The 288,358-nt window shown below is 30.4% G+C and overlaps 6 protein-coding genes across 13 annotated transcripts; 2 read left to right on the plus strand and 4 right to left on the minus strand.

Annotated features, from left to right (window-relative positions):
* Nucleotides 1-7,619: 7,619 nt before the first annotated feature.
* LOC129956482 (elongation of very long chain fatty acids protein AAEL008004-like) lies at nucleotides 7,620-151,269 on the plus strand. Of its 4 annotated transcripts, none has more exons than XM_056068389.1 (9): nucleotides 7,620-7,714; nucleotides 125,147-125,196; nucleotides 128,924-128,993; nucleotides 130,414-130,604; nucleotides 140,189-140,272; nucleotides 140,739-140,795; nucleotides 145,934-146,039; nucleotides 147,676-147,812; nucleotides 150,966-151,269. In XM_056068389.1, exons 3-9 carry the CDS (start codon nucleotides 128,951-128,953, stop codon nucleotides 151,161-151,163), a joined length of 816 nt encoding a protein of 271 aa, XP_055924364.1. In that variant the 5' UTR covers nucleotides 7,620-7,714; nucleotides 125,147-125,196; nucleotides 128,924-128,950; the 3' UTR covers nucleotides 151,164-151,269. The 4 variants fall into 4 exon arrangements, with proteins under 4 accessions (XP_055924364.1, XP_055924362.1, XP_055924363.1 ...); XM_056068387.1 differs by lacking the exon at nucleotides 7,620-7,714 and adding an exon at nucleotides 111,625-111,832; XM_056068388.1 differs by lacking the exon at nucleotides 7,620-7,714 and adding an exon at nucleotides 117,156-117,310.
* LOC129956481 (elongation of very long chain fatty acids protein 1-like) lies at nucleotides 11,791-44,530 on the minus strand. Its single transcript, XM_056068386.1, has 8 exons — nucleotides 44,401-44,530; nucleotides 38,897-38,978; nucleotides 29,885-30,075; nucleotides 26,177-26,257; nucleotides 21,209-21,265; nucleotides 18,441-18,546; nucleotides 15,221-15,357; nucleotides 11,791-12,022 (listed from the first exon to the last, which is right to left on the minus strand). The coding sequence occupies exons 2-8, from the start codon at nucleotides 38,931-38,933 to the stop codon at nucleotides 11,810-11,812; spliced, it is 822 nt and encodes a 273-aa protein (XP_055924361.1). The 5' UTR covers nucleotides 38,934-38,978; nucleotides 44,401-44,530; the 3' UTR covers nucleotides 11,791-11,809.
* Nucleotides 67,877-124,918, minus strand: LOC129956484 (elongation of very long chain fatty acids protein AAEL008004-like). 5 transcript variants are annotated; one of them, XM_056068395.1, is made up of 9 exons: nucleotides 124,825-124,918; nucleotides 98,824-98,907; nucleotides 94,919-94,990; nucleotides 93,173-93,363; nucleotides 90,085-90,162; nucleotides 89,323-89,379; nucleotides 75,911-76,016; nucleotides 72,684-72,820; nucleotides 67,877-68,094 (listed from the first exon to the last, which is right to left on the minus strand). In XM_056068395.1, exons 3-9 carry the CDS (start codon nucleotides 94,965-94,967, stop codon nucleotides 67,924-67,926), a joined length of 789 nt encoding a protein of 262 aa, XP_055924370.1. In that variant the 5' UTR covers nucleotides 94,968-94,990; nucleotides 98,824-98,907; nucleotides 124,825-124,918; the 3' UTR covers nucleotides 67,877-67,923. The 5 variants fall into 5 exon arrangements, with proteins under 5 accessions (XP_055924370.1, XP_055924372.1, XP_055924369.1 ...); XM_056068397.1 differs by lacking the exon at nucleotides 124,825-124,918 and adding an exon at nucleotides 106,230-106,275; XM_056068394.1 differs by lacking the exon at nucleotides 124,825-124,918 and adding an exon at nucleotides 101,774-101,846.
* LOC129956485 (uncharacterized) lies at nucleotides 135,269-136,620 on the minus strand. Its single transcript, XM_056068398.1, has 2 exons — nucleotides 136,233-136,620; nucleotides 135,269-135,511 (listed from the first exon to the last, which is right to left on the minus strand). The coding sequence occupies exons 1-2, from the start codon at nucleotides 136,557-136,559 to the stop codon at nucleotides 135,443-135,445; spliced, it is 396 nt and encodes a 131-aa protein (XP_055924373.1). The 5' UTR covers nucleotides 136,560-136,620; the 3' UTR covers nucleotides 135,269-135,442.
* Nucleotides 151,270-153,786: 2,517 nt separating the features above from the next.
* LOC129956483 (elongation of very long chain fatty acids protein 7-like) lies at nucleotides 153,787-169,532 on the minus strand. The gene is made up of 8 exons (XM_056068391.1): nucleotides 169,448-169,532; nucleotides 167,857-167,924; nucleotides 166,579-166,769; nucleotides 160,234-160,314; nucleotides 160,080-160,136; nucleotides 157,799-157,904; nucleotides 155,389-155,525; nucleotides 153,787-154,119 (listed from the first exon to the last, which is right to left on the minus strand). The coding sequence occupies exons 2-8, from the start codon at nucleotides 167,897-167,899 to the stop codon at nucleotides 153,931-153,933; spliced, it is 804 nt and encodes a 267-aa protein (XP_055924366.1). The 5' UTR covers nucleotides 167,900-167,924; nucleotides 169,448-169,532; the 3' UTR covers nucleotides 153,787-153,930.
* Nucleotides 169,533-180,678: 11,146 nt separating this feature from the next.
* Nucleotides 180,679-191,915, plus strand: LOC129957266 (uncharacterized). The gene is made up of 5 exons (XM_056069520.1): nucleotides 180,679-181,045; nucleotides 188,167-188,268; nucleotides 188,624-188,756; nucleotides 190,212-190,298; nucleotides 190,990-191,915. The coding sequence occupies exons 1-5, from the start codon at nucleotides 180,962-180,964 to the stop codon at nucleotides 191,796-191,798; spliced, it is 1,215 nt and encodes a 404-aa protein (XP_055925495.1). The 5' UTR covers nucleotides 180,679-180,961; the 3' UTR covers nucleotides 191,799-191,915.
* The last annotated feature ends 96,443 nt before the right edge of the window (nucleotides 191,916-288,358 follow it).

Here is a 288,358-nt window from a genome sequence, read left to right on the forward strand (position 1 = left end):
GAGTCACATTTAAAATACCACTGTTACTTTTTAAAACGTACATAATCTTTTGTGATATATAGTTACAAAATATGAAAACTGAACATGGTCTTATTCTAACAGTACAAAATGCATTCATGTATTTTTTCCCCCGAAATCTCACAATTTACCTCATTGAAAAAGTACAAAGATTGAACTGCAATGGATTCTTGCTGATTGGAATGTGCGTGGTGTGACCAATCCAGTCTTTTGAGTCATTAAAAACTCAACAAACTTCTTGTTAATGTTTGAAAATGTCTTAAAGATTAATTCTCACTGTCAAAAAGTACAAATGGTACACCGATTTGCAAAAACTAAGTTCAAATTCTTCCACGTTTCACCTTTTTAGTGATTCTCTTTATTTAATTGTTGTAGTTTAGATTGGTAGAATTTTAACATTAAAACCGTCTTTGCAGGTGTTGGCATAGTGTTCAGATAAAATAACATAAAATTTAAAATGTTGATATATTTACAAATGCATATTCATTTTAGTATTTTCATAGTAGTTCAAACCATCTGCTTTTAAAATCGAAATTATATTATTTAAAAATTACAATTTCAAGAATAGGATATTAGAGTTTAAAGTAAAAACTTGTTTCACAAATTCAAATATAAAAATGTATATTCTAATAAGTATTAGCATAAAATTTAATATTCATCTTTTATTCACAATTTTTTCCCGATAAATTTCAAGACCAGAGATGATTAGGCTTAAAAATAAGCAATCTCTCTTTATAAATTAATTAAAACTTCAGTTATTTAAGATTAACGAGGTTTTTGGACTTACCGTTATATCTTAAAAATTTATTTCTACATTTCTTTAAATTCAAAAAATTACATTTTTAATATCTTCAATGTTGTTTAGCACATTTTTTTTCTTTGATTTCAGTAAATTTTTAAAATTCATTTTTTTGCATAATTTCCAACAATTTTTAATTATTAGGATGAAATTCATTTTAATTTCATTTTATCATTAACCATTCAATTGCGCTTGTTGCCACTGTTAAATTTGTAATTAAAAATATTTATTCTGGTTTTCTTTTAAGAAATCTTTGCGTCAAAGGCTGCTAAATACTAATAATACTCTTTTAACTTTTTTTTCCATTACTTACTATTAGAAATATCTTTATAAGCTGTAACTTGTATGAAATACAATTTTCAAAAGGCCAGTTGATTGTGATATGTACAATATAATGTTGTGTGCAATGTAAAAATGTAAATGATATTATCCTAAAACAATGTATTCCTGTACAGTTTTGCTTCTATATGTAAAACAAGTATTTGTAACCTTTTATTAAAATTATTTCCTTAGATTGGAATTTTGGACGTTTTGTTTATTTTTAAATATTATATTTTTGCATTTTCAGCAAATGCTGCTTTTAAAAGTTTTAGGTTATAGTATTGGTATTAAATTAAAATTTATTTAAACGTTTAAAATTAAATAATAATTAACTGTTATTAACAATGAACTGTTAATTATTAATAACAGTTCATTATTAATAATTAACGCGTTGATATTATTAATAATTAACTGTTAGTTAAGTTGATTCTGCATGTTTTCATCAAACACGTTAAACAATATCATCACATTAAATAGCGAAATGCTTATTTTGGTTTTTTAAAATTAAATATTTAAGAGGTAATGATTTAAAAGGGTGCCTTTTTTATATTTTGTTCGCATTTTTCAATATGTAAATTTTGAACAATTTTGTTAATTTTTTTAAAAAATATTTATGGATATTTTTATGCTAAAGCTTGTAAATAATTATCAAATATAAAATTTTTAGTTTAATTGAATAAAAAGCATAAAGTGCCTTATTTTCAACGCGTTCATTTGCTATGCAAAAAATATTTATTTTTCCAAGCTATATTTGAAAACTGTTGATATATTTGTGTGTGATATGAATGAAAGATGTTGACACGAATTAACTAAATGCATTGAATTTTTGATGTATACTATTTTTGCGATGTATTTTACTATGTTATCTGCTAGTTAAATGCTTATTATTGTAAATGTAATTTATATAATAATAAACTTTATCTGAAAGAATGCATCGTTCACTTTTTTATTTTCTGTTTATATTAAGGTATGAAACTACTTTAGGAATTTTTTTTAATTATTAGTATTTCAAACAATTATTTCTATTTTCAGAAGTCGTTTATACAAGAAAATGTATCGTAGAAAAAATTCTAGTTTAAATATTTGTGAAAATTTAGACGTTTTTGCACTAAATTAACATTTTTCAAGTACTGTTGATCAAACACAACTTACTGGATTAGTTATCTTGGAATATATATATATATATTGATATAGATAGACAGACAGACAAATATGTGTTTAACTTTTTGCCCCTGTTATCTTGTGAACAGGATAAATAGAATAATTTTGTTTGGGTTTTAACCAGCTTGGAATACGGTGTTAGAAATGTAAAAACTCTCAGGCGAGTTCGTAAATGGTTTATCTAGATTAACCCTTTCAAGGGCGGTGGGAAGTATGCTTCCCACCAAATTTATCAATCTTTGTATGAAATTATGTAAGTTGGCATCAGTTCTGACACATTTTTTTAGTAAGTCAGAAAGTCAAATGCTTCAGTTCTGTATCTCAGACAAAATGATGTGTCTTGATTTGTTACTTCATTATTAATGAACCAAATTAATTCATGAATCAAATTAAATTTATCTAATAAGCTAAATGAATCCCTTTTCCTATTCTAATTTCAAGCCTAAAATATTTTAACATAATATGACTAGAAAAAAATGGCCCTTTAAAGGGTAAAGGAAGTGGGAATGGTGTGTGTGGGGGGAGGGGTCGAAATTTTCATTTCGCTATAATTTTCTTATTATTGAAGATAGAAAAATAAACCCAGTTAGCCAAATGAGCGCTTCGTTAAGACGAACAACTTTTGTATTTAAAAATGTTCGACGATTGCAATATCCTAGGAGTTAGCGGCTGGAAAGTGATAATCTCGCCCTGATTTTGACTGTTTCTAACAATTTATATTGAAAGATAGTAATTTGATGTAAATATATATATATATATATCTTTGCCTTCCAGCTTGCCGAGAGTTTTTTTTTTTTTAATTTTAAGTGTTTTCTTAAAAACTGCATAACTATACAATGCTCAATCATTGTATTTACATTTTGGTTAATCCCCAGGATTAAGTTATATATACCACATAAGCTAAATATCAGGCAGATATTTTAAATAGTATTTTAGTAATCATGTTTGAAAATTGAAAATTTATGAAAAAAATTACATGTGAAAAACGAATTTAAAGTTTATGCCTTTAGTTTTCAATCAAATAAGGAAAAGTTTTACTTTTTTTTCATTTCTTTTTTTTTTTTTTTAGTTTGTTGGCTATTTCTTTTTCATCTCGAAGGGAAGTCAGTTTTTAAAATTCCAATTTTAGTAATTATTTTCATAATGGGTCATTTTCTCTTACCCTAATGAATATTTATTGAGGACAGATGCAGTACTATAAATATATCTACAAAATTTCATATTTGTGTCACTGAATTTTTGTTAATAATTTTGCAAGAAAGAATTTTAAATATAGTCTCAAAATTTAACGACATTACGAACAGTAAGTTAAAAGCGATGGGCAATACTATCTGAAAGTCAATTTTTGATGCCCATATGGTAGTGATCTTTAAACTTTTTTTATTATTGGCAGCATTGGCAAATTCAGATTTTTGTTAGTTCATCGGCTATTTTTCACAAAGTTACTGGTAGTTTTAGAATGGCTTATGTAAAAATAAAAATATTTGAATCTCTAAATACAACCAGCAGAAGTGGTCTCTCCGGAATACATCGCATATTCACTAATAAAGGGGTTATTCTAGAGAACGCCTCCCATGGCATTGACGTACACTTGTAGCGAAATATGAACTTTTGGAGAGAATTTAGAATCTTTACTGAATCTATCTTGTCATCCTTGGCGAGTTTTTTGGCAATTAATCCCTGGTCAAATAGTACCGTTAAGACGAATTTAAGTTTTAGGTGTGTTTTTCCCAACCGATTCCAACAAAATGTTGACACAGAACTGCAGTTGTAGTTATAAAATCCCGTATCAAATTTTATATATTTATGTCAATGCGTTTTTGAATTATCGTGTTTACAAGTTTCTGAAAGTACAGACCGACAGACAGTCAACCCGTTGTTGTATTTGGCTCAAAATTTGAAAAGTATCTACATTATGCTGTTAATTCTGTATATCAAATCTAATCCATCCAGTTCCTTTCGACAAAAAATTGGAGATTGGGCAAGGCAGTAAACTGCACGAGTACGCAGATTTTTATTTTCATTCATGAAACTTGTGTGCTCCTCAGTAAAGAAACAGTCAATTGGTTCTTAATTACATGCTGTTGTTGAGCTATAATCAAGAAAGATCGATCTTTGGCAGTGAATCTATTTTTTTCATTGAATCTAACCTGCTATCTTTGTCGCTTATTGGCTGACACAGATGGTAGAAAATCGGATTCTGCATTTTTCCTTATTATTGATTGAAAACCAAAATTTTTAATAAAATTACCACAGTAGTCATGAGATGATACATCAATTGTCATTCATTTATTTCATTGCATTTTTGAGTCATCGCGTTCACATACTTGAGGGAAAAACAGGTCAATAGATGGTCAACCCTTTAATGGATATTCTTCGAAATTGGATACAGTTTTATACTTTAGATGACAAATCTGTGAATCGAATTTTATGCATCCAGCTCTTATTGTTTTGAAATTATAAAGTTATAGTGGGTTTAAACTCAACCAGTTATAAGACGGCTAGTAAGACAACGCATGCGCAGAAAGGGACTGATTTAAGTTTGCCACAATTTCATAAGATAGATCCAGGCATTCCATGTTTGGCTATGAATTGCCGTTTTGGCGTTCCCTAATTTATTTTTTTCACTGCGTATCGTATTAAAATGATGGATATTTACACAAAAAAACATGGGAAAATTTAAAAAAAAGTCACCATACGCAAATTTTGAAAACTATAGAAAAAAAAATGGCATATAAAAGGAAAATACACACACGCACACAGCCTCACAACATAAAAAACAAAGCGCAAAAACTGTCGGAAAATCTATGATAAAAAAATCCATTTTTTTAAACAAAAAAAAAAAAAAAAAACGCCGAATTTTACAAACGCCTGCACAGTAAGAAAAAAATACAATACAGCGACATGTTGCTGTCCCGTTGGGACAAGTACTTGCTATCGAACGAACAGCTTTTATCTGCCTTTCTACGCATGCGTACCTATTAGCCAAGTGTAAACCCACCTTTAACTTATATTGGACTATTAACTCGGACAAGCAGATTTTATTTTAATATATTTCGCTCATAATTTGTTACAAATCTACCAATTAGGTTTGAAGGCTATGTACCAAATTTCACTAACCTAGTTTAAACCTTTTCAGTTATCGTGTTTTCAGGCAGACAGGCGTAATTTCGAAAATGGATTTTCGGTCACAGGGAGATGTGAAATGTGAAGATTCGTTAAAATGTCATGATAGAATTCTTTGACGATTACAGTGGTCTATATGTACTTCGCATATGAAAATTACTTCATACTCGAATTATAAAAATAAGGCACATTACACAAGTCACACACACAAAAAAAAAAAATGTTTCTATCATTCCTAATAAATTCCTAACAGTTTTTCTTGAACATTCAAAATTAATTTTTTTAAAAAAGATAATTCTGGTTTTGTCCTAATATAAGGACAAAACCAGGTGTATGTGACCGTTAAAATGCAGAAATTAGTTAACCTGCACTTTAGATAGCTAATCTGCACATTAACTAGAGTGATTGGTTAAAGTGCTGATATCAAAATAATCTGCACAGTGTCTTCTAAAACTCGCTAATCTACACCTTATCTACTAGAACTCGTTAATATGAACATTATCTACTAAACACTGGTTAATCTACACATTATCTACTAGATACTCGTTAATATGAACATTATCTACTAAACACTGGTTAATCTACACATTATCTACTAGATACTCGTTAATATGAACATTATCTACTAAACACTGGTTAATCTACACATTATCTACTAGATACTCGTTAATATGAACATTATCTACTAAACACTGGTTAATCTACACATTATCTACTAGATACTCGTTAATATGAACATTATCTACTAAACACTGGTTAATCTACACATTATCTACTAGATACTCGTTAATATGAACATTATCTACTAAACACTGGTTAATCTACACATTATCTACTAGAACTCGTTAATATGAACATTATCTACTAAACACTGGTTAATCTACACATTATCTACTAGATACTCGTTAATATGAACATTATCTACTAAACACTGGTTAATCTACACATTATCTACTAGATACTCATTAATATGAACATTATCTACTGAACACTGGTTAATCTAGACATTATCTACTAGATACTCGTTAATATGAACATTATCTACTGAACACTGGTTAATCTACACATTATCTACTAGATACTCGTTAATATGAACATTATCTACTGAACACTGGTTAATCTACACATTACCTACAAGGCACTTAAAATGAAAACAAGATCTTTGCTAGAGAAACAACAACATTTCTTATGCCTAATTTAAATGTTGTTTATTTATTTTTGATACCTAAAAATCAACTTAATATAATAGAGCAATCAACACATTAGTTAATAGAATAAATAATCAATCAATTGAAAAACTTTAGTACAAAGAATCATACAGTTTAAAATATTATTACAATTAAAGAATGAATTTGCGAAACATATGATAAAATTATGTTTACTTATTAGTGCAATCTAAAGATTGGCGAAACCAAACTTAAAGTGCAGGGAGAGGGGGAAAGGCAGTGAGAGGAACAAACTTTTGAACTTAACGATAAGAAAGTCGCTAATGTCTTCATTACCTAGTTAAAATGCGGAAAACGTTTGATTCCTCACTCGAACTGAGCAAATCAGGTAATCTGTACAATAACGGCTTTCTATCTTTAACGGTAATATATATTTTTGAATAAAAAATATAAATACTTTATTTTTAACATTTTTTTGCTCGTCTTTACATGTTCCTCTTTAGCAGTTCGCACAAACCCGGGGAAAAGATATCACCAGAATTTTTTTATGTACTTCTTTATAAAAGTGTTATCTTTTCGCCCAGTGCATAAAAATTGGAAAAATTTGGCAACACGAATTAAGTTTTTATTTATAGAGCCTAGCAAATAAACATTTTCGGCTTCATAACATAATAAGAAAACCGGATAGTGAATTTTGGACACTACCTTTCAACCAATTGGCTACAAATTTAACGTAAGACGAAAAATTTAATTACATAATCCAACACCAAATTTCTTTAATCAAGCAACAAAAATAACACTATCAATCAACGTTATAGATGAATAACGATTCGGGCAAAAATAAATGTCTTTAAAGCTAACATCTATTATCCGATAATGTTTCGGACCTATTGATAGTAATTAGAATCGGTTATGTTATCGGTAATACATTTTAGACAATGTTAATTAAGTTATCTAATAGATAAATGTAATCGGTTTTCCAGCATCATTCAACTTGTCTTGATACAGTAAAACCGGTATTAACCAACCCTAGTCAACATTTGTAAATAAGGCGTTAAAAGAACTGATTTTCAAGGCATGTTTCAAATTGTAAAAAGATTTACTGGGCTGTTTTAATTTTAAGGTATGTTACAATAGATTTACTGGACTATTTTTATATAATTTTAATGCCATGAATATTGTTTTTTTTTAACTTTTATGATATCTGTTTTAAGCCAAACGATACCTAAAAAACTTTTTAAAATTAATTTCACTTTTGGTATATATATATATATATATATATATATATATATATATATATATATATATATATATATATATATATATATATATATATATATATATATATATATATATATATATATATATATATATATATATATATATAATTGTTAAAAATAATAGTTTGCATACTAACATTTTATGGAAATTCATATCAAATAATTCAGGTCAATGATCTGACAAATTTTCTGAAGAAGATATTTTTAATATATTATTTTTAAAAAATGCCTTCGACTTTTAATTGAATTTTCGATATATTTTTTTTTACCTATTATTATCAACTTTTAAATTCTTGAAGTTTTTTTATGTTTTTGAGACTTCAATATTTATCTTCTTATTCGAAATCTTTAATGTTTTTGTTATTCAGATTTTACAGCTTTTTAATTATTCAATCCGTTTTTACTGTTTTAAAATGTTAGTGTAAATTAAGTACAGGAAATGTTTTGTAAAGTTCTTGTTCTTCTTATGAGTAGTAGCTTTTTTTGAATGTATCATTGTAATTCATTTCCTAATACACTCTATAATTACAATTCTATGTGTTAATGTGCGTTTTTTTAAATAAATAAATAACTAAAAACATTTTTGTGAAAGATTATTAAATATAAAATTAGATTAGATATTAAAGCAGAAACAAATTTTAATCCATATTTCTTTTCTTCATTTTATTCGTCATTTTGGAAAATAAACAAAGATAAAATTCTTAATTCCTTTAAAAAAAAAATAATTTTCATTCGACAATACGAAATTAAATACTTAACGTTGTCAGATGTTTATATAAGTTGCAAAAATAATCTTTAAAAGTTTTCCCTTCATATTTAAGAAAAGTTTGGTAGAAAATTTGGTAAAAAAGCAGTAAAAAGTTATTGATGAAAGTAAATTCTTTTCTATAATCTTGAAAAATAATATTAAAAAATATTAATAATTTTATTTAAAATATGCTCTTATTAGTATGACAATGTTTTAAAAAATTATTTTTATTATTTTCAGTTTAATAAATTTTATTTTACTCTTTTTGAAACTAAATACTAGATGGCACCACGAGCATTCAAAGAAAATTATAATTAATGATTAAGTAATTTTGAGAGCTGATCAGCTTTTATGGCGCCATCTAGTATTGAGTTAAAGTGTTGCAAACGAAATATTAAATAGCACCACAGGTACGAATTCAAGATTTAATTTAATTGTTTTCATTAATGATTAAGAATTAGAAAATAATAAACTATATATTGCCATCAAGAACATATAAATCTAAGCAAAACTCAGTCCAGCAGTTAGTAGGTCAGAGCATGGTTGAAATATCTTCTTTATAAATGAATCAGCTGACTTTTTTAGATTCAAGAGCATTAAAAAAAAAAAAATCAGCTCCGCAAAGAGAGTGTGAATTAGCCTGGACATTTTGCTTTTTCATAACAATTTTTTAAAATTTTAATGACAATTTTTATCAGACGGTTTTCTTTTTTTTTATGATTGTTATTTATAAAAGTAAATTTCGAGGGCAAAAAGCAAAGAAAATTTATTTTTGTACATTATAGTCTTATTGATAGCAAATATCGTCTGCAATTTTTTTCGTTCATTTTTTTTTTTTTTTTGGTGAGATATTTCAGTGCAGGAATTTAGTTTTTTGTTATCTTCCATTAGAAGCGTTAATTAGAATTTTAATCCTTAGAGAATCTAAAGTTATTTAAAAAAATCAACAAAAGTAGTTTTAAAGCTATCTTTTATAAGTATATTTAAATAGTTTTATTTTTTATTTTTATTACTTTTTATTTTTTGAATTTGAAATTTATCATTTCGAGTAATAATAAAGATGAAAATGAGTGATTATATATGAGGTTTTGGTTATCTACAGACCAATTTCTTTGTAATTTTTGTAATTTGCAGTTATATTTTTCATGAACATTGGCAAAAAGGAATCAGTGCGTGAAATTAATGCTTCTAATGGTAGGCCAAATAAGCAGTATAGATTCTAATTATTTTCATTTCATCCTGTCTATTTAATAAATAATCTATTTAATTTTTCTGCTTATTAAGAAAGAGCATTAAACAGTTTGAATATATCATAAAACATTATGGTTTAAAAATTTGATCCTATAAGCGTCCATCTTTTCTAAAATATGAATTTGCGCCAGGATTCACTGTGATAAATTTGTATTACAGAGAAAACTTTATAAAATAACTTTACTAATCCAGTCATTTTTTATTGAAATATGTTTGAGACTAAACTATCTAGGGGAAAATACAGCTAACTTTTAACTAAATGATGATTTAACCTTTTAAATAAAAGTAATTTGATTTTTAACAGCTTTTTGAAATAAAATTAAATTAAGATTTCCAAGCAGCTGTTTTCTTGTTTTCATTTTTTTTGTCGTAAAATTAATTTCGAAACATTTCATAGTTGCAGGATGAATTTATTTATGATTGGAAATTTCAAAAAACTGAATTACGCCATAAATGAATAATTTTTTATTAATAAAATAAATTATTCTTTTTCAGCTTCGATTGGTTCTGAAAATGCGATTTTGATCTAATTCGAATTTTAAGTAATATTTCATAAATTCTTGATTCTAGAATTTTCAAAGTGATATACATATCGACTACTATGAATAAAACGTATTAAAAGTATACTACTATGAATAAACGTATCATTTAAATATATGCACAGTAGATATCGTCTGAAAACTTTTATCAAATCAATCTTTTTTTACGATTTCAATAAACACCTGGAAATATTTATGAATTTATTCTATCCTATTTTTAATGAAATAGGAATTTTTACTCTGTCAATGATTTTTTGAAGTGACGAGTTTTATTTAGCAAAAACCTTAAAATTTCTACAGCAAAGATATTTAAAATGTCGCAAAAAGCTTTTTCAGGCGATTTTTAATAAAAGCAACAACAATAGTATTTGATTGATAAGTTTAAAGGTGGTGTAGAATCCATCTTGGATGATCTATGACCTGGTAGGTCATCCAATTCGATTAATGATCAATATATCGATAAAGTCAGGGAGACATGTTGATTCTTTATAGTCATTTGACAGTAAGAAATATATTTGAACTCTAATTCAAGTATCATTTGGTTCTTGTCAAACACTTTTAAAGGTTCATTAAGGATTTTGATGCATCGAGTTTTTTCAAGAACATTGAATTAATTCCAAAAGCTAGAACGAGCCCAAGTCGTCCTACAGATGCCTTCTCAAGGCGATACCTTCCTAAAATGCATTATTACCCGTGATTCCATTCTCATATAAGCTTTTGATACATAAAGACTTCGGAAATAACGTTAATCGCGCTTAAAAATTGAATCAAGACTGAAAAGATAACGTCAAAATCATTCAAAAATCAACACATAATCAGAAAAATCAACACAATGAATTCTTAACAACTAGTCGGCCAATCAAGAAATTATTATTTGAGAATTTTGTACCATCTGCATGAAGCCATCAGTTGAAAATGGTTTGAAAAGTGGCATAAATTTGCGTAAAACCACTCATTGGATTTTGCACCATGATACTACGCTTTCTCAGCAGTGCAGTTATTATTGGTGAATTATTAACAAAGTATTCAACAAATTTGGCCCCGCAAGTTCACATTCACCTGATTTAGCACCTTGTGATTTTTAATTACTTCCAAATTATTATTCGAAATAGCAGTTTTGAGTTTATTAATTCGGTTCATTGCTATTGGAGGAGATCATTTCGAAGAAGATGCATTTGACCAATAAATTGAAACATTATTTTTAACAACGAACATTATCAATACATTTTAATCACAGTATTGGGATATACTGGCATTTATATCTAAATTCATCTTACTTATCGATATCTGATTTCAATATCGATATAGCAAGATGAAAATTCTAACCATCGATATCGAACAATATAAACGTGTTTACAATATACAATGAGAATGATATTAATAAATAAAATAAATGATTTTTATTGTTCTTTCTTTTGCAAGGGTTTTGCACTTTTATATTTCGATATTCTCGAAGGTTGCTTGTAGGATTTCAAATAAAAGTGAGAGAAAAGTCCAAAATAGACGATGGCTTGCCCCAGAGTCAACCAAATCAAAAATGGCGAAACGTTACAACTTTTGGGGGCGAAAAGAAACAAGTAGACGAAATACAGGATCGCAAGAGTGAATTGAACCTGAAAGGAAAGAATAAAATCTGTTAATCTGGAGAATTAATTTTACCCCAAAATAAATAAAGTTTCAAGAGAGAATTCATACGTTAACTAAAAAGCAGGAGACGTATCCCTGAAACTTTCGGGCATACTTTCTAATAAATGTAATTGTAATTGTGTATTATTAACTGCACGTCATATTGTTATGCAGGAAAATAGTAGTGTGCTATTTTATTGGTGATTGATTAATCACCGGTATGTGTTAACATAAAGGAAAACCCCCAGGGGGCACCTCGAAATGAGGATGAGAGGCTTCCGGTATGATGGTTGGATCTCGCCATCCTGGAGGGTACACAAAAAGTTAGGGGATATAGCTCCTCCCATCGATCACGAGACATACTTCCTTCGGGAAGGGTTGTACCGTTGCTGGTGATGGCCCCTAGGACTCAACCACAATTCCCGCCAGTGTTGCTGTTGCGGCGGTCCGGTCATTCAGTATTATTTATCCGTGTGTCTTCGGGCGGGTCGGAGAGCCAGTGATACGACTTAACATAAAGGAATCAGAAAGCAAAATCTGAATTTTGGATGTATTTTCTCCAATAGATTAAAACTCAAATTTGGCATAGAACCTCAATTATAATAATCAAAAACACTCTCAGATTTCGTTATTTAAACCAATGCGAGATATCAAGTTTACTTGCTTGTTAAAGTATAGACAGACAGATGATTAAAACCTGAATAGATTTCGTTATGCATTTTATACGTATCTAAGCTTTAGATGTTAAACTTATGCACTTAATTTTATCGATACAGTTGATGATGACGATGTCCTATCCGCGTTACCACGGAAAGGGTGTTCAGTAGCTTCTGAGGGTAAAGACCCCTGAGCAACCGAGGGCAGAAGTCTGACTTCTAGCTCATAGGAATATGAACCTTACTCATTCGCTTGCACAACCCTTTTTTCCGGGGGGGGGGGGTGCACTCACACACCTTACATACAGAACACAGATGAAGAACAACCATGCCGGAACCGTGATTCGAACCCAGGACGCCCAGGTCACGGGGAAGACGCGCTACCTCGATGCCAGGAGGCCGCCATCGATATAGTTATTTTCATTTTTTACTTGATAGCATACGTAAGTATAGAGAAATTATTGAAATCATCGAAAAATTCGAACGCAAAATGTTGACGAATCTCCACATTTTGACCTCTCTGAATTCGAAAAACACATTTTCGGAACATGCCCTCTTGTTTGTCTGTCTCTGGCAAAGATAACTCAAAAATGCGTTGAACTAGAATGGTGAAATTTGGTGCATGGTCTTTAAACCAAATTCGCACATTTCTACCAAATTTTTAATAAATTTTGTTCAGAGGAAGTCAGTCTGTCTGGATGTTCAAACATAATTTTACACGTTAACTACCAAACTAGGAGAGCTAGATGGATAAAATTCCATGCATAGAATTAATGTCTATCGGTTTCTACTTTCAGAAACATGTAAATGCGGCAACTCAAAAACTCAGTGACTTGTATGTGGTGCTGCCCATATCATTGAAATTCACCAATAAATTTTGGTTTCAATTCTTCGAAAAACTGCGTTTAAAACCGCTATTTGGCTTTCCTTTACTATACTACGAATCACAAATCTGTCATATGCAGGATTCTGAAAATAAAAATTTGAGCTTTCATAGAAGTGAATGAATAGCTATATTTTTATATGAAATTTAAATTTTATATAAAACAATGGGGATATAATTTTATATGAAATTTAATATGATTAATATGAATTAATAATTTTATATTGTTATGAATTCGGGGTCCTTTCGATATGTCAGTTGATGAAAAAACAGAATCTCGCAGTCTCAGTAACAAAGGACGATGTTTATTAAACACGGATGCACAGACAACAAATACACAGCGAGACGTACACAAGCAACCCATAGCGGCACACTACAACATACAGCATCCCACGAGTAGTAATCGGTAGTAATAACAACCACAGTACACAAAGCGGTCAGACCGAATTCATCAGGAGGAAGGACAATTCGTAGCCACACTATATGGTCTCTCCAAGCGTCTTCCATTCTTCACTGTCTCCTCGCTTTAGCTGTATCCAACTGCCGATTCATTACTACACGACTAGCTACTACTTACATTATTCGATGCTTCTTCTATAATAAATTCCAGGACTTGGCACCTAGCTCAGTTCAGCAATCGCTTGAGCTTCACCGTTGACTCGCTATTTGACAGTACCTTCCGGTGACTCTTTCCAAGATTCAATGCACGACTTGAGACGGCTGGCCTTTTATAGTTCCCGGAACTGGGCAGAGAAGGTTTCGGAACAATCAGGCATATTTCGGTTCCTATGGGCTCTATCGCCACAATTCTGGCAGTTTCCAATACTACCTGTTTTGTCGCCAAATGGTCGCCACGCCATAAGATCACTGATTGGGCATCCTATCTTTCCAGTGATTAAACTATCCGTGCTGGGAAGCAACATTACAGTTTATAACAATATGAAAATAAATTATATGAAACTGAGAGGATAACATCTTTATTAGGGAATACGCCAGAAAGTCTATGGGATTTCACTCTAGCGGAATTTATACGCTAAATCATGATTTTACTGCATAACAGAAAAAATGAAAGAAGGCATTTCATATGACGAGCTAAAGGGATGAATAACACTACTAATATTTAATTCCCTTAACTATTTAACGCCATTAACCATTATAGCATTACCATAAACCATTAATCTTATGCACACACACACGTCATTAACTTTAACCTTGCCATTAATCATTATTGTCGGGGCCGCGGTGGCCTGGTGGCAAGATCTCGGTTTCAAAACCGCGGGGTTTCAGGTTCATGCCCCGATTCCACCGAAGAACCGTCGTGTAAGGGGGTCTGTTGCACGTTAAATTCGTCATGACCAAACGTCCTCCCGCTGGTGTGGCATGGTGTGGAGAGAGGGTGCTAGCTCAGGTGTCGTCCTCGTCATCTGACCGAGTTTCAAAATTACTAGGTCCGTCCCAAAATAGCACTAGTGTTGCTTTAAACGGGACATTAATATAACTAAACTAAACTAATCATTATTGTCACTACGCATTTTACATCATGTCCCTTTTTTCGTTGTAAATGTCTCCTTGGATTCCGAAATTAAGTAAAAGCTACACATTTGAAAAATGCCTTTTAAAAGTGAATTTCATCCCACCCTACTTACCAACTGCAGCGACGTTAAATACTTTTTCCACCACAAGTACTTCTGTACTTCCGGTCCGACAGCAGATAAGCCGTAATACAAATACATCCACACATGGACAAATGAATTCAGCATTGGTAGAAAAGTGTTATAGCCACCTGCAAACAGAAAGTTTTATTAGACAGAAAAAAAAAAACTTTCAAACATTTTCACGTTAGCATAGTAAGCGTTATAAGTAAGAAAGTTCATATATAAATAGAGTGGCTGGTAAAGTTCTTTCAACGCTTTTAAATTCAAGCCGACATGTCGTAAAGCCAGAGAAATTAACGCATAACTATTGTAAAGTGACTATGCTGAATGCTGGATTTATTGTTACAATTTCCCAGGTGGCATAATAAGGAAATTTAAAAAAAATAACTCAAAAAATAAAGATCGATCAAAAATGCCAACAGAAAAATATACGCTGTGCGACAATAAAAACAAAGGGGGAAATGTCACTGAATTATTTGAAAAACTGACGGTTATTTGAAATTAAAATTATGAATCTATTATGAATTGAAAAAAAAAGCATCTCCTCAAAATGAAAAATGTATTCTACAGTATCGCACTCCCGTCTCCATACACATACCGAGTGCGTTTTTCATTCGGTTAGCTAACTTTTCATACGATTTTTAAAAAAATTATTTTTATTTATTTTTTTCGTTGCTTACTTCGGTAAAATTGTATGATAAAACAGGAGAATATATTTTTCAATTTTAGACGAAACCCTTTCTTAACCCTATAACAGGCTATTTTTTTTCTAGTCGTGGTATATTAATATATTTTTAGGATTATTAATTGATTTAACAAAAGCAGTTCGTTTAACATATTAGATAAATTTAATTTGATTTGTTAATTAATTCAGTTGATTAGTGACAAAGTAATAAATCAAAACGCAGCATTTTGTGTGTGATAAGAAACTAAAGCATCTGGGATTCTGTGTTATTGAAAAATGTGTCCGAAATTATGCCAACCTACATAACCATATAACAACATACATAAGACAGAAAGACCTCTTGTGAATGGATTTCGCTCAAAATCTATAAATATGCTGTAAAAATCTCCTACCTAATTTCATTCTTCTTATTCAAACTGTGTTTATGGTATCGTGCTTACAGACAGGGAAACATATATCTCAAGTTGACTTCTCCAATCCGCCCTGAGGCACCCGGATAATTCCCGGAATTGGCAGGAACTGAGTTTGAGCCCTAACGTCCATCAGCGGCCACGATACAGCCTCTCCAGTAGGAAGTATTTCCTAGGGTTTGACGGTTTTCAAACCCGGTTTTAAAAAACCGGTTTTTTAAAGTAAATTTATCACATTCGAAAACCGGTTTTTAAATTAAGAAAACCGGTTTTAAGAATTCATATTATTATGTAAAAATTAATTTTGAACTTATTTGATTTGCTATTCATTCTATGCAACGGGCAGCAAACACATTTTTTCAACGTTGCAAGTTGTGTTGGCCAGTGCTTGTGCACTGGCCAACACAACTTGCACTGCACAGTTGCGCCTCGAATTCGTCAATTTATGTTTTTCATGAACATACCTTTTCACTTTTTATTTTCTAAGTGAAACAAAAGTTTGATAAAGTTCATCTCTTGCTTCTCGTCGGATGTTTTGTCTATCGGTATGAAGTCGGTGCTAATAGAAACGTCAGCAATTTGACTGGCTCGTTTCGAAGAACGTGTGAAAGGAATAAATAATTCCCCGTTTTCTGCTTCCTGATAACAGTATTTAATGATATCATATAAAATTTTCTTCGTACCACTCCTGAAAGCTTTCTACACCACTTGAACTAGCCATATCAATACGAAATATTCAATTAAAATAAAATTGGAATTTTAAATAAAACACAGGGTGTTAAAATATTCCATATTTTCTTTCGCAACGTTTTAACATAAATTATGTCTTTAGCAAGTATCGGAATTAGATTAAGAAGTGTTTATTTTTTTTTTTTTTCAAAATTCCTAGAAAATGTATAGATTAGATTATTTTAAATTGCATTAATATTAATAGTTAAAATAATAAAATTGTAAAATAAACGTCGAAAATATTTATTCAATAACTTTAATTTCATTTTTAGATAAAGTTTGGGAAGTTAGTCGGAAGTTTGGGATAATTTCAAAAAGTTCGGGATAGACAAGGTAATCTGAAATCATTGTAATAAAATGTTGAACTGCAAAGGATCATCTACGAGCAATCTACATAATCATTTGAAAGCAGTTCATAAAATAATTGTAGGATATAATATAATTGTTTAATTTCTTGAAGACCCTGAAGAAAGACTTACAAATCCAAAGACACTGAAAGCTGAATTTTCTTTATTTGAACAAACGAATAAAAATTCAAAAAACTTAGATTTGTAATTTGATGCCAAACTCAGTAACTAGTGAACGAGTATTTTCAATTTCAGGCAATATTGTGTCCAAAATAAGAATGAGACTTAGCCACCTTTCAGTGGATATTTTATGTTTTTTAAAATCCTATTTTCTTAGGAGAAATTAAAATTAGTGAAAATAATATAAATATTATTTGAAATTTTTGTTTGAGTTTTCGTTATTTTGTGTAAGTAATATGTATATGTAATCTTTAATTTTGTTTTTTATATTTTGACTTTGATATTGATTTCGTTTTTTGTTATTTTATATAAATTAAAATAAAATTTAAAAAAATAGAATAGGGAAAAATATTTTATTTTTCTCAGTTCAATTTTTTTTTTGACAAAAATTCGAAAACCGGATAAAACCGTTTTTTTTAGAAATATCGAATTTGAAAACCGGTTTTTCAAAAAGTCGGTTTTTGTATAAACCTTAGTATTTCCCATCATCGTCAGGGGGTAGTCGATCCCACACCATTTCTCCCTCCATCCGTGTGGTGAGAACCAACCCCCAAACCGGAAACTTCTCATCTTCATAACTGAGGTGCCCCTCCGAGGGACAGACAAACAAATATGCCCCAAAATATGTTTCTAGGACTCAAAACGGTTTAAATTCCTGACAATTGCCAAATTCTCAAGGCCGAGTTTCGGATTACGATCTTTTTTAAAAGATATTTATCATGCAATAAATAAATAAAAGAAACGGAATATCTTCAATGATATGAAATATACTAGCAAAATTTTTTTTTCAAAATTACGGTTTTTCTTGAAACCCTTTTTGAAAATATAGAACTGCTTTACGCAGAATAAAATGTTCTTACCTGGGCCATAACTGACTCCTAACCATGCGGTTATGGGTACAGTGGAATGATGAAACACATGAAGAAAATTTATCTGTGAATATTTCTTTCGTAGAACAAAAATTATCTACAAATTGGGGGAAAAAACCCGTTAATTTTTAATTTTTCCTTTTGAATTTTTTTTCATTTTTAAATATATAAGGTGAGTCATTCAAATGTAAATTGAACAAAAATCGTTTGCCCATTGATAAAAGATTTTAGTTAAATTGTTAAATGATTTAACAAGTGTAATTTAATTTACGAATGTTGTAAATTAAATTACACTTTAAAGTACACTTATTAATCTTTTATTTTTTCGTTCTATATCTTAATATAATTCATTTATTATATCAATATAATAAAATTCTAATAATAAACCTTTTATCAGATAATAAAAAGCCATGCTTTAAATTAAAGCTTAATTTTTCTCTATATATAAAGACAAGTATGCTTTTGTGTATTTTTTATACAAGTATAGGGTTTTTGTTTTATCTTGATGGAATTTAGCATGTATATTCTTTAAGACAGAAAATGGTCACAACAATTTTTCCAATCCGAAAGTGAAATAAAATGCTTAAGTTAAACAAAGTGAAATAATGACTAAATAGAAAAGTAAACAAAGTTACGAAATAGAAAATTAAATAAAGTGAATTTATTAGAAATTAACAAGAATTAATTTTTTCTGCGGCATCTTACGAAAATATTATCACACAAAAATTATTTTTACACCATCTCACTAACTGAAAGAAAGTATTTTTAATGATCCCAATTTCATTCCGCAAAATTTTTATTACAATTCCAATAAATTTCAAATTTAATTTGATATATAATATGCAACACTGTTTTGATTGTTAAACAATAAAATTTGAATTAATTTCGGTTTTATTTGTTAAACTATTTTCTTTATGTTTTTGTCAATGTTAAAATTAAGATGAAAGCATTGCTTTCTTTGAACATGAATTATGATATAGGATTTTCACTTCGCTTTTCTTCTTTTACTGTTTCATTTGTCCATGAAATAATTAGTATGAAACTGATTCCATTAAATTCTTATTGTTTTATTAAATAATAAGATAAAACCTCCGCTAATAATAAAGAAGAGGAGGTGTACGTTAGCGCTGTATTAAACAAATCGTTATACATAGAAATTTGGCACTTTACTTTGGGTAGTGGAAAAGTGCAACTCCGAGTGATTCTTTTGAAAGTTTAATGGATTAAAATTTAAAAGAAATACCGATGCTTTTCCAAGATACTACCCGAAAATATCACAACACAAAAACAACTTTTATACCATTTTTTTTAAAAAACAAAATTTATCTTTTGAATAATACCAATTTAAGAACGGTGCGAATTTTTCCTAAATTTTGCAATTTTTTAAAAATTGCCAAAAATTTTAAAGATTAATTGATTAAATAGATTAATATTGCCAATTAAATGGATTTCATGATTGCCTAGAAGCTTAAACCCGTTTTATTACTTTATTAAATAATTTATCAAGTAATTTTCTTCCACTGTTAAAACCTACAGGAAGAGGAGGCTCTTAAATTTAATGTCTGTGCAGTTTACAGCACGATTAAGAAAATGAAGTTATAATACCACGAAAGTTAAGAAAGATGAAGCGCACATTTACGTTTTTAAGTCATAGGTTTTGTGTCTATAAGGATGGTTCATATTCACAAAGAGAAGAACAAGTGTAAGGCTATTAAACTAACTCAGATTTAATTTTCCTCACAATTTAATGCTTAAAAATATTTTACTAGAAATAACATGAATTTTAAGACATCCACAAGAGGTTTAATAAAAATATATACAATAAAAAAAACCAGTTGGTCGTTATAGGCGGCTAATAATAAATAAAGGCATGTTGGTTTCAATCTATAAATGTAGTAAAAATGTATAAATTTTATGGTTGATATACAGGGTGTCTCTGAATTCTTGGACCAAACATTAAGTGTAGATAATATACATATAAATAAGCATTTTTTTTTTTGTCTTGCAATATGGGTTCGGAAGTGAAAAGTGTAAACAGAAAAAAAGGTAAGAAATGCCAAGCATCGAGCATCCATTCTATCAAGAAATGTACAGTAATTCTATCAAGTTGCGGTTTATTTCATGTCAAATAACAGCAAAATTCCATTTTGTTGCTGTCGCAAAACTATCAGCGTAAAAATTTTGTAATCCGGTTTTGTGCTACTGGGGATGTTGTTCCTTTAGAAGTTGAAACCCGGATGCAAACCGGATAAGATGCAAACCTGCTTTCTCAGAGAACATAAATTGCTGCCACACGCAAAAATCATCTCTAGCAGCAAAAGAGTCATTTGAAGCTCACATAATGCCATTGAAACTCAAGAAAATTGTTTTGCAGACGATTTCAAAATACAAATTAAATAAATCTCCATTACTGTTTTTTTTTTTTTTTTTCGTCTTTTCAAAATTTAATCTTTATTTCAGTTACGTCACTAAACTTGTATATCGTCTGATCTAAAACACTATATATAAAAATATCTATTTTTTCATTTCCTCATTTTTTTTTGTTTTCTTACACTTTTCATCTCCAAAGGCATATAGTTATAATTTAAAAAAAAATACTTCTTTATATGTATTTTACCTACCCTCAAAGTTTGACCCATAAATTCAGAGACAACTTTTATATTCATATGTAAATCAATATTGAAAAGAAACAAAACTGTGTTTATAAACAACTTCAGCATGAGCAAAATCAATATAAAAGTGATTATAAACGTGCTTACCGTATCTAAATATTCGACTAACTTTGAAATATAAAACACCCAGCAAACCTGAACTGCCTGCAAATCAAGAAAAGTAATTAAAAAAAATTACTTATTAGAAATGAATTTTTAAAAAATACTATTATTTTGTAATTATAATTAGTTGCTAAATTTTATTTCAAAACTATTTATAAATGTATAATTATTTATAAAACACACAAAGAACAGTCGTTTACATCGTTACTTTTCCTATGCGATGTTATATCAGGCGAAAATATTGTAATCGTCTAAAAATTGGAATTCGAGATTTTGACGAATCACCACGAATTAGAAGCCTCCGAGTTCGAAAAACACATTTTAGGAAAATGCTCGTCTGCCTGTCTTGGACAAAGATAACACAAAAATGATGTGAGCTGGATGGTTGAAATTTGGTATACGGTATTGAGCCAAATTTGCAGGTTTCTGTCAAATTTTATGTAAAATCTGTTCAAAGGAAGTCCATATGTCCGGCTGTTCGAATATAAATTAACACGATAATTGCAAAACCGTTATACTTATTTAACATCTTTAGTATAGATACCTGATTATTTATAAACCCAACTCATCAAAGGATTGACCGTCTGTTAGTTTGTATTTTCAAAAACATGAAAATGCGAAAGCTCAAAGACGCAGTGACTTAAATTTGCCAAATTTGGCGATTTGGCATGACAACAAGTGCAGTATTGTATCAAATTTTGATATCAATTGGCTGGGAAAAACGCGTCTAAAACACTATTGTTTTCGTATTCTATTATCCGCATGCCAGGGATTATTATTTAAAACTTTCGCCAAGGATGGTACGATAGATTCAGCAAAAATGCTAAATTCACGAAAATTGTGAATATTTCGGTAACTATTTCACGCCAATGCCATACAAGGCTTACTCTAAGATAACACCTATACTAGAGAATATATAAGAAAATTTTGAGATTTCTCCCACGGGTTTTTATAACGTATATTACAAAATCAATTTACTATAATATTAACTGTTTTTAAAGGATAAATTATTTTATAACATATTTTGCAAAATTAATTTTACCACGTTATCAGCTGTTTTTCACATGTCAAATTACTTTTATACGTACAGTACACTCCCGATTATCCGCGGAATTGGGTGGCGCGGCCGCCGCGGATAACAAAAATCTCGGATAATCCGAAAAAAGCTAAAAACGGGTATAGCAAAAGAGAAAAGAGTCATTCCAACTTTGAAAAATCGTTTTATGTACAATAAAACGTAAAATAAACAGCAGGAAATGTTTCACTAACGCTTAATATTTTAGTATATCACTCAAAACGAACCTCAAATGCATTTTGTGAATGAAAACAGAAAAGTGCTTTGTACTTACGAGAAGCGTCAAGGATACACAGAAAAATTAATACATATGTACTGTTCTAATACTGTAGTGTATTATGTAATTACAAAAGCATAACTGTAAAACTGCACCTTTTTGAAATAATTAGTCAAAAAAAAAAAAGACTTTGTGCAGCAGGCGCGGATAACCCGCCCGCCGATAATCGGGAGTCTACTGTATATTATAAAGTGAGCTTTACCGTACTATAAACTATTTTGGACAAGGCAAATTACATTTTAACCCTTTCTAGGGCCGTGGGAAGTATGCTTCCCACCAAATTTATCAATCTTTGTATGAAATTATGTAGGTTGACACATTTTTCTGGTAAGTCAGAAACTTAGATACTTCAGTTCTTTATCTCAGACAAAATGATGTGTCTTGATTTGTTACTTAATTATTAATGAACCAAATGAATGAATTAATCAAATTAAATTTATATAATAAGCTAAATGAATCCCTTTTCTTATTCTAATGTCAAGCCTAAAAATATTTTAACATAATATGACTAGAAAAAAATGGCCCTTTAAAGTGTTAAATTTATGAATACTTTTTCAAAATTCTCTATCATAAAGATATATCTTTATCCATATTTTGTTATTAAAAATCCTTAATATGTCTGCTAAAATAATACTGATTTTACCCACTGAATACAACAATGAATCTCCCAGTTCTATAAGTCGATTATGTGTTTCCTTTTGTTCTTTTATCCAAAAACCCCGACAGAACTATTACTGAAACGATTTCATAAGCGTGTGCATCGAACATTCAGTTCAACCGAATATTCTATTTCGTATCACGTCTTTAAGTGACGATTTTCCTCGAGACATTTACATTTTTATTAATACCTTGGTGTAATTCTGCAAAAATACGGAAGAGAATCCATTTATTTTGTGAGTCACCTTGCTATTGCAAAACTTTAATTATTAAATAATAATTTGTAGGAAATTTATTATTGGAATATTAAGATATTTCTATGAACATCTTTTAACAAAACATTTTTGTTTATCTTATCAAATGATCGGAATTCCGAATGGAGGAAAAATGAGTAACATTATTTACTTATTTCCTTGTCCGATAAGATGTTTAAAAGTTTTGACCCTTATCTCGCCATTGTTTTCGATATTTCCTAGCATAGTGGGGGAAAAGTTAGGTTTTCCTTAAATTAAAATTCGATGATGTGATATATGAGTTAATCACATAGAATTTGTAACTAACAAATTGCTATGTAACTTTTTTCAACATTGCAAAAGAAAGTTTTCCCTCCCTAGATTCTCTTATACTGAGGGTTGCCATGATTGTCAAGAATTAATACTTGGACATTTAAGCGCCGAAAAAATATAACATGAAAAAGATGGCATGTTGAGATTTATCTCACTCTGAGCCGGCTTAGACAGAAATCTACAAATTTGGAATGTTATTGTTCTACTGAAAGCTTTGCATAGTATTTGCGTACAATAATTGTGATATATTAACTTTTGACGTGAATTTGGCGTTTTTATTGAATCTATCCTGTGATTCTTGGCGAGTGTTTTGGCCATTCATTCTTGGCGCGTGTTTATTATTACTCGAAAATCGAATTTATGCTTTAGATGCGTTTTTCCCAACCCAACAAAACAAAAATTTGACACAAAACAACACTTGAATCGCAAAATTCCATTACGAATTTGTTGTTTTTTCTTATGGCACTTGCCACGGACAAGCCCGCTGTTCAAAGACAGCCAATTTAAGTCTAAGGGGGAGCGTCTCTTTTTTTTTTTTTAAATCGTAGAGCCAACTTGTGCCAAGAGTGCGACTTGACTACTCACGCATCACTCATTCGCTTGCACAACCCCTTTTTACAGGAGGGCACATTCACAGATATAACAGGAAGAACAACCATGGCCAAACCGGGACTCGAACCCGGGACGCCCTGGATCACGGGGAAGACGCGCTACCCCTATGCTAGGACGACGGCAAAAAATTGGAATAGACACCTTATTCGAATTTCGTATTTCTAATTCAACTCTGGTTTTTTTTTTAGTTATTTTTGCCACAGATAGACGGACGAACATTTTCCAGAAATGTGTTTTTCGAACTCAGGATGGTCTAAAACGTGGAGATGCGTCAATATCTCATGTTCGAATTTTTCGACTTCTGCCATACTTCGAATGCAAGAAAGTACGAATGCATTTAGGAAGAAAAATTTGGACAAAACTATGTAACTGAATGCCGCTGAGCCCAACACAAAATGTAACTCACCAATCATAATGGCGTCATCAAACACAAATTTAGAAATTTTTTGAACAACTTAAAAATTAACAATTCTTGTTGTTTGTGCATGTTTTGCTTATGTTTTATGGCATTTCACAAGCCCGCTGACAGGGCCAAGAGTACGACTTAGCTACTTCATTCGGCACATTCGCTTGCACAACCCCTTTTTACAGGAGGGGGGAACATTTACACACCTCACAGATAGAACACAGAAGAAGAACCATGCCCAAACCGGGACTCGAATGCGGGACTTCTAGAGCACGGGGAAGACACGCTATCCCTATGCTAGGACGCCGGCTAAAAATCCATAATTAAGAAATGAATCGAGAGATGCAATCTGAAAAAAAAGTGGATATAATCCCTATTTTATGCAATTTTATTTAAAGGGGGTTACTTCATACTGACAAAAAAATGAGTCTTGTACCCAATTTTAATTACACTTTTTAACTTGATAGATATTTGAAATATTATATCTTTGGGAGTTCTTGATGACAGTAAGCTACTTAATATTCCAAAGTGGTAGTTTATAAATGAATTTGAAGTTTTTATTAACAAAATAATTAACTGAAAACGTCATGAATAAATTTTGATTCCATTGTTGCCACTCCCTCTGTTCGTGAATTTAAAATGGAACTGATTACAAGATTTCATAATATTTGTGACAATGAACTGAAAATGAAAGACTACAATTAAAAAATAATTGAAATAAATAATTACTTAATAAGCTAATAAAATATATTTTAAAAATTGCATTGTTTGTTCATCTCAAAATCATGAAGCGGTTACAGTATTTCTGCTGCTTTCGGATATCATCAGACATAATGTTTAAAACTACATAAAATATATTCTTCGCTTTATATATAGCAACAATGGGGTTATTTTGAGATGAACTTCGTACTTTCGTACCACGATCAGATGAAGAGGACGATACCTGCGGTGGAAATCTCCTCTCTAAACAACCGCAAAACAGTAATGAAAGGAGTCGTTTAACCCAAAATGTTATATCTAATGATTTCCTCAACATAAGATGAACCTCGTACTTTCGTACCACGATCAGATAAAGAGGACGATACCTGAGTTGGAAATCTCCTTTCTAAACATTCGCGCCACAGTAATGAAAGGATCTTTAATCCAAAATGTCAGATCTAATGTGTTCCTCGCGCTAAGGTCCAATAATTTATGCGAGGGGAAGGGGTCATTAGCTAGTACGTCCTAAAATATTTTCATAACATCAAATATATTAACCTTGAGCTTAATTAAATGATAAAGTTGAGAATATTACACTTCTCTATATTTTATCACCAATCTTAAAAAAAAAAAAAAAAAAAAAAAAAAAAAAAACACTTACTTTCAGAGCAGCAGGATTGTTCGAGACATCTATGGGCTCGCATCGCCAACTATAAGTTGTCAACCAGCCATACCTCATATACTGAAAAAAATAGAAAATATTTAGAGGGATAAATCTCTTTCCTACTGATCTTTATTACTGATTTCATATGATTTTATTTAGCTTAACTTCTTTCGCACTTTAAAATTTTTGTATAAAAATTTTGAAACCACCTGCACTAAAAAGAAATAGAAAATTATGAGAGGGACGAATTTCTTTTCTAATGAACTTTATTTCTGGTTTCATATGATTTCATTTAGCTTAACTTCTTCAATTTAAAATTTAGTATTTAATCTTATGACTTCATGTACTAAAAAGAATTAAAAATTTTTTTTACGATTATTGTTTCTACTAAACTTTATTATTGATTTCACATGATTTCATTTATCTAAAATTCTTTCACATTTTAAAACTTCCCATTTGTAAAGATTTAAATTTTGTAAAACCACCTACCGCATGTATTAAAAGGAAAAATAAAAGTTTCAAAAGGATGAATCGATTTTCTAATGAACTTTATTTCTGGTTTCATATGATTTCATTTGGCTTAACTTCTTCAATTTAAAATTTCGTATTTAATCTTATGACTTCATGTACTAAAAAGAATTAAAAAATTTTTTTACGATTATTGTTTCTATTAAACTTTATTACTGATTTCACATGATTTCATTTATCTAAAATTCTTTCATATTTTAAAACTTCCCATTTGTAAAGATTTAAATTTTGTAAAACCACCTACCGCATGTATTAAAAGGAAAAATAAAAGTTTCAAAAGGGTGAATCGATTTTCTACTGAACTTTATTTCAGATTTCACATGATTTTATTTAGCTTAACTTCTTTCACATGAAAAAATGCCGTCACATTAAAAAAAAGATTCTTCTATTTAATATTGTGATTGGTTTTGTACTCATTTTTTGACATTCTACAATTTTGTCTAGTTCTTTGGTTTCTTATGAAAATGCAGCAATTTAATAATTTTTGATCCAATTATCATCAATTAGTATATTTCCTTTAATTAGTATACTAATTAAACGTCAAATATGCAAAAAAGGGAATTTACTAAAAATATAAAGGATATAAGATATAAAACAAATATACAAAAAAATATAAAAATGCAAGGAAAAATATAAATAATATGAAGGAAATGTACTAATCAAAACAATTACTATATTTCCTTTAATGCAATTTTGATTATATATGGAAGGCGCCATCTCTTATTTAATTTTAGAAAAATCTTATTACAATATTCCTTTTAATAAATATGTAAATAAAATTTCTACGTGTAAATGATGTATATGATGTATACGTGTAAATGATGTATAGAAAAATCTTACTACAATATTCCTTTTGATAAATATGTAAATAAAATTTCTACGTGTAAATGATGTATATATGGTCTTTATATATCCCTATGAGCTCTAACATGCCCGAAATCGCTCACATGCTCACTATGGGCGTTCAGCTATCCCTGATGATGATGAGAGGCTTTTCAAGTCATGCTATGTGTACGAAGGAAAAATGCACATCACATTGGAACTAAGGAGATGAAACATTAAGAGTAAAAAAATTAATTCAATGATTGCTTGTTTTAGTTTACTCTTAATTCTATTTCACCGATAAAATGGCCAAAAAAGTGTCTAAAATGGCGAGGATAAATTCAGCGACAAATCCTCCCTTCAAACCACAGACAATGACCACAGGGCTTTAAAAGCAGACCACACAATATTTTATTACTATTATAGCTCAGTTGCTGTCTCTGTTTTGTAATTTTTCTAAAGGAAGAGGCGATTCCATTTTGTTTTCTTCCACGAAAAACGTCTTAGGGCTTTGAGATACTGGAATTCTCACACTTCCGGGCTCATAGTATATACATATAACGTATAATATAAGCTGGCAAATAATTTGGTACGTATATTATTAAAAACAATAAAAAAAATCCTTTTTTTTTTTTTGTAAAGCTCGAAGCTAAATAAAGTGTCTACTAATTAAAAATTTACCAAATTTTGGGTGTGATCTCGCTCTGTCTTCTAAAAATACCATCTCGCCAAAATTTATTAAATCTTATTAGATCAATCAATCAATAAATAAAAATAAATCGTACAAGCAAATTATTGTTTATATTCATTTATATTCAATATATATATAAATTTATGCCGTGTATCTCGAGAACAGCTTTAATGATTTGGATCATATTTAATACTTAGATGAGGTTTTGATTTTTACGTTTATCTAAATAGGTGACTTTCCTGAAAAGAAGTGCGATTTTACACATATACACTAAAAAAAGAAAACATTTTTTTTAACTAACTAACTATTGGGGCCATTTTCTATCTGCGCTCGTGCTGACAACCTTATTATATTCGATTTCACCATGGTAAAACTGAGTGTAAGTTCGCGAATATAAGCAAATGATAGATAAACTATGCAACGAATACTATAATATAACAGATTGATCCGAACAACGGGTTAAACGAAATCCATTCTTGACTCTTTTTTTATTTAAATGACCAGTTCATATGTAGGTAAGATTGAAAAATATTCATATGCAATCAGTGTGTGATTCGTACCTAAACAATTTCTCCGAAAAAAAAAACACAAAGATCCCCCTCCCTACACACACACACGCACGCACGTAGAAACACACACACGCACACGCGCGCATGCACACACACGCACACGCACGCACGTACAAACGCACACACGCGCACGTAGAAACACGCGCGCGCACGTACAAACACATACACGCTCACACACACAAAACTACTGGGTGAAGCTTGGTCTTCCAGATACTGAGCGAAATAAAACAAAATGTCAGATTTGAAGTTATCCATCCTCTGAGACCAACCAGGAAGCGTGCGCGCGCACACACACACACACACACACACACACAAGCACGCACAAACACACACACAAAACTACTGGGTGAAGCATGGTCTTCCAGATACTGAGCGAAATAAAATAAAATGTCAGATTTGAAGTTATCCATCCTCTGAGGCCAACCAGGAAGCGCGCGCGCACACACACACAAGCACGCACAAACACACACACACACAAGCACGCACAAACACAGACACACACACAAGCACGCACAAACACAAACACACACACAAAACTACTGGGTGAAGCATGGTCTTCCAGATACTGAGCGAAATAAAATAAAATGCCAGATTTGAAGTTATCCATCCTCTGAGGCCAACCAGGAAGCGCGCGCGCACACACACACAAGCACGCACAAACACAGACACACACACAAGCACGCACAAACACAGACACACACACAAGCACGCACAAACACAAACACACACACAAAACTACTGGGTGAAGCATGGTCTTCCAGATACTGAGCGAAATAAAATAAAATGTCAGATTTGAAGTTATCCATCCTCTGAGGCCAACCAGGAAGCGCGCGCGCACACACACACAAGCACGCACAAACACACACACACACACACAAGCACGCACAAACACACACACACACACACAAGCACGCACAAACACACACACACACACAAGCACGCACAAACACACACACAAAACTACTGGGTGAAGCATGGTCTTCCAAGATACACAAACACACACACCCAAGCACGCACAAATACACACACGCACACAAAACTACTGGGTGAAGCTTGGTCTTCCAGATACTAAACGGACATAAAATAAAATCTCACGTTTGAAGTTATCCATCCGCTGAGACCAACCAGGAAAATGTTGTAGACAACCATGAAGTGGCGTAGATTATATGGCTCCCTGTTCTTCATCCATGCTGGGCCGATGACTTTGACGAACAGGAGGAAAATAGTGGAGAAAAACACTGTCGGCATGACACTTGACATCAAAGGATATTTGACCATTCTTGGATCTGCAAAGGAATACACAATTAAACGGTAATTGGTAGTCAACACAAATTTGGGGTTTGCAAAATGTCAGAGGTTTTTACTTTCTCGTACACGTAGTATAGAGAAAATACAGTAATCATAAAAAATTTCGAACTCGAGATTTTGACGAATCTCTACGTTTTAGACCCACAAGAGTTCGAAAAACACATTTTTGGGAAATGTCCGACTGTCTATCTGTTTCTGATAAAGATCATTCAAAAACGTTTTGAGTAAAGATGCATAATCCACGATTTTTTGAATAACAAATAATTTTGCTATTGTTATTTTTAAATATTTGTTCCAAATATCTGTTATTTCAATCATATTATTAATTAAAAATTATTTATTATTATTAAATATAAAATTTATTAATTGTAATGAATACTTAATTTACTAATGTTAGTAACGTGTGATTGAATTAATTTATCTATTTCAGCTTACTTCTTAAATTTGATTTTTTTTCAAAACTATTTATTTAATTTCTTTACTGGAGGAAACCATTTTATGAAAAATTTGAATTAAATATATATATCATTTCTATAAAATGTTTACTTTAGTTCTATATTCTACCAATAGATGGCGCCAGCAGTAAACAGAATATATGCAAAGTTATGTCACAAGCAATTAAAAATGATTTGTATGGAATAGTGCATCATCAAATGCGAATATCGGAAAGTCAAGGTCACTCTTATGAAGTGGAGCGGCGGCTTCACACTTTCCACGGAATTCACAGCTCCGATAAATTTCAGTAATATGCAATTCAATGATGCGCTAATTCCAAGAATAACCGGTCCATTCACTTTTCAACCCATTCACAGATTTCTCCTTTCCTGTTTTGTTCGAGAGCTTCCATTGGACAGATCGTATCGATTGTTACTTTCTATCGTGATCCAAAACCTGTAATCGAAATATCATCAGCAAGATCGTATCAAGGATTTGAATCACACCTCTTTTTGAAAAGTATTGATCACTGGTATTTGTGACTTTATGATATTGGTTGCGTAATAACCACTCGTAAAATATTCGTTATCCCTAGTTTTGAGCTAGACGGACGAAATTTGGTATACGGTCTTTATACCAAAGTGGTAGAATTGTGGCAAATTTCGAGTAAACTCTGATCAGAGGGAGGTCCATCTGTTCGACTGTTCGAATATAAAATAAACACCATAACTACAAAACGAAGACAGCTAGATAGATAAAATTCGGTAAGCTGATTTTACATTAATAGTTTAGACATTTATCAAATTTTGAATCAAATATAAGAAGGGGGTTGACTGTTTGTTGGTCTGTGTCCTCAGAAACTCGTAAGAGCGATAATTCAAAAGCCCAATGACTTAAATATATCAAATTTGGTATGTCATTTTAAGACTACAAGTATAGTTGTGTGCCAAATTTTTGTTTTAATCGGTTGGGAGAAACTCGTTTAAGACTCAAATTTGATTTTCGGATACTATTTACTGCATTCAAGGATTAATCGCCAAAATACTCGCCAAGGATAACGCGATAGATTCAGTAAAAATGCTAAATTCACAACAAAAGTTAATATTGCATGCTTTTGAAAGTATAGACTGACATATCAACGGGTTTGGTTCTAAAGTTGGCATTCTCCCCGTTAAATGTTAACTTTCTGAACTAAATTTTATATATCTGACATCCTTATTTTGTAGTTATTGTGTTAATTAATATTCGGGCAGCCGGACAGACAAACCGAATGGATTTTACTCAAAATTTGATAGGAATTTACAACTTTAGACCGTATACTAAATTTCATTCATGTAGCTCAAAGTGTTTTTGAGTGTTCATAGTGTTCATAGAGACACATGTTTAGTTTCAAAATTTTGTTTTTGGACCCAGGAAGATCTGAAATGGAGAGATTCCACAAAATCTCCAGTTGGATTATTATTATTATTATTATTTGTCTGTTAAAATGTTTTTTCTTTTGTATATTTCGTATAGGAGAAAGTAAAAGCCTCAGCTGGATGAAGAAAGAATTGACCTCGAAGGAAAATTTAATGTCACGATCTTTGAATATTATTTGGCGAAATTCAATGGTTGTAAAATAATTCCTTATTCCATCCTAATACATAAAATTCAGATGATGAAACAATATGTTTAAAATCTTGGTTGAAAATTGTGATTACCTCAAGTATTATATCAGTGTTTTACCACATTTTTCAGAAATTCTAATTAAAACGAAATCATGATCGCCGGTTTAGATATAAAATAGTTTTAAAAAATCAAACATTTCAAGGAAAAAATGAAATTGATCAAGGAAAATTCATCAGTTAATTTCAATGATGCGCTAAATTTTTGAAAATTACAATGATTCTAGTTGTAATACATTAATAATTGATGAAAGGACGTAAGACTTTGAAAACCCGGATTGTAATATGATCTTAAATATGTAATTTTTGCTCTAAAAATATGAGATTCTGGAAAGTTTGGTTCGTTGATCCAGGAAGTTCATCAAGATATAAAATGCAGAGGAAAACGATTAGAAAGAATACTGAAGGACTCGAGGTATTTTTAAAGACATACTGGAATGTATATATGATGATAGGTTATTTCTGAAAGTTAAACAGAAATAATGACCGAAAATCAAATTATGAAGAACGGAAACTTTGCTTTAAAAACAGAAAAATAAATTTTCGTAACTTATATAATCTAACTTCTTTTTAAATACATGTCTGATTTTATTTTTATTTATTTGATTTTTCCCAAGTATTATTGGTTGTAAAATTTATAAAAATATTGAATGCTATGTAAGCTATATATTCAAGTTTTTTTTTTTAATCATGTGAGAATATGATATTGTTTTCGCTTGAGGTTTTTGAAGCCTCAAAATGTGAAGGCAACAAATTGGCTATTTATCAGCTTTTTTATTTTTTTTATTTTGGAATCGGCTTTCAGACAATAGCTTTTGAAATATCTATCGTCTGCTAATGTAGTTTTATTTTGGAGTCGGTTTTCACAGTATAGTTTTTCCACTATCTATCTTCTGCTAATGAAGTATTTCCCTTGGAATTCACAGTGTTATCGCCTAACTCGCGCAATGTTTTTTAAAAATAAACCAAGCAAGTTAAAATATTGTTTGTTTAATCGATAAGGAGTGTTGGTTCAGGGATAATTTCAACTAATTAAAACAGGGTTATTAGAAAATAATTCAGAAGGTTGTCCCATTTTGCGATTTATCGCCAACCAAAGTTACAACTTAATTTCCAAATTATACATTCTCTGAATTCTTACGAATTGTATTAATTAATTTAAGTCATTAACCAGTTTAACCGGTTTGAAACAATCATGAGAATATCAGATTAGCGCGCGCCGATATTTAGAAAAACGATGGTGTTCTTTTTTCATCTCAAAATTGGTCGAGCTCCAAAACTTTGTTTGCCAGCTAGAAAAATTGAAAATGAAAGTTTAAAATAGATATATATATATACAGAGAGAGAGAGAGACAGAGAGAGAGAGAGAGAGAAACAGAAGTCTCGTGACTGTTTCAAACCGGTTTAAACTGGTTAATGACTTAAATTAATGAAGACAAATAATACCTTAAAAAATAATAATGTTTTGACATGATAAGTTGAAATTTGCGATAGTAGATTTAATTTGTTATTAATTTTTCAATTTTTTTTTTAAAGAAACGTCCCAAATTCGAAATTTTTTGTTGTGCTATTGTAAAAATTCTCACATGATGCAAAAGATGAATATTATATTTGAAATAGGCTCAATAAATATCATATATTTTATATAACTTTACGCAAACCTAAAATGAAAAGTTAAAGTCTCTAGACATTTGTTAACACACTGATTTGGCAATTTTTTTATTCTGAATATTTATCAATAGTAAAAGTGAATGCCTTTGGCACGTTCGTGCTTGCGTGCGCATGTAAGTGTAAATTTTCTTCAGAACTCGGTTATTTTACATATAACTGCTAAAAGAATGCAGATATATTTTGGAAAATAAAAATGTGCGCATCAGAATTATATTTTCAAATTTTAAATAAATAAAAATTAAGACATGTGAGTATGTTCGGTATGATTCTTTTTTAGAAACGCCTTAAGATTATAATATCTTTGAATTTTTTTTGTACGAAATAGATTTTAAAAACAACAATCAAACCAATATATACCAACTAAATGTCAAATTTAAAAAAAAACTGGAAAAAAAATGTTTTTGGGGAGGGTGCTAAAAACAGATAAAATAAAAATCTTCTAGTTAAAATTTTTTAAATGTGTTTCCCAAAATCTTACAGATTGCTTAATAAATATATTATTTAGTTCCTGTGGCAAAAAATGCTATATTTCATCCTAGTTTTTAAATATTGAGATTAGACCGACAAATGAAATGAAATTTAAATTTTTTTTCTCATTGTGGAGTATTAAAGCAACTGTTGAACATATGAGCAGATTCGGAAATTTTCTATAGTTGTTTTGCAGAAATTTAAGAATTTTCTCTAGTTCAAGTACCGAAGAACATTTTGTGAAATTATTACATCGATTCGTAGCATAAAATATGCATTAGGATTTAATTTGCGATGTTTTTCGTCAAACACTTCCTTCAAAATTTAGAATTTGGGAAAATCACAATTAAAAATGTAAAATACCATTAAAACTTGTATTAGAAAAATACAAAAATTTATATAACTTTCCAAAGAATAAGCTTAGAAACAAAATTCCAACGGCTTTATGAAGGGCACCTGTTCAGAAATGAAGAATATTTAATAGAAAAATATTTGTAATTTTTGCAAAAAGTTAAATTTGATATTTTTGAAGAAAAAATCAAATTTTAGCGTAATTTTCTTTAAGATGCATTTGGAAGATTTTCCTCGATAATTTCTAGAAATATGATCCACAAAAATTATTTACTACTTATCTAAAATTCAAAAAAAAAAAAAAAAAAAATTGCTTATTTGTTTTACCAATTTATAATCTCGTTGAATTTTTTTGCTTAAATTTTAATAGTTTTTAAATATATATAATTTTTTTCATATTTATCATATTATGTAAAAATAATTATATTTAAAAAATTGGTAACAATAAATTCATCATACTACTTTTCCATCATACTTCAGTGTTGCTATTAAATTCGAATCGTTTCCAATATTTCATCAATCGTTTAATCGTTTGGTGTCCTTCCATTATCTATACTTATATATAAAGCTCAATGTGTGTGTGTCTGTGTTGGCGCTCTACAGAAAGAACCATTTGACCTACAGCTACCAAATTTGGTACATGTATACCTTAGAGGTCGGGAATGTGCACCTGGGGTCCCTTTTTTGAAATTCTAATTAGAATTTTAATTATTAATTAAAAACTAACCTTCCCGCCAAAAAAATCCTTTCATTTTCCCCAACGCCAAATGAGTAAGGCTTCAGTTTTTTTCCCCAACAGTAATGAGGCTAATGTTAACATTTTTCGGCCGATCATTTCAAACGATTCTGTTTATTTTCTTAATGTTTGATGCATTTAAAATTAAACATTGTTAATGAATCGATCTTTCAGAGTCATTCTGAAGTACTTTTGAATTAAAATTACACAGAATAAAGGAAATTAAAAATTTCTAATCCGCATAGCGTTACCCCAACTGGCGTAGAAAAATTCACGCATTTGCGTTACCGTAACTGGCGTTGAAAATTCACGCATGCGCATTGTGTTCTGATTGTTGACAATATTATCAACGTATGATTCTTGATTTAAAATATTTTTAGGTTAGTTGCATGCTTTTGTAATTAAATTGTATTTATGTTAGTTATATATTTTTTTGTATATGCTTATAGTTTTAAGTACATCGTTTTTTAAGTAGTTTTTTTTAAACCTGCTTTCGACCGATTATTTTAAACGATTCATTTTATTTTCTTAGTGTTTGATGCATTTAAAATGAAACATTGTTAATGAATCGATCTGTTCATGATGAATCTGAGAAAATTTTGTTGACAAATTCTTGAGATATCACATAAATTAAGAAAGATATTCTTTAGTGCCCATAAAGTTTAAACGCTCAGTGACTCTGTTATCAGTAATCATATTATTAAAAAAAATGCTTTGTTTCAGTAAAAAATATTATTATATTAATTGCAGATTAATCGTTTACACTTTAATATAAAGCATAAATTCTACGAGAGGTAGCAGAAAATGAGAGAGATACATATTACGTTATGACTGAAGGTCTTTATAATATTATGAGTGAATTATATGACTCTTAAAATTTGAAGTTTTAAAATATTTTGATGAAGAATCTATTAAAGTTCGAATTGCGTAAAATATTTAATGGTACGATCGGAGTTTTACCCCCTGCTTTGAGAAATTTTTAAAAATCGCCAACAACGGTCTTGCGAAATGTTCAAAAGCAAAGGAGCAGATGTTCAATTATAGTGCATAATAAAGATTGCTAGCGACGCGTTATCGCAACTTGGTGAAGAAGGGGGTTAAACTCCGGTTCAACCTATTTAATTATTAAAATTTAAACGAACATTAAGATTGGCGAACCGGCTGGTCGCCAAAGGCTGCTAGTATATAATACAGTCACACCCAGCCAAACTCGGGCATCAAAGTAAATATACTAATACAGTCAAAATTTATAAATTAAAAATGATAAGAAACATAATTAAATGAATTTTCTATAGTATATTTATTGCATTTATATAAAAAAAATATAAATTAATTCAATTTAACCAAAAAGTATGGCAAAAAACAAAACAAAACAAAAACTAATGCTCAAGCCAAACTCTGAGGGATAAGAAGATTTTGAAAACTAATTAATATTTCAAATAAATTATTATTTTGTATGTAAGTCCTTCTTTTTTATAACCATTTTAAGATGCGATAAGCTTTATGTTTCGGATCATTGTCTTGATAAAATCGCCAGTTGTTGCCAAGAGAAAGTTTCAGCACACATTATTTTAAAAGTTTCTTTAACCCTTTCTAGGGCCGTGGGAAGTATGCTTCCCACCAAATTTATCAATCTTTGTATAAAATTATATAGGTTGGCATAAGTTCTGACACATTTTTTTAGTAAGTCAGAAACTTAGATGCTTCAGTTCTTTATCTAACACAAAATGATGCGTCTTGATTTGCTACTTAATTATTAGTTAACCAAATTAATTAATTAATCAAATTAAATTTATCTAATAAGCTAAATGAATCCCTTTTCTTATTCTAATTTCAAGCCTAAAAATTTTTTAACATAATATGACTAGAAAAAAAATGGTCCTTTAAAGGGTTAAAATATTGAGGTATGGATGCATTCTGATCCTTCTCCCTTCAATAAAATGGAGGGTTTCTAGGCCTGTAACTGTGAAAGAGCCACCTGACCGTTACTGATCCACCTACAGGCTTCACAACTGCTTTCAAATTTTTTTTTGTGCAAAATTCCTCTTTCGATTTTCTCCAGACGTAAGGCTTGCCATCGGATCCAAAAATGTCGAATTTGCTCTTATCAGTAAATAAGATGTTTTTCCAAAAAAAAAAAAAAAAAAAAAAAAAAAAACATTGTTTTTATTTATTTATTTAAGTCTTAGTATGATTTGGCTTACTTATGAAAGGTTTTTGTCTGGTTTTCAATCCATTGAAATCTGCCTTATGGAGGACATTTTTTAAAAATTGTTCATGAGCTAAATTTTTTTACTAATTCCATTTTAGCAATAATAGATAGCTTTGGTGCTCTAAGGAACGAATTTGCTTTTACTTTTCTTATTAAATATCGATGGTTTCTTTGAAAATCTTATAGTGTGTTGTCTTAAGCTTATTTTTCACCTGATTATTTGTTTTGAAGCATTTTATGATGTCCTTAACAGTTGAATGACTTCTGAGGGCAGTCTCTGCTATTTCTGGCACATATTTTCCATCTTCAGCATGCTTAATATTCAATTTTCCTAACTCAATGCTCGTTTGGCTCCTTTGCCTTGATATTTTAATTAAATTAATATTTAATTCCACAATAAATGAAAATAACACAGGTAAGAAATTCCCCTGAACATATATTTATATATATGTGTGCGTGTGTGGTTACGTGCAGTTGCGTGGCCGAACAGCAGAAACTTTTGAAATTTTAACTTCGATTTATTTCACCACGAGAGGCATACTTTTCATATAAAAATTAAACATTGCATTAGTGCATCGCGAATTTTTCTCTTCAGTGATTTTACAATGATATTTTGATAGGGATTTCTTTGCCATGTATTTACTTAGGAAAGGGAATCTTAGGTATGTTTGAAAGGAATATTATAAGTATTAGATATTTTTATTCCTTCACTCAGAATGTGAGGTTCTAGCATCAGCTTTCTAGAGGGCGTGTAGAATTAATTATTAAAAAGTGGGAATGGGATCAGGAGATAAGAGAATCTTTAGAATGAAATGAATCGGGTTAAATGAATATAAAAATTAGGAAATTTACTAGAAATCAAATTTGACAAATTATGTGAAAATTACAAATATTACTTACAAATTACTTAAAAATTACAAATATATGTAATAATTAAGAAATATCATTACATATATTTGGTTCTTACAACATCCAATACTTCAACCTGGAAAAACGATGAAAATGTCCAGTACTCTCTAAGTAGTTGTAAAATACGCTTGAAAAAAGCACCTGAAAAATCGCTGTTTGCCAACATATATTCTAGCGCAAAACATTTTATAATCCATGAAAAAATTTGGAAATTGTTTTATATCATTGTGCTTACATAATTGTTTCAATGGCTCATTTTGCTGAATTTTTAGAAATATGTATTGAACTTCATCTTGCAGTTCATTCGATTATTGTAATTATTTCTTTGATAAGATACATAAAGCTGAATTTACCACTTGGACCCAGCATCATGTAGAAAGGATCGAACATTTTCCTTGGCCTAATTTGAAACTTCCCCTGGAGTTTCTTTAATACCTATGAGATAAATAAATATTTTATATAAATTTACAAACACTGTTATTTTAATAGATATATGGCAAGATATTATTATTTAAATATGTTTGCTAGATTCATGTAATAATTAAATCAAACAATTGCTATAAATAATTTAAAATTTGCATAATAATTAACTTGCAACTTAAACAACTTGCAGCTTAACCTTTATTTATGCAAAAGATTTTTTTGAAAAATTCAGAAGATCCCAATATAATTCAGTAGTTTATTAAAAAACAAAACCGAAATAAGAAAACCATGAAATTTCATAGCAAAATGGAAATATCCATTTTAAATCTTGAAAATACAGTGAAGGTTAGCAAAGTTTTTTTTCCTGTATATTATCAAATTTTTTTAATAATTTCAAAATTTTCTTTATTTTTTTCATAAAGTATACAAAAGAAGATATTGCTGATGTCAGAAATCTCAACATCAAAATTTTAAAGAATTTTGTTCACTTCAGCACGGAGTTCAACAATGATTTTTTAAAACAGTTTGTCTATCGAGTAGGTTGGTCAATAATTTATAAATAAAATATTCTAAGCAAATGAAATTCAGTGTGAATATATCCCAAAATTAGATATATTTCAGTTATATTTGAAACAATGGAAAGCCTTTTTAGTCTTTCCTTCATCAATGACCACTTTGTGGCCAATTACCTCAAAGAGAATTCAGTTTGACAATTAGGTCAATGCAAGGATGGACAATGCTAAAAATAGCATAATAGCATATATAGGGAAGCATGTGTTTTTTAAAGCACTCTAAAAAGAGAAAAATAATAAATTCCAGCTTTTTTCAAAGTTATTTCGATAATTTCATTTGTTCCCTTTAAATGCAAACGTGTTTAAAAAAAAATAAAATCATAACTTTCCTGAAGCTATTTTTAAGGTAAGGTAATTTATTAATTTCTTTGGATAGGTAATTTGTAAAAGCTGCGAGTAAGGTTAAATTTTCCTCTTTGGACTTTCTACTGAAAAGCAGGATAACAGTCACAAATGCCCTTCATAATTTTCATCATCCGAGAATCAGAAACAGATTTTTAATAATAATAAAAATCTGTATTTTTCAAGCATTTGGAATGATTGTAAAATCCAAATGCCTGATAGTAATAGTAACAGGAGGTGATATTAAATTACGTTTTTTTTTAATGTTTACTATTTTACGTCACGTTAATAGCTGTCGTTTGTCAGGAATCTGCCTATTTTTTCCTATAGGCAGATTCCTGACAAACGACCTATTTTTTCCGCGTTCAAATGCTGTCCGTGTTCGGCGTTTCTATTAAGTGACGTCACTTTCAATTGAACTCTAATTTTTTGTTTGGTTTCTTACTTTTAATTAATTAAGATATTCTTATGGCGCTATTAATTTATCGTTTGGTTTCTCAACCTAAATAATTAATCTGGCGCTACAAGGAATTGCAAGAATATCATTTGGTGTTTTTGAACTCATTTACAATTTAATTATTTCGCTCTTGTAATACTCAACTTACGTTTATTCTTTTAACGACTTTTTGTATACTTTATAACTGCACTTTTACGACCTTCACCTCACTTACGAAATGTATTTATTAAAAATCTATAAATGTATAGTAAATATTAGAATATAATTTTAAAATCAAGCTAATTTATTAGATTTTACCACACATGCAATAGTTTTCAGAATATTCCATTAACAGAACTTGCGATCGAATTATTTGCTACTACATATTTGTTACTTTCAATTATCGCATCGCAACATAAGAAACAAATTTGATGGATTATTATTGATTTGAGGTTCTTACTTTGATACTTCTACTACTTAAATAAACAGAAATCAGCAAGTTAAGATTGATAACCATAAGCATGTAAAAAAAACTGCACTCTAAGTGATATTTGAGATAATTTTCTAAGAAATATCTAAACACAAGATTTTCTCACTTCAATGGTTTGCGCAACTTCTTTTTCAAAACGTAGAAATGAAGGGCTTAGGACAACAGTAAGTACATTTTAAAGTTATCTTTAATACCTCCACTTTCAAAATATAAATTTATTTCAAACAGCTCTTGAAATAACTCCACCAGATTTTCATAAAGAAATCGCGACAATTTACTTGAACAACTGATTTATTGATGAATGGTGAATTTAAATCTCTATCGATGGATTATTGAAGATTTTTTATAAATTATTAAAGTATTAGAATCTTCGAAAATTATTTCCAAGTTAAAAGAAAAATATTTAATTTCAATAAAATAGAATTTATATTATATCTCTCTTTCCATGTTTTTTTAAATTAAATTTTCTAAATACGTTTTTAGCTCCACCATGTAATTTGAGAAATATAGAGCATGAACAATGGAAACATTAATAAAACATTAACTATTTAATTAATTTTCATGAAATCTTCACTAAAATCATATGGAACTCTAGGGTCCTGAGTCGTGTAATGACAAATATGTTGGACAGCTTGTGAGAAAGTTTATGAGAGACCAGTCATTGGTTATATTTCATATAAGAGAAAGTAAATAAAAAAATTCATGACAAAAAAAAGATATTATCTTAAATAATTTAAAATATGTTGACATATTAACGTATTGCTTTCAATACGTTAAGATGCGAATCTGAAAGAGACATTAGGTCCTTTCTCAAATTATTAATGTTAACATTTGTTATGCATATATATTAAGTGAATTATATATTTTAATGCATTATTAAAATATAAATACATTTTTAAAAATTATAAATAATATATATAATTTTCTAAATTTTCAATATATTCCCGGCGACTTAATTTTTGCATTTTTTTCTATTGTCTTTTTCTTACTATGCTATATATATATATTTAAAACAAAACTAGGCATGATTTAGTAATTCTAATACTAAGTTAATTTTTTTACAAATATTTTTATGTGCACGCACTAAATTTTCATAAGAATTTTATGCTTTTTTTGCGAATTAAAAATCAATTTTAAGTATCTAAAATAATTTGAAACAACAAAATACATATTGCAGTTTTCTTTTAATGTATAACTGAAATCTTCATGATCAATTTTATTTTATGTATATCACTACATTCGGGTTGAACGTTTTGAAAGACGTTCGAAAATAGTTTTATTTTTCAATATTTACATTGAAAAGATTGAAAAAACATTTATAAAACTAAAATATACCAGTTCAGTGGTAAACGTTTTCTAAAAATTGGAAAAAAGTGTAACTTTTTGGCTAAAAAGGGATAAAGCAAAAATTTTCTAGTTTAGAGGTTTATCAAATGATTTGCTTGAAATTTTGTAGATATTTCAAGAAATATATTATTTAGTTCCTGAACAAAAAATAAATTGTATTTCTATCCATTCTTCATGAGGTTCTACTGATAAAAAAGAAGAAATTTTCAATTTTTTTCACATTATGAAGCTCTAAAACAACTGTAAAATATTTCTAAATGAATAGATAACTTATTATATTGTTCAGGAATTGTAGAAAATATTAAGAAATTATTATACCAAATTTGAAAAAAAATATATATATATACATATACATCTGAATTTAATTCATGAGATTTTTTACAAGAAACTTTTAAAAAAGATTAGAATTTTAGAAAAGAGAATTAAGAAACATGTAAAATAGAATTAAAGGTACATAAATACAAATGCAAACACCAGTGCAACTTCTCTAAAAAATAGATTCAGAAACAACATTCTAATAGTTTTATACAGAAATCTGTTCAAACATTAAGAATATTAAATTTTAAAAAATTCATAATTTTGCAAAAAGTTGACCTTTTAATGTAGTTATTTACCTTTATTTCTTTAAAACTTAAGACGTCTGAAACATTTAATTCTAATTAAAGTCATTGGAATGAGCATTTTTCTCTAGGTCTTTCAAATATTCTTTTTATTGAACATTTTATAAAGCTATTTTACTTGAATATAAACATATATCAGGATGATGAAATATTAGAAAGAAAATTTCTTATTTTTGACCATTTTACTTATTTAAAAGAATTTGTAATAGTATTTTTATTAATAAAAACATATATCTTGATGATGAAACAAGAGAAAGAAAATTTCGCATTTTTGACCATTTTTATTTATTTCAAATATTTTATAATGCTATTTTAGTTTAATATAAACATTTAAATTTACAAACATCATCATTACATCATTAACCATCAAACATCATCATCTTTAAGAAAAAATAGGAAGAAAATTTCGTATTTTTGACCATTTTTACTTATTTTAGACATTTTAGTTCAATATAACTAAATAATAACTAACTAAATAACGTTTAATATCAAACAATAAAATGAAAATTTCATATTTTCGACCATTTTTCTTTTTCTAAAACACTTTAGTTCAGTATAAACATATATCTTAATAATGAAACAATAGAAAGAAAACTTCTTATTTTGAACCATTTTTACTTATTTGAAACATTTTTGTTCAATATAAACATATATCATTGTGATGAAACAATAGAAAGAAAATTTCATATTGTCGACCATTTTTATTTATTTCGAGCATTTTAGTTCAATACAACTAAATAATAAAAAGCAAATAACTTTTAATATGAAGCAATAAAAAGAAAATTTCGTATTTTCCACCATTTTTACTTATTTGAAGAATTTTATGATGCTCTTTTAGTTCAATAAAAACATGTATATTAATGATGGAAAGATTGGAAAGGACATTTTGTATTTCGAACTATTTTTACTTATTTGAAACATTTTAGTTCAATATAAACATATATCTTGATGATGAAACAACAGAAAGAAAAATTTTAGTTTTCGATCATTTTTATTATAATATAAAAATATTTATTTATTTAAAATATTTATTAGAATTTATTTATTTATTATTTAAAATTAATTTATTATTTTTTTTTTTATTATTTTAAATATTTTATAATGCTAGTTCAATATAAACATATATCTTGGTAATGAAACAACAGAAAAAAAATTTCTTATTTTCGGTCATTTTTATTTATTTAAAATATTTTATAATGCTAGTTCAATATAAACATATATCTTTGTAATAAAACAATAGAAAGAAAATTTCTTATTTTTGACCCTTTTTATATATTTAAAATATTTTATAATAAATGCTGGTTCAATATAGACATATATCTTGGTGCTGAAACAATAAAGAGAAAGTTTCTTATATGTGTCTATTTTAACATGTTTCAAAAGTTTTATAATATTATTTTAATTCAATATAAATATATATCAAAAATAAAAAGAAAATTTCTTATTTTGAATTATTTTTACTTATTTCAAACATTTGAGTTGAATAAAAACATATACCTTGGTGATGCAACAATGCAAATAAAGATTCGTATTTTTGACCTTTTTTACTTATTTCAAATGTCCACTGTCCCATTAAATGGGCAATGAAAATTCCAACACATTTAAGAAAATTATATAACCGACTTACCTGTTAGGAATCGACAGCCAGCTGTCTTCTTCGCAGATAGGGATACGAAACAATAATCCCCGCATTAAAACTAATATCCCAACCTCGAAAGAAGGAAATGCCTGAGAAAGAATTTCCTTTTCCAGATTACACAGCCTTGATCAGTTGATTTGATTCTGATAACTCAGCAGGTCATTAATGCGTATTGATTTCCTAAGATATGCGACTAAGTCTTAAATTATTTATATTATGTAAAGATAAGACAGCTTGCATAATTTTTCAAATGGAATTCAACAATTCTGGTTCGATGTTGAAATTTAGAATACATGTTCTTCGAAATAGAAAGAAAAATCACAAACAATTTTTCAAAAAAAAAAAACTCTATTTAAAATATAATCAAAATTAATTAATTTTTTTTGGTAATTTAAATTGCATTTTCCTTACATATGATGAAAAAAATTTAATTTTTCCATTATTTTAAATCTCAAGATATTGTCATTTTAATGGTATAAATTTTTCCAATTTATTTTAGTATATGAATTTTACAAATTTGTCTCTGGTATAGTAATTTTTATAAATTAATTGAATGCACAATCTGATGAAATTTACTAAAATATCCAGTTAGTTAGCTCTTAAAAAAATTATATCATATAAAGATGACACGGCTTGAGTTTTTGTATTAATTTTTATTGCTATGATGGAATATAAGTTATTTTATTGTCCTTATAAATTCATTCAATCGTGCGATTTTGCAGAAATTAAAATTAAACTAGCGGGAGAGGTCTCCCCCAAACTTTCTAGCATACTCTCTAAAAAAGATAGTATCCCAGAGAACGCTTTGCATGGCATTGGCGTACAATGGTTACGAAATATTAAGTTTTGGTATTAGCATTTTTACTGAATCTATCGTGTGATCCTTGGCGAGTTATTTGGCGATCAATTCCTGCCATGTGGTTTACAATATCTTAAAATTAAATTTGTGTTATAGGCGCGTTTTTTCCAACTGTTTGAAACAAGAATGAGACTTAGAACTATAATTGTAATCACAAATTCCCATACCAAATTTGATATATAGAAATCATTGCGTCGTCGAGTTGTAAAATCTACATATTTCTGTAAGTGCAGACCGACAGACGATCCATCCCGTCTTGGATATGGCTCAAAATTTGAAAGGTGTCAACACAATAGATGCCAATTCTGTGAATTGAATTTTTTCTACCTAAAACTTTTCGTTTTGTAGTTACCGTGTTAAATTATATTAGAACAGCAGAACAGACAAACTTTCTTTGAGCGGAGTTTGCTCAAAATTTGATAGAAATTTTGTATAAAGACCTTATATTAAATTCCATCCGTCTAGATAAAAGCTAGTCTATGTAGCTGTGTTTTTCGAACTTAAGGAAGACTGAAGCTTGGAAATCGTCAAACTCCCAATTTTCCATGTTTTTGACGATTATTATACTTTTTCTTTGCTAAATATACGAGAAAGAAAAAAAGTTTTATTTGGACATTAACTCCGGTATGGTATTTTCATTTTGCTTTCTATTGCGTGTATAATCTATCTGTTTATATATAATCATATTTTAATTTCCAATTTCCATTCTAATTAATTTCCAAAGTTTTATCGCAATTCAGCCCATATTTCTTCTAAATGAAGCCCATAATTTCTTCCTCCCACTTCATTCTAAAATATTCTCTTATTTCCTGACCCCATTCCACTTTTTCTACTTAATTAATTCAACTGAAGCTTTGTAAAAATGCTTTCGTCAGTGGTACCCACGCTCCGAGTGAAGGGACAAGAAATTGCTGATCTAAACACATTCTTCTAAAAGATCCCTGTGTTTCCCTTGTCTAAATCGGCGCTTGTAGAGAAATCCCTATCAAAATTTATAAGACCAGGGATAAATATTTCTCGCTCTTTTTACATTAATCTGCTTATGTCGCTCTGTGAGCGCCTCTTGAAATAAAATGAACTTAAAAATTATATATATATATATATATATATATATATATATATATATATATATATATATATATATATATATATATATAAACAGCATCTATTTTATAAAAATTTATTGGAATTTATATTTTATATAAAATTTGATTAGAATCTATTTTATACAAAATTTGAACAGAATCTATTTTATAAAAATTTATTGGAATTTATAGTTTATATAAAATTTGATTAGAATCTATTTTATGCAAAATTTGATCAGAATCTATTTTATTAAAACATTTGATTAGAATTTATATCTTATACATAATTTAATTAGAATCTATACATCTATGAAAAAATTAGATTGGAATTTTATATTAATATATTTAGGTTTCAATATAATCTACATTTATAGATCAGAATTTATATTTAAATATTTATTCTAATTTTTATGTATCTAATTTAACATATTTCATTGTTATTGTTTTCATTTGCTCTCAGAGAGACAAACAAACTTTTTTTCAATGAATTTCTTTCAAAATTTAATAGAATTCTACAAATCTGTTCTACAGACCACTACCAAATTTTAATCATCTTGTTCAAATCATTTCAGAGATGATTCCGTTCAAAAAATTTGTTCGCGGACATGGAGATTCATCAAAGCATCGATATAAATTATATTAATAGTTACAATACTTTTAGTTTTTTTTTAATATTTTATATTTACAATATTTTCTCTTTATATATTTCAAAAACGTGAATGAAAAAGACCGTCATTTAATGAAAATATAAACGATATTAAACTTGCACTTATATATTTCGTCGGAATATAGCTTTAAAAACTACTTTGATCTTTTATATTCTAATACACATTCAAATTTTGTCGTTTCGACTAAGAAAATGCGAACCATCCAGGAAACCCATTCTTAACGACTTTCTAGAAAACGCAAACAAAATGATTTCATGATTTCAAAAATATTTCGCAACCATTGTTCATTTCGATATACGTGGTTTGTTCGTGCCCATTGAACCATGCAATCCCATCTTCCTACAGATAACGCGTGTTAGAGCCGTAGTAGACAGATATAGAGATACAGAGTAGAATTTTTGAAAGAAACGAATGAAAAACAGCATGTTCTTTATTTTATTAGGGGTGCGTTTATTACTTACAGAAATCGTATAACTTAATATTACATAAGGAAGATGTAAATAGAATAAAATAAAGCGGGAAAAATCATGATATAATCCTACGAAGTCGTTACTTGTATTTTCTGAACCAGTCCTGATATTAAGGAAAAATTAAATAACACCGTTAAATTGTACTACCCATCAGGGAAAAAAAATCTTTACATAATATAAGAGTATAATCTTTTTTTACACGTTTTTGTCTTATTAATTTCATTTGGTATCAGTCATTTTGCAATTTAGTAATCTGTTTTCAATCTAATTTAAAAGGTGCTGATTCAAATTGCATATGAGGAACCGAAATTTTCATCTGAATCGCTTGTTCGTAATTGCACTGTAATATTTTAGAGTTTTAGATATTTAGTTGCCTTTTATTCAATCACTTTGATTCAAATTTTCTTTTCATATGAAAGCGCCATCTAGTGTGGAGTTGGAGAAAAAAGATTCTGCAAGATTTCGCAACATTAAAAATAAAAACATATATATATATATATATATATATATATATATATATATATATATATATATATATATATATATATATATATATATATATATATATATATATATATATATACAACTAGCAATAGTGATGCTTGTTAGAATCTCATTGGCTATGACATAATATATCTATACATTATATAATTTTTTTTGTGTGTAAACATTGTGTTTTATTCGCTTTGAGATTGGCTGATAGCAAGTCACCTGATCCAGGATATTTGAGGTTTGTTTCGCCAGTATTGTTTGAAATATTTAATGAAAATTACCATAATGTTGTAATAAGTATTTATATTGCACTTGACGGCGAATAAAAGGAAAAGTAAAGCTTTAATTAATTTCAAATAAATAGCAAACGATTTTAAAGCGATATCATTTGTGAATTCTCTTTTAGACACATCGTTCGCGGCAACACAAATGAATGCCTTTCTGGTTTTTTTATGTTTTTCGAGTAAAGGAAATTTTTTTTTCTCTCGGCTAGCAATTCCCTAAGCAATACACTGTTAATCGTGTATTTTTATTTTTAAATAGTAATAGGACGTCCAATTATATCAAATGAAGAAAAAATGCGAAGAAAGATTTAATGGTTTTAAGAAAGTTTTTATTTAAATTCTTTAACTTTGAAATTCTATTATTACATTCTTTACTCTTCCCGAAAAGGCTAAAATTATTATAAGATTATAAAATTATGATTTGAATTTTAACTAATGATAATTTATTGCTTTTTTTGTTTGAAATTTTTTGTTCACGACATTTTAAAAACAGCTTGTTTCTATTTACTTTTGTTGTCTGGAGAAAGGGAATCAATCAATCAGGAAATTTCACTTGAAACTATTGGTAATAAAGAGGACCGATCTCGCAACGTTTGGGTTCGTAGCCGAGTAACATGACCACTAGACAAAAGTGATCACTCTCGGTAAGTAACTGTTATCTGGTTTATAAAGCTTCACCACACACTAACCTGAGGTCATGCATGATTTCAGGACAACATCGGGGTTAGGGAACGTATAAGTAATGTAAGGGATAGTGAATATAGATATTGCTGAAAGCCCTTTTCTTTCATTTATTTTTTCAGAAAATAACATGTTTAAAATTTAATTCATTTCATACAGACCTGCGCTGAAAATTACATATTTTCAAGGTTTTGTTTATAGTGAGAGTTAATTTTTTTTAATTGGAGCTTTTGTCAAAGAGATGGCAACATTTTGATAAAAGTAAATTTTTCCGATAAAGGCGTAACCTGCTCGTTCAGGTAAATTTATTTTTATTTTATACAAGAAATCTTTAGCGACAATATGTTTCGCCGGGATAAAATGGTTGCTCACATTTTCAGTTAAATATTTTACGTAACTCGTCTATGATGGCTTTTTCAGCAAATTATTTTTAAGCTTCTAATTTTGATATATATAAAACTCGTACTATTTTAGAAGTCTCACGCACATCTGTTCATTTTACTGTTTATTTCTCTTATTTTCTGTCAGTTTTATTAAAATTTGATATTTAATTTGAAGCGAAAGTTATTAAACTTTAACTGATGAAAATTTTATTTTGCTGAAATCAAACAATGTTTAAAAATATGAATACCGAGTCTTCAGCGCTGAAATTTATGATTTTCACATTGATAGTTTAAAAGTTCACAGTAACCTTTCTCTTGCGCTTGTTTTTCTAGGAAATCTCGTATTTTATGACTATTTTATTTCACATAGATACGTGCTGAAGATTACACTATTCAAGGCTTAATATTCCTCGAAAATCAACTTAATCTTTTGCGCTTCTATCAACAAGGTGGCAAGATGTTGATAAAACTATTTTTTTTTCATACAAGTATAACAGGCTCGTGCAGGTTAAATTTTATTTTTATTTTATGCGAAATATAGTGTTAAAAAATATGCTTAAAATAGTTTTTAATTAGTGATTAAAAATGGGAATTTAATTAATATTTTAAAAATTATTATTATTGAAAAGATAATATTTTGAATTTTAAGATGATGTAAAAATTATTTTAGAACTTTTATAATTTCGGTAGTTATTTGGTAACACACCGAGATTTTACTTCATTTGCTATTATTTAAAATTCTAATTACTTTTTTACACAGCTCCTAGATGCGCGTTTCCATATTCTAATATATATATATATATATATATATATATATATATATATATATATATATATATATATATATATATATATATATATATATATATATGGGCCCTCTAGGTAAAATAATCTAGCATATACAAAGTCAACACAAACACACAAATACACATTAATTTTTGTTACAAGAGAAAGATTAAATATATTGTTAAAAATATACTTAAAATATTTTTAATTGATTTAAATTGGAAAAATCGACACCGTGAAGTAATACATGTCACTAAACATATTATAGATAGACAATTTTAAACAATATGCATATTAACCAGGATATTGTTTATAGGTTGGCTTGCAAACAGTAAACTACATGATATAAGATGCATTACCAGAAAAAAATAACAGTACAGATTATTGATACTGAAAAGTTATTATGCTTTCTTATTTTGCTGTACTTTTTTTTCGTAATCCAATATGTTCACTAAAAAATAGTATTTTTTTTTAGAACAGAACGCCGTCTCATACCCCCGTATCCGTGACCATTCTGGTCACTGAACGGTTTGGTAGGCATGTTACGGGAATTTTATTTAATTAACAAAATATTTACAGTAGGAAAACGAAACAAAAATAACTATTTACAAAATTTACAATTATATAAGAAATTATATTATGATGAGACCGTTTACATAATTTTTCAACTTAGAAATATAATTTGTAGTAATTAACTTAGAAATATAATGCAGATTGAGAGATAAAATTTGTAAAAATATACATATAATCTGTGTTCACATTTTTTATGTTATAGTAGATCAGGATGCAGTTAAAAAAAAATCAGATGGAAAATGATTTGAGAAATGGAAATGAAGACAATCTCTGTTTGATTGAAATGTGTGACAGGAGACTGCAGTGCTTGTTTTTTCCCTTAGTCTTTTTTGGTATGAGACTTGATGTTGAGTGCTATGGAGGCGAGAATAGGTCTCTATTTCCACTTATAAATTTAATTATTCTGTGGATTTTTTGTCTGGAAAGGAAGTTGCTGGCGACTCTTTTCAGCCATTCCTGTTCATGGCTTGGTGATGGTTTTTTCATATGCCAGGAGATTGTAAGGATGCATTCCGTAGCATAATGAAGTGCGGTGCCTATCCCACCACAACTGCACTGGTCACTCTCAGACAGGTTGAACCTTTTGAGGTAGGCAGGAAAAGGGCCGTGTTCTGAGAAGAAAATAATTTCCTCTCTGTTCCAGTTAGTGGGATTAAGGTTGACTGAAGGTAGGATATTAAAAATTTTTCTGCCTGTGACACCATTGCTCCAATATCCTTGCCATTCCTCAAGCATGTCTTTCCGGAGGAGGGCTTTTATATGTGGTTTTGGTATCTTTGTTTGCATATAAAATTGCCCATTTTGCGTTGCGTCCTTTGCCAGTTGATCTGCTTTTTCGTTGCCTATATTGCCCGCATGCGCTTTAACCCATGAGATTTTTATTGTTGGTTTTGAAAGCAGGACACCAAAAATTTCTCTTGCTTTTTGGTTTGTGCTCTTTGGATTTGAAGATGCCATGATACTAGCTCTATTGTCAACATGTATTTTAAAAGTATTGTTGAATGAAAACTGCGATGTATATTTTACTGCTTCATGAAGTGCAGTGAGTTCAGCTTGGAAAACGGTATTGTTGTCATTCAATTTGGCAGACCAGTGGTAGGACCAGGTATCATTGAACAGAACACAAAACGCAGCTCCATGTTCTGTTTTTGAGCCATCTGTGAAGATATTGATATTATTTATTTGAGATAAATTTATTCCTTCATCTTCCAATAAAATTTGGTTGGGATTGAGATGCTGTGAAGGGTGAGTAGACCAACCAGTTGTTTTCTTCTCAATCTCTTCTGGTTGTATCTCTGTTATATTATGAGGAAGAGGGATTCTTAGGCGATATATTGTCGTCAGTCTGGCTTCAAACTGTAATTGCAGGTGCAGGGGTGGAATGCCGAGAATGGTTTGTAGCGCTGCTGTTGGAGTTGTGCGGTAAGCACCTGAAATGTAGAGAAGAAATGGTCTCTGAATGGTGGAGAGCTTCCTCTTCATTCTATATGTTGGGTTTAGACACCACGCTGAAGAACCATGGGCGAGCATTCTCTCAACTACTGTCTTGTAAAGAACTCTTTTGTGTTTCTGAGAGATTCCCCATGTTCTGCCGGCGATTCTTTTAAGGTTTTGGTGCATTTTAATGGCCTTTTCTCCTTGTTTTTCTATGTGTTCTAGCCAGTTTAATTGATCATCAATGTGGACTCCTAAATATTTAATAGATTTGTTTCTCTTAATGATGTCTCCATTCCACAGGATTCTGGGGCCCCTCGCCATTTTGCTGAATAAAATATGGGTTGTTTTTTCCGTAGAGATGGAAAGTTGATTATTTGAGCACCAGGAGTTAAATTTGGCTATTGCAAGTTCAGTTTCTCTTTCCAGGCTATTTTTTGTGTCCGCTTCGATAACCAGTACAAAATCATCTGCAAAGGCCTGGATGTGCACATTTTCTGGCCAGACCTGCTTGAGAATTTCGTTGGCTACGAGATTCCAGAGAGCGGGACCACTGCATGATCCTTGAGGGCAGCCTTGTTTCTGATCTTTCATGGCCCTACCTTCTGGAGTCATTAGGGTCACTTTCCTGTTTTGGAGAAGACTGTGAAAGAGGCGATTGATGTTTAAAGGACAGGGACTTTCATCCAGACTTTTGAGAATTTCTTTGTGTTGCAAGTTGTCAAAGGCTCCTTTTATATCAATAGAGAGCACTAAGACATGCTTGCCCTCTCTTCTTGCAGCTTGAATTTTGTTTATCAGCTCATGGATGGCTGTGTCTACTGATTTACCTTCCCTAAACCCATGTTGACGCTCGCTGAGGCTATTAGTGGTCTCAAGATGATAAGTTAACCTTTGGGTCATTAATTTCTCTAGCACCTTCCCGATTGTTGGCAGGAGAGAAATGGGTCGATATGAAGATGCCAGTCTCTGATCTTTTCCTTGTTTTTGGAATAAAATAATATTTCCTATTTTCAAGGAATCTGGGAAGCAACTTAATTCTAGGCACTTATTAAAGAGAGTTGGGAAGATATTATGAAAGCGCTTGTGTATAATTTTAAGAAGGAGGTTGTCAATTCCATCAATACCGGGAGCTTTACCTGACGGAAGGTTGTCTATAATCATTGAAATTTCTTGGAGGGAAAATGGAGGGTCAAGTGGCTGCGTTGAAGTGTTTAAATTATAGTTAGTTGAAATAGCAGGAGATGGGAAAATCTGGTCCAAGATGGTTTGCGCTGCTTCCTTCAGACTTCCTTTTGGGTCACTGTTCATCAGGTATGGAATTTGAGATGGGAAAACAGATTTCCGGAAGGCGGCTTTGTAATGCTTTCCATATGGGTTGGAGGCTGAACTGCAGAAATTTCTCCAGCCAGTGTTTTTTGCTTTTTTAATATGTTTTTTGTACTCTGTTTTTTCTTTCTTGAAGATCTGGTATCTCCACTGCTTTTCGATTTCTGGTGCCCTCTGTGCTCTCTTTCTTAGTGCTCTTACTTTCTTTTTATGAATTTCCAATTTTTCTGTCCACCAGTTTGGTTTCGTTAACAAAAGCTGTTTTTTGATCTTAAAGGTTTTGTTGCAGGCATTAATAATAGAGTTTTGAAGAACTATTGTAGCGTCATTTAGCTCTCTGGAATTTCTTGCTGTTGCTATTTTATTTTCTAGATAATAAATATCTTTACCAAGTATATTGAGAAATCTAGGATGATTCCCATGGCGTGTCTTGTATCTTTTGTAGAACTGGTTAGCTATAGTCGATGCTATTGTTGTTTGTATATATCTATGGTCACTTAAGGAAATATCATCCAGAACCTCCCAGTTAATGGAAGAGTCTATAATTGATTGGGAACATAATGTCAGATCTGGCCAGCCAATGCTGTTATTTCTTTGGAAAGTTGGTGGAGCATCTGATTTATTTAAGATGTATAAATTATTTGCTAAGATAAAATCCAAGACTTCACTGCCTCTGTTGTCATTGGATCTGTACCCCCAAAGGGTGTTGTGCCCATTGAGATCCGCGCCGATGATAATCTTTTCCTCCGGGAGGCTGGTAATGATCTCTTGGATTTCTTGGAGAGTTGTGCTGACATCTTGTGCTGGTGAGGAGTAGGCAGAAATTATTGTGATGGGATAGGAGGATGTTTGAATTTTTACAGCTACCACGTTGACTTTTGTTGCCAATAGAGCAGGTTTTATTTGGGCTGACGGGATGAGAATTGCAGCTTTCTGATTAGTGGAACTAAACGTTTTCCATGAATTTGGAATTCCAGGGATTTCGTTGTTATAGTGGTATTGTTCTTGCACTAGGATGATATCCGGTTTAATCGTGCTTGCTGTCAAATGAAGCTGGTTGGTGGATGCTTTGGCTCTAGCTAAATTTATTTGGAGTATTTTTAGTGGGTCTTGAGTAGAGGCTGTCGCGATGTTAAAGGGAAAGGAAGAATTTTCAAAATTAATACTGTCCATACTAATAATAGTCCCTTGATTTTTTATAAGCTGCTACCTCTTTTTGGTAGCAGGGGCATTGATTGTCGATGGCTTTGTGCCGCACGTTGAAGTTAGTACCCCTCAATCTGTTGCTCTCGTAGCAGTTAATGCAGTTGGAATCTTCACTTCTGCAGCTTCTGCTGTGGTGTCTATAACCACAACAACCACAAAAAGGCGTAGTGAACTTGCATTCTTTTGAAAAGGCTGTGTGGCCATAGGCTTGACAAGTCGAGCACCTCTTGACATGAAAGAATTCTTTCATCTGGTACATGGACCAGTTTATAGGAATCTTTTTAAGTTGCTTAAGCGTATGGAGAACCTCACCGGGAGTTTCCAGAATCCAATGGCTTGTTCCTTCTCTGCGGCCTTTCATTTTGAATCGGAGTCGCAGATCCTCCTGCATATTAGTGTAAGCTTTCATCGCCGTTTGAACATCTTTATTTGTAGTGTCATTGGGCAGATCGTATATTATTAGGCTTGGTAATCTTTTTCCTGGCATTCTTACAGTTATATTCTTTTTAAGAGAATCATTAGATTCGATTGTTTTCTTCAATTGGTCAAATTCCTGCTCCTTGTCACATACAATAGCCAGCCCTTTATTTTGAAGTTTTCTCACCGTCCTGATTTTGAAATTGGGCCCGTCCTCCTTCAATTCTTCTCTTAGAATTGATTCAATAGTTTTGACGTTTTCTTCTGTTGGATAGAGAAGCATTGTTGGTTTCTTTTTTCTATTTTTTAATTTAGCCACCTCTGCATAGGAAGGCTTCTTTATGGCATTTGTTGATAACTGCTTATCCCGAGGTAATTTTTCCTTAGCTTTTCTATATTCCTCCTTTTCCTTTATATGCGTTAGGGAAATTGTTGCCTGGGTTGCCACTTCTATACCTTTTTCCTTTTTATTGTTTATTGAGATTCTATCCTGCAGAAGGTCTAGGATTTGGTTAGCTTCCATTTTAATTGATACTGGCAAATGGGAGCGCATGCCATCTGATGGGCGACTGTTGATTAAGCTGCGGAGTCTCTGGCAAAGTTCTTTCATTGGAATACTTTTCTCACCAGTTGGAATATTTTTTATAATATTTGATGTTGTTGGAGATATAGAAGTAGAGGATTTGGTTCTTCTAAGTGGTAATAAACCGATATCAGCATCAGATGGAGGGTCTAACATCATAGAAGGTAACTCATCTGTTATTGCTTCCATTGTTATTGCTTGGAAATATATGGATTTTTGAATTAAAAAGAATAAACAAAAAATAAGAGCTGTTAAATTATTTGATGCAAAATCTATTCAGAAAAGGCTACTGGGGCAGTTATTCCCCTTTTATCCGACCAAGTGTGTGTCATGCAATACAGGTCTATGAACAGTCTTAGTGCAACTATTATGTAATTGAAACTGCACTAATGTCCGGAAAAGAAATTTCATCTTACTCATTGGTTACAAGCAAATATATATTTTCTATTTCCCTTTGGGGAATTTACAACTGCGAAAAAGAGCCTGAAATCGCTTCCAGGCCACGCATGAGGAATTAAAAAAGACAGATACTTGACTACCAAATCCTATTACTGCCGTTACTTTGAATTATATCTTACTTTCCCCTTTTTCCCTTTTCTCCCCCCTTACCCCTTTAATTTTAAGAATTTTGATATGGCGGTGAATCAATAGCATTAAAAACCCATAATTGTGGAAACTGATTAGGAAAGAAGAAAAAAATTGCATGATATATTTAAATATAATTGAGCTAATGTATTATTATAGCTAATGGCTAAAAAATAGAAAAAATCAGGTTTAAGAGATTTTTAAAAAAATAATACGGCAGATCATAAAAAGATGAATGAGAATGATAAATCTTAACAAGAAAAACTTTAAGAACTTTTGGTGATAAGAAAACTTAACTTTGATAATATGGAAAAAAAATCTTATTTTAAAACTTTGATAAATTTTAATAAAATGTTGATATTTATATGAATAAAAAATACATTTATCTTGCAAAATGATCGTACTTAAAAAGAAAGTGGAGAAAATTGATTTGTAAACCCATACGTAAATTATGTTGTAAAAAAAAAAAACCTTTCTTAAATATGCGCACTCATGCATATAATATTTTAAAATGAGAGAGGGGGGGGGTAATTACATTCTACTACTAATATCATTATAATTTCAACTGAAGGAAAAATTTCAGGCGCCTGGCTGAGTTATTTATAATTAAATGGTATTTAAGAAAGTTATAATTGCCAATTTACTTATTATTAGAAAAATTGTTAGAAATGTGTTGTGAAAAAAAGGCGAATTTTTCTTTAAGAGCAACTTAAAAAAAAAAATTAGTTCATCAATTTATTTATTTTTACAAAAATTATTTAAACAAATTTCTTTCCTTAGAAGAAGTGTTAAATATTATTAGTATTTTGCTCCTTTCCGCCACTTCGCCTCTCTTTTATATGCATACATATATATACACACATACACACACATACGTATACATACACACATGCACACATACATACTAACACATACACATATATACGCGTACATACACATATACACACACACATACACATATATACACATATACACACATACATATATAAATACATATATATGCATATACATACATATACACATACACATGATCGAGGAGAGAAAAGTAAGGCGAACAATGGATTTAAAAAGAAATTGGAAAACATAAGAAATATAAATGAATAAAACATAAAATAAGGTAAGAGCGACAAACATTAAAATTGCGCTAAGGCAGAAATGTGCCGTCTATAAGAAGGAGAAAAAAAAATAAAGTAAAATTACTACTACTACTACTAATAATAATAATAATAATGAAGAAAAAAAAAAAACAAAGGGCGCATTCCCGGAGTTCGTCATTCTTTGACCTTGATTTCCACTCTATTAGATATTTTACTGATGATTTTTTCCCCTCTGCCTTCTCTTTTCTTATACTCTTGCGAAAAACCGTTTGGGGTATAAGAATCCATTGGCACTCGTCTAAACAACAAGTATAATACGATCGTTGTCCAAACAGATTTAGAATGAAAGAGAGAGAGAGAAAAAAAAAAGAAGAAAAAAAAGGTGTTTCAGAGGCAAGGATATGAAAGAAAGAAAATGACACGTTACTATTATTTTCTTAGAAGTCATCGCGCCTCTCCCCCAAAAATAAAGCAAACAAAGAGGAAGCTGTAAACAGCGCGGTAGTGTCCCCTGCGCCATTCCGCTGAATGACAGCGAATCTGCCTTTTGACCAAATACCACCTGCACGGTACTTAAACACATTCCCTCCTTTCTTTCCCCCTTTCCCTTTCTCATCTCCTCTCATAGTGAGGAGGGAACATTGGTTGGTCTTAAACTTACAAAGGAGTTGGAAGTGCTAGTTATAGCTATTTCTATTGTGAGTTTGTGTTGATATCCATCTTGAAAACTCTTCCCTACGATCGGGGACGAGGAAAATATTTAATGAGGGTTGCTTATAACCTTTTAGTTCAAATATTTATAAAAAAATCACTTAATAAAGTAATTGAATCTAGTTTGACTTTGCTAATAAGTGCGATGAAAGAGTTACATTGATAAGATATTTACTAAAGAATTTATTAAAGCGTAAATTCGACTTACAGAAATATATTCAACAGATTATTGAATTTGCAGAGAAACAATGATTTATAAAATTATTTAAAAATAAGCAACGAAATAACAAAATTATATAGATGGTATTTTAATTTTAACCCTTGAATTCTCTAACATGATTCATTTAGATATGATTTATGGGCTTTGAAGGAGGTTGGGAACAATAAAATAATTTTGGAGAGAGAATAAAGTCGACAAGGGTAACAGGAAACGTAACTAAATTCTTAAATATTAAAAAAAAAAAAAAAAAAAAAAAAAAACGACCATATGATTTATAAATTAGATTTACAAATGTACCTATACTGCATGACACACACTAACAATACAAGATATTTAGGGAACACTTACCCCATTTGCCTGTAGAGGTCTTAGCCTAGCATCCTTGAACAGCAATAGATATGAGAAAATTCAATTTGTCCTCTGGATGAGACTCCAGTCGACTCGTACAATAGCTCTGAGGTACAAGATTTGTAATGGTCGAGCAATGAATGATCTTGTAGCAGGCACAAAACACTGTGCATGAACACTAGACTCACTATCGAAGTGTAAAAAGAATAACGGAAGATAGATCGCAGTCTGAAGAAGTTCGCTAATTGAGAAGATGATGCGAGACTCAAGTACGCTCTTTGGGGAGAGGACAGTAAGCACGACCGCTCTCGTTGACGGCGGAGAGTCCCAAGCTAAAAAATAGTATTACAATTTTTAATTATTGTTTGTTTGTTTCTTATGGCACTTGCCACTGACAAGCCCACTGTTACGAAGACAGCGATTTAAGCCTGAGGGGGAACGTCTCTTATTTTTTATAGCAGCGCCAACTAGGGCCAAGAGTACGACTTTGCCACTCACGCATCACTCATTCGCTTGCACAACCCCTTTTTACAGGAGGGCGCATTCACACATAGAACAACAGAAGAACAACCATGCCCAAACCGGGACTCGAACCCGGGACGCCCAGATCACGGGGAAGACGCGCTACCCCTATGCCAGGACGCCGGTATTTTTAATTATAATTTATCTGAATAATATTTTCCCTCCAAAATTGGGACAAATATCGCGCAAAATCTGTTTTTGCATCATTTTAAAATTTTTAAAATCACCTTCTTAATGATACAATTTAATTGACTTCTAATTTTTGGAATTTTTTCTGAAGTTGGATAACTCTTCAAAATATTTTTTGGATAGCTTCAATCAATGCGTTTCAGGGATTCAATGAACCATTTCCATAGTTACATTCCGCGTTTCCCCCCCCCCCCATTTTTAAAAGCTAAAACTAGAGACGAAAGATTTTGCATTTTATCTGTACCACTGACAAGGGGAATATGGAGGCGAAATTCCAGTTTCACAAAATAAAATTCGTAGTTTGAAATAGACTGTTTAAACACTTTAGGTTTATATATGGCTCTATCATGTCATAAAACTACAGGCTATTACAACAACGCGACTTTTATGTCTGTGACAATTTGAGGTTTAAAAATACTTTGTTGAAATAATTATAAATATCAAATTATGCACAAGGGATTCAATTTAAATGAAACTCAACAAATTCCCAAATAGTAAAAAAATCTCAAAAATCTAATAGTACTTGATGAGTCATAATTATTATTATATTAAAAAGATTTATCACATACTTTTTATATCCAGGCGAAAGCTTTCTGTAGTTGTCTGATAAGTCATACGTCAAATAAAGGATTAAATATAAATAAGTAATTCGTCTTTTAATTTATTGACAATCACAAGGCAAGTTAAACACACATTCATCTATTCAATGCAATAATATACAGCTGCCATGGATTTCGCAACACTGGATGCCCTCAACCATCTGGAAACAAAGAAAAGGAAATTGATTCAGGCGTGCTACCTGATATGAATAAATTTTTCCGCTAAACCCTTTGCTGTAAAATAGCTTAAGATAATTTATAAGCGTCAAAATATGTTAGATCAAGGACTGATATTCAAAGATTAAATATTGGTCCCGTTTCTGATTTCGAATAATTTTCCAACAATAGATTTTATTATATCTTTCATAATAATAAAATTGAATAAATTGAATAATTCATTGAATAATTTTCTTCTATTGTTTGAAGGCCAAGGAAGAATAATATGTAATATATATGAGAAATCAGAAAATGAAATTATGTTTTCACACGTAAGAGACTACATGCAATTTACGTATATGTATATATATAAACTTCTGGAGAGAGTTCGCCATGTTACTGCAAAAGTAGACTTACCCATTCATAGACAGGCAATAGTACAGACTTGCCAACGCAAAATTTTATAAAGCAATAGTCAGTTAAGGCTACATTGCACCAGGCCCATTACTAAAAGATATGACTGTAATAGAATTCCCAAATAAAACTAGTGGAAATGATCTCCCAAAACTTTTTAGTAAACTCTATAATAAACTTTTCATGCCAAAGAACGCCTTGCATGGCACTGGCGTACAATAGTGACGAAATATTAACTTTTGATGTGGATGTAGCATTTTTACTGATTCTATCGTATCACCCTTGGCATTCGTTAATAGTATCCATAAAGCGAATTTGTGTTTTAGACACGTTTTTCACAAATGATTGAAATAAAGATTTGACACAAAACTGAACTTATATCTATATAATCTCATTCAAACTCACAAAACTGGAATTGTAGTCACAAAATCCCATAACCAAATTTGATATATTTAAATCATTCCGTCATCGCGGTTACATGTTTATGAAAGCACAGCCCGACAGACAGTCAACCTTTGTTGTATTTGGCTCAAAATTTGATAAATATCTAGTTTAGTTTAGTTTAGTTATATTAACGTCCCATTTGAAGCAAGACTAGGGCTATTTTGGGACGGACCTCGTCATTTTGAACCGCGGTCAGATGACGAGGACGATACCTGAGCTGGCACCCCCATCTCCACTCCACACCAGCGGGAGGACGTTTGGTCAGGACGGATTTAACGTGCAACAGACCCCCTTACACGACGGTTCTTCGGCGGAATCGGGTCTCGAACTTGCAACCTTCCTGTTCCGAAGCCGAGACCTTACCACCAGGTCACCATGGCCTTGGTATGTGTCTAGACTATACATATTAATTCTGTGTATAGAATTTTATCTATCTAGATCTCTTCGTTTTGTAAGTTAAAGTGTTAAATTATATTCGAACAGAGGGACAGTCAGATATCCTGTGAGCAAACTTTGCTCAAAATGTGAAAGAAATTTACAAATTTTGTATAAAGATCGTTTACCAAATCTAATCGGTTTAGATTAAAGCATTTTTGTGTTATTTATTTCATAGACAGACAGGCGGACATTTTCTAGAAATGTGATTTTTTAATTTCGGAGGGATCTAAAAAGTGGAGATGGGTAAAAATCTCAAGTTCGAATTTTTTAAGAATTGCTATACTTTCTCTATACTACGTATACGAGGAGAAAAAGAATCCGTAAATTATTTAACACTCTTAAAAAGAACAATAATTTGGAAAAAGTATCTGGTCCTCAATGGCGGCTAGTTTGAAATATATACTAAAGACACTTAAGATTTTATTGGCAATCCAATGTCATAGCACTCGATTGCATGGGGAAGATTCATTTACACGATAGACAAAACAGGTGTTCAGTTGTTAAAATAGCATAGTTTTAATACTTGTCGCAATTTCACTTTCCAAAATACATTGTTGGAGAAATTATGAAATATGCATTACAGATTTTATTACTTTTAAACACACACAGCATACTCAGCTGGTCAGTTGGTCAACAAAAGCCCTTAGAATAATAATAAGACGGGAGTTCAATTTTCTTGAAATAAACTATTGTTTCATGCAACGTTTCCTCGGACTGCATCTACAGGTGTTATATGTTCTGAAGCAAATCTGAAATCACCAAGATCAGAGCAATCGAAGAGTTTTCTGAGCTTCCAACTGACTTCGTTCTGCAGTGCATATATTTCAACAGTAGGATAATTCACTCAAACAACATTTTTGACCGACCACTATTTTTCTTTTTAGTACATGAAGTATAGAGAAAATCGATATTGCAATCGCCAAAAAATTCGAATTTCAGATTTTTACGAACCTTCAAATTCCAGACCTCTCTGATTTAAAAAAAAAATTAGCATCGTGTCCATCTGTTTGTCTGTCTGTCTGCCTGTGACAAAGATAACTCAAAAACACTTTGAGCTAGATAAATGAAATTTGTTGTACGGTGTTTACACCAAATTTGTTCATTTCTGTCGAATTTGATACACACTTCATACAGAAATCTGTCTGTCCTGATGTTCGAATATAAGTTAACACGGCAATTACAAAAGGAAGACAACTAGGTAGATGAAATTCAGTACACAGATTTAACATCTATAATGTACACCTATCAGTTTTTGAGCCGAAAGTACAGTCAGTCTGTACTTTCTAAAGAATGATAAACGCGATAGCTCAAAACCGCAATGACTTAGATATATCAAATTCATAATGGGCCGACGTTCTGACATAGGGGTAGCGCGTCTTCCCCGGAATCTGGGCGTCCTGGTTTCGAGTCCCGGTTGGGGCATAGTGGTTGTTCTATGTGTGAATGTGCTCTCCTGCAAAAAGGGGTTGTGCAAGCGAAAGAGTGATGCATGAGTAACAAAGGCATACTCTTGGCCCTAGTTGGTGCTACTATAAAAGCAAGAGACGTTCCCCCACCGGCTTGAAATCGCTGTCTTCGTAACAGCGGGTTTGTCCATGGTAAGTGTCATAAGAAACAACAACAAATTCGTAATGGAATTTTATGATTCAAGTGTTGTTTTGTGTCAAATTTTTGTTCCGTTGGGTTGGGAAAAACGCATCTAAAGCATAAATTCGATTTTCGAGTAATAATAAACACGCGCCAAGAATGAATGGCCAAAACACTCGCCAAGAATGACAGGATAGATTCAATAAAAGAGCTAAATTGACGTCAAAAGTTAATATATCACAATTATTGTACGCAAATGCTATGCAGGGCTTTCTGTAGACTAACACTTTTAATAGAAAATATACGAGCAAGTTTTGGGGAAACCACGCCCACTGGTTTAATTTTATTGAAACTACAAGAATTAAAGAGAATGGGAAAAAGTACAGACGATGAGAGCTTTCATCAATGCGTCACAAGTTTAGGTTGAAAATTAGTAATAACTTAAGTGGGCGTGGCGCTGTAAATTATTTTTAGTAGTAGCTTTAATCTATTGCTAGTACCGCATGTTATTCAGTACAAAAGTAGTTGAATTATGATGAGACGTTAATTTACTTAATTTTAATGATCTCACTTCCTTCATTAGTACCTCACTAAATTACTTAATTAGTACCTAATTTGTACCTAATTTAATTAACTCACTAATTAGTACCTCACTAAATTACTTAATTAGTACCTAATTCAATTAATTCACTAATTAGTACTTCCCTAAATTACTTAATTAGTACCTAATTTATACCTAATTTAATTAACTCATTAATTAGTACCTCACGAAATTACTTAATTAGTACCTAATTTGCGCCTAATTTAATTAACTCACTAATTAGTACCTAATTTAAATGATCTCACTTCCTTTGAACCACTCGTAATTTCTAGCCCCTTTGACCTTAATGGTTTTTCTTCGAATTCGATCGAAATTCCCCTCCCCTTCCTTTATTATATTTTCATTTTTTTAAGTTCTATAAAAATTGCTCTAATTTGTGTTCAAGATTCCATTTGTTCGGTAAATATCATAATCTACATCTGTCAATAGACATTTAGCAGACGATTCCTTTTCAGACATTTTATAACTGCTACCATTTTTATTTTGTTAAAATATTATTAAAAAGTTAAAGCCAACGATTTTTCTTTGATAAACATATTTTGTTAATATTATTTCTTTTATTTTTTGTATAACAACTGATGATCCATTGTAAACCTTCTGGAATCTGGCAATGTTTGTAAGATACGCTGTTATGTTGAAAGAATAAACAAGCCGATGGAATTCTAAATTGTTTGGAGTATTATTTTAGTTTTAAGAATTTAAGATGCTCTGCAAGCTATAATTTGAAGATTAAGAAAACGGGTAGTTTTCTAGAAAGCATGCAAAACCATTATTGGTGAAGATACGTCAATCAATTTCTCAAAATGTTCTCATAAGAACCATTGTAATAAGTAAAATTTGTAAGGGATATATTTCTGAATAATAATATAAATATTTAAATATTATAATCCAAATATTTTGGCTAAATATGAATATTATATTTTAAATAAATATAAATATTTTTTGGGATTTTTTTCTTTTAATCTGCGAGCACAGTAACTTAAAAACAAAATGAAAACTACATGAATGAAATTTGGATTCTAACCTTGACAATAAAATGCCAGGCTATTATCACATTTTTACTTAGTCTGCTTGCCTGTAAACACAATAACTAAAAAAATGAAATACGCTAAATGGATAAAATTTGGTATATGACTTTAGCAATAAAAAAATATATTTCCCTCAAATTTTGTACTAAAATCCATCTACTAGTCTGTTTGTTTGTTGCAAAAGGATTTGTTTCTTTATGCAGGCCAAATCCCTAAAATTTGTGCCATTTTTTTTATGGAAAACTCTGTATTTTTAGAAAACTATAGCGAAGAGGAAAATCACCTATTTTTTTTGGCCAGTATGCTTTTCTCAAAATTTAATTTCTGATCTGACTTTCATTGGCATTTTCTTAATTTTTTTTCTTGTACTTTAGCGGAAAATAATGTTTCTGAAGAGTCTAAAATTTTTAATAGTCGCAATCTTTATATTGAACACAAAAGTTTCAATAAAATGTAATGATCACTGTAATAATGTAATGTAATGATTTTTTTTATTATATAAGATATGTTTTGCGTCAGGGTTAAATTTTCTTGTAAGCTTATATATATAATAAAGAAATTCATTTGCGATGACAAGAGACTGATTGACAGTTATCTATCATGCCAATTTCTTTTAGTAACAATTTAACTGTTTGCATCAAAATGCAGGCCAAAGAAAGCAACAACAGAGAGATCTGCGATTCTTTCCCAACTACTTTCTCATATAGATATTACCCCCTCCCCCACCCCTCCCGCATAAAAAGCTGATATTAGGCGAGGCGATTATTGGAGCAATTATGAGATTGCTCCAATTTTAATATTCAGATTTCCGCACATGAACCTTTACTTCAATATAATTTTGGACAGCCTATTTTCGATGGATTTGACATAGAACTACAATTGTAATGACAAGATCATATACCATATCACTTTATTTTTCTAAATCGTTAATACATTTTGGAGTTATCATGCTTGCATGCACATAATCGTACGAACAGACAGACGGTCTGTTCGGTGACTGCTTACAGTGTAACAAATGTTATATATATCTTTCTTTATGTTTGCAGTCATCCTATATTTGTACTCTGACTAATGAGAGATGAATTTCCTGTGAAATGATCTATTTCAGAATTTTATAAGTATCTACATATTTGATGTAAAGAACACATACCAAATTTCATATGCCTAGCTCAAAGCGTTTTTTGAATTATAGTATTCACTGACAGACAGACATAACTCCAAAAATGTGTTTTTTAGTCTCAAGAAGGTCTGAATTGTGGAGAGTTACCTATAATGCGAAGTGGGATTTTTCGACCATCATTATAATTTCTTCTTTGCAAAGTTCTTTTACGAGTAAGTAATAGATGCGAGGCCTGGATAAGCGCAGAAAACATGAAATCAATTCTACCAATAAGACTAGACTAAACTCTGCTGTGTTCTATTGGTTTGCAAATTATAACACCCACTCCCTCTATGTGACATTAACCAACCTTCAAAACCAGATTCTTTAGTTAAGTTTCATTTGTATCTAGACAAGTGATTTTTAAATAGCTGATGTTATGTTGAAATAAGCTATTGAAATATGTAAATACGAAAAATTCTAACGTTCAAGAAAATTGATTTCAGTAATACAGTATAAAAAACTACTTAAACATGTATTTAATGTATTAATATTTGAAAGAATTGTTGATTTATGAGTCAGTCAGGTATTCGAAGATATCAGCCAATCATCAAAAAGAAGAGCCATACTTGTTTTCAGGCAAATCAGGAAGCAGAAAAAAATTCTTAGAATAATTTTCTAAAATTTATATAATAGTTGTTTATAATTTGAATAACTTCCAGTTCATGGTTTTTATAAATCAAATAAAAGGGTACTTGTCGGTTTTAACGGCGACCAAAAAGCGCCAAGAAAAGTTTTTGACAAATTATAAAAATATACTCAAGCGCATTTTTATTTATTATGAAAAATTTTAAACGTGCAAATCACATGCTATATAATATAGTTTGACGACTAAAATCGTTAAAATTGGCGAAATGTTTTTTGGCGCTTTATGGTTTCAAATTTTTTCTTGACTCTTTAAAACCGACAAGTACCAATCAAAGTATGGAGTTAATTTATCCTGAAAATAATAACAAAACAATCTCAATCTAGAAAACAATCTCGGAATTCTTAGTCACTTGATTACTTAGTTTATTTGAAAACTCGGCTCTTTCCTCCAGTCTGACCAAAGAGCTTCTGAAGAGATGGAGAAAATGAAGAATAGAGTGTTTTCGACAAAAACAGAGCTATTATTGCAGAATTCAAATCGATTTTGATCATTGTGGCATCTCTATTAACATAATCTCTATTAGTGTAATCTCTATTAGTAAAATCTCTATTAATGTCTATTAGTGTAATTTCTGTTAGTATAAGCCTGTTAGTAAAATCTCTATTAAACTCTATTAGTGTAACTTCTGTTAGTATAAACCTGTGAGTAAAATCTCTATTAATCTCTATTAGGTGTAATCCCTATTAGTATAATCTCTATTTGTGTAATCTCTATTTCTAAAATCTCTATTAGTATAATCTCTATTAGTAAAATCTCTATTAGTAAAATCTCTATTAATGCAATCTCTATTAGTATAGTCTCTATTAGCAAAATCTCTATTAATCTCTATTTGTAAAATCTCTATTAGTAAAATCTCTATTAATTCAATCTCTATTAGTATAGTCTCTATTAGCAAAATCTCTATTAATCTCTATTTGTAAAATCTCTATTTGTGAAATCTCTATTAGTATAATCTCTATTAATAAAATCTCTATTAATCTCTATTTGTGAAATCTCTATTAGTATAATCTCTATTAATAAAATCTCTATTAATGCAATCTCTATTAGTATAGTCTCTATTAGTATAATCTCTATTAGTAAAATCTCTATTGCAATCTCTATTAGTATAGTCTCTATTAGCAAAATCTCTATTAATCTCTATTAATGCAATCTATATTAATCCCTATTAATGCAATCTCTATTAATCTTTATTAGTATAATCTCTATTCATCCCTATTAGTATAATCTCTATTCATTTCTGTTTATATAATCTCTATTCATCCCTATTAGTATAATCTCTATTCATTTCTGTTTATATAATCTCTATTCATTTTTGTTAGTATAATCTCTATTCATCTCAATTCATCTTTGTTAATATAATCTCTAATAATGTAACCTCTATTAGTATAATCTTTGAAAAATTCCAAAAGACAAAAGACAAAAAAAAAAAAAAAAAAAACAGAACTAAATTTTAGAATTATTGGCATTTTTATTTACAAAGTACAAATTTCGTTAATTACGAAATATGTTCGATTTTAATTTCCTTTTCTTTTCTTATAAGTTGTCATGTAAAAATTTATAAAGAGAATGAAGAAGGTGACGGAAAGGAACATGTTGATTCCAAAGAGGAACGTCGACACCGGGCAGTCTGCAGGCGGGAAAAAGTAGGCCTGAATCCAGAACACTATGCTAGTTACAAACTGGGCCTACAATAAAGAAAAGAACTCCATATTAATTTGTTCTGAGCTGAGTAATTTTTTTTTTTTTACTTTCTCGTGTACGTAGTATAAAAAAGAATAATAATCGCCAATAAATTGACGAATCTGCACGTTTTAGACTTCCTTGAGTTCGAAAAAATCATTTTTGGAAAATGTCCGTCTGTCTGTGACAAAGATACCTCGAAAATGTAAAATCCAGTAAAAATATTGGTACGTATATCCAGTAAAAATATTGGTTAATATTTCGCAACTAATGCACGTCAGTGCCATACAAATCGTTCTCTGGCATGACAAGTTTGTTACAGAGTATGCGAGAAAGTTTCTAGGAGACCCCTCCTGCTGGTTTCTCCTGTGTAACAAACTAAAGACGGTTAACTAAAATGATAATGAAAATTGTCGCCAACGTAATAGCTACTCGGATTTATAATTAAACGGAATGTCGAACAGTCGAAATTCAAAAAGCAGTAAATTTGCACAAGACGTATTTAAAAAAAAAAAAAAAAAAAAAACTAAATTTCGGATTGACATGCTCTAAAACTGATTTTATTAAATAGAAGCGAAATTTAAAATAAGCTATATTTCTTTCAAAGAAATTAAATTTAACTATTCAATTTCTCAATTAGATACAAAATACGTTGAAAATGCATGAAATATAAAGAGCTGTGATAATATAACTAACCACTCTGATTCTAAGACTAGATTATCAAATTTTTTTTAAAGATAAATAAAAAAAATGTTAGAATTCAACGATTAATTACTGGAATGGTATTTGGTGATTCAACAATAAAGTCAGTTGTCATAAAATTTAAGAATCTATCGCTATTTCAGATGTTGCTGAAAATTTGATTAAAACATTTATGGCTTGAAAAATTATCTTAATCTATCAAAAATATTTTTATCGTCCGTAAAGAAATTTTGAAAATGTATAATTTAGTTTTAGTCTTGATAAAATTAGTGAAATGAGTTCTAAAATCTAAATTTGCAGCACAAGTACTATACACAATTCTACTAATAAATTATTGGAAAAACTTATAAATTCAGACCAATACAAGGTGTTTGTTTATAAATGAAATTTCCAACTTTCAATATCTGTTAAAACTAAACAAAACGAAGAAAAAGTTTGTTCTTTGTCGGAAATTACAAAATAACAGTTGAAAGTTTAAATTTAACCCAGTTATAAGTGTTGTAAACCTCTAGAAAATACGAAAGACATCAAAATGATACAGGAAACATACAATATATTGTATTTATAAATGAATAGCTCAAGATTGTAAGGACATTAAAAGCACATAAAACGACGAATAATTTTGTTATTTATCAGAAATTACAAAATAATAGATGAAAATTTAAATTTAACTCAGTTATAAGTGTTCATTGTAAGCCCCTCCAAAAAAAGGAACGATATTTAGGTGATATGATAACTCATCATATATTCTTTCTTTGATTCTTCATATTGATACTTTGATCCTATATTCTTCATATTGATGCTTTGATCATATATTCTTCATATTGATACTTTGATCCTATATTCTTCATATTGATGCTTTGATCATATATTCTTCATATTGATACTTTGATCCTATATTCTTCATATTGATGCTTTGATCATATATTCTTCATATTGATACTTTGATCCTATATTCTTCATATTGATGCTTTGATCATATATTCTTCATATTGATACTTTGATCCTATATTCTTCATATTGATGCTTTGATCATATATTCTTCATATTGATACTTTGATCCTATATTCTTCATATTGATGCTTTGATCATATATTCTTCATATTGATGCTTTGATCCTATATTCTTCATATTGATGCTTTGATCCTATATTCTTCATATTGATGCTTTGATCCTATATTCTTCATATTGATGCTTTGATCCTATATTCTTCATATTGATGCTTTGATCCTATATTCTTCATATTGATGCTTTGAAAGCTTACAGATATGCATGTCTTAAGATTGTTAATGTCAGTTGATAGCGGTACATTAGTTTAGTTATATTAACTTCCAGTTTTAAAGCAACACTAGGGCTATTTTGGGACTGACCTCGTCATTTTGAACCGTGGTCAGATGACAAGGAAGATACCTGAACTGGCTCTCCCTCTCCAAACTTCCACTCCACACCTGGTAGCTTGCAGAACAAGCATTAGTTGTTTGATGCAGCCCCAGAAAAGAAAACCAAATATCGCCATACATACGAACCTGCATCCTCTCAAAGCTTCACAACTAGCATGCAGAAAAAATTGGGGGATAAGCTACTGTACTGCTTCGATATCCTTCCTGTTTTTGGGGGGACTCATATTGAACATTTATAATTGTCTTAAATTTAAACTTTGAGCAATTATTTTTGATTTCTGATAAGCAACGAAGCTATTCTTCGTTTTCTTTTTATAAGGCTTGCAACTTTGGGATATCAATTTATAACACATTGTACATGGTTAATTATGTGTTCTTTAGAACAAGAAAAAGAACACAGAAAACCAATCCGCTCCGTAATCACCTCGACCTCGAAAACATCTTGACAACCTTTTAATTCCAAAAGAAAGCTTCATTTTCGGATTGGCAGCAGATGTATCCTAAAAAATTATATCTGTGTCCTTGCAGCTGGATACAAAAACCACAAAATAATCCTAAAAATTCCGATCTGCAGTAGGGCCAGCGACAAATCCTTCTGCAGAAAATGCATAGGATTATCGCTAATTCCTCCACGACTGTAAATAAGAATTGTTCATTCTCATACACGGTAATTTTTATCATAGTAATTACTATGATAAAATACAAGGTAATTTTAATACAAGGTAATTCTTTTATCATAGCTTCAACGACTTCTCAGAATAAGATAAACAGAAGAATACAAATCGCATGCTATTGATGGCATAGAAATTTCAACTTATTGAATCAGGACGTTAAACCTCGATTTTGAATTTGTCAGGATTTTCAGTTTCCATTCAAAATACCATCCTGCTTAAACAGAGGTTTAATCCCAGAATCGAACATTTTCTTAGTATTAAGTACTATAGTTTAAAAATACCTGCACTTATGTAATAAATGAATGGCAATGTCGAACAATCATTATGAGATATAGATCTTTGACGTGAATCTAGTGTGTAATCTTTTGAGATTCTCTTTGTTTTTCTCGGTTATGCCATATGTTTAATTCACAAGTAATAGAAAATCGAATGCATATTTTTGATACATGCATCTTTTTCCAACCGATTAAAACAAATATTTGACACAAATCTATAATTGTAGTCAGAATGAAATTAAAACAGCACGAAATTGAGAAAAATATTTAACAAATTAGATAAAAACATTCTTAAGTCTATTACTATTAACTAGTTATATTACTATTAGTTAAGCCTTTCTTTGAATTTTTTCTTCGTCTGATATCGCTGATCGACCCATTACTGTTAATAAAATAATGCAGAGTTAACACTTCAGACGATTGCCAAGCAAGAGACGAAAATATTCCGTTACTCGAAAAGGATAAACAAACAGGAAAGTTATTCATTAGTTGTTGCCACAAATGATGTGTCTAAAAGTAGAATTAAGGAATAATATTATTTTAAGTTCATTTGTTGTTCATTTGGTGTTAATTAAAGATTTTCTTTTCCTATATTTTTGTCATCATTTCATCGTCAAGCGCAATATAAATACTTTCTACGACGTGCTAAAAATTTTCATTAAACATTTTGAACGATATTAGCAAAACAAACTTCAAGTGTTTTTGGTCAGGTGAATCTCAATCTACCAATCTCTAAGCGAATAAAATGCAATGCTTACATAATTTATTTTTATATAATAGAGATATAATATAGAAGTGAAACTTTCGGTATTTTTCCTTAAGTACGTGTCAGACTGTGGGGATATATGTATAATAGAAAGATGACTAGCTTCTACTTTTTGATCTGATTTTTTAAAATTTTATTTTTAAAAGTTATTTTTTACCTTGAAACTAGCTATAACAGATTTTACATTTTGACAAATCCTCGGAGAATGACTTATTTTATAAACAAAACTTTAAAATAAGATTAACTGTCATCGTATGTTTAGCAGAATTTAATCACAAATGGTTCTTGCGTCCATAAACTTCATCAAATCAAACCAAACCCTTGATGGATCTAAATTTTATTTGCTTAACCTGCGTGCCAAATGTTATTCTATTTTTTTTTTCTTAAGGTTTCTCAGTCATCGTTACTTATTCATTTCTACTCGGATAACCAGACAGACAGACGTCCTCAGAAAAGATTTCATTATACATAACGGCCATATACCAAATTACATCCATCTACCGCAAAAGCAGTCTTGAGTTATTTTACTCACAAGTGAGACAAGCAGGTTAACAAAATTCCAAAAACGCGTTTATTCGATTACAAATCAAAAGAGATAAAAAAGATTCGTCAAAATCTAGAAATCGAATTTTTTGACGATTTTAGTACTTGCACTTCCTACACAAGAATGTAAAAAGCAGTTTTCTAATTCTATATAATGTATACAAATGCTATTGTAACTATTAAATTGAATTGTTCCCTATATTGCTATAAATTCACGAGAAATGATTGCCTTACCAGCTGCAGGAGGGTCACATATTTCTTCCAAAACAGATACTTCTGTATTTTCGGTCCCACAGCGGCTAAACCGTAGTACAAATACATCCATATGTGTACAAAAGAATTCAACATCATGAGTATGGTACCGTAGCCACCTGAAAGCAAAATAAATTAACAATAATAAAAACGAATGTGTGTATATGTCTGTTGTCGCTTACAGGACAAACCATCTGATTTAAAGACACCATTTGGCATAAATAAAATTTGGTGAATGACAATGTGCAAATCAGTGCGATTTTTTTTAACTTTCAGTTAGAATTAGGATTAATTGCCTGCGTCTTGGCATACGGTAGCGTATCTTCCCCGTGATCTGGGCGTCCCGCGTTCGAATCCCGGTTCGGGCATGGTTGTTCTTCGTCTGTGTTCTATCTGTGAGGTGTGTGAATGTGGCCCCTTGTAAAAAGGGGTTGTGCAAGCGAATGTGTGTGTGTCATCTTCATATGAGTTAGAAGTCAGACTTCTGCCCTCGGGTGCTCAGGGGTCTTTACCCTCAGAAGCTACTGCCTCCCCCCCTTTCCGTGGTAACGCGGACACGACATCATCATCATTAGGATTAATTAAAATCCAAGTATAATTATAACGTTTTTCGCTCATTGCTTCTAGAAATATTATTATACAAAGTTTAATTTTACCTTATCTTAAATTCAAAACCATTAAAAGTGGTTACCCTAAAATTTTATCGTATACTCTTTAATAAAGATTTATCCCTTCTTCAACCCCGCATAAAATGTGGATCTTAAGGAAGAGTGTGAATGATAAGAGTGCTCAGATTTTTATTTTTAGTGTCCTGAACATTAGAGCTGTATGCTTTATAATATAATATATCAAAACCAATTGGATGTGTAATTAATTACACTCAATGGCTAAAGATTGTTGTAAAAGAGTATATTAAAGCGTGATCGTTCGCGATCTTTTGGGAAGCGATTAACAGCTGCGATGCAATTAATACATCCAGGAAACTACATATGTATTTCGGACGTATTTCTTCCAAAATCAAAAATGGACACAAAGTTACAATTGATATATGATCACATATCAATTCACATTTGGGATGTTATCAATCACATGATAACATATCCAATTCCTTCATTTAAATCATTGCGTTCCTATCGCTTTTATATGCATGCAAAAGTACAGACGGACAGACGGTAAACTGATTAACGAATTTATTTCCACCTTATTCTTTCAGTTTTGAAGTTGCCTAATGAACCTGTACTAAAACAGCTAGGCCTACAGTTTCTTGCATATACTTTCAAATTTGATGTTAAGCACATATACCAAATTTCATCTGTCTAGCTCAAAGAACCTTTGAGTTATCGTGTTCACAGCAGATAGAAATAATTTTGAAGTTATGGTTTTCGTAGTTAGAAAAGGTTTAAAATATAGAAATTCATCAAAATTACGTTTTGAAAATGACAGTACGTTCTCTGTATATGCTTTGTATACGTAAAAGTAAAAATTTACGTTGTGGTTTTATTTATAAGTATTTACAATTTTTTAAAACCATATGCTTGCATGTCTTCCAACAGCACTTTTTTTATGTAATTAAAGAATCTTATGTAAATTAAATTCTTTTTCTTGTTTCTACAAACATATAATATCGGATTTACTTGCATAACTGAAAACATAAGATGTTTTATTATGTCTGCTTATTAATTGCAAGTTGTAAGAAATTTAGCAGTTTTCGATTTAACATGCAAACAGATTACAAAACACTTGGATTTGGTTTGGGTTGGTTTGATTATATTAACGTCCCGTTTGAAGCAACACTAGGACTATTTTGGGACGGACCCCGTCATTTTGAACCACGGTCAGATGACGAGGACGACACCTGAGCTGGCAAACCCCTTCGCCACACCAGCAGGAGGATGTTTGGTCATGACGGATTTAACGTGCAACAGACCCCATTACACGACGGTTCTTCGGTGGAATCGGGTCTCGAACCTGAAACCCTCCGGTTCCGAAGCCGAGACCTTACCACCAGGCCACCGCGGCCACAAAACATTTGGAAAACCAATGGGATTGGTCGCGGCAAAACTTTCTGTCTTGCTCTTTAACAAAGATGTTAACTTCCATACCTCGAAAAAAATTGTGGACTTTGGATAAAGCAGAGAAAGCATTGCATGGCAATGGTGTACAATATTTAAGAAATACTTACGTTTGGCGTGGATTTAGCATTTTTACTGAATCTATCGCGTGATCCTTGGCGAGTTATTTGGCTAAATCTAAATTCATGCCAAAAGTTAATATTTTGTAATTCTTGTACACCAGCGCCAAGCAATGCATTTTCTGCCTTATCCAAAGTCCACAATTTTTTTTATCCATTTAGCTTTCTCCATTTTGTAATTATTTGTTTACTTATATTCAAATAACCGAACAGACAGGCTTTCCTCTGCTTGGATTTGACTCAAAATTTGATATAAATTTGCAAATTTAATATAAAAACCATGTACAAAATTATATCCATTTACCTACTTAAATGAAAGATCATGAACTCAAACTCGTAGAAAGTAATAACAGAGTTTCAATGTTGTATTTTCTAATATTCTTTTTCGCATATAATACAATTTAATTTTTTATTTATTTCCATACTAAATAATAAAATATCAGAAAAACATCTTTTTGCAGATTTTGGCTTTATATCGCCAAGTCTTTCAGTAGCCACTTTGTACCAAGAGGTTCTTTATTTTGTACTAAATTTACTCTTTCCACACCTTATATTTTAAAAATTATAAAACTGCACTGTCTTTTCTGTAAAAAAAAATTTTTTTGTGGTTTCTAATGGCATTTGTCACAGACAAACCCACTGACTTTAGAAGTTAGTGATTTTTAAGCCAATGGCGTGTTTCTTGTGTTTTCACTAGCGCCATCTAGGGCCAAGAGTATGACTTAGCTACACACAATTCACAAGCCTTTTTAAGGGGCGGACATCATTCATCTACAGACCTTAATTTAGAACTAAATCAGAAACCAATCCCTCTTGATCCAGTACCCCCAGTGGTATTACTCTGGACATGGAGAACTTTCTGATCACGCCAAATTTATAAGTATGCCAGCCACCACTTACACGGAGAGTCTTCGGCCGGCGGGGTTCGAATTCGCAACCCAAGGGAAACGAATCCAACGCTCTACCAACCAGACTATCCCGGTCTGTAAATAAAGAAAAAAGATGGATGATTACATACCTGGTCCAAACTTCACTGCGTACCATATCAGTGAGGGAGCAATGCTGTGATGAAATACATGAAGCTTGGAAACTTGAGAACTTTTTTTTCTAAGAACTGCAAAGATCTGAAATGGTATTAAAAAATTCATTACATGTGAAAGTGATGTTAATAAAATTTAGTTTTAAAAATAAATTTTATCAGGTTTCGTCATAGTTTTTTCGAAGCAATAGTCAGTTTTGGCTACTTTGCACCAGGCTCATTGTTAATATCACTATAACAGAATTTACATATAAAAAAAAAACGCGAAAGTATTTTCGACAACTTTCTTATGCATTTTTTTGGCAACAAACCCCCTTATTTCCGACTCTCCTAACTAAATTGTGCAACTCCTGATTGTATTCATTCACTCATTAACTATTGACCCGCCCCAACCGGTCTAGCACGTTTAGTTTAATTATATTAATGTCCCGTTTTAAGGCAGCACCAGGGCTATTTTAGGACACACTCGTAATTTTGAACCGCGGTCGGATGACGAGGATAATACCTCAGATGGCAACCCCTCTCCAAACTTCAACACCACACCAGCGGGTGGACGTTTGAAGCCGACAGATTTAATGTGCACCAGACCTGCTTATACTACGGTTCTTCTGTGAAATCGGATCTCGAGCTGAAGCCCTGAGACCTTACCACCAGGCCACCGCGGCCCAACCGACCGTTCAAATTCTATCATGGCAGAACAATTTTTGTTTTAAACAATGGGTACTAGAATTATCACCAAGGATATTCCCGTTTTACATCCTGTGCATTTTGTTTAGAACAGAAATCGACTCTACAGTATAAAATTTCCTCCCTCGATTTGGAAGGGATCAGTAGGCCTTAAGGGGATGGGGGAAAGGATGCAAAAAGAATGACTTCTGCCTCCCCCTACACGCACACACAGAATTTCCAAATGCCTCAATTCAATAGACAGTTTTTGTGTTTGGTGGTATATAGAAACCAGCGGGAGCAGTTTTAACGAAATTTTCTCATGTGCTATTTAAAGGATATACTTCTGCATTATTGGTTGATAACAAACTATATATGTATATTGTTACGAATCTGTGATGCGGCTTCCCAGCATAGTTGGTTCCATAGGAGGTCCCAGAGCTTGGCGATAAACTTGGCGATCCTTTGGCGACTTGGCAACGAATTTGGTGACTTTGGCGCCAAAATAGATTATACCTGAAACATCGAGAATTTTCCCGATCCGTCCAGTAGGAACCGAGTTACGCCTCGAACGTTCCTGATTGGGTGAAAGGCTTCTAGCCCCACCTAATGAGACCTATAAAAGGAGCTGCAGCTGCCGGGGAGTGACGGTGTTGAACCGGGGAGTGACGGTGAATTGAGTTGTGGACCAGTGGAGTCGCAGAGTAGTCGGAACCGACGCTAAAGAACTGGCCTTCCAGAGAAAAGCGGAGCAGCGACGGAGTGAAGCTAGTGCTGAACTAAGCTGTGTGCTACTGTCTGCAGTAGAGTTTTGTATGCTGCACGTCTCGGCTGAAGATAATCGTCTTCTGTGCTGTATATAGTTGTCGTCTTTGTGCTGTCCTGTGTGTTATCGTGTAAATAAACGTCGTTGTTTTATTTTCTACCGTCGCCTGGTGATTGAGCGTTCTTCACACCATATAACCCCCACTATCCAAACGAACCCCGGAAATTTCGTAACAATATATAACGCTAACGTAAGTAACACAGAAATGTCACAAACAATTACACAGATTTCAGACTGCTTCACTGAGAATCTTTACATCTGCGCTGAATTCAACGCTTTGTTAATTAAGGAAGTTAGAAAGTATTATTAGAAATGTTCTGAAAATAGTTCAAGGTGTCAGCACATTACAAAGTGTCAATTAAACTCATTCAGTCAAAGTAAAAAGGATATAAATGAAATCAAAAATAGGCTTCAAATAAAGCGTATAAAAGTGCGCAAAAATAGATTTAACAGTCACCTCAGAAAATGAATGTTCATGATTTCCAAAAACATAATAAATGTCTTACAAAAATAGCCTTTGCATGATCTTAAAACTGAAAAAATATATCTTTTAAGTGATTTCAGTTTTTCATTTCTGTACAATTTTTATAATATTTTTAATTTTAATATGATACATTGTATTTAATATTGTTTTTAAGCACAGTGATGAAATACTAATTCATCCATTAAATCACTCATAGCATGTTTTTGTCAAAAATTAGCTTTGTAGTAGGATTTTTACTTCCGTTTTTATTCCGTAATATATGCGTTTTTTACTTTCTCTCATACATAGTATAGAGAAATTATTGTAATGGACAAAAGTTTCGAATTTTATATTTTGACGAATCTTTCCCTTAACCTGCGGACCGCGGTGGCAAGATCTCGGCTTCGGAACCGGAGGATTTCAAGTTCGAGACCCGATTCCATCGAAGAACCACCGTATAAGCAGGTCTGGCGCCCGCTAAATCAATCCGGGCCAAACTTCCTCTCACTGGTATGGCTTGATGTGGAGAGGGAAAGCCAGCTCAGGTAATGAAGCGTCTATGTGTTGATTCGACACAGGTCAGACCATCTGACCTTCATCTATCAAACTTGACACATATGTACGTTGGAAGACGGAAATGTGCATCTGGAATAACAGTTTTGAAATTTTAATTAATTAAAAGTTAGGCAAAATGTTTGCCTTCTTCCACGATATCTACCAAAAATATTACAGCATGAAAATTATATTTGCACCTTTTAAAAAATTTACCAAATTTTAATGATTTCAAAATAATAATAATGGAAATTTTTGCTGAAATTTGTCAATTTTTTTTTAAAAAAAACATTTTTTGCTTGAATTCCAACAATAGATTACATTATTGCCCTGAAATTCAAACATTTTTGTTTTCATTTTTTTATCAAGTATTTAATCTCGTGATTTTCTTCCATTATTAAAAGTTAACAGGTAATATAAAAAATATATAAGTCAATTCCTAAATAGGTCAACATTTTTTTTTATTTTAGTTACTTTTTATTAAGTAATTACAATTAATATAAATATGTATATAGATATGACAGAATTCCAATATTAAGTGACAAAATAGAGCTTGGCGACCATTTGGCGACATAGCGACGGGTTCCGCGACTTTGGCGACCCAATAGAAATGACTGGACAAATTTAATTAATTAATTAATATTTGAAAAAACTGTATTAACATCAAGTGTCATCCACTACAAGTTAAAAAAATGTATTTGAACTTGAGTGGGTAAATAAAAAGTATTTTATTAACGATTAAAAATTTGAACAAGATATATATAGAGAGAGTGTGAGCTAATACTAGGAATTGAAACAAGTAATATATAAAACAAATTTTTTTAAAGTCAATTCCTACTTAGATCAACCATTCTTTTTATTTTAGCTATTTTTTTATTAAAGAATTACAAAATTGATAACAAACTTGGCGACCATTTGGCGACATGGCGACGGATTCGGCAACTTTGGCGACCCGATAGAAATGACTGGGCAAATTTAATTAATTAATTAATATTTGAAAAAAACTGTATTAACATCAAATGTCATCCACTACAAGTTAAAAAAATGTATTTGAACTTGAGTGGGTAAATAAAAAGTATTTTATTAACGATTAAAAATTTGAACAAGATATATATAGAGAGAGTGTGAGCTAATACTAGGAATTGAAACAAGTAATATATAAAACAAATTTTTTTAAAGTCAATTCCTACTTAGATCAACCATTCTTTTTATTTTAGCTATTTTTTTATTAAAGAATTACAAAATTGATAACAAACTTGGCGACCATTTGGCGACATGGCGACGGATTCGGCAACTTTGGCGACCCGATAGAAATGACTGGGCAAATTTAATTAATTAATTAATATTTGAAAAAAACTGTATTAACATCAAGTGTCATCCACTACAAGTTAAAAAAATATATTTGAACTTGAGTGGGTAAATAAAAAGTATTTTATTAACGATTAAAAATTTGAACAAGATATATATAGAGAGAGTGTGAGCTAATACTAGGAATTGAAACAAGTAATATATAAAACAAATTTTTTTAAAGTCAATTCCTACTTAGATCAACCATTCTTTTTATTTTAGCTATTTTTTTATTAAAGAATTACAAAATTGATAACAAACTTGGCGACCATTTGGCGACATGGCGACGGATTCGGCAACTTTGGCGACCCGATAGAAATGACTGGGCAAATTTAATTAATTAATTAATATTTGAAAAAAACTGTATTAACATCAAGTGTCATCCACTACAAGTTAAAAAAATGTATTTGAACTTGAGTGGGTAAATAAAAAGTATTTTATTAACGATTAAAAATTTGAACAAGATATATATAGAGAGAGTGTGAGCTAATACTAGGAATTGAAACAAGTAATATATAAAACAAATTTTTTTAAAGTCAATTCCTACTTAGATCAACCATTCTTTTTATTTTAGCTATTTTTTTATTAAAGAATTACAAAATTGATAACAAACTTGGCGACCATTTGGCGACATGGCGACGGATTCGGCAACTTTGGCGACCCGATAGAAATGACTGGGCAAATTTAATTAATTAATTAATATTTGAAAAAAACTGTATTAACATCAAGTGTCATCCACTACAAGTTAAAAAAATGTATTTGAACTTGAGTGGGTAAATAAAAAGTATTTTATTAACGATTAAAAATTTGAACAAGATATATATAGAGAGAGTGTGAGCTAATACTAGGAATTGAAACAAGTAATATATAAAACAAATTTTTTTAAAGTCAATTCCTACTTAGATCAACCATTCTTTTTATTTTAGCTATTTTTTTATTAAAGAATTACAAAATTGATAACAAACTTGGCGACCATTTGGCGACATGGCGACGGATTCGGCAACTTTGGCGACCCGATAGAAATGACTGGGCAAATTTAATTAATTAATTAATATTTGAAAAAAACTGTATTAACATCAAGTGTCATCCACTACAAGTTAAAAAAATGTATTTGAACTTGAGTGGGTAAATAAAAAGTATTTTATTAACGATTAAAAATTTGAACAAGATATATATAGAGAGAGTGTGAGCTAATACTAGGAATTGAAACAAGTAATATATAAAACAAATTTTTTTAAAGTCAATTCCTACTTAGATCAACCATTCTTTTTATTTTAGCTATTTTTTTATTAAAGAATTACAAAATTGATAACAAACTTGGCGACCATTTGGCGACATGGCGACGGATTCGGCAACTTTGGCGACCCGATAGAAATGACTGGGCAAATTTAATTAATTAATTAATATTTGAAAAAAACTGTATTAACATCAAATGTCATCCACTACAAGTTAAAAAAATGTATTTGAACTTGAGTGGGTAAATAAAAAGTATTTTATTAACGATTAAAAATTTGAACAAGATATATATAGAGAGAGTGTGAGCTAATACTAGGAATTGAAACAAGTAATATATAAAACAAATTTTTTTAAAGTCAATTCCTACTTAGATCAACCATTCTTTTTATTTTAGCTATTTTTTTATTAAAGAATTACAAAATTGATAACAAACTTGGCGACCATTTGGCGACATGGCGACGGATTCGGCAACTTTGGCGACCCGATAGAAATGACTGGGCAAATTTAATTAATTAATTAATATTTGAAAAAAACTGTATTAACATCAAGTGTCATCCACTACAAGTTAAAAAAATATATTTGAACTTGAGTGGGTAAATAAAAAGTATTTTATTAACGATTAAAAATTTGAACAAGATATATATAGAGAGAGTGTGAGCTAATACTAGGAATTGAAACAAGTAATATATAAAACAAATTTTTTTAAAGTCAATTCCTACTTAGATCAACCATTCTTTTTATTTTAGCTATTTTTTTATTAAAGAATTACAAAATTGATAACAAACTTGGCGACCATTTGGCGACATGGCGACGGATTCGGCAACTTTGGCGACCCGATAGAAATGACTGGGCAAATTTAATTAATTAATTAATATTTGAAAAAAACTGTATTAACATCAAGTGTCATCCACTACAAGTTAAAAAAATGTATTTGAACTTGAGTGGGTAAATAAAAAGTATTTTATTAACGATTAAAAATTTGAACAAGATATATATAGAGAGAGTGTGAGCTAATACTAGGAATTGAAACAAGTAATATATAAAACAAATTTTTTTAAAGTCAATTCCTACTTAGATCAACCATTCTTTTTATTTTAGCTATTTTTTTATTAAAGAATTACAAAATTGATAACAAACTTGGCGACCATTTGGCGACATGGCGACGGATTCGGCAACTTTGGCGACCCGATAGAAATGACTGGGCAAATTTAATTAATTAATTAATATTTGAAAAAAACTGTATTAACATCAAGTGTCATCCACTACAAGTTAAAAAAATGTATTTGAACTTGAGTGGGTAAATAAAAAGTATTTTATTAACGATTAAAAATTTGAACAAGATATATATAGAGAGAGTGTGAGCTAATACTAGGAATTGAAACAAGTAATATATAAAACAAATTTTTTTAAAGTCAATTCCTACTTAGATCAACCATTCTTTTTATTTTAGCTATTTTTTTATTAAAGAATTACAAAATTGATAACAAACTTGGCGACCATTTGGCGACATGGCGACGGATTCGGCAACTTTGGCGACCCGATAGAAATGACTGGGCAAATTTAATTAATTAATTAATATTTGAAAAAAACTGTATTAACATCAAGTGTCATCCACTACAAGTTAAAAAAATGTATTTGAACTTGAGTGGGTAAATAAAAAGTATTTTATTAACGATTAAAAATTTGAACAAGATATATATAGAGAGAGTGTGAGCTAATACTAGGAATTGAAACAAGTAATATATAAAACAAATTTTTTTAAAGTCAATTCCTACTTAGATCAACCATTCTTTTTATTTTAGCTATTTTTTTATTAAAGAATTACAAAATTGATAACAAACTTGGCGACCATTTGGCGACATGGCGACGGATTCGGCAACTTTGGCGACCCGATAGAAATGACTGGGCAAATTTAATTAATTAATTAATATTTGAAAAAAACTGTATTAACATCAAGTGTCATCCACTACAAGTTAAAAAAATGTATTTGAACTTGAGTGGGTAAATAAAAAGTATTTTATTAACGATTAAAAATTTGAACAAGATATATATAGAGAGAGTGTGAGCTAATACTAGGAATTGAAACAAGTAATATATAAAACAAATTTTTTTAAAGTCAATTCCTACTTAGATCAACCATTCTTTTTATTTTAGCTATTTTTTTATTAAAGAATTACAAAATTGATAACAAACTTGGCGACCATTTGGCGACATGGCGACGGATTCGGCAACTTTGGCGACCCGATAGAAATGACTGGGCAAATTTAATTAATTAATTAATATTTGAAAAAACTGTATTAACATCAAGTGTCATCCACTACAAGTTAAAAAAATGTATTTGCACTTGAGTGGGTAAATAAAAAGTATTTTATTAACGATTAAAAATTTGAACAAGATATATATAGAGAGAGTGTGAGCTAATACTAGGAATTGAAACAAGTAATATATAAAACAAATTTTTTTAAAGTCAATTCCTACTTAGATCAACCATTCTTTTTATTTTAGCTATTTTTTTATTAAAGAATTACAAAATTGATAACAAACTTGGCGACCATTTGGCGACATGGCGACGGATTCGGCAACTTTGGCGACCCGATAGAAATGACTGGGCAAATTTAATTAATTAATTAATATTTGAAAAAAACTGTATTAACATCAAGTGTCATCCACTACAAGTTAAAAAAATGTATTTGAACTTGAGTGGGTAAATAAAAAGTATTTTATTAACGATTAAAAATTTGAACAAGATATATATAGAGAGAGTGTGAGCTAATACTAGGAATTGAAACAAGTAATATATAAAACAAATTTTTTTAAAGTCAATTCCTACTTAGATCAACCATTCTTTTTATTTTAGCTATTTTTTTATTAAAGAATTACAAAATTGATAACAAACTTGGCGACCATTTGGCGACATGGCGACGGATTCGGCAACTTTGGCGACCCGATAGAAATGACTGGGCAAATTTAATTAATTAATTAATATTTGAAAAAAACTGTATTAACATCAAGTGTCATCCACTACAAGTTATAAAAATGTATTTGAACTTGAGTGGGTAAATAAAAAGTATTTTATTAACGATTAAAAATTTGAACAAGATATATATAGAGAGAGTGTGAGCTAATACTAGGAATTGAAACAAGTAATATATAAAACAAATTTTTTTAAAGTCAATTCCTACTTAGATCAACCATTCTTTTTATTTTAGCTATTTTTTTATTAAAGAATTACAAAATTGATAACAAACTTGGCGACCATTTGGCGACATGGCGACGGATTCGGCAACTTTGGCGACCCGATAGAAATGACTGGGCAAATTTAATTAATTAATTAATATTTGAAAAAAACTGTATTAACATCAAGTGTCATCCACTACAAGTTAAAAAAATGTATTTGAACTTGAGTGGGTAAATAAAAAGTATTTTATTAACGATTAAAAATTTGAACAAGATATATATAGAGAGAGTGTGAGCTAATACTAGGAATTGAAACAAGTAATATATAAAACAAATTTTTTTAAAGTCAATTCCTACTTAGATCAACCATTCTTTTTATTTTAGCTATTTTTTTATTAAAGAATTACAAAATTGATAACAAACTTGGCGACCATTTGGCGACATGGCGACGGATTCGGCAACTTTGGCGACCCGATAGAAATGACTGGGCAAATTTAATTAATTAATTAATATTTGAAAAAAACTGTATTAACATCAAGTGTCATCCACTACAAGTTAAAAAAATGTATTTGAACTTGAGTGGGTAAATAAAAAGTATTTTATTAACGATTAAAAATTTGAACAAGATATATATAGAGAGAGTGTGAGCTAATACTAGGAATTGAAACAAGTAATATATAAAACAAATTTTTTTAAAGTCAATTCCTACTTAGATCAACCATTCTTTTTATTTTAGCTATTTTTTTATTAAAGAATTACAAAATTGATAACAAACTTGGCGACCATTTGGCGACATGGCGACGGATTCGGCAACTTTGGCGACCCGATAGAAATGACTGGGCAAATTTAATTAATTAATTAATATTTGAAAAAAACTGTATTAACATCAAGTGTCATCCACTACAAGTTAAAAAAATGTATTTGAACTTGAGTGGGTAAATAAAAAGTATTTTATTAACGATTAAAAATTTGAACAAGATATATATAGAGAGAGTGTGAGCTAATACTAGGAATTGAAACAAGTAATATATAAAACAAATTTTTTTAAAGTCAATTCCTACTTAGATCAACCATTCTTTTTATTTTAGCTATTTTTTTATTAAAGAATTACAAAATTGATAACAAACTTGGCGACCATTTGGCGACATGGCGACGGATTCGGCAACTTTGGCGACCCGATAGAAATGACTGGGCAAATTTAATTAATTAATTAATATTTGAAAAAAACTGTATTAACATCAAGTGTCATCCACTACAAGTTAAAAAAATGTATTTGCACTTGAGTGGGTAAATAAAAAGTATTTTATTAACGATTAAAAATTTGAACAAGATATATATAGAGAGAGTGTGAGCTAATACTAGGAATTGAAACAAGTAATATATAAAACAAATTTTTTTAAAGTCAATTCCTACTTAGATCAACCATTCTTTTTATTTTAGCTATTTTTTTATTAAAGAATTACAAAATTGATAACAAACTTGGCGACCATTTGGCGACATGGCGACGGATTCGGCAACTTTGGCGACCCGATAGAAATGACTGGGCAAATTTAATTAATTAATTAATATTTGAAAAAAACTGTATTAACATCAAGTGTCATCCACTACAAGTTAAAAAAATGTATTTGAACTTGAGTGGGTAAATAAAAAGTATTTTATTAACGATTAAAAATTTGAACAAGATATATATAGAGAGAGTGTGAGCTAATACTAGGAATTGAAACAAGTAATATATAAAACAAATTTTTTTAAAGTCAATTCCTACTTAGATCAACCATTCTTTTTATTTTAGCTATTTTTTTATTAAAGAATTACAAAATTGATAACAAACTTGGCGACCATTTGGCGACATGGCGACGGATTCGGCAACTTTGGCGACCCGATAGAAATGACTGGGCAAATTTAATTAATTAATTAATATTTGAAAAAAACTGTATTAACATCAAGTGTCATCCACTACAAGTTAAAAAAATGTATTTGAACTTGAGTGGGTAAATAAAAAGTATTTTATTAACGATTAAAAATTTGAACAAGATATATATAGAGAGAGTGTGAGCTAATACTAGGAATTGAAACAAGTAATATATAAAACAAATTTTTTTAAAGTCAATTCCTACTTAGATCAACCATTCTTTTTATTTTAGCTATTTTTTTATTAAAGAATTACAAAATTGATAACAAACTTGGCGACCATTTGGCGACATGGCGACGGATTCGGCAACTTTGGCGACCCGATAGAAATGACTGGGCAAATTTAATTAATTAATTAATATTTGAAAAAAACTGTATTAACATCAAGTGTCATCCACTACAAGTTAAAAAAATGTATTTGAACTTGAGTGGGTAAATAAAAAGTATTTTATTAACGATTAAAAATTTGAACAAGATATATATAGAGAGAGTGTGAGCTAATACTAGGAATTGAAACAAGTAATATATAAAACAAATTTTTTTAAAGTCAATTCCTACTTAGATCAACCATTCTTTTTATTTTAGCTATTTTTTTATTAAAGAATTACAAAATTGATAACAAACTTGGCGACCATTTGGCGACATGGCGACGGATTCGGCAACTTTGGCGACCCGATAGAAATGACTGGGCAAATTTAATTAATTAATTAATATTTGAAAAAAACTGTATTAGCATCAAGTGTCATCCACTACAAGTTTAAAAAAATGTATTTGAATTTGAGTGGATGAATAAAATATATTTTATTAACGATTGAAAATTTGAACAAGACATATATATATAGAGAGAGAGAGTGAGCTAATAGTAGGAACTGAAAAAGAATTTCTTTTTAATATCTGTATAGTTTACGAGACGTTTAAAAAATGAAATTACATTGTCGCCAAATTTAGAAAATAGATGAATCGGATATATTTATGCTTTTAATAGTGCTATGGTCTCATGGGACTGTTTCCATTAGTTCTCATACAATACATAGGATAAGCAAGACAGGATAGGCTATGATATCTAACAATTTGGCGATATCATGGAGATGAAGTTATTTCTAAGTAATTTAACTAATAACAAATATGATCAATATTCCTTTGAACCAGCTGGTCGACTGAGGTCGCTAGTTATTGAATATGAATTTACATTTCCAATTATGAAATTGTGCATCAAATTTCATCCATTGAAATCTTTGCATTTGTGAACAATCGTATTGATATGCACAACTTCTCTTCAACAAATTTCATACCAAATTTGATAGCATGTGATAGCTTTATGTTAAAACCGAAAGCCAAATTTCATCTATCTTGCTCAATGTGTTTTTATATTATCGTGTTCATAGACAGACTGACAAACAAATTTTCGAACCTTAATTTTGATTTTCAGACTTAGGCAGGTCTATAATGTGAAAAATTGTTAAAATATCGCGATCCATTCTTCTAACGATTATTATACTTTTTTTCATATATTCGGTATACAGGAAATAAAGCATAAAGAAAAATCTTGAAATCTGAAACAACATTTACGAATAAAATGATCTGTAACAAATATATCCTAGGAAGTAGTCTCCCAGGAACTTTCTCACTTTTTGGAGAAACTTTTGGCGAAACCATGAGCACCAAGAGATCTCAAATTTTTATTTTCAGCATTTCACACATGAGAGTTTTTTTTTTTTTTTTTGCTTCATAGTGCACGGAAAACTTAACATGCATTTTCGATCCATTGAAACCAAAATTTGATTTAGAGCTTTTATTTTAGTAATAAAATCCTATAATAAATTTTATTAAACCAATCACATTCCGTTTGTCTTAACACTTTACCTCTTTGTCCTATGGATGGTAAGAATCTGAGTATTAGTGCTTTTCAATTCCTTGTTTAAAGTCTACCATCTCTATTAAAGAATATATGAGTTGTTTCTACAGCCGGCGTCCTGGCATAGAGGTAGCGCGTCTTCCCGGAGATTTGAACGTCCCGGATTCGAGTCCCGGTTCGGAAATGGTCTGTGGTCGGGCTTCATCTGTGTTCTATCTGTGAGGTGTGTGAATGTGCCCACCTGTAAAAAGGGGCTGTGCAAGCGAATGTGCGAGCTTCATCTTCATATGAGCTAGAAGTCAGACTTCTGCCCTCGGGTGCTCGGGGATCTTTACCCTCAGTAGCCACTGCATCGCCCTTCCGTGATAACGCGGACACGACATCGTCATCAGTTGTTTGTAGAGGAACTTCTTCCCCTGACTTAAATCGCTGTTCATATCATACAAGAAAAAATGTTAAATCCTATAGCTCAATTGAAAAAGGAATAATATATTTCATAGTACTTTAAATAAAAAAAATTTGACCTAACACGCTTTTAAAAAATATAACATATTTTTTTCCTTGCACCATGCAAATTTATAATTCCAAAAATATTGTCTTGTTCGAGATTGCGCAATTATAAAAAAAGTTACAACAGACAAACAAAAAAAAACAGGTTATGTCATCCAGTTCTAAACTGTGTAGTGAAAGCTTATAAACCAGTTAACAGCTACGCGGCATGGACTTTTGTACTGTGGTCATGCTACTGGGCTGCGAACCACAAGGTCCCAGGTTCTATCCCGGCGCATCGCAAATTCGCCACATTGGTGACCTCGGACGATGAACCTTCAACCTTCGTACAGCTGTTGTGGCGCCATCTACCCACAGCACACCAAAGTCGTCAGATTCACTTGACGAAGCAACACAAGAGATGTCAGACTCACACTTGACGCAGCATCAGCAACCACACACGCTCGCCATAAAAATTGGCGCTACTCAAATGGGTACAGGCACGTTAGACTCAACAGCCATATCGTTCGTCTCACCTCCGACTCACTGGAGGGAGAGTCTGTAGTGAAAGCTTATAAGTCAGTTAACAGCTAAGCTACACGGGCAATTGCTTTTGTATTTTGGCCATGTTACTTGGCTGCGAACCACAAGGTCCCAGGTTCTATCCTCGCTCATACCAATCCGGCGCAACTGTATTTAAAGTTTCAAATCTCTAGTTTATTGGAAAGTTAGTTTAAGTTGGTAGATTATCTATTGTAACATTTGTACCAAACAGACAAATCAGACGAAGAAGAAAGCGGGTTAATATAAACGCGTTAAAATGAAAACAAACTTATAATAATATTTAGAAAAAATAGGTCTCAACTTACAGTATCAGCAAATTCGAGGAATTTGGAAGCAAAGAACAACCAGCATACTAGAACCATCTGCAATATTACAAGAAAAAATAATATTTGTCAGACATATGTTTAGTAAAAATTCTGTTAACGATACAGGAATAATTTGTTTACATTTTCAGTGTCTAGTCTAATATCGGCTGTTCTGATGCAAAATTAAATTTGATTAATCTTAAATATAGTAACTTTTAATTACAATGATAAATAATTTTTAACCACTTGCAGTGGAAAGACGTGCTATGGATGTCGAGATGCTTTGGTCACATAATCGCCAACGACGTGCTACAAACTTCAGCAGGCAATTATCACAGAAACACAGGTAATTATCTCGATTTATCGACTGAGATTGCTTGCTGGAGCTTAGTCTTAGGTCGAAAGTTAGATTAGGTCGATTTTTTTAGTTATATTAGCGTCCCGTTTTTTTAAAGCAACACTAAGGCTACTTTGGGACGGACCTCGTAAGTTTGATCCGATCAGATAACAATCAATAAGTCAGATAACGAGGAAGACACCTGAGCTGACACCCCCCCCCTCTCCACATAACACCACACCAGCGGGAATGTTGTTCACAACTGTGAACGCCGAATTTAGTCTTAACTTAATCGTCAAAGATGATTGAAAAGTATGCAATAACTTTAGCTTCTGAGAGAACAGAAACAGAAATAAAGTTTCAAGATAAAAATAAAATGAGAAATAAATGCACAAATACTGTTTTAATGGGTCAACTTTATTTACCTTTAAGGCGTCTTCATTGTGAGAAAAGTCTATAGGTTCGCAGCGCCAACTGTACTTCGTTATCCAGCGATACGCAAACTGTAATAGGTGAAATTACATTTCATTAAAAAAAAATTTATGCGTGAACTATAACATTTTTATTTATTTTATGCATACTATATATTGTTTTATAATCTTCAATATTTCATTTTATAAATATTATGAAGTCAGAAAAAAATTATGAAACAAGCATAGCAAAAAAAAAGTTGAAAAATTGAATAATATTTATCACAAAATGATTCAAAAGGAAGTTAATCAGACAAATCAATAAATCGAGATCATTTAAATAGGCATAATGCTAAAAAAAAAAGAGTTACAAAATAGTATGAAAAATTGTTTATCACAAAATGCTTCAAAAAGAGAGTTTAATCTAATAAATCAATAAAGTATCTTTTAAAAATGAAATATATTAAAACCGGATTTGCTAAATAATATAAAAAAAATACTTTATCACAAAATGTTTCAAAAAAGGATCTTAATCAGACAAATCAACAAGTCAGTATCGTTTAAAATTAAATCTCTCTAAAAAAAGAGTTACAAAATAAAGTGTAAAATAGTTTATCATATAAGAATCTGAAACTAAATGACCATGTGATAATTTAATATACCATCAGTATAATATAAATTTGCAGTGTGCTATAAAAAAAAAGAGTTGTGAAATGATGAGAAAAATATTTTCTCGTGCAGTTCTTCAAAACGGCCAGCTTGATAAAATAAAATAAATGATTATGATAATGATAAAATAAATAATTATAAGCTTGCATATCAATAAATTTATATCAATTTAAAAAAGTATGGCGTAATATAGTGAGAAACAGTTTATCAAGAAGGCCAATTTGAAAATTATTCTTAACTAAATGCTTCCAATTACTTCTTTACATAAGAATATACAGAACGAGGACTTCATTTTCGATTAATTTGATTAAATTAATTCCCATTTCTGGGACCGCCCGAGGTAAATTTCGAGACTAATCTTGAAATGTTTAACCACGATTGCATTATGAGGCCGATACATAAGCAAATATATCCTCCTTCAAGCTTCTTTGACATACCAGTCATACTTGACTCTAAACATGTATCCATTGCTCAAGATCTATAAAAAGTGCAACATTTTTTTTCTTCTTATTTTTGTTTCAAATCTTACTCGAACTACAGAATTTCGAACTCCAATTCCAATGTTACAATACCACAACCCTTAGAGAATTTGTGGGAAAAAAACCTTCTTGATACACCTCGATGGAGGTTAGACTGTCGGAACAACTATCAATTGGTTGGCTAATGAAAGGTGTTGTTATAAGATACATTATTCCAAAGCAAATCCTTCTGGAGTTAATTTCTTCTTCATGGACTAATAAGAAATGAAATTAATTTTCCCAGAATAAACTTTGGCAAACGATATTGAATTTCAGACAAATTACAGCAACTGGAATGAGCAAAACTGGGATGCATGATAAGTTTCATACGTGTTAAGAAAGTGAAATTCATTGGATATCAAAGGAATTATAACTAAAATGAGGAGACTCGTTGAAATTTGTCAAGGAGGGCTAATCATAGCAAGATTCATACGTGTTAAGAATAGTGTCCGCCAAACTATTGAAACTTCGAAAGAGCATTCAATGGATTGTCAGTTTCAATAAGAGTAGTAACATCTGTTTGGTAGTGCCATAGCCCACATTGTTCCCTCAATACACAACATTTGGCTCAAAACCTCGAATAGGATTTGTTACACCATTCCCTACATGGGTCCGGTTTGATTTTAGATATTTTCTTCCCAAGATGAGCGATTACATCTCAATAAATGTCTCTTTAGTTGATGCACTTAAGACAGTTTACAGAATATAGGTAAAAGAACAATAGTTAGCCATTTATGGACGAGGATGAATAAGCTGGTACTTCGTTCTGTTCAATACCTCAATCGATTTAGTGACAGCGTGAGAAAATGATGGGACATGTCTCCCGCAAGCCATTTGCTATTATGTTTATTATCATGAATAACATTTTCTATTCAACTGATATTTATAACATGGATGTAAAAATTATATATATATATATATACTTGCCGCCTTTGGAGGCCAGCCGGTTCGCCAATCTTAATGTCCGTTCAAATTTTAATAATTAAATATTTTATGCAATTCCCAATTTAATAACTTCTTCATCAAAATATTTTAAAGCTTCAAATTTTGATAGTCATATAATTCACTCATAATATTATAAAGGCCTTCTGTCATAACGTAATATGTATCTCTCTAAGTTTCTGTTAGGTCCAGTAGAATTTATGCTTTTAATTAAAGTGGAAAGAATGAATCTGCAATTAATATAATAATATTTTTTACTGAAACAAAGCATTTTTTTATAATCTGATTACTGAAAATAGAGTCACTGAGCGTTTAAACTTCATGGGAACTAAAGAATATATATTCTTAATTTATGTAATACCTCAAGAATTTGTCAACAAAATTTTCTCGGATTCATCATGAGCAGATCGATTAATTGACGATGTTTCATTTTAAATGCATCAAACACTAAGAAAGTAAACAGAATCGTTTAAAATAATCGGTCGGAAACAGGTTAAAATAAACTACTTAAAAAACGATAAGCACATACAAATTTCCTTTATTCTGTTTTATTTTAATTCAAAAGTACTTCAGAATGAATATGAAAGATCGATTCATTAATAATGTTTCATTTTAAATGCATCAAACATTAAGAAAATAAGCAGAATCGTTTGAAATAATCCGCCGAAAAATATTAAGTCTAGACTCATTACTGTTGCGGAAAAAAAACTGAAGCCTTACTCATTTGGCGGTGCAGAAAATGAAGATTTTTTGGCGGAAAAGTTAATTTTTAATTAATAATTAAAATTCTAATTAAAAATTTTAAAAAAGGGACACCAGATGCACAATTTTGACGTCTAAGGTATACATGTACCAAATTTGGTAGCTGTAGGTCAAATGGTCTTTTCTGTAGAGCTCCAAAACACACACACACACACATTGGCTTTATATAAGTATAGATAGATGACGAATTTTATAGAATCATATTTACATACGTGGAAAAATACCCAAGCATTAAGCGCACTCGTGAGTAAGTTGTAAACAATCATGAAATTCCTGAACTCATAGGGTGGACGGTTTCTCATCCAGAGAGGACCAACCACTTTGACGAATAAAAGATATATTGCTACCAGAATAAAAGTTGTTGAAGGGTCCTTCATAAACGGATACTTTTCCATGCGGGGATCTAAAAGGAAATAAGAACAAACAAAGAATTGCATTAAAAATAAAATTTAATATTCCAAAGCTGCATAGCATCTTCACAATAATCCGAAAAATATTCGTTGGTTAATATTTTTTATTTATATGATTACGAATTTTTAATTTTTCTTCCCTACGGAACCAGTCTCCTAGTAAGGAAAATATTTTTTACAAATATTGTTACGGCTACTGAATAGCTGAAGAGTTCAAAGATTCACTGCCTAGATTGACCATCTGACGACTGTGGCCAAAAAACGAAAGTTCCTAAAATGGCTGGAATTTTGACGCTATATCGATTAAGATCGAAGTTCGATATCTTTTTAGAAAGTTCTTTGCATTATTCAGAAAATTATAAAAATTCGCGATACAAAGTTGAGAAGAGTTAGTAGTTAATCAGTTGAGTTAAGCTGTAGCCAGTGTTTGAGCGAGTTCTCTCTCAGTGATTTGTGCTGTTACTGTTGTTAATCACTGATTCGCTGTTTTCGTGTTGCTATTTATTGCATGTGCTCTTATGTGTTCTATTTACGCATGCTTTGCTATTGTGATTGCATGCTTCGGCATAAAAGAAAGAGTCTTTGTCTGCTATTAAGGTCGTTGACTCTTTTTAAAGCACAGACGCTGGACAGATTTAAATTTTTCCGTTACAATATGCACTAAAGGCCCATATTTCCCCAATTTTAATATGGAACTCTTTATATATCTGCCCGGAAGACATTTCGAGGTGCAGAGGAAATTTCCTTTTTAAAAAGATCTCGAAATTAAAACTATTGATTTTGATGAATATTCGTCGAATATAGGAAAGACGTATGCTTATAAAGTGCGTCAAACAAACATGTTCTCAATCATATTATAGTAAAATCACCCTCAGAAAAGTGTAAGCATTTCGGACATATTTCCGCTCTCCTGTTTCTGTATTCTACTTTGCTGTGGTGAGCAAATCTCCGATTATATATATATATAAAGTATTATTAAATGCATTCCTTCTACTAAACCCTATTGAACATAGAAAAATGAACCGAATTTTTATATCGTGGCCATACTCTTAGGGGGGGGGGTACCTTAAAAATGGGGATGACAAGATTTCGGCATGAAAATTCGTTCTCGTTGTATTGTGGTTACCTTCTACCGATGAAGGAACGTGCCTCTTACTAGAGGGGCTGCACCATGACAGGTGATCACCCTTGATTCTCACCTATATTGCCGGGGAGTTCAGTCATTCAGAAGGTTTCATGTATATCCCAAATTTTCCTGAATTTTTAAATAATTAAAATATTAATTAAAAAATTTTAAAAAATTCTTCAAGGGGCCCATTTTAACTCTCCAAGCGTCTGTGCGGTTAGTTTATTAGCTGTAGAAGAAATACTATAGCCTATAAAGTGCCAACCCATACATATGGCGGTAGTTTCTTAATTTTCGTTCACTTTTTCATTTTTAGAAGAGGCAGAGATATCGTCCTTCAGCTGCAGATTCATCATCATTGCTCAAGATTTAAACTATCCAATTCATAAATAAAAGAAAATTAATTTTCAAAAGTATCTTACCTCCATATTTTAAGAGATATTCGGGATCTGGAACTGCGGTGTCATTCATACTGGCAAAAATCGAAAATATAACTGGAAAAAATTATTAAAAAAAATTTGCGTCAATAAAGAGCCCACTGCAATACTTATACAAATTTAATGTTTAAATAACATTGAAAACTAACGCATTTAAATACAAAACCTGATATATATATATATAAGTAAAAGAATAAAACGGCAATTATTTTTATGGTAGATATATATTAACAAAGCATATCCAATACACGATTATATATATATATATATATATATATATATATATATATATATATATATATATATATATATAGAGAGAGAGAGAGAGAGAGAGAGAGAGAGAGAGAGAGAGAGTGAGAGAGAATAATTAGTAGTAAATACCAAGTTGAAAGAAAAAAAATAGAATCAAAATTAAACCAAATAAAATAAGAATCCGGTCTGAAGATTTTCTCAAGAGTCAACCTCAGGCAGGGATTCAAATATATACATATTTATGTGTGTGTGTGTGTATTAGCGTTGCATATTTTTTCTGAACCATTAGAAACTATATTACGAAATTGTACATACGAAATATCATCCATATAGACAAAAATAATAATAAATGAAAATTTTTGAAATCAGGCTTCAAAATGCATTTCTTTTTTTCTGAATTCTACATCTGTAACTGTAATACATGTGAAAACACACATAGAGATATAGAAATTCTTAAGTTTAAAAATAAAGATACCAACACTTAATTAAAAACGCGCATTATTTACTCTAATCAAAATAAAATATTTAAATAATTCTTTCTCTTAATATGAAATATATACTCATAAATAAACAAAAAAAAGATGCCAATTTTTTAATTACCTATTTGATCTCTCCTTTCCAGAAATTTGACGCTATTGAATAAAAATAACAACCTTTCTGTCTGAGAGCAAATTCAGCAATAATATTCTGCATTTGTTCAGCTCTTAGTAACTAGGAAACATCTGGTATTTTTCAAACACTTTAAACTTGTGATTAAGAGGCTTATTCGATAATCTTTATATATATGCCACTTTTATTTGATCCTAAAATGAATCTGGAGAATTGTCTTTTGTCCATTTTATGGGTTATTTCTCAATATAACTTTTAAATAATGGGTCTTTTATAGTGGTGCATATTTTGAAATCCGAATTATTCAGGAAAACGGAAGTTATTGATGTTCAAATCATTTATATTTTTCGAACCGTTACACATCACACAAGTTTAACAATCTCACAACTTAATTAATTGCTAATATATGAATTTAATTAATTTTTAATTTCTTTTCTTTGATTTCTATTTCATTCCATAAAGTCATGTTCTAAAATGTACACTTTTTTTCTTGGTTTATTTTGTAGTCAGACTTAACTACATAATAAATTAAATTTAAAAGGAATTTTTAATCCAATGATGGCAACATTAATTTGTAATGGTTAAATTTTATTTTTATTTTTGCGAAATAAATTATTGGAAGTAATATTTAAAGAAATATTTTGAAAATACATTAAAAGTGGAATAAAAAATTTATAGCCTTTATTTTAAAAAGATAATATTTTGAATTTTAAAGGGATGTAAAAATCCATTTACCGATGTAATATTTTTATAAGTTCGGAAACACACCGAAATTTCGATTCAAAATTAAAAGTTCAAATAACTCTCTTCAAGGTGTATATTTTCTTCCCCTAAAGCGTAAAGTTTAATAGCTCTGATATCTAAACTGTCTAACTATCCAACGCACGCACATTGATCCCAACATATGCTCAATTCAGCTTTGTTAAAAGTAGATGAAATATTCTGCTAAAAATTATGTTTAAAATATTTTTTTTTTAATTAATTACAAATAGAAATTAATTTTTGCGAGAAAATATAATAATAAGTTTTCTTCCTTTCTTTATTTATTTTATTTATTTATTTATTGAAATTTGAGATTATGAAAGATTTATTTTTATTACGTAATAAATTCGGAAACTATTGCTAGAAAGTGCTAAAATTTTGATTCATTTTTAATTAATTAAAATTTAAAAAAATCGTTTGAAGGTACAATTTTCTACCATTTGACGGATATATGTGCGAAACTTGGTAGCTCTAAGTCAAATGGTCTAGCCAATAAAGCACCTACACTTATACAGTTTCATATTTATTATAAGTAAAGGTAAAAGCATTATATTCAAATTTTCTTATATGCAATATGTTAAAAAAGACAAATTATTATTTTCCTTTGACAACAGCTGCCAGACGATTTTATCTGATAAAATATTGTTCATTGTTTCTCTGAACATTTCAAAAGCGATTATTTTAAACAATATATACTTTGTAACGAAAACATTTTTTTTTCTCTTTCTCGTTTATGTAGCATAGAGAAAGTATAGTAATCGTCAAAAATTCGAACTCAGCATTTTGACTAATCTCCACGTTTCGAAAAACACATTTTTGGAAAACGTCTGTCAGTCTGCCTGTGACGAAGATAACTCAAAAAGGCTTTGAGATGGAGGATGGAATTTGGAATGCAGGCCGAAAATCAAATTTATATCACATTTTGAGCAAAATATATTCAGAGGAACCCTGTCTGTCTGTTCGGTATAAATTAGCATGATAACTACAAAACGGAAAGAGCTAGGTAGATAACATTTGGTACACAGAGTTAAATCGATAGTGTAGCCACCTGTCAAAGTTTGAGCGAAATCCAACAAAAGGTTGTCCCTCTGTCGGTCTGTACCATTAATGGGATTACTGGAAATGCAATGACTTGAATATATCAAACTTGGTGCAGCACGATTTTGTGATTACAAGTGTAGTGTTGCGTCCCATTATTGTTCCAATCAGTTTTGAACAAACGCGTCTGAATTCGATTTTTGGATACTGTTGACCGTATGCCGGGGATTATTAACCGAAACATTTGCCAAGAAGGGCATGATCGATTCAGTAACAATGCAAAATTCGTGCCAAGGTTTATATTTCGTTACTATTTATATGCCAATGCCATACAAGGAAAAGATAACTAGGGGAATAGCTTTATTAGAAAGAATGTGAGAAAGTATTAGGGAAACCACTTCTGCTGGTTATCATAAAGTTAGAAAAATATTTTATTTTTTGATAAAGAACTTTGGAATGCAGGAACACATCCTACCAGATGTAAATATTGCCAAATTAGAAAGACACCTTTTACGCCTAATTCCTTATTTTGTATTAGATTAAATTCACATGAACCAAAATTTAATATCGTGAATAAAATTAGAACAAATATAAGCAGAAAGATGTAGTGGCAATACTATGTAAAATAGATCAGCTTAAAAAAATATCTCAAACATTATAAGGATATGCAGTTTTTATGAAAGTACATTTAATTCCCGTTGATCACTATATGCTCAAGCTCTTTGAAAAAGAAATGAAATCTTGAGCACTGTCCCACCAACACACAATTTTTCAAGTTTAGGGAATGGATCAGTAGAGAATAGATGCTTACATGAGAGGTATTTGTCATGAAATGAGCTCAGCACAAAAGTATATCAACTTTCAAAACCACTAAAAAATTTGTTCTCTGATAACTTGTTAATAATTTTCGATAGCAGATTTCAATTTTTTTAAAAACTGTCTTTATTTACATTCAAATCTTTTGCATGCTATGGATAAACTTACACTTTTATTCTAATTACTTGCTACTTTCTTTCAGAATCTATTTTGCAAGTAATTTACTGACCAAGTAATTTCTAATGATTTAATCTTAAATCGAGAAAGGAACAATGTAGAACGTCCCATTTTGAGAAAAGTGCAAACTATACTTATTTGGAATTTATATTCTCAGATTTTTGAAACATTTATGTTTCTAAATCTGCATAGGAAATAGCATAGTTTTAAATTATAGAAAAAATATTATAACTTACCTCAATAAGAGTTTCAGAAAGGAAAATGATAAACTGTTGTTTACTTTATCAAAATTTGAATTCTTTTACATCCAAATTCTTTGTCTGAAAATATAAATTCATCCTTTTCAAGTTCGCAAACAAGAAATATTTATTAATGCAATGGAAAAAATATACATTGGCTCAAACAATTGAGAATACACCTCACTTTTATTTGATAAATCCGACTTTCAATATAAATAACATAGTACCGAGAAGAGAAAACATGTTTTTATTTTTACCCATAACAAATAGTTTAATTTAGAGTGAAAATAAAGAAAAATCCACAAAAAAATTCTAAATTGTAAAATTACGGAAGCATTTTAAATACACATACTCAGATTTTTGTCTGAAAAAATAGAAAGTACACCAATGAAATTTTTGCAATCTCTCACATGGAAACAAAGTGTCACTGTTAAGTTGCATGTCTTTTGGCTACTATAATGGCCTCTAAACGTCATGGTACCGATTCGACCCATTTTTGGTGGAATCTGAAGATATTTTACCCCTTACTTCTTGCAATACTTGTTTTAAATGGATTTTATTTCTAATTTTGTATTTTGAACCACCTTTTCGAGTATGGTCCATGAATATTTAATAATATTGATGTCGGGGTACTGTAGTAGTGTGTGAAACTGTTGTTTACAATGAAAAAGACACCACATTTTGACGTTACGAGCATTCTGTTTGGGGTCGTTGTCGTACTGGAAAATGAAATTTCCATGTAAACCCAAATTTTTAGAACTTTCCCTTAGATTGCTGCGAAATATATCCAAATAAACCATATGGTTTATAATATCATCTATAAGAGTTAAATTTCCGACCCCGGGTGAAGAAATGCAATCTGAAATCCTGACTTAGTCACCACCGTGCTTACCAGTAAGACGTAAATTTTTTTGAATTCAAAGTAGTATTAAGCTTTCTCCATACAGTACGATGGCTGTCACTGCCAGAAATGTTGAGTTTTCTTTCATTACTAAATATAACTTCCTTTCAAAAGTTATTGGTCTTCAATTGATGAATTTTTGCAAATTTTTAATGTTTTATTTGAATTTGCAAGCTAATGAACGGTTTCTCTCTAACAATGCGACTATTATATCCAGCTTGTCTAATGGCATTTCGCGCAATTTCAGCACTTACACTTTTGCCTAGGATTTGAAAAGTTTCTGCAGCAAGTTGGAAGAACCATATAGTCGCAGCAATCTAAAGGAAAGTATTAAAAATCTGAGTTTAGATGGAAATTCCATTTTCCAGCAGGGCAACGGCACCAAACAGAATGCACGTAAAGTCAAACTGTGGTGCCTTTTTCCTTGTAAATAGCAGTTACACACACCACCACAGTACCCCGACATCGATGCCATTGAATATTCGTGGGTCATACTCGAAAAGGTGGTTCAAAATACAAAATTAGAAATAAAATCCATTTAAAACAAGTATTGCAAGAAGGAAGGGGTAAAATATCTTCAGATTCCACCAAAAATGGGTCGAATCGGTACCATGATGTTTAGAGGCCATTATAGTAGCCAAAAGACATGCAACTTAACAGTGACACTTTGTTTCTATGCGAGAAATTGCAAAAATTTCATTGGTGTACTCTTAATTTTTTGAGGAAAAAATATGAGTATGTTAATTTAAAAGGCTTCTGAAATTTTTCTGTTTAGAAGTTTTACATTGAATTTTTTTTATTTTTACTCTAACTTAAACCATTTGTTATGTTTAAAAATAAAAACAAGTTTGCACTTCCCGGTAATGTGTTATTTATATTGAAAGTCGTATTTATCAAGTAAAAGTAAGGTGTACTCTCAATTGTTTGAGCCACTGTATATCAAATTTTATTAACTTTGCAAAGAATAAGCAATATCAAACGATAATTAACTTTGTCATTTTTAATAGCTTAAAGTAAAATCTTAAGTAATTTTTTTAAAAACACCTGGAATTTCTCCTTAATTTTTTTTTATCACAAAAGATTGCCATACAAAATACAACCAAAATTACTATCTTTCTCTTTATTTCAAAGAAAATATTGTCAATTACCGTATATAAAATTCCTATAAAAGCGTACAATATTATTTTTTCAACATATTATAATATTTTCTCATGCCATAATTTTAATTTTTTTTTCTGGAAAAAATCTTGAAAATTATTATTTGAAAACAAACGACTTTTAGGCCACCATAAAAAACTTCATTAAAGGATATTTATTCTATTCTTGACATATTTTTTTCTGGTTTTTCATAATTTTAAAGCATTATTTTACTATTCTAACTACAATAAATAAGCACAAAAGACAATTTATATTTTTAAAAGATTTAAACTACTAATTTATAAATATATTAAATAAATAAGTGCATAATCGTTATCTTAGATTTATCCCAAAAAGTTAATTGAAAAAAATTATAATAGATTGATTTATTAAAAAGTAGCAATGCGTGTGTTAAAATTATATTTGTAAATATTGCCTTTGCTGTTTAATTTCATGGTATAGTGAAAAAGCTTTTTTAAAAAAAACCTTTGCAATTTTTTAAAACTTGTTTTTCGAAATTTGATAGATAATAGAAAGATAGATAGATAAAAATTTAATAGATAATTTGATATGACAATCAAATATCGAATTTTATCAATTTCCTACTCTCTTTTTTGAATTTTTGAACAAATGAATATGCGTAAATTCAAACAAATGCATTTTCAAATACAGGATTATTTAAAAAAAAGTAGATACATGAAACAATTTCAATAATTGATATGTAATGAAATTGTACGAAAAAAAGTAGAATAACATCTTATTAAATTCATTATTTGTTAAAAAATAGATTCCAGAACCACAAACTGGTATGCATACAAAATGACAAAACATATTTCATCATTTTTCAAGATGCAATTATTATAAAAGAATAATTATTAATTAAGAATATAAATTTCAAATGAACTATACCGTACATTCCATTCTTCAAGCAAAGAATTATATGTATAATAAAATCGAAAAATGAAACCAACGTAGTTTGCATAAAATACGAATTTAAAAGAATAAACGATACGAATACGAATGCGATTACGATTATTATATACGAATTTAAAAAAATAAAAATTGAAAGAATTTTTTATGAATCTGATGATGTTTTACAAATGGTTTTATTTCATCTCTTTCTGGAAACCGATGCATTTATTGTGAACAATGAATGACATAACTTTAACACAGATTTGAAATTTGTATTCATCTTTAAACAAAAAAAAGTATGAAAATAAATAATCTATTGAATAGCTTTGAATTGCTGCTTTGTTCAAAAGTAATGGATTTCAATCAAAATATGAAATTATAAAGAAAATCGTCTGCAAAATTTTTCGGAAGTTGTAGTGATCTCCATTGACATCTGGCAACAGAACATTTTATTTCACTTTACTTATTTAAAATCAAAAATTGTTTTAAATGAATAAAGAATTCTTCCTTTTTTTTCTCTCTAAATAATAAAAGTAAAGAAGATAAAGTAAACATTTAAAATTTCGATTTGTACATTCTGATTAATTTGAAGACCTTAAAGACCTGAATCGTTTGAATTGTAATAGCAAATTTTAATCTGAATCATTCTTCAAAAATTAGTTTTAATTTTTTAAGAATGATTCAGATTAAAATTTGCTATTACACTAAATCGTCTGCGGAAATTCTCAAAAATTGTTACAATTTTAGCGGATGTACAGTGGCTCATAAAAATGTTCGTACATTTATAAATTCTAACGAAATACTATTCTATTAATATTTTTAATTTTTATTATTAAAAATAAACATTTTAGAATAAGAGTTTTTTAATAATATTTATAATTTTTTTCTTTCACGAAATTTTATTAATTATTTCAAGAATACAGAAAAAGCAATTTTTTTGAAAAATCAATAATAAAAAAAAGAAACAAAGTAATTTCCACACAAAAGTCGTCATACACTTTCTCCCTTTATTTACCGAATTAATTTACAACCAAATATTCTATTCCATTTTTACATCATTAGATATATTTGTTTTAGAGCAAAGTAAGTAAGATTTTTAATTTCTGCTTTTAGCTGATATTTACTGCTGGTTGCCTGGGTACCGTCTTTTGAATACCATCAAAAAATAATCATAATGCAAAGATATCATTATGGTTTAATCGGTACTATATCGTCAGCATATAAAGGATTAAAGGCATCTGTACATATTAATAGAATATTTTTCTTTCTTGGTCAATTAGTTAGTAGCAGGATTGTTTACAGTAGCTACAGAAGCTTTTAAATTTCTGCTCACAGAGTGTACTGGATTTTTTTTGTTTGTTATTTTGTTTGTTCCTTCCTGTTTTCATCATTTATGTTTTTAGTTCGGTTTTCATATTAATGTTAATGTCATTGTGTTTTACTTCTAGATATCAAGAGATATTTTCTATTGGTTTTAAAAGCAAGATTAAGATAAAATTTTAATGGCATTTATCCAGATACCAGGTGCAAACATTAAGAGCAGTGTGCTTAGGATATCCAAATTTAAGGCTAATAATTTTATTTTGACTTTTAAGATATTCAAATAAATAGCATCCATCGTTCATCATTCCATCAATAAAGACTAAAATACTTACAACTGATGCTGATATGCAATTCTACATAAGAATTCTTTTTCTATCCATGTTTTACTGATCCAATTTAAAGATTAAGTTTCTCATCTTTTTTCCTTCTTTATACAATTATTCGCACATCAGAATCTAAAATGCTCAATTTAATTCCATTCGCAAAAAGATATAATTGCAATAGACGTTTTAGAATGTTGTTTTTCGTTACGATTAACGATTATTTTACTATTATAAGTTTATATGAGCTTTTAATATAATAATAAATCCAAACGATTTTTAAAATGTCATCGAAATGCAAAGATAAAATAAGGGCAGCCGATAATTTTATTTATAAGTTTAGATGATTATCTTACTATAATAAATCAAACATGGAGAAATAAACAAGTAAAGATTAAAGTCAAACGATTTTAAAAATGTCACTGAAATGCAAAAATAAAAAATTAACAGATTATAATTTTACTTATAAATTTATCTCAAAAATCCTTACTTTTTTAGGTTAGTTGCATGCTTTTGTAAGTAAATTGTATTTATGTTAGTTATAAATTTTTCTTATATGCTTATAGTTTTAAGTACGGCGTTTTTTAAGTAGTTTTTTTAACCTGTTTTCAATGATTTAAATTATTTTTAGGTTAGTTGCATGCTTTTGTAATTAAATTGTATGTATGTTAGTTATATATTTTTTTGTATATGCTTATAGTTTTAAGTACATCATTTTTTAAGTAATTTTTTTAAACCTGTTTTCGACCGATTATTTTAAACGATTCATTTTATTTTCTTAGTGTTTGATGCATTTAAAATGAAACATTGTTAATGAATCGATCTGTTCATGATGAATCTGAAAAAATTTTGTTGACAAATTCTTGAGATATTACATAAATTAAGAAAGATATTCTTAAGTGCCCATAAAGTTTAAACGCTCAGTGACTCTATTATTAGTAATCATATTATTAAAAAAAATGCTTTGTTTCAGTAAAAAATATTATTATATTAATTGCAGGTTAATCATTTACACTTTAATTTAAAGCTTAAATTCTACGAGGGGTAACAGAAAATTAGAGAGATACATATCACGTTATGACTGAAGGCCTTTATAATATTATGAGTGAATTATATGACTATGAAAATTTGAAGTTTTAAAATATTTTGCTGAAGAATCTATTAAAGTTGGAATTGCGTTAAATATTTAATGGTACGACCGGAGTTTAACCTCTTGCTTGGCGCAATTTTTAAAAATCGCCAACAACGGCCTTGCGAAATGTTCAAAACCAAAGGAGCAGATGTTCAATTATAGTGCATAATAAAGATTGCCAGCTTTGGCGCGTTATCGCAACTTGGCGAAGAAGGGGGTTAAACTCCGGTTCAACCTATTTAATTATTAAAATTTAAACGAACATTAAGATTGGCGAACCGGCTGGTCGCTAAAGGCAGCTAGTATAATAATAAATCCAAACGGTTTTTAAAATGTCATCAAAATGCAACGATAAAAAAAGGGCAGCCGATAATTTTATTTATAAGTTTAGCTGATTATCTTAATATAATAAATAAAACATGGAGAAATAAACAAGCAAAGATTAAAATCAAACGATTTTAAAAATGTCACCGAAATGCAAAAATAAAAACTTAACAGATGATAATTTTACTTATAAATTTATCTAAAAAAATTTAGATTTAAGAATATTTTTATGGCGCGTTTTATCTCTGCCTTCTTGCATTTTTATTTTCATCAAAAACAGTCAATAATAAATAAAATCGACTTTTTTCGGAGATATTAAGAGGTTATGTGGAGATAATACAAAAAAAAAGAATGATAAATGTTAGAGAATGAAAATGTTTTCAATAAAACCTGAAACTACAGGAAATAGCCTTTTATATTTCTCAGAAGTTGTTTATACCCTATTATCGTCAACAAAATTAAAATTACATTAAACTAATTGCCTTTGGAGGTTGGAATATTGGTTACATTTGATTTTAATTAAATTGTAAAGACATAACTTCATGCTCATGATTCAGTAAAACGATCAGATAAAGCAGTGTCGTTTTAATTGTCTTATATACACCTTGTTCATTTTTTACAAAAATTTGTCTAATAAAGATGAATTTCATTCATCAATTTACTGTCAAAAAAGTAAATGTCTGGTTCATCTGTCGTCTAAATTTTAATGAATTGAACCTTCATATTTTTTTATCTGATTCGTAAACTAGACAGATATTAAACAAAATCATTTTTTATTAGCTTTCAACCATAGTTGATGAAACAATGAAAACTATTTCAATTTCAAGGCAACAATGTAATCTGTTGCTGGAAATAAAGCAAAAAATATTTTTAAAAAAAACTGACAAAATTCTGGAACAGTTTGCATTATTATTAAATTAAAATCATTAAAAAGACATTTTTTTCAATTTTGAAAAGGTGTAAAATTTATTAAAAAATATTTTAAAATATCTATAATATTTTTATTTGATAATAAACCTCTTAAAAATACAATACACTTTTTTTATCAATTTAGGGAAACTATTTTTATATAAAAACCTATTACCTAAATAATTGTAACAAAATTTTCAATAAAGCCTTTCTATGTTTTATAATATTTATGAGAAAAATTTAAGAAAAATCAGAATCATATTAAAAAGAAAAATTCAGAATCATATTATTTAAAATATATTATTTCCAAACATAAAACAAACGAAATTTTAAAAAAAATATAGTTCAATATATTTATTTCTAATAATAAATTACTTCTAACAATAATTACTTCTAATAATTACTGTAAATAATAATAAACATCAGAAAAGGCATTATTACATACCTCATTTGAAGAAAACAGCAAATTGTGAATAATATTCGCATATCCAAGTATTTATTACATTTAAACGCAATTACTAGAAACGTTTCTTCATATATGTTACTTCATACATGACTTTGTATTTGTTTAAAAGTGATATGCAACTCCAAAATAAGAAAGGATTTCATCTTTTTCCTTGAGAAGTTTTTCATGGCTATTTCGCATTATGAATTCATATTCTATTGTTTAAGAAATTCTAGTACAAAGGCTTTGATGAAAACAATTCGTGATTACAATTACAAATCAATTTTATAAGAGAATTGTTTATAGCCGAATGAAGGATTTATTAAGGTGAGCATTTAAATGGAGATAAATTTTAAAATCTAATCTGTTTATCATTCTATTTGAAATTGTATTCCAAACATCAAATATTAATGACTAGAATATATTAATTTTAATACATCTGTAATAACACATATTTTTATTAGATGTAATATATTTTACTCATGATAAAATGTATTTAAGATATTAAATAAACCTAAGAAATTAATTTCTCTTAAAATGATTATGATTGAAAGTAATGTTACAGAAAAAGGAAATCTTTCTCCGTGGGTTGAGGGGGGGAAATGTCCAACAGACTCAGTAAAGGATAGTGCCATTTTGTTGAAAATAGCAAGTAACAAAACCATAAAGAAGCGTGCACAAAACAACACTTGCAGAATTCAATATGCATCACACAGCTATTAAATAACCACTACAACACAAAGAGCTCAAAAATTCATAGAAATTGTAGTTAGATATTATTTTCCCACCAATGAAGGACTTCGCTCAACAACTCGCTTGAGCTCCATTTAACTATTACCCCTCACAGCGGAGACTATAAACATTCTCGTCTCTCGTGTGTTTATAGTCTCCGCTATAGTGCATCGAATGTTTTAGAATGAATGCTACAACTCGAGTTCTAATGTTGCCACGATTCTCAGACATCCTATGTCCACCAATTGTGCCGCCTTTTCTAGGTCGCCAGATTTTTCATCAAGGTCATGAGGCATTGACATCCAGATATCTATTCAGCATTGTTTGGACCTATCTGCAAAACTCTTATTATTATGCAGTCGGCGGAAGGAAGCGTGGTTACAAATGTTTGTTAACATTATTTGTTCAAAGAATTAATTATCAGAATCTCTGAACAAAAATTATAACATGTTTAAAAAATAACAAAGATTACAATAATTAAAAAGCTTACTTCCGAAAATATTATTGTCCAAAAATAAATTTTACATCTTTTAAAATTTAAAAAAAAAAGTCTTTTTATAAATTTAATGCTGTACAAATTTTTGCTGAATTTTCGCGATTTTTTGAAAAATGTTTTACTTGATTTCAAACAACCGATTACATTTCTCCCCAAAATGCAAACTGCTTTCATTGTTTCATTAGTTATCTGATCAAGTGATTTTGTTTCCATTGTTGAAAATTACAGATGATGGATTTTATTTAATGCGTGTATAAGACAAGACATATAAAGAAATGAAATTACAATACCGAGAGATATGGAAGATAGATATACCAAATAACTGCATTTTTAATAGAGTTATGGTGGCATGGAACTGATTTCCATTAAAATACTTCAGATACAGTCTCAACAGCTACAAAAAAAGGGACAGCTCTGTAACTTTGTTATTTATTATCACATCTTCATAAAATTGGTGTCGATGGAAATGGATTAAGGGGACAGGTTTGTTGATATAGACAAACTGATTAACAGAGTTAATTAACATAGTTAATTAATTCGGTTAATTAACTAAGGTCTAATTCTCAGCTGGTCTTCAAAGGTGACTAGTTCACAATAAAAAAATATCTTTGTTTTCGTTTTTTTTTCTTTTATTTTAGCATTGGCAAATACCGCACTCTTTTAATCATAACACGGCGAATATCAGTAAAGTCAAAACCACAATGACGTAAAGTAAATTTATAAAACAGAAGTAAAAAACAATAAAATGATTTCGTATATTCATGTTTCTTTGTGGCAATAATAAATAAAGATGTGTTTACACTCGACCAATTGTAAGACGGCTAGTAAAACAACACATGCGCAGAAAGGGACTGATTTCGCCACAATTTCATAAAATAGATCCATGTATTTCATGCTTGGCTATAAATTGCTGCTTTGGCGTCCCTGAATTTTTTTAAAAAAAATGTGGTGAAATAAAAAAAAAAGTCAACATACTGAAAATTGGAAAACTAGAGTAAAGAACTAACAAACAAAATGAAAAAATAAAAACACAATCTCTCATCAGAAAGAACGAAGAGCAAATAATGTCTGAATAAATTTATGATAAGTTATCAATTTTTCTCGACAAATTCTACAAACGCATGCGTAATAAGAAAAAAATATATATAATGCAGCAACATGTTATTACCCCTTTGGGATAATTACTTGCCACCGACTCAACAGCATGTTTCAGTCTCTTTTACGCTTGTGCTTCCTATTGGCCGTCTTATAATTTTCCTAGTGTAAACCCGACATAAAGATATAAAATTGAAATAAGAGAATAAGATTTATTTCACATATATTATTTTTTTGTGGCAATGAAATAAAACGATGAACAACGGATGATAAAAATCTCAAGAGGAAATAATCAATATGAAGACGCATTTGAAAGATCCAGAAATTAAAAAGTTTCATTCATACGATGGCATTAGAATTTAAATTATATGAAAATAACTTCCATGATTCTTTTTTTCCTAATCTGGCATCTTGCGAGATTAGCAAAGAATTAAAATTTCTTCCAGCTGATCTGAAAAAACAGTCTTTAAACTGGCAAAGAAAAATTTATCTGTTATATACAAAAATTATAAGTAAACATAGCGTTTTATTCCCTTTGAGATTGGTAAATAGTGAGTCACCTGTCCCAGGTCATTTGAGGTTGATTTTGCAAGCATTGTTTGAAATATTAAATGAAAAATTTTATTACGTCACAGTCAGCAAAACTTAAGCAATAGATGATTTCTTTGTCATAACTCCACAGGAAATCATCAGAGAGACATGAAATTCAGAAATGGGAGACAGCATTTTGTACTTAAACGATGATGGAAGCATAGTTGCGCAAAAATAAATACAATGCATACAGTAGGGAATTAAGCAAAAAAGGCTTTATTGAACTCATAGGATCATTACACATGATTGTCTGTCCAAAAGGAAAAACAACAAGCAGATGTTCCTAAGTATGGGAAATGCCTTCCCTTACTTCAATGGTTACTTCGCTCCATCTCTCCATATTCAACACCATATTGTGCACAAAACGACACTTTTGTTGATTCCGAACTCTTCAGCTACACTGGTCAAACTACGTCCGTCCTCCAGCTTCTCGATCATTCTTCCATGTGTGAAGTTGTCCAGGTAATTTTTTCTAACCATATTTCACGAAAGAACTCACTTGCACTTCCAGCGAATGCCTTTAATTGCGCCTCTGTTCTTTCTTTTATTGTAGTCTAGAGTTGCGCGTGCCAACCGCACGCGTTTTCTGTACACTCATGTCGCCTATGATTTTTGTTCCTGACATTTTCATACGCATCACCTTTCTACTGAATTGCGTGTTCATTGTACTGATCGTAATAACCCCTTTTCTGGCAAATTCATGGCTATCTGCTTAAAAAATTTTATTGATGCTTAAGTGTTGCACACCAATGTATATAACACTTGACGATGAAATGATAACAAAAAAAGGAAAAGGAAAGCTTTAATTAAAGGTAAATGAGTTTAAAACAATATTATTTGTTAATTGCAGTTTTAGACACATCGTTTGTGGCAACGCTAATGAGAAGCTTTCTGGTTTGTTTATCTTTTCCGAGTAACAGAAATTTTTCGTCTCTTGGCTAAAAATTATCTGAATACCCAAGAAATACGCGTATTAAACCTGCATTGTTTTTTAAAATAGTAATGGGGAGGCCAATGATATAAAATGAAGAAAAAAATATGAAAAAATTTTAAAAGGGGACAGTCTGAAAAGAAAAACTGATCTGAAGCTGCTAAGTTGACGGTAAAATGTGAAAAAATGATTTAATATTTAGATATTGGAAATATAAGAAAGAAGGTTCTCACTGTAGAGCTTTCAGTTTTGAATCGAAAGTTGGCTGATTGGCGAATGCCTCTTGTCATCTTGGTAAGATTTATCTTCCAGCATTGAACGAATGGAAAGTGCAGTTTAAAAACTGGAACAGCTTTGATATACAGATATTTTTGCAAAAAAAAAAAAAATAGTTTATCGCCAAATTTTAGGAAAATGGCCGAATGTGGCGCGATTTCATATTAGAAGAAACAGTTATAAATATTTGAAAATGTATCGAAATCAAATAAAAGCAGAAACGTAGCAACAGTAGAAGAGCGGCAAAGAACAAACAATAATAATAAAAAAAAATGGCGCAACCGAAAATTTGCCAGCCTCGCAAGGCGCCAAATGACAGTAAATCAAATCTTATCCTAAAAACTTAGTAACTGAGATTTGAGGAACATCCCGAATCAATCAATGTAGTATTGAACAACATTGGGGTAGGCGAATGAAAGCGATCGGGGGGACAAAGTTAAAAAAAAGATATGAAAAAAGATATTTTGATTGTTCTTGTTTAAAATTAGAAAAGAATATTCCAATAAGAACATCACATCATTTCAACAAGAAAATTGTCGAGATTGGAATTTCGGTTTTAATTCCAGAACTTTTTTCTTTCAAAAACCACTATTTTTAAAAAAAATTTAAAATTTAGTAAAATAAATTAATGGGTAAAGCAAATTTTTTAGAACCGCAAATATTTAACCTTTTTTAAGAAAATTTCCAATTAACGTTAATATTAAGAGTTAAAATATAAATAAAAAATAATGGTTCTTGTCGGTTGTAATGGCGACCCATCAGCACCAAGAGATGTTTTCGCCAATTTGGCGATTTCAATCGTCAAACAATATAGCGTTATTTAACGTACTTGAGTACATTATTTTTTAATTTGGCGAAAAATTTTCTTGGCGCTTTTTAGTCGCCATTAGAACCGAATTGTACCTAAATAATTTATATTGTTCTTGATTTACTAATTTCACTCATTTTTAAATCAGCAAAGAAGTAAAAGTGGAAATTTAGATGTAAAATTAGAATACCAAATATAGAAATTTTACTTTTATTTCTTAAAACTTTCCGAGAAAAGGGATTATTTTTAGAAAGTTTCTCAATATTAATGACATTCATCTGCGGATATAAATACTATAAAATACATGCAAAAAAATATTTGAAAACAGCATAAATAATTAAATAAAAAATATTTTAGGATGAAATTTGAAATTTGGAGGAACTTGTAAATGGATTGTATCGTCCAAACTGCTTGCCTGAGCTTTCAACAGACACGTGTTCACATTTCAATACTTCCTGTTGTCAGTATAGGTATATACGTCGACAAGGAAAAAATAGACACTGTTTGCTTCGTTGAATATTAATAATAAAAGTCTTAACTAATCATGGTTTCAGCATCACAGAGTGATTATGCTTGATCCAGAACAGCTGTGTAAATGCTGTAAAGCTGTATAAGTCGAAAAATTCATTCCGAACTGCTCCGAAGGCCGAAAGCTGCATAAAGCGAAGCCTTCTGTAAGTATATGCTGTAGTGATTAAGCACATAATACAGAAATATAAGTTAATCATTAGCGAAATACACTGATGAGTTAAAAATTGTGGTTGCCAAATTCTTGACAAGTTATTTTTGCTGCTCAGGAATTATTGCATTTTGTCACTTATTTATGACATATTACGAGGTGACATTTTTAAATTTTTGATTAGAATTTTAATTAATTAAAAAATTAAGCGAAATTTGGACGTTTTTTATGATAACCTTTGAAAATATTATTTCACAAACATGATTTTTTACATCAAATTAAACCACAAAAAATTATCTTTTTAATGGCATCAAATTGAATTTCGGCATCATTTTGAATTTCGTTGCAACAATAAAATATATGGTTGTAAATGTTGCCAAAAATATTTTAAATAAAACGTTGCCGAAATTCCGAAAAAAAAAAATTATGCAGTGAATAAATTAATATCATTTGATAAGTAACTTTTTAAATTATAAGCTTGTGCTATATAAATTATAGTACGAGCGAACGTATAAATAGAATCTTTCGACAGTTATAAAAATATGCGATTAAATATTTTACAAAACAATGAAAACGTTTTAAATTTTGTTCCAACAATGAAATATATCTTTGAAAATATTGCCAAAAATATTTTATATAAAACGTTTCCAAAATAATAATAATAATGCAGTGAATAAATTAATATCATTAAATAGATAACTTTTTAAATTATAAGCTCGTGCTTTATAAATTATAGCACGAGCGAACGTATACAAACACTCATCCCCGCTATTATTAGAAATAACTGAATTTTTTTACCATTTTTTCAGTCAAAAGAATTTGTTGCGAGAAATGACTTAGGCTAATTCAGGCAAAAGTTATTGCTTAATTAAAATATGCGCTGTATATAAATCTGATTCCTTTTTAATTTTCAATTGAAATGTAATTTCAGAATCCAGTATGAAGCCTACAAAAGAAATAAAATTCGGGATATCAAAACGAAGGCTAAAAGGTTTAAATTAAATTAAATGTAGTTATTTTCCAAGGAAGAAAGACTTTTTTACTGCCTCTTTTGTATTTAAATGACCTATATTCTTTATCTAATATTAAAAAAAAAAATTATTTTATAGCTAGTTGACATACCTGACTTAACTTCAGATAAAAATATTTTTACGATCATTCATATAAATGTATAAAACAAATCCATATACAGTTAATATACCTGTCGTGGAAAATCATTTACCAGTCTAATAATTTTGATGCAAAAGCTACTTTTGCATAAAATATCATAATATATAAAATTCTTTAGCTGCTTAAAATATGTTTGTTTGAAACAAAAAGATAAATATAGCCAAACGATTTTTAAAAACCGTTGTTTAGCTCATTTCCTAAATAAGATATTAGTATTTGTTACAGAAATATTTCAAATTTTGTTCACAAATGCTGAAGTGTAAAAAACATTTTAGCAAATATTTTGAGACAATTAATTAAATAATTAATTTATCAATAAATAATCTATACTTATAATAAAGCTCAATGTGTGTGTGTGTTGGCGCTCTACAGGCCAGACCATTCAACTTACAGCTACCAAATTTGGTACATGTATACCTTAGAGGTCGGGAATGTGCACCTGGGGTCCCTTTTTTTTGAAATTTTAATTAGAATTTTTATTATTGATTAAAAACTAACTTTCCCGCCAAAAAAATCTTCCATTTTCCCCACCGCCAACCTTTCCGCCAAAAAAAATCTTTCATTTCCCCCACCGCCAAATGAGTAAGGCTTCCGTTTCTTTTTTCTCCCAACAGTAATGAGGCTAGGGTTAATATTTTTCGGCGAATTGTTTTAAACGATTCTGTTTATTTTCTTAATGTTTTATGCATTTAAAATGAAACATTGTTAATTAATCCATGTTTCAGATTCATTCTGAAGTACTTTTGAATTAAAACAACACAGAATAAAGGAAATTAAAAATGTATAATCTGCCTAGCGTTACCCCAACTGGCGTAGAAAAATTCACGCATTTGCGTTACCTAACTGGCGAAGAAAATTCACGCATGCGCATTGTTCCGATTGTTGTCATGACAACCACTTTCAACGGATGATTTAAATTATTTTTAGGTTAGTTGCATGCTTTTGTAAGTAAATTGTATTTATGTTAGTTATATATTTTTTGTATATGCTTATAGTTTTAAGTACGTCGTTTTTTAAGTAGTTTTTTTTAACCTGTTTTCAATGGTTTAAATTATTTTTAGGTTAGTTGTGTACTTTTGTAATTAAATTGTATTTATGTTAGTTATATATTTTTTGTATATGCTTATAGTTTTAAGTACATCGTTTTTTAAGTAGTTTTTTTAAACCTGTTTTCGACCGATTATTTTAAACGATTCATTTTCTTAAAGTTTGATGCATTTAAAATGAAACATTGTTAATGAATCGATCTGTTCATGACGAATCTGAGAAAATTTTGTTGACAAATTCTTGAGATATTACATACGAAAGAGAGATATTCTTTAGTGCCCATAAAGTTTAAACGCTCAGTGACTCTATTATCAGTAATCATATTTAAAAAAAAATGCTTTGTTTCAGTAAAAAATATTATTATATTAATTGCAGTTTAGTCATTTCCATTTTAATTTTAAGCATAAATTCTACCGGAACTAACAGAAAATGAGAGAGATACATATTATGTTATGGCTGAAGGACTTTATATTATTATGAGTGAATTACATGACTATCAAAATTTGAAGCTTTAAAATATTTGATGAAGAAGCTATTAAAGTAAGAATTACATAAAATATTTAATTTTTAAAATTTTAACGAGCATTAAGATTGGCGAACTGGTTGGTCGCCAAAGGCGGCTAGTATGAAAATAAACAAAATCTGATGTAAATTTTTAATCATCTGCTATCAGGTTTCTTTTTTAATGTTCTATCAAAATTCTGTTAGACTGTTCTTCAAGCAATTTTTCGTATGTATTCTAATTAATCAACGATAAAAAAAATATTACATCACTTTTTAAAATTTTATTAAAATGAGTGAAATTAATTATAAAGAAACAAAATTTATACCACCGAAAAGTTAAACTTTTAAACTTAAATGTAATGTAAAAATAGTTTTTGGAAAATGATTTTTTTTTGGGAGAAAAATCGTAAAAATTCTCTGAAAAAGAACGCAAAAAATCTCTCTTAATTTTTAATTACCTGCCATTTTAAGATGCTCAGTAATTTTAATGGAATATTTTTTAGTCTAATTAAATATAATTCTGCATTTCGACTAAAATCTATAAAAAAGGTTACCAAAAGTTTTCAATAAATAAAATTATCAAAATATGAGTAGAGAATTTCAAAATTCCACCATTACCAAACAACAGTGAATTTATTATTTCTCTATTTGACGAAACATTAAATTGACTTGAATTTAATTGTTACAAATAGCGTTTAAAATGAATTTTGACCGACAGACAGTCAACTCTTTGTTGGAGTTGGCTCAAAATCTGGCAGGTTTTGCACTATAGATATTAAATCTGTGTACCGAATCTTATCTATCTAGCTCTCTTCGTTTTGTAGTAATCTTGTTAACTTATATTCGAACAGCAGGGCAGACGAACTTCCTCGAAGCGGATTTTGCTCGAAATTCGATATAAATCTGCAAATTTGGTATAAAAACAATATATTAAATTTCATTCATCTAGCTCAAAGCGATTTTGAGTTATCTTTGTCACAGACTGACATTTTCCAAAAATATGTTTTTCGAATTCATGTATTTTATATATCAATTTGGTTTGGTTTGGTTATATTAACGTCCCGTTTGAAGCAACACTAGGGCTATTTTGGGACGGACCTCGTCATTTTGAACCACAGTCAGATGACGAGGACGACACCTGAGCTGGCACCCCCTCTCCACACCACACCACACCAACGGGAGGACGTTTGGCATGACGGATTTAACGTGCAACAGACCCCCTTACTCGACGGTTCTTCGGTGGAATCGGGTCACGAACCTGAAACCCTCCGGTTCCGAAGCCGAGACCTTACCATCGGGCCAGCGCGGCCCTTTATATATCAATGTTTTGTGCGAAAGAACATGCTAAAAAGCAGGTGAAAGTACAGAATCTGACTTAAAGACTGTACTGCACCCTTTAAAAGTGCCGTACGTTGATGGGGAGGAGAGAGTATATTCATTTCAAGCTATTCCAGTTTGAAACGACCCCGTCAAATGAGTGCATTAGACTCAGTGCAACTATTCGATAAAAATGCATTGGTCCTGGCAAACAGTAAAGGTATAATCTAACTTCATGACATTGGCCAACCACATGTTGCGCAAAAAATATTGAGAAAGCTGCAAGAATTGAAATGAGATATTCTTTAACATCCATCATAGTCTCCCCAGTATTTCCCTATTCGAATAATCGTTTGATAAATAGAAGGGTAATGTACAAACGCACCTCATGATCTATTTTCAAGGACAGCCAAGATCATTATACAAAAATGGAATGACTGAACTTGTTGAACGATGGAAATCTGCGATACGGGATGAAGGAGGTCATATTCTTGACTTATAAAATCATATTGTTTAAATTTCTTTTGTTTAAAAGCTATCGATAGATGAATCACGAACTTATGCAATCATTTGATAATATGTTTTAATTTGTCCAATTGCATTTGAAAATTATTAGTGAAAAATATGCATAAAAACATTTATAAATAAATTACAAAAATTCATATAAAGTAAGTTCAAACGAATTAAACTGATTTCATTAAAAAAAAAAAAAGATTTTTTTAAACATGTAGAAATTGGTTTTAAGACATTATTTTTTGCACTTATGTTATTTGAATTTAAAAAAAAAAATTGCTCTGAAGTGCATATTCCTACCCTTCGAAGCATATTTGTGCCAGATTTGTAACTTTAAATTTGATGGTTAGTCTTTTAGACAGCCAACCTACACACAAAGACATTTGCTTTTATTGTTAAAAGTGATTCGAAAAAGTAAATACCGAGCTTATTTTCGCTAAAACTGTAAAAGTTTTTTTTTTTAATATTATTCAATTTAAAATCGAACCCCAAACTTTTTTTTCGGGTACTTTTTTATTGGAATTCGCGCAACTTCGCAGTCTAAAATATTTTAAATAAACGCTATTAAAATAAAATTGATAATAAAACTGTTACCGAAATTTCCTCAATACAATTAAAATTCAGTAACTATATTGTGCAATCTCTTATCTCAGAATAGAAAAAACTTCCGTATCGGCAGAAAGATTACATTTTAAATATTATCATGAAGAAAAAAGATTACATTCTTCGTCAATCACCTTTGGAATTCATTCACAATTCTCCAATCTTAGGACGTATTTTGAATTTCATCCAAGGTTTATTGCAGGAAAGAAAAAGAATTAAAACACACCTAATGACCATTTCGAATTTAATAACAATTTGGTACTTTGATTCAAGGGAATCTTCTTAGAGTGTTAAATTGTATTCGCTTAAAACATATTATGTAAGTATTTCTTAATTTTCAAAGATTTATCTTATAATAATATCAATTATTTTTAATAAATTGCTGTGAGTATCGTTAGATCAATAGGGAAAAGCATTCATCAAGAGTTTCAGAATTTGAGACTAATTTTTCAGTCTGAATTATGCAATGCCAATTTCAAATCATTATATAAAATTTTATCCTCTTACATTGGATTTTCTAGAATTTTAACCTTTCTTAAAATTTGTGTTAAAGTCCATCCCCTTTTCAAAGATTTTTATAGAATTTTATATTTTTCCTAAATTTTTGTTGAATTTTGCTGTCTTCTGTTCATTTTCGTAGAATTTTCATCCCGTTCAATAACTTCTTATATATATCCTTTAGTACGGATTGCTGTTTCAATACCCACTATGTAATGTGGCCGACAAGAATTTAATATTTTTTTTCCCAGCTCATTTTTATAGAATTCAAATGCCTTCCATTGGTTTTTGTAGAAATTTTACCTCCTTCAATATTTTTTAATTGTGATTTTTCTACGGATTTTTGTAGAATTTTGCTTCTTTTCTTTGTATTTTTACTGAATTTTAATCTATTTTAATGATTTTGCTTTCATTCGTTAATTTCCATATTAGAATTGGATCTTTTTCCGTTGATTTTCCTCAAATTCTAATTTCTTCCACTATCATTGTTGATTCTCACTTCCTTCGATAATTTTTGTTGTTTTGCTTTTTCTCCAACGGTTTTATTGTATTTCCATTGATTTTTGTGGAACCCCTTTTATCGTTTTCTTAGATGTTGACTTCTGCCTATGCATTTTGTAGATATTCGCTATTTCCCGTTTCTTTCTTTTTCTTTTTCTATAAATATCTAACCACTTTCATTCTTTTTTTTAATTCAATCCTCTTTCAACTAATTTTGAAAAAAAATTTCCTTATAATTTTCGATGTTCCAGAAACATTGTTTTACGATTGAGGATAAAACTGAAGGTCAAAGACTGCTAAAAATCAAGTTCCCTCTTTATTACATTCTAAAGTTTCTTGAGATTCATAGAAGAACCAGAAATGTGTTTAGAAATTTAGAATTCGCATATTATTGAAAAGTATTAAAAAAAAAATTTATCTTCAATAACTTTACTAATCTGTCATACTGTTTCCTACGCATGGTAAGTAGAGTGTTTCACAAATATTAATGGATGCCAAGTCGATGACCCCCGATCTTTGTGATTATTTCGCTCTTTTGCGGCAAAATGTAGGATTCTAGATCTTGAATCTTGGCGATAGCCACATTAGGGTTCGAGTTCCAAAGTTTAATCGAGAACATTCGATGCCCCGTCAAGGGAGCTATAAAAGCGAAGGCGCGCATATGTAAGTGAAGTAGTCAAGTTGAAAAAGGAAGTAGAGTAGTAAATTATTTCTTTGGGGCGTTGATCTCCATCTAGTTCTCTCCGATCACTTTGTGCTTTTGCTTTTGTTTAATCATTTAACTAAATCGAACGTGGAAAAACTTCTCAACAAATTTCACCAATAACGACTGGATGGTATAAAATCATTTTTTCTGCATTCAAGCAACGTCATTTTAGTGGATTCAGATGCCAGATAGTCTCTGGTTGAGTTAATAATGATTTGCTGATTGTATGTTTTTAATTTCTGCGAGAAATGTGACTTTTTTCATCGTACTTTTTCACTGTCCATTGACCTGCATGATTTTTCCACTCAACAGTGGCCTATTTCATTTCCGTAGTTGGTTAGTTGTGTGATGTTTATTGGTGTAAAGACCCTATTCGGCCATGTTGCACCAAGCAAAGTCATTCCCATTACGAAAAAATATGTATACTTATGATTATAGTGTTATTTAGAATAGTACAATGAACACGCAATTCAGAAGAAAGGTGACGCGTATGCAAATGTCAGGAGCAAAACATCATAGGCGACGTGAGTGTACGCAAAATGAGTACATTTACGCATACAGACGGTACGTGCAGCTCACGATTATAAGGAAAGGAAGAAAGAAGCGGAGTTAAAGCCAATAGCTGCCAGAGCAAGGGAGTTCTTTCATGAAATATGAAAGAACTGGGCTAGAAGAAATCACCTGGAAGAATGATCGGAAAACTGGATGAGGGACGTAGTTTGACCAGTGTAGCTGAAGAGTTCGGAATCAGCAAATATCTCGCTTCGCATGGTTGGGAAGCCTTCTAAACCATAAGTACAGTAGTTAGAAAGGTTGGTGGTGGTGACCGCCTTAGGAAAACAACCGATATATCGTCCTTCAGGTTAAAAGAGCCCAATATCAGTCAGCAAACCCAACTGCTCAGCATCTGTCTACATCAATAGTTCGACAAGTGTTGCAGTTTACTGTGGCCAGACGCCTTCCCAAAGGTGGCCTATTGTCCACCTTTGCAACTGAACGCTGCATCCCTTTGAAAATTGGACGTCGGCGGCACCGTTTAGGATTATGTAAGGAGTACAAAAACTGTTGTTGTTGTTTCTAATGGCACTTGTCATAGACAAGCCCACTGACTTTAAGAAATTATTTGTGATTTTAAGACAAGGGTACATCGCTTGTTCTTTCAGTAGCGCCATCTAGGTCCAAGAGTACGACTTAGCTACGCACTAGTCAGCCACAAAAGCCGCCCCCCCCCTTTCTTTTTTTCTTTTTTTTTTATTCCATTCTATATGCATTGCATGCATTTTTGCGCAACTATGCTTTCGTCATCGTTAAGTACAAAATACTGTCTCTTATTTCTGAATTTCATGTTTCTGAAATGATATCTCGTGGTGTTATGGCAAAAAAAGCACCTGTTGGTTAAATTTTGCACACTAGTGTATTTTACTGAGAAAAACCATTAAAGACAAGCTACACAAAACATTTGATTGAAATTTTTATGAAACCTTTAATCCCGGCGAACAAATTGGTTGTTAAAGACGGCTAATAATAAAGAATAAATTAAGCATGTGCATATCAGATGATGTTTTGAAGCACAGATAATTTGAACTAGAGATGCAAAATTTAGCCAAGCATTCACATAAACACAAACATTTTTTTTTTATTATTATTATTAGCAAACATGATCGGTAATCTTGATATAAATATTATTTTTTCCCTTAGTAATTTAAAAGCAAATTTTCCTATTAGAAATATTTTTATATTACTTTAAAATTCAAAATTTTATCTTTTCTATAATACGAATTTCATTTCTGTACATTTTTTCCTTTAAATTATTATTTTTTCCCAACATTTAATGAATTATTGATTAAGGAAATTTGAAGAGTCTCGGTGTATTTAAAAAATCGTCTGCTTTCATTGGCATTTCCATTTTAATTTTTAAAAAGATTTTAAAGATAAAATAATTTCGAGTCTGACAATATTCTGTACAAAAGTAGTTTTTACATTAAAAATATTAGACATAAAATATTTTAATCTTGATCAACGCCAAGTGTATCAGTTTGTTATTAATAAAACCATAGTCTTTTATTTCAACCGTAACATTAAGACGTTGACAAATCACGTAGATTATTATAATACATTTTTTCAAAATTTAATAAATTGTTGAATAAAACAATTTGAAGAGTCTCGGTGTTTTTTTAAAAAATCTTCTACTTTCAGCGGTATTTCCATTTTAATATTTAAAAAAAGAGTCACACAATAAGAGATTTTTGTGCATGGCTATATTTTTTGCGAGATCGCAAATTGTACAGACTAAGTCTATGGCAAAGGACGTGCTCTCATTGGTTTAAGCCTTGGCATCTTTTTGGCAATGTTTTGCACTCATAATAGTCTAGTTTTCGCTTATTTGGCACAAACCTTGTACCTTTCATTAGTTTTATGGAAGATACGAGTGAATATCAACACGATCTAATTTTTATTAATATAATTGTTTTCTCTAAATATTACTAGTAATACTACTAATACTAATTAATAATAATAATAATACATATTACTAATAATACTAGTAATACAAGTAACTAATGTTGTTTATGCACAGAAGTATAAAAAATATATGAAAGTAATTACTCAACATATGATGCGGCAATTAAATAATTCTTATTCTTCTATGATTTTCGTGCCTTTATTAGATAATTTATGCAGTCATTGAAACTTGTTGCTGAACGTTTGTTACTTTCCCATCCACTACATATGGGGAGATGATTACTTAATGCTCAAAACGTATAAATATGTAAGATTTAACGGAAGATGTGATTTGGAAGCTAATTTTTTTAGTTATATCAAAATAATATTAAGAAGAAACACACACAAAAAATATTTTTAATAAATTGTAATTTTTATATTTCCTGAATTTAGGTTTCAGGATTTGATCTTTTCTGCTGTATGTCGAGTCCAGATTAATATTACATATAAACCGTAAAAAATAGGGGGGAGGGATAAATTCACAAATTTTATTTATTTTTATAAAAATATATTTCGGTATGGCATCTTTTAGGCAAAACATTGCCAAAAAGATGCCAAGGCTTAAACCAATCAGAGCACGTCGGTATCCTTTGCCATAGACTTAGTCTGTACAATTTGCGAACTCGCATATTTTTTACGAAAGTAGATGCATTCAATATATTATGTATAAAATATTTTAATCCCGATAAACACCAGGTATATCAATTAATTATTAACAAAATCGAATTTTTTTACTTCAACCACAACATATCTTTAAGGAGCTGACAAATCGGGGAAATAAATATTATATTTTTTCCCAAAATTTAATTAATTGTTAAATAAGGAAATTTAAAGATTATCGATGTTTTTTTTAAAAAAAGCGTCTGTTTTCATCGGTGTTTCCATTTTAATTTTTAAACAAAGATTCACGCGATAAGAGAATTTTGTGTCTGACGATATTTTATATGAAAGTAGCTTTTTTTATATTAAAAATATTAAATATAAAGTATTTTAGACTCCATCAAAGCTATGTGTATCAGTTAATTATTAATAAAATCGAAGTTTTTTACTTCAAAAATAACATATATTTAAAGCGCTGACGAATCGCGAAGGATTATTATAATTTTTTTTGCCAAAATGTAATAAATAATTTAATAATGAAATTTAAAAATCTTGGAATTTTTAAAAAGTCGTCTGCTTTCATCTGTATTTCCATTTTAATTTTAAAAAAGATTCAGACGATAAAAGAATTTTGCTTCTGACAATATTATATACGAAAGTAGTTTTTTTACATTAAGAATATTAAATATAAAATATTTTAATCTCGATCAACCCCAAGTCTATCAATTAGTTATTAATAAAATCGAAGTTTTTTACTTCAAACGTAACATATATTTAAAGCTCTCACGAATTGCAAAGATTATTATTATATTTTTTTTCCAAAATTTAATAAATTATTGAATAACGGCAACATTATTGATGATGCATACGACGTGATGTTTTGGAGTTCCGCGGTGAGACAAAGTGGTCACGAGCACCTCCACATCTTAATCTGGAATAGTTACTTTAATTTGTAAATTTAGGGAATGGTTAAATTTAAATAAACAATTTTTAACGAGCGCAATAAAACATTAACGTCATGAAATTTGATATAGTTGTTTTAGTAGAACTTTTAAGATATAATTATGAATTAAAATAATATTTAGATTATATATGGATTAAACAGAACTTTAATGGAATTACGTTGCACGTGCCTTTTTCTATGGGGACTGAATTAGCTATTTTGGACTATTTATTTTCGAAAAAATTCAGAAAACTTCACGCGTGTAGCTAGCTTATTGTAGCTATCTAAGACCGAAAGAGGAATCATTTTGAGAGGAAATTTAAAATGTCTCGTTGTTTTTAAGAAATCATCTGCTTTCATTGTTATTGCCATTTTAATTTTAAATAAAAGATTCAGACTATATGAGAATTTTGTGTCTGACGATATTCTATACAAAAGTAATTTTTACATTAGAAATATTAGATATTAGCCGCCTTTGACGACCGGCCGGCTCGCCAATCTTAATGTTCGTTAAAATTTGAATCATTAAATATTTTATGCAATTCCATCTTTAATAACTTCTTCATCAAAATATTTTAAAACTTCAAATTTTGATAGTCATATGATTCACTCATAATATTATAAAGGCCTTCAGTCATAACATAATATGTATCTCTTTCGTTTTCTGTTAGCTCCCATAGAATTTATGCTTTAAATTAAAATGGAAAGGATTAATCTGAAAGTGATATAATAATATTTTTTACTGAAACAAAGCATTTTTTTATAATATGATTACTGAAAAACAGAGTCACTGAGCGTTTAAATGTTTAAATTAATTAACAATGTTTAGTTTTAATTGCATCAAACACTAACAAAATAAACAGAATCGTTTAAAATAATCGGTCGAAAACAGGTTAAAAAGAACTACTTACAAAACTATGTACTTAAAACTATAAGCATATACAAAAAATATATAACTAACATAAATACAATTTAATTACGAAATCATACAACTAACCTAAAAATAATTTAAATCAAGAATCATCCGTTGATAATATTGTCAAAAATCAGAACACAATGCCCATGCCTGAATTTTCAACGCCAGTTACGGTAACGCAAATGCGCGAATTTTTATACGCCAGTTGGGGTAACGCTATGCAGAATACAAATTTTTAATTTCTTTTATTCTGTTTTATTTTAATTCAAAAGTACTTCAGAATGAATCTGAAAGATTGATTCATTAACAATGTTTAATTTTAAATGCATCAAACATTAAGAAAATAAACAGAATCGTTTGAAATAATCGGACGAAAAATGTTAAGCATAGCCTCATCAGCATGGGAAAAAAACTGAAGCCTTACTCATTTGGCGGTGGAGAAAATGAAGATTTTTTTTGGCGGGAAAGTTAGTTTTTAATTAATAATTAAAATTCTAAATAAAAATTCCAGAAAGGGACCCCAGGTGCACATTCCCGACCTCCTATGTATACATGTACCAAATTTGGTAGCTGTAGATCAAACGGTCTGACCTTTAGAGCGCCAACACACACACACACGCGCGCATATTGAGCTTTATATAAGTATGGATAAATCAACTCCCAGTGTATCAGTTAGTTATTAATAAGAGTTTTTTTTTTTTTCGCTTCAGTTGCAACAGATATTTAAGGCGCTTACAAATCACAGAGATTATTATTATGTTAAGGAAATTTAAAGCTTCTCGGTATTTTTTAAAAATCGTCTGCTTTTATCGATATTGCCATTTTAATTTTTAAAAAAGATTCAAATGATATGAGAATTTTGTGTCTGACGATATTTTATACGAAATTAGTTTTTATATTCAAAATATTATATATAAAATATTTTAATCCCAATCAAACGCTAGTTAGGTAATATTTAATAATGTTAAGTAAATTTAAATCTTCTCGGTATTTTTTAAAAATCGTCTGCTTTCATTGATCCGAAATCCAAGTTTTTTTGTTTTAACTGTAACGTTTATTTAAGGCGCTTACGAATCTGGGAGATATTTTTTTTAAAAGCCATTCCAACTCTACCAAGTATGCTTGTGTCATCACATTGAATACAAGATAAGGAGAAAGAAAATATAATACCCAACTTGCGGAATCAGAAACCTGCTAACACAGCGAACATTTAAGCTTCGAACATCACTTCTTAATCTCGGATATTTAAATGGTTATATATTACCATAACCTATTCGTCAGCAGCGTGATTAGGGAATTATCGACACCACGCGGCGCACCTGAATCAATTTCCTGCTGTTAGTCTCCAGAAAATGGCAACGGGTGTTATTGAGGACGACGTGGAAGCTGCATTTCATTACATAGAATAGAATAATATGTGATAAATTCTTTACGTAATAATCAATAAATCAAAATTTAAATTACTTATTTATAATATTTTATTCTTCATTAGGTATATGGTTTGCAAGATATCTAGTTAGAAATAACTCCTGAAAACAAAAAGTAAGTGAAAACCTAACTTTTGATTTAATAATAATTATGTTTTATAAAATACTAATCGCCTTTGGCGATCAGTTGTTTATTAATTATGATTAAATTAAATTAAACCTCTTATGCATAATTTGATGTTTTTAATTACTTCAACAAGTAAGCATCAATTTAGGATAGACATAAAAAATATGTATATGTGTATATATATATATATATATATATATATATATATATATTTCATCTCAACAAATAACTGTGTGGGTGTGCGTTTGTCCTAAAGCTACCAAACATCGCTCATATATATATTTTGGAAAGAGAAAATACATCCCTTGGAACGAATTTTTTGAAAATGTTAATTTTATTTTAATTAATTAAAAATGAATGAAAATAACGGCATTATTGCAATAATTTCAGGAAATATTATTGCATAACAATAAATGTTACGCCGTTTGAAAATTTAAAATGTTATTTTTAATGCCAAGCGATTTATTTTCAATTTTTAATTAATTTAAAAAATATTTTATGCCTATTTTGCAACATCTATTTCATCGTGGAAGTGAAGTTCAAATCGTTTCCCATTAATATTTTATAGTTTGTGTCTATTAATATTGCTATGAAAATATCTTAGGCCTATTTTACAACAATTTATTTCGTCATGAAAGTGAAATTGAAATCGTTTTCTATTGATATTTTATCGTTTGTTGCAATTAATATTGCTACAAAAAATATTTTACAGCATTATATTTCATCATAGAATTGAAATTCAAATCGTTTTCTATTAATCTTTATCGTTTTTTACTATAAATACTGCTACAAAAAATATTTTAAGCCAATTTTATAACATTATATTTCATTGTGAAAATGAAATTCTTATCGTTTTCTATTAACATTTTATCGTTTCTTGCTATTAATATTGCTATAAAAAATATTTAAACCTATTTTACAACAATATATTTATTTCATCATAGAAGTGAAATTCAAATCGTTTTCTATTAATATTTTATCGTTTGTTACTATTAATTTTTTATCCTGTCTTTTTTTTTCCATTGTTGATGATCAACATATGAAGATTGGGTTAACTTTTTCATTTTGAGTAGGTTTTAGTACAAGACTTATTTTTAATAACATTTTTGAGATTTTTGTTGTATTTATAATTAAGACAGAATTTCACAATCAAGCAGTGGTGAAAATTTATTAAAGTTCGCCCACTTTTAACTGCTGTTACTCTTTCATGTGATATAATTGGTTATACAAAGATATAGACAAAAAAATTATACAATTGGATAGCCCAAAGAACAGAATGGTCTAAGGCTTCTAAAATGTCAAAATTTGAAAATAGAATAAAATATTTGTTGGGAAAGTCATTAAGACACTTAATATTAAATCGAAATTTTCAGAAAACCATTAATTCCATAGGACCAACTGGTAGTCATAGACGGCTAGTTATTAATTATACCCGAAAAATAATAACCAATTTAGTAACCGGTCAACCTTCTAACTCTCCGACCCGCCCTAAGGCACACGGATTTAAACCATAGAACTGAATGACCGGACCGCCGCAACAGCAATTGGCGGGAACTGTGGTTGAGTCCTAAGGGCCGTCACCGGGCACGGTACAACCCTCCCCGAAGGAAGTACGTCCCGTCATCGGTGGGGGGAGTCAGATCCCCCACCTATTATTGTACCCTCCAGGGTGGCGAGATCCAACCACCATGCCGGAAGCATCTCATCCTCATTTCGAGGTGCCCCCCCGAGGGTATTAGTAACCGGTCAATAATTCATCAAGGACTAAAATAAATTATTTACTTTTATTGAATAGTATTAATAAAACATTAACTTCACTACTCACGCAAACACACAAAGACATACATACAAATATACACACACGCACGCACGCACGCACGCACGCACACACACACACACACACACACACACACACACACATATATATATATATATAGATAGATATATACTAGCCGCCTTTGGCGACCAGCCGGTTCGCCAATCTTAATGTTCGTTAAAATTTTAATAATTAAATATTTTATGCAATTTCTACTTTAATAGCTTCTTCATCAAAATATTTTAAAACTTCAAATTTTGATTATCATATAATTCATTCATAATATTATAAAGGGCTTCAGTCATAACGTAATATGTATCTCTCTCATTTTCTGTTAGCACCCGTAGAATTTATGCTTTAAATTAAAGTGGAAAGAATTTATCTTCAATTAATATAATAATATTTTTTACTGAAACAAAGCATTTTTTTATAATCTGATTACTGAAAATAGAGTCACTCAGCGTTTAAACTTTATGGGCACTAAAGAATATCTTTTTAAATTTATGTAATATCTCAAGAGTTGGTCAACAAAATTTTCTTAGATTCATTATGAGCAGATCGATTCATTAACAATGTTTAAATTTAAATGCATCAAACACTAAGAAAATAAAACGATTCGTTTAAAATAAACGGTTGAAAACGGTAGAATTTATGCTTTAAATTAAAGTGGAAAGAATTTATCTGCAATTAATATAATAATATTTTTTACTGAAACAAAGCATTTTTTTATAATCTGATTACTGAAAATAGAGTCACTCAGCGTTTAAACTCTATGGGCACTAAAGAATATCTTTTTTAATTTATGTAATATCTCAAGAGTTGGTCAACAAAAGTTTCTTAGATTCATTATGAGCAGATCAATTCATTAACAATGTTTAAATTTAAATGCATCAAACACTAAGAAAATAAAACGAATCGTTTAAAATAAACGGTTGAAAACAGGTTTTAAAAAAACTACTTAAAAAACGTTGTACTTAAAACTTAAAACGATCGATATATACAAAAAATATATAACTTACATAAATACAATTTACTTACAAAAGCATGCAACTAACACAAAAATAATTTAAATCATCCATTGATAACGTTGTCATGGCAACAATCAGAACAGATAGCGCATGCGTGAATTTTCTTCGCCGGTTACGTAACGCAAATACGTGATTTTTTCTACGCCAGTTGGGGTAACGCTATGCGGATTAGAAATTTTTAATTTCCTTTATTCTGTTTTATTTTAATTCAAAAGTACTTCAGAATGAATCTGAAAGATCGATTCATTAACAATGCTTAATTTTAAATGCATCAAACATTAAGAAAATAAACAGAACCGATTGAAATAATCCGCCGAAAAATTTTAACCCTAGCCTCATTACTGTTGGGAGAAAAAAAACTGAAGCCTTTCTCGTTTGGCGCTGGGGATAATGGAAGATTTTTTTGGCGGAAAAGTTGGCGGTGGGGAAAATGGAAGATTTTTTTGGCGGGAAAGTTAGTTTTTAATTAATAATTAAAATTCTAATTAAAAATTCGAAAAAAGAAACCCCAGGTGCACATTCCCAACCTCCATTGTATACATGTACCAAATTTGGTAGCTGTATGTCAAACGGTCTGGCCTGTAGAGCGCCAACACACACACACATTGAGCTTTATTATAAGTATATATATATATATATATATATATATATATATATATATATATATATATATATATATATATATATATATATATATATATATATAATTAGACAGAAAATTTCGTGTTAAATTATTGATAGCTTTTATGAAGAATTTAAAAATATGTGCCGCATTCTAAAAGCATTTCTTTATACAGAATTTTCAACCTTAAAAACATATTGAAACTCATTTATGTATTAAAGACTAAATTTCATCTTTCCTGTCTTGCAGATAATAAAGCAGCTAAAAACAGTTAAAATGATGAAGAAGCACAATGATAAATATTACGCAAGATATGGAGGTAAGTGAATTTATTCATATACTAGGAGGAGATTTCAGAGAAACCCTGTAAGGGTTTCTCTGAAATGACGAAGTTATTAAGGAGTATCCGAGAAAGTTTTTGGGAGAGCACACCCGCTGGTTTAAATGCTCTCCATTGTACTGAACAAATCAGTGCTAACTTTTTCCACTCTCCTTTAGGGATGACGAATATTTTCAGAGCGGTTATTACGTCACCAATATCATAAAGCCACAAATACAAGTGATCAATACTTTTCAAAGAGGGGTGTGATTCAAATCCTTGATACGATCTTTCTGGTGATATTTCGATTACAGGTTTCGGATCACGATAGAAAGTAACAATAGATACGATCTGTCCAATGGAAGCTCTCGAACAAAAGAAAAAAGGAGAAATCTGTGAATGGGTTGAAAAGTGAACGAACCGGTTATTCTTGGAATTATCGTATCGTTGAATTGCATATCACTGAAATTTATCGAAGCTGTGACTTCCCTGGAAAGTGTGAAGCCGCCGCTCCACTTCATGGGAGTGACCTTGACTTTCTGATATTCGCATTTGATGATGCACTATTCCATACAAATCATTTTTAATAGCTTGTGACATGATATTGCATATATTCTGTTTACTGCTGGCGCCATCTATTGGTAGAATATAGAGCTAAAGTAAACATTTTATAGAAATGATATATATATATTTAATTCAAATTTATTGGACTGAGTCATTGAATTGCATATCACTGAAAGTTGAGCTATCACAGAAATGTGTTCATAATTGTGAAGTCATCGCTCCGCTATGATAACCGCTCCGTTTGACTTCCCGATATTCGCATTTGACAATGCATTATCCCTCTAAGATCATTTCTAATTGCCTGTGACATGATTCTCTAATGGCATACATTCCTTTCACTCTGCTGGCGCCATCTATTGGCAGAATATTGAACTAAAGTGAACATTTTAAAGAAATGACTTTTTTTTAAATTCAACTTTTCAGAAAATAGTTTACTCCAATAAATAAATTAAATTAATAGTTTTGAAAAAAATTGAAATTAAAAAGTAAGCTCAAATAGATAAATTCATTCAATCACACATTACTTAAAGTAGTAAATTAAGTGTTAATTACAATCAATAAATTTTATATTTAATAATAAGTAATAATTTTTAATTAATAATATGATTGAAATAACAGATATTTGGAACGAATATTTAAAAATAACAGTAGAAAAATTATTTGTTATTCAAAAAGTCGTGAATTATGCATCTCTACAGTCCTTCACTTCACAGTTCATCAACGCATGTATATATCAACAGTATTTTACCAAATTTCTTGCATATTCCAGATTTTCCTGCATCCGAACAGTATTTACTCTCAATGAGTTCGTGTTCCCGAGGTTCCATCGCATTAATTATTGAAATTTCGTTTTCAGATCCGCGGACAGCCAACTGGCTGCTGATGGACAACCAAATGTATCCCTTTCTAATAGCAGCGCTGTATTTGGTCACTACAAAGCTCATTGTACCCATGGTGATGCGGAAGAGGAATCCAATTGAACTGCGCTGGCTAAGCGTTGCATATAATATTGGAATGTGTCTTCTCAATGCCTGGGTACTCTATGAGGTGAGTGCTCAGTATGAAATCAATATTTTCGCTGAATACTCGAGAAATGATTTTGTTCCATTTTACGTTTTAGATTCGAACTATACTGTAATCTTCATAAAAATACGAACTCGAAATAGTGACGAATTTCCACATTTCAGACCTTCCTCGAGTTCGAAAAACATTTTAGGAAAATGTCTGACTGTGACAAAGACAACTCAAAAAAATGCTTTGTGCTAGACGGATGAAATATGATATATAGTCTTTGTATCAAATTTCAGCGAACTCCATTCAGAAGAAGTCTCTCTGTGCATCTGGTTGTTCCAATATAAAGAAGAAAACTGGATTTTGCGGAAAGACGAGGAGGTTGTTATGGATGAAATAAGGTACCCACATTTAGCATCTATAATGTAGACACCTGACAAATTTTGAGCCAAATCCACCAAGGTGTTAAACGTCTGTCGGTCTGTTCCTTCAGAAGCATGTAAAATGCAATAACTTAAATACATACAATTTGGTATGGGAGTTTGCGACTACAAGTTTTGTTCTGTGTCAAATTTTTTTGTTTCCATCGGTTAGAGAGAAAAGTGTCTGAAACAAACATTCGATTTTTGGATATTATTAATCGCATGCCAGGAATGAATCGTCAAATAACTCGCCAAACATCATACGATAGATTCAGTAAAAGAGCTACATTCACGCCAAAAAATATTTCGTAGCTATTGTATCCCAATGCCGTACAAGGCGTTCTTTGGGACAACACCTTTATTAAAGAATATTCAAGAAATTTCTGCGAAGACCACTACCGCTAGTTTAAACTATGCCATTTTTATCTAAAAATACTATATTCAATGATCAAAAAGTTTTGGGAGGATTATTATAACAAAGAATGTATCAGTGTATAAATCATTATTTATTACATTTCATACAAAGTACTCTTCCCCTACTGTTTTGCTCGTCTTCTACTTTTTGTCAGCCCTCAAAAAATATTTTTAAGTCCTTTTTCTGAAAACTCTGCAGAGTCTGTAGAGCAATTTTTTTTTCTCTTCCTTCAGCCATTGCTCTACCGATTGCACATCGAATACTATAGACAGGCTAATTGCTGCAAGACTCTATTATTGGCATGAAAGGAATAAATCGAAATTTCCCACTCAAAAACTATTTTTAAGTCCTTTTTCTGAAAACTCTGCAGAGTCTGTAGAGCAATTTTTTTTTCCTCTTCCTTCAACCATTGCTCTACCGATTGCACATCGAATACTATAGACAGGCTAATTGCTGCAAGACTCTATTATTGGCATGAAAGGAATAAATCGAAATTTCCCACTCAAAAACTCTTTTTAAGTCCTTTTTCTGAAAACTCTGCAGAGTCTGTAGAGCAATTTTTTTTTCTCTTCCTTCAGCCATTGCTCTACCGATTGCACATCGAATACTATAGACAGGCTAATTGCTGCAAGACTCTATTATTGGCATGAAAGGAATAAATCGAAATTTCCCACTCAAAAACTATTTTTAAGTCCTTTTTCTGAAAACTCTGCAGAGTCTGTAGAGCAATTTTTTTTTCCTCTTCCTTCAACCATTGCTCTACCGATTGCACATCGAATACTATAGACAGGCTAATTGCTGCAAGACTCTATTATTGGCATGAAAGGAATAAATCGAAATTTCCCACTCAAAAACTCTTTTTAAGTCCTTTTTCTGAAAACTCTGCAGAGTCTGTAGAGCAATTTTTTTTTCTCTTCCTTCAGCCATTGCTCTACCGATTGCACATCGAATACTATAGACAGGCTAATTGCTGCAAGACTCTATTATTGGCATGAAAGGAATAAATCGAAATTTCCCATTCAAAAACTAATTTTAAGTCCTTTTTCTGAAAACTCTGCAGAGTCTGTAGAGCAATTTTTTTTCTCTTCCTTCAGCCATTGCTCTACCGATTGCACATCGAATACTATAGACAGGCTAATTGCTGCAAGACTCTATTATTGGCATGAAAGGAATAAATCGAAATTTCCCATTCAAAAAATATTTTAAGTCCTTTTTCTGAAAACTCAGCTGAGCATTTTTATTTATTTATTTATTTTTTATAAACAGGCCCAAACCGGTGATCGGGAACTTGCAGTTTCAATCGTGAAAATATGAAATGCATTTCACGCTGATGAAATACGAAAATTATGGGCTGGAATATGATTAATTATTTTACCAAAATATCATTCATATAAATGGTATTGTAAGAATGCACAAAATTTGAATTCATTCTGTAAAATTTAGTTTCACAAAGCGCCAATTTTAATTTGATCGACATTTGATTAAGGAAAGAAGTACTATTCTTTTCAGTATCCCGAGACTACCATTTTTCGGTGAGTCGACATCACTAAGGTAGAACAGATAAGAGCATATCCAGAATTCTTTGACCTCGATTTCAGCCGCGTTAGACATTTTTTCGTTCAAATTTTTTTTCCACGCGTAATTTAATTTTAATTAATTTCGTTTTATGTTATTTCTGATGGCATATTCCTATATATTCATTAAAATTAAATTTTACGTCGTATTCTTGCTCAGATACATTCGAAATTTTTAAAAACTGACAAAATTAAAATTCATAAAACTAATTTATTTTAAGGCTATGGGAGCGTTATCGTCGGTTTTTTTTTTGTTTTTTTTTTTGTCGTGTGACTATTTAAACCAAATACGCAGTAGCTTCTGAGGGTAAAGTACCCTGAGCAAAAGTCTGACTTCTAGATCAAATGAAGATAGCACACACCCACTCGCTTGCACAACCCCTATTTACAGGAAGGGGGGGGGCTCATTCACGCACCTCACAGTAAGAACACAAGAAAGAACAACCATGCTCGAACCAAAACTCGAATTCGGGACGCCTAGATCATGGGGAAGACGCGCTACCCCTAGACCAGGACGTCGGCTTCGGTTTATATAAGACGTGAAATAAATATTCAAAAACTAACAACGCCGGAAATATTTTTCAAGAGAAATATTCGATTCACGATTCGGATCCTATTTGCTGAACCCCCATTTTCTTCGCATTCCTGTTGGGTATACAAGAAACAACAAAACAACCTTAAAAGAAAAGAATTTAGAAGGATCTTTGTATTGGTTCGTCTGCCTGCAGTTTAAGTATCCTCATCTCTTACAGTATTCTCAATATACACACTTCAGGAAGGGGAGGGAATCCGTTTAAGTGGCAATGCTATAGACAATTGAACCATCATGGCGAAAGGTTTAAATTAAAAATCCCTGATACTTTATTTAGCTCAGGCATATCTCGAAATATATTTCCTGTACAAATTACAGTATTCGTAACAGTTGAATGGTATATATTAGCCGGAACAACTGTTAATGTCCCTTCACACTGCTGTTCACGGAACAACTATTAGTGCCGCTCACATGTGTGTGATGTTACGATTGATGTACGTTGATACGTTTTTAAAATGAATTTCACAAATACTGACGAACCCTGGCAAGCTTTGGACTTCATAGAACGTGCGGTCATTAAAGGGTTGAAGTTCCATAAGTCGGATGAACCTTTTATTTACCGAATTATTTTACCATTCATTTTTCAAATTCACTTTTGAATCATTGTTTAAGTTTTGGTACAGAATAAGCCTAGGAAGAAAAACCAAATAAAATAATTTAATTAACAAAAGTTTTTTTTTAAATGCTAATTTTAGTTGAACGCATTTCCAATCGAAAGCAGATGCCATGTTCTTTCAAATACCGTTTGGAAAATAATAGTTATATTGTGAAGATATCAGCCGGTTTTAAAGGGTACTCTGAAGTACCGTTAGTAAATAAGAAGGTTAACACGTCTTGTCAGTATTGTTTGACGTTTGTTAATGTAGAATTGCTTTTTTTTTTTGGGTGACATATTCTATTTAACATGATTAGGACTAAAAGCATTCAAGTTGAGAATACTCGTGAGATCTCATCCCTGTAGGATTTCATCTCTTGAGGATACTTGACCAACCCGTTAGATCGCAGACGATCGGTTACGATGAACCCATTTCGAGGCTACGTGTAAGTTTTTGGATGCTACTCGTAACTACTGGACAATACACTTGGTTAGACAACCGATTCCAAATTATCAACCCATACAAATAGGAAGGCATTCAACTATCGATGGATTAAATAAGCCACGGTATGTATATTCGCGGAGGGGGGGGGGTCATGAAACAAGTCTTGAAGCCACGGTTCTGCTATGAAGTTGCCGGGATTCTATATACTATCGAAAGTAGTCATTTAAACAGGTTAATTGGTATACCGTAGCTTAATGGCACAAAAACCATTCTAGATGCGCCAATATTATAAAAATCCTCCTTTGACAATTTATATGTTTAAATGTTAGGGTTCATTTATACACAAATCCAAGAAAATGATCTATTCAATATTTCCCTTTATAAAGAGCAAAGATTATCGCTTGTATTTCATTATGCATCTGATTACCTTTTCTGAACAAAGTTCAGAGAATATGGTTTCAATCCTTTGCCATGAACTCGCGGCATAGTCATTGAATGCTGTTCTGAAACAACCTAAATTAAACTCTTTAAAAACAAATTCTTTGCAAGCATCGCGTCATCCACGGATATTTCAAGTATTCCCACTCAAATCAGTAGGGCATCACATTTTCAGAATGCTAAATGGCATGAAATAATCAGAGAAAGAGAAAGCTTACATTTACAAGTTACGAGAAAACTTTATTACATGCAAGTTTTTGTACAGTCATCCTTTCAACTTAGTACACTAGATTAAGTCTTAAAAGTAAAGATAAATAAGACGTAAAATGCAATATAAAAACAATATAATAAACGCAGTCTATACAAATATATCCCGTTTACAAGTCCGCCGCTTCACTGGTGGGTCCTGCCGTTTTTTTGCTTTGCGTAGTGTTCCATCAGCGCCTGGAGAGCTTTTTCGACCTGAAAGGCAAGAGAAAATGCAAGAATTTCAAGCAGCTTTTTTTTTTAGGTATAATACTATGAAAAGCAGCAAATCTAAAAAGGAAAGCAAGTTTAAAAATGCGAATATCAGAAGACTTTCATTTTCTTAAAACTTTCTTTAAAACAAAATAAAGTTATAAATTTAAGAAGATATACATTTAAAAATAGTACAGGCGACTTAATTTCATTTTTCTTTTCATTACACTATAGATTTGGAACAGAATCTTGCAATTCGAATAAATGTTAATTTTTAAAGACTTATGTACAGCGGTAAATGTATGAAAATTTCATGTTTTTCTTAATTTTATTTTAATTAGCTAAAAAAAATTCGAAATCAAGTGATGGATAGAAAATAGTTCATACAAGAGGATTGTAATGTGGCTCCCTCCCCCCCCCCCAAGATTCGTGCTTTAATTCGCACCTTCAATTGTCATTCTGGTAAACAATCCTTATACTACTGGAATCGTCCAAGTGCAGTTTCTACTTTATACCACTAGCGGCGCGAATCGCCTAGATCACTGAATTGCATCTGTGTGGACATATTACGTTCCAATAAGATAGTGGTCGGGACTTCCATAATAAAACTTTTTCGAATTTCGTTTTCTCAAGCGAATTAAAATATATGCACAGAATTAAACGTGGGGCGTTTTTTTTTTTTTTTTTTTTTACTATTTTGAGTTAAATAACATATGCAGCTTACCATAGCTCGCATAAAATTTCCGTCTGCTAGCATTTGCAGCAGACTTTGAACATCCATCTCAAGTAGCATGCCGGTCAGTTTACCCGCTCGCTCTGGATACCACTGGTAAACATAGTAGTACAGCTCCTCGCCTATCATCTCCTTCTGCTGCTGTTCGCTCACATAGCACATTCCATAGCTGCCGATAGAACTCTGTTCGTTGTTGTAAGCAGTTTCAGGTACGACAAGCCGGTTGTACTGCCCATAAGGAAGCGGCTGAATTACTGTTGCTGATTTGTTGTTATGGTCTTTGCGGTTGCTTCTTGATCTCCTTTTATTACGATTCATAGTAGCAGCAAAAGTCTTATGATAATAAACTTAAAGTTAATGAGCAACGTTCTTAAAGAAAATCAGAGGATAAAGATGAGGTCGAGCTTTAAATACCTTTTGTATACACGTGTAATGATTTCCTGGGTATGTTACTGTTGCCACCTGTTGAAGATATATATCGTTATAAATTGGTTTCAATTCAAGTATAGTGATCTTGTGTTCAAAGAGTTGATAGTTGCATGTTAGAGATTTCTATAATTTAGGACAGTTCAATTGAATCGAAATTCCATTTTGGCTTTACTTCAAAGCTATTTTGGGATGTATCACGCAAATTTGAACCTCAATAGATGGCTAAAACATCGCAAACGATTATTTACTTAAATCGATGCAAATACAGAAAACCAAACTCTTTTCTTATATACGCTGATTGAATACATGATAAAAATCACTTAGAAAAATTCAAAAATTTTGAATTGGCACCAATAAATTTATTTGGAATAAACTTTGGGACATCATCGAATTAGTTTGGTAAATTTACTCGATGATGTAAACACTAAAAAGGAACAACTGTTTGAGCGAATGTCAAAAAAGGGATCGCAGTAAGTTTTTTGATGAATGTCTGATAAAGAATCCAGAAACATTCAATTAATAAAAATTGATTAGTTAAGTACCACAATGATAAAAGGGAGTTTATAAATGCATAAGTAACAGAATTAGAAATTTACCAGAAAACGAGTGCTTTATTGAAATCCAATCAATCCTAACACCCACCAAAAAAATTCAGAAATATACTTCGGATCATTAAAATTTCAGAAAAATAATTATTTAGTGAGTCTTCAAAAAATTACTCTAGAATAAGAAAGAAATTGTCGAAAATGTAATGGATCGAAAATTTGAAAAAGCTATCCAATCCTCTTCAATTTCTGCTCATACTCATATTATTCATTATTGATAAATGGTGCAATCATAAACAACAAGGAAATTATAGAAGATATATAATTGGGTTCAAATTGGAAACGAAAAGTTTCTGATCCAACTATGATAACTTCGAGCATTCTTACCTAGACTGATTTTGCATCTTTACTAAGAAGTCATAACACACATCAAACGGGACATCAGATCACAGAGCAATAGAAATGCTAAAGAAGTTGTGTAATTTTTTTAATCAAACATTTAGATTATTCCTAATATATGAACATGTTTTTGTTCCTAAAAGCATTCAAGACCAGCCGAGGTCTGGCTTCTTAGCTAATTGTAGAATTTGTAATTTGCTAAAACATGCATCCTTTGATTGAAACTAGATTCTTTGGCATGTGATGCCGAGACTCTTCTTATCTTGTTTTTTAGTCCTTTTAAAGTTGTTTCTTATCATTAAGTTATTAATCATCGGGGTTTTTTTTATCAGATGAAAACTTTTGTATTATTGTACTAGTATTCAGATTTTAACTATATATATATATATATATATATATATATATATATATATATATATATATATATATATATATAAACAAAATTTATCAAGAATAAATAATATGCTTAATTTATAGCTGAGATATCTAAATATACATTGATATTCAGATTAACGCTTTGAATTTAAAAGTACGTTTCACTAACCATTATGCCACATAGGCGTTCAGTCTCGAACGTTTGTGGATCTTAATTCGAGCTACAGATGGTTCTGCAATCATCGGTGGCTTAAGTCCGTATACGAAACACGAGTCCATGTTAAATGCCTGTTAACAATTAAAAACCAAAAGGCTACGAGTTGCCATTACGGTCTTTCTTATTCTGAAATAAAATTTCACTGCTGTAAAATTATTTTATTCAATTATCAAGACAATTTTATTCAAACTAAAGGTGGAAAAAAATTGAATGACAATGAAAAGTCAACTACAATGTATTTCCAGTTTTTAATTTATATCATTTGAAAAAGAATAACAACCTAGCCATTTCAACGAAGTCTAAGTATAAACATTAAATTTTAAAGTATATTTTTTAGTTATTATATTGTATATTTTAAAATGTGACGACTAAATTCAACAAGTTAATTTTGTTTTAAAATCTGAACTAACGTATTCTTAGCATTTTTAAATGAATGTTGTGTAAAGGAAAAAAAATCATTTAACTTTAATATTCTCTTATAAAAATTAAGGTTAAATTCAAATTTTTCGCATGAGAATTAGATCAAATAATTAAAAATCTCCATGATTTGAATTGCCGATTTTTTTTTTTACTTTTAAAAATTTAATTAATAATTGGATATCTATTGTAGTGCATTATCAGTATAAATAGCAAAATGAATAATAGTATTCGTGCAGAAGGTGATCAACCACTCTAATTAGTTTCTTGTTTCTTAGATGGCGCCACAAGCGCATATCAGCTTTCACAAATTTCTTGCATTTAATTTGTTTCCAAAATTACAGGGTTTGGTGCAGCCATAGAATTTCTGTTTAATTTAAAATGTTCTGTTTCATGCATATTCAGATGTCACAAGCATCGTGTGTTCAGTTTCCTCGATCAAGCTTTAACGGTCTTTAAATTAGAAAAGGATAATAGACTAAATAGTGCTCTTATTGCTCAGTGGCGCCATCTAAGAAATAATGAATTAACTAATTAGATCGCTTTATGCAATTATACTAAAAAGAATGTATTTGTCTATATATCTTTTCACACGCTTTGGCAAAGACTGTTTAATCTAGAGAAAACAAATTTGATTCGAATGTACTTTAAAGATTTAAGAATAGGTGTCTTTAAATAGTGTTTGTGTTTGTTTTGTTTTTTTCAAATTTTTATTAGAATTTAGGTAAGCAAAATGTTAGAATGATTCAGAAATTTGGAATGTTTTCAAAAATATTATAGCACAAAAATTATTTTACACCACTTTAAAGTACAAAAAATTATATTTTCAGTATTCTAATTTAATTGTTCAATTATATTTCTTAACAATTGTTGAAAAAGAATTTTATGAATAATTTATAATTCTTCCATTATTACGTTGAAATTCGCATCGTTTACATATCTAATTCAAATCAGTGTTTCTCTTTCGTTTGTAAAGCTAATTAATGGAAATTCTACTTATTTCTTTTATATTCTATGTTAAAATTTACTGTCAATTAAAAAATCATTCAAAACTTTTAATTGAAATTGAAAATATCATTTAAAAAGAACTATAGGTGATTAGCTTTGATCACGCTGGAATTTTTTCTACTAATGTTGCTTTGCCACTGGCAAATAGTGACAATTTACGCAGTACATAAGACGTCCTGAAAATCTAAAGATAATTTTCACCTCGTAATTGGCTATTTTAATGAAGGAAAATCCTAAAGGAAACTACTGATACACAAGGAATCAGCCAGAAAACAATGTTCTACCCGTTCCCTTCCTTTGCCATTGTGGAAAGATAAAGAAATAAGATTTAAAACACAAATGCAAAGTTTTAAAATTATATCAGAGAGGTTGCAGCTGTGCAACAATACTTGATGAGCCATTACTTATAAAACAATAAATCAGTACATTCCATAGCTACATGTCTTAGAGAATAAGAAAATATTTAACGATCCCAAACTGATTAATGCCTTATTAAATAATTGAAAATCACTCATTTATAATTGATGAAATATTTACTCTGGTCATTTTGTTTTCAGCTTGGAAATCTTACAGTTCTCAATCCAAAATTCGACTGGTTTTGTCAGCCAATAGATTGGTCCAACAGTCCAGAGGCTATGAGAGTGAGTTTTTATATTCACTTGACCATTAGAAATGTCTTAATTATTATAGTTAAAACATGTTTCATTTTATAGATTATTTTTCTAATTATTATCAAATTAATAACTAATAAGATTAAGTGTTTGAGCTTGAAATCCAGTAAATAATGAAAATTTTAGTTAATAGTATCACATTCGTTATTTAACAAATGTGCACTTGATTTTGTAACTTCAGTTCACTTAATTATTTAGGAATAACTGTAACAATAAAACTGATGGCTTTAAGTATGGTTTATTTCCAGAATTGAGCTTATCTTATGTATATACTTAGAAATCATACAAGGACTTTTTTATTGATCAGGTCCTAGTTTCGAAGCAAGAAAATAATCTAACTAACCATAATGAAATGACATTTCCGTAATGCATATTCGCTTCTTAAAATCTCTCCGAATGTAACTGTTTTATGTTTATCTTACATTTTCTTTTGTAGGTGGCTGAAGTGGGTTGGATATTTTTGCTCACAACAATTCTGGAATGTATTACTACGGTAAAGCAAATTAAATTTTATAAAACTAGGCTTAGCTATATATATTATCGCATAGAAACTAATGACTTAATAGATTTACCATGTTTGTTTTTATATTCAGAGATAAGTTTTTCTTAATTTAGATTACTGATTATTAGTAAAATTTTTGGATCTCAATAGATGGCTTCGAGAAAGCGTGCAATATGTGAGAGCATAAAAGGAAATTGTTTAACGTCGCTCTTGTTCTTCATCAAGACTAGCTTCCTTTAGCGACCAGCTAATTCGCCAAAAATGTTGATGTGTTTGATTTCAGTTAATTCTTTTATACATAACTTGATGATCATGTTTCTTTCAACAAAATGGTTGTAAATGTGAAATTTTAAAAGATGTCAAAGCTACAATATTGAATTATGTTACTCTTGTTCTTTTTGAACTTTCCGAATGAAGTCAAATCCCATTCTGTAATATTGCTATGAAAATGAACTATCTGGGTAATTTGCTTCAAATTGTCCTATGACTTGTGCCCTAGTGCAGTTTATAGAACTTGTGATGGTAACATCATAACAACCTCCGGCCTAGAGAGATCAATTTTATCTAGTGGTTATGTTACTCGGCTACAAACACTAACGTTGAGAGTTCGAACCTCAAACAAGCACAAACTGTACTTTACCTCGATAACTTAAAAAAAAAACCCGTAATGTGTCACATAAGCAAATTTTTATACATAGATTCAAGATCAGCATTGTAAAACTGTATGAAATTTTGAGTCCAATTCGTGCGATATTTGATAGCTTGTAAATCTGGATACTCGCAATATATGCGAACGCGGTAATGGCATAACACAGCGACATGGATTAACGAAGTTTGGTATTGTATCCTTGCAATCAATATTGTAGATCTGAATCATATTTTGATATCAATTGATTAAAAATAAGACAAACAAAATTGCGTATTCGGTTTTCTTTATTATATAACGAAGCACAAAATGCACTAAACTGCCTGTGTTTTTTCAAATAGCGGTGTGAGGAAACAGTGGATGCTGCTTATGTGATCGCTTCATATTATCCAAAAAATATATATCTAGTCTCGAACCAATGTGCTCAGATGGATGCAAAAATATTTATTTAATGTGATGACCACTTCGTTTAATGTTATCAAATTTTATATAGAGAAACGCCGATTTATTACAAACAGTGTTAACGATTGACTTTGATAAAATTTCTCTCTATCTCTATTTGTAAGAAAACATATGGGAGTCATTTTCCCCCTGGGATAGGGGTTCACGTTCTTTTATCTAGACTGGAACGGTCTGCATTACTTTAAAAGGATAACTGTGTTGATAAATCTGGTTTGAAATCTATTGAACAGCAATAAATTACTGTTACCTCCTATTACTGTTATGCAAAACAAATAATAATAAAAATTCATTAATTTGTGTGCAAAAGATAAAATTGAAATCTTTAAAAGGCCCAAATTTCCCCCCCCCCAAAAAAAAGAGTCATTGTAATGATATGTCGCAGTCGAAAATTTAACCGCCTCCTATTTGCCCCTTTTTGAAAATTCGTGAGTTCTTGAGATGAATGCAGGCAATAAATGGTGATTTTTCCATTTGGAATTAACGTTGAAGAAAACACTTCAACAAAAGTAGAAACGAGTTAAGCATTTGAGAATTTGAAATCAAAGGAAATGAAGCATCATTCAACAAAATTCTTAAGAATATGAATAATATATAAATCAAGGGTTAAGGGATGCTTGAAATAAGTAATAATTAAGGATTTTTTTTATTGTTATTTTTGAAATAAATTAAAAACAATCATGAGATAAGTGCTTTTACTCCTTTTCCCTTTTTACAATCATTATTATCAATTGATTAATGTTGTCAAAATTTTTCAGTTCGAAATGATCACAATAAACGGAGGCTACTGTTAATATTTCGGTTTGAAACTAGCCATAACCTTTAAAACTTACCCTAACTATAGCAAACACCTATTAAGTTTTCAGCAAAGCCTAAATTTCATAATACGTTTGACGTTATGCATTGTTATAAGGATAAAATAATTTCATCAAAAGTTCATAAAGTCATATTATGAAACAAAAAAGATCTAGTCATGTGATCAAAATCGATAAAAAAACCCCACTCCCATCTGTTTTTTCCCTCTTTATTTTTATGCAAAATTATGCTTGCGTTAGGCAAATGATTATCAACCTTTGACCATTGCTTCGTTATCTAAAGAGCTTACAGAGGCATCATATAAGATTTTTAAAAAATATGCTTTATTAATGCAGCAATGTGCATAAAAATTCGATAAATCAGTATCTGGGACCATTATGAAATGAAAGATATGTTCTGACTATGCAAAAATATAAATCATTTAATGAAGAACAACGGTTTCTGAAAGAAGTTATTTTGGTGTTAGTCATTTTAAATTCTAAAAATCATTCAAAGAAAGGTTAAATTAAAAAAAATGCCATTCGAAAACTGATATTAAGAGGGAAATATCAATTTTAGAAGCTTCAGAACTATGACGCATAATGCCAGATATTCATGCAGGATTTGGTTTGCAATATTTAATATATTGTTCTCTGGATAGATGGCGCCACGTCAAACAATGTTAAATAGGAAATTTCTTGAGCGTATATTTTCGTGCGCAACTGAAATAAATAGGTTAGGAAAGAAAAAAGAAATTATATGGAAGTGTATGTAGTAAAGCTTTATGAAAATGCTAAAAGGGGCTAATGGTTATTTTATGCACTTTTAAGATATTACTTTAAGTATTAATTCTGCTGTAAACAGAAGAAGAATTGGAAGAAAATGCCGGCAGTAGAAATCAAGCTAATGCGCCACCACAACATCTATTTCTGAAAAAATTGGAATTAAACACTCATTTTATTTGTTTGGATTTTATGCAAAATTTCTCTTAAAAGAGTGATGAGATGCTGCTTAATCTGTATTGTGATTTCGTTTGTAAAAATCACAATCCTAGATGGAATGGTCATAATTCAAATAAGAGTTGTTGTTTTGTTTCGTTTTTTTATCAAAATGATAACATGAATGTTATCCTCTCTGTTTTCTCGAATATTTAAATAATATTGAATTAGAATCGATAAACTTGAGACTGTCTGAAAGTGTTACAGGGTCACGACTGATTCAATTTTTGGATGTTAGTAACCCCATGTCCGGGCTTAATCGCCAAATAACTCGCCAAGAATGACTTGACAAATTTAGTAAAAATGTTAAATTCACGGTAGAGGTTAATATTTCGTAACTACTGTACGCCAGTACCATTCAAGGCGTTCTCTGATATAACACATTTATTAGAGAGTATGTGAGAAGGTTTTGGGGGGGACCAGTTGGGTTTGTACACTGAATCTGAGAGGAAGGAAATACTTTGACACTAAAACTCAATCAAATAACCAACGAGAGAGATACACATTTAAATGTAATTGCTGTTATACTGATAAAAGCAGATACTGAATTCTAATTCTGTGAATAATAAATGTTGGCTAAGCTTTTAGAGATTGAGATGAAAAGCGGAGTTGAAGGAAAGATGCTACTTCACACTTTCAGCCTTTCACAAAACTTAGAAAGTGAAAGATAACACTCCAACTCATTAAAATTTCAAAGATATTGTCTTAGATTCACTGCTTATTAAGTACAAATTAAGACCAATTATAATTAATAAAATGCCTGTTATTAAATTCAATTTTTATTTACCCATAATGCATTGGTTTTTTATTATTTATTCCATAGTTTTATTTCTAAAATAATATAATACTATCTGCTTTTGGCGACCAGTTCTTTCGCCAAGTGTATCGACTTTTTAGGTGGTTGAATAATTAATTTGTTATTAGATACAACTTAAAAAACTAGAATACAATGAATTCAATCAGTACTCTGCAAATTAAAAACTAAATATATTGCGAAATAAAAGCTGATCTTGAAAATCCTACTACTGAGTAAAAACACGGGACTGAATGTTTTGATATAATTTTAATTCCTTCATAGCATTTAAAAACATTTTTTTCAGATAATGTCTCAAATTGAATTAAAAATATTATTTCTTTTATAAAAGAAATTGTGCAGAAATGAAATTGATATCATTAAAAAGATAATCTTTTTTTTTTTTTTTTTTAGTTTTAAGATAATACATTTTCTTTTTTTGAAGATAATTGTTTTAGAAAATAGAAATTTCAGTTTCCATAGGGAAGTCATGACGGCAAGACTTGAAATTAACGTACGGTGGCCAAACCGAAATATTTTTTTGCAATCTATAAAAGCTATTTGTAACCAATTCTGGCATCCATCTAGAATAGCAGTTTTTAGGTGAATTTTTGGAGAATTGGCATGATTTTGATGTGCTTGGCGAGAAAAACCTTATCACGATAGTTAAGCCTATTTTTGAGCTCGCTTTAACTTTCTGTTTGAAGTCTATTCCTTTATTTCATTTACATCTTCTTTCCTCTGAATGAATCCCCTTTTTGGTGAGATTTCGAAACATCTCCAGAATATTTCTAATAATATTTTGAAGCACCATTCATTAACTGAACGAAGCGTTGGATTTGATGCACTTGTAAAAATATTCAATGAAGGAAGCAGTCTGAAATACGTGTGATGGTTTGTTGAAATTTGAATGCTGCCATTCTACGGTAAGTAATACGTGCGATTTCTGTGCCACGTATTGTTTGACAACGGATTCTAAAACCCCCCGCGCTTTTGCGCATGCGTTAGGATGGGTTTAATTCGTAAAAAGAAGAAAGGAAAACTAAAATAAACTCGGATTATTCATGGATTGAATTAAAATAAATTAATATGGTCAGAAACAATAAATACTCGAATACACATGAAAAAAAATTGAACTAAAAAGTATCTAATAGAGCTAAAATCAAGGTCAACGAATGACGAAGAATACTGGAAATGCGCTCATCCTTCCGCGTCTCACCCCTCAGTGAAATAAAGTCGTCTGAGCATACTGAAACGAACAGTAAGTTAGCGTTTTATATATATAGATAGTTGAGGTTGCGAAAAATGTTTTAGATGAAAAAGTTTAGTGTTCAAACAAATTGTAAACATTTTAACTCCTTATAATAAAAGTTTCCAGTATATTCCTTTATTTTTTTTCTTCCTGCTTTTATATCCATTAGTGTTTAAATTTTCATAGATTCTGATTATTCTGAGAAAAAAAGAATCCTATTCTTCAGCTGTCCATACATTTGTTCGAACTCAAGCCCTCATTGTCGCATGGTATGGCTTGAAATTCGCTCCAGGTAAGTTAATAAAATTTCAAATTTCATCATCTCAGAAAAGTCTGGAATACAGGGTTATTTTCCGAAAATTTATCATTTCATTCAGTATTCGGCGAAATCCTAGGGACGGGTACCGCCAAATTTGGCGCCAAACTTTAAAGGAAAAGTCGCTAACGTCTCTTGAAAATAGTCATAATATTAAGAAATAAAATTCTGAAGATTGCAACGTCTACGGGCTTGGCGAGAAAAATTTGGCGGAAAGTCGCCAAATGGTACCCGTCCCTAGAACTGTACCCAGTATTATTATGTGAATCCATTTTTAATCTTAGAAAGTATATTATGCAAACATATACTCTAATAAAATATAGGATTAGATCTTTATGCTATTGTTTAATTTATCAGCAATATTTTAATTGTATTTTTGTATTTCTATTATTTTTTTGTATTTGTTTTGATAAGCTGGTTTGACATTGACAAATCAAATTTTACCACACTATATTTTTGAGGGAATATGTATTCTGGATTGATAATTTTTTTCCTGAAAATTTTAAATCGAAATTTAATTAATTAAAAAATAAATTAGTAAATTTAAAGTTGATATCACAAATACTGTGTTTAGTATGACAGCCGATATATAAATTAATATTTGGCGGTAGTTGGAAGCTCTTTTTTTTTTCCGAACTGTTCTGACGTAAGTGGTTTTATAAAAAAAAAACTTTATTACTGTCTTCATAAAACATCTGCCAAATTATAATAGTTTTTATACTTTTTTTTGTAATTAGATGATTACTTTATAATCAACCTGTATTTTCGTATTTTCAGATTATCTTAATTATTAATTAACCAATCGAACGGTGCTAAACTTTTGTTTATTCAAAAAGTACCGCCTATTAATGAATTTTTGAAAAATGCATTTCAACATTCCATAATAATCATATGAATGAATTAAGAAATAAATTCAGGACTAAAAAGAAAAAAAAATGTGGTTTATTAAATACTTGGAGGTCGAAATAAAATTATAAATTCGTTAGGCCTGAAAAAATTGAATCGCAAAGGTATCACCAGAAATTTTGTGAAAATTTATTATAAATGAGATTGAATCTGCAGCTTACTTCTAATATTCTCAGCGGTTTAAGATTTTACAATTTTGTTTTGACATAAAACCTTTTTCTGATTTTAAATATACTAATAAACCCTTGATATTTAAAAGCAACGTTTGTATTTTATCATTTTCTTTGGTCTTCTGTCAATCACCATATAATGCCATGTAAAATTTTCAAAATTTTTAATTAAATAAATTAATTTGTTTAATGAAAATTAATGAAATTTTTAAAGTGAATTGTGACTTTCCAGTGAAGAGTAATTGCATATCTATGGAACAAAAATTCAGTATTTATCAAATGAATTGGTTTGGCTGCCATCCAAGATGGCGTTAGTTTGGCGAGTATTTTAACGGTTGGCGACAAATTCAAAAGATTGGCAATATGGCAATACTGTGAATATAAGTTTAATGATTGTAGCTAACTGTGGGTTAAGGAAGATCTTTTTTTTTTTCTTTCATGAATCTATGTGTTGAATTAAAAAATTGTCCGAACTTACTTTACTTTACTTTTACTTTGCCTTTTCTACAAATTTATATTTGTTTTTTTACTTGCAGGAGGTTACAATTCACTATACTGTTTACTAAATGTGCTTATATATGCAGTTCTCCATTTTCATCATGCTGCGGTAATTTCAATGCCTTTTTTTAAACACTGGCACTGGGAAACAGTAACATTGGCTTTAATTTATGTGGTAAGGTTATATTTTGATTGAATTTCGAAGTATTGTTTATGTAGTAGAACCTCGATTATATGAGATGATCAGAAGTGTCGGATAATCGAAAAATAAGTTAACAGAAAATACATTTTAAATCATGGCTTTCTTTCGATAAGATTTCTGAAACATTTTAATATAAAATTATAAAAATAAATCTGTATGTACTACCATTTGTAAATATGCATTTTAACAAACCCAAAAGTCAATCACAGATAGTATATAGAATTTAGGAATCTTCTACTGTTTCTACATTATTTCAAGATTATTAAAATTGTAGTTTTATGCGCATAAATTTTCCACCTCTTTTACTATGCCCTTTTATTTTTATTTTCATATTTTAAATTAATTTTAAATATTTATTTATTTTGCTTTCTGGTATACAAAAAGAAAGTTTGTAAGAAAGTCCGTTCACAGGAAGTTTGTCTGTCCGGTTGTCCAAGTACAAAAGAACGCGATAACTACAAAACGTAAGGAGAAAAATGAATGAAATTTGGTATAAAGATTAAATATGGATTATATAGATCCTTTATCAAATTTGGATATAAATCCATCAAGGAATTAACAGTATATCAGTCCATATTTTTGATGGACTGTATAGGTATAGGTCAGAATACAAAGCGCGTAATCTTAGATAATTGAAATTTAGTATGTTATTTCGTGACTACAATTATAGTTCGATGTCAGATTCTGGTTTCAGTCGGTTCGAATTTTTTTAAGTTGCCATGTTATCTTTCAACAAATATTTATAAAATTTATTTTTCCTATATTATGAGTATAATATGCAAGAATTCCATTTTCATTATTTTGTTTTTATTACGTTTAACATTCCGAGGGCTAAATTTTTTTTAAAAAATTCTGATGTCTTCAAAGCTGTCTTTTTGCTGATTATATGATTTTTAGAAATTATTTTTTTTAGTCCTATATTAAAGAAATATATAAAAAAAAATTCTTTCTAGAACGAAAAGATTTTAAAAATAAATGGAGTATTTTTGAATTTTTGTTACATTCTTTATAATTATGTTATAACATTTCCTAAATGCTTTCACTAAATGAATTGATCTAAACAGTAAGAAAAGGCTTTAAGGTAGTAGTCTATGCAGCATAATTCCAAATATATATATATATATCATACATCTCTATAATTGCATCAATGAAATTATTTTTAAAACATTTCAGCAAACGATATTTATCGGTTTCTTAATTTTAAAAGTCTCACCAAGCGAAAAATGGAATAATAGGAAAAAATAGCAGACGATGTTTATCAAAAAAAATTAAAAAGACAAAATAAGCGAGTAAAATAATAACAATAAAAAAAATTAAGCAGACGACATTTATAAATATTTTTTTCCAAGAAGAGCTATTTCAATTTTTTTTTTCAAACAGCATTTAATTAGACTCGCTAAAAAAATGAGAAATAATAAAGAAGAAAAAATAATATTCAGAGATAAATAATTAAATGAATCAGATCTTGTTTATATGTGCTCCTGATATAAGACATAATTGAAAGAATTTGTGCACAAATATTAGTTGTACGAGTGATAATTGCTGTATTGTAAACTAGATCGTTATTTTCCCCAAAATTAATTTAACCCAAAAAATATTGAACTAGATTTAGGAACAAACTATCATGAATGATTCTCCCCGAAACTTTCTCGCATACTTTGAAATAAAGGTGCTATCTTATCTGCTTTCACAAGAAAAAAAAATGAGCATTTTACGTAAGACCATGAATGCAAAGAGTGCTTAGAATTTTATTTTCAGAATCCCACACATGAGCGTTTTGTTCTTTGTAGTATAGTGAAGAAATACTGAGTAAATATTTAGACACTTTTTCGCTTTCCGAATGCAATCAAAATTTGACACAAAATTATAATTTCAGTAAAAATGACCATAACAAATTTCATTTGTCAGAAGGTAGATCCGATGACGGATTTAGTTCAACATTTCAAAAAGATCTGCAATCTAAATGTTAAAACTGTAGCTCTGATTTTATGAATCTAATTCTTTACGTTTTGTAATTATCTTGTTCAATTTCATTTGGAAAGACAGACAGTCAACTTCCTGTGAATGCATTTTGCTCAAAAATGGGTATATATCTTTGAGTTAGAGACTACATATCAACTTTGAATAATCTAATTCAAAAATTTTTTGAATTATCTTGTTTACAGACTTCTAAAAACGTACATTTCCGGACTAAGAAAAGAAACTAAAAAAGTAAAAATTCGTCAAAATCTCGTGGTAGAATTTTTTGACGATCATAATATTGCTATTTTTAATACTTCTAGAATTATTTCTTTATTTTAAAACTCTTTAAATGACCTTAAACCAGAACCGAAGTTTATGACTTGAAAAAAAAAGCTGCACATCTTTGATATATATATATATATATATATATATATATATATATATATATATATATATATATATATATATATATATATATATATATATATATATATATATATATATATATATATATATATATATATATATTCATTTCTAAATCTACATTTTCTTCACGACAAAATTTTCTGTTTGTATACTCTGTATACGAGAAAATAAAAATTGTATTTTCATAAATTTCAAGAAGTCATTTAAATCCAAATTTGAATTGCGGTTGAGTTTAATTGAATACGCACAATGATTTCAAGTTCATACTAATCCTTTTCCTTGAAAGAGTGATTTTTCACTATTGTAATTGTAACTATCTAATTTTCAGACAGTGGATGCAAAATTTTTACAGTAATAAATAATATATTTATTTGGCTTTTCAACGATATTTTACCATTGGGAAAAAAAGTTCTGACTTTAAAATGCCAAACGATAAATTAGAAACTAATAACGAAACGAAATAAACTAAAATACGAAAAATAAATAAAAATAAAATAAAAAAATAAAAATAAATAAAAATAAAATAAAAATAAATAAAAATAAAATAAAAATAATAAAATAAAAAAAAACGAAAAAAAATTTTTTTATTTCGCATATTTTGACTAATCACATTATTACAATTCTAATATCGTTTGTTATTCGCAAATATTGCATTTTTCAAAACAAAAAGTTTGAAGACTGATGTGTGTTGTTTATTGTTGCTCTTAATTTTATAATAAAACTATTTTTCTATTGCAGTTGCAGTTCTCTATCTATTTCGTTTACTATTCGCAGCTGTACTTTTTCCCACCAAGAAACTGCAAACCGTCATTCTTTGTTTTACGTCTAAATATGGGCATTGCTCTTTTATTTTTTGTCTTTGGCAAAGATTTCTTTGTATCAGTATTTAATTTTATAAGTGGAAAAAAGAAGTCTACAGAAAAACAAAAGAAATAGTACTAAAAATTCAGAAGTTTGATTATAAAAAACTGATTTTTAAATATGCAGAATTTCTGAAATGGTTTACCCTTTTGACAAATAAAATTTCACCTTTTCATTTCTGCATTTTGAAAGATGGTTTATGGTAATATTTATTATTTTTTTTTTTGTAATTGCACACACTGCCATTTCTTTGATATTTTAAATTGTTGATAAAAACAGAATAATGATGCTATGTTTATGAAAATCTTTATATTTAAGTAATGTTAAGTCTAAGTGATGTTATGTGTATTAATTTAAATTAATATTTCTCATTGTATCGTTTAATTAGAATTTCATTCATTATATTAAGAGCTTGTCGAAATGTTTTATGAAAATTAATATGTGATATGTTAATTTATGATCCAAATTTTTTTAATTAGATTCTACAAAACAATAACAAGTTTTTAAACAAATGTTAAAGTTACTGCTTTGCACGAATTAAAAGAGTTTTTTCAACAACTGCTTTAAAATGTTATTTGGTTCAATTCATTCAATAAATATTATTTATTATCATTACTTTCATTATTTTATCAATAATATTTTGCATTTCCGCATTCGATTTAAATAATTACAGTCATTTAAAAATATAGCAACACTAATAATTTTTGAAGAATTTGTGGATTTTTTTTCGTGTCTGTGTGTGCATGTTTCTACTACACAAGTGGAATTATTGAAACCTTGTTAATAAAACAATTTTGAATTCTGAAATTGCTTTCATATGTATGTTACTAAACTTATGAGTACTAAACTGATATATTTTCATAATATGTATTATGTAAATGCATTTAATTTAAATATTAGTGAGATTATTTATTACCAGTTCTACTTCAAATATGAAAATGTTTATCTGATATAAAATATCTATAAGAGCAAACTATGTACTATGTGCAGGCAAAGTATGAAATCCAGCATCCTATAGAATACCAAGGCATTGTATGTATAGTCTAAAATTAGCCGACAATTTACGAAACGATTCATATTTCACACATTTCCTAGGCATTCTATAGAATATTAAATGAGAAACGGCAAAGTATGAAATACATCTCCGATTCATTTCGAATATCACGTGATAAGGTACGTGACTATGAACGCACACCTCAGGTATCTCCGATTCGTTTCGAATATCACTTGGCATGGCACGTTAAGAATATTTTCAATTCTAAGCAATTACTTGATTAGAATTGAAGATATTCCTGACCAGATATTCTTTCCAGTGGAAGAGGCCAAGGATTCGTCAAATGCACGTGGAAAGCAAAGGGCAAAAATATGAAATATTTTTGCGTGAAAAATGGAATGTAATTCAAAATGTCATTCAAGTCTACCATGTTGCAACAAGTAGGTTAATTTTTATTTCTTATATTTTATATGAAAATTTTGTTTACCTTAATAAGAAGGGCAATAGGCCGGGATAGCCTGCTGATAGGGTGCTGGATTCGCATCCCTTGGGTTGCGAATTCGAACACCGCGGGCCGAAGACTCTCCGTTTGTGTGGTGGCTGGCCCACGTATAAATCTGTCACGGTCAAAGTCCTCCATGTCGAGAGTAATACCACTGGGGGTACTGGATCAGGGGTGATCGTTCTCTGATTCAGGTCTAAATTACGATCTGTGGATGAGTGAATGAAGTCCGTCCCGTAAAAAGGGTTGTGACGTGTGTGTAGCTAAGTCGTTCTCTTGGCCCTAGATAGCGCTACTATAAAAACAAGAGACGCTCTCCCACCGGCTTAAAATCTCTGTCTTCGTAACAGCGGGCTTGTCCATGGCAAGTGCCATAAGAAACCACAACAACAACAGCAAATGTTAAGAAATAATTCAAAAGATGTAATTTCTAAGAGTTTTAATGCAAAATAGTCGATGTTTTCAAAGAAAGTTTGATTATTTTTCATGGCATTCATTATTTGATTATTTTTCACAGCATTGCTCCCTCACTGATATGGTATGCAGTGAAGTAGGGACCAGGTATGTATGCATCCATGTTTTTTTTACAGACTGGGATAGCCTGGTTGGTAGGGTGTTGGATTCACATACCTTGGGTTGCGAATTCGAACCCCGAGGGCCGAAGACTCTCCGTGTGTGTGGTGGCTGGCGCACGTATAAATCTGTCGTGGTAACAAAGTCCTCCATGTCGAGAGTAATACCACTGGGGGTACTGGATCAGAGGTGATCGCCCTCTGATTCAGTTCTAAATTACGATCTGTGGATGAGTGAATGAAATGCATGAATGAAGTCCGCCCCTTAAAAAGGGCTGTGACGTGTGTGTAGTTAAGTCGTCCTCTTGGCCCTAGATGTCGCTACTGTAAAAACAAGAGAGGTACCCTTGGCTTAAACCACAATTGACTTCTTAAAGTCAGTGGGCTTGTCTAGACAAGAGCCATTAGAAACAACAACAGTAGGGCATAAATTTTGTTCTATACAACTTTACGTATCTTGAATAAATTTTTCATTTCATTATCATTCTTTTTAACATTAATACCTAACCTAAATAACATTTAGAATTCTATAGAATGCCTAGGTATTATATACAATGCCTAGAGAAAGTATGTAATTATTTTCATATTTTGCCTAAAACCGTCCAAAATCTTATACAATGCCTGGCCATCCTATACAATGCCGACGTTTCATACTTTGCTGGTAACATATATATTACAATAATAATAATTATGAAAACATGTTTTAAACATTTTAATGTTAACTCTACATAAAATTTCGAAATTGCAATGCATGTTTTAAAATATTTAAAAATATTATTCTGATTTTTTACCAGATGTAACTTTTATCCTTTTCTCTTTGTAAGAATTTGCATAAAAATTCATGAACATCACGAAAAAGATGCCAGCTTTCATGAAGTTTATGAGTAAAATCACTTTCGAAACTTTGCATGTAGGAAAAAAGTACAATTGCAATATAAAAACCAACACTATGATGAATTGAAGCTGAAAAAAAAGAAGAAAAATATGCATAAAAATGGAGATTATTTTGTAAAAAAACAGGAATTTTTTGATAAAATTTACTAATTCTTAAAAAAAATATTTATATATTTTATTTTAAGCAGGATATTAAAGATTCAATAAAGCATTCAGTCATATGCATATAGCCTATTATAGAAACTAAATGCGCTGAACATCGATTCAATTGAGCAATTAAAAACAAGATAAAATATAATCAAATTGTATTCAAATGTTTATGCACTGGTTTTCCGTTTGAATAATGGATGTCATTGCGATTATGAGATTTTTTTTCCTTCGGTGAATAAAACTGGGTGAGTCAAGTATTAAACCATTTCAATGACCCTCCGAAGACGATCCACCAATCAAGAATGATTCATTCTCGTTTCTGCCGCTGATCGGTCAAAATTAATGAAATTCAAAACTTATTAATTGGCTGTTTTTAATTGCAGAAAAAGGATTTGTTTTTGTTCAAGTTGGTAGTGTTCAATAAATATCATTTGAAGTATAACTAAAAATACTAAAGAACTGCAAAAACTTTAGATTCCTCAATTTCTTAGCAATGCATCTATTGATACTTAGAGGGCCGCGGTGGCCTGGTGGTAAGGTCTCGGCTTCGGAACCGGAGGGTTTCAGGTTCGGGACCCGATTCCACCGAAGAACCGTCGTGTAAGGGGGTCAGTTGCACGTTAAATCCGTCCTGACCAAACGTCCTATCGCTTGTGTGGTGTGGAGAGGGGGGTGCCAGCTCAGGTGTCGTCCTCGTCATCTGACCGTGGTTCAAAATGACGAGGTCCGTCCCAAAGTAGCCCAAGTGTTGCTTCTAACGGGACGTTAATATAACTAAACCAAACCAAACTATTGATTCTTAGAATGTGAGATATGATGCTTTATGTCGCTTAAAGCATTTCTGTAGCTGCAAATATATGCCTATCTCTGAAGGCTTAGAAATAATTATTAAAGTGTTATTCAGTGTAAGAATTATATCCATGCTAAATTCAAAAGTCATTTCTTTCAATTTTTGTAATTAATATATATATATATATATATATATATATATATATATATATATATATATATATATATATATATATATATATATATATATATATATATATCGTTTTGTCGTATTGAATATATTATTAATTCCGCAATTAATATATGAACCAAATATATTTTACTTCGTATGTAAAAGAATAATCTATTTTCACAGATACTAAAAAAACTCTTTTTCAAAAATATTAAAATCATATTTACCATTTGTAATTTTGTCAGATATTTTTTCCAACATAAAAATGTTTGAACACAAGGTCCAAATGCAGCAAGGGCATAGTAGAGGTACATCCATGTGTGTACAAAGGAATTTAACAGTGGAAACAGGGTGTTGTAGCCTCCTAAAAACCAAATATTTGTTTCTTCATAAATTTATTTTCGTACTTTACTTATAATATAAAGAATATTGCTTTTTTTTTATGTTTTCAAATATTGAATAATCGCATATTGTTCAAACACAAAAGATAAAAATGTTTAAATAAAAACTGTTAAAATATAATTAAAACTTCATGAAAAAGCATTAACTTTTTTGTCTTCCAAAAATAAAACGGACGCAAGTCAATCAATCATTAAAGATACAAACATTAATTTCCTGTTAATATCAACATCAGAGTTTTTCAAAACATGATTTTAGCATTTATTTTTGGTTGCCATTCTAAAATTACTCAATTTTTCTACTTTGAAAGCAATTGAAAGCGGAGAAAACTGAACAAATATAGATATAGTTTGCAATAAATTAATTGAACCGTCTGGTGAGAAAAAAAGAAAACGAATTCCTAAATCTCATTTTTGGGTTATCAAAAGAGAAAACACCTGTCATTTTCTAATTTCTCAGTTAATTCAGTTTAACTTTTTATTATAGTAACAAACTTAAATAAATATCTAAAAATACAATTTTTTCCCATTAAGAAATAACTAAAGAAAACGAATTTGTTTCCATCTTCCAAATTATTTTTTAAAAAATACTAAGGTTTTTTAAAGAAAAATAGCTTAAAAGTTGTTTTTATAATATATTTTTTTCAAGGACGGTTTTCAGATAGAATTTATAGATAAAAAAAATCTCTAGTATGTAAATTATTTATTAATTAAAAGAATAAACACATTACAGAAAAACTTCAGATTATAGTAAGTACAAAAAGAGCAACACACAAAAAATAAGCATTCAGTAGTTAATTATATAATATATTACATTATATGCAATATAAAACATATAAGCTATTAAATATGTTAAAATATGAATATTAAATAACATACTTATTTATTATGTATAATAAAACATTACAAAACACTCTGAGAATTAAAAATTGTTAAATCTAAGCCTTAATTAAAGAATTAAAAATGTACAAGAGATTTAAAAGCTAAATGCAATTAATCTCAAAAACATTTCAAACACAATAGTATTATGCAAGTTAAACATAATTAATATTAAAACGAATAAGACTTCAAAAGCTGAGTATAAGGAAAGATATAAGCACAAAAAAACACATTAGTAATTTAAAAGTTGAAGACTGGTTTAAAAACGAATAAATCAGTTATTAAAAATATCAAATTCTTCAGAAAATTTGATGAAAATTTATAATATGAGAATTTATCTCTTTAGTTGAATTTGATCGGCATATCCTCAATTAAGTTGTTTAAATATTCTGATTAGAATAGAAAATGTGCTGAGATAAGTACGTCATTACAATCAATTGATTATAGATGATTTTCTTTTTTAGTGAAATGGAACATATGAAAGATCACGTCGGGATTTCAAACTAAGAAAATCGAACACATTGGACAGATAAGCTGGAGATTTATCATAGGAGTAGAGATAGTTACTTTTTGCAATACAAATGGCATATAAACAATTTTAGTTTTTACTTAATGTAGAATTTCCGATTTCGATTTTTTAGTTTTGATCCCAAATGATACTGCAGTATTCATTATTAAGACTAACAATACTGAAATATGCAAATCTTCAGACCCGGTTCATTAAAAAAAAAAACCCTTAATTCCGCATTTCGAAAGGTCAAGTTTTTTTATCATGTGAGAACATGATGTTTAGGTTTAGGGCTTTTGAAACCTCAAAATGCATGGGCAGAAAATTGGCGATTTATAACTTTTGAGGCATCAATTTTCCCGCTTTTAGGATTATTAGAAAATGATAAAGAAAGTCATTGCCAACAAATAGTTACAGCTTGGCGCGAGTGTCCGCCATGTACCCGATTCTCTTATCTGGCCAATTAAGGGCAGGGTCGTAAGAAGCTATCGCGCGAAGAAGCATAGAGAAGAAAATCGAATGAACGCGAAACCAAACGAAAAACAGATCGAATGAACGAAAACATATATATAATAATTTCAATTTTTCAATTTAACTAGCTGGCAAAAAAAAAAAAAAAAAAATGTAGCCCTAACGACTTTGAGAGGGGGTGGGGAACCATCGACGCATGCGCGATGCATCATAGTCACGTGATTGCTTAAAACCGGTTTAAACTGGTTTTTTATGAAAAGAATTCTAGTCTCGAAAAAAATTTTAGAACTCGGTTAATTTTTTTCAAGTCGAAAATAAATTTAAACTCGCAAATTGAATCTGAGCGAAATAATGCTACAAAATGAGTTCGAAAACTGTTACCTGCTCCGTACTTGATACCTATCCACACTGTTATTGGAACCAAAGCATGATGAAAAACATGAAGAGTGGTGATTTGCGAATTCTTCTTACGCAAAACAAAAAACACCTATAAAAATTAAATAACATTACTTGATTACGAATGAGTGTTCGAATTATGTTAGCTTTCCTTCTAGGCATTCTAGTAAAGGTATTAAAAATAAATTCCATCAAAACATGTTTTAAACACACTTTATTTAAGTGCTAAATCACAGAAATTCCTTTGTAATTATTTTTTACTTTTTAATTTTGAGATTTATTGTTTCTCAATTTAAATACTAGATGGCGCCACGAAATGATAATAAATATAATATTTTATTGGTTGATAATAAAGTTCTGAAAGTATTAAAGTAATACATTGCTATTCGAAACATTTATTGTCTGCGTTTCAGAATTATAGCAGGTCAGAATGGACAGAAAATTCAATTACTAAACTGAGTCTTTATATATCTGAATATATAAAACAAGGATATACAGTGGCTCAAAAAATTGAGAGTACACCTCACATTTACTTGATAAATCTGACTTTCAATATAAATAACTCATTACCGGTAAGTGCAAGCATGTTTTTATTTTTACACATATCAAATGGTTTAATTTAGAGTAAAAATGAAGAAAAATCAACCAAAAACTTCTAAATTGAAAAGTTTCAGAAGCATTTCAAATAAACTTGCGCAAAATTTTACCTCAAAAAATTGAGAATACACCAATGAAATATTCGCAATATCACGCATAGAAACAAAGTGTCACTATTAAGTTGCATGTCTTTTTGCTCTTATAATGGCCTCTAAACGTCATGGTACCAATTCGACCCATTTTTGATGGTATTTAAAGATATTTTACCCCATTCTTCTTGCAGCACTTATTTTAAAGGGGTTTTGTATCTATTTTTGTGTTTTTGAATCACTTTTTCGAATATGCCCCCCGAATATTCAATGCCATTGATGTCGGGGTACTGTGGTGGTGTGTGTAACTGCTGTTTACAATGAAAAATACACCATATTTTGACGTTATGTGCATTCTATTTGGGGTCATTGTCCAGCTAGAAAATGGAATTTCTATCTAATCCCAAATTTTTAACACTTTCTTTTAGATTGCTGCGACCCTATGGTTCATCCAACTTGTTGCAAAATCATTGGCAGAAGTGTAAGTGCTGAAACTGTGCTAAATGCCATTAGACAAGCTGGATATAAAAGTCGCATTGTTAGAGAGAAACCGTTCATCAGCTTGCAAATTCAGAAAAAGCATCTGAAGTTTGCAAAAATTCATCTATTGAAGACCAATAACCTTTAGAAGAAATCTATGTTTAATAATGAAAGAAAACTCAACATTTTTGGCAGTGATGGCCATCGCACCATATGAGGAAAGACTAATACTGTTTTGGATCCAAAAAATTTGCACCTTTACAGTTAAACATGATGGTGACTCCGTCATGATTTGAGGTCGCATAGCTTCATCAGGGATAGGAAATTTAATTTTTATATATGGCATTATGAACTATATGGTTTATTTGGATATACTTCGCAGCAATTTAAAGGAAAGGGAAATTTGGGATTTAGAGATAAATTTCATTTTCCAGTAGGACAACGATTCCAAACAGAATGCACGTAACGACAAAATATGGTGTCTTTTTTCATTGTAAACAGCAGTTACACACACCACCACAGTACTCTGACATCAATGCCATTGAATATACGTATGTGGGCCACACTCGAAGTAGTGGTCCAAAAACACAAAATTAGAAACAAAACCCATTTAAAACAAGTGATGCAAGAAGTATGGGTTAACAGATCTTCAGATACCACCAAAAATTGGTCTAATCGGTACCACGACGTTTAGAGACCATTATAAAAGCCAAAAGACATGCAATTAAATACTGACACGTTCTTTCTATGCGAGATATTACAAGAATTTCACTGGTGTATTCTCAATTTTTTGGGGCAAGATTCTCTATATATTTATTTAAAATGCTTCTGAAATTTTTCAATTTAGAAGTTTCTCGTTGATTTTTCTTCATTTTTACTCTAAATTAAACCATTTGTTATGTGTAAAAATAAAACATGTTTGCACTTCTCGATAATGTGTTATTTGTATTGAAAGTCGGATTTATCAAATAAAATTAAGGTGTATTCTCAAATTTTTGAGCCACTGTATATATATGAATATTTACAGTCTTTATAAATATGATTATATAAAAATATGTTATAAAAAAGAATAGAACATTTAAATTCTTATCCATACTTACTGTATCAATAAATTCGTAAAATTTGACTAAAAAGCAGATCCAGCAGACTTCTGCTATCTGAAAATAATACGAAATCAATACAAATTTTATAAACTTGATGTAAATTAACAAAGATTAACAAAAATATTTGTAACAGTTTCACTTCGTAACTCACCCTAACTGCTTCCCAATTATTCGAAAAATCAATGGGCTCACATCGCCAGTTGTATTTCGTGAACCATCCCAACAAGGCTAGCTAGAAATACAGGAATTATTTACTGAATGATATTGTTCGGTAAATATCATAATCTAAATCTGTTAATAGACATTTAGCAGACGATTCCTTTTCAGACATTTCATAACTGCTACCATTTTTATTTTGTTAAAATATTATTAAGAAGTAAATGCAAACGATTTTTTTTATAAACATATTTTTTTAATATTATTTCGTTTATTTTTTGTATAATAGCTGATGATCCATTGTAAACCTTCTGGAATCTGGCAATGTTTGCAAGATACTCTGTTATTTTGAAAGAATAAACAAGCCGATGGAATTCTAAATTGCTTGGAGTATTATTTTAGTTTTAAGAATGCAAGATGCTCTGCAAGCTATAATTTGAAGCTTAAGAAAACGGGTAGTTTTCTAGAAAGAACGCAAAAGATATAACCATAGTTGTTGGATGGGAAATGTCTAAAGAGATAACTGGTATGAATTCTCTAAATCATTTCTATATAATAAATTATGCAAATTTCATATTCCTCTAGCAACCTACGATAGTCATCTGTTCGCTAACCAACTTTGACCAATCAAATCTTATCATAACAAAACAAATTTCTATTTAAAACTAAACTTAAAAGATAAACATATGATTGATCAATAGTGGCTGATAAAATGGCGTATTCTGTTAATTTATTAAAACTAAGAGCTTTGCAAAGATTTTGTTTTTTAAATCTCTTGAAATATAAGATTGATGGGATATAAAGAGATGCTGATGATGTATCATCGAGACTTCATATGAAATAAAAAATTTCAAAATCGGTATAGTGATATTATTGGAAAACTCTGCCGTTGTTTTTCACCATAAAGAATATAGAATAAAGTAAAATGGTTTTGAGATTTCTCTGGAAATTCATGAGATCTCATATTGTGGCGAATTTGCGAAGAACGGGGATAGAACCTGGGACCTTACGGTTCGTAGTCCAGTAACATGACCACGATACAAAAGCAATTGTTCGGGTAACGCAGCTGTTAACTGGCTTATAAGCAATTCACTATAGACTCTACCTCCAGTGAGTCGAAGGTGAGACGAACGATATTACTGTTGAGTGGGGATGTAATAGCTGTTGATTCTAATGCGCCTGTACCCATTTGAGTAGCGCCAAGCATTATAGCGAGCGTGTGTGGTTGCTGTTTTGCTGCGTAAAGTGAGTCTGACGACTTTGGGTTGTTGCCGCCTTTTTATGTTGCTGCGTCAAGTGAATCTGACGACTTTGTGTTGCTGCGTCAAATGATTCTGACGACTTTGGTTTGCTGTGGGTAGATGGCTCCACAACAGCTGTACGAAGGTGGAAGGTTCATCTTCCGAGTTCACCAATGTAGCGAATTGGTATGAGCGAGGACAGAAGCTGGGACCTTATGGTTCGCAGTCCAGTAACATGACCACGATACAAAAGCAATTGCTCGGGTAGCGTAGCTGTTAACTGGCTTATAAGCTATTCACTACAATATAAAACAGACTTTGGCTAGGTCTGATTCTTTAACGTTCCTCGTTTTAATAAACACATAAATACATTTTTTTAAATGTAGATGGTGAAAATAACAACGTTAGGTTACTAGACACTATTTATTATCAATCATATTTTGATTGAGAAAGACATGTATACTAATAGGAAAATACAAGCTAACACAAAAAGCCTTGAAACATTTAAAAATTAAATATTAAATCGAATCTTTTGCGTATAATAATTCGATATATACAAAATTCTTTTAATGTTTAAAAGTCCACTAATAAAAAATTTAGTTTCAGATTTTTTGCATAGTAGCCGCTGTGACGTCTTTTAAGAGCAATAATGGTCAACAACCTTTTATTGCAATATTTTTTAATAGGTAACTAATTGCACACATCACATGAACATATATAAAGATATAAAATGGTTTCAGGAGGCCATATTCCTTGAAACACATCACAGACACCGTTTACCACACAACACCATTTTCACATCACTCCATCATGCCGTCTTTCGTTCCGGTCTTTCTAGAGTTCGTTCATAGAGGGCGCTAGTCAGTACACCACTGCGCCACAAAGACATCATAACTAAAGCTATAAGGCTAACATAGATGGCGTATCTTATTGATATGTTTGATTCACATATGCAAATTTTGAAAAAAAAAAAAGGGAATCATTGAAAAGGCTTATTACGTAAGATGGGGCTTTAAACCATCATAATTTAGCACTTCTGTTCTCCGAAGATTTTGAAGTTTTCTGTAAATGAATGAAGCAAATGAAGTTTTCTGTAAAGCGAGTTTTTCAAAATATAATTATCTTGGCCCCCAAATAGGTCATTATAAATTCTGCGCAATGGAAAGGTCTAGATAAATTGTCAATCTGTAAAATAATTGCCAAGCGTGTGTAGTGAATTGCATAAAAGCCAGTTAACAACTACACTACCCGAGCAATTGCTTTTGTATCGTGGTCATGTTACTGGGCTGCGAAACACAAGGTCCCAGGTTCTATCCTAGTGCATCTCAATTAGCTACACGTGTATTCAATGCATGAAAAATATTCTCTTTGTTTAACTTTATATTCTTCGTACATTTAAATCATTACATCAAAATATTTAATTATACTTGGAGGGAATTTAAAATGTATTAGCTAAACGTCAAAAGTACTTTTAAAAATTGGAAAAAGGGGGGAATTTAATAAATATATTTCCTAGTTTCTAAACTAAAAAAAAAAGATTTCTCCGTCCATCAAATCTTTAAATATTTAGCTAAACTGATAAATAGCACGAAATTTTCAATTTCTTTCCTTTCACAATGCGAAGCCTTAAAACTACTACAAAATATTTCTAAATGAACGTATTGTTTATTCTCTAGTTCAGGAACTACAGAACATTTTCAGAAATTATTGTACCAAATTTGAACAAAAAAATATGCATTAGATTCTAATTTCTGAGGGGTTTTCTTAAGAAAATTCTATGAAAGAATAAAATTTGAGAAAATAGTATCTATAGATGTAAAATAGCAATAAAATATATTTAAATGCAAATATAAAAATCAGTGTAAATTCCCCAAGAAAATAAACTTGGGAGAAACAAAATTCAAATGGATTTATAAAGAAACCTGTTCAAATATTAAGAATACTAAATAAAATATATGTATTTAATATTTTTCTTTAAAAAGTGATTTTTTTAACATATTTACCTTTATTAAACACCTAGGCATTGAAAAGACTGCCGGTTAACTGCGCGAAAATATAATGATTTCATATTTTTTTTCGTTAAAATAATGCTAGGTTGTTTAGTTAGTAGCGTTACTTTTTAATTTTTTATTACACTTCATACTATTTCTTTATTATCTATTTTTCTGCTTTATGTATAAAGTGCATAGAACATATTGTGTGAAACAGATTGCCCTTTCAAATATATATTTATATTTCTTTCTCTTTCGCAACTACTATTTTCTTTGTTAATACGTAGATGGCAGAATAAGCAACCATTGCAAATGACCTTCCCCCTTCCCCCCCCCATCAACTGTTTTTTTTTTTTTTTTTTTTTTTTGGCTCTCGATATTTCTCTGCATTTCAAAAATGATCTATTTTAGTGACTTTTTGCCTAGAAATTCGGCGACGTAAACAGGTTGCGTCTCTTTTGGAATTAAGAAGTTCACAATTTCTTTTAGTACTTAATGTTACTGAATAATTTCTCCTAAATGTATACAGATTTTTTCTTTTTTTTTTAAATTCTGCTCAGTATTTCGATTAGATTGTTTAAAAATGTGTGCATATTAAAAATGGTTTTAAGAAACGTAGTTAATACATTTAAATTTCGATAATTATCTGAAACACATATTTTCCTCATTCAGTCGGCCGTTTATTGTGAAAAAAATGATGTCATTTAACATTATTTGAAAAACAAATATATAAATTTAAATTTAAAACATTTTCGAGCAATTCCCATTTGAAAAAAAAAATCGAATATTATGGAATAGTAAAATTGAATTCCAATTTAACATGGAATTTTTTTTTAATTAAATTGCATTTTGACATCATTTATTGCCTTAAATTATTAGTGCGGTTTTTTTTCCCTTCTTTTTTTTGTTTCTGTAATTTTTAAATGATTTATTCCTTGCTTAATTAAACTACCGGTATTCGATGGCTTATTTGTAGCGGCGCTCAATATGGTAGATGTCTCACATAGAAGGCCAAATCTGGCACACATATATTTTAAATGATGACGATTATTCCCAAGATGAGTATCTTATAGAATTTTTGAATTTGATTAGAATGTTAATTGAATAATAATTAAGCTTGAAATCAATGCTATTCTGAAAATATTACTACACAAGACATTTTAACATCAGTTAAAAATCCAAAAACTGTCTTTTTAATTATATGAATTTAGTTTCATGCAATTTTTCCCCCCAAATTTTGACAACTTTTTTTAAAGAAAATTTTTTGCATTATATTGAAAAATAAATGTCGTTATTGTAATGAAAATTCACTCCATTTTCATTGTTTCATCAAATATTCAACCAACTGTTTTGCTTCCATTGGTGAAATCTAAAGAAATATTTTCTTACCCCATCCAAACAGTATTCATGAAAGATATAAAAGTGAACCTTCAGCTCTGCGAAAAATGACGTGCAGTTAGAAGATAGATAACGCGGGCAATATACTTTTAATGGCACTTTGAATGTGATTAGACTTGATTTTATTTGGATGGTTCATCAACACAATAAATGGAAAAAGTGTAAGGCTATTGCATATCAAAAATTGATGATTAAAAATGTTTTGTTGAGGGAATCACCATAAAATTATTCATAAAATATTTAAAAGAAACAAAGCAATATTCTCTGCGAACTAGTTAGTCGCTAAAGACCACTAGTACTTGAATATCGTGAAAGTACATAGTGGTGGATTTCCAACCAGGCAGACTAGGCAGCTGCCTAAGAGAGCGGACCCGCAAACAGGTCGATTGAAAAACTTTATTTGCCCTGTTGTCAAATACAGATTCTCTGGGTTATAAAATATTGGGATAATATTAATACTTTATCATGCATAATTGGTCCAAAGTCATTAGATATTGGTCAAGAACAGTATAACAGGACAAGAATAATTAGAATATAAAGCTTAAAATCTGTTTCAATAATACTATGCACAAACTATGATGAAGGGCAATCTGCTATTTTAATAGGAAAATAAAAACAAACACATATTTAAAAAGAAAATTAAATAAAAAATATATTAACCTAAAGTAAATATTTAAAAATGTGAAACAAAATTGATCATTTTATTAAAAAAAAGCCTCATAATGTGCATTACCTACGGTCGCAAAATATCAGTCACTGAAGCCAAAGAAAGTGTGGATGTTTGCAAAACTATTTATGGTGTCTGCAATACCAAGTTTTCAAATTTTTGAGGATTATTTCTGTTCTCTATGTATTAGTAAAAAAAATGGGAAACGAATTGTTTTAACTCTATTTTGGAAAGAAAAAGAAAATGGAACCATTTTTTGACGGTTTTCTGTAAGTGCAACATTAATTTGAAAGTCGAATTATAAATTACTTCTTACATGGCAATATTTATAAATCAGAATCAAACTGTAAATTGCGACATGTCTCATTAAAAAAAATTGTGTAAAATCTTATACTTGACCTGTTGTTAGATTTAAGGAATTATCGGTTCGTATTTATTTCTTGAGTAATGGGAAAAAATTTCATTGGATATTTTAATAATCAAAAATCACTTCAAATTTTAATGTGCTTCCTTAATAGCTTTGGGGAATATTATTACGAAAAATCTTTTGCAACGTTATTCTAAAATGCAAAAAAAAAAAAAAAAAAAAAAAAAAAAAAACTTTTTAGTGATATAGTTTTTATTTTCGACCTAGTTCTCTCGGTTTTTTTTTTTAATTATTAAAGTATTTTAAATATATGTCAGTACATTATACTGAATCTTTACTTTACTTATATGATTTAATTTTAGTCATTAGTTTACAAACGAGCTAATATTAAATATATTTATCAATAATAATTAAATACATTATTATCAATATTCAATATGTTTTTATGCATACTATTTTATTAAGAATGAATTTTTAAAAAATAATTTAAAAATGGACGAATAAATCATAAAACATTATCATATAAACCATGTTTCGGATTTGAGATTCAATTTTCTTTAATTTTCTTTGCAGATTTGAATCGTCTTTCATATTCAAGCTACCCAGTCTTAATTTTTATCTAGTATATAAAAAATTCAAAATTTTCTCAGCCAAAAATTATCTACAGCATACTCACATTCATAAAAATCCACGAACTAATCGCAACTTGTGAGAAGTTGTAAGCAATCATCACTAGACGCAGACCGAAAGGCTTTCTGTTCTTCATCAGTGCTGGTCCCAATATTTTCACAAATATTAGATATGCTATTACGAGACATATCGTTTTTACTGGACTGTCCATTAGAGGCCATGTTGCCACACGAGGATCTGAAATTTAAAAAAAATAAATAAAAGCTGGATATATTACACAACAGATATTTCTCTCTATGACTAAAATGTAAGGCTTTTCACTTTCTCGTATATATATATATATATATATATATATATATATATATATATATATATATATATATATATATATATATATATATATATATATATATATATATGTGTGTGTGTGTGTGTGTGTGTGTGTGTAAAATTTGTTTTATACATTACATCTGTTATATGTTAACCTTTTACCTTATATACCTTAGCTTCTGTTTTTATACATTTTATAATAACCCGTTTCATTTTTCAAAAAATGACAACCGAAAAATAGAATAATAATTAATGAATAAAATTCGTGTTCATTCAAACCATCGACGAAAAGTTAAATTCTAAGTCGTTACAGATAAACATACAATTACTATCGGAAAAAAAGCCTTAAATAACATGAACAGTATATATTATGTCGTTTTAAGAAAATAAACGTAACATTTAAAACGTTACGAAATCTAAATTCTTAAATACATTACTCGTTCTATCAGTTCCTGTTAAGTAAAATATTTTTGACACACTGTCATTGTAAGCAGGAGAAAGAAATACAATTTTACGGCAAACATGGACCGAGTTATGAAGGTTTGAATTTCAACCTTTTAAACCAATTTATGAGAATCTCAAGAGAATTTAATTATTCATAACTAAAATGATCAAAGAACTTAAAAAAAAATTAGAATCAGTCGTTTCAATCTTATTTTAACAAATTTCAGTTATCTAGCTCGTCTGAACTTAATAACTGAACTTTGCGTGCTAGACTTATTGTATTAATACAAAGAAGCAGACCACAAATAATCCCTTCTCTTGAGGAAATTAGACGTACATTTGCAATTTTGGAAATAGAAACATAAAACAAATTTCATCCATCTAGCTTTGTGCGTTTTAGATTTATCATGTTTATACATACAAGCCGGTGGACAGCAATCAAATTTCCTGTTGACCAAAATTAGCCTGTATTACATATTGAATAGAAATATACAATTTTAGTGTAAACTTCAGAAACCTATTATAAAGTGACATTTAAATATGAACTTACCTGGGCTGTTGAAGAACAGTATGAATTCATCCTTTAAAGACATTCTTCATTTGTGTTTCAGAAACCAGCTGTTAAATAGAAATAAAAACTTTAGAATTTAATCATCAAAATGGCAAAGTCAGTTGCTTATTTGATAGCTCAGCCTACATGTTTGTTCATGGAGTGTAGTGACAACAAGCAATTTTTTTTGTAATTTTTATTTATTTATTTTTTTCTTGTTCTGTGAAGAATAGTAAGGATTTCAAAATGAAATTGGTGCGACGTGTTTGACATTCACAGCGTGACGTTGAATAGATTACACAATAATGATTGATTAGCAGACGATAATTTAAGGTATGTATATTATTTCAAATGTATAGTCATATTAGCGGGGGTAGGCACCCTTAACTTTCTTGTATAATCTCTAGTACATTTTTTAACCCATTCTCCTAGTATAAAATTCTGAACCTTGAGTAAGGTAGTGGATGCCTTACATGATATTGGTGAATGATAGGTAAGAAATATTGATCTTAGGCTTGAATCTAGCATTTTTTACTGAATCTGTCATGAAAAAATATATTTTGGATATATTTTTGTTGATCGATTGTCATAAAAATTTTGCAAATACAAATGTTATCCCAATATACCAAATTTCATTCATTTTCGAATTCAATTTATTTAAGTATTATTGTGTTTATTTGTACGCGAAAGTGTCGACTGACAGATTGAAAAGCATTTATATTTTATATGCTAAACCTGAGTACCAAATTTTATCTATCTAGCTCTTTGAGTTTTGTACTTATCGAGTTCACTTGAGCTAGAACAAATAAATAAAATTTGTTATGTGATCTTACTAAAAAATTATTGATCTGTGTATAATCGCTCGAAGGAAAGATAATCAAAGAGCTCACGGTGATTTTTCATTATAATACGAAGCAAAACGCTCATGTACATCATTTAGAAATAAAAATCTGAGTATTCTTAGTGCGCAATTTTTATGTAGAGGAGAAGAAGATAACGCCTTTATTATGTGAATGACATTTAATTTGTGAATCTAGATTAGTGAAATTTAGTAAGTGATCTTTTGATTAAAACTGCAGCTTTGCACCAAATTTTATTCTCAATTGAAAACAAGATTTCCTTATAATATAATTCTCTATAATGCGAAGTTGAAAATGATCGTGGATGGAAACATGAAAACAAAAATTGGAGCACCCTTGGAGTTTTCGACACCCTCAAAGGCCAATATTTTTAGGCCAGGAGAGAAAAAAAAAATGATAAAATTTTTTATTAAGGAAGTGTGAGAGAAAGTTTCGAGAAGACAACTCTTTTCTGTAAATTCTTCATTTTATCGGATTTTCCATAAAAGTTTTATTTCTTAAAAAATAGCCTTAAATATTAGATGCAATCCACTATTATGTAATGGCAATTAGGGACTTAAATTTTTATTTATAAGAAGTCATGTTTCAAATTTTCTTTCAAAATATCCTTTTAAAACAAACTTTATTTGCAAATGGTATATAACACCGCTCTAATTTAACCAAAAACAAATTAAATAAATTATATAAAATTAATAAATTTCCAATAAACAACTGCGAGAAGATATATTTACCTGAAATTTCACTTCTTCAGTGGGAGCATCAAACTTTTCAATTCACCAAGCGATATATTTTTTTTGTTCTATAAGTAGGTATTCTGTATCACTTTTAGTAAATTGTTGGACTTTGGCCAATTAAAATATCAATAAAATAATCGCTTGCTTTTGTCAGTCTTTATCAGAAGAAGAACCAAATGAGAAATAAAACCTTTTGAGATTATCTACTCATTTGTCGATAGATAGGCGAAGAGTATTTTTATGTAACATTCATTCATTATATAAGAATTACATTTTATTATATCTCTTCCAGATTTTTCTGTATCACATTTTGTTAAGAGTAATCTTTTTTTTCAGCAAGCATTTTATTTTCTTGTATATTTTACCGTCAAAGTATGAAACACCGACATTCTATGGAATGCCTAGGCATTGTATATAATGCCGTCCGTTTTTAGGCAAAGTATGAAATTTGAGAATTATTACATACTTCCCCTAACTGTTTATAATACCTAGCCATTCTATAGAACGACAAATACTATTTAGACAAAGTATGACATTTGAGAATTATTACATACTTCCCCTAACTGTTTATAATACCTAAGCATTCTATAGAATGGCAAATGCTATTTAGGTAAAGTATGAAATTTGAAAATTATTACATACTTCCCCTAACTGTTTATAATACTTAGCCATTCTATAGAATGACAAATACTATTTAGACAAAGTATGAAATTTGAGAATTATTACATACTTCCCCTAACTGTTTATAATAAATACCTAGGCATTTTATAGAATGACAAATACTATTTAGACAAAGTATGAAATTTGAAAATTATTACATACTTCCCCTAACTGTTTATAATACCTAGCCATTCTATAGAATGACAAATACTATTTAGACAAAGTATGAAATTTGAGAATTATTACATACTTCCCCTAACTGTTTATAATAAATACCTAGGCATTTTATAGAATGACAAATACTATTTAGGCAAAGTATGACATTTGAGAATTATTACATACTTCGACTAACTGTTTATAATACCTAGGCATTCTATAGAATGACAAATGCTATTTAGGCAAAGTATGACATTTGAGAATTATTACATACTTCCCCTAACTGTTTATAATACCTAAGCATTCTATAGAATGACAAATGCTATTTAGGTAAAGTATGAAATTTGAAAATTATTACATACTTCCCCTAACTGTTTATAATACCTAGCCATTCTATAGAATGACAAATACTATTTAGACAAAGTATGAAATTTGAGAATTATTACATACTTCCCCTATTTGTTTATAATAAATACCTAGGCATTTTATAGAATGACAAATACTATTTAGGCAAAGTATGACATTTGAGAATTATTACATACTTCCCCTAACTGTTTATAATACCTAAGCATTCTATAGAATGGCAAATGCTATTTAGGTAAAGTATGAAATTTGAAAATTATTACATACTTCCCCTAACTGTTTATAATACTTAGCCATTCTATAGAATGACAAATACTATTTAGACAAAGTATGAAATTTGAGAATTATTACATACTTCCCCTAACTGTTTATAATAAATACCTAGGCATTTTATAGAATGACAAATACTATTTAGACAAAGTATGAAATTTGAAAATTATTACATACTTCCCCTAACTGTTTATAATACCTAGCCATTCTATAGAATGACAAATACTATTTAGACAAAGTATGAAATTTGAGAATTATTACATACTTCCCCTAACTGTTTATAATAAATACCTAGGCATTTTATAGAATGACAAATACTATTTAGGCAAAGTATGACATTTGAGAATTATTACATACTTCGACTAACTGTTTATAATACCTAGGCATTCTATAGAATGACAAATGCTATTTAGGCAAAGTATGACATTTGAGAATTATTACATACTTCCCCTAACTGTTTATAATACCTAAGCATTCTATAGAATGACAAATGCTATTTAGGTAAAGTATGAAATTTGAAAATTATTACATACTTCCCCTAACTGTTTATAATACCTAGCCATTCTATAGAATGACAAATACTATTTAGACAAAGTATGAAATTTGAGAATTATTACATACTTCCCCTATTTGTTTATAATAAATACCTAGGCATTTTATAGAATGACAAATACTATTTAGGCAAAGTATGACATTTGAGAATTATTACATACTTCCCCTAACTGTTTATAATACCTAAGCATTCTATAGAATGGCAAATGCTATTTAGGTAAAGTATGAAATTTGAAAATTATTACATACTTCCCCTAACTGTTTATAATACTTAGCCATTCTATAGAATGACAAATACTATTTAGACAAAGTATGAAATTTGAGAATTATTACATACTTCCCCTAACTGTTTATAATAAATACCTAGGCATTTTATAGAATGACAAATACTATTTAGACAAAGTATGAAATTTGAAAATTATTACATACTTCCCCTAACTGTTTATAATACCTAGCCATTCTATAGAATGACAAATACTATTTAGACAAAGTATGAAATTTGAGAATTATTACATACTTCCCCTAACTGTTTATAATAAATACCTAGGCATTTTATAGAATGACAAATACTATTTAGGCAAAGTATGACATTTGAGAATTATTACATACTTCGACTAACTGTTTATAATACCTAGGCATTCTATAGAATGACAAATGCTATTTAGGCAAAGTATGACATTTGAGAATTATTACATACTTCCCCTAACTGTTTATAATACCTAAGCATTCTATAGAATGACAAATGCTATTTAGGTAAAGTATGAAATTTGAAAATTATTACATACTTCCCCTAACTGTTTATAATACCTAGCCATTCTATAGAATGACAAATACTATTTAGACAAAGTATGAAATTTGAGAATTATTACATACTTCCCCTATTTGTTTATAATAAATACCTAGGCATTTTATAGAATGACAAATACTATTTAGGCAAAGTATGACATTTGAGAATTATTACATACTTCCCCTAACTGTTTATAATACCTAAGCATTCTATAGAATGACAAATGCTATTTAGGTAAAGTATGAAATTTGAAAATTATTACATACTTCCCCTAACTGTTTATAATACCTAGCCATTCTATAGAATGACAAATACTATTTAGACAAAGTATGAAATTTGAGAATTATTACATACTTCCCCTAACTGTTTATAATAAATACCTAGGCATTTTATAGAATGACAAATACTATTTAGGCAAAGTATGACATTTGAGAATTATTACATACTTCGACTAACTGTTTATAATACCTAGGCATTCTATAGAATGACAAATGCTATTTAGGCAAAGTATGACATTTGAGAATTATTACATACTTCCCCTAACTGTTTATAATACCTAAGCATTCTATAGAATGACAAATGCTATTTAGGTAAAGTATGAAATTTGAAAATTATTACATACTTCCCCTAACTGTTTATAATACCTAGCCATTCTATAGAATGACAAATACTATTTAGACAAAGTATGAAATTTGAGAATTATTACATACTTCCCCTATTTGTTTATAATAAATAAATAGGCATTTTATAGAATGACAAATACTATTTAGGCAAAGTATGACATTTGAGAATTATTACATACTTCCCCTAACTGTTTATAATACCTAAGCATTCTATAGAATGACAAATGCTATTTAGGTAAAGTATGAAATTTGAAAATTATTACATACTTCCCCTAACTGTTTATAATACCTAGCCATTCTATAGAATGACAAATGCTATTTAGGCAAAGTTTGGAGAAAGGTCCTGATAAGGCTATTATATTAATGATGTGCATTTCTCAAAAATACAAATAATATTCTGAGAAAATAATGAGAGTGTTATTAAAAAATTTATTCAAATTACATAATGAAAAATGAAAGTTTATACCTTTCTTATCAAGGAAAATAAAATTTTCATATAATAAATAAGAAATTAAATTTAACCTACTTGTTGCAACATGGTAGGCTTGAATGACATTTCATAACATTTTTCGAGCAAAGACATTTCTTATTTTGGCACTTTTACACATACATTTGACTAATCCGTGGCCGCTTCCACTGGACTGAGCATTTGCAACTGACTGGATAGAAAACTGGTAGTTGTGGCGGATTGTGATGCGCGACGAGAGAACCTGGGACCTTGTGGTTTGCAGTCCAGGAACATGACCACAATACAAAAGCAATTACTCGGGTAGAGTAGTTGTTAACTGGTTTATAAGCTATTCACTACAGACTCTCCCTCCAGCGAGTCGGTGGTGAGACGAACGCTATGGCTGTTGAGTGATGATGTATTAGCTGTTGAGTCTATTGCGCCTGTACCCATTTGAGTAGCGAGCGTATGTGGGTGAGTGGTTGCTGTTGCGCCAAGTAAGTCTGACCACTTTGGTTGCGGGTAGACAGCGCCACAACAGCTGTATGAAGGTTCATCGTCAGAGGTCACCAATGTGGCTAAGTGGTATAAGCGAGGATAGAACGTGCCACCTTGTGGTTCGCAGCCTAGTAACATGACCATGATACAAACGCAATTGCTCGGGTGGCGTAGTTGTTAGCTGGCTTATGAGCCATTCACTACATAGTCAAGAATATCTTCAATTCTAAGTACAACGAATCAGAGATGCATTTCATACTTTGCCAATTTCACATTTGGTATTCTATTGACATACGAATTATGCGAAATATGAATCGCTTCATACATTGCCGGCTAGTTTTAGGCATTATATAGAGTGCCGGATTTCATATATTGCCCGCTAGTTTTAGGCATTCTGTAGAATGCCGGATTTCATACTTTGTCTGTCATATATATAATGCATATATAGAGCATCCAATCCATTCATGGCTTATGAGTTAATTTTCAAACATTTGACAATACATACATATTTTCAATTGAAAAAAATACTCTAAATAATGGAAAGAAATATATATTACATTGTTCGGAGTTCATAAATATATTTATCAAAAAAAATTGCATTTTTATATAATTTCTAGGTCTTATTAGTTATATTCAATAAAAAAAAATTCTTTCGCAGTATTTTTTAAAACAAAAACAAATATTCAGTTCTTTTGAGATTAACAAACCAAGTTATGACTCTTTGTATATACCACTATTTGAACCGATTTCAGGTCATTTCCTCTGCCGTTTCAAGGACTGTCCCAAATAAATGAGCTGTTATTTCTCGAAACTGCCGTTGATTGACTTAAAATTCAAAGATTCATAAATTTGTCAATTTTAATCGTAAAATGAAAGAAAAAAATTTATTATTTAAAGAATTTGAAAGAAGAAGGATATTTTTGTAAATATTTCTAACAAAACTTTGTATTCTAGAAAAATTTAGATTTCATAATTTTTAATAATGAATTTATTGACTGATTTATAATAAATAAGATTTTGTTCGAGATTAAATTTTTTTTTATAATTAGAAATATACATTGTTGTTTCTTATGGCACTTACCATGAACAAGCCCACCGTTAAAAAAGCAGCGATTTTAAGACGGTGGTGAGCGTCTATTGTTTTTTTTTATATTAGCGCCATATAGGGCCAAGAGAACACACACGTCACAACCCTTTTAACGGGACGGACTTCATTCATACATTTCATTCACAGATCGTAATTTAGACCTGAATCAGAGAACGATCACCCCTGATCCAGTACCCCCAGTGGTATTACTCTCGACATGGAGGACTTTGTGACCACGAGAAATTTATACGTGTACCAGCCACCATATACACGGAGAGTCTTCGGCCGGTGTTTTCGGAACTCACAATCCAAGGAATGTGAATTCAACACTCTACCAACCAGGCTATCCCAGCCCGATTAGAAATATATGCATGTCCCTAATTATTTAATTGTTAGTTATTGGACATCTTATACATAATTTATTAGAATAATCAGTATTCTATTTATTTATACATGCATTTACGCATATATATGTATGTATGCGTATGCAAATATTTCTGCAACGTATAAATGATCGAGTTTTGACTAACGTTTACTAAGTTGGATTTATATTTTTCATTTTTATTTTCTCTCATATGAGTTATAAAATTCTCAGTACTGAAAAGACTTTACTAAAATTAAAGAAGAATGCGTGTGTGTGTGTCTATGTATGTTTGCAGTCTACAGGACAAACTGTTATACCTAAAACTACCAAATTAGTCATAAATATACTTTGGAAAGTGGAAATGTGAATCTCGAACCTCTTTTTAAATTGAATTAAAATTCTTGTTAATTAAAAATTAAGTGAAATTTTAACTTTTTTTCGCGATTAGTTATAAAAATATTATTTCGCAAAATGATTGTTTTCCCAATCTTAAATGTTTTTTTAAATTTATTTGTATCGATAATAATTTAACTGTCGGACAATTTTTTCCGCAATTTTTGCACTTTTTCAAAAACGTGTGGTTTTTTTTTTTTTTTTTTGCTCATTTTGCGCAAAAGTTAGAACATATATGAACCAGACAATTATGTTTTTAACCTTCTAACATGTGATCTTTCTATACCAACATGAAAGCTCGCTTGCATTTCCTAGATACCGTATTAAAAAATATAAATTTTTAAGACGTTCATTATCAAAGATTAATTTGCGATTGTGTAAAGGTTAATATGTACAATTATTTTAAACAAATTTTCATTTAAAAAGCATGAAAGAAATGTAAAAATAAAATATAAAAACCAGTGGGACTGGTCTTTTCAAAACTTCTTGCATACACTCTAATGAACTTGTCATGCCAGCTAATGTCTTGCGTGACACTGGGTTATAGTTACGAAATATTAACTTTTGGCGTGAATTTGGCATTTTTAGTTAATTTTGCATTGTCATCCTTACTGAGTTATTTGGCGATTAATCCTTGGCCTAATTCCCAAAATGGAATTTGTGATTTAGATACGTATTTCTCAATCGATTGGGACAAAACTATACTTGTAATCGCAAATTCCCAAACCAAACTTAATTCATTTAAGACATTAGTTATCATGTTTATATGTTTCTCAAAGTACAGACCGACAGACAGCCAACCCTTTGTTGATTTTGTCTCAAAATTTGACAGGTATCTACACTATAGATGTTAAATCTGTGTACCAACTTTTATCTAACTAGTTTTCTTCTTTTTGTAATTATTGTTTTAACTTTTATTCGAGCACCCGGACAGACGGACGTCCTCTGAACAGAGTTTGCACAAAATTTGACAGAAATGTTCAAATTTGATTTGAAGGTCGTATACCTCAATTCAACCGTCTAGCTCAAGGCGTTAGTCACAGACAGACGGACGGACATTTTACAAAAATATATTTTTCGAACTCAAGAAGATCTAAAACGTGGAGATTCATCAGAATCTCGTGTTCGAATTTTTTGACAGTTACTATACTTATATTCTATACTATAATTCATCTATTCTACTCTTCTATTCTATACTTCTATACCATACTTCATCTATTCTATACTTCTATACCATACTTCATCTATTCTACTCTTCTATTCTATACTTCTATACCATACTTCATCTATTCTACTCTTCTATTCTATACTATAATTCATCTATTCTACTCTTCTATTCTATACTTATATTCTATGCTATACTTCCTCTATTCTACTCTTCTATTCCATGCTTATATTCTATACTATACTTCCTCTATTCTACTCTTCTAATCTATACCTCTATGCTTATATTCTATACTATACTTCCTCTATTCTACTCTTCTAATTTATACTTATATTCTATACTATACTTCCACTATTCTACTCTTCCAATCTATACCTCTATGCTTATATTCTATACTATACTTCCTCTATTCTACTCTTCTATTCTATACTTATATTCTATACTATACTTCCACTATTCTACTCTTCCAATCTATACCTCTATGCTTATATTCTATACTATACTTCCTCTATTCTACTCTTCTAATCTATACTTATATTCTATACTATGATTCATCTTTTCTACTCTTCTACAATACTGAGCAAATTAATTGGGACAAACTCCATTTTTTATAAATTTCTTCATTTCTCAGAAATGTTCTGCCTCAAACCGGTTTTAACAACATTTTCTTACAAAAGATGGGTTGTTCTTGACTAGTCTAAACTGGTTTGACCATGTGATCATTACATGTAGAGCATTTTACCATTAGTTGTGTTTCAGTTGCTGAAGGAGGTTGATTGTGTGAATTGTTTAGTTCTAATGCATATTTAAACATATCTATTGATAAAAAAAATTGAATAAATGAATTTACAAATATTTCAATTTAAATATTTACATTAGTCATGCAAAATTGTAAAAAGAATAATAAATAAATATTTAAAATGTATGTATAAAAAAACAAGAAATCATTTGATATTAACCTCATTGCATCGTTACGGTCAAAGCAAATATGCTCAGAATGATCCAAAACATATAAATCTCAGGCAAATTTCACAGATAAACCTTGAGGTACTAATGTGTCGCCCTTTTGGCAGATTATCATCTCTTCTCACCTGACGATGGGTCGTTTACTTCTTCACAACCTAGATCTGCTTTTTTTTTTTTTAACACCTTAAGTTTCAGACCATTTAGTAAAGAGGTCGGCGCTCTTCTCTCAACGTATTCTTTCACAAGAGCGATTGCCAGCTGTCCTAGATATTTTATTCTAACTAGATTTTATTTATCGTTTGCAGAATAAATAACATAACCTTGACTGCTTGTGCATTATTTGTAAAGCTATTTTTTTAACAACAAAGAAGTAATATACATCAGAAATTTAAATCAATGACTGGTCTTTGAAATACAAATGGCAGATTCGTAGACTTCTATTTACGAATAGAATTCCAAACGCTAACAAACAGTTCATTGAAAGAAGTTACAGAAATAGCCCACGTTATGCTTTTGTAGCGCCATCTGGTAAGATGATGTAAAATGAAATTTATCTCTAAAATTTGCCTTTTTTAATGTTGTCAAAAAAAAATACAATTATTTTCTATTATTGATCAAACAAAAAAAAAATCGTGGCAATTTTATTTATTTATTTTTATTCTTATTTTATTTCATTTATTTATTCTAAATTTTGAAAATTTTGTAAAATTATTCTTTTGTAATCCTTTAAAAATACGTTTCCTAAAAATACATTTTCATACGTTTCAATGCATTAAATAAATTCAACTGAAATTATTTCAGTGTTTACATAAATATCTTTAGTATGATTTTCTTGTTCCTTTCTTGCATCCAAGAAAGTACACTTATGGAATTTTTTCTCTTTTATTCCATCTCTTTTTTCTATGAAATTTATAAACAAAGTCCTGTGAGATTATTATTCTGGGTATATTAGGAAATATATTCAGCAAGCTCGTGATTTTATTGTTAATATTTAATTCTTTTTATCGGCTAGTTAAAACATAAAATGTGCAATTAAATGATAAATGTAGAGCTATTTTAATGATATTATGCAAAAGAAACATTAATGTAGTCAGTGAGCGATGAACAGGTGAAAAATGATTAGAAAAACACAAGTCAAATGTCTAGTACAATATTAAAATAAATTTTTTTTTTGTGGAAAATCAGGAATATTAAATGCTATATACTAGATTTAAATGAATTGAAACGAAATAAATATTTCCAGTGTAACAACTGGTCGGCAATGGCGACTTGTTATACATAAAATACAAAAACTCAATGTATATAGGTGTAATTATTGTGCACCAACCACAGTTAGAATCAGCTGGTTTGCCGTCAAAAAAACAAAAAATAAAATTTAAAAAAAAAAAAGGACGGGGAGGATAGAACTTTGAACTATAAAATGGGTGTTTGTTTGACAGTGTGTGTTTGTTTGCATTCAATTGTTAAAATCATTATTAAGTAAACCAAAGTATAGTTTATTATTTGTATAATATATGGGAATATTAATAATTGAACTAATTAGATCTATTATATTGCACTAGACACGGTTTAATAAGTTAGATAATAATATTTAAGGTTTCTATCGTTTGAAGTATCTTATTTCCTTATAATAATCCTCTTATTTAAAACGAAAGAAATCATTGCCTAACAGTTATGGTTAATTCTTCAAAAACTTTACGATCTTAGACATTTTTTAAATGATATGTATTTTGAACAAATAAATAAACGTATATATTTTCATAAAATTACATAAATAAAAAAATTAGAAAGAAAGAAAATTTTTTTCATGTTTTTAAGTTAAAAATGTTTTTGAAATGCGAGACTATATTGATCAATTATTTTGATTATTTCTTGATTATTTATGATATATAGGAATATTAATAACTTAACTAAATGGTTGTATCATATTCCATTAGACAAGATTTAATAATCTAGATAATAATATTTAATGGTTGAAGTATGTTATTTCATTATAATATTTTTTTTATTTGTAAAGGAAAAAATCATTAGCTATTAATTATGGTAAATTCTTCTTTATGTTCGTTGTCATTTTTTTCTGTGATACGTATTTTAAACAAATAATATATATATATATATATATATATATATATATATATATATATATATATATATATATATATATATATAAAATTAGGTAAATAAAAAATTGAGCCGGTATTATACTGTTAAAATTAAGATAAAAATGTTTTTAAAATGTGAAAATAAATTGATCAGTTATGAAAAGATGAGACGCATAATGCACACAGTCAGAGCAGCTGATTTTATAAATGTATTTAATGAATTGCACCAATAAGTTCTCATACGGCATGGACCGACATTACTGATGATGAAACTGTCCCATCATTCCGTGTTTCCAATCAGCTTTCCCCTCTATTGTATACAAAGCTGCCAAAAATCGCTCCGGAATTTTCAAATTTATGATTAGGAAATAGCACTTATTACACTCTCGGCGCCTTGTGCCTCTTTGAACGCACACCTCTGAAAGTGCTCTTGAGAATCGAATGCAATTTCACGAATTCTATTTTTAAGATTGATAAAAATGAAATAGTATAAAGTGAAAAGATTGATAAAATGGAATAGTAGATTTTTTAAATTAGTTTTAATATTTCTCCTTTGCAAAGCAAGCAGCCGATGTTAAAAGATTTTACTGTACCGCCACTCTTTCCGATTTTATTTTTATTTACATTTCACTCGCACTGCCTGTTTTATTTTATTTTTTTCTCCTCAAGACGGAAGCTCGTATATCACTTTATGAGTCTTTTTTTATCTACCTTGACACCGTTTCTCACTTCTGAAGCGTACTTAAAAATGTCACAACAGAGATATGCTCTTAAATCCTGACGAATCGCATCAACAAGCGGAGCGGATTTCAGTGACAGGAGCTAAGCCTAAAATACATTGATGCTTTTCCCGCCACTCCGGTAAACTTCCATCTGCCTCGAATTTAGTTTGGCAAAGTTCCAAAAAAATAGTTGGGAGTGATTTGTGAATTGACTAAAAGGGTTGAATTTATTGTGGTAAAGAGTTCTTCATTCAACTGCTGAGGAGAGAATCACTCTGCTTATTCATTGACGGCATTTTTCTGAAACTTTTTGGTGGTAGTGGAAGCTTTTGCTTGCACCTAGAAAAAAATTAAAATGTACGATACTTTTCTTAAATTTCCCAGGTATTATCAATATGAGCGGAAAAAGAGTGTATCTAATGAAGCATACATCGAACAGGTTAGTCTTTGTTCTTTTTCTTTTGGCTTTTGTTGACTTAAAAATATAATTGTTTATTGCGTGATAATGTTACTGTTGAAGTGCATAACTTAATTATTTTGCTTAGCTCGTATTTACTTCATAAAATTATGGGTAACAGTATTATACATTCATTTTTAATGTATTTAATTTATATACTCATATTTAGCAGTATATACATAAAATGTCGTTTATAATTTGATATTTTAGTTAAATATATACATATTTTTTTAATATATTTTTAAATATTAATTATTAATTGTTTTTTCTGTAATTACACCGTACAGTGAAAAAAAATCGAATAAATGTTTGAATTTTTTTTTAATTTTTTTTTTCTTTTGGCGGTTTGACAGAAAATTTAATACATATCACGAATTTTGATTTTTAAAAAAATAAGCTAGATTCCACACTTCTAATAAGCTATGTTTCTGAATTATCCTTTTCTTATTCAAAATGACAGTCAGATATTATAACAATTTTTTTTTCCGGAATCCAGGTGTTCCAACTGTGGAGATGTCAAAATTTTGTGGTAGAAAATTATGACAAATATATTTTCTATGTATGTAATCATCGTAAACGAGAAAATAATAATAATTGCCTGCTTCGTAAAGAAATGAATTGTTGTTTTATAATTTGTAATCCAAACGTAAAATAAAAAAGCAATATGTTTAAAAATAGACGGATCAATGCATTAATTTATCATCGAATATAAGAAAAAAAAAATTGCATACTTTTCTATTTTTAATGAGTAAACGAATACAAGACAAGAATCCTAAAAAATTAAAGTAAAAAAAAATATTACAGAGTCGTGCTCGTAATTCTGTATTGAAAAATAATTCAAACTTCTGTTTTCCTCTTAATTTATATTAATAAAAGTTAAATATATGAGCAGTTCGTACGCTTCTTAGATCCTCAAACCCGTTGAAAAAATGTTCTAAAAATTCTGTTCAAAGTTGACATGAAAAGAAGTAAGATTTTAGAGATTTCGTCAAAATTATTGACAAAAATATTTGATTTTTATTTATTAAAAAAATATTTTGCACAACTTGAAAATGATTATCTCATCATTAGCGTTGCTATTCCTATTGGATGAAAATATTATAGAAATTTTAATTCATTTTATTTTACTTGCTTCCCAATAGCCATTCTCTATGTTTAATTAAGTTTTGCAAAAATAAAAAAAAATATTAATAAAATATGTGACATTTATTTTTAAAATTCGTTTGATACGATATTTAATTTTTGAAGAATTTATGAAAATTTAAAAATCGTTTGGTGCAAATGAAATTCTCATTTTAATTAAAATAAAGTTTTAGACGATAAGATGCTTTTGTGTATTTATAACATTTCGTATAAAAGTGTTTTTTTACATAAATTTTTTATGTGCATATTGGATTAAGTTGTATTGTAAGTATATTAAATGGATTTTCCTTTCTAGCATGTTTAGTCCTTTACATTACGTAGCCATCAAAAGTATTTTGATATATGATAATTGTAATACTTGTTATATTATAAGTATTTCAGAAGGTTTTAATGAAAATTTTGAAACAATTACTTTACTAGTTCGTTTTTATTAATAAAAACATCAAAATATTGTAATCCTAATACATATATAGATTTAATAATAAAAATCATATTTCTAAAATTCCAGTTATTGTTGACTGAATTCTCCGGTTCATTCATAACCAATGTACTTCTTTCAAACGATGCAAAATTTTGTTTATACGTCGTTTTGAAAAAGAAAAAAAAATGATTTTTAATCCGTTGACACTAAAAAAAAAAATGTTGAAACCTCCAGATAACAGGATCTGTTTGGAGGAGTATGTGAACTGTGATAACAATATCACAACCAGTGACGAATTTAGACCATAGGCAAAGACTAAGATCATTATGAGGTCCTGTTTTAATAAACTAGCCAATTTAGTTTCAAATCGCATTACATTTTTAATTTAATATGTTAATGACTAATTTTTGGTCAGATTTCGTTCTGTTAATTTTGAGAGAATGTAAATACGTCTTTTAGTTTTTTTTTTATATATATATAATTTAAAACTACAACATCCACATTTTTATAAGACAAAGATCGGTTTTTATAAAAACTGTGACAACCAAGTGGACGTAATAAAATAAATAGGAATTTGACGTTATACTTGACAAAGTGTTAATAACACTCTAATATATTATGATTCGTAGAATTGTTGTTGATGTTACTTATGGCACTTCACAAGCCCGCTGGCGAACTGTCAGCGATTTAAGCCGAGTGTGCAGTAGGTTCTGAGTGCAGAAGCTTGACTATTCTCTCGTATGAAGTTGACATATACATTCGCTTGCATAACCCCTTTCACACACCTCACAGATAGAACACAAGGAATAGAACAACCATGTCCGAGCCGAGACTCGAACCTGGGACACCCAGATCACTGGGAAGATGCGGTACCCCTATGGCCCTAAGAATTTCTTTCGGCAATTGTGTTAATTTCAGTAAGTTAATTTTTTGCAATTAGGTTAATAATTTTTTTTTCATTTGGCAATTAGGTTCATTACTCCCTTTTTCATTAACCTGCCTGTGTCCCTAAGTAGCTGATTAGTCCGGAAATTTGCTATTAATCATGATTTTGGAATTATTCTCAATGAATGAATTAATAGAAGGCAAATTGTCTTTGACTGCATCTTTTCAAACGCGGATAAAGTAATTTCATATCCCTTTAATGATGCAAGGAACTCTACTATGAAATACTTCGGTCTTATTTTGTATGTAAGAACACTAAAATTTGTACAAAAACATTCATTGAAAATTCGGTTAAAAAGTTGTATTTAATATTCACAAACAATCAATCGAGGATTGATTAATTAAACACGTGCCTACAGCATATAAACTATCGTACAAAATAAAAATCGTACGATAATTAGGTCGTCAATAAAAACATGAAAATATTTTAATCCTAATATATAATTAGATTTAATAATAAAAATAATATTTTCAGAATTCCAGCTTATTATATCGGACATACTGTTATTCTTCTGTGAATTTCAATAAATCATGCTATTAAGCGCTGTATATATTCAAATTCTCTCACATTTATGAGGAACATTTTCATTTGAAATTTATTTATTGTTTTTATTATTATGAAGTAATATAAAATACTGAAATTGAAAGTTTTAAAATTATGATTTATAAATAAATTTATAATAATAGTATTAAATTTGTGGCATTGAAATTTGCTTATAAAGATTTCGATTATGCATCGTTTCATTTATTCATTATTTTAATGTCATTTCCTTTAAAGACAAATAAACAGCGCTTTACAGTACTTGGTATAGTAACAGTACTCTACAGTACTTACTCTTTGACACTATTAACCAGTTAATTGTTTTTTACGAGTATATTCATCAAGGAAAAAGTACATTTTGCATTATGACGAGTTTATTCAATGACAGTTATTATATTTATATGATATTATATATGTGTGTGCGTGTGACAATTTTGATACGCATCTTCAGAAGAAATCAAAACAGTTTACTCGTTAAGTCGAAAAGTATATTGTTTATATTTTCGAATAAACTATTAAATTTAAATTTTTTAGTTGAACGGGGATTAGAAAAAAATAGGTAATATGTCATTAAAGACTCATAATTCGTAGATATGATACGTTACGAAAAATAATAAAACTAAGCAAATTTTCTCCGTTTAAATGTTAGGTTCGTGTTGTGAAATACTTTCAATAATAATAATAAATTAAATCATTACTTGCGACATCATAATTACATGATAAATAAAACTGCGCTTGTCTAATGGCATTTAATTTGCGTCTTCTTATGTGAAGCCCAAAGCAATTGATTGTCATATAGATAGATATAAAATGAATCCATTGAGACAATTTTTTTTTAATTTACAGTATAGGACTTTTATTCATTTTTCAAAGACCTGGCAGAAAACGGCATTCAAAAAGGACATTATTTGATTAAATATTAGGCGAAATTTTAATAAACAACTTTGATTATTAGAAATGTAAGATTATAATACTAATACAAGATCATTTGAAATTAATATTTCTAAAGATAGCATTAGTGTAATACTGCATAGAATTGAAAACAATATAATTAAAATTTAAAATTGTTCATAAAAGTAAAAAAATGAAAAAAAAATGTATATCATAAATAAAAATTACACATTTATTTTTATGAAATAATTTATGGTATTAAATTTTTAAAAATCGTCTGACTCTTTGATCGTCTGTGAATATTTAGTAAAACATTATAACTCGAGTTAAATTCATCGTATGTTTTTTTTTCACAAATATGTTTACAATATATAAATATATATATATATATATATATATACAGTGGCTCAAAAAATTGAGAGTACACCTTACTTTTACTTGATAAATCCGACTTTCAATATAAATAACACATTACCGGGAAATGCAAACTTGTTTTTATTTTTACACATAACAAATGGTTTAATTTAGAGTAAAAATAAAGAAAACTCAACGAAAAATTTCTAAATTGAAAATTTTCAGAAGCATTTTAAATAAACATACGCAGATTTTTGCCTCAAAAAATGGAGAATACACCAAAGAAATTTTTGCAATATCAAGCATAGAAACAAAGTGTCACTATTAAATTGCATGTCTTTTGGCTCTTATAATGGTCTCTAAACGTCATGGTACCGATTCGACCGATTTTTGGTGGTATCTGAAGATATTTTACCCCATTCTTCTTGCACCACTTTTTTTAAATGGGGTTTGTTTCTAATTTTGTGTTTTTGAACCACTTTTTCGGATATGGCCCACGAATATTCAATTGCATTGATGTCGGGGTACTGTGGTGGTGGGTGTAATTGCTATTTACAATGAAAAAGACACCATATTTTGAAGTTACGTGTATTCTGTTTGGGGCCGTTGTCTTACTGGAAAATGAAATTTCCATCTAAACCCAAATTTTAGCACTTTTCTTTAAATTGCTGCGAAGTATATCAAAGTAAACCGTATCATTTATAATGCCATCTATAAAAATTAAATTTCCTACCCCGGATGAAGCCACGTAACCTCAAATCATCACGGAGTCACCATCATGTTTAACTGTAGGATGTAAATTTTTTGGATACCAAGCAGTATTAGGTTTTCTCCATACAGTAAAATGGTTGTCACTGCCAAAAATGTTGAGGTTTCTTTCATTACTAAATATAACTTCCTTTCAAAAGTTATTGGTCTTCAATTGATGAGTTTTTGCAAACTTCAAATGCTTTTTCTGAATTTGCAAGCTGATGAACGGTTTCTCTCTAACAATACTACTTTTATATCCAGCTTGTCTAATGGCATTTAGCACAGTTTTAGCACTTACACTTATGCCTATGATTTGAAAAGTTTCTACAACACGTTGGATGAACCATATGGTAGCAGCATTCTAAAGGAAAGTGGTAAAAATTTGGGTTTAGATGGAAATTCCATTTTCCAGCAAGACAACGACCCCAAATAGAATGCACGTAACGTCAAAATATGGTGTCTTTTTCATTGTAAACAGCAGTTACACACACTACCACAGTACCCCGACATCAATGCCATCAAATATTCGTCGGCTATACTCGAAAAAGTGGCACAAAAACGCAAAATTAAAAGCAAAATCTATGTAAAACAAGTGCTGCAAGAAGAATAGGATAAAATGTCATCAGATACCGCCAGAAATTGGTCGAATCGGTATCATGACATTTAGAGGCCATTATAAGAGTCAAAAGACATGCAACTTAACAGTGACACTTTGTTTCTATGCGAGTCATTGCTAAAATTTCATTGGTGTACTCTCAATTTTTTGAGGCAAAAATATGAGTATGTTCATTAGAAGTATGAGTATGAAATTTTTCAATTTAGAAGTTTTTCGTTGATTTTTCTTCGTTTTTACTCTAAATTAAACTATTTGTTATGTGTAAAAATAAAATCATGTTCGCTCTTCTCGGTAATGTGTTATTTATATTGAAAGTTGGATTTATCAAGTAAAAGTAAGGTGTACTCTCAATTTTTTTGAGCCACTGTATATATATATTGTCCAGGATTCCCCCCATTTATCAGTTTTTAAAACCCTGTTTGTTTGTTTATATTGTATCTTCCATATTGTTAGGAACTGAAATGAGTCGAATAATTTTTTCTAATTGCGCCGTTGCCTAGTGACGTGTTACTGTTTCCATGTATATATATGTGTCTTGTTGTTTTAAAATAAAGCTGTACTGTACTGTTCTGTTCTTTTAGCAAGTGTTGCGTCTTTTAATTGAATCGACAGCCGTAAAGGCATCGGGTAGATGCAAGAATCCCATTAAAGATTAGAAGATTTATTTAGATATATTTTATTTGCTTTGAGGATTTTCACTTACAACTTATACTCTGATCATTGCATGCATGGAACTTTCTAATGGAGATGAGTCCCATGACATCACGGCGCTATTAAAAATGTAAATATTCGGTTCAACAGTCTTCTAAATTTCACTATATTGTAACCTCAATTTTTTTATAAACTATACAGATATTAAACCTTAAACCGAAAAACTTGTTCTTTGTCTTTTAACAAAGGAACAGATCAAGCGATTAGATAATTTTAATGAAAGAGTTTGAACGTCAGGTAACAATGTAATCTATTGTTGAAAACTAAGAAAAAAATTAGACAAAATTTAGAAAAAATTCGCGTGACTGTTAAATTGGTAAATTGAAATAATATATATTTTTTTAAATTTCAAAGCTGTGTATAATTCATTTTTATGTGTTAATATTTTCAGAAATTATCTCGGGAAAACTCCAAAATTCAACATAATATATATATGTGTGTGTGTGTGTGTGTGTGTGTGTGTGTGTGTGTGTGTGTGTGTGTGTGTGTGTGTGTGTGTGTGTGTGTGTGTGTGTGCCAAATTTTGTAGCTGTGGTAAAATGGTCTGGCCTGTAGAGCGTAAACACACACACACTTTCATGTTTATTATTTGTATAGATATAAATTCGGAGAAACCGCTGCAGCTGATTCTTGTTTATTTTAATATTCACGCTTTACAGCATTTAAAAGGTATTGAAACAGCCCTTCTTCGCATTTTTGCCTAAATAACTTAATTCTTCATTTTATTTTAGATTGCTCAAAGAGACAACGAAGAGTTCGCTCAGGAATGTGTTCGGATCCATAACCGTTACAGAGCTCAACACGGATGTCCCCCCTTGCACCTTTCATACTCAGTAAGCAAAATTTCAGCTCATAGTAATAGTTTTCATCGATGATATTCCGATTACACTTAAGATAGTACAGTGCCACATTTGAGATTTTAAATCTATAACTAGCCAATTTTGGCAATCCCAAAATATTTGAACAAGTCGTTGCCATCCAACCGGCAAAAGTAGATGGAATCATTGTATATTCATAAATCTAAGCTATATTTCTATTGTTTCTTCCTTGTATAAGCTCCAATAAAAATTTTGCAAACATGACATAAAAATTTATCTCATGTTTATGAAATAACTCAATCTCAAAATGTGAATTTCACATTTCCATATATAACTACTTCCAATTATTGCATTGCATTTTTTTTTTCAGATTTGCGCCGTTTCACAGGAATGGGCCAACCGAATATCTAAGGAGGATGACTTCCATCACAGCAACAACCCACAATATGGAGAGAACCTATTTGTCGTTTACATGAGCAATAACTCCGTGCCCACGGTGACAGGTCAGTTATTCATCAGAACTTATCAATTCCAATCTATCTCTCGTCTACAAAGAGCAATTATTGTTGATGTCAAACCAATAGGGAATGGTCCCCTCAATACTTTCTCGCATTCTCTCTAATAAATGTGTTATCTGAGAGAACGCATTGCATGACTATAACGTACAATAGTTACGAAATATTAATCTTTGCTGCGAATTTAGCATTTCTACTGTATCTATTATGTCATCCTTAGGGAAATATTTCGAAGTTAATCCTTGGCATATGATTAATAGCATCCGAAAATCGAAGTTGCGTTTTAGACACGTTTCCCCCAACCGACTGAAACATAAATTTAACACAAAATTGCACTTGTAGTCACAAAATCCCTTTCCAAATTTGATATATTTAACTCATTGCGTTTTTTAATTATCTCTTTTATATAATTCGGTTGTTGTTGTTTCTGATGGCACTTGCCATGGATAAGCCCGCTGTTACGAAGACAGCGATTTTAAGCCGGTGGGGGAGCGTCTCTTGTTTTTATAGTAGCGCCATCTAGGGCCAAGAGAACGACTTAACTACACACACGTCACAACCCTTTTTACGGGGCAGACTTCATTCCCGCATTTCATTCCCTCATCCACAGATCGTAATTTAGATCTGAATCAGAGAACGATCACCCCTGATTCAGCGCCCCCAGTGGTATTACTCTCGACATGGGCGACTTTGTGACCACGACAAATTTATAAGCGCGTCAGCCATCAAGCACGCGGGGAATCTTCGACCGGCGGAGAACTCGCAACCTAAGGGACTCGAATCCAACGCTCTACTAACCAGGCAATCCCGGACCGTTTACATAATTCTGAAAGTACAGACCGACAGACCCTCAACCTTTAGTTGGATTTGGCTCAAAATTTGCCTGATATCTTCACTATAGATGATAAATCTGTGTACCGAATTTTATCTATCTAGCTTTCATCGTTTTGAAATTATCTGGTTTATTTATATTCGAACAGCCGGACAGACGGATTTCCTCGGAATTTATTTTACTCAAAATTCGATAGAAATCTGCAAATTTCGTGTAAAGTCCGTATACCAAATTTTGTCCGTCTTGTTCAAAGCTTTTTTTAGTTATCTTTGTCACAGACTGACGGACGGACATTTTCCACAAATGTATTTTTCGAATTCGTGTAGGTCTAATACGTGGTAGATTCGTCAAAATCTCGCTTTCAAATTCTTTGACGGTTACTTATGCGAGAAAGTAAAAAAAGAATCAGCCTTTAGGATTTCAATTTGTATTTTTTTTTTCTCGTTCTTGGGTTTTACATTGTGGCTATACAATTACAATTGAATTCTCAACTGCAAATGAATTATATTCGATACTGTAAGAACCTTAATTTTGTTTTTCTAATCAGGTATTTTACTATCAGTATTTCTCAGATTTTGTTATTACTAACTAAATCTGAATTCTACTTCCAGCGCAACAAGTGGTTGAATCCTGGTATTCAGAGCATGTGTTCTATCCTTTTGACGGTCATATCACACGGGATATAATTTCAAATGCCGGTAAGCTATAAAGTTTTTTTCCCTTAGGTCCTGTTCTTACAGCATTTTTAGAAATACTGTTTAAAAATCATTATATCAACAGTAATATTTCTGAATATTTGAAACTAAACTAAAACTTTAACTTTATCTTTAGTTTTCGATATTTGTTTCACTTTTCAAATACTTTTGGTAATAGTTTTATTAATTTTGAAAGTTCAAATTTTTTTATTTTAAAAGAAAATTACCGAAGATAAAAAAACATTTTGTATTCTGTAATATTTAATGTAAAATAAGCTTTCGCATTAAAAATAATTTCATTTAAAAAATTGATTGGTTACTAAATTTGAGACTAACAGTTTGAGATTCCATCGAATGTTAATTTTTAACAGATTATTACTTTTTCGCATGCGACGCATAATTAACGTTTTACTGTCTAATTCTGAAGTATAAGCAATGTTTTAACAAACATTTTGAAGCTTTCCTTAATGTTTTAACGAATTTTATCGTTAATTTTGTTTGATTAATATTTTAACGAAATTTTTACTAATGAAAAAACTAATTTATTAAATTTTTATTAGTAAAAATCGCAAAACCTTTATTTTGAACCACTCAGAACATTTCAGCTTATTAAATTCTAAAAGCCAGTGAGTTCAATAGACACATGTATTGAGAAAAATTTCCAAAATTCATGAATTATTTTTCTTTTTTTCAGGACATTTCACCCAAGTATTATGGAAAAACAGCAGAGAGCTGGGCATTGGAAAAGCCATCAGCAAAAACAACAGACTATACGTCGTGGCAAACTACTATCCTGCAGGGAATATCCTCAGGAGGTTCACAGAAAATGTTCCACCCAAAATTCATAACTACTCCCACATGCCCCATTACTACAGCAGGAGAATATCAAGTAGAAGGTTAGATATGGATACATTAGCAGAAGACTTGCACGTACCCCAGTACCGCAGATCTTCAAGTCGGAACTTAGATATTCAATCTGAAATTTCAACTGGAAATTTACACGCGCCTCATCAGTATACTAGACGAGTTTCTAGTAGGCGACTTGATACATCAATAGAAACTTTGCATGTGCCGCACTTTTATAACAGGAGGAATTCAAGTAAGCATCTTGAAACTGAGGATTCTTCAGCAGAAACTTTGAATGTACCTCAGTATTATAACAGCAGGAGAAAATCAAGTAAGCATCTTGAAGCTGATGATTCATCAGCAGAAACTTTGAATGTACCTCAGTATTATAACAGCAGGAGAAAATCAAGTAAGCATCTTGAAGCTGATGATTCATCAGCCGAAACTTTGAATGTACCTCAGTATTATAATAGCAGGAGAAGATCAAGTACTCGGTTTGATGATAATGGCTCGACTGAAAATCTGTATGTACCGTCTCATAATAATCGTCGTGCCTCAAGGTGTCAATTCGATTTTGATGATTCAGTAGAAACCTTATATGTACCCCAGTACTACATTCGAAGACCTTCAAACAGACTTCTGAGCGTTGATACTTAAACAAAAAAAGTGGAATTGATAGGAATACCTTAAAAGGTACTTTGAACATTCAGGGAATCAGGCATATTTTTATAAGTGCCAAAATTGATACTGTATTAATCTTCTTTAATAAAGGAAAACGTGTATGTGTCTATATATATTGGCGTTCTGCAGGATGAATCATCTGTCTTAGAGCTGGTAAATTTGGCATAGATATTCTTTGGAATACGAGAATTGAATCTAATCCCTCCGATTTGTTTTTGAAATTTTAATTAGAATCCTAATTATTTAAAAATTAATTTGATTCTTATTTATTTTGAAATTTTAATTAGAATCCTAATTATTTAAAAATTAATTTGATTCTTATTTTTTTTGAAATTTTAATTAGAATCTTATTTATTTTAAAATTAATTTGATTCTTATTTGTTTTTGAAATTTTAATTAGAATCCTAATTATTTAAAAATTAATTTGATTCTTATTTTTTTGAAATTTTAATTAGAATCTTATTTATTTTAAAATTAATTTGATTCTTATTTGTTTTGAAAATTTTATTAGAATCCTAATTATTTAAAAATTAATTTCATTCTTATTTTGTTTTGAAATTTTAATTAGAATCCTAATTATTTAAAAATCTATTTGATTCTCATTTTTGTTTTTAAATTTTAATTAGAATCCTAATTATTTAAAAATTAAATGGGACTCTTGCATGATAACTATCAAAAATAGTACTGCACGAAATGTAAACTTTTTATAGTATTTTAAAATTTAAAAAATTATATATTTAAAGTATCAATTTAAATTTTAGTACTAATTTTCCCTGATTTTTACCAATTTTTTTACACTTTTATATATGAAGTATAGTGAAAGTATTGCAATCGTCAAAATAATAATAATAAATAAATCGAACCCTAGATATTTAAAGGTTACGCCATCTTATGGAAGTGTTTTTTTTAAGCAATACTATTCTCATAATTTTTAAGAGAAATATTAAATTGAATGTTAACAATAACCAATATTTTCAGGCTAGTTTTTCAAAACGGATTCTTCGCCCGATTGAAAGGCTTTTAACAAAATATTCTAAATGTCTATTTAAAATAAATAAAAATTTAAAAAGAATCTAGCTAGCATATTTTTAATTTCGTTAATACTGTTTTTGCAGTACAAAAGACTGGCTTCTAAATATTATTTGTTTTTCTTTACATATTCACAAGATACATTCTTTACGCATTTAAAGTATGTGACTATGTTCGGAATGAATGTTTTGAAAAACCCTCCAAAATATTTATATTTTAAATTTTTGTTTAAACAAATATTGTAAAAACATCTATGAAACCAAAAATACCAGTTAAAGGGGATAAGTTTTTTTTTAATGGGAAAAAAATACTTTTTTTTTTTTTGTTACAAAGAAATATAAAGCAAAAATGTTTTAGTTCAGAAGTTTATCAAATGATTTGCTTCAAATTATGCAGATAGCTTAAGAAATATATTTCATAATTCCTAAACTAAAATATAAGCTGTATTTCCATTTTCTTTTAAAATATTTGGGTTCAACGGACAAATAACATAAAGTTTTCGTTTTTTTTTTCTTTTTTCCCCTCACTGTGGAGCTCTAAAACGACTATAAACTGTTTCTAAATGAATAAATTACTGATTCTCTAGTTCAAGCACTGTAGAATGCATTAAGGAATTATTATACCGAATTTGAACAAAAATTATGCATTACATTTTAATTTATGAGATTTTTTGTAAGAAAATTTCACCGAGGATTAGAATTTTAAAAAACAGCATTTAAAGATGTAAAATAGCATTAAAACATGTATAAAAATCGATGCAACTTCCCAAAAGTGGACTTAGAAATAAAATTCCAACGATTTGATTCTTTTATCAAACAGTTCAAACATTAAAAACACTATATATATAAAAAAAATATCATATTTTCGCAAAAAAAAAAAAATCATTTTTAACATAATCATTTCATTTACCTTAAAATGAAAAAAAAATAATAAAAATAAAATAAAACTTTTTTATTAAAAATTTAAATGCCGAAACATTTTTTATCTAGCTGAAAAGAAAAGAATTAATGTCTTTCAAAAATTGAAAAATAAAATGTAACCAAGTTTTTGCTTATGAATTTCCTGATGATCATGACCAATTTCAGTTCCAATAGTGAAATGTAAAACAAAAGAGCTAAAAAACATTTCGGATTTCCAAAGGATCAATTGTTGTTTTAACAATGTTCACGCGAATGTCGTTTAACGCTAAACTTGGCAATCTTAAAATTATGGCAACCCCATTGCCTTCCGGTCGAGTCTTTCAAGGGCAAATTAGAACGTTGATCCGCATCGGCTCCCCAGCCCCCGCAGAAGCTGTAACATGTATTATATGAACGACTTACCGCAAAAGGAGTGAATATAATCTAAATAAAGAAGTTTAAGTTAAAGTATAATCCATTGCTCACTTCGATTCACTAAACAATACTATTCTATCAATCACAGAAGAAATATAAATGATTTCCAACAATTAGTGCTTTTTTTCTCAAAATCTACAGAAGCTTAATTCTATCTTTCTCTTGAAACTTTACATGAAATGTCTGGAAAAAAAAAGGGGGGAGGGGAGGGAGATTCTTGAAAGAATTATCCATATTTCTTTAAATAGATGCTGGAATGAATTGAAAGAAATTCAATTTCCTGAGAAGACGAAAGAATGAAAATGAATAAAAGAATTGATATTTTTTGGTTGGCCGGGCGTAAGCGAAAACTTGCCAAATAGTTTAGACCGCCAAAAAAACAACGCTGAAAAATAGTGTAGCGTTAAGTTTCTTCGCAAGTTGGCGCAAGTCTTGGCGAATGTCTAAACAATTAGCATTTTTCGCATGCCACCGGCCAACCGAAAACCACTTTGAAATGTATAAAATATTCTAAATGGATAAACTATTTATGAAAAGATTCTAAAATCCGAAGGATAAATGAAAATATTGCCACAATTATGATGTTAGTACATGACAAAAATTTCGAATACAAAGTTTAGAAGCCAACTTGGAAACCCTACTCAAAGTCACTTTTAAAACATTCTTTATTTTCTATTTATCTTTGCTTTGTATTTTTAAAAATTCTCTGGAAACTATTAATATATTCGCATTATTCGTTGTTCAACTGAAACACATTTCCTCCTTATAGATCGTCGAATAGAATACACATTTACAGGTCCACTGTGTCGTTTCCTGCCCCTTCAAAAATAATCATCATGTCATATTTCAGTGATATTTGATACATGAAATGGTATCAACTAACTAAAGAATTATGCAATAAATAAATTACAATTATTACAATAAATAAATTTGTGATCCCCTGCAAAAGCATGAATCAAGTTTTGATTAATCTACCACTACAATAGATATTTGTATTTGTTGTCCCTTATAAACGCTTTCTTTCCACAGTTACTTAGCGGGAGGATTGAAGTGCTTGCAGAACTGAGTGTAGACCGCATATAACGGCAATTTTACTCGACCGGTTTCTAGTTGGAAACTGGCAATCGTGTTCTTTGAAGGATTGTTAACATCAACTGGTTCCCACAACCATGCATAAATGATAACAATAGAAAATTACAAAAAAAAATAATGAATCAAATTATCAGTTTACAAGCTTTCAACCTTCTGCTTTTTAGTGTTTGAAGATGTTAAAATACCAATATTTTATACTTATGATTAGAGATGGATTTCATCTATACAATCAGGTTTACAGTATTTCGCAATTTTGCCAAACGTATCATAACCAGATGGCGCTGTAAACAAAACTGAATTACAATTGCATTGCAAAACTGTCGATAATAAACAGTGCCATTACTGTTATATCCATTTTTATTGTAAATATCCTAATTGGTTGCATTTAGGATTTTTTTTTATAAATATAAATATCCTAATAAATTAATGTGACGTAATCTAATCTCTTCAGAAGATCGATCACTAGATGGCAGCACTGGGCAAGCTAAAAATAAGCGAGTACATATATATATTTGAAAGAAATATTCTTTCAAAGAGGTGTTTAAATAACATTATAAAAATATCCAGAGGAAATAACATTATAAAAAATATCCAGAGTTGAAAATAGAAATCCAAAATTTTGTACTAATTTTTGCATAAGCAGAGCAATTTCAGAACATCTTTTTACAATAGAAGGAAATTTTCAATAAAGGTTAATAATATGTTCATGGGAAATCTGTCTGTCTGTCCTCTCTCATATATGATAAAATAACTCAAAAACTATCAAAACAAAACTATTCAAAACTCAACTATCAACTCAAAAAGTATTCAAAAGCACTAAAGTAAATGGAAGAAATTTGCCATTTTCGTTTTGGTGCCAAAATTGTAGTATTGTGTAAATTGTAATTTAGTACCAAATCATATTTTGTTCCAAATTTATTTGTAGGTGCCTGTCTATCAATTTAGTAAAGGTGATATGATTAAAAAATCATAATATAATCTACTGAAATTTGGTATGTGGTTTTATGACTTAACAAGTAGCAACTTTTTGATCCATTTGAGTAAAAGGAATGTGTCTAAAATGCGTAACAGTATAAGTAACAGGAACAAAACACAAATTTACTGATCCTTTTATATTCAAACTACCTCAAATTATCTAAAAGATTTTCAGATGGAAAAAAAAGAAATGCAACATTTTTTTAAAGTGAATTATTATTTATTGACTCAAACAGCAAATTAAATTTTTACAAAGCAAATTTCACTTTCACCGTAAATAATTTTTAACCTCACAATTATATACCAAAATTCATTTGTAATATTATCATTTGTTTTCTAATAAAAAGAGAAAATACCCCCTTTTATGGATTTGACATGTCAAAGTTGAATCTCGTAGAGACTAAATAATAATTATTATTATACCTTTTCTTTCCAAAGATTAATGCAAAATCAATTAGAAAATTGTAAGTGGAGCTGTTATGTTTTAAAATGCAGAATTAAATATTTAACAAAAAGTGCCATATTGTATCAACATATGTAATATATTTGTTACGTCATCCAAGTATAGGACTCATTTGCAAGCTTCCACATTTTCTCTGGGAGTTGTTCTGGGAATATAGGCTCTTATAAGAATAAATGAGAATAGAATGTAGCGATAATTTATGAAAGAGTTGTAGGAACACATCTGATTAAATACTTGATAGGGAAAACAATATTTTCAAGAAAATATTTACGAAATAATCATTTTGTTCTCCCTATTTCTAATTATTAAATTTTTCTATTTGTTAAAACCCTAAAAATGTTGCATTATGAAACATAATATATATATATTGTTCGTGAAATGTACAAATATGTTTACATGTATGTTTGTATACATGTACAAATATGTGTACATGTATACAAATTTCTCGGAAAATTATTTACTCCTTAAAATTATAAATGATTGTTTATTTTTATTTTATCGTATTCATTGCGTAAGAAATCACCTCTTATATAGTTTCTTTTTTACATCAAAACTTTTCAAAAAGTCACTAAAGATACTTTTAATAATCAAGCTCTTTAAAAACTCATAACTTATCCATTTTTTTTTTTTTTTTTTACTTTTATTATTAAAATCCTACAAAAACACTAATTTGTTACAAAATTTATGGCTATTTTTGAAACTGCTGATTTAAAAAAAATGCTCACAATGAATTCTTCAAATATTTCCTGGTATCTTTTATTGTATATCAAACGTCGTATTACAGATTTATTTTTTTAAGATGGCGCTGCGGACCGTCTTTTTAAATTTAAAGCAAGTCTGACAAGCATCGAAACGTACAGTAGGGTTCATGGTACTCATGGTACCAATTTGAAGGAGAGGTAGAAAACAAGTATCTGAATAATATTCAGATAGGAAACAAAGATCACAATCAATTTCTTTAATCATATAAAAAGTTGTCTCAATTCAATTGAAATAAGTTTGTTTCTTACTTCTACACTACTGAACATATTTTAATTGTCAACCGTGGTGCATTTATTTAAAACAATCATTTATTGTAATAGAAATGTATCGGCGCAAGTCACACAAACACAGGAAATTACTTAAAAGGAAAGAGAAATGAATCCATTGATTGGTTCCATTGCCAGTAGAGGGCAGTAGGGGGCAAACTGCAGATTCAACGTTATGCACTAGGGGAAGACAACATTCTCAATTATACAGTCGTTATCAGGGTTGGGAGCATAGAACTGAGATACTGATAGAGGAAGTGCAACCCTATTTTGGTGTAGGACAAGATAAAATCACGTGACTTCGGGATAGAATTTGTGTTCACTGTAACCACATTCTCCGTTCCCCATTATATTTCAATGGCAGATATTTTCTCGCTTTTAACTGTTGGATTTTAAAACTTATTTAAGCCATGGTTAACTATTGCTGTGCAATTGGATGCAAAGAAAAAGCTTCTAAGGATATTCCTGTATCATTTCACAAGTATGTACAATAAACATATTCTGTTTATTTCCATTTTAAGTCAATTTAAAATTTCGTAACCTCCATCACTCAGTGATTTTGGTGTTAAAACTGAATAATATTTCATAGTTTGGTTTAGTTATTGTATTAAATTTATTTAATTTGTTATTAAGCTTCATTTAAACTGATGTAACTGCATTATATTTTATTACTTGCTTGTCTGCAAGCTTGGCGTGATTTTATCTCGCCAATACTAGTGTTTACATAAACATTATTGACCGATTAATAATTGTGTATTTCTTTTAGTGCAAATATAGTTCCTTATTATTTCCAATATATTGTTTCTTTTTTACCATAAATATTCGAATCGTAATATACCGTGAAAGATATTAAATCATCATTGTGAATGAAATAGTGAAACTAAAACGTATGTTTTATTGAAAATGTTATATAGTAAAATTTCATTAATGTGCTAGCAGTAATTGCATGTTTTTATAAATTTTAATTAAGATCTAAAAAGAAACTAGTGGATATTTTAAAGATAAACTATTAAAGAAAGAAATGCTATCTTTACAGATAAAAATTTTGTCTGAATATTAACATTTATTCATAACTTGCGATATGCACATGCCCTAAAATCGCCGTTTTCGTAAACATTTCGAATTTCCTTATTATTTTGTATTAAATAAACACATTTAAGATTCCAAAAAAAGTTCCAAATTTTGTTTCTTCGGTAGTTAGAAGCAAAGTTATTGCCAACACCATAAACAGAAGCGAAATATTTAAAACTGATATTAACAAGGAGAAGGCACGAGGTTTAAAACTGAGTTCGGAATGAGATTTTGTATAATGGTAGTATACATTTAGAATATTTATTAATGAAAATATTAAGACTCAATAGTCAACCTTAAAACTTTCAAATTAGCTTATATACTAATAATGTGTTACCCGAACGAGCGCTCGAGTAGTGTACTGGTTAGAGCACTGACGTAGCATTCAGGATAACTGGTTGAAAAAAAAAATCACCCCGAACGTAGTCATATACCTTAAATCTAACAAATAAAAATTTAATTAACGTTCTTTCCTAAATATTTGATAACCAATGCACATAGAAGCTACTTTCTGCTGTGAAAAGAAATGATCAACTTTAAAAATAAATACTGGTTTATTAAAAGCACTTTTAAGCTATACAGATGAGCACAAAATACAGTGTTAAGAGTCCTCGGGCTTTGTTCATAATATTGGCTTCTGCAGCCCGCTGGAAGAGTCCATTGTCTGGTGCAGGTAGAGAAGGGAGAGAACTTGAAGCTTCAATTGACGGTTCTACGTCCACAGCTCTTCGCATTCTTTCTGCAATCTGCAAAGACGAACGAAACATTTCATCAATTAATTAACAGTAATTAATCTGTAGGGATAAAAGTAAAATGCTAAATAGTTTGTTCATTAAAGAAATTCAAGCTACTCAATAAACCAATTCCAAATTTTATTCAAAATTACTGAGAATTAATAGGAAGATTGTAGTAAAGATTTCGAGATGATTTATTACTTAGTTAAAATTTTTATTAAAAACTTAAACGGATATAATTCTACAATATCAATTAAAGGCATTGCCTTCATTCTTTCTAGTGATTGTGGTACTGTTCATATCAGAAAAGATCACTTTTCGACGATTCTATCTCACTAAGGGTTGAGACTTGAAAGGATGAGTGCATTTCCGGAATACTCTGTCATACTTTGTTCTTGATTTCCACCCTATAAAATACTTTTTCGTTCAATTTTTTTCACTTGTATATGAATAGCATGTCGTTCTTATCTTAATATTTTATTTGATTTAGTTTGCAAATATTCCGAGTTTACTTTATTGTTAAATGTAAACATCTCCTATTTTCATCTTTCCTCTCACCCCTATTTTGAAGAATTAAACTCATCCTAACACATGCGCAAAAGCGTTGAGGTATTTGGAGTCCTTTGGCAAATAATACGTACTGTATAGTATTTGGTATTTGCTTTTCGAATATAAAGAGGGCTGCACTTTTTTGGATATAAATAAGTTGCTTCAATTTATGTAATTAAGAATTATAGAACGCTTTTGTTTTGCTATCAAACATATGGAATATTTAATATTTTCTTGCGAGGCAAACTAGCATACCTTGTTACAATTAATTCAAGAATTATGAAACAGTTTCCATATACATAAACTATATTTTGGTTTTTTTGATGCATACAACAGAACAGAACTTCCAGAAAGACAACTTATCTCAGATTGCTACCTCAGATATTTCAGACTTTGCTTCAATTTACGGAAATAAAATTCCTTCATGTAATTGGTCCACATTTATGTTTCATTTCTAAGAAAACGAGATAAACCTATCTATTGACTCTTAAATAATACTGTTGAAAAATACAACTAAATGATAGGATTCGGGAAATTTTTCTCTATCTCCTCAACCCCACCATGCAAACCATATGACTGGCGCAGTATGGCCTCACATGGCTCTTGTGCCAATAAACCATACCTACCTACTTACCTACCCAACCCCACCATGCCTTAATCCAATAGGCCAATGATGGGTCTTTGGTGACTTAAGTGCATGAAGCCCACTTTAGGTTGAGCAAAGACACCAAGCTCCGATCCACTTCTCACAAAATTAAGATTTTTCATAATAGATCATTAAGGAAATGTAAAACAACAGAGCAATGAACAAAGGCCAGAATGGTTATCGACTAAATTCGGAGCTTCACTCCTGGATGTTTGAGAAAGATTGTCACGTGACATATTTTAGATAAGCAGATTAAATTAGGTGGAAATTTGAACCTTGTTCCTTGGTCTTTCCGTCCTATTAATTCATTTATTTCTGCGCTGATGGGCAAATAAGTTTTAGTGTTTCTAAATGCAAAACAAGCCACTAAGTATTCAAGGTTATTATGGCGCATATTTTGAAGCGCAATGAATAATAATTTAGTTATATTAATGCCCCCATTAGAAAGTACACAAGGATTATTTTGAGGCTAATCTCATCATTGTGAACAATGATCAGAAACAAGGACGCTACTTGTGTACATATGAAACATCGATGAGGAGAACCCGGTCATAAATGTCTATAACTTCCGTTTTATAATTAGTGCTTCGAAATTTAAAAATATAATCATTCGAACATAATAATACGATGATTAAGAAAGAAAAAGAAATAACGAGTATTTAGAGGATTTGTTGTGAATATTTCTTAATAGATACTCTAGAGAAGGAACAACAACAATAACAAAAAAAGAACGGAAAAAAAAGAAAGAAAAAGACATTCGAATCCTCTCTATGATTCCGCACCATACTAGCAGGAAGACATTTGGTTCTCAGCGTCATGTTTAGCGCAGATTAAGCCTATATACAAAGCAAATCTTTGAAGGGATATCGGTTCTCGGATCTGGAATTCTGTGGTTCTTAAACTGACACTTTACCACCATGCCGTGCTATGGCCTTCAATCGAATGACCAATAATTTGTTGCCCCACTTTCCAATATCTCTTCCTGAGTTGACACTCCCCCTATTTTATTATCATTGAAATATCGTGAAATATTTTCTTTTAAGTTGTTTTCTACAACTGCTAAAATCGGCCAAGTTTTTTCAGAATATTTGTATAAACCACTTTTGGGTTCGAATCCAAATCTCAAATCTTAAAATTTTATAAATGTTTGGAAGAAGAAGACGATGGATGAAGTAAGAGTAGCTCTTTGCATTAACACGGTTTCATTTTGAACTATCTTGCATGAAGTGCGCAGTTTCTTCTGTAGTCAGCATTCATTGCTAAACTTGTTCTAACTTGTGTTAGACTCACAATGTAGACTTCTTTAAAAATTTTTGACCTTTGGTGCCTCGTAAAATTTTCATTGTTTTAAGAAAGAGTGTGAACAGTGTTCCTGCTGCAATTAATAAGCGAGGTAAGATGTTTCGCTTGTACTGTTTGCATAAATTGAGTGATAGTCTTTCATTAGTAAATTCATTTAGATTTTTATTTATTAAAATGTCAGCAATAAAGTTATTTTTATCGAAAAATTTTTATCGCTATTAATTCTTTGCATTTTGAACTGAAGTCTTCTTTGGAAATTAAATGAATATTGTTATTTATATATCGGTATCGTTATTTAAATTAAACGAATCTTGTTATTTATATATCGGTATCGTTATTTAAATTAAACGAATCTTGTTATTAATATATCGGTATCGTTATTTAAATTAAACGAATCTTGTTATTAATATATCGGTATCGTTATTTAAATTAAACGAATCTTGTTATTAATATATCGGTATCGTTATTTAAATTAAACGAATCTTGTTATTTATATATCGGTATCGTTATTTAAATTAAACGAATCTTGTTATTAATATATCGGTATCGTTATTTAAATTAAACGAATCTTGTTATTTATATATCGGTATCGTTATTTAAATTAAACGAATCTTGTTATTAATATATCGGTATCGTTATTTAAATTAAACGAATCTTGTTATTAATATATCGGTATCGTTATTTAAATTAAACGAATCTTGTTATTAATATATCGGTATCGTTATTTAAATTAAACGAATCTTGTTATTTATATATCTGTATCGTTATTTAAATTAAACGAATCTTGTTATTAATATATCTGTATCGTTATTTAAATTAAACGAATCTTGTTATTAATATATCTGTATCGTTATTTAAATTAAACGAATCTTGTTATTAATATATCGGTATCGTTATTTAAATTAAACGAATCTTGTTATTAATATATCTGTATCGTTATTTAAATTAAACGAATCTTGTTATTTATATATCTGTATCGTTATTTAAATTAAACGAATCTTGTTATTAATATATCGGTATCGTTATTTAAATTAAACGAATCTTGTTATTAATATATCGGTATCGTTATTTAAATTAAACGAATCTTGTTATTAATATATCGGTATCGTTATTTAAATTAAACGAATCTTGTTATTAATATATCGGTATCGTTATTTAAATTAAACGAATCTTGTTATTTATATATTGATATCATTATGGAACTCGAAGTTACGCCGTTCCTTATACTATTGGCTCTTAGTGAGTATTTCACGTTTTCCAGCATGCAAAATTCGGAATATAAACTTTCAAACACAAAGTCGCTCTGTTGATAAAGAATCAAGTTGTCAATATTGCCAGGCAGATATAGGAATTGATAATAATGTCGTCATTTAAAGACCGCATTATGAAGTAGGCAAATTAGGAATTTGCCTAGGATCCTGAAGGGATTTTTTAATTACAGCCAAACGTCCCATTACCACAGAACTAAGATGTATAAACAGAGATTAGCAATGTAGGGTCCTCAAGGTTCGAGATTTTTCCAGCACTTTCTGGGCGATTCGATTCTTTATTTCGGCTTATTAGATCTGTATAATCTCGGATATTAAAACTAAAATCGTTTTTAAATTTCAAAATATTTTTGGAATTTTTTTCTTTTCTAATTTTTAATATTTAGGGGGTGGGGGTAGGGTTTTCTAACTCGGGAATCGACATCAATGAAAAACTTGTAATTGAGTATTAGAATTCGCTTAATGTACATGTAATATTTTAATCATTTTGTTTAGTTTTAAATATGAATTTCCAATTTTTCCTACCGAAATGATTTGAAATAAGTTTTCTTGAAGTTGACCTGTAATTACTAATTAAATGTTCTGTTATTTTTAGTATTCATTAAATTAAAAATTGCGTATGTATTTGTAAAAATACTTAAAATTATGTTTTACATATTTTTGAATAAAGTTTCGTGGCGGAAGAGAAGACACTTTCGAATTTTTAAACTAATTTGTTCCATGCCAGTACGCATAATTTACGTACAAGAAGCGACAAGGTACGTCAGTGCGCGACGCAAGAGAACGAAATATTTTTCTTCAGTGATTTTATGCTATGAGATTCTGATAGATTTCTTTGACACGTGTCGGTTTAGGTAAGGTAATTTAGGCATCTTTGAAAGAATGGGGTAAGCATTAATAATTTTTATCCCTTCACTCGGAACGTGGGGACCTGTGGATCAAAGCAATTTTAAAGGGCTCATGTAGCGATAATTTTTTAAAAGGTGGAATTGGATCAGGAAATAAGAGTATTTTAGAATAAAGTTAATATGACCAAAATGAAGATAAAAATTTTAAAATTAGGATTTAAATTGAATATATATTCAGTAAAAAAATATTTGAGGTTCAAGGATGTTTATCTGGTACTATATCAAAGAAATCTTGGAATCGCAATGCTAATTATTCAGTCGGTGATATTATGGATAGACAGCCATTGCAACATTGTAGAATTCGATAGTTGACACCCACGTCGATGAGAAAAGCAGATGTTTAAATCTTTGATAGGTATAGGCTCAGTTCAAAAAAGTTATAATTTTTGGAAACTTCCAAGGAGGAATATATTCTAGCTAAAAAGCTACTAGAAAATTATTAACTTGAAAATACGAAATTTTGCATTAAATAAGTCAAATAGGCAAACGAGTTTCTTGTATTTTAGAAAGAAATTGGAACAGCCCCGTTTTATACAATTCTTAATTCTGATATATCCAGCGTTGTTCTAAAACAGTTCATGTCTAATAAAACAATTTGATGTATAATATTTTTAATTAAAAAGTATTTATTTATAAAAAATTATAATAAATACTTCTGGATAATTTCTGAATTAAAATGAGGATATCGATTGAATACGAATTTTAAACGCCCGTAGTTATTTTTCTGTAAGCTTTGTTATGCAGATCTTGGAATTTTGTTGTTAAACCTTTCTTATTCTGGGGTACTTGTGAACATTTTGTAAGTATTAAATAGTTAATTAAAAACTTTAGATTTATGCAATCGCAATATTTTGGAACGGCCTCGCACAGCCTGAAGATATTGCTATAGTCGTCAACGTTTGCTTCGTTTGCATGTGAGGTTAATTTCCTTGCTTTTCTTTGAATTTGAGCGATGAACTTGTTTTCTTTTAAACGATATCGTTAAATTTCTCATGAAAGTTTGGGGTGTAGGATTCGATTTCTTTTATTGCTGGGTTGTCTATATTAATTAAGTCTGAGAAGAATTTAGTTGCTATTTTTTTTATGAATTCTTTTATTGATGGTAAATTAAGGGCATGTCTGATGTCTTCGTTTTTCATGAACCATCTCGCCTTTGAAATTTGTCTGAGAATAATGTTTTGGCACCTGTCTATGTGGTTGAAATTTTTTGGTGCAGCATAGGCCCAGATTGGGCAAGCGTAAGTTAAGACAGGTCTTAGCATCGCAGTGTAAATAAGCACTTTATTGTCCCTACACATTTCGGACTTTGTTTCGCCCTTAAATTATATACATAAAAATAAATCGAGTGACGATTATAATCTTATTTTTTTTAATGTTTCTTGTGAGTCACCAAAGTTTGATAAATCACAATACTGATTTTTCTTGCGAAGACTATTTTGTCTAGTTTGTATTCGAGAGAAAAAAAAAAGGTCGATATATTTTGACAGAACATATTAATGCTCAGTCAACATTTGTACTAGCTTTTGATGTGCTGCGGCATTAATTGAATCTTGTCCATATAAGCTTTAAAATGAATGATCGAGTGTTTGGATTTTTTTCCTTCACAATGATGGAAATTTTTTTTTCCCCTTTTCAGGTCTAATGTTTTACAGGAAACTTTGTCATGCATAAAGTTGAACCTTTGTCTACATCTCTCACTCCAGCATTCAAGTCGAAATGTAAATGCCATTTTTCAAGACTTTCTGACGAGATTTGTCATTCAGAGACTCCGAATTCCGTATTGGATTCAATCATCAAAGTGAAAGAATAACTGATGAGCTCATAATACAATGCTTCCATATATGGCAAATCGCATCCGATGACAAGTAAGATCACTTGATTTTGGAACATTAGCGGAACGCCTTCATTTGAAGATTGCCGTAATCAATATACCGTAGCATGCACATCAAATGCATTCTAAAAAATAGAAATTAATTAGCAAATGATTCGTGCGTAAGAAATGATTTTAAATTGAAGTTAAGTTCAGAACTTTTAACCCGATATCCATTTAATCTAAATATTTAGACCGACCTTAGCTCGATGATTTACTGCAAAATAGTGTTTATTCGGAGGAAATATTTAGATATTCACATTGACTACATATGAATAATTTTCAATCTTATCTACTTATGAACTGGTCATTTTAGTAAGTCATGAATGCGCTTAGTTCAACATATTCGAAGCAATCTGCTTCATTACTGTATTCATTGTACAGTTTATCTACCATTTCTTATATTTTTGAACTGGCACTCAGTTTCACCAGGGTGAAATCAGGTCCTAGATGGCGCTGTATGACATTGTCCGAAGATGTAAAAATGCCTCTAATAGTTATTTATAAAAATGTTTTTGTGTGTAAAATCGCGTTTTTTTTAAAAGGAAAAACACTTATATAGGTTAACTTAGAAATCAATCTTATCTAAATATAAAATTTGATCTAAATAGAGCCGTTTCTGAGATATTCTAAATATACAAGAATTTCTCGTTTAAAATAAGATTCGAATTATTTTCTCAAATCTTAGATTTAATAGTTTAATAATTGATTTTATTGCAGATTCTTGCGATCTTCTCTTAATTTTTAATATCGCCAATTAACTAGCAGAGCAAGAGGGAAGTAAGCACAAATTCTGAAAATATTTCTGAACTTGTAATGACAGTTTATCTTTCGAGAGCCTTCAACTACTTAGATTTCATTTTTATTTTCTCGTATGGATAATATATTAGTAAGAGTCAAAAAATTCCAATTCGAGATTTTTAATGAATCAACCCCCCCCCCCTCCCGTTTTCGAACTACCCAAGTTCGAAAAACACATTTTTCGAAAATGTCCTGTTTCTGTCTGACACAAATCACTGAGCTAGGAAGATGAAATTTGGTATATGGGTTTAAAACCAAATTTGTATATTTCTATCAATTTTTGAGCAAAATCCGTTCAGAGGAAGTCCGTCTGTCCAGCTGTTAGAATACAAGTTAGCACGATAACTACAAAACGAAGAAAGCTAGATAGATAAGATTCGGTACAAAGATTTAAAATATTTATTGTTGACACCAACCAAATTTAGAAGTAAATTAAACAAGGGGTTGACCGCCTGTGGATCTGTACTTTCAGAGTTGCCTTTGCAAAATCGCAGATGGCATTTTGTTTCTAATCAAAGTAATTGCGTCGGATTCTAAGGAATTTAATCGACGAATGAGCTCAGCGAAGCATTGTAAGCATCTCATTAATTTTAGAATGACAAATGGGTGAAAAAGGTTAAAAACATATAAAAAACGAACTACGAAAATCAATCTTTCGAGTTGTAACTTCCGTTTTAGCAATTGCGAATTGAACCACAGCATAATTTATTCCTAGCTAGACACTAATTTTCCAATGCCAGTAAATCCCCGTGGATGGATTGAATATTAATCAGAATAATGCCCGTTCCAATAATTCTGATGGTCATTTTATGGGTGATTACTTTATCGAGCTACAGATCTCGCTATGGACTTGATCGGAATCAATTTCGGAAAACTACAGCATTTCCACTAGTGATCAAATCTATCCAGAATATTAAATTCATCATCTCTTTCCAGCATCACTGAGTTATTTTCAAGGAAACTGTCGTGTGCAAAATTAGTTTTCAAAAGCAAAGTTGCGTTACATTACTTTAGCTGACAGGTCGAGGATTGATGAGTTCTCATATGTATTGTCACATGATCTGAATTTTTCGTAACAATCTAGTCGAAGATTTCTCTAATTTAGCATCAAAAATCCTTAAATTTTAATTTTTATAGTTAAATTTAGTGATTCGTATTTAGTTGATGGCATCTGACATAATCTAAAATAGCTGTTTCTTGCAAATATCAAAGTAATGTCTTGCATTATTAAAATATCTTTTCCTTATGGTTTGATTTAATGTGGGAGACTATCCTTTCTTTATGGTTTGATTTAATGTGGGAGACTATCCTTTCTTTATGGTTTGATTTAATGTGGGAGACTATCCTTTCTTTATGGTTTGATTTAATGTGGGAGACTATCCTTTCTTTATGGTTTGATTTAATGTGGGAGACTATCCTTTCTTTATGGTTTGATTTAATGTGGGAGACTATCCTTTCTTTATGGGTGAGACTATCCTTTCTTTATGGGTGAGACTATCCTTTCTTTATGGATGAGACTATCCTTTCTTTATGGGTGAGACTATCCTTTCTTTATGGGTGAGACTATCCTTTCTTTATGGGTGAGACTATCCTTTCTTTATGGGTGAGACTATCCTTTCTTTATGGGTTTGATTTATTGTGGGAGAATATCCTTTCGTGTACTAAAATTTAAAGAAATTAAAGTTTTACGAGATTTTAGCTTAAAATTTTTTATAAATATAATCGAACCTTGAAATCAATTCTTCTAAAGTTCCTTAGCAGGTGGCGCCACTGGTAAGAAATCAAAATATAACCAGTTAACTGATAATTCCTTTCAAAAATATTAAAATATGTTCTCGGTGACAATATAATTAAATAAATGTCCAAATTTCTCAAATTTTAATTTAATAAGAAGCAAGCGAAGAATTGATTACAAAATTACATTTTTAATAAAGCAAGTCAAATATTAAAGCATAGAGATTTGAACAAATCTAACTTCATTCATATAGATGAAAAATTATTAAAATCAATTTGTCACTGCATTTTTATTGTTGAAAACGAACAATATAATCTTTATCTCGTCTGCATCTTTAAAACATGCTTTTTGCTAGGAAATTGGGAAGGATAGATTGTAGATGTTGCCAACTATTCAGTGAAATGTATGATTGTAAATAATTTTCGTTTGCGTCTTGTATAATATTTTAAATCTAAAATTATTGCAAACGTCTTAGATATCGTTCCGATATTTTCAGAACTGATGGGGATTAGAAAACTATTTCATAACTAGAGCAATATTTGACATTGAGAACTCCTTGATATTTCATTACATTTTAGTATCTAATATCAAAAAAATTCTTGACATTGTCTCTTTACTGTCATGTATCCCTCATACGATACTACAATATTTCAGTCGTTGATTTAAGGCCACTTTTGAATGATTAAATATGGACAGGAAATTGTAGTTTCTAGGCCGAACATTAAGTGCAAATGAGGAGGGGTTGGAGGATGGGTAGGGAGGTCGAAGTATATAGCGAGATAATGCCAAGCCCTTTATTCTCCGTAAGTAATCCTATCGATCGAGGTGAGCGCTTTTAAAAGTGCAGCAATATTGCAAAAGTTTCCTCTTGCAAACAATTCACAAATCAGAGGCTGAGTTCCCTATGTTTTGAACATGCGTCTTGGCACTGAGTATTATGTGGCATGTACAAATTGAGAAAAATTGCAGAAAGATTCAGAAAAATGAATATTGGAATTAGCTCGGGTGGTAAATGAGTGATAGGTGGTAGTGAATTATATATGAAAGAAAATGCGCGTTATTTTTACGGTAAATACATAGACTGTGAGTACTGTGGTGGGTTTTGACGATGATGCGTGGAGTGCCTGTGTACTGTGGTGGGTTTTGATGCGTGGTGTGTCAAAGCTATGTCCGAAAGAAGGCCTTGGTATGAGGTTGAGGCGAATGAATGTCATTTGGAGTGGGTAATGTGTGGAATCTAACTGGTCGGAGCGGGCAATGTGTGGAAATGTGGTTGACTGTTGGTCGGAGCGGGCAATGTGTGGGAGTGCGGTTGACTGTTGGTCGGAGCGGGCAATGTGTGGGAGTGTGGTTGACTGTTGGTCGGAGCGGGCAATGTGTGGGAGTGGGGTTGACTGTTGGTCGGAGCGGGCAATGTGTGGGAGTGTGGTTGACTGTTGGTCGGAGCGGGCAATGTGTGGGAGGGTGGTTGACTGTTGGTCGGAGCGGGCAATGTGTGGGAGGGTGGTTGACTGTTGGTCGGAGCGGGCAATGTGTGGGAGGGTGGTTGACTGTTGGTCGGAGCGGGCAATGTGTGGGAGGGTGGTAGACTGTTGGTCGGAGCGGGCAATGTGTGGGAGGGTGGTAGACTGTTGGTCGGAGCGGGCAATGTGTGGGAGTGTGGTAGACTGTTGGTCGGAGCGGGCAATGTGTGGGAGTGTGGTAGACTGTTGGTCGGAGCGGGCAATGTGTGGGAGTGTGGTAGACTGTTGGTCGGAGCGGGCAATGTGTGGGAGTGTGGTAGACTGTTGGTCGGAGCGGGCAATGTGTGGGAGTGTGGTAGACTGTTGGTCGGAGCGGGCAATGTGTGGGAGTGTGGTAGACTGTTGGTCGGAGCGGGCAATGTGTGGGAGTGTAGTGACTATCGGTTGCATTTTTGGTAGTTAACAGTCGGAGTAGGCAATGTAAGGGATAGGGATTGCCGTTCGGAGTGTGTAGTGAAAATTGAAGATCGGATGTAAGCAGTGAATATTATTTAGATTCATTGAAAGCAGTAGATAATTAATTAAAAATGAATTGTGTGAGCTGTAGAATGCTTCAAATGTGGGAGTCTAAAATAAAATTGAAGATAATATCTGATGTGTGGAGAAATTTCGCGGTACTTGCTGCTGTACCAATTCAAGCATGATTATTTTTATTTTATTTTTATATGCAGAATTAAAATTTACTACGTGTGATATTTAGAACTAAAAGTATGTCAAAGTTCGAAGCTTACCAATGTTTGTAATATATTATGGTATCCTTGGTCTTTTATAATTTTTTAAAGGAAATCAATTTGTTAATCATTTTTATTGAATAAAATCAGAGACGATTTTTTTTGTATCGTGTATTTGTTTGCGAAAGTAAACAGTATGAGACTATAACATTTTTTCAGTGTTGATAGAAAATTCATGACTTCTAGAATGAAACAGTGCTTTCAAAATTTTGGTATCTGCATAATGCTTTGTCATGCGCTAAATTTCGCGATATATATTTGGAAAATGCTGATATGTTAACTGTTCTGATACATTCTGCGAAATATTTTACTGTTATATTTTTCTGATCCTTGAAGACCAGTTACACCACTACGTCAAGAAATCGTATACCTTTCTGTAAATACTTTAATATTTTTTTTATTCGCTCAAGATAGTCTTCAGTGATATTAAGATTAATCATATAGAATCCTTGACCGGATTACAAAATTACGATTATACGAACTGTTCCAAAAATCGGTGAATATTTTAGAATGAATTCTATTTGAGAAATAGAAAGCATCCGAGAGGGAAAGTGGCTTTTTTTCTATCTGAAAGGGAACATTTTTTGTATCTCAAATTAACTTATTATCCTTGATAGAGCAAGTGCTGTATTAAAAATTAAATTCTCATTTTCCAGAAGTTTTTTCAGGCATCGATTCATTTTTCTTTTGACAATTTTGACGCACAGAAACCTTTACTACTGTGAAATTGTAATTCCTTAAAGCCTGGATTAAAAAGTGAATTTAGTCGATCAGGTTTGAGGCTTTGAATTTAATTTTCTAAGCAATTGAATTAGACTTTATTGATTCTCATAATTAAAAATTTCTTTCTTGTATTTTCTTAAAATTCCATAGATGAATTATTCTTGAGACTTGAAAAATTTCGGTCTGTTTAGTATAAATGCTTATTCCAAAGAGCATCAGTTTATTCCATCAATTATTGATAGTTTAGAAAGTTAAATATCAAAATAGTGACGAACACTGAACGTTGATGCCATGCTGAAAAACCTCAGCATCCAAGATATTAACATTTTTCAAATATTTAAAAATCTGGCAATTTTGAAAATTCGATTCAAATTCGGGAATCCAATCGACAGAAAAATATTTTTTGCAATATTAAATCAAAACTTAAATGATGGATCTGTTGATAACGGGATCTGTTGATAACGGGATATGTTGATCACTTGGATTAAAAATATTAATTTCCTAGAAAACGGCCAATTTACCAGATGTCGTATAAGACTAAGTAAAAATGAATTTCTTAGTCTTATGACACTTTTTCATTAAATTTAATTTTACAAAATTTATCGATAAAAATATAAATCTCTCCATTAAAGCCAATTTAGAATAGTTACAATCGATGACAATGTAACTATGGTAATAAATTTGTCTTTAAAAAATGATTTGTCACATCGTTATCTTTCAAAAAAAATACTCATTGATGTCTGATAGAGATGAGAAATTTCTTTTTCTAGATTTGATGATCACTGGAAATGTATTAGTTCTTTGACTTGCGATAAAGTCCAAAGGGAGATCTCGGAATCGATAAAATTTTACCAGCCATAAAATGGCTAGAAGATATATTAGACCGTGCATTCTTTTTAATATTCCGTCCGCCTATTGGGAATTACTTGCATTGGGAAAATGAGTGTAGCCAGGAATAAGTTGCGCTGCAGTTCAATACGCGATTGTTGAAATTCGAAGTGAGAACTCAAAATTGACTTCAGTAGTTCATTTTTATATGCATTTTCAAACTTTTACTCATTTGCCATTCCGAAACCAATGAGATGCTTACAATGCTTCAGTGGGCGCATTTGACGATTAAATTCCTTAGAATACGGTACAATCATTTTGATTAGAAGCAAAATTAGTAGCTGCTATTTTAATAAGGGATCTGCCTGTTTGATTTTTAAAAAAATTGTTTTATGTGTTTGCAACTTAAATTATGCATGTAGTCTCGTGTCCGTAGAGGAACCAACTGAATATTAAAGATAAAAATCTGATAAAATTCCTTTGCACGTGAGATAAATATCTATTATCCTTCCAAAAACATCTGAAGCATTTTGTCCTATGACCCCATTGCCATTTTCAAAATCTTTTATTATTCCAAAATCAAAATGGGAAAAATTTAGTTTATTTAGCTTATTCTTCTGGCTTTATAGTTTTTATCAACTTTCCTCTTTTAAAGAGAGGCATGCAAAATTCTACAGATTTATCAGTTTGAAATCATTTGAATATCCTTCAGACATAAAAGAAACATTTTGAATATCGGCGGGACTGTGAACCAGTGTGAATAGTCACCTCAAAACTTTCTCGCATACTCTCTAATAAAGATTTATCCCATTGAACACTTTGAATAGCATTGGCGTACAATAGTTACGAAATAAATAAAAACAGTAAACTCAACATTTTTACTGAATCTATTATCTTTGGCGACTATTTTGGCGATTAATCCCTGGAAGGCTTCCAAAATGATCATGAACGTATTGTCCAGTGATTCCATTGCCATTTTTAGTTTTTATTCATCTAAAAATTAAAATGGAAAAATTAGTTTGGTTAGATTATTGAAGCTGTATCGCTTTTATTAACTTTTATGCGAGATATATCCCACAGAAGAGTTTCTTTCAGCTATAAAAATAAATGCGTTAATTCTAAATATCAATGAGACACACACTTTAATTTAAAAGAAATAGAATACGAGTAGCTGAAGGTATTTGAATGATCAATTTTTCATTGAGAATTCAGAAATATTTTAAAATTTCTGTTCCTTTCCTCCTTTCTCGGTTAATTGTCAGTGCCAAAAATAGAACGATGATTATAAAGAATCGGAAATCAAATCAGTTATTAAATTACAATCGATACTTAACTGTTACAATTTGGAGGAACCGAATTCGAATATTTTGGCCAGAATAAAGTAAATTCATAACTAAATTGCAAATATCAAATTAGGAGCGATTATAAAAGTTACAAAACCTTTTGGTTAATAATCTGTAATTTACTTGATCATTTTGTTTTCCCAATTCCATCAAGCGATATTTATTCTAACAGTTTGGTAAATACATAATTTTGTTTCAAATATAGGGTAATTATTTCTAGGGTAGGACATTCTTTTATTTGATTATCTGGCGATACTTTTTTTTAATCCTTTATCAGTTAATGTATTCTAAATAATAGCATTAACTTCGCATGCTATGGTGTTTTTAATTAAGATTTTTATCCCAGGATGCCATAAAGTTAGATTCTGATCGCCGCTAATTTCCAAATCCTGTGGTCTTGCATTGTGACTAAGAAGGGATTATCGTCAAGGTTTCAGAATATGCTATATATAAAAAATAAAGGAAAGAATCTATAGATTTATATTTGAAAAACTGCTGTTATAAAAACTGTGGTAATACTCATATTCCATGCAATCAGTTTAAATGAAAGAAGTTCAGTTGTGAGATTTCTAAAAGATTGATCGGAAAATAATTACGGCTTCTTCAAAAAAAATCTACAGCTATTTTGCCAATTTGGCGCAGCTTGGCGAATTAATGGCTCTTACAGTGCCAATCCTGAAGCTCAGAAAAGCAATTGAGCCAAAGGATTCTATCAAAAATAATGACTGGTAGTTAGATTAGAAATCCGTTCTGGAGCTGTAAATAGGAAGCTAGACGAGTCTATAAAAAGGATCCATGTTAAGTAACTGAAATTCTTACAGAATTCTACCTTTGCATCAAATTCCAAGAAGTTTATATTCCTAAAATGAAACCTATTGAAAATTGCTTTGAACGAGATGAAAAAGGAGCAAATTCATTGGCAATAAATCGGAAGAATAGTTCAAAACTTGAAAAACAAATTTGTGGAGTGAAAGAATTAACGAGAGCAGACTTAGCAATATTGACATCAAATGCGAATCGGCAATGATTCTAATAGGGGAAAAACAATTTTAATAATTCAATCATTACTGAGATCCGAGATTTTTTAAAAACTTCGATTTGTCTCTATAGAAGTTTAGATTCATTTGACAATTGACTACTTACCTTAAACCTTGAAGACCACTCATTTTATTGACCATTTTCATTTTGAAAATTTGTTTTTTAATTCGTTCAGAATTCCGGATTGTTTACAATATTGCATTTAGAAGCTTATTGTCGCTATATAGAATTTTAGAATTCATCCCAATTGAATTCTAATTTCAAACTGAGATTCTAGAATGTGTCTGCATATTAGAAGCAAGATCTTTAACCGAGTACTCAGATATGTTCTCTTCTGTGTGAAAATGCACTGTTTTTAAAAAAGCGGTGATAAAAAGACAATAAAATCTATCTTATATGTGGGTTTACTTTCATTTTTCAATAATGCATCAAAAGGATGGCACTTCCATCGTTCTTATGACGTGACATTTTCTCTGTACCGAAGCAGCTTCTTTCTCAATTCCACAAAACCCATCTTTTATCAGCAAGAATCCAACAATATCCTGGATAAAGATGTTTTCTTATGGCTATCATCAACAGACTCGTCGTTCAAATACTAGGTAAGTTGCCAAGTTTTGATAATCATGGAAAACAATATAAACGAAATATTTTGAAAATGTTACATAATCATTTAAATGTTTATTCTGTTCATTTATCTTTTGTTGAAGCTATTTTCTTTAATCTACACTCGTTCCACTCAAAAGCATTAAAATATTTTATTGCTCTGTATTAGACGTAATGCGATGATTAAAACTAATACTTTAAGATATATTAACATTTCCCTGAAGATACATAAATAATCAAAACTCTTACTATTGAAAGTGAGTTTCTTTCTATTATACACTTCGATATTAAAATCTTAAGTACTTCTTGAGATATATCGATATGTAATTGAAATATTGTGCATCATTGTTGTACTTTTGGGATTTCGTCCAAGGCTGACTGAGGCCTTACGACTGAGTAAATTTCTCATTTATTCCGTTTCTTTTCAGGTCTCGCTCAATAACGCGAAGGTTCCCAGTACAGTTGAAGAGTTCCTATTGAGTGATCATAAAACTTGTCTCGAAATATCAGGCCTTTACCAAGAGCATCAAGACATCGATATCATGATATATCAGTACTGGTAACCTGTGGAACTTTTAATACACCAAGATGAACAGAATAAACAAGTGAAAATTAGAAAATCCACCTGCTGTGTGGGAATGTGTCATTCCACGTGATTAACGATCATTTCAAATCGACAGACTATTGAAATTGCTGCCTTAAATATAGATTTTTAGCCCTCTTGACAAAGGTGAATGTAAAACTTTAACCATGAAATCAATTGATATTTAACTATTTCGACAAATTGAAGGTGAATATTGGGGATGAAATCAAGTAAATTCATCATTAAAATCGTTAATGTCAAATTAGGAATGTTTGCAAGAGTTGATAATAAAAAAATTTCAGTTATTAAACTATTGCTCACTTGAGGATTTTTTAACCTATCAAGGAATCTAGCCGGACAATTTAGAAACTATAGCTTTACTTCGAGTTCAGTGGAATAATTCCCAATGAATGACATTAAAAAAAAAATGCCAAATTACCAAGTGAAATAAAATTCTTTGTCAGTAAATACATTAAAAAATTCGCAAAGCTGAATTCTCAAGCTAAGGCACTTTTAAGATTATCCCACGATGCCATACAGCTTGAACCTGGACGATAATTTCAAAACCTATTTTTTATGGTGACTAAAGAAACTATTTAGTATATTCTAAGCTGATGGATAACGAATCAATGCAGATTTACATTGAATAAATCTGTGTTATTAAAACTGTGGTGATTATCTCCGATTTCGTACTATCAGTTTAAATGAAAGGCAAGTTTAATATTGAAGTGCAGTAACAAATTTCTAAAAAGGTGATCGGAAAATAGAGATGCATAATCCACGATTTTTTGAATAACAAATAATTGCTATTGTTATCTTTAAATATTTATTCCAAATATCTGTTATTTCAATCATAGTATTATTTAAAAATTACTACTTAATATTAAATATAAAATTTATTAACTGTAATTAATACTTAATTTCCTAATTTAAGTAACGTGTGATTGAATTATCTATTTCAGCTTACTTCTTAAATTTGATTTTTTTTCCAAAACTATTTAATTTCTTTATTGGAATAAACCATTTTCTGAAAAATTTGAATTAAATATGTCATTTCTTTAAAATGTTTACTCAGATCTAGTTCTATATTCTACCAATAGATGGCGCCAGCTGTAAACAGAATATATGCAAAGTCATGTCACAAGCAATTAAAAATGATTTGTATGGAATAGAGCATCATGAAATATGAATATCAGAAAGTCAAGGTCACTCCCATGAAGTGGAGCGGCGACTTCACACTTTCCAGTGAAGTCAGCACTTCGATAAATTTCAGTGATATGCAATTCAACGATACGATAATTCCAAGAATAACCGGTTCGTTCACTTTTCAACCCATTCACAGATTTCTCCTTTTTTTCTTTTGTTCGAGAGCTTTCATTGGACAGATCGTATCGATTGTTACTTTCTATCGTGATCCAAGACCTGTAATCGAAATATCACCACTAAGATCGTATCAAGGATTTGAATCACACCCCTCTTTGAAAAGTATTGATCACTGGTATTTGACTTTTTGATATTGGTTGCGTAATAACCGCTCCTAAAATATGCGTCATCCCTATTGGAAGATAATGGCATTTTCTGCAGTCTGAATCTCTACAGTCTACTACATTCTTTGGAGCAGCATGCCCAAATAATGCCATTTGGAGCATCAATCTCAAACTCGAAAAACTGAGTCAAACCATTCTATCGGAAATGTCGAGTCACTGCATTTGAAATGCCTTCTAGAGCTATAAATGAACAGAAATAGCTGAATTTCTAAATAGAATCCATTGAAATGGAGACAGAGTGCTCACATTTCTTCTAGATTCAAGTTCTTCAAGTTTTATTAGACTTAATTCCTGAAACGAAATCTGTTGAAATAAACGAATGCAATGAAAATGAAACAAGAACCAATTATTTAGTAATAAATGCTTATTTAATAAAAGAAATCAAGAAGACTCAAAATCTGAAAAGCAAATTTATGGAGTAGAAGAATTGAGAAACTTTGAAGCATTAAAATTGAATCAGCAGTGATTCTTAGAAGGAATGGATTTGAGATTATTGAATAATTGAGGTTTGATAGTTTCAAAAACATGGGTCATTACAGAAATTTGATTCACTTGAGCTCTTTACCACTAACTGGGGTAAATACATGAACTTTGAGGTAAAGTTTCAAAAATAACGAGATTGCCTGGCGTCATTTTGAAGATCTTTCTGTATTCTAATTCGTTTTCAATCCAGAACTGCATACAGAATTGCCAGTTTAGAAATTCAATAACATTTCAGTTCTAGAATGCATTCCAATGAAATTCCAGTTTCAAATTGAGATTCTAGAATGTGTTTCTAATCAGAAGTAATAGTTTTAGATGAGTAACCAGAAATGTACCCTTCCATGAGAAAATGTGCTTGTTGTTCTTGATGCGTTTTTCTAAAAAAAGTAATGGACTCGCTTGCATAAGACAATACAGCTAAATTGATGACTGCTCATTGATATAATATTCCTCTGACGGAATAGGACATTATCCTTCCATTAATGAAGCAACTACTTTTCCAATTCCAAAATCCATCTTTCATCAGCATGAATTATCTTGGATAAAGAAGTTTCCATATGGTTGGCAGGACGGTATGGTCGTTTAAGTTTTAGGTAAGTTGCTAAGGTTTGACAATAATTATTGAAAAACTGTGGAAGCGAAACAATTAAATTTAAAAACGTTACATAATTATTTAAAAGTTGAGTCTATTCATTTTTAATTTTTCGCTGGTTGCAACAATTTTCTTTAAAATGGAATATTTACTTCACTCAATAGTATCAAACTTTGAATATCTTCTATTACTTATCATGATGGCTAGAAACATCAATTTTCTCTGTATTTTAAATATTCCCCTGAGAATTATTAATGACCCAGAAAGCAGTGAATTCAGAGAAATTACTGAACCAGAAACATCAATTTGAACTGTGTTTTAAATATTCCCCGGAGAATTATAAATGATCCAGAAATCAGTGAATTAGAAAACTTTCTTTATTGAAAAAGTGACTTTCTTTTGTGCATTTCATCGGTGCTAAAATTTGATTTTGTTTTTAAATAAATCGTAAGTTACTGAAATAAGTTGCTGCGCAATACTATGTATCATTGGTTCCAGCGACTGTTTCCCGTGGCTTTACCTGCGTTTATTCCTTATATGCAAGCATGAAATGAATGAAATTGGATTGAGTGCCAGTGCGTGTACACTTCTCAGTATGGGGATTTTTGCGGAATTTGAGAACAGCTGGGAAAAGCTTTTGACGCATTAGATTTAGTCGTAGGACCAACTCAGGTTTATAAGCAAGGAAAAATGAATAGCGAAATGCTTTTAATTTTACGTCTTGCATCTTTTAAATGCTGATATTTAGCTTCTTATATAATGCTACAATAAAAATTTGAAAATGATTATAATATGGGAAGAAAATACCGAAGTCGTCATCAAAAGGAATTGCCAGAATCTTAAATTCTGTTTTTGATCCGTTCATATATACTTAATCAAAATAAGAGACATTTTTGTGAAAATATCCAAAAAAGTGTAGCGAAATAAAATTAAACAATAAAACAAGCTATATTCCAAAGGAAAAGGGACACTGATATAAACTGTTTAAGCTTTAAAAGAAATTGATTGAAATTAGAGAAATAAAATTTCATGTTACTGAATTTTTTTTAATTTTGTGAATGTAAAAATTTTTTTTGGTAGGATATTCTCTAAATTTATAGCGGAAAAACGTAAAAACATTCTACCTGCCTTTTTCTTTTAGAAAGTTTTAAAAATTTATAAGGGCACAGTAAATCTTAGATGAAGAAACGTGTGTTAAATTTCGTTTGCTTCTCTCATGAAGGATGGAATTGTATAACGTTCATATAAACGGGCAGTCAATTTTAAATAATATATATTATTCAACTTTTGATATCTCGTTTATGAATGTTTAATTTACATCTAATCTCTATTTATCCATTTTTTTTCAGATTTTACTCAAAAACATGAGGGTTCTGAATATAGCTGACAGGAATTTTTGTTGAGCCATCACAGAGAATCTGGAGAAATTCCAGGCCTTTATAAGAGCGTTAGAAGAAAATTCAATATATATACTAGTTGGCAGCTTTTGGAACTTTTAACTCCCCAAGATGAACAGAGTAAACAAGAAAAACAATTGTCATTCAAGGATACAAGTAAGTTGCTGAATTTTCTCTTAAGTAATGGAAAATAATACAAATGAAATAATTCAATTAAAAACATATGATCATTCGAAAGTTGGTTCTGTTCATTTTATTTTCTCGTAGGCGAAGTGTACAAAGAAATATTGTAATCGTCCAAACATTTCAATTCGGGATTTTAAGCTGTCTCTACGTTTCAGACCGAAAAATCTGACACCGAAAAATACATTTTTCGGAAATATGACTGTCCCTGAACATAGCTTAAAAATACGTGAAGCTAGATAGATAGAATTTGGTATATCATCTCGAATCCAAATTTGTAGATTTTTCGCAAATGTTGAACGAAATTCATTCAAAGGAAGTCTACTCTGCTGTGAAAATATAAGTGAATATGATTACTTCAAAACAAAGAGGTAAAATTTGGCATACGAATTTAACATCTAAAGCATGGATCCCATATCAAATTTGGAGCCAAATCCGACAGATTGACTTTCTGTCGCAAAGTCAATTACTAAAATGTGAGAAATTCGGTATGTAATTTTATGTTCCTAATTCTTTGCCCAATTTTGCTTTTAATCTGATGGAAAAAGGCAGCTAATAAAACGCACATTCGTCCTCCCAGGACTTTTGCATTAATCGTATCCCAGTGCTTAATCGCTAAAGAATGCATGTTTATTAACATGTCTAAAATCTATTTTTTCGTAATTATTGTTAGTCAGTGGTATAATACGAAAGTACGTTTATCAAGGAGAATGCGAGAAAATTTCAGGGAGACCACTTAAACTGATTTAATTTTTCATTCTTGCGCAATTGCTTTTTTCATTGAATGTTTCCCTCAAAAGCTACATCAATGTTTGATTGAAGGCTGTGCATTAGATTCAACGTGACGGTTAGAGATATTAATAAATTGCGTTCAACCTTTTATGCAAGTTAATCCAAATCTTCATTTTAATTCGATCGGTGTGTAATTTTTATCTATTAAAAATTAAGTAATTAACGCAAAACTCACTATGCAATCATTTGCATTGCGTTCGATGTATATATGCGTCATCACTTTTAAAATATTCCGCAGTTAAATTATTATACACTGTATCTTAAGCATTTTTTTTAGAATTACGGATCTAGAAATCAATGAATTATAAAATGTTGGAATGTGCAATTTCTTTTTTACTATACATTGCTAAAATTAAGTAGTTATTTTTCTTTCAAATCCGTACGTTGCTGGAATATGTTGCTGAGCAATACTAGACATATATCATTAATATTTTTCAACTTTTGGATGCAGTTTATGAATAGTGGTTTTATATCTGATCTCTATTCTAATTTTCTTTTTCAGATAACATTCAATAGCATGAGGGCTCTGAATACAGTTAACTGGACTTTATGTGGAGCCATCATTCCCTTCTTGGATTCCTAGATCTTTGGAAGAACATTGGATGGACATTCAACATTTCTTAGCCTGATGCTTGTGATATTTTTACAACACCAAGATGAATAGAATAGACAAGTAAAAAAAAAAAACCTGGAGAATCCACCAGTTTTGTGGGAAATTTTTATTCCAAATTATCAATCATTTGCTTGGAATTTAATACATTATTGAAAAGTGTGCCACCTTAATTTAAAATACCACTAATGTTAAGCGTCCCGACAGTTTTCGCAAAATTCTTGGCTTTCTCAGAGATATTTGAATACTGTGCCATAGAAACTCAACTTTACATTTCGCGGTTGCTTACAAGATTCTTTACAAAGAATCTTTTTCAGTATTGTAGCACTGAAAAACTTTTGATGCAGTTTCAAATATTACAAAAATATTTCAAATCGTTTTTTTAAATCGGCCAGTCTATTCACAATGGCAAATGCGGGCATTTTTTTTGGCCTTGAGCATAAAATATTGATGGCCTTCATTCAATCACTGGTCAATGTACTTTGGCATTTTTGAACATTTTTACCATAATCTGCATGTTAATGACTTAATGTAATTTTTGACAACTTAGCTATGATTATTTATTATAAATCATTAAATAGATGTTAATGGTTTTCTTGTGCCTAAATAAAAATGTATAATTATGATGGAGTAAAAGTATGTAATAAAATTCATGCAAATATATTTTACAAGATCTGTCAAGGTAAATTCAACTAAATGAATAATTGATATTTACTTTTTAATAATTAAATGTAACTCGCATTTTAGTACTAATATCTCTTAATTCATAGAATTAGTATTTAAAAGAATTATTTAGCTGATTTGCTAATGGATTTTTAATCGATTTGCCCTAGTGTTGCTTTAAAACGGGACGTTAATATAACAAACTCAGACCAATGGCAATAAGCAATTGCCTAATCTGCCTATAAATATGCCATTGAGTTATATAATATATATATTGATTATCTGTAAATTAGAAAGTGCATTTGATATTCGATCAACATTTCATTGCCATATTTCTTGAAATTTTAACTAATATAACAATTTATTGAAACAACCAAATCGAAATGCCTAAAACTGAATATGAAATTATAATTTTGGAAAGTAATCTTATTTATCTGATTAGTAATATTAAAGTCTTAGATTGGTGAATAAAACAGATGCATAGTGGAAAGCAATTATTTATCGTACTTTAAAGGCAAATAAAGACCATGTCGGAGATCTGCTGCTTATCATACTCAAAATTTGGGTGGCATTCTCAATAACCATTTAACATAACAACAAACTTTACATTTGCAGCAACAAAAGATAATTTATAAACAGAACTTAAGCTTTTGGATTATTTCCTTTATTTTATCTGTTGCTTCTGATTTATCTACCGTACAGTTTGTCCAAAAGAGTAAAATATTTTTTTTAAATGTATTTAAGTGATAACTTTTTTAATATGTCTTTGTGTCATTCTTTACATCAAAGAACTCCATGATGTATTTCTCATTTAAAAAAACTGAAGTCTTTTAAATTTTATTTGCAAAGTTTCTTATGTGCAAATTATTTTATGAATAAATGTTACGGAAGTAAATGTTCTTTCAAAGACTTATTCGATAAAAAAAAAAAAAAAAATGAACATTTCAGCTTGTATGTATGTCGCCATAAATCAGATTATCGGAAATTTTATTGAAATTATTAGTTTTATAATTGTAATTGATTTAATAAAATCTGAGCTCTGTAAAAGTATAAACCAGATGGTACGAATTTATGCTGCATACTTAGAAGTCTATTCTTTTTCAATTAAATAATTTTGAAATGTTTTAAATTGTATGCATGCTTTATAGAGTAAATGTAATTGGTTAACTCGGTGGCATTTCGGCTCAGGTGAACTTTTAGAGCAATTCACCGAAAAACCTAAAAAATTTTTTTGAATTATTCAATTTACTTAAAAATTAAATATAGTGGTGAAACGAAGACCTAATTATGCATTTCTTTACAGTAAATAAATTGAAAATTATTAATTCTGTAACTGAACTTAGGTCATAACTGAAAATTATATTATTAAAATTATGAAATATTTCATGAATTGCATGCATGATTAATGAAGCAATCTTAATATTAAAGTAATTGTCAGTTAATGAAGTAATCTTAGTTTATCTTAAAATAATTTCAATAAATTAATTTTTAATTTTTAAACTTCGAAATCCTTCTATATTCATTGGTCGCATCCATTTGAAGATAATACAAATGAAATATTTTTCTGAAATTTAGTAAATTCTGATAATTTAATGATTTAAATTTGGAATAAAAATCAATGCGGTTTCTACTTTTCCCTATATATCCTAGCATTTGTAGGAAAATTTGATATATTAAATAACACAATTTCATTCTAATTTATCCCTTCCCAACCCTTTAATTTTATCGGTTGAGGATTCTTGATTGGCTCGGCCGGCCAGACAGTCAAGAATCCTGAATTTCAGGAAGCATTATTTGATCATCATGCCTGATCAACATGATGATGGATATGCTTCAAACGAAAGTGATAAAATCACGTGATTTATTTTAGCAAAAGATAAATTACCCCCCCCCCCCAAGTTTTAATAAAGAAAATGCTATTCATTTATAGAAAAATATCGAATGGATGCGATTAATAACATTTTTAAAAGAATAAATTTGAGCGAATTATTTTTAAGTTAATTATTAAAATGCGAGTTCTTAAAGCTCAGTTACTTAATGATTAATTTTTCAACTAAATTAAGTTTTATTCGTTCTAAAAAAAATCCTTTCAGAAGTTAAATCCATAAGAATTATTACAGCAATTCATCTAAATGTGTAGTCGATTTGATTTTAAATGTTCATTATATCATAAGTGAATGTTATATTTTAACAACTGTTCTAAACGTTACCAAATGTTTTTATTTATCTTGACTTGTTCTGTGCTTGTAAAGATGAATTTTGTATTTTTCATGCTTCTTTTATGTGCTTGAATTTTGAGACTTTGTATAGTTTTCTTGTTAATAATCTATTTTAATGTTTAAACTTAATTATTAGTTAATAAAATTATTATTTTAAATTACTGAATTGATTCAAAACTGGAAATTAAATCCTGCACCAGTGGCGCCATCTGGTATAGAATCGAAGAAATTTCAATACATCATAGTATTTATAAGGAATGAAGTAAAAATTAATCACAAAAAATAACTAATTTGAGTACTAAAAAGCAGAATTTTAATAAAGTCTTCAGAAATTATTTTAGTGAATTTATTCTTGTATAAAATTGCTATATTTTTGTTTTCCCATTTATATTGTGAATCTTTTTTATTTTAATGCTACAATATTTATCTTTTAATAATGTAATGATCCTGTAAATCATGTTTGTTAAGGATAACTGTTAATAAAGTTTTCTTATTTTGTATTCTAAGTGTATTTATTTTTTGAAGTCTTCAACTTTTACAATTCAAGTGACACAATTAATAGGAATTTAAATTTCCCAGATAACAATGTGGAATTGATAGCTTGTAAGATATATACATAGAACTTCTCTAAAGGAAATAAGAGTATTTTTGAGAATTCTAATGTATTTAATACTAGCTGAAATATCCAGCTTTTATGATGAATTTTAAATGTTTTTTACTTGATTAAATTTTTCCCATTATCGCAACGTCATTAAAACTTTGCTTGTAATTCGGTATTTTTGAGCAAAATTTTAGTTATGAATCGTATACAAAAAGACAAATTTAACATCAGACCTTGATTGTGTACCAACTTGTTGGAATTTCTAACTCTTTTTAAGTAACGTGTTTTTAATACGAAAGCTAATAAAAAGATTTTGTGTAGTATAATATTCATCTACTATAGTTTTTTAATAACCTTTAGAATTCTTTAAAAATCAATAACAAACATTACCAAAATATTTTTAAAAATAAATGTCAGAAAATAAAGTACTTTCACCGTTATTGATTTTAAACAACGAGAGGTCAATTGCTGCCTCGGGCTCTAATGATTACAACACATTTTTTTTTTCTACAGTTGTACAAATTTTTGTATAACGGCCAGATATGAAACATTAGACGTCTATCTTACGTTTCTCAGTTGTATCGTCAGATGGACAGTGGTAATAAAAATGTATTTTCTTCAGATTTTCACAAATACGCATTTTATTTTTAACGACAAAATGGAACATATGACACCATATTTCAAATTATCTCAGATTCTATATTTCAATCTTGACAAATGTTTCATATTTGTAAGTATTCTGTATCAAAATAGACGGGCATTGAAACATATAAACGCCTGAATTGCAATTAATTTGGTCAAAAGTAGCAACAGGTTCTCTCAAACCAGAATGATTAATCGAATCCTGATATTAATAAGATATAAATGTGCTTTATATGTATTTTCCGCATGTCTTTTCAAAATAATTAGGCCAAATTCAGCAAACTCTCCATACTTATTTTTTAAAACAAAAACACTGCCGCTTTTTCAAAGTGAAACTGCTAATTAAATATTCATTAAAAATTAACCAACGTTTTGCCATTTTTTTGCAAAAATTCCAATGGATATAAAGCAATTTTTTCAACTTGAAATACTTTTAGATCATATAAAAACGAAACCTTTTACCTTTTTAAAAATGCCTATTTCACTTCTATTCAATATATCTTCTAATTTTTATTAATTTTTTCAAAATTTAATAAACATTAAATAGAGGTAGGCGATTTTAAAATGTGGAAATTTATAAATATTCTGTTGCTGGACAACTGAGTGACTATGATCAACTTTCAGTTTAAATGTTTGATTTAATTCTTAAATAAATAAATTTAATTTAAATCAATAAATTTAATTCTTATATCTAGCTGAAAAGGAAAAAAAAAAGTTATCTTCGTTTAAAAATTGAAAAATAAAATGTAGCCAGACTTTTGTTAATGAATTTCCTGATCTGACCAATTTTCCTTCTAACCGACAATTGTTAAACAAAAGAGCTGAAGAACATTTCATATTTCCATAGGATCAATTGTTCCAATAATACTATTCAATCAATTACAGAAAAGAAATGTAAATGATCGCCAACAATTGATGCACCTTTTCTCATAACATGCAGAAACTTAATTCTAGCTCACTCTTGAAACTTTCCATAAAATAGTCTGAAAAAAACGATGAGGGAGGGGACGTAGAAAAATTCGTGAAAGAATTATTAATATTTATTTAAATAAATGCTGCAAACAATTGAAAGAAATTTAATTCCCTGAAAAGATGAGGGAATGAAAATGAATATAAGAATTTATACTTTTCCATTAACCAGGCTAACGCGAAAACTCGCCAAATAATTTAGACTTGTGCCAAGAAAACAATTTCCCGGAAAAATAGTGTAGCATTAGGTTTGGGCGCAAGTTGGCGCAGGTCGTGGTGAAAGTCTAAACAATTTGGCGACATTTCGCTTGCCACAGCCAACCGAAAGCCCCCTTGGAATGTATAAAATTTTCTAAATGAACTATTTATGAAATGGTTCTAAAATCTGAAAGAAAAATGAAAATATTGCCATTATTATGATGTTAACACTGACAAACATTTCTATTATAAAGCTTAGCAGTCAATTTGGCAACGCTACTCAAGGTCACTTTAAAACATTCTTTGTTTTCTATTTCTCTTTGTTTAGTAATTAATTCCCTGGAAACAATTAATTTATTCACATCATTCATTATTCAACTGATAGACATTTCCTTCTCAGAGATCGTTAAATAGAATGCACATTTACAGGTGTATTTTTAAGTCCACTGTGTCGTTTCCTGCCCCTTCAAAAATAATCATTATCTTTACCTACTTCATGTCATATATTTCAATGATGTTTGATACATTAAATGCTAACAACGAAATAAAGAATTAAGCGATAAATAAATTTGTGATCCACTGCAAAAGCATAAATAAGATATGGGTCTAATTTTGATTAATCTACCACTACAATAGGTATTTATATTTGCAGTATGTTATAAACGTTTTTCTATCTTGGTATGCAATAGTGGGAGGTGTGAAGTGCTTGTAGAACTGAGTGTAGACCGTTTTCAACGGCAATTTTACTCGACCAGTTTCAAATTCGAAACTGGCAATAGCGTTATTTGAGGTATCTGTACATCAAATGGTTCACCAAGCATGCTTAATGATAACAATAGAAAATTACAAAAAAAAAAAAAAAAAAAAAAGAAATATTGAATATATCAGTTTACAAGCCTTCAACCTTTCGCTTTTTGCATTTATAAATGCAGCTTTGAAGATGATCAATAATATTTATGTACTTTTTGAATAGAAATGGACATTATTCAATCAGTCCTACAGTAATTTAGTTCCCAAACGTATCAAAAACCAGATGGCGCTGCAAACCAAACTTAATTACAATTTACACTGCAAAACTGTCGGCAATAAACAGTGCCGAAACTGTTCCATTGTAAGTATCGTAATAATTGGTTGTATTTAAGATCTTTTTATTAAAAAAAAATCTAAATATTCAAGTAAATTAATATATGACGTAATCAAATCTCTTTAGAAGACTGATCAATAGATGGCAGCACACGATTAATGATAGCTAAATAAAAACGAAAACGGATATACTATGTCTGAAGGAAATATTCTTTCAAAGACGTGTTGAAATAACATTATAAAGAATATCCAGCGTTAAGAATAAAAATCTGAAACTTTGTACAAATTTTTAGATAAGCATAGCATTTTTAGGACTACGTCTTTTTACAATAAAGGAAAATTTTCAGTAAAAGTTTAAAAAACGAATTCTTTTATGATTGTTCGGACTGAGCGCCATCTCTCATGCAGTTTTATTCTATTTTCAAGCGGAAAAGTTAACTAGACGCTGTTTTCCCAGTAAATTGGATTTTTATCGTTTCCCTTCTAAATTATTTATTTATAGTTATTCTTATGACAAAAATACGAGAAAAGTTTTCATTTGAAAACTATGAATAAATAATTACTTTTAAAATATTGATTCTCTTATTATCTCTAAAATTTCTGATTTGTTGTCCACAAAAAGTTAGGCACTGTATATTTTTTAATTGATTTAAATTCCAATTATTGATGTGTATTGCCGATAATTACACACACACATATATATGGTAAAAATACGTTGTTGTGTAGCGAAGCGAATTAATTGTGGAAACATTATTCAATGTAGCGTTTTATTTTCAATGACCTGCTCATAAGCATATGGTGATTACCAATCAATATTCAAGAAACTATGCACTACAATGGAGGATTAGTTTGAGGGCCTTAAAATTGGTATGTTCAAGTGTTATAAATAAGTTTATTATTCGTTCATCTGGCTATATGACAAGAAAGTAACCTTTCTAATTACGCCCACCAATCTGATCTAAAAAGCACTTTATAGTTTATACCAAAGAAACCCGCATAGATATTTTGGACTTATTTTTGTCAACCATTTCGTCCAATATTAAATATAGAACTACAATTTTAATTATAAGATTATGCAACTACAATTTCCGCTGACAAATGCAAAATTTTGTTTATGTAAATTTATATTTTTTGAGTTATTCCATTACCAAACGAGTGAAAATACAGATCAACAAACAGTTAACTCGGTGACTGAATTGATTCAAAGTTTAGTACAAATCTATACTTTAGATGCCAAAACTGTGTATCAAAATTTTCGAACTCTTTATGATCTGTAATGATCTGATGTATAAAATGTTTCTTTAGCATTTGGAATTAAGTAGGGTGTTTTAATTTCATGTATATAAATATTGCTATAAAAAATGGATCTTGTGGTTTTGATGAATTTCCATGGTTTAGACCGTCATGAGTTTGAAAAAAGAATCATATTGAGAATTTTATCAGTCTACGTATATGCTTGAAAAACTATTCAAAATCGGAGAGAGCTGTTGGCTGAATTACGTATATGAATTCACACCACAATTGTAATTTTCTATCAAATTTTGAATAAAATATGTTCATAACAAATATTTTGAGCATGATAAAACAACTCAAAAACACTGAAACAAATGGAAGAATTTTCTCATCTTCCTTTTGTAACAAAATTGTAAATCAGTATCATATTTTGTTCCAAATTTATTTGTAGGTGCCTGTCTATCAATTTAGTGAAGGTGATGTGATTAAAAAATTGCAATAGTAGAGTGTACTGAAATTTCATATGTAGTTTAATGATTGGATATCTTAGCAAGTAGCAATTTTTTTATCCAGCTGATTGAAACCAGAATAGTAGTTTTTGATGGAGAGCCTGGGCGATTAGCCTATAATCTCCGCTCCCTAAAAAATGCTATTGAAAAATTAACTGTGCAACAATAATATAACATAATAATGTAGTGCATAGTGAAATAGAATTTTTAAGAACTTGTAATATGTTAGAAAAAAAAAAAAAAAAAAAAAAAAAACAAGGAAAGGATAAATAAAAATAAAAATTTCCATAACAAAATAAAAAAAAAAAGAAAAAAAAAGTTGGTGGAATTTAAAAGAAAAGAGAAATTAGGTCAAGTTTAAAGTACTTAAAGGGTTGGGAAGGGTTAGTAAGCGTTGGCTGGTCAGCAATTCGATTTTCATTTCGTAAAAAGCACATTAACTGGAACCAAAGGCGTGACCACCACAAAACCGCAAAGAAGAAAGAAGCCAACAATGAAGTAGCCACGTGCCAGGCACGCGACGACCTTGAGGAACTTCACGACCAACTTCGAACCCCGCTCCAACCGGTTCTTATCTCCTTTTCCGACTGACGGACGAAATGAAAAAAGCTGATTGAAAGGAATGTGGCTAAAATACATACTGAGTGTAAATAACAGGAACCGAAAACAAATTTAAAGATCTTTTCCATTCGAATTATCTAAAAAGTTTTCAGATGGGAAAAAACTGCACTATTTTTCAAAAGTAAATTACTATTTATTGACTCAAACATCAAAATATATTTTTGCAAAGCAAATTTCCCTTTCACAGAAAATTATATGCGAGAATTCATTTGTAATTCTAATTATTATCTGCATCCTAATAGAAAAGAAAAATAACTTCTTTTATAGAGTTGACATGTCAAAATTCAATATCGCAGAAAAAAAAAATGAATTAACTTTTTTTTATCGAGTGATACACAGTTAAATAGAAATTATAGGTATAGCTGTTGTTATACTTAAATACAGAATTAAATTTTTTAACATTATAAAATACTCGAGCTTTCGATATTTATTTATGAAGCACAAAAAGGGCCATGTGGTAACAACGTATGTAATATGTCTGTTGCGTCATCTAAATATATTACTCATTTGCAAGCTTTGACATTTTCTTTGTGAGTCGTCCTGGAATATAGGCTCTTATAAAAAGAAATGTGAACAGAATGTGCCCATTGCGTAAGTTAAAGAAAGAGTTGAAGGTACAGACCTGATTAAATACTTGTTTTCTCCAAAATAATTTTTCAAGAAAATATTTACAAAATAACCATTTTTGTTCTCACTGTTTCCAATTATTAAATTTTTCTTCTTATTAAAATTCTAAAAAATTAACGTCATGAAGTAAAATAATTAAACTATTTTTTTAAATATAATATCGTTGTCTAGTTAGTTAAAATTCTTTCATTTTTTTTTTTTTTTTACTTTTACATTCTTTGCAAGGATATTATTCTGAGTTATTAGTTAAGTATTTCATTTTATTTAATTCTTCATTGTAATCAACTTGGTACACACACAAAAAAACTGCTCGTGAAACATAAATGTAAATCTCCTGGGAAATTATTTCCTCTTTAAAACTGTAAATGATTATTTCTTTTTATTTTTTAGTCTGCATTGAGTAAGAAAATCAAATCCTCTTTTATATGCTTTTTTTTTTACATTATAAGTGTTAAAAATTTTACTAAATATTTTTTCTAAGTAAATAATCAAGTTTTATAAAATCTCATAACTTATTCTAAACTCTTAATTTTATCATTAAAATTCTACAAAAACACTCATTTGTTACTCAATTGATGGCTGTATTTGAAATTACAAGCTTCAAAATTATGCTCGCAATTTGTTCTTGAAATATTTATTGATATCTTTGCTATAAAGGAAGCATTGGAGAAAGTTGCAAGTTTTTCTATTCCAGATGGCGCTGCTGAGCGTCTTCTTAAATTTGCATCAAATCTGGCATCGCTAAACGCGAATGGATGAAACCAGTTTAGCTTCATAATTTATATCCATAACAATTCTTTTGCAATAAATAATACAGAATTCAAGGTACAAATTCGAAGGGAGGCAGAGGAGAAGGATTTGAGTAATATTCATATAAGAAAGTGAGGTTGCAATTCATTTCTTTAATTATAAATGCAGGTATCTTAATTCATTTGAAACAAGATATTTAGTTTCTAACTTCTACACTACCGAAGATATTTTAATGAAATTTTCGACAGCGATGCAGTGATTTAAAACAATCATTCATTGTAATAGAAATGTATCGGCGCAAGTCACAAAAACACAGAAAATTACATAAAAGGAAAGAGATATGGAGCCATTGGTTGGTTCCACTGCCAATAGAGGGCAGTAGAGGGCGAAATGCCGATCAACGTTATGCATTGAAGAAAAGATAGAGGGCTTTTTCAATTGTGCTATTATCATCAGTGATGGGACACTTTTATGTCTGTCGAAAACGCAAACATGCATTTAAAGCTAAGTAGAGGAAGACAGCATTGTCCATTGCGCCGTCGTCGTCAGTGATAGGTGATTTTATGTACATGACTACATTAAACGGTAAAGCTGCGTTATGAATTTATCATGTGCAGTATTCAAGTAGATGAAGGCCAGATCAAAAAATGCTTCAGAGATTTTTTCACATTACCATGTAACTTGCAGGTCGATGAAGTACTGCGAGCAGTACAAACCTTAAAGAAAGCTTGAACTAAGTGACTGATAGATCCGAATCAGATTGCACCTAAAGTTGGCTGCGAGTCAATAAATCGATTGGATAATGTGAAACTAAAATTGTTTACACTCTTTTCATTTTCAGCGATTGCAAGCTTTGATTCTGTGACTGAACTTTGTGAGTTTTCCAGCCTGACTTCTAGTAAATTTAATATCTTATGTAAGATATGAGGATTGTTTTTATTACTTTCTCACATCAGAAATAGAAAAAGAGAAAATACTGCCATCTTCACAAAAAAAAATGATTTCAAATTTCTACCGCATTTCCACATTTAAGACCTCTTGAGTCCGAAAAACATATTTTTTAATAATTATATTTACTTGCGAATCCGAAAATTCACAACTACTTCCAGTTGTGCTGTTCAAATTTGGTATTAAGTCTTTAAATTTCATTTGTAGATTTCTATTAAATTTTGAACGAAATTCTACTTCATAAAAGTTAAAGGAAAAACCATCATACAGAGGCGACTTCATATATTTCAAATCTTTTTTTTTTTTCCCCTAATATTATTCCAAATACTAATTCTATGAACACTATGAATTATTCGAATGATCATAATTCAAAAATAAAATATTTCATTCAAAAATTTATAGATTTATTTGAAATTTCAAGTGTCTAGTTCACGCACATGCGCAGAAATCATTCCTATTCTTAGCATTGTGCTTTTAGACCAGATCCCCACAATACTTGAAACTTGGATTGCCATATTAAGAATGAAATACCCCTCCGCTACTCAAAGAAAACGTGGCTTGGTGGACAGAGCTACAGAGCGAATTAAAGATTTTTGCTGGTCCTCAGTTCGAGTCCCGAAGCCAAGAAATTGTTTCATATATTTTTATTCTTTTATTAAATTTCTAATATTATTGCGAATAATAATTCTATGGCTACTAATATTTAATCCAATCCTTATAATTCAAAAATAAAATATTTCGTTAAAATATTTATAGATTTATTTCAAAATTTAAGTGTCTAGTTCACGCACATGCGCAGAAATCATTCCTATTCTTACCATTGTGCTTTTAGACCAGATTCCCACATTACTTGAAACTTGGATTGCCGTATTAAGAATGAAAAAATCCTGAAATTCTCGAAGAATACGTGGCTTGGTGGATAGAGATACAGGACGAATGAACGATTTGTGCTGGTTCTGCAATTCTAATCTCGAAACCGAGAAATTGTTTCATAAGTTTTTATTATTTTTTTAAACTTTTAATATTATTTCGAATAATAATTGTATGGCTACTAAGATTTATTCCTATCCTTATAATTCAAAAATAAATTATTTCGTTTAAATATTTATAGATTGATTTGAAATTTCAAGTGTCTAGTTCACGCACATGCGCAGAAATCATTCCTATTCTTAGCATTGTGCTTTTAGACCAGATCCCCACAATACTTGAAACTTGGATTGCCATATTAAGAATGAAATACCCCTCGGCTTCTCAAAGAATACGTGGCTTGGTGGATAGAGCTGCAGAGCAAATGAAAGGTTTTTGCTGGTCCTCAGTTCGAGTCCCGAAGCCGAGAAATTGTTTCATATATTTTTATTCTTTTTTTAAATTTCTAATATTATTGCGAATATTAATTGTATGGCTACTAATATTTAATCCAATCCTTATAATTCAAAAATAAAATATTTCGTTAAAATATTTATAGATTTATTTGAAAATTTAAGTGTCTGGTTCACGCACATGCGCAGAAATCATTCCTATTCTTAGCATTGTGTTTTTAGACCAGATACCCACAATACTTGAAACTTGGATTGCCATATTAAGAATGAAATACCCCTCGGCTTCTCAAAGAATACGTGGCTTGGTGGATAGAGCTGCAGAGCAAATGAAAGGTTTTTGCTGGTCCTCAGTTCGAGTCCCGAAGCCGAGAAATTGTTTCATATATTTTTATTCTTTTTTTAATTTCTAATATTATTGCGAATATTAATTGTATGGCTACTAATATTTAATCCAATCCTTATAATTCAAAAATAAAATATTTCGTTAAAATATTTATAGATTTATTTGTAAATTTAAGTGTCTAGTTCACGCACATGCGCAGAAATCATTCCTATTCTTAGCATTGTGTTTTTAGACATGATACCCACAATACTTGAAACTTGGATTGCCATATTAAGAATGAAATACCCCTCCGCTACTCAAAGAAAACGTGGCTTGGTGGACAGAGCTACAGAGCGAATTAAAGATTTTTGCTGGTCCTCAGTTCGAGTCCCGAAGCCAAGAAATTGTTTCATATATTTTTATTCTTTTATTAAATTTCTAATATTATTGCGAATAATAATTCTATGGCTACTAATATTTAATCCAATCCTTATAATTCAAAAATAAAATATTTCGTTAAAATATTTATAGATTTATTTCAAAATTTAAGTGTCTAGTTCACGCACATGCGCAGAAATCATTCCTATTCTTACCATTGTGCTTTTAGACCAGATTCCCACATTACTTGAAACTTGGATTGCCGTATTAAGAATGAAAAAATCCTGAAATTCTCGAAGAATACGTGGCTTGGTGGATAGAGATACAGGACGAATGAACGATTTGTGCTGGTTCTGCAATTCTAATCTCGAAACCGAGAAATTGTTTCATAAGTTTTTATTATTTTTTTAAACTTTTAATATTATTTCGAATAATAATTGTATGGCTACTAAGATTTATTCCTATCCTTATAATTCAAAAATAAATTATTTCGTTTAAATATTTATAGATTGATTTGAAATTTCAAGTGTCTAGTTCACGCACATGCGCAGAAATCATTCCTATTCTTAGCATTGTGCTTTTAGACCAGATCCCCACAATACTTGAAACTTGGATTGCCATATTAAGAATGAAATACCCCTCGGCTTCTCAAAGAATACGTGGCTTGGTGGATAGAGCTGCAGAGCAAATGAAAGGTTTTTGCTGGTCCTCAGTTCGAGTCCCGAAGCCGAGAAATTGTTTCATATATTTTTATTCTTTTTTTAAATTTCTAATATTATTGCGAATATTAATTGTATGGCTACTAATATTTAATCCAATCCTTATAATTCAAAAATAAAATATTTCGTTAAAATATTTATAGATTTATTTGAAAATTTAAGTGTCTGGTTCACGCACATGCGCAGAAATCATTCCTATTCTTAGCATTGTGCTTTTAGACCAGATACCCACAATACTTGAAACTTGGATTGCCATATTAAGAATGAAATACCCCTCCGCTACTAAAAGAATACGGGGCTTGGTGGATAGAGCTACAGAGCGAATCAAAGATTTTTGCTGGTCCTCAGTTCGAGTCCCGAAGCCGAGAAATTGTTTCATATATTTTTATTTTTTTTTTTAAATTTCAAATATTATTGCGAATAATAATTGTATGGCTACTAATATTTATTCCATTCCTTATAATTCAAAAATAAAATATTTCGTTTAAATATTTATAGATTTATTTGCAATTTTAAGTGTCCACTTGAGGCACATGCGCAGAAATCATTCCAATTCTTATCATTGTGCTTTTAGACCAGATTCCCATATTACTAGAAACTTGGATTGCCATATTAAGAATGAAATACCCCTCCGCTCTTCAAAGAATACGTGGCTTGGTGGATAGAGCTGCAGGGCAAATGAAAGGTTTTTGCTGGTCCTCAGTTAGTCCCGAAGCCGAGAAATTGTTTCATATATTTTTATTCTTTTTTTAAATTTCTAATATTATTGCGAATAATAATTGTATGGCTACTAATATTTAATCCAATCCTTATAATTCAAAAATAAAATATTTCGTTAAAATATTTATAGATTTATTTGAAAATTTAAGTGTCTAGTTCACGCACATGCGCAGAAATCATTCCTATTCTTAGTATTGTGTTTTTACACATGATACCCACAATACTTGAAACTTGGATTGCCATATTAAGAATGAAATACCCCTCCGTTACTTAAAGAATACGTGGCTTGGTGGATAGAGCTGCAGGGCGAAGCACAGTTTTTTGCTGGTCCTCTGTTCGAGTCCCGAAGCCGAGAAATTGTTTCATATATTTTTATTCTTTTTTTAAATTTCTAATATTATTGCGAATAATAATTGTATGGCTACTAATATTTAATCCAATCCTTATAATTCAAAAATAAAATATTTCGTTAAAATATTTATAGATTTATTTGAAAATTTAAGTGTCTAGTTCACGCACATGCGCAGAAATCATTCCTATTCTTAGCATTGTGTTTTTAGACATGATACCCACAATACTTGAAACTTGAATTGTTATATTAAGAATGAAATACCCCTCGACTACACAAAGAATACGTGGCTTGGTGGATAGAGCTGCAGAGCAAATGAAAGGTTTTTGCTGGTCCTCAGTTCGAGTCCCGAAGCCGAGAAATTGTTTCATATATTTTTATTCTTTTTTTAAATTTCTAATATTATTGCGAATAATAATTGTATGGCTACTAATATTTAATCCAATCCTTATAATTCAAAAATAAAATATTTCGTTAAAATATTTATAGATTTATTTGAAAATTTAAGTGTCTAGTTCACGCACATGCGCAGAAATCATTCATATTCTTAGCATTGTGTTTTTAGACATGATACCCACAATACTTGAAACTTGGATTGCCATATTAAGAATGAAATACCCCTCCGCTACTTGAAGAATACGTGGCTTGGTGGATAGATTGCAGGGCAAATGATAGGTTTTTGCTGGTCCTGAGTTCGAGTCCCGAAGCCGAGAAATTGTTTCCTATATTTTTATTATTTTTTTAAATTTCTAATATTATTGCGAATAATAATTGTATGGCTACTAATATTTAATCCAATCCTTATAATTCAAAAATAAAATATTTCGTTAAAATATTTATAGATTTATTTGAAAATTTAAGTGTCTAGTTCACGCACATGCGCAGAAATCATTCCTATTCTTAGCATTGTGTTTTTAGACCAGATACCCACAATACTTTAAACTTGGATTGCCATATTAAGAATGAAATACCCCTCCGCTACTTAAAGAATACGTGGCTTGGTGGATAGAGCTGCAGGGCAAATGAAAGGTTTTTGCTGGTCCTCAGTTCGAGTCCAGTAGCCGAGAAATTGTTTCATATATATTTTTTCTTTTTTTAAATTTCTAATATTATTGCGAATAATAATTGTATGGCTACTAATATTTAATCCAATCCTTATAATTCAAAAATAAAATATTTCGTTAAAATATTTATAGATTTATTTGAAAATTTAAGTGTCTAGTTCACGCACATGAGCAAAAATCATTCCTATTCTTAGCATTGTGTTTTTAGACCAGATCCCAACAATACTTGAAACTTGGATTGCCGTATTAAGAATGAAAAAATCCTGAACTTCTCGAAGAATGCGTGGCTTGGTGGATAGAGATACAGGACGAATCAACGATTTGTGCTGGTTCTGCAGTTCTAATCTCGAAACAGAGAAATTGTTTCATATACTTTTATTATTTTTTTAAACTTTTAATATTATTTCGAATAATAATTGTATGGCTACTAAGATTTATTCCAATCCTTATAATTCAAAAATAAATTATTTCGTTTAAATATTTATAGATTTATTTGAAAATTTAAGTGTCCAGTTCACTCACATGCGCAGAAATCATTCCTATTCTTAGCAACGTGTTTTTAGACCAGATACCCACAATACTTGAAACTTGGATTGCCATATTAAGAATGAAATACCCCTCCGCTACTCAAAGAATACGTGGCTTGGTGGATAGAGCTGCAGGGCGAATCAATGATTTTTGCTGGCTCTCAGTTCGAGTCCCGAAGCCGAGAAACTGTTTCATATATTTTTATTCTTTTTTTAAATTTCTAATATTATTGCGAATAATAATTGTATGGCTACTAATATTTAATCCAATCCTTATAATTCAAAAATAAAATATTTCGTTAAAATATTTATAGATTTATTTGAAAATTTAAGTGTCTAGTTCACGCACATGCGCAGAAATCATTCCTATTCTTAGCATTGTGTTTTTAGACATGATACCAACAATACTTGAAACTTGGATTGCCATATTAAGAATGAAATACCCCTCCGCTACTCAAAGAATACGTGGCTTGGTGGATAGAGCTGCAGGGCAAATGAAAGGTTTTTGCTGGTCCTCAGTTCGAGTCCCGTAGCCGAGAAATTGTATCATATATATTTTTTCTTTTTTTAAATTTCTAATATTATTGCGAATAATAATTGTATGCCTACTAATATTTAATCCAATCCTTATAATTCAAATATAAAATATTTCGTTAAAATATATATAGATTTATTTGAAAATTTAAGTGTCTAGTTCACGCACATGAGCAAAAATCATTCCTATTCTTAGCATTGTGCTTTTAGACCAGATCCCCACAATACTTGAAACTTGGATTGCCATATTAAGAACGAAATATACCTCCGCTACTCAAAGAGTACGTGGCTTGATGGATAGAGCTTCTGGGCGAATCAAAGATTTTTAATAGTCCTCAGTTCCAGTCCCGAAGCCGAGAAATTCTTTCATATATTTTTATTCTTTTTTTAAATTTCTAATATTATTGCGAATAATAATTGTATGGCTACTAATATTTAATCCAATCCTTATAATTCAAAAATAAAATATTTCGTTAAAATATTTATAGATTTATTTGAAAATTTAAGTGTCTAGTTCACTCACATGCGCAGAAATCATTCGAATTCTTATCATTGTGCTTTTAGACCAGATTCCCACATTACTAGAAACTTGGATTGCCGTATTAACAATGAAATACCCCTGCGTTTCTCAAAGAATACGTGGCTTGATGGATAGAGCTGTAGGCCAATCAAAGATTTTTGCTGGCCCTCAGTTCGAGTCCCGAAGCCGAGAAATTGTTTCATATATTTTTATTCTTTTTTTAAATTTCAAATATTATTGCGAATAATAATTGTATGGCTACTAATATTTAATCCAATCCTTATAATTCAAAAATAAAATATTTCGTTAAAATATTTATAGATTTATTTGAAAATTTAAGTGTCTAGTTCACGCACATGAGCAAAAAGTCATTCCTATTCTTAGCTTTGTGTTTTTAGACCAGATACCCACAATACTTGAAACTTGGATTGCTATATTAAGAATGAAATACCCCTCCGCTACTTAAAGAATACGTGGCTTGGTGGATAGAGCTGCAGGGCGAATCACAGATTTTTGCTGGTCCTCAGTTCGAGTCCCGAAGGCGAGAAATTCTTTCATATATATTTATTCTTTTTTTAAATTTCTAATATTATTGCGAATAATAATTGTATGGCTACTAATATTTATTCCAATCCTTATAATTCAAAAATAAAATATTTCGTTTAAATATTTATAGATTTATTTGAAAATTTAAGTGTCTAGTTCACGCACATGCGCAGAAATCATTCCTATTCTTAGCATTGTGTTTTTAGACATGATACCCACAATACTTGAAACTTGGATTGCCATATTAAGAATGAAATACCCCTCCGCTACTCAAAGAATACGTGGCTTGGTGGATAGAGCTGCGGGGCAAATGAAAGGTTTTTGCTGGTCCTCAGTTCGAGTCACGTAGCCGAGAAATTGTTTCATATATATTTTTTCTTTTTTTAAATTTCTAATATTATTGCGAATAATAATTGTATGGCTACTAATATTTAATCCAATCCTTATAATTCAAAAATAAAATATTTCGTTAAAATATTCATTGATTTATTTGAAAATTTAAGTGTCTAGTTCACGCACATGAGCAAAAATCATTTCTATTCTTAGCATTGTGCTTTTAGACCAGATCCCCACAATACTTGAAACTTGGATTGCCATATTAAGAACGAAATATACCTCCGCTACTCAAAGAGTACGTGGCTTGATGTATAGAGCTTCAGGGCGAATCAAAGATTTTTAATAGTCCTCAGTTCCAGTCCCGAAGCCGAGAAATTGTTTCATATATATTTTTTCTTTTTTTAAATTTCTAATATTATTGCGAATAATAATTGTATGGCTACTAATATTTAATCCAATCCTTATAATTCAAAAATAAAATATTTCGTTAAAATATTTATAGATTTATTTGAAAATTTAAGTGTCTAGTTCACGCACATGAGCAAAAATCATTCCTATTCTTAGCATTGTGCTTTTAGACCAGATCCCCACAATACTTGAAACTTGGATTGCCATATTAAGAACGAAATAAACCTCCGCTACTCAAAGAGTACGTGGCTTGATGGATAGAGCTTCAGGGCGAATCAAAGATTTTTAATAGTCCTCAGTTCCAGTCCCGAAGCCGAGAAATTCTTTCATATATTTTTATTCTTTTTTTAAATTTCTAATATTATTGCGAATAATAATTGTATGGCTTCTAATATTTAATCCAATCCTTATAATTCAAAAATAAAATATTTCGTTAAAATATTTATAGATTTATTTGAAAATTTAAGTGTCTAGTTCACTCACATGCGCAGAAATCATTCGAATTCTTATCATTGTGCTTTTAGACCAGATTCCCACATTACTAGAAACTTGGATTGCCGTACTAACAATGAAATACCCCTGCGCTTCTCAAAGAATACGTGGCTTGATGGATAGAGCTGCAGGGCGAATCAAAGATTTTTGCTGGCCCTCAGTTCGAGTCCCGAAGCCGAGAAATTGTTTCATATATTTTTATTCTTTTTTTAAATTTCAAATATTATTGCGAATAATAATTGTATGGCTACTAATATTTAATCCAATCCTTATAATTCAAAAATAAAATATTTCGTTAAAATATTTATAGATTTATTTGAAAATTTAAGTGTCTAGTTCACGCACATGAGCAAAAAGTCATTCCTATTCTTAGCTTTGTGTTTTTAGACCAGATACCCACAATACTTGAAACTTGGATTGCTATATTAAGAATGAAATACCCCTCCGCTAGTTAAAGAATACGTGGCGTGGTGGATAGAGCTGCAGCCATTCAAAGATTTTTGCTGGTCCTCATTTCGAGTCCCGAAGCCGAGAAATTGTTTCATATATTTTTATTCTTTTTTTAAATTTCTAATATTATTGCGAATAATAATTGTATGGCTACTAATATTTAATCCAATCCTTATAATTCAAAAATAAAATATTTCGTTAAAATATTTATGGATTTATTTGAAAATTTAAGTGTCTAGTTCACGCACATGCGCAGAAATCATTTCTATTCTTAGCATTGTGCTTTTAGACCAGATCCCCACAATACTTGAAACTTGGATTGCCATATTAAGAACGAAATATACCTCCGCTACTCAAAGAGTACGTGGCTTGATGGATAGAGCTTCTGGGCGAATCAAAGATTTTTAATAGTCCTCAGTTCCAGTCCCGAAGCCGAGAAATTCTTTCATATATTTTTATTCTTTTTTTAAATTTCTAATATTATTGCGAATAATAATTGTATGGCTACTAATATTTAATCCAATCCTTATAATTCAAAAATAAAATATTTCGTTAAAATATTTATAGATTTATTTGAAAATTTAAGTGTCTAGTTCACGCACATGCGCAGAAATCATTCCTATTCTTAGCATTGTGCTTTTAGACCAGATACCCACAATACTTGAAACTTGGATTGCCATATTAGGAATGAAATACCCCTCCGCTACTTAAAGAATACGTGGCGTGGTGGATAGAGCTGCAGCCATTCAAAGATTTTTGCTGGTCCTCATTTCGAGACCCGAAGCCGAGAAATTGTTTCATATATTTTTATTCTTTTTTTAAATTTCTAATATTATTGCGAATAATAATTGTATGGCTACTAATATTTAATCCAATCCTTATAATTCAAAAATAAAATATTTCGTTAAAATATTTATAGATTTATTTGAAAATTTAAGTGTCTAGTTCACGCACATGCGCAGAAATCATTCCTATTCTTAGCATTGTGCTTTTAGACCAGATACCCACAATACTTGAAACTTGGATTGCCATATTAAGAATGAAATACCCCTCCGCTACTTAAAGAATACGTGGCTTGGTGGATAGAGCTGCAGCCATTCAAAGATTTTTGCTGGTCCTCATTTCGAGTCCCGAAGCCGAGAAATTGTTTCATATATTTTTATTCTTTTTTTAAATTTCTAAAATTATTGCGAATAATAATTGTATGGCTACTAATATTTAATCCAATCCTTATAATTCAAAAATAAAATATTTCGTTAAAATATTTATAGATTTATTTGAAAATTTAAGTGTCTAGTTCACGCACATACGCAGAAATCATTCCTATTCTTAGCATTGTGCTTTTAGACCAGATACCCACAATACTTGAAACTTGGATTGCCATATTAAGAATGAAATACCCCTCCGCTACTTAAAGAATACGTGGCGTGGTGGATAGAGCTGCAGCCATTCAAAGATTTTTGCTGGTCCTCATTTCGAGTCCCGAAGCCGAGAAATTGTTTCATATATTTTTATTCTTTTTTTAAATTTCTAAAATTATTGCGAATAATAATTGTATGGCTACTAATATTTAATCCAATCCTTATAATTCAAAAATAAAATATTTCGTTAAAATATTTATAGATTTATTTGAAAATTTAAGTGTCTAGTTCACGCACATGCGCAGAAATCATTCCTATTCTTAGCATTGTGCTTTTAGACCAGATACCCACAATACTTGAAACTTGGATTGCCATATTAAGAATGAAATACCCCTCCGCTACTTAAAGAATACGTGGCTTGGTGGATAGAGCTGCAGCCATTCAAAGATTTTTGCTGGTCCTCATTTCGAGTCCCGAAGCCGAGAAATTGTTTCATATATTTTTATTCTTTTTTTAAATTTCTAAAATTATTGCGAATAATAATTGTATGGCTACTAATATTTAATCCAATCCTTATAATTCAAAAATAAAATATTTCGTTAAAATATTTATAGATTTATTTGAAAATTTAAGTGTCTAGTTCACGCACATACGCAGAAATCATTCCTATTCTTAGCATTGTGCTTTTAGACCAGATACCCACAATACTTGAAACTTGGATTGCCATATTAAGAATGAAATACCCCTCCGCTACTTAAAGAATACGTGGCGTGGTGGATAGAGCTGCAGCCATTCAAAGATTTTTGCTGGTCCTCATTTCGAGTCCCGAAGCCGAGAAATTGTTTCATATATTTTTATTCTTTTTTTAAATTTCTAAAATTATTGCGAATAATAATTGTATGGCTACTAATATTTAATCCAATCCTTATAATTCAAAAATAAAATATTTCGTTAAAATATTTATAGATTTATTTGAAAATTTAAGTGTCTAGTTCACGCACATGCGCAGAAATCATTCCTATTCTTAGCATTGTGCTTTTAGACCAGATACCCACAATACTTGAAACTTGGATTGCCATATTAAGAATGAAATACCCCTCCGCTACTTAAAGAATACGTGGCGTGGTGGATAGAGCTGCAGCCATTCAAAGATTTTTGCTGGTCCTCATTTCGAGTCCCGAAGCCGAGAAATTGTTTCATATATTTTTATTCTTTTTTTAAATTTCTAATATTATTGCGAATAATAATTGTATGGCTACTAATATTTAATCCAATCCTTATAATTCAAAAATAAAATATTTCGTTAAAATATTTATAGATTTATTTGAAAATTTAAGTGTCTAGTTCACGCACATGCGCAGAAATCATTCCTATTCTTAGCATTGTGCTTTTAGACCAGATACCCACAATACTTGAAACTTGGATTGCCATATTAAGAATGAAATACCCCTCCGCTACTTAAAGAATACGTGGCGTGGTGGATAGAGCTGCAGCCATTCAAAGATTTTTGCTGGTCCTCATTTCGAGTCCCGAAGCCGAGAAATTGTTTCATATATTTTTATTCTTTTTTTAAATTTCTAATATTATTGCGAATAATAATTGTATGGCTACTAATATTTAATCCAATCCTTATAATTCAAAAATAAAATATTTCGTTAAAATATTTATAGATTTATTTGAAAATTTAAGTGTCTAGTTCACGCACATGCGCAGAAATCATTCCTATTCTTAGGATTGTGCTTTTAGACCAGATACCCACAATACTTGAAACTTGGATTGCCATATTAGGAATGAAATACCCCTCCGCTACTTAAAGAATACGTGGCGTGGTGGATAGAGCTGCATCTATTCAAAGATTTTTGCTGGTCCTCATTTCGAGACCCGAAGCCGAGAAATTGTTTCATATATTTTTATTCTTTTTTTAAATTTCTAATATTATTGCGAATAATAATTGTATGGCTACTAATATTTAATCCAATCCTTATAATTCAAAAATAAAATATTTCGTTAAAATATTTATAGATTTATTTGAAAATTTAAGTGTCTAGTTCACGCACTTGCGCAGAAATCATTCCTATTCTTAGCATTGTGCTTTTAGACCAGATACCCACAATACTTAAACTTGGATTGCCATATTAAGAATGAAATACCCCTCCGCTAGTTAAAGAATACGTGGCGTGGTGGATAGAGCTGCAGCCATTCAAAGATTTTTGCTGGTCCTCATTTCGAGTCCCGAAGCCGAGAAATTGTTTCATATATTTTTATTCTTTTTTTAAATTTCTAATATTATTGCGAATAATAATTGTATGGCTACTAATATTTAATCCAATCCTTATAATTCAAAAATAAAATATTTCGTTAAAATATTTATGGATTTATTTGAAAATTTAAGTGTCTAGTTCACGCACATGCGCAGAAATCATTCCTATTCTTAGCATTGTGCTTTTAGACCAGATACCCACAATACTTGAAACTTGGATTGCCATATTAGGAATGAAATACCCCTCCGCTACTTAAAGAATACGTGGCGTGGTGGATAGAGCTGCAGCCATTCAAAGATTTTTGCTGGTCCTCATTTCGAGTCCCGAAGCCGAGAAATTGTTTCATATATTTTTATTCTTTTTTTAAATTTCTAATATTATTGCGAATAATAATTGTATGGCTACTAATATTTAATCCAATCCTTATAATTCAAAAATAAAATATTTCATTAAAATATTTATAGATTTATTTGAAAATTTAAGTGTCTAGTTCACGCACATGCGCAGAAATCATTCCTATTCTTAGCATTGTGCTTTTAGACCAGATACCCACAATACTTGAAACTTGGATTGCCATATTTGGAATGAAATACCTCTCCGCTACTTAAAGAATACGTGGCGTGGTGGATAGAGCTGCAGCCATTCAAAGATATTTGCTGGTCCTCATTTCGAGTCCCGAAGCCGAGAAATTGTTTCATATATTTTTATTCTTTTTTTAAATTTCTAATATTATTGCGAATAATAATTGTATGGCTACTAATATTTAATCCAATCCTTATAATTCAAAAATAAAATATTTCATTAAAATATTTATAGATTTATTTGAAAATTTAAGTGTCTAGTTCACGCACATGCGCAGAAATCATTCCTATTCTTAGCATTGTGCTTTTAGACCAGATAACCACAATACTTGAAACTTGGATTGCCATATTAGGAATGAAATACCCCTCCGCTACTTAAAGAATACGTGGCGTGGTGGATAGAGCTGCAGCCATTCAAAGATTTTTGCTGGTCCTCATTTCGAGACCCGAAGCCGAGAAATTGTTTCATATATTTTTATTCTTTTTTTAAATTTCTAATATTATTGCGAATAATAATTGTATGGCTACTAATATTTAATCCAATCCTTATAATTCAAAAATAAAATATTTCGTTAAAATATTTATAGATTTATTTGAAAATTTAAGTGTCTAGTTCACGCACATGCGCAGAAATCATTCCTATTCTTAGCATTGTGCTTTTAGACCAGATACCCACAATACTTGAAACTTGGATTGCCATATTTGGAATGAAATACCTCTCCGCTACTTAAAGAATACGTGGCGTGGTGGATAGAGCTGCAGCCATTCAAAGATATTTGCTGGTCCTCATTTCGAGTCCCGAAGCCGAGAAATTGTTTCATATATTTTTATTCTTTTTTTAAATTTCTAATATTATTGCGAATAATAATTGTATGGCTACTAATATTTAATCCAATCCTTATAATTCAAAAATAAAATATTTCATTAAAATATTTATAGATTTATTTGAAAATTTAAGTGTCTAGTTCACGCACATGCGCAGAAATCATTCCTATTCTTAGCATTGTGCTTTTAGACCAGATACCCACAATACTTGAAACTTGGATTGCCATATTAAGAATGAAATACCCCTCCGCTACTTAAAGAATACGTGGCGTGGTGGATAGAGCTGCAGCCATTCAAAGATTTTTGCTGGTCCTCATTTCGAGTCCCGAAGCCGAGAAATTGTTTCATATATTTTTATTCTTTTTTTAAATTTCTAATATTATTGCGAATAATAATTGTATGGCTACTAATATTTAATCCAATCCTTATAATTCAAAAATAAAATATTTCGTTAAAATATTTATAGATTTATTTGAAAATTTAAGAGTCTAGTTCACGCACATGCGCAGAAATCATTCCTATTCTTAGCATTGTGCTTTTAGACCAGATACCCACAATACTTGAAACTTGGATTGCCATATTAGGAATGAAATACCCCTCCGCTACTTAAAGAATACGTGGCGTGGTGGATAGAGCTGCAGCCATTCAAAGATTTTTGCTGGTCCTCATTTCGAGTCCCGAAGCCGAGAAATTGTTTCATATATTTTTATTCTTTTTTTAAATTTCTAATATTATTGCGAATAATAATTGTATGGCTACTAATATTTAATCCAATCCTTATAATTCAAAAATAAAATATTTCGTTACAATATTTATAGATTTATTTGAAAATTTAAGTGTCTAGTTCACGCACATGCGCAGAAATCATTCCTATTCTTAGCATTGTGCTTTTAGACCAGATACCCACAATACTTGAAACTTGGATTGCCATATTAAGAATGAAATACCCCTCCGCTACTTAAAGAATACGTGGCGTGGTGGATAGAGCTGCAGCCATTCAAAGATTTTTGCTGGTCCTCATTTCGAGTCCCGAAGCCGAGAAATTGTTTCATATATTTTTATTCTTTTTTTAAATTTCTAATATTATTGCGAATAATAATTGTATGGCTACTAATATTTAATCCAATCCTTATAATTCAAAAATAAAATATTTCATTAAAATATTTATAGATTTATTTGAAAATTTAAGTGTCTAATTCACGCACATGCGCAGAAATCATTCCTATTCTTAGCATTGTGCTTTTAGACCAGATAACCACAATACTTGAAACTGGGATTGCCATATTAGGAATGAAATACCCCTCCGCTACTTAAAGAATACGTGGCGTGGTGGATAGAGCTGCAGCCATTCAAAGATTTTTGCTGGTCCTCATTTCGAGACCCGAAGCCGAGAAATTGTTTCATATATTTTTATTCTTTTTTTAAATTTCTAATATTATTGCGAATAATAATTGTATGGCTACTAATATTTAATCCAATCCTTATAATTCAAAAAAAAAATATTTCGTTAAAATATTTATAGATTTATTTGAAAATTTAAGTGTCTAGTTCACGCACATGCGCAGAAATCATTCCTATTCTTAGCATTGTGCTTTTAGACCAGATACCCACAATACTTGAAACTTGGATTGCCATATTAAGAATGAAATACCCCTCCGCTACTTAAAGAATACGTGGCGTGGTGGATAGAGCTGCAGCCATTCAAAGATTTTTGCTGGTCCTCATTTCGAGTCCCGAAGCCGAGAAATTGTTTCATATATTTTTATTCTTTTTTTAAATTTCTAATATTATTGCGAATAATAATTGTATGGCTACTAATATTTAATCCAATCCTTATAATTCAAAAATAAAATATTTCGTTAAAATATTTATAGATTTATTTGAAAATTTAAGTGTCTAGTTCACGCACATGCGCAGAAATCATTCCTATTCTTAGCATTGTGCTTTTAGACCAGATACCCACAATACTTGAAACTTGGATTGCCATATTAGGAATGAAATACCCCTCCGCTACTTAAAGAATACGTGGCGTGGTGGATAGAGCTGCAGCCATTCAAAGATTTTTGCTGGTCCTCATTTTGAGTCCCGAAGCCGAGAAATTGTTTCATATATTTTTATTCTTTTTTTAAATTTCTAATATTATTGCGAATAATAATTGTATGGCTACTAATATTTAATCCAATCCTTATAATTCAAAAATAAAATATTTCGTTACAATATTTATAGATTTATTTGAAAATTTAAGTGTCTAGTTCACGCACATGCGCAGAAATCATTCCTATTCTTAGCATTGTGCTTTTAGACCAGATACCCACAATACTTGAAACTTGGATTGCCATATTAAGAATGAAATACCCCTCCGCTACTTAAAGAATACGTGGCGTGGTGGATAGAGCTGCAGCCATTCAAAGATTTTTGCTAGTCCTCATTTCGAGTCCCGAAGCCGAGAAATTGTTTCATATATTTTTATTCTTTTTTTAAATTTCTAATATTATTGCGAATAATAATTGTATGGCTACTAATATTTAATCCAATCCTTATAATTCAAAAATAAAATATTTCGTTAAAATATTTATAGATTTATTTGAAAATTTAAGTGTCTAGTTCACGCACATGCGCAGAAATCATTCCTATTCTTAGCATTGTGCTTTTAGACCAGATACCCACAATACTTGAAACTTGGATTGCCATATTAAGAATGAAATACCCCTCCGCTACTTAAAGAATACGTGGCGTGGTGGATAGAGTTGCAGCCATTCAAAGATTTTTGCTGGTCCTCATTTCGAGTCCCGAAGTCGAGAAATTGTTTCATATATTTTTATTCTTTTTTTAAATTTCTAATATTATTGCGAATAATAATTGTATGGCTACTAATATTTAATCCAATCCTTATAATTCAAAAAAAAAATATTTCGTTAAAATATTTATAGATTTATTTGAAAATTTAAGTGTCTAGTTCACGCACATGCGAGAAATCATTCCTATTCTTAGCATTGTGCTTTTAGACCAGATACCCACAATACTTGAAACTTGGATTGCCATATTAAGAATGAAATACCCCTCCGCTACTTAAAGAATACGTGGCGTGGTGGATAGAGCTGCAGCCATTCAAAGATTTTTGCTGGTCCTCATTTCGAGTCCCGAAGCCGAGAAATTGTTTCATATATTTTTATTCTTTTTTTAAATTTCTAATATTATTGCGAATAATAATTGTATGGCTACTAATATTTAATCCAATCCTTATAATTCAAAAATAAAATATTTCGTTAAAATATTTATAGATTTATTTGAAAATTTAAGTGTCTAGTTCACGCACATGCGCAGAAATCATTCCTATTCTTAGCATTGTGCTTTTAGACCAGATACCCACAATACTTGAAACTTGGATTGCCATATTAGGAATGAAATACCCCTCCGCTACTTAAAGAATACGTGGCGTGGTGGATAGAGCTGCAGCCATTCAAAGATTTTTGCTGGTCCTCATTTTGAGTCCCGAAGCCGAGAAATTGTTTCATATATTTTTATTCTTTTTTTAAATTTCTAATATTATTGCGAATAATAATTGTATGGCTACTAATATTTAATCCAATCCTTATAATTCAAAAATAAAATATTTCGTTACAATATTTATAGATTTATTTGAAAATTTAAGTGTCTAGTTCACGCACATGCGCAGAAATCATTCCTATTCTTAGCATTGTGCTTTTAGACCAGATACCCACAATACTTGAAACTTGGATTGCCATATTAAGAATGAAATACCCCTCCGCTACTTAAAGAATACGTGGCGTGGTGGATAGAGCTGCAGCCATTCAAAGATTTTTGCTAGTCCTCATTTCGAGTCCCGAAGCCGAGAAATTGTTTCATATATTTTTATTCTTTTTTTAAATTTCTAATATTATTGCGAATAATAATTGTATGGCTACTAATATTTAATCCAATCCTTATAATTCAAAAATAAAATATTTCGTTAAAATATTTATAGATGTATTTGAAAATTTAAGTGTCTAGTTCACGCACATGCGCAGAAATCATTCCTATTCTTAGCATTGTGCTTTTAGACCAGATACCCACAATACTTGAAACTTGGATTGCCATATTAAGAATGAAATACCCCTCCGCTACTTAAAGAATACGTGGCGTGGTGGATAGAGTTGCAGCCATTCAAAGATTTTTGCTGGTCCTCATTTCGAGTCCCGAAGTCGAGAAATTGTTTCATATATTTTTATTCTTTTTTTAAATTTCTAATATTATTGCGAATAATAATTGTATGGCTACTAATATTTAATCCAATCCTTATAATTCAAAAAAAAATATTTCGTTAAAATATTTATAGATTTATTTGAAAATTTAAGTGTCTAGTTCACGCACATGCGCAGAAATCATTCCTATTCTTAGCATTGTGCTTTTAGACCAGATACCCACAATACTTGAAACTTGGATTGCCATATTAAGAATGAAATACCCCTCCGCTACTTAAAGAATACGTGGCGTGGTGGATAGAGCTGCAGCCATTCAAAGATTTTTGCTGGTCCTCATTTCGAGTCCCGAAGCCGAGAAATTGTTTCATATATTTTTATTCTTTTTTTAAATTTCTAATATTATTGCGAATAATAATTGTATGGCTACTAATATTTAATCCAATCCTTATAATTCAAAAATAAAATATTTCGTTAAAATATTTATAGATTTATTTGAAAATTTAAGTGTCTAGTTCACGCACATGCGCAGAAATCATTCCTATTCTTAGCATTGTGCTTTTAGACCAGATACCCACAATACTTGAAACTTGGATTGCCATATTAGGAATGAAATACCCCTCCGCTACTTAAAGAATACGTGGCGTGGTGGATAGAGCTGCAGCCATTCAAAGATTTTTGCTGGTCCTCATTTTGAGTCCCGAAGCCGAGAAATTGTTTCATATATTTTTATTCTTTTTTTAAATTTCTAATATTATTGCGAATAATAATTGTATGGCTACTAATATTTAATCCAATCCTTATAATTCAAAAATAAAATATTTCGTTACAATATTTATAGATTTATTTGAAAATTTAAGTGTCTAGTTCACGCACATGCGCAGAAATCATTCCTATTCTTAGCATTGTGCTTTTAGACCAGATACCCACAATACTTGAAACTTGGATTGCCATATTAAGAATGAAATACCCCTCCGCTACTTAAAGAATACGTGGCGTGGTGGATAGAGCTGCAGCCATTCAAAGATTTTTGCTAGTCCTCATTTCGAGTCCCGAAGCCGAGAAATTGTTTCATATATTTTTATTCTTTTTTTAAATTTCTAATATTATTGCGAATAATAATTGTATGGCTACTAATATTTAATCCAATCCTTATAATTCAAAAATAAAATATTTCGTTAAAATATTTATAGATTTATTTGAAAATTTAAGTGTCTAGTTCACGCACATGCGCAGAAATCATTCCTATTCTTAGCATTGTGCTTTTAGACCAGATACCCACAATACTTGAAACTTGGATTGCCATATTAAGAATGAAATACCCCTCCGCTACTTAAAGAATACGTGGCGTGGTGGATAGAGTTGCAGCCATTCAAAGATTTTTGCTGGTCCTCATTTCGAGTCCCGAAGTCGAGAAATTGTTTCATATATTTTTATTCTTTTTTTAAATTTCTAATATTATTGCGAATAATAATTGTATGGCTACTAATATTTAATCCAATCCTTATAATTCAAAAATAAAATATTTCGTTAAAATATTTATAGATTTATTTGAAAATTTAAGTGTCTAGTTCACGCACATGCGCAGAAATCATTCCTATTCTTAGCATTGTGCTTTTAGACCAGATACCCACAATACTTGAAACTTGGATTGCCATATTAAGAATGAAATACCCCTCCGCTACTTAAAGAATACGTGGCGTGGTGGATAGAGTTGCAGCCATTCAAAGATTTTTGCTGGTCCTCATTTCGAGTCCCGAAGCCGAGAAATTGTTTCATATATTTTTATTCTTTTTTTAAATTTCTAATATTATTGCGAATAATAATTGTATGGCTACTAATATTTAATCCAATCCTTATAATTCAAAAATAAAATATTTCGTTAAAATATTTATAGATTTATTTGAAAATTTAAGTGTCTAGTTCACGCACTTGCGCAGAAATCATTCCTATTCTTAGCATTGTGCTTTTAGACCAGATACCCACAATACTTAAACTTGGATTGCCATATTAAGAATGAAATACCCCTCCGCTAGTTAAAGAATACGTGGCGTGGTGGATAGAGCTGCAGCCATTCAAAGATTTTTGCTGGTCCTCATTTCGAGTCCCGAAGCCGAGAAATTGTTTCATATATTTTTATTCTTTTTTTAAATTTCTAATATTATTGCGAATAATAATTGTATGGCTACTAATATTTAATCCAATCCTTATAATTCAAAAATAAAATATTTCGTTAAAATATTTATGGATTTATTTGAAAATTTAAGTGTCTAGTTCACGCACATGCGCAGAAATCATTTCTATTCTTAGCATTGTGCTTTTAGACCAGATAACCACAATACTTGAAACTTGGATTGCCATATTAGGAATGAAATACCCCTCCGCTACTTAAAGAATACGTGGCGTGGTGGATAGAGCTGCAGCCATTCAAAGATTTTTGCTGGTCCTCATTTCGAGACCCGAAGCCGAGAAATTGTTTCATATATTTTTATTCTTTTTTTAAATTTCTAATATTATTGCGAATAATAATTGTATGGCTACTAATATTTAATCCAATCCTTATAATTCAAAAATAAAATATTTCGTTAAAATATTTATAGATTTATTTGAAAATTTAAGTGTCTAGTTCACGCACATGCGCAGAAATCATTCCTATTCTTAGCATTGTGCTTTTAGACCAGATACCCACAATACTTGAAACTTGGATTGCCATATTAAGAATGAAATACCCCTCCGCTACTTAAAGAATACGTGGCGTGGTGGATAGAGCTGCAGCCATTCAAAGATTTTTGCTGGTCCTCATTTCGAGTCCCGAAGCCGAGAAATTGTTTCATATATTTTTATTCTTTTTTTAAATTTCTAATATTATTGCGAATAATAATTGTATGGCTACTAATATTTAATCCAATCCTTATAATTCAAAAATAAAATATTTCGTTAAAATATTTATAGATTTATTTGAAAATTTAAGTGTCCAGTTGAGGCACATGCGCAGAAATCATTCCTATTCTTAGCATTGTGTTTTTAGACATGATACCCACAATACTTGAAACTTGGATTGCCATATTAAGAACGAAATATACCTCCGCTACTCAAAGAGTACGTGGCTTGATGGATAGAGCTTCAGGGCGAATCAAAGATTTTTAATAGTCCTCAGTTCCAGTCCCCGAAGCCGAGAAATTCTTTCATATATATATATATTTTTTAATTTCTAATATTATTGCGAATAATAATTGTTTGGCTACTAATATTTATTCCAATCCTTATAATTCAAAAATAAAATATTTCGTTTAAATATTCATAGATTTATTTGTAATTTTGTGTCCAGTTCAGGCACATGCGTAGAAATCATTCGAATACTTATCATTGTGCTTTTAGACCAGATACCCACAATACTTGAAACTTGGATTGCCGATTTAAGAATGAAATACCCCTTCGCTTCTCAAAGGATGCGTGGCTTGGTGGATAGAGCTGCAGGGCAAATGAAAGGTTTTGCTGGTCCTCAGTTCGAGTCCAGAAGCCGAGAAATTGTTTCATATATTTTTATTCTTTTTTTAAATTTCTAATATTATTGCGAATAATAATAGTATGGCTACTAATATTTAATCCAATCCTTATAATTCAAAAATAAAATATTTCGTTAAAATATTTATAGATTTATTTGAAAATTTAAGTGTCTAGTTCACGCACATGCGCAGAAATCATTCCTATTCTTAGCATTGTGCTTTTAGACCAGATACCCACAATACTTGAAACTTGGATTGCCATATTAAGAATGAAATACCCCTCCGCTACTTAAAGAATACGTGGCGTGGTGGATAGAGCTGCAGGGCAAATGGAAGGTTTTTGCTGGTCCTCATTTCGAGTCCCGAAGCCGAGAAAGTGTTTCATATATATTTTTTCTTTTTTTAAATTTCTAATATTATTGCGAATAATAATTGTATGGCTACTAATATTTAATCCAATCCTTATAATTCAAAAATAAAATATTTCGTTAAAATATTTATAGATTTATTTGAAAATTTAAGTGTCTAGTTCACGCACATGCGCAGAAATCATTCCTATTCTTAGCATTGTGTTTTTAGACCAGATACCCACAAAACTTGAAACTTGGATTGCCATATTAAGAAAGAAATACCCCTCCGCTACTTAAAGAATACGTGGCTTGGTGGATAGAGCTGCAGGGCGAATCGCAGATTTTTGCTGGTCCTCAGTTCCAGTCCCGAAGCCGAGAAATTGTTTCATATATATTTTTTCTTTTTTTAAATTTCTAATATTATTGCGAATAATAATTGTATGGCTACTAATATTTAATCCAATCCTTATAATTCAAAAATAAAATATTTCGTTAAAATATTTATAGATTTATTTGAAAATTTAAGTGTCTAGTTCACGCACATGAGCAAAAATCATTCCTATTCTTAGCATTGTGCTTTTAGACCAGATCCCCACAATACTTGAAACTTGGATTGCCATATTAAGAACGAAATATACCTCCGCTACTCAAAGAGTACGTGGCTTGATGGATAGAGCTTCAGGGCGAATCAAAGATTTTTAATAGTCCTCAGTTCCAGTCCCGAAGCCGAGAAATTCTTTCATATATTTTTATTCTTTTTTTAAATTTCTAATATTATTGCGAATAATAATTGTATGGCTACTAATATTTAATCCAATCCTTATAATTCAAAAATAAAATATTTCGTTAAAATATTTATAGATTTATTTGAAAATTTAAGTGTCTAGTTCACGCACATGCGCAGAAATCATTCCTATTCTTAGCATTGAGTTTTTAGACATGATACCCACAATACTTGAAACTTGGATTGCCATATTAAGAACGAAATATACCTCCGCTACTCAAAGAGTACGTGGCTTGATGGATAGAGCTTCAGGGCGAATCAAAGATTTTTAATAGTCCTCAGTTCCAGTCCCGAAGCCGAGAAATTCTTTCATATATTTTTATTCTTTTTTTAAATTTCTAATATTATTGCGAATAATAATTGTATGGATACTAATATTTAATCCAATCCTTATAATTCAAAAATAAAATATTTCGTTAAAATATTTATAGATTTATTTGAAAATTTAAGTGTCTAGTTCACGCACATGCGCAGAAATCATTCCTATTCTTAGCATTGTGCTTTTAGACCACATACCCACAATACTTGAAACTTGGATTGCCATATTAAGAATGAAATACCCCTCCGTTACTTAAAGAATACGTGGCGTGGTGGATAGAGCTGCAGGGCAAATGAAAGGTTTTTGCTGGTCCTCATTTCGAGTCCCGAAGCCGAGAAAGTGTTTCATATATATTTTTTCTTTTTTTAAATTTCTAATATTATTGCGAATAATAATTGTATGGCTACTAATATTTAATCCAATCCTTATAATTCAAAAATAAAATATTTCGTTAAAATATTTATAGATTTATTTGAAAATTTAAGTGTCTAGTTCACGCACATGCGCAGAAATCATTCCTATTCTTAGCATTGTGTTTTTAGACCAGATACCCACAAAACTTGAAACTTGGATTGCCATATTAAGAAAGAAATACCCCTCCGCTACTTAAAGAATACGTGGCTTGGTGGATAGAGCTGCAGGGCGAATCGCAGATTTTTGCTGGTCCTCAGTTCGAGTCCCGAAGCCGAGAAATTGTTTCATATATATTTTTTCTTTTTTTAAATTTCTAATATTATTGCGAATAATAATTGTATGGTTACTAATATTTAATCCAATCCTTATAATTCAAAAATAAAATATTTCGTTAAAATATTTATAGATTTATTTGAAAATTTAAGTGTCTAGTTCACGCACATGAGCAAAAATCATTCCTATTCTTAGCATTGTGCTTTTAGACCAGATCCCCACAATACTTGAAACTTGGATTGCCATATTAAGAACGAAATATACCTCCGCTACTCAAAGAGTACGTGGCTTGATGGATAGAGCTTCAGGGCGAATCAAAGATTTTTAATAGTCCTCAGTTCCAGTCCCGAAGCCGAGAAATTCTTTCATATATTTTTATTCTTTTTTTAAATTTCTAATATTATTGCGAATAATAATTGTATGGCTACTAATATTTAATCCAATCCTTATAATTCAAAAATAAAATATTTCGTTAAAATATTTATAGATTTATTTGAAAATTTAAGTGTCTAGTTCACGCACATGCGCAGAAATCATTCCTATTCTTAGCATTGTGTTTTTAGACATGATACCCACAATACTTGAAACTTGGATTGCCATATTAAGAACGAAATATACCTCCGCTACTCAAAGAGTACGTGGCTTGATGGATAGAGCTTCAGGGCGAATCAAAGATTTTTAATAGTCCTCAGTTCCAGTCCCGAAGCCGAGAAATTCTTTCATATATTTTTATTCTTTTTTTAAATTTCTAATATTATTGCGAATAATAATTGTATGGATACTAATATTTAATCCAATCCTTATAATTCAAAAATAAAATATTTCGTTAAAATATTTATAGATTTATTTGAAAATTTAAGAGTCTAGTTCACGCACATGAGCAAAAATCATTCCTATTCTTAGCATTGTGCTTTTAGACCAGATACCCACAATACTTGAAACTTGGATTGCCATATTAAGAATGAAATACCCCTCCGCTACTTAAAGAATACGTGGCTTGGTGGATAGAGCTGCAGGGCAAATGAAAGGTTTTTGCTAGTCCTCAGTTCGAGTCCCGTAGCCGAGAAATTGTTTCATATATATTTTTTCTTTTTTTAAATTTCTAATATTATTGCGAATAATAATTGTATGGATACTAATATTTAATCCAATCCTTATAATTCAAAAATAAAATATTTCGTTAAAATATTTATAGATTTATTTGAAAATTTAAGAGTCTAGTTCACGCACATGAGCAAAAATCATTCCTATTCTTAGCATTGTGCTTTTAGACCAGATCCCCACAATACTTGAAACTTGGATTGCCATATTAAGAACGAAATATACCTCCGCTACTCAAAGAGTACGTGGCTTGATGGATAGAGCTTCAGGGCGAATCAAAGATTTTTAATAGTCCTCAGTTCCAGTCCCCGAAGCCGAGAAATTCTTTCATATATATATATTTTTTTTAATTTCTAATATTATTGCGAATAATAATTGTTTGGCTACTAATATTTATTCCAATCCTTATAATTCAAAAATAAAATATTTCGTTTAAATATTCATAGATTTATTTGTAATTTTGTGTCCAGTTCAGGCACATGCGTAGAAATCATTCGAATACTTATCATTGTGCTTTTAGACCAGATACCCACAATACTTGAAACTTGGATTGCCGATTTAAGAATGAAATACCCCTTCGCTTCTCAAAGGATGCGTGGCTTGGTGGATAGAGCTGCAGGGCAAATGAAAGGTTTTGCTGGTCCTCAGTTCGAGTCCAGAAGCCGAGAAATTGTTTCATATATTTTTATTCTTTTTTTAAATTTCTAATATTATTGCGAATAATAATAGTATGGCTACTAATATTTAATCCAATCCTTATAATTCAAAAATAAAATATTTCGTTAAAATATTTATAGATTTATTTGAAAATTTAAGTGTCTAGTTCACGCACATGCGCAGAAATCATTCCTATTCTTAGCATTGTGCTTTTAGACCAGATACCCACAATACTTGAAACTTGGATTGCCATATTAAGAATGAAATACCCCTCCGCTACTTAAAGAATACGTGGCGTGGTGGATAGAGCTGCAGGGCAAATGGAAGGTTTTTGCTGGTCCTCATTTCGAGTCCCGAAGCCGAGAAAGTGTTTCATATATATTTTTTCTTTTTTTAAATTTCTAATATTATTGCGAATAATAATTGTATGGCTACTAATATTTAATCCAATCCTTATAATTCAAAAATAAAATATTTCGTTAAAATATTTATAGATTTATTTGAAAATTTAAGTGTCTAGTTCACGCACATGCGCAGAAATCATTCCTATTCTTAGCATTGTGTTTTTAGACCAGATACCCACAAAACTTGAAACTTGGATTGCCATATTAAGAACGAAATATACCTCCGCTACTCAAAGAGTACGTGGCTTGATGGATAGAGCTTCAGGGCGAATCAAAGATTTTTAATAGTCCTCAGTTCCAGTCCCGAAGCCGAGAAATTCTTTCATATATTTTTTTTTTTTAATTTCTAATATTATTGCGAATAATAATTGTTTGGCTACTAATATTTATTCCAATCCTTATAATTCAAAAATAAAATATTTCGTTTAAATATTTATAGATTTATTTGTAATTTTGTGTCCAGTTCAGGCACATGCGTAGAAATCATTCGAATACTTATCATTGTGCTTTTAGACCAGATACCCACAATACTTGAAACTTGGATTGCCGATTTAAGAATGAAATACCCCTCCGCTTCTCAAAGGATGCGTGGTTTGGTGGATAGAGCTGCAGGGCAAATGAAAGGTTTTGATGGTCCTCAGTTCGAGTCCAGAAGCCGAGAAATTGTTTCATATATTTTTATTCTTTTTTTAAATTTCTAATATTATTGCGAATAATAATTGTATGGCTACTAATATTTAATCCAATCCTTATAATTCAAAAATAAAATATTTCGTTAAAATATTTATAGATTTATTTGAAAATTTAAGTGTCTAGTTCACGCACATGCGCAGAAATCATTCCTATTCTTAGCATTGTGCTTTTAGACCAGATACCCACAATACTTGAAACTTGGATTGCCATATTAAGAATGAAATACCCCTCCGCTACTTAAAGAATACGTGGCGTGGTGGATAGAGCTGTAGCCATTCAAAGATTTTTGCTGGTCCTCATTTCGAGTACCGAAGCCGAGAAATTGTTTCATATATTTTTATTCTTTTTTTAAATTTCTAATATTATTGCGAATAATAATTGTATGGCTACTAATATTTAATCCAATCCTTATAATTCAAAGATAAAATATTTCGTTAAAATATTTATAGATTTATTTGAAAATTTAAGTGTCTAGTTCACGCACATGCGCAGAAATCATTCCTATTCTTAGCATTGTGCTTTTAGACCAGATACCCACAATACTTGAAACTTGGATTGCCATATTAAGAATGAAATACCCCTCCGCTACTTAAAGAATACGTGGCGTGGTGGATAGAGCTGCAGCCATTCAAAGATTTTTGCTGGTCCTCATTTCGAGTCCCGAAGCCGAGAAATTGTTTCATATATTTTTATTCTTTTTTTAAATTTCTAATATTATTGCGAATAATAATTGTATGGCTACTAATATTTAATCCAATCCTTATAATTCAAAAATAAAATATTTCGTTAAAATATTTATGGATTTATTTGAAAATTTAAGTGTCTAGTTCACGCACATGCGCAGAAATCATTCCTATTCTTAGCATTGTGCTTTTAGACCAGATACCCACAATACTTGAAACTTGGATTGCCATATTAGGAATGAAATACCCCTCCGCTACTTAAAGAATACGTGGCGTGGTGGATAGAGCTGCAGCCATTCAAAGATTTTTGCTGGTCCTCATTTCGAGTCCCGAAGCCGAGAAATTGTTTCATATATTTTTATTCTTTTTTTAAATTTCTAATATTATTGCGAATAATAATTGTATGGCTACTAATATTTAATCCAATCCTTATAATTCAAAAATAAAATATTTCGTTAAAATATTTATAGATTTATTTGAAAATTTAAGTGTCTAGTTCACGCACATGCGCAGAAATCATTCCTATTCTTAGCATTGTGCTTTTAGACCAGATACCCACAATATTTGAAACTTGGATTGCCATATTAAGAATGAAATACCCCTCCGCTACTTAAAGAATACGTGGCGTGGTGGATAGAGCCGCAGCCATTCAAAGATTTTTGCTGGTCCTCATTTCGAGTCCCGCAGCCGAGAAATTGTTTCATATATTTTTATTCTTTTTTTTAAATTTCTAATATTATTGCGAATAATAATTGTATGGCTACTAATATTTAATCCAATCCTTATAATACAAAAATAAAATATTTCGTTAAAATATTTATAGATTTATTTGAAAATTTAAGTGTCTAGTTCACGCACATGCGCAGAAATCATTCCTATTCTTAGCATTGTGCTTTTAGACCAGATACCCACAATACTTGAAACTTGGATTGCCATATTAAGAATGAAATACCCCTCCGCTACTTAAAGAATACGTGGCGTGGTGGATAGAGCTGCAGCCATTCAAAGATTTTTGCTGGTCCTCATTTCGAGTCCCGAAGCCGAGAAATTGTTTCATATATTTTTATTCTTTTTTTAAATTTCTAATATTATTGCGAATAATAATTGTATGGCTACTAATATTTAATCCAATCCTTATAATTCAAAAATAAAATATTTCGTTAAAATATTTATAGATTTATTTGAAAATTTAAGTGTCTAGTTCACGCACATGCGCAGAAATCATTCCTATTCTTAGCATTGTGTTTTTAGACATGATACCCACAATACTTGAAACTTGGATTGCCATATTAAGAATGAAATACAACCTCCGCTACTCAAAGAATACGTGGCTTGGTGGATAGAGCTGCAGGGCAAATGAAAGGTTTTTGCTGGTCCTCAGTTCGAGTCCCGTAGCCGAGAAATTGTTTCATATATATTTTTTCTTTTTTTAAATTTCTAATATGATTGCGAATAATAATTGTATGGATACTAATATTTAATCCAATCCTTATAATTCAAAAATAAAATATTTCGTTAAAATATTTATAGATTTATTTGAAAATTTAAGAGTCTAGTTCACGCACATGAGCAAAAATCATTCCTATTCTTAGCATTGTGCTTTTAGACCAGATCCCCACAATACTTGAAACTTGGATTGCCATATTAAGAACGAAATATACCTCCGCTACTCAAAGAGTACGTGGCTTGATGGATAGAGCTTCAGGGCGAATCAAAGATTTTTAATAGTCCTCAGTTCCAGTCCCGAAGCCGAGAAATTCTTTCATATATATATATTTTTTTTAATTTCTAATATTATTGCGAATAATAATTGTTTGGCTACTAATATTTATTCCAATCCTTATAATTCAAAAATAAAATATTTCGTTTAAATATTTATAGATTTATTTGTAATTTTGTGTCCAGTTCAGGCACATGCGTAGAAATCATTCGAATACTTATCATTGTGCTTTTAGACCAGATACCCACAATACTTGAAACTTGGATTGCCGATTTAAGAATGAAATACCCCTCCGCTTCCCAAAGGATGCGTGGCTTGGTGGATAGAGCTGCAGGGCAAATGAAAGGTTTTGCTGGTCCTCAGTTCGAGTCCAGAAGCCGAGAAATTGTTTCATGTATTTTTATTCTTTATTTAAATTTCTAATATTATTGCGAATAAAAATTGTATGGCTACTAATATTTAATCCAATCCTTATAATTCAAAAATAAAATATTTCGTTAAAATATTTATAGATTTATTTGAAAATTTAAGTGTCTAGTTCACGCACATGCGCAGAAATCATTCCTATTCTTAGCATTGTGTTTTTAGACCAGATACCCACAAAACTTGAAACTTGGATTGCCATATTAAGAAAGAAATACCCCTCCGCTACTTAAAGAATACGTGGCGTGGTGGATAGAGCTGCAGGGCAAATGAAAGGTTTTTGCTGGTCCTCAGTTCGAGTCCCGAAGCCGAGAAATTGTTTCATATATTTTTATACTTTTTTTTAAATTTCTAATATTATTGCGAATAATAATTGTATGGCTACTAATATTTAATCCAATCCTTATAATTCAAATATAAAATATTTCGTTAAAATATTTATAGATTTATTTGAAAATTTAAGTGTCTAGTTCACGCACATGCGCAGAAATCTTTCCTATTCTTAGCATTGTGTTTTTAGACATGATACCCACAATACTTGAAACTTGGATTGCCATATTAAGAATGAAATACCCCTCCGCTACTCAAAGAATACGTGGCTTGGTGGATAGAGCTGCAGGGCAAATGAAAGGTTTTTGCTGGTCCTCAGTTCGAGTCCCGTAGCCGAGAAATTGTTTCATATGTATTTTTTCTTTTTTTAAATTTCTAATATGATTGCGAATAATAATTGTATGGATACTAATATTTAATCCAATCCTTATAATTCAAAAATAAAATATTTCGTTAAAATATTTATAGATTTATTTGAAAATTTAAGAGTCTAGTTCACGCACATGAGCAAAAATCATTCCTATTCTTAGCATTGTGCTTTTAGACCAGATCCCCACAATACCTGAAACTTGGATTGCCATATTAAGAACGAAATATACCTCCGCTACTCAAAGAGTACGTGGCTTGATGGATAGAGCTTCAGGGCGAATCAAAGATTTTTAATAGTCCTCAGTTCCAGTCCCGAAGCCGAGAAATTCTTTCATATATATATATTTTTTTAATTTCTAATATTATTGCGAATAATAATTGTTTGGCTACTAATATTTATTCCAATCCTTATAATTCAAAAATAAAATATTTCGTTTAAATATTTATAGATTTATTTGTAATTTTGTGTCCAGTTCAGGCACATGCGTAGAAATCATTCGAATACTTATCATTGTGCTTTTAGACCAGATACCCACAATACTTGAAACTTGGATTGCCGATTTAAGAATGAAATACCCCTCCGCTTCCCAAAGGATGCGTGGCTTGGTGGATAGAGCTGCAGGGCAAATGAAAGGTTTTGCTGGTCCTCAGTTCGAGTCCAGAAGCCGAGAAATTGTTTCATGTATTTTTATTCTTTATTTAAATTTCTAATATTATTGCGAATAAAAATTGTATGGCTACTAATATTTAATCCAATCCTTATAATTCAAAAATAAAATATTTCGTTAAAATATTTATAGATTTATTTGAAAATTTAAGTGTCTAGTTCACGCACATGCGCAGAAATCATTCCTATTCTTAGCATTGTGTTTTTAGACCAGATACCCACAAAACTTGAAACTTGGATTGCCATATTAAGAAAGAAATACCCCTCCGCTACTTAAAGAATACGTGGCGTGGTGGATAGAGCTGCAGGGCAAATGAAAGGTTTTTGCTGGTCCTCATTTCGAGTCCCGAAGCCGAGAAAGTGTTCATATATATTTTTTCTTTTTTTAAATTTCTAATATTATTGCGAATAATAATTGTATGGCTACTAATATTTAATCCAATCCTTATAATTCAAAAATAAAATATTTCGTTAAAATATTTATAGATTTATTTGAAAATTTAAGTGTCTAGTTCACGCACATGAGCAAAAATCATTCCTATTCTTAGCATTGTGCTTTTAGACCAGATCCCCACAATACTTGAAACTTGGATTGCCATATTAAGAACGAAATATACCTCCGCTACTCAAAGAGTACGTGGCTTGATGGATAGAGCTTCAGGGCGAATCAAAGATTTTTAATAGTCCTCAGTTCCAGTCCCGAAGCCGAGAAATTCTTTCATATATATTTTTTTTAATTTCTAATATTATTGCGAATAATAATTGTTTGGCTACTAATATTTATTCCAATCCTTATAATTCAAAAATAAAATATTTCGTTTAAATATTTATAGATTTATTTGTAATTTTGTGTCCAGTTCAGGCACATGCGTAGAAATCATTCGAATACTTATCATTGTGCTTTTAGACCAGATACCCACAATACTTGAAACTTGGATTGCCGATTTAAGAATGAAATACCCCTCCGCTTCTCAAAGGATGCGTGGCTTGGTGGATAGAGCTGCAGGGCAAATGAAAGGTTTTGCTGGTCCTCAGTTCGAGTCCAGAAGCCGAGAAATTGTTTCATGTATTTTTATTCTTTATTTAAATTTCTAATATTATTGCGAATAAAAATTGTATGGCTACTAATATTTAATCCAATCCTTATAATTCAAAAATAAAATATTTCGTTAAAATATTTATAGATTTATTTGAAAATTTAAGTGTCTAGTTCACGCACATGCGCAGAAATCATTCCTATTGTTAGCATTGTGTTTTTAGACCAGATACCCACAAAACTTGAAACTTGGATTGCCATATTAAGAATGAAATACCCCTCCGCTACTTAAAGAATACGTGGCGTGGTGGATAGAGCTGCAGCCATTCAAAGATTTTTGCTGGTCCTCATTTCGAGTCCCGAAGCCGAGAAATTGTTTCATATATTTTTATTCTTTTTTTAAATTTCTAATATTATTGCGAATAATAATTGTATGGCTACTAATATTTAATCCAATCCTTATAATTCAAAAATAAAATATTTCGTTAAAATATTTATAGATTTATTTGAAAATTTAAGTGTCTAGTTCACGCACATGCGCAGAAATCATTCCTATTCTTAGCATTGTGCTTTTAGACCAGATACCCACAATACTTGAAACTTGGATTGCCATATTAGGAATGAAATACCCCTCCGCTACTTAAAGAATACGTGGCGTGGTGGATAGAGCTGCAGCCATTCAAAGATTTTTGCTGGTCCTCATTTCGTGTCCCGAAGCCGAGAAATTGTTTCATATATTTTTATTCTTTTTTTAAATTTCTAATATTATTGCGAATAATAATTGTATGGCTACTAATATTTAATCCAATCCTTATAATTCAAAAATAAAATATTTCGTTAAAATATTTATAGATTTATTTGAAAATTTAAGTGTCTAGTTCACTCACATGCGCAGAAATCATTCGAATTCTTATCATTGTGCTTTTAGACCAGATTCCCACATTACTAGAAACTTGGATTGCCGTATTAACAATGAAATACCCCTGCGCTTCTCAAAGAATACGTGGCTTGATGGATAGAGCTGCAGGGCGAATCAAAGATTTTTGCTGGCCCTCAGTTCGAGTCCCGAAGCCGAGAAATTGTTTCATATATTTTTATTCTTTTTTTAAATTTCTAATATTATTGCGAATAATAATTGTATGGCTACTAATATTTAATCCAATCCTTATAATTCAAAAATAAAATATTTCGTTAAAATATTTATAGATTTATTTGAAAATTTAAGTGTCTAGTTCACGCACATGCGCAGAAATCATTCCTATTCTTAGGATTGTGCTTTTAGACCAGATACCCACAATACTTGAAACTTGGATTGCCATATTAGGAATGAAATACCCCACCGCTACTTAAAGAATACGTGGCGTGGTGGATAGAGCTGCAGCCATTCAAAGATTTTTGCTGGTCCTCAGTTCGAGTCCAGAAGCCGAGAAATTGTTTCATGTATTTTTATTCTTTATTTAAATTTCTAATATTATTGCGAATAAAAATTGTATGGCTACTAATATTTAATCCAATCCTTATAATTCAAAAATAAAATATTTCGTTAAAATATTTATAGATTTATTTGAAAATTTAAGTGTCTAGTTCACGCACATGCGCAGAAATCATTCCTATTGTTAGCATTGTGTTTTTAGACCAGATACCCACAAAACTTGAAACTTGGATTGCCATATTAAGAAAGAAATACCCCTCCGCTACTTAAAGAATACGTGGCGTGGTGGATAGAGCTGCAGGGCAAATGAAAGGTTTTTGCTGGTCCTCAGTTCGAGTCCCGAAGCCGAGAAATTGTTTCATATATTTTTATACTTTTTTTTAAATTTCTAATATTATTGCGAATAATAATTGTATGGCTACTAATATTTAATCCAATCCTTATAATTCAAATATAAAATATTTCGTTAAAATATTTATAGATTTATTTGAAAATTTAAGAGTCTAGTTCACGCACATGAGCAAAAATCATTCCTATTCTTAGCATTGTGCTTTTAGACCAGATCCCCACAATACCTGAAACTTGGATTGCCATATTAAGAACGAAATATACCTCCGCTACTCAAAGAGTACGTGGCTTGATGGATAGAGCTTCAGGGCGAATCAAAGATTTTTAATAGTCCTCAGTTCCAGTCCCGAAGCCGAGAAATTCTTTCATATATATATATTTTTTTTAATTTCTAATATTATTGCGAATAATAATTGTTTGGCTACTAATATTTATTCCAATCCTTATAATTCAAAAATAAAATATTTCGTTTAAATATTTATAGATTTATTTGTAATTTTGTGTCCAGTTCAGGCACATGCGTAGAAATCATTCGAATACTTATCATTGTGCTTTTAGACCAGATACCCACAATACTTGAAACTTGGATTGCCGATTTAAGAATGAAATACCCCTCCGCTTCCCAAAGGATGCGTGGCTTGGTGGATGGAGCTGCAGGGCAAATGAAAGGTTTTGCTGGTCCTCAGTTCGAGTCCAGAAGCCGAGAAATTGTTTCATGTATTTTTATTCTTTATTTAAATTTCTAATATTATTGCGAATAAAAATTGTATGGCTACTAATATTTAATCCAATCCTTATAATTCAAAAATAAAATATTTCGTTAAAATATTTATAGATTTATTTGAAAATTTAAGTGTCTAGTTCACGCACATGCGCAGAAATCATTCCTATTGTTAGCATTGTGTTTTTAGACCAGATACCCACAAAACTTGAAACTTGGATTGCCATATTAAGAATGAAATACCCCTCCGCTACTTAAAGAATACGTGGCGTGGTGGATAGAGCTGCAGCCATTCAAAGATTTTTGCTGGTCCTCATTTCGAGTCCCGAAGCCGAGAAATTGTTTCATATATTTTTATTCTTTTTTTAAATTTCTAATATTATTGCGAATAATAATTGTATGGCTACTAATATTTAATCCAATCCTTATAATTCAAAAATAAAATATTTCGTTAAAATATATATAGATTTATTTGAAAATTTAAGTGTCTAGTTCACGCACATGCGCAGAAATCATTCCTATTCTTAGCATTGTGCTTTTAGACCAGATACCCACAATACTTGAAACTTGGATTGCCATATTAGGAATGAAATACCCCTCCGCTACTTAAAGAATACGTGGCGTGGTGGATAGAGCTGCAGCCATTCAAAGATTTTTGCTGGTCCTCATTTCGTGTCCCGAAGCCGAGAAATTGTTTCATATATTTTTATTCTTTTTTTAAATTTCTAATATTATTGCGAATAATAATTGTATGGCTACTAATATTTAATCCAATCCTTATAATTCAAAAATAAAATATTTCGTTAAAATATTTATAGATTTATTTGAAAATTTAAGTGTCTAGTTCACTCACATGCGCAGAAATCATTCGAATTCTTATCATTGTGCTTTTAGACCAGATTCCCACATTACTAGAAACTTGGATTGCCGTATTAACAATGAAATACCCCTGCGCTTCTCAAAGAATACGTGGCTTGATGGATAGAGCTGCAGGGCGAATCAAAGATTTTTGCTGGCCCTCAGTTCGAGTCCCGAAGCCGAGAAATTGTTTCATATATTTTTATTCTTTTTTTAAATTTCTAATATTATTGCGAATAATAATTGTATGGCTACTAATATTTAATCCAATCCTTATAATTCAAAAATAAAATATTTCGTTAAAATATTTATAGATTTATTTGAAAATTTAAGTGTCTAGTTCACGCACATGCGCAGAAATCATTCCTATTCTTAGGATTGTGCTTTTAGACCAGATACCCACAATACTTGAAACTTGGATTGCCATATTAGGAATGAAATACCCCACCGCTACTTAAAGAATACGTGGCGTGGTGGATAGAGCTGCAGCCATTCAAAGATTTTTGCTGGTCCTCAGTTCGAGTCCAGAAGCCGAGAAATTGTTTCATGTATTTTTATTCTTTATTTAAATTTCTAATATTATTGCGAATAAAAATTGTATGGCTACTAATATTTAATCCAATCCTTATAATTCAAAAATAAAATATTTCGTTAAAATATTTATAGATTTATTTGAAAATTTAAGTGTCTAGTTCACGCACATGCGCAGAAATCATTCCTATTGTTAGCATTGTGTTTTTAGACCAGATACCCACAAAACTTGAAACTTGGATTGCCATATTAAGAAAGAAATACCCCTCCGCTACTTAAAGAATACGTGGCGTGGTGGATAGAGCTGCAGGGCAAATGAAAGGTTTTTGCTGGTCCTCATTTCGAGTCCCGAAGCCGAGAAAGTGTTTCATATATATTTTTCTTTTTTTAAATTTCTAATATTATTGCGAATAATAATTGTATGGCTACTAATATTTAATCCAATCCTTATAATTCAAAAATAAAATATTTCGTTAAAATATTTATAGATTTATTTGAAAATTTAAGTGTCTAGTTCACGCACATGAGCAAAAATCATTCCTATTCTTAGCATTGTGCTTTTAGACCAGATCCCCACAATACTTGAAACTTGGATTGCCATATTAAGAACGAAATATACCTCCGCTACTCAAAGAGTACGTGGCTTGATGGATAGAGCTTCAGGGCGAATCAAAGATTTTTAATAGTCCTCAGTTCCAGTCCCGAAGCCGAGAAATTCTTTCATATATTTTTTTTTTTTAATTTCTAATATTATTGCGAATAATAATTGTTTGGCTACTAATATTTATTCCAATCCTTATAATTCAAAAATAAAATATTTCGTTTAAATATTTATAGATTTATTTGTAATTTTGTTTCCAGTTCAGGCACATGCGTAGAAATCATTCGAATACTTATCATTGTGCTTTTAGACCAGATACCCACAATACTTGAAACTTGGATTGCCGATTTAAGAATGAAATACCCCTCCGCTTCTCAAAGGATGCGTGGCTTGGTGGATAGAGCTGCAGGGCAAATGAAAGGTTTTGCTAGTCCTCAGTTCGAGTCCAGAAGCCGAGAAATTGTTTCATGTATTTTTATTCTTTATTTAAATTTCTAATATTATTGCGAATAAAAATTGTATGGCTACTAATATTTAATCCAATCCTTATAATTCAAAAATAAAATATTTCGTTAAAATATTTATAGATTTATTTGAAAATTTAAGTGTCTAGTTCACGCACATGCGCAGAAATCATTCCTATTGTTAGCATTGTGTTTTTAGACCAGATACCCACAAAACTTGAAACTTGGATTGCCATATTAAGAATGAAATACCCCTCCGCTACTTAAAGAATACGTGGCGTGGTGGATAGAGCTGCAGCCATTCAAAGATTTTTGCTGGTCCTCATTTCGAGTCCCGAAGCCGAGAAATTGTTTCATATATTTTTATTCTTTTTTTAAATTTCTAATATTATTGCGAATAATAATTGTATGGCTACTAATATTTAATCCAATCCTTATAATTCAAAAATAAAATATTTATAGATTTATTTGAAAATTTAAGTGTCTAGTTCACGCACATGCGCAGAAATCATTCCTATTCTTAGCATTGTGCTTTTAGACCAGATACCCACAATACTTGAAACTTGGATTGCCATATTAGGAATGAAATACCCCTCCGCTACTTAAAGAATACGTGGCGTGGTGGATAGAGCTGCAGCCATTCAAAGATTTTTGCTGGTCCTCATTTCGTGTCCCGAAGCCGAGAAATTGTTTCATATATTTTTATTCTTTTTTTAAATTTCTAATATTATTGCGAATAATAATTGTATGGCTACTAATATTTAATCCAATCCTTATAATTCAAAAATAAAATATTTCGTTAAAATATTTATAGATTTATTTGAAAATTTAAGTGTCTAGTTCACTCACATGCGCAGAAATCATTCGAATTCTTATCATTGTGCTTTTAGACCAGATTCCCACATTACTAGAAACTTGGATTGCCGTATTAACAATGAAATACCCCTGCGCTTCTCAAAGAATACGTGGCTTGATGGATAGAGCTGCAGGGCGAATCAAAGATTTTTGCTGGCCCTCAGTTCGAGTCCCGAAGCCGAGAAATTGTTTCATATATTTTTATTCTTTTTTTAAATTTCTAATATTATTGCGAATAATAATTGTATGGCTACTAATATTTAATCCAATCCTTATAATTCAAAAATAAAATATTTCGTTAAAATATTTATATATTTAATATAAAATTTAAGTGTCTAGTTCACGCACATGCGCAGAAATCATTCCTATTCTTAGGATTGTGCTTTTAGACCAGATACCCACAATACTTGAAACTTGGATTGCCATATTAGGAATGAAATACCCCACCGCTACTTAAAGAATACGTGGCGTGGTGGATAGAGCTGCAGCCATTCAAAGATTTTTGCTGGTCCTCAGTTCGAGTCCAGAAGCCGAGAAATTGTTTCATGTATTTTTATTCTTTATTTAAATTTCTAATATTATTGCGAATAAAAATTGTATGGCTACTAATATTTAATCCAATCCTTATAATTCAAAAATAAAATATTTCGTTAAAATATTTATAGATTTATTTGAAAATTTAAGTGTCTAGTTCACGCACATGCGCAGAAATCATTCCTATTCTTAGCATTGTGTTTTTAGACCAGATACCCACAAAACTTGAAACTTGGATTGCCATATTAAGAAAGAAATACCCCTCCGCTACTTAAAGAATACGTGGCGTGGTGGATAGAGCTGCAGGGCAAATGAAAGGTTTTTGCTGGTCCTCATTTCGAGTCCCGAAGCCGAGAAAGTGTTTCATATATATTTTTTCTTTTTTTAAATTTCTAATATTATTGCGAATAATAATTGTATGGCTACTAATATTTAATCCAATCCTTATAATTCAAAAATAAAATATTTCGTTAAAATATTTATAGATTTATTTGAAAATTTAAGTGTCTAGTTCACGCACATGAGCAAAAATCATTCCTATTCTTAGCATTGTGCTTTTAGACCAGATCCCCACAATACTTGAAACTTGGATTGCCATATTAAGAACGAAATATACCTCCGCTACTCAAAGAGTACGTGGCTTGATGGATAGAGCTTCAGGGCGAATCAAAGATTTTTAATAGTCCTCAGTTCCAGTCCCGAAGCCGAGAAATTCTTTCATATATTTTTTTTTAATTTCTAATATTATTGCGAATAATAATTGTTTGGCTACTAATATTTATTCCAATCCTTATAATTCAAAAATAAAATATTTCGTTTAAATATTTATAGATTTATTTGTAATTTTGTGTCCAGTTCAGGCACATGCGTAGAAATCATTCGAATACTTATCATTGTGTTTTTAGACCAGATACCCACAAAACTTGAAACTTGGATTGCCATATTAAGAATGAAATACCCCTCCGCTACTTAAAGAATACGTGGCGTGGTGGATAGAGCTGCAGCCATTCAAAGATTTTTGCTGGTCCTCATTTCGAGTCCCGAAGCCGAGAAATTGTTTCATATATTTTTATTCTTTTTTTAAATTTCTAATATTATTGCGAATAATAATTGTATGGCTACTAATATTTAATCCAATCCTTATAATTCAAAAATAAAATATTTCGTTAAAATATTTATAGATTTATTTGAAAATTTAAGTGTCTAGTTCACGCACATGCGCAGAAATCATTCCTATTCTTAGCATTGTGCTTATAGACCAGATACCCACAATACTTGAAACTTGGATTGCCATATTAGGAATGAAATACCCCTCCGCTACTTAAAGAATACGTGGCGTGGTGGATAGAACTGCAGCCATTCAAAGATTTTTGCTGGTCCTCATTTCGTGTCCCTAAGCCGAGAAATTGTTTCATATATTTTTATTCTTTTTTTAAATTTCTAATATTATTGCGAATAATAATTGTATGGCTACTAATATTTAATCCAATCCTTATAATTCAAAAATAAAATATTTCGTTAAAATATTTATAGATTTATTTGAAAATTTAAGTGTCTAGTTCACTCACATGCGCAGAAATCATTCGAATTCTTATCATTGTGCTTTTAGACCAGATTCCCACATTACTAGAAACTTGGATTGCCGTATTAACAATGAAATACCCCTGCGCTTCTCAAAGAATACGTGGCTTGATGGATAGAGCTGCAGGGCGAATCAAAGATTTTTGCTGGCCCTCAGTTCGAGTCCCGAAGCCGAGAAATTGTTTCATATATTTTTATTCTTTTTTTAAATTTCTAATATTATTGCGAATAATAATTGTATGGCTACTAATATTTAATCCAATCCTTATAATTCAAAAATAAAATATTTCGTTAAAATATTTATAGATTTATTTGAAAATTTAAGTGTCTAGTTCACGCACATGCGCAGAAATCATTCCTATTCTTAGCATTGTGCTTTTAGACCAGATACCCACAATACTTGAAACTTGGATTGCCATATTAGGAATGAAATACCCCTCCGCTACTTAAAGAATACGTGGCGTGGTGGATAGAGCTGCAGCCATTCAAAGATTTTTGCTGGTCCTCATTTCGAGTCCCGAAGCCGAGAAATTGTTTCATATATTTTTATTCTTTTTTTAAATTTCTAATATTATTGCGAATAATAATTGTATGGATACTAATATTTAATCCAATCCTTATAATTCAAAAATAAAATATTTCGTTAAAATATTTATAGATTTATTTGAAAATTTAAGTGTCTAGTTCACGCACATGCGCAGAAATCATTCCTATTCTTAGCATTGTGCTTTTAGACCAGATACCCACAATACTTGAAACTTGGATTGCCATATTAAGAATGAAATACCCCTCCGCTACTTAAAGAATACGTGGCGTGGTGGATAGAGCTGCAGCCATTCAAAGATTTTTGCTGGTCCTCATTTCGAGTACCGAAGCCGAGAAATTGTTTCATATATTTTTATTCTTTTTTTAAATTTCTAATATTATTGCGAATAATAATTGTATGGCTACTAATATTTAATCCAATCCTTATAATTCAAAAATAAAATATTTCGTTAAAATATTTATAGATTTATTTGAAAATTTAAGTGTCTAGTTCACGCACATGCGCAGAAATCATTCCTATTCTTAGCATTGTGCTTTTAGACCAGATACCCACAATACTTGAAACTTGGATTGCCATATTAAGAATGAAATACCCCTCCGCTACTTAAAGAATACGTGGCGTGGTGGATAGAGCTGCAGCCATTCAAAGATTTTTGCTGGTCCTCATTTCGTGTCCCGAAGCCGAGAAATTGTGTCATATATTTTTATTCTTTTTTTAAATTTCTAATATTATTGCGAATAATAATTGTATGGCTACTAATATTTAATCCAATCCTTATAATTCAAAAATAAAATATTTCGTTAAAATATTTATAGATTTATTTGAAAATTTAAGTGTCTAGTTCACGCACATGCGCAGGAATCATTCCTATTCTTAGCATTGTGTTTTTAGACATGATACCCACAATACTTGAAACTTGGATTGCCATATTAAGAATGAAATACCCCTCCGGTACACAAAGAATACGTGGCTTGGTGGATAGAGCTGCAGGGCAAATGAAAGGTTTTTGCTGGTCCTCAGTTCGAGTCCCGTAGCCGAGAAATTGTTTCATATATATTTTTTCTTTTTTTAAATTTCTAATATTATTGCGAATAATAATTGTATGGCTACTAATATTTAATCCAATCCTTATAATTCAAAAATAAAATATTTCGTTAAAATATTTATAGATTTATTTGAAAATTTAAGTGTCTAGTTCACGCACATGCGCAGAAACCATTCCTATTCTTAGCATTGTGTTTTTAGACATGATACCCACAATACTTGAAACTTGGATTGCCATATTAAGAATGAAATATCCCTCCGCTACTTAAAGAATGCGTGGCTTGGTGGATAGAGCTGCAGGGCGAATCACAGATTTTTGCTGGTCCTCAGTTCGAGTCCCGAAGCCGAGAAATTGTTTCATATATTTTTATTCTTTTTTTAAATTTCTAATATTATTGCGAATAATAATTGTATGGCTACTAATATTTAATCCAATCCTTATAATTCAAAAATAAAATATTTCGTTAAAATATTTATAGATTTATTTGAAAATTTAAGTGTCTAGTTCACGCACATGCGCAGAAATCCTTCCTATTCTTAGCATTGTGTTTTTAGACATGATACCCACAATACTTGAAACTTGGATTGCCATATTAAGAATGAAATACCCCTCCGCTACTTAAAGAATACGTGGCTTGGTGGATAGAGCTGCAGGGCGAATCACAGATTTTTGCTGGTCCTCAGTTCGAGTCCCGAAGCCGAGAAATTGTTTCATATATTTTTATTCTTTTTTTAAATTTCTAATTTTATTGCGAATAATAATTATATGGCTACTAATATTTAATCCAATCCTTATAATTCAAAAATAAAATATTTCGTTAAAATAATTATAGATTTATTTGTTAATTTAAGTGTCTAGTTCACGCACATGCGCAGAAATCATTCCTATTCTTAGCATTGTGTTTTTAGACATGATACCCACAATACTTGAAACTTGGATTGCCATATTAAGAATGAAATATCCCTCCGCTACTTAAAGAATACGTGGCTTGGTGGATAGAGCTGCAGGGCGAATCACAGATTTTTGCTGGTAATCAGTTCGAGTCCCGTAGCCGAGAAATTGTTTCATATATATTTTTTCTTTTTTTAAATTTCTAATATTATTGCGAATAATAATTGTATGGCTACTAATATTTAATCCAATCCTTATAATTCAAAAATAAGATATTTCGTTAAAATATTTATAGATTTATTTGTAAATTTAAGTGTCTAGTTCACGCACATGCGCAGAAATCATTCCTATTCTTAGCATTGTGTTTTTAGACATGATACCCACACTTGAAACTTGGATTGCCATATTAAGAATGAAATACCCCTCCGCTACTTAAAGAATACGTGGCTTGGTGGATAGAGCTGCAGGGCGAATCACAGATTTTTGCTGGTCCTCATTTCGAGTCCCGAAGCCGAGAAATTGTTTCATATATTTTTATTCTTTTTTTAAATTTCTAATATTATTGCGAATAATAATTGTATGGCTACTAATATTTAATCCAATCCTTATAATTCAAAAATAAAATATTTATAGATTTATTTGAAAATTTAAGTGTCTAGTTCACGCACATGCGCAGAAATCATTCCTATTCTTAGCATTGTGTTTTCAGACATGATACCCACAATACTTGAAACTTGGATTGCCATATTAAGAATGAAATACCCCTCCGCTACTCAAAGAATACGTGGCTTGGTGGATAGAGCTGCAGGGCAAATGAAAGGTTTTTGCTGGTCCTCAGTTCGAGTCCCGTAGCCGAGAAATTGTTTCATATATATTTTTTCTTTTTTTAAATTTCTAATATTATTGCGAATAATAATTGTATGGCTACTAATATTTAATCCAATCCTTATAATTCAAAAATAAAATATTTCGTTAAAATATTTATAGATTTATTTGTAAATTTAAGTGTCTAGTTCACGCACATGCGCAGAAATCATTCCTATTCTTAGCATTGTGTTTTTAGACATGATACCCACAATACTTGAAACTTGGATTGCCATATTAAGAATGAAATACCTCTCCGCTACTTAAAGAATACGTGGCTTGGTGGATAGAGCTGCAGGGCGAATCACAGATTTTTGCTGGTCCTCAGTTCGAGTCCCGAAGCCGAGAAATTGTTTCATATATTTTTATTCTTTTTTTAAATTTCTAATATTATTGCGAATAATAATTGTATGGCTACTAATATTTAATCCAATCCTTATAATTCAAAAATAAAATATTTATAGATTTATTTGAAAATTTAAGTGTCTAGTTCACGCACATGCGCAGAAATCATTCCTATTCTTAGCATTGTGTTTTTAGACATGATACCCACAATACTTGAAACTTGGATTGCCATATTAAGAATGAAATACCCCTCCGCTACTCAAAGAATACGTGGCTTGGTGGATAGAGCTGCAGGGCAAATGAAAGGTTTTTGCTGGTCCTCAGTTCGAGTCCCGTAGCCGAGAAATTGTTTCATATATATTTTTTCTTTTTTTAAATTTCTAATATTATTGCGAATAATAATTGTATGGCTACTAATATTTAATCCAATCCTTATAATTCAAAAATAAAATATTTCGTTAAAATATTTATAGATTTATTTGAAAATTTAAGTGTCTAGTTCACGCACATGCGCAGAAATCATTCCTATTCTTAGCATTGTGTTTTTAGACCAGATACCCACAATATTTGAAACTTGGATTGCCATATTAAGAATGAAATAACCCTCCGCTACTTAAAGAATACGTGGCTTGGTGGATAGAGCTGCAGGGCGAATCACAGATATTTGCTGGTCCTCAGTTCGAGTCCCGAAGCCGAGAAATTGTTTCATATATTTTTATTCTTTTTTTAAATTTCTAATATTATTGCGAATAATAATTGTATGGCTACTAATATTTAATCCAATCCTTATAATTCAAAAATAAAATATTTCGTTAAAATATTTATAGATTTATTTGAAAATTTAAGTGTCTAGTTCACGCACATGCGCAGAAATCATTCCTATTCTTAGCATTGTGTTTTTAGACATGATACCCACAATACTTGAAACTTGGATTGCCATATTAAGAATGAAATACCCCTCCGCTACTCAAAGAATACGTGGCTTGGTGGATAGAGCTGCAGGGCAAATGAAAGGTTTTTGCTGGTCCTCAGTTCGAGTCCCGTAGCCGAGAAATTGTTTCATATATATTTTTTCTTTTTTTAAATTTCTAATATTATTGCGAATAATAATTGTATGGCTACTAATATTTAATCCAATCCTTATAATTCAAAAATAAAATATTTCGTTAAAATATTTATAGATTTATTTGTAAATTTAAGTGTCTAGTTCACGCACATGCGCAGAAATCATTCCTATTCTTAGCATTGTGTTTTTAGACATGATACCCACAATACTTGAAACTTGGATTGCCATATTAAGAATGAAATACCTCTCCGCTACTTAAAGAATACGTGGCTTGGTGGATAGAGCTGCAGGGCGAATCACAGATTTTTGCTGGTCCTCAGTTCGAGTCCCGAAGCCGAGAAATTGTTTCATATATTTTTATTCTTTTTTTAAATTTCTAATATTATTGCGAATAATAATTGTATGGCTACTAATATTTAATCCAATCCTTATAATTCAAAAATAAAATATTTCGTTAAAATATTTATAGATTTATTTGAAAATTTAAGTGTCTAGTTCACGCACATGCGCAGAAATCATTCCTATTCTTAGCATTGTGTTTTTAGACATGATACCCACAATACTTGAAACTTGGATTGCCATATAAAGAATGAAATACCCCTCCGCTACTCAAAGAATACGTGGCTTGGTGGATAGAGCTGCAGGGCAAATGAAAGGTTTTTGCTGGTCCTCAGTTCGAGTCCCGTAGCCGAGAAATTGTTTCATATATATTTTTTCTTTTTTTAAATTTCTAATATTATTGCGAATAATAATTGTATGGCTACTAATATTTAATCCAATCCTTATAATTCAAAAATAAAATATTTCGTTAAAATATTTATAGATTTATTTGAAAATTTAAGTGTCTAGTTCACGCACATGCGCAGAAATCATTCCTATTCTTAGCATTGTGTTTTTAGACCAGATACCCACAATATTTGAAACTTGGATTGCCATATTAAGAATGAAATACCCCTCCGCTACTTAAAGAATACGTGGCTTGGTGGATAGAGCTGCAGGGCGAATCACAGATTTTTGCTGGTCCTCAGTTCGAGTCCCGAAGCCGAGAAATTATTTCATATATTTTTATTCTTTTTTTAAATTTCTAATATTATTGCGAATAATAATTGTATGGCTACTAATATTTAATCCAATCCTTATAATTCAAAAATAAAATATTTCGTTAAAATATTTATAGATTTATTTGAAAATTTAAGTGTCTAGTTCACGCACATGCGCAGAAATCATTCCTATTCTTAGCATTGTGTTTTTAGACATGATACCCACAATACTTGAAACTTGGATTGCCATATTAAGAATGAAATACCCCTTCGCTACTTAAAGAATACGTGGCTTGTTGGATAGAGCTGCAGGGCGAATCACAGATTTTTGCTGGTCCTCAGTTCGAGTCCCGAAGCCGAGAAATTGTTTCATATATTTTTATTCTTTTTTTAAATTTCTAATATTATTGCGAATAATAATTGTATGGCTACTAATATTTATTCCAATCCTTATAATTCAAAAATAAAATATTTCGTTTAAATATTTATAGATTTATTTGAAAATTTAAGTGTCTAGTTCACGCACATGCGCAGAAATCATTCCTATTCTTAGCATTGTGTTTTTAGACATGATACCCACAATACTTGAAACTTGGATTGCCATATTAAGAATGAAATACCCCTCCGTTACTTAAAGAATACGTGGCGTGGTGGATAGAGCTGCAGCCATTCAAAGATTTTTGCTGGTCCTCATTTCGAGTCCCGAAGCCGAGAAATTGTTTCATATATTTTTATTCTTTTTTTAAATTTCTAATATTATTGCGAATAATAATTGTATGGCTACTAATATTTAATCCAATCCTTATAATTCAAAAATAAAATATTTCGTTAAAATATATATAGATTTATTTGAAAATTTAAGTGTCTAGTTCACGCACATGCGCAGAAATCATTCCTATTCTTAGCATTGTGCTTTTAGACCAGATACCCACAATACTTGAAACTTGGATTGCCATATTAGGAATGAAATACCCCTCCGCTACTTAAAGAATACGTGGCGTGGTGGATAGAGCTGCAGCCATTCAAAGATTTTTGCTGGTCCTCATTTCGTGTCCCGAAGCCGAGAAATTGTTTCATATATTTTTATTCTTTTTTTAAATTTCTAATATTATTGCGAATAATAATTGTATGGCTACTAATATTTAATCCAATCCTTATAATTCAAAAATAAAATATTTCGTTAAAATATTTATAGATTTATTTGAAAATTTAAGTGTCTAGTTCACTCACATGCGCAGAAATCATTCGAATTCTTATCATTGTGCTTTTAGACCAGATTCCCACATTACTAGAAACTTGGATTGCCGTATTAACAATGAAATACCCCTGCGCTTCTCAAAGAATACGTGGCTTGATGGATAGAGCTGCAGGGCGAATCAAAGATTTTTGCTGGCCCTCAGTTCGAGTCCCGAAGCCGAGAAATTGTTTCATATATTTTTATTCTTTTTTTAAATTTCTAATATTATTGCGAATAATAATTGTATGGCTACTAATATTTAATCCAATCCTTATAATTCAAAAATAAAATATTTCGTTAAAATATTTATAGATTTATTTGAAAATTTAAGTGTCTAGTTCACGCACATGCGCAGAAATCATTCCTATTCTTAGGATTGTGCTTTTAGACCAGATACCCACAATACTTGAAACTTGGATTGCCATATTAGGAATGAAATACCCCACCGCTACTTAAAGAATACGTGGCGTGGTGGATAGAGCTGCAGCCATTCAAAGATTTTTGCTGGTCCTCAGTTCGAGTCCAGAAGCCGAGAAATTGTTTCATGTATTTTTATTCTTTATTTAAATTTCTAATATTATTGCGAATAAAAATTGTATGGCTACTAATATTTAATCCAATCCTTATAATTCAAAAATAAAATATTTCGTTAAAATATTTATAGATTTATTTGAAAATTTAAGTGTCTAGTTCACGCACATGCGCAGAAATCATTCCTATTGTTAGCATTGTGTTTTTAGACCAGATACCCACAAAACTTGAAACTTGGATTGCCATATTAAGAAAGAAATACCCCTCCGCTACTTAAAGAATACGTGGCGTGGTGGATAGAGCTGCAGGGCAAATGAAAGGTTTTTGCTGGTCCTCATTTCGAGTCCCGAAGCCGAGAAAGTGTTTCATATATATTTTTCTTTTTTTAAATTTCTAATATTATTGCGAATAATAATTGTATGGCTACTAATATTTAATCCAATCCTTATAATTCAAAAATAAAATATTTCGTTAAAATATTTATAGATTTATTTGAAAATTTAAGTGTCTAGTTCACGCACATGAGCAAAAATCATTCCTATTCTTAGCATTGTGCTTTTAGACCAGATCCCCACAATACTTGAAACTTGGATTGCCATATTAAGAACGAAATATACCTCCGCTACTCAAAGAGTACGTGGCTTGATGGATAGAGCTTCAGGGCGAATCAAAGATTTTTAATAGTCCTCAGTTCCAGTCCCGAAGCCGAGAAATTCTTTCATATATTTTTTTTTTTTAATTTCTAATATTATTGCGAATAATAATTGTTTGGCTACTAATATTTATTCCAATCCTTATAATTCAAAAATAAAATATTTCGTTTAAATATTTATAGATTTATTTGTAATTTTGTTTCCAGTTCAGGCACATGCGTAGAAATCATTCGAATACTTATCATTGTGCTTTTAGACCAGATACCCACAATACTTGAAACTTGGATTGCCGATTTAAGAATGAAATACCCCTCCGCTTCTCAAAGGATGCGTGGCTTGGTGGATAGAGCTGCAGGGCAAATGAAAGGTTTTGCTAGTCCTCAGTTCGAGTCCAGAAGCCGAGAAATTGTTTCATGTATTTTTATTCTTTATTTAAATTTCTAATATTATTGCGAATAAAAATTGTATGGCTACTAATATTTAATCCAATCCTTATAATTCAAAAATAAAATATTTCGTTAAAATATTTATAGATTTATTTGAAAATTTAAGTGTCTAGTTCACGCACATGCGCAGAAATCATTCCTATTGTTAGCATTGTGTTTTTAGACCAGATACCCACAAAACTTGAAACTTGGATTGCCATATTAAGAATGAAATACCCCTCCGCTACTTAAAGAATACGTGGCGTGGTGGATAGAGCTGCAGCCATTCAAAGATTTTTGCTGGTCCTCATTTCGAGTCCCGAAGCCGAGAAATTGTTTCATATATTTTTATTCTTTTTTTAAATTTCTAATATTATTGCGAATAATAATTGTATGGCTACTAATATTTAATCCAATCCTTATAATTCAAAAATAAAATATTTATAGATTTATTTGAAAATTTAAGTGTCTAGTTCACGCACATGCGCAGAAATCATTCCTATTCTTAGCATTGTGCTTTTAGACCAGATACCCACAATACTTGAAACTTGGATTGCCATATTAGGAATGAAATACCCCTCCGCTACTTAAAGAATACGTGGCGTGGTGGATAGAGCTGCAGCCATTCAAAGATTTTTGCTGGTCCTCATTTCGTGTCCCGAAGCCGAGAAATTGTTTCATATATTTTTATTCTTTTTTTAAATTTCTAATATTATTGCGAATAATAATTGTATGGCTACTAATATTTAATCCAATCCTTATAATTCAAAAATAAAATATTTCGTTAAAATATTTATAGATTTATTTGAAAATTTAAGTGTCTAGTTCACTCACATGCGCAGAAATCATTCGAATTCTTATCATTGTGCTTTTAGACCAGATTCCCACATTACTAGAAACTTGGATTGCCGTATTAACAATGAAATACCCCTGCGCTTCTCAAAGAATACGTGGCTTGATGGATAGAGCTGCAGGGCGAATCAAAGATTTTTGCTGGCCCTCAGTTCGAGTCCCGAAGCCGAGAAATTGTTTCATATATTTTTATTCTTTTTTTAAATTTCTAATATTATTGCGAATAATAATTGTATGGCTACTAATATTTAATCCAATCCTTATAATTCAAAAATAAAATATTTCGTTAAAATATTTATATATTTAATATAAAATTTAAGTGTCTAGTTCACGCACATGCGCAGAAATCATTCCTATTCTTAGGATTGTGCTTTTAGACCAGATACCCACAATACTTGAAACTTGGATTGCCATATTAGGAATGAAATACCCCACCGCTACTTAAAGAATACGTGGCGTGGTGGATAGAGCTGCAGCCATTCAAAGATTTTTGCTGGTCCTCAGTTCGAGTCCAGAAGCCGAGAAATTGTTTCATGTATTTTTATTCTTTATTTAAATTTCTAATATTATTGCGAATAAAAATTGTATGGCTACTAATATTTAATCCAATCCTTATAATTCAAAAATAAAATATTTCGTTAAAATATTTATAGATTTATTTGAAAATTTAAGTGTCTAGTTCACGCACATGCGCAGAAATCATTCCTATTCTTAGCATTGTGTTTTTAGACCAGATACCCACAAAACTTGAAACTTGGATTGCCATATTAAGAAAGAAATACCCCTCCGCTACTTAAAGAATACGTGGCGTGGTGGATAGAGCTGCAGGGCAAATGAAAGGTTTTTGCTGGTCCTCATTTCGAGTCCCGAAGCCGAGAAAGTGTTTCATATATATTTTTTCTTTTTTTAAATTTCTAATATTATTGCGAATAATAATTGTATGGCTACTAATATTTAATCCAATCCTTATAATTCAAAAATAAAATATTTCGTTAAAATATTTATAGATTTATTTGAAAATTTAAGTGTCTAGTTCACGCACATGAGCAAAAATCATTCCTATTCTTAGCATTGTGCTTTTAGACCAGATCCCCACAATACTTGAAACTTGGATTGCCATATTAAGAACGAAATATACCTCCGCTACTCAAAGAGTACGTGGCTTGATGGATAGAGCTTCAGGGCGAATCAAAGATTTTTAATAGTCCTCAGTTCCAGTCCCGAAGCCGAGAAATTCTTTCATATATTTTTTTTTAATTTCTAATATTATTGCGAATAATAATTGTTTGGCTACTAATATTTATTCCAATCCTTATAATTCAAAAATAAAATATTTCGTTTAAATATTTATAGATTTATTTGTAATTTTGTGTCCAGTTCAGGCACATGCGTAGAAATCATTCGAATACTTATCATTGTGCTTTTAGACCAGATACCCACAATACTTGAAACTTGGATTGCCGATTTAAGAATGAAATACCCCTCCGCTTCTCAAAGGATGCGTGGCTTGGTGGATAGAGCTGCAGGGCAAATGAAAGGTTTTGCTGGTCCTCAGTTCGAGTCCAGAAGCCGAGAAATTGTTTCATGTATTTTTATTCTTTATTTAAATTTCTAATATTATTGCGAATAAAAATTGTATGGCTACTAATATTTAATCCAATCCTTATAATTCAAAAATAAAATATTTCGTTAAAATATTTATAGATTTATTTGAAAATTTAAGTGTCTAGTTCACGCACATGCGCAGAAATCATTCCTATTGTTAGCATTGTGTTTTTAGACCAGATACCCACAAAACTTGAAACTTGGATTGCCATATTAAGAATGAAATACCCCTCCGCTACTTAAAGAATACGTGGCGTGGTGGATAGAGCTGCAGCCATTCAAAGATTTTTGCTGGTCCTCATTTCGAGTCCCGAAGCCGAGAAATTGTTTCATATATTTTTATTCTTTTTTTAAATTTCTAATATTATTGCGAATAATAATTGTATGGCTACTAATATTTAATCCAATCCTTATAATTCAAAAATAAAATATTTCGTTAAAATATTTATAGATTTATTTGAAAATTTAAGTGTCTAGTTCACGCACATGCGCAGAAATCATTCCTATTCTTAGCATTGTGCTTATAGACCAGATACCCACAATACTTGAAACTTGGATTGCCATATTAGGAATGAAATACCCCTCCGCTACTTAAAGAATACGTGGCGTGGTGGATAGAGCTGCAGCCATTCAAAGATTTTTGCTGGTCCTCATTTCGTGTCCCTAAGCCGAGAAATTGTTTCATATATTTTTATTCTTTTTTTAAATTTCTAATATTATTGCGAATAATAATTGTATGGCTACTAATATTTAATCCAATCCTTATAATTCAAAAATAAAATATTTCGTTAAAATATTTATAGATTTATTTGAAAATTTAAGTGTCTAGTTCACTCACATGCGCAGAAATCATTCGAATTCTTATCATTGTGCTTTTAGACCAGATTCCCACATTACTAGAAACTTGGATTGCCGTATTAACAATGAAATACCCCTGCGCTTCTCAAAGAATACGTGGCTTGATGGATAGAGCTGCAGGGCGAATCAAAGATTTTTGCTGGCCCTCAGTTCGAGTCCCGAAGCCGAGAAATTGTTTCATATATTTTTATTCTTTTTTTAAATTTCTAATATTATTGCGAATAATAATTGTATGGCTACTAATATTTAATCCAATCCTTATAATTCAAAAATAAAATATTTCGTTAAAATATTTATAGATTTATTTGAAAATTTAAGTGTCTAGTTCACGCACATGCGCAGAAATCATTCCTATTCTTAGCATTGTGCTTTTAGACCAGATACCCACAATACTTGAAACTTGGATTGCCATATTAGGAATGAAATACCCCTCCGCTACTTAAAGAATACGTGGCGTGGTGGATAGAGCTGCAGCCATTCAAAGATTTTTGCTGGTCCTCATTTCGAGTCCCGAAGCCGAGAAATTGTTTCATATATTTTTATTCTTTTTTTAAATTTCTAATATTATTGCGAATAATAATTGTATGGATACTAATATTTAATCCAATCCTTATAATTCAAAAATAAAATATTTCGTTAAAATATTTATAGATTTATTTGAAAATTTAAGTGTCTAGTTCACGCACATGCGCAGAAATCATTCCTATTCTTAGCATTGTGCTTTTAGACCAGATACCCACAATACTTGAAACTTGGATTGCCATATTAAGAATGAAATACCCCTCCGCTACTTAAAGAATACGTGGCGTGGTGGATAGAGCTGCAGCCATTCAAAGATTTTTGCTGGTCCTCATTTCGAGTACCGAAGCCGAGAAATTGTTTCATATATTTTTATTCTTTTTTTAAATTTCTAATATTATTGCGAATAATAATTGTATGGCTACTAATATTTAATCCAATCCTTATAATTCAAAAATAAAATATTTCGTTAAAATATTTATAGATTTATTTGAAAATTTAAGTGTCTAGTTCACGCACATGCGCAGAAATCATTCCTATTCTTAGCATTGTGCTTTTAGACCAGATACCCACAATACTTGAAACTTGGATTGCCATATTAAGAATGAAATACCCCTCCGCTACTTAAAGAATACGTGGCGTGGTGGATAGAGCTGCAGCCATTCAAAGATTTTTGCTGGTCCTCATTTCGTGTCCCGAAGCCGAGAAATTGTGTCATATATTTTTATTCTTTTTTTAAATTTCTAATATTATTGCGAATAATAATTGTATGGCTACTAATATTTAATCCAATCCTTATAATTCAAAAATAAAATATTTCGTTAAAATATTTATAGATTTATTTGAAAATTTAAGTGTCTAGTTCACGCACATGCGCAGGAATCATTCCTATTCTTAGCATTGTGTTTTTAGACATGATACCCACAATACTTGAAACTTGGATTGCCATATTAAGAATGAAATACCCCTCCGGTACACAAAGAATACGTGGCTTGGTGGATAGAGCTGCAGGGCAAATGAAAGGTTTTTGCTGGTCCTCAGTTCGAGTCCCGTAGCCGAGAAATTGTTTCATATATATTTTTTCTTTTTTTAAATTTCTAATATTATTGCGAATAATAATTGTATGGCTACTAATATTTAATCCAATCCTTATAATTCAAAAATAAAATATTTCGTTAAAATATTTATAGATTTATTTGAAAATTTAAGTGTCTAGTTCACGCACATGCGCAGAAACCATTCCTATTCTTAGCATTGTGTTTTTAGACATGATACCCACAATACTTGAAACTTGGATTGCCATATTAAGAATGAAATATCCCTCCGCTACTTAAAGAATGCGTGGCTTGGTGGATAGAGCTGCAGGGCGAATCACAGATTTTTGCTGGTCCTCAGTTCGAGTCCCGAAGCCGAGAAATTGTTTCATATATTTTTATTCTTTTTTTAAATTTCTAATATTATTGCGAATAATAATTGTATGGCTACTAATATTTAATCCAATCCTTATAATTCAAAAATAAAATATTTCGTTAAAATATTTATAGATTTATTTGAAAATTTAAGTGTCTAGTTCACGCACATGCGCAGAAATCCTTCCTATTCTTAGCATTGTGTTTTTAGACATGATACCCACAATACTTGAAACTTGGATTGCCATATTAAGAATGAAATACCCCTCCGCTACTTAAAGAATACGTGGCTTGGTGGATAGAGCTGCAGGGCGAATCACAGATTTTTGCTGGTCCTCAGTTCGAGTCCCGAAGCCGAGAAATTGTTTCATATATTTTTATTCTTTTTTTAAATTTCTAATTTTATTGCGAATAATAATTATATGGCTACTAATATTTAATCCAATCCTTATAATTCAAAAATAAAATATTTCGTTAAAATAATTATAGATTTATTTGTTAATTTAAGTGTCTAGTTCACGCACATGCGCAGAAATCATTCCTATTCTTAGCATTGTGTTTTTAGACATGATACCCACAATACTTGAAACTTGGATTGCCATATTAAGAATGAAATATCCCTCCGCTACTTAAAGAATACGTGGCTTGGTGGATAGAGCTGCAGGGCGAATCACAGATTTTTGCTGGTAATCAGTTCGAGTCCCGTAGCCGAGAAATTGTTTCATATATATTTTTTCTTTTTTTAAATTTCTAATATTATTGCGAATAATAATTGTATGGCTACTAATATTTAATCCAATCCTTATAATTCAAAAATAAGATATTTCGTTAAAATATTTATAGATTTATTTGTAAATTTAAGTGTCTAGTTCACGCACATGCGCAGAAATCATTCCTATTCTTAGCATTGTGTTTTTAGACATGATACCCACACTTGAAACTTGGATTGCCATATTAAGAATGAAATACCCCTCCGCTACTTAAAGAATACGTGGCTTGGTGGATAGAGCTGCAGGGCGAATCACAGATTTTTGCTGGTCCTCATTTCGAGTCCCGAAGCCGAGAAATTGTTTCATATATTTTTATTCTTTTTTTAAATTTCTAATATTATTGCGAATAATAATTGTATGGCTACTAATATTTAATCCAATCCTTATAATTCAAAAATAAAATATTTATAGATTTATTTGAAAATTTAAGTGTCTAGTTCACGCACATGCGCAGAAATCATTCCTATTCTTAGCATTGTGTTTTCAGACATGATACCCACAATACTTGAAACTTGGATTGCCATATTAAGAATGAAATACCCCTCCGCTACTCAAAGAATACGTGGCTTGGTGGATAGAGCTGCAGGGCAAATGAAAGGTTTTTGCTGGTCCTCAGTTCGAGTCCCGTAGCCGAGAAATTGTTTCATATATATTTTTTCTTTTTTTAAATTTCTAATATTATTGCGAATAATAATTGTATGGCTACTAATATTTAATCCAATCCTTATAATTCAAAAATAAAATATTTCGTTAAAATATTTATAGATTTATTTGTAAATTTAAGTGTCTAGTTCACGCACATGCGCAGAAATCATTCCTATTCTTAGCATTGTGTTTTTAGACATGATACCCACAATACTTGAAACTTGGATTGCCATATTAAGAATGAAATACCTCTCCGCTACTTAAAGAATACGTGGCTTGGTGGATAGAGCTGCAGGGCGAATCACAGATTTTTGCTGGTCCTCAGTTCGAGTCCCGAAGCCGAGAAATTGTTTCATATATTTTTATTCTTTTTTTAAATTTCTAATATTATTGCGAATAATAATTGTATGGCTACTAATATTTAATCCAATCCTTATAATTCAAAAATAAAATATTTATAGATTTATTTGAAAATTTAAGTGTCTAGTTCACGCACATGCGCAGAAATCATTCCTATTCTTAGCATTGTGTTTTTAGACATGATACCCACAATACTTGAAACTTGGATTGCCATATTAAGAATGAAATACCCCTCCGCTACTCAAAGAATACGTGGCTTGGTGGATAGAGCTGCAGGGCAAATGAAAGGTTTTTGCTGGTCCTCAGTTCGAGTCCCGTAGCCGAGAAATTGTTTCATATATATTTTTTCTTTTTTTAAATTTCTAATATTATTGCGAATAATAATTGTATGGCTACTAATATTTAATCCAATCCTTATAATTCAAAAATAAAATATTTCGTTAAAATATTTATAGATTTATTTGA

Source organism: Argiope bruennichi, chromosome 11, assembly GCF_947563725.1.
Source record: "Argiope bruennichi chromosome 11, qqArgBrue1.1, whole genome shotgun sequence".
In the NCBI taxonomy this organism is placed as follows: domain Eukaryota; kingdom Metazoa; phylum Arthropoda; class Arachnida; order Araneae; family Araneidae; genus Argiope; species Argiope bruennichi.

What these genes read in the sequence shown, in the direction of transcription:
- LOC129956483 (XM_056068391.1), bottom strand. Translation starts at nt 167,899, where the DNA reads ATGTCTTTAAAGGATGAATTCATACTGTTCTTCAACAGCCCAG. An exon ending in ATAATTGGGAAGCAGTTAGG is followed by an intron (nt 160,137 to 160,233) that starts GTGAGTTACGAA and finishes TATTATTTTCAG; the next exon opens with ATAGCAGAAGTCTGCTGGAT. An exon ending in ATCTGACAAAATTACAAATG is followed by an intron (nt 154,120 to 155,388) that starts GTAAATATGATT and finishes CTTTTTTTTCAG; the next exon opens with CTTCAATTCATCATAGTGTT.
- LOC129956484 (XM_056068395.1), bottom strand. Translation starts at nt 94,967, where the DNA reads ATGAATGACACCGCAGTTCCAGATCCCGAATATCTCTTAAAATATGGA. An exon ending in ACAATGAAGACGCCTTAAAG is followed by an intron (nt 89,380 to 90,084) that starts GTAAATAAAGTT and finishes GTAATATTGCAG; the next exon opens with ATGGTTCTAGTATGCTGGTT. An exon ending in TCCTCGAATTTGCTGATACT is followed by an intron (nt 76,017 to 89,322) that starts GTAAGTTGAGAC and finishes ATACCATTTCAG; the next exon opens with ATCTTTGCAGTTCTTAGAAA.
- LOC129956481 (XM_056068386.1), bottom strand. Translation starts at nt 38,933, where the DNA reads ATGTTCGATCCTTTCTACATGATGCTGGGTCCAAGTG. An exon ending in GCGGATGGATAACTTCAAAC is followed by an intron (nt 26,258 to 29,884) that starts GTGAGATTTTAT and finishes TATTTTTTTCAG; the next exon opens with TATATGAGGTATGGCTGGTT. An exon ending in ATTTAACGTCGCTGCAGTTG is followed by an intron (nt 12,023 to 15,220) that starts GTAAGTAGGGTG and finishes CTTTCCTTTCAG; the next exon opens with GTTCAATTCACTCTTGCGAT.
- LOC129957266 (XM_056069520.1), top strand. Translation starts at nt 180,962, where the DNA reads ATGTACGATACTTTTCTTAAATTTCCCAGGTATTATCAATATGAGCGG. An exon ending in CTCCGTGCCCACGGTGACAG is followed by an intron (nt 188,757 to 190,211) that starts GTCAGTTATTCA and finishes TTCTACTTCCAG; the next exon opens with CGCAACAAGTGGTTGAATCC. An exon ending in GGATATAATTTCAAATGCCG is followed by an intron (nt 190,299 to 190,989) that starts GTAAGCTATAAA and finishes TCTTTTTTTCAG; the next exon opens with GACATTTCACCCAAGTATTA.
- LOC129956482 (XM_056068389.1), top strand. Translation starts at nt 128,951, where the DNA reads ATGATGAAGAAGCACAATGATAAATATTACGCAAGATATGGAG. An exon ending in ATGCCTGGGTACTCTATGAG is followed by an intron (nt 130,605 to 140,188) that starts GTGAGTGCTCAG and finishes TTTTGTTTTCAG; the next exon opens with CTTGGAAATCTTACAGTTCT. An exon ending in CATTGGCTTTAATTTATGTG is followed by an intron (nt 147,813 to 150,965) that starts GTAAGGTTATAT and finishes TTTCTATTGCAG; the next exon opens with TTGCAGTTCTCTATCTATTT.
- LOC129956485 (XM_056068398.1), bottom strand. Translation starts at nt 136,559, where the DNA reads ATGAATCGTAATAAAAGGAGATCAAGAAGCAACCGCAAAGACCATAAC. An exon ending in GAAATTTTATGCGAGCTATG is followed by an intron (nt 135,512 to 136,232) that starts GTAAGCTGCATA and finishes CTTGCCTTTCAG; the next exon opens with GTCGAAAAAGCTCTCCAGGC.